Here is a 208,541-nt window from a genome sequence, read left to right as displayed (position 1 = left end):
CGGTCGCAATCTCCTTGTCTTCGCCCGCGTTGTAAACCGGATGGAAAGAACTGGGACGCGCGTCTCCAGAAGACGGGCTTCGCGAGGGCGGCGCCGTTGAAACGCACCCGGGGCGCCGGACGGGGCAGCGCGGGAGACGCCCGTGGCTTCTGCTTGAGAAGCCCTTGCCGTGTGCTCCCCGGCGGCCGTGCTTGACGAGAAACCCGGAGCGCCGTAGCCCGAGGGGTAGCCGTGCCTCCGAGGGCCCGGTCCCCTCCTTTCTCCCCCACCTCCCCTCCACCCGGGGCCGGCCCCAGAGGCGGTGACGTCACGCGTCGAGAAGACAAGACCCTGGACGTGGAGCGGGCCTCGGGGCACCGTCTGGAAGTCGGACCGTCCCGACCCCGCTCCGCCGCGTCGAGGTGCTCGCCCGCGTGTCGTGTCGCCGCGAGCCGGTACTGCCCTGTGGCCGGCCGCCCGGGGCGGCTTCCGGGGCCCTTAACGCCCCGGGTCCCGGGAGGACGGCGGCGGCCGTGAGGGGGCTGCTCGGGAGGCGCCGTGGCTCTGCGGCCGGGCGAGTGCGTGCGTGCGCCGTTTCGGGTCTGAGGAGAACGCCCCCTTTTAGTTGCGTTTATGTAACTGACCCTTCTACTAACAAAATGCAATGATAGATTTCGAAAACCACACTTAACGTGCTTTTTGTGGGCCCCTTAGTCATGGCCGTGGGAGTCTCCGTGCTCAACGGAGTCGTTAGTCTATACGACAGTTTTGGACAGTTGTGTTTTTGTTTTTTTTTTTTAATCTAAGAAAATTGCTTTAGGGAAGAAAAGAGAAACATTTGCTTATGTCACATTTTCGATGAGGATTGAATTCAACTGAAGAGCCACTTCAGGGCTCCCATTTACTGATATTAACGCGCAGTGAGGAGGGGCTTAAATTCTGTGACCAGGGTTGGTTTCCCGGCCCAGCCCCAGCTTCTGGGTGCCACCTGTCCCTCCGTGGATTCTCTAACAGAAGAAGGAAGCTCGGACCCCAGGGCCTTTACGAGGCTGCCCCGTGAACTTGGGACAGTGTGGAGAGTCACACGATCAAATCTCCACCCTGAGTGGATACTGCCTGAAATCTTAACGCGATTTTGAAAACTGAGACTCTTTTTTTTAAGGTAGAATGCCTTTGACGTCTTTAAATCTGTTTGTCTAGCTTGAGTTCTTTTTTTTTTTTTTTTCTTACCAAACGCCTGAGTTCTATAAAGAATACGTGGATCAAGTATTGTAATCGTAGGTTTGCCAAACTTTCCTCCTTAATTTAAGCCACGTATTCCTCTTGAGAAGAAAAAGAGAAGCCAAGAGCCTCCTGTGTGGATTCTGTATGTTTGGGAGTCTTGCTTTTCCCTGTTTGTCTCATTTTAACCCCCCCTTGCATACTCTGGATGCCCCCAACCTCCCCCCCCCCCACACACACACTCACACACAATCACAAAGATGGCACAACACCTTGACAAATTTCACTTATTCTATTATTTATATTTCAGAATTTGCCAACTCTTTTGGAAGACCACTCAAATGACCGTGAGTCAAAAGCAGCCTTCTCAGTTTTAATCCTTCCAAAAACGCACAACAACCTTGCAGTAAATCGTAAACCATCATAAAATGGGACATTTGTAAAATCCTAGAGAAACACCATTCTGGATCTTTGGCCCACAGATAAGAAAAAGGATGCCAGCAATGTGCTAGAGCTTTCGCGGGGTCCCTTCTTCATAGTGTGATTTTCAGTAGATCTCCTCTTTTCCCCGGTAGATCTGAGGTTGTTGTTGAAAACCTTTCACCCCCGGGCTCCGTGCTGTTTCTGAATAGTGTTGTGCCTTTTTATACCTAGTCCAGACAAACACCAACTCCAAGCCTGTTCAGAAAATCCCCTCGATCCTACGTTGCTGTTGTCTAGACACAAAACAAAAGTGCGTTTAATTCAGACTTTGTTTCATGGTGGAAATCTTTTCGTAAAAGCCACAATCCAGCATCTGCAAGTTGGAAATAAACCTCTCCGTGCCCCAATTGCTGGTCTTTCTCAACACAGATAAGTCCACTCATTTCCCCGAATAGAGCAGCCCGAGTACCTGGAGTCAGGAAGAAGCGTGCTGTGCGGTCGTTTTATGGAAGAGAGCAGAAACACATGTGTCCCTCACAGGCCAGCGGTGACAAGTGTGGGTAAATGTCCCTTTGATGGCTGACAGGCCAGGGATGCTGGACACAGATCGGCGAGGTCAAACCGCTCAAAAGCAGGTGTCCCTGTAATAAGCTTACCCTACAAATGTCCTTGTCAGAATTCCACTCGGCTGATGCTGTTATCTCAGGATGCGCGCAGCGGAAGTAGAGTTCAAATGGTTTTGAATAGAATAAGCGGCCAACTGTCTGATCTTGAAAAGAGAAACCCAGAAGCTTAAATATTTGATGCAAATATACTTAGCTACAACACGCTTAACTTTATTGTCTTAGTTATGTCATAGGCATCAACCTTTATATTTAGAAAATCCTTTAACTGATTCTGTAATTTAATAATTGGTCTCTTTTGTAAATATTAGCATCAGTTGTGTTTACCCATTTTGCAAACTTTTAGTAACCTTTTCCTTGATTTTTAACTCATCAACATCAAGACAATGTTGTTAAGCCAAGTGACAGCTTCGAAACTGATGAATTAGCTGTTGACAGCTCAACTATGTTGTACCAGACTGCTATAACTTGATACGTATTTCTGTTGAATGAAGTTTTTGTAAAAAGAAAAAAAAAGATGTTATTTACAATGTTATTTGAATGATTTCTTGTAAATGCTGTGAATCTATATTTGTTGTTTTGTATCTGTATATTAAAGTTAATTTGCCACACTGGTTCCAGTAATGCATTTGAGTAGTAAAATAAGACTGTGTGTGTGTGTGTGTGTGTGTGTGTGTGTGTGTGTGTGGTGTTTAAATTTATTTTTTTAATAGGAAGTGAGTGCTAGGAGGGTTTCTGGATCTACAGCTCATTTCCTGACTGGACAGTGATAGACTTCCTGTCAGTAAAAATTCATCCCTGAATGATCAGGCTTAAACCACTAGACAAGAGTGAGAGAAGGGGTCCCCAGGGGAACAGGGAGGAGCCGCTCGACTGAAGAAAGTCCGCACATGTTGGAATAAGCCTGGTAAAGCCACACCCAGAGTGAAAAGGCCTTCTCTGTAGGAGCAGCTCTTGGATGGACGGTAGATGAGCCGCACAGGCCTTTACAAGCCTTTCGCCTTTCGTTCCGGGTGGAGATCGAGCCGCTTCACCAGGAGATGCGCTGTTTACCCTCTGGGGGCGGGGAACATGCCTGAACTTCCTTCTCTATTTAACACTCAGAGAAGTGAAGTAAATAGCCCATTGTTTGCAGTGAAAAGTATCCCCCGTGAGGGTTGCCAGGCAGCCCGTCCCCACTGTTGACTCCTAACCTCCACCTCCTTCCCAAACTGCTCTCTCCCTTCCCTTGGGCTGCCCTGGAAGAGGGGGTAGCTTAGGGGCAGGGGACGGGGGAAGGTGAACACTGGGAATCTGAAAGGCCTCCCCGGGGAGGCTCCCAGGGACCCAGCCGGTGCCATATGTAGGAACTGGTAAAAAGAGGGCGGTGGGGGCTTTGCTAGAAGGGCTGAGGGGTAGCCGACCTCCGTGGAGCACAGCGTGCCTTGTGCAGCGGAGAGGCCAGCTGAACTGGGTAATCCTCCCAGGGAGCGTCTGGTCGAAGCTGGAGACAGGCACATGGAGTTGTGATGAAAGCTCATCGTGAAGTGTGCAGTGACGGGGGGGGGGGGGGGGGGGGGGGGGGCTGTTCAAGTCGTGGCCTTCGGGTAACGGAGTCCTTCCCTCTGGCGAGTGGCCGGGCGGGAAGGGGGCCCGGGAGGCAAGGCCCAGGCAGCATCCCGGAGGGCCCCCCCCCAGCCCCGAAGAGCCTGGGTGTGTGGCTTGAATCCAACTGACGGGCCGCGTGAGAAACCGAAGGGGTCGAAGCCGGCTCCCAAAGGACCTGCCAACCGGCGTGAGGTCCTGGGATTTCGTTTCGTGGCCGAAGAATGGAAGGCAAGGAAATTGTGTGGGATTTCGGCTCGTGTGGGATTTGCTCAGCTCATCCGGGGTCGGGGAAAAGGGTGGATTTCGCACCAGGCCAGGGGTGACCTGGGAGACCGTGTCCAGCAGCGGAGACGCTGGAGAAGAGGGCGAGGCTGGACACAGGTGAAGGATGCTCAGCCGTGAGCCTGTCACGCAGCTGTGGAGACGAGATGCGGTTTCCGGGTCCTGCCCCGGGGTGATGGCCGGGTGCTGGTGCCACCGACGGATGCAGAGAAGAGAGGCTGGGTTGGCGGGGGGCCCGTGTGACTTTCTGGTCTACCCGCTGGACGCTGCGGCTCCAGAGAGAGGTGAGAGCGGGAGGTGCGGGTGGGAAGGAAGCCGAGAGCGGACAGCCCAAGGAGGGGGTCGGCCCTGGATCACCCCCAGAGCATGAACAGGCAGAGGAAGAGGACAGGGGAGGAGACAGGGATGGAGAAGGGGAAGACAAGGGTGACACCGGGTGGGGGAAGGGCAGCCACAGCAGGAGGGAGGAGTTGTCCCCGGGGTCAACGCTCGGGCTGCCCTCCTCCCACTAAGAAGTGACCGGAGGTGTCCGGGTGCGTTTACGGGTCAGGAGTTCAGGCTACGGGCCGACGGAAGAGAAAGCAGATTAGCTTCGGTTGCCAAAGGAAATCCCGCCCTGCCCGGTGAGGCTGGTGTTGCTTTGCCTGCGGTACAGATGAGGAACGGACGCCTGGCGAGTGGAGAGGGTGTTACTTCTGTCCGATGGGACTTGCCCAGCCCGCATCCCCCGTTCTCTGTGTGGCCTCTGCAGTCCAGCTAGGTTGTCCGAGTTGGTTCTCAACAGCCTCTGAAAAACAGCGTTGTGTACGTTTGTCCTCCTGAGGCTATTTTTCAGTTAGAGATCCATGTTAATGAACTCTGATGGGGCAAAATGAAACGTTAATGATTACGTGGCGTCCAAAAAATAGTCGCACCGTGCCTCTTTCAGTGGCAGGTGGTGTGTGTGTGAAGAGAACGCGCGTTAAATACCAAGGTACACACGGTGTCTACAATCACAGGACCCACGCAGAAGTCTGAGAGATCTCGTTAAATGAAATCCATTCCAGGGATCTGGAATCCCAGTAATCTGTCGTCCTGTTGGCCCGCAATTGGCCCAAGGTCAGCGGGGAGGCGGCCGAAGCAAAGGCATAAACGTCACTTTAAGGAAAGACACCGGCTGGGGGGATTCCTTCTTCCAGACTCGGAAGTGTACCTCGCTTTCTCTCCCTTGATTAAAAAGGACGGGGGGGTGAAGAGCTGAGTTTTCTGAACAGATAGTGCTAGAAGATGCTACCTGACTCCAGTCTGGCTGCAAGTTTTGAAGCTCTTCCAAAACATCTTGTGCCTTACTCGGTTCCCTCCCCTTCCTGCTGTTTTGCAGATACATCCACTAGGGAATTATGTGGCAGGAAGGCGTGATTTTATTTAGTGAGCCCTTGATTCCTGGTTTGTGCAGCACCTGCATGCAGCCCGTGGCCCTGGGGTTCAGGTAAGTGCGTTAGGAAACCGCTGCTTTGGTTTTGATTTAAGGCATGGGAGTCCTAAAGCAGCTCTTAATCCGTGTGTGACGATCGTGCTTAGTTATTGGCGAGGTAGGCAGCTGTCTGCCGAGTTTTGGGCAGGAAAGGAGCACGCTGGTTTCAGAATTCATTCTTGCGGAAGAGGTGAACAGGAGAGGCGAACAGGGTTCTGCCAGAACCCTGCAAACTGGCTGGGAGGAGGGATGAAGCTACAGGAGAAGGCGTAAGAGTAGACCCTCCCCGAGAGCTTTCTAGAGGAGCTCGTAGATTATTTGGCACAAATTTGAGCGTGTGCATGTTTATACGGATGGCCGTACTTCATCACTTACACGGCGTAGCTTGAAAACAAGCCCCTCAACATACGTTAAAGAAGAAATACAATGTGCAGGGCATGTGGAAGAAAAGGTACTCGATGAGCGACAATCTTTTGATTTTTAGGTTCATGAAGTGTCAAGTCGGGGAGGGGTGTTCGGGGTTGCTTCTTCTCTCGCGTGTTACACGCAAGAAGCAGAGCAGAAGCTCGGAGGCTGGGAGACCCACTGTGCGCCGCTCAGCTCGATTCTGGCAGGTCTTTTATTAAACCGAGTGACCTTAACCAGAAGTTCAGTAGTGAAGGCACCGTGTCGGTCAGGCAAAGGAGAAACAACCCAGAAACCCAGTCAGGACCTGTTGTGGGGGGGGGGGGGGGTCTAAAAAACCGTAGCTCCAAAGTCCTTTGCGGTCTGTGTCCCTCTGCCCACCGCCCACCCCCGGGGCAGTGTGTCAGGTCTAGGAGATCACAGCAGAATCCCAGGGTCCTCGGCCCCGCGGGTTGGGCGTTCGGTGGGAGGGTCGCGTCTGTTCCCTGTGATTCACATGGATCCGGCTCAGGCAGGACCGTGGTCGCTTGTTTAATCTATCGCCTGGAGGGCTGCGTATCCAGCGAGTGCTCAGCAACTCTGCCGATTGGGCCCACGACACATGGCCACCGACCTTCCTCGCTGGGATGAATGCTCACCCCTGTGGCAGCAGGGGCCTCACGTTAGTCAAGACGTGGGCTTAGCAGAAGGGAGGGAGACCCCAAATAACAGTGGCTCCAGCAGGCTAGTGATGTACTTCTCTCTCGTGTCAGAGACGGGCCGGCGGGGTGGGTCTGGTCTGCGTGGCCGTCAGGGACCAGAGATTTTCTATCCCCGAAGGGTGGCTCTCCTTCAAGGAGTCCCAAGACGTCTCACCAGCCCCCCTACCCACCCACGCACACCCCAGCCGCAGGGAGGGGCAAGGGGCCCGGGGAGGGTAGAGCAGCCCTCCTCCCCGTGAAGCCTGTGGTCTTTGCACAGATCCCTCTTGTTCATTCCCACCGGCCAGAATCCAGTTTCCTCGTATTTTCCAGGCCTCTGCAAGGGAGGCTGGGAAATGTCCACTGCGGGCAGCCACATGCCGCCTCAAATTTCTATTACGGGGAGCAAGGGGAGGAGGGGGGGGTTGGAGAAACTAGTGATCTCCACCGAAGGCATCGACACGGATTAGATTTAATACCGAGCCACACCCCCAAAGGCTGCGTCGCACACATTTGGAGCCAGGATATTTCTTTCGAAAGTTCTTTTTTTCTCTCTCTTTTTAAATCATTCAACAAATAATTGTTGGTGATGTACTGAAAATAAGCAAGCAGAAAGATGCAGTGGCTGTCCTTATAACCTAGGGTGGCGCCTAATAAGTGCTCCCTAGTCTAGGTGCAGTGTGGAGATGGGGTGGGGGTGGCAGTGATCCAGGTGAGAGAAGGGAGGGGGAAGAGGGAGGGAAGGACGGGAGAGAAGCGTTCCTAGCTCTCGCGCATTCTGGAGAAACACGTAGAGGAATTAAAAGGTGCATCAATTCCACGACACATAGTGCAATTAAATTGAGTGCATCAATTGTGGGCTGAACTAACGAAACTGAGGATCCAATTTATGGCTTTGTTTTTTTTTAAATTTTTTTTTTCAACGTTTATTCATTTTTGGGACAGAGAGAGACAGAGCATGAATGGGGGAGGGGCAGAGAGAGAGGGAGACACAGAATCGGAAACAGGCTCCAGGCTCTGAGTCATCAGCCCAGAGCCTGACGCGGGGCTCGAACTCACGGACCGCGAGATCGTGACCTGGCTGAAGTCGGACGCTTAACCGACTGCGCCACCCAGGCGCCCCTCCAATTTATGGCTTTGTAAGAAGCACAAACACAACTTTTTATTTTTACAAATGACGTATTAATATAACGCCTACTGTATTCCTTGTGCAAACCCTCATGTCCCTCTTCTCAATTTTCGTATTAAAGATAGTGCCATAGCTTATTTCCCTGCTTATTTGGGAGCAGAGCATATTTGGTTATTCACAGTCATCTGTTGAAGGTTGTCTGTGTGCTAGGCTTGAGGTCTAAGCAAGTGCTCAAAACCAGAGAAATAAATGACAGGGGGGCCTGGGTGGCCCAGTCGGTTAAGCGTCCGATTTCGGCTCAGGTCATGATCTCATGGCTTGTGAGTTCGAGCCCCGCGTCGGGCTCTGTGCTGACAGCTCGGAACCTGGAGCCTGCTTCGGGTTCTGTGTCTCCCCCCTCTCTGCCCCTCCCCCACTCGAGCTCTGTCTCTCTCGAAAATAAATAAACATTAAAAAAAAATTGCGGAAGGATAGATGTTAGCTCTTCCCTAGCTGGAGGACAAAATGGAGTTTAACCCAACTTGATACCTTTATGATCTTGAGATCTTTTTATTATTGAAATAATTGTAATACATTTTGAAAAAATTTAAAAGGAAAAATATAGACCCTTTAGCAGAGGTTGGTCTGTGCCATTTCGATTCAACTATGACCAGTCACTTCTGAGTTAAACAAAAGAGGATGGTGTAGATTATTTATGGAATTTGGCTCTAAGAAAACAATTCAATTTCCTGAAATGGTGTAAGTTTGTGACTTCAAAAGGAAACATCTGTATTTTCTTGTCTAAAAATACTTTGCCATCAAACTGGACGCTGTGATATTTAGAAGTTTCCATAAGATGGCGATATAATCCTAGACAAGTCTAGCTGGTTTTACTATTTATCTAGAAATATTTTAATAGACACTGTAAAAAAGCATTTTTTAAAAAGGAAAAACCCTCATAACCCTGCTCTTCTAAAGCAGCCATATTCATTTGGATATATTTGGTCCTAGTTTTTGTCGACATGCATATAGAATTACATGGGTACCTATGTAATTCATAATGCACATGCCATTTTATTCTACTTTTTAAAAATTCAACATCAGGGTGCCTGGGTGGCTCAGTCGGTTAAGTATCCGACTTCAGCTCAGGTCACAATCTCGCATTTTGTGAGTTCGAGCCCCGCGTCAGGCTCTGTGCTGACAGCTCGGAGCCTGGAGCCAGCTTCAGACTCTGTGTCTCCCTCCCTCTCTGCCCCTCCCCTGCTCATGCTCGCGCGCGCGCTCTCTCTCTCTCTCTCTCTCTCTCTCTGAAAAATAAATTTAAAAAAATTTGTTTAATTAAACACAACATATATCTTTCACATATTTTATTTCTACATGACCTACATAATTATTTCAGGGGCTACATAATATTATACCCAAGCAGCACGGATGGAAGCACATTATGCAGTACACACTTTTGCACTATGACAGATAATGTCATGGCTAATATGTTTGGCAAACAAATGTTGGATTATTAAGAATTTTCGGCACGAGATCACTAAGTTTAAGATATGAACGTCTTTTCTCTTTATCTGAAAGGTTGTGCGGATGGACGTCGCCTTCAGTGCTGTATAAGGGTCTGGGTTCTGACTTCACTAGCCTCATGTTATTATTTTCTTCTCCAAATTTTAATTTAAATTATGTTAGTTAACATATGGTGTCATAGTGGTGATTCAACACTTACATACAACACCCAGTGCTCATCATCACAAGTGCCCCCCAATACCCATCGCCCACCTAGCCTATCTCCCTCCTTCCTCCCTCCAGCAACGCTCAGTTTGTTCTCTATCATTAAGTGTCTCTTATGGTTTGCTTCCCTCTCTTTTCTTTCTCCCCCTTCCTATATGTTCATCTGTTTTGTTTCCTAATTCCAATGAGTGAAACCGTATGGTTTTTATCTTTCTCTGACTTATTTGGCTTAGCATAATATCTTCTAGCTCCATCCATGTCATTGCAAACAGCAAGATTTCATTTTTTTGATGGCTGAGTAATATTCCATTGTGTGTGTGTGTGTGTGTGTGTGTGTATACCACATCTTTTTTAATTAAAAAAATTGTTTATGTTTACTTTTGAGAGAAAGACACAGAACATGAGTAGGAGAGGGGCAGAGAGAGAGAGGGAAACACAGAATCCTAAGCGGGCTCCAGGCTCTGAGTCGTCAGCACTGAGCCCGACGTGGGGATTGAACCCACGAACCATGAGATCATGGCCTGAGCTGAAGTCAGACACTTAACCGAGTGAGCCACCCAGGTGCCCCTATACCACATCTTCTTTACCCGTTCATCAGTTGAGGGTCACTTGGGTTCTTTCCATTAATTTGACTATTGTTGATAGTGCTGCTATAAATATCCGGGTGCGTGTGCCCCTTTGAATCTGAATTTTTTTATCCTTCGGGTAAATACCTAGTAGTCCAGTTGCTGGATGGTAGGGTAGTTCTATTTGTAACTTTTTCAGGAAACTCCATACTGTTTTCCAGCGTGGCTGCACCAGTTTGTATTCCCACCAATGGTGTAAGAGGGTTACACCCCTTCTCCACATCCTTGCCAACATTTGTTGTTTCCTGTGTTGTTAATTTTAGCCATTCTGACAGGTGTGAGGTGACGTCTCATCAGGATTTTGATTTGTATTCATGTGACGATGAGCGATGTTGAGCATCTTTTCATGTGTCTGTTACCATCTGAATATCTTCTTTGGAAAAATGTCTATTCGTGTCTTCTGCCCAGTTCTTCACTAGATTATTTGTTTTTTGGGTGTTGAGTTTGATGATTTCTTTATAGATTTTGGATACTAACCCTTTATCTGATATGTCACTTGCAGATATCTTCTCCCATTTCGTAGGCTCTCTTTTAGTTTTGCTGATTGTTTCCTTCACTGTGCAGAAGCTTTTTGTCTTGATAAAGTCCCAATAGTTCGTGTTTGCTTTTGTTTCCCTTGCCTCTGGCGACATGTCTAGTAAGAGGTCATAGAGGTTGCTGCCTGTGTTCTCCTCTAGGAGTTTGATGGTTTCTTGTCTCACATTTAGGTCTTGCGTACATTGTGAATTTATTTTTGTGTGTGGTGTAGGAAAGTGGTACGGTTTCATTCTTCTGCGTGTCGCTGTCCCGTTTTCCCAGCACCATCTGTTGAAAAGACTGTCTTTTTTCCATTGGATATTCTTTCCTGCTTTGCCAAAGATTAGTTAACCGTATCGTTGTGAGTCCATTTCTGGGCTTTTTATTCTGTCCCGTTGATGTATGTCTGTTTTCATGCCATTACCATTACTGGCTTGATCACTACAGCTTTGTAATATGGTTTGAAGTCTGGAGTTGTGATGCCTCTGGCTTTGGTGTTCTTTTTCAGGATTGCTTTGGCAATTCGGGGTCTTTTGTGGTTCCATACAGATTTTAGGATTGTGTGTTCTAGCTCTGTGAAAAATGCTGGTGGTATTTTGATAGGGATTGCATTGAATGTGTAGATTGCTTTGGGTAGCATTGACATTTTAACAATGTTTTTTCTTCCAATCCATGAGCACAGAATGTTTTTCCATTTCCTTGCATCTTCTTCAATTTCCTTCATAAGTTTTCTATAGTTTTCAGCATACAGATCTTTTACATCTTTGGTTAGGTTTATTCCTAGGTCTCTTATGAGTTTTGGTGCAATTATAAACACAATCGATGCCTCGGTTTCTTTTCCTCTGCTTCTTTATTGGTGTATAGAAATGCAACAGATTTCTCGACAGTGATCTTATATCCTGTGACGTTGCCGAACTCGTGTATCAGTTCTAGCAATTTTTTGGAGTTGGTGTCAAAGCACAGCCAAAACCCGGCACCCAAGGTTTGCCGCCCTCAGCTGGCATCTCTGTTCTTATGCCAGTGAATAGAGCGGCAGGCTGGTGCCCACGGGGTCTTTCTGTCCCAGGAGAGGCCAGTCCACCTCTCCCAAATGCACTTCAAGCCAGGGAACTGTCTCTCCTTGTGCAACCCAAGAGATCCTCAGACCGTGCTGCCCACTTCGGGCCGCCGCACTCCACACTCCTTCCCCACTGGGGCACCGCCAGGCCCACCGGCGCAAAGCTGGTGATGGCGCTGACCTGCGTAACTTCAGACTTGGCGCTCTGCAGCTCATAAAAGCTTGTGGTGGTTAGCCCCTCTTTTCCCAGTGGTTTTGGGGAAGGTTTATTCCTCTGAGATCCCTTAGGTGCACCTTCACTCTTTCTCTCTCTCTCTCTCTCTCTCTCTCCCTCTCTCTCTCTCTCTCTTTCTCTCTCTCTCTCTTCCCCTCTCTCTCTCTCTCTCTCTTTCTCCCTCTCTCTCTCTCTCTCTCTCCCTCTCTCTCTCTCTCTCTTTCTCCCTCTCTCTCTCTCTCTCCCTCTCTCTCTCTCTCTCTCTTTCTCTCTCTCTCTCCCTCTCTCTCCCTCTCTCTCTCCCTCTCTCTCTCCCTCTCTCTCTCTCTCTCTCTCTCTCACTCCTCTCTCCGTGATCAGGGCTCCCTCCCCTCCACAGCACACACGTTCTTTTCTCCCCCGAGGTCAACTCTCCGTGGCTCTCGCCGTCCACACTGGGGTTGCTTTTCTAGCTCTAGCTGTGCAGCCCGGCCCTCTCAGTTCAGATCGGCTTCTCGTGTGTTCAAATGATTTGATATTCATCTAGCTGTGTTCGACTGTTCGAGGGATGAAGCGAGCTCAGGCTACTCCGCTGCCGTCTTAACCCGTCCTCTGTGTGACACGATTCTCAGGTTATTATTATTTTTATGTCCTAAAGTGTCTGCCATGGCACATGCATTTCATTCAACGCATATTTATTCAACACGATGCTGCAGGCTTAATACTGAGCACTAGGAGTACAGTAAGGACAAAAATGCAGACTTCAGTCATACGGTGACGTAAGGGTAGCCCTGTACTATGGTGCCGTGAAAGAGAGGCATCGGTGTGGTGCCCCCCTCCCGGGGAGATCTGATGTAGTCAAGAGCGTCCCACGAATCCTGTGTGCACACTGCCGTAGGGTCTTGCCTGCGTGTTCTCTCTGCCTAGAACACTTGGCCGGATTCGCTGCTCTGCTCCTTTAGATCTCATCGCAAACCTCACCACCCGGCGTGGCCTTCGCTCCCGATGGGGTTGGAAAGCAAATCAAAAACTCACAGTGGGGCCTGAAGGTGTTATTCGCAAACTGCCTGTTCCTTGGTGTGTGTGTGTGTGTGCCCTTCACGGTGGTTTCCTGTAGAGTCAAAAATCTAACTCAAAGCATATGTCTCATCACAGTAGGACAGCGTGGAATGCTTTACTGTTTTTCATTCTGTTTATTTTTTATTGTAAAGTAAACATTGCATAAAACTTACCACTTTACCTGCTTTTAAGCATCCAGTTCAGTGGCATGAAGTACGTTCACGTTGTTCGACTGTCTCCGCGGTCCGCTTTCAGAGCTTTTCCATCTTCCCAACCCGAAACTCTGTCCCCGTTAGCTTCCCCTCCCCTCCCCCCAGCCGTTGGCTCCCACTGTTCTGCTTTGTGTCCCTGTGAATTCGACTACTCTAGGGCCCTCATACGAGTGGAATCGGAGAGTATTGGTCCCGTCCGGCTTATTTCATGTCACACAATGTCTTTAAGGTTCATCCGTGTTGTAGTATATGTGTCAGAACATCCCTCCTTTTCAAGGCTGAGGAGCATCCCATCGTGTGTGTAAACACATCTTGTTCATTCACATGTGGGCGGCCGTGTGGGTTGTTCCCACCTTCGGGCTCCTGTGACTAAAGCTGGTGTGAACACGCGTGTCCAAGTATGTCGGAGTCTCTGCTTCGAGCTCTTGTGTGTGCCTACCCCGAACTGGGGTTGCCGGATCAAATGCTAATTCTGTGTTTGCTTTACTGTTGAACATGTGCTTTTCATGCACTTTGTAGTCAACCTTGGTTGTTACAGCAGCGCCGAGAAGCGAGTATCATTCCCTTCTCTGGCTCCAAAAAGCGGTTTGCCCCAAGTGGAGCGGAATGGTAAATGCGAGTATTTGACTTGGAACTCGGCTTTCCCCTTGACCATTCGCCATTCAGAGTGGTCCCAGTCACGTGAGTTCCTTTCAAGAACGATGGCCTTCTGATTGTGAGAAGCTTCGTCTGCTAGCGGCTTCTGCCCTTACCGGTCTTGGCCATCCTGTCCAAGGTCGATAGGGAGTGGGCCCGTGCCCCACGGCAAGGAGCAGAGGCTGTGTCTGTGGCCCCAGAAACAAAGGCCTTTCCTTCTGGTCTGTGTTTCCCTCTCTCAGCTCAGCTCCATCATCTGAAACATGAGGACCTGGTTGCTTCTGCTCGCCGGCGGGATCTGCATGGGAAACGTGAACGCACAGGACACGTGCAGGCAGGGGCACCCTGGCATCCCTGGGAATCCCGGTCACAATGGTTTGCCCGGGAGAGATGGACGAGACGGAGCAAAGGGCGACAAGGGAGAGGCAGGTACTCACCACTTGGTGGCCTCCAGCTACCCTTCCATGTACCCGTCCGTTCCTCTTATTCATTCATTCATTCATTCATTCATTCATCACCAGTGTAGTCATCACCTGCCCGCTCCCCCTCCTTCATTCAGGCACCCCTTGCTCAGAAAGCAGTGACCGAGAGCCCGCTCCAGGCCAGATTCTGGGGTACCATGCAGGACAAGACCAACACGGCTCCCCCTCCCCCGGACGTCCTCATCTAGTGGGGACAACTGCTCCTGGGCCATCACCTCTGATACTACAGGCCGTCTTCGGAAGCACATGGTGTAGCTCTTTCTGCCTCAGATGGCACGTATGGTGGGTCTTTGGCACTTGGAGCATATAGAGAAATCTGATCGCCAAATATTTAGCAGAGAGCGCTTGGCTGCGCTGCGCGGGAGAGCTAGGGCCTTTCCACACGGTGAGGCAGGTGACGTGGCGTGACAGAGAATACCACAGCAGGTGGTCACTGAAGCCACACGGCGGGACTCAGGTGTTGGGACCTGCCCCAGGGTCTGGGGATCTGGGGTCAGGATGCAGCCTCTGGGAAGGAGATCTGCAAAAGCCAGGATACGTGAGTGGATTCCATGACACCAACTGACAGGCTTGGTTCTTGAGCCTGGGTCTGACCGTAGGGTCACATACCTGAAACGTAAGCAGATTGGTCTATCTGGGTACAGGGGGAAAACATCAAAACTCCAATTGACATTTTAAAATATAAATTTAGAGGGCGCCTGGGTGGCTCAGTCAGTTGAGCGTCCGACTTGGGCTCAGGTCACGATCTCACGGTTTGTGGGTTCAAGCCCCGCGTCGGGCTCTGTGCCGACAGCTCGGAGCCTGGAGCCTGCTTCGGATTCTGTGTCTCCGTCTCTCTCTGCCCTTCCCCTGCTCACGCTCAGTCTCTCTCTCTTTCTCAGATATAAAACATTAAACAAAATTAAAAAAATAAAAGGTAAATTTTGATGAAAAAAATTGAGCTTTGAAAATATTTCCTATATGAATTGTCTTGGGTGGCTTCGCGTGGTCCCTTTGGACAGGTCACGTGAAGTCGGAAGCATGTGCTGTGGGAGGAGCGAGAGCCCTCACACGTTTATCGCCCGTCCGTGTACTGTGGCGTGTTGTGGTTACGTGTGCCCAGCCCGAGGGACTTTCACATTGTACTGTCGAACTCTCACGAACGGGTGGGCGTCCGAAATACTTCTGCAAAGAAATCGAAGATTGAAGGTCGACTTGATGAGGCAGACGTTCAAGAATCACACAAAAATAGTGCTGTCATTTCTCTTCTTAGCGTGACCTTTTCCAGTGCGTGTGAGTGGGAGAAAACAATGATGAACTAGTCAGACATCTGACAAGATGTCTGACCAAAACCTAGAGATTTTTAAGACTTGGGACATAGGGATATACATTTACATTCATTAGAATGAATCTCATCCCAATTATAAACTGTACCATGAGATATCAGTCATTGATAGAAACACCCCAATTAAATTAGACATTTCAGGACTCTGTGGGGAACCTGAGCACAAACCACGGTCATTTTTCCTCCCTCTTGCTATTTCAGAATCCTGTCAGAAGATTAGATATTCCTCTGGCTATTTTAAAAACGGTTGAAATGATACACAGAAAGTAACTTCAGGATGAACTAAAAGGTGCTTTGCCAGCAAATGCTGTTGGAATATGGATTTTTTAAATGATTATTGTATTTTAGAGGGTGGGGGGAGGGGCAGAGAGAGAGGGCGAGAGAATCCCAAGCAGGCTCCGTGCTGGCATGGGTGGGTGGCTCGATCTCACAATCGTGACCAGTCGCTTAACCGACTGAGCCACCCGGGCCCCCCTGGAATATGGGTTTTTAAAAAGCCTTTGTTAAGTTTTGGAGAAATGAATATTAGAACAAATTACTTCGTATGGGGAGTCAGCTGTAGAGCTGAATGAAAGTCTTGGTGTTTTTAGGTGTTTCTGTGCTCACGGCATTTGCTAATCCAGGAGATCTGTTGGGTGGGCTGGATGAAGCAGAGGGCCACCCGCCATCTCTCCTGCCACTGCCCTGCAGACGGGCTCTGCGGGGTCTCCGATGGATGACATCTCTAGTAGAGCCCATGTCACTTTTGGCATTGGACCAGTCTCATTTCTGGGTAGTCAACAGCCCAGTGCAAGTAAATGGCCAAACCTCAACCTTGATGAACTCCGTTCCTCTACCTTCCCCTCCCACTGGGACCACAGTGTGTGTGCTGTGTGTGTGCATACACATACACGGGATACACTCGTGTCTTCATGATTCCTTCCACTTTTGCTCCTACTGTCCTTCCTTACAGCAAGAACTGCCTTTGATACCAGAGATGTTGACTTACAACATGGGAAGTTGGAGCTCAGGGTTGCCTGTTCTGAGCTCAAAATTCATGTGTGGTCGGCAAAACCTCACTCCCCTGATGTTCCCAGTGGGGCCGGCCATGCCACCTTAATGGGTGACATCTACCACCACTCTAAAGTGCTGGAGAGATCCTTCCAGAATCCTTTCTTCCGTCCCCAATAGTGCCAGGTAACCACAGTCATCTGTGTTTTCACAGGAGGCTAGTGGACCTTCCACCCCACTCTACACAAGATAGAAAAAGAGCGGAAGTGAGGCACCCAGTGCCTCCAACAGTCAGTCGTTACCCAAGTTCAATTCACGAGGGGAAAACGTAATTGTGATCATCTGTGCACATATTACCTTCCTGTCTTGTCTTCCTGGAGCTGGGTGCTTGGGACGTCCACTCAATTCATTTCATAATTCACTTCTTTTACACGACTCACATCTGCCTCTCTCCACCGGCACTTCTGCCAAAGACAGTGTGTGCATGGTGGGGGTGGGGGCACACTCCCAGGACTCTTCGGTCTATACCCCCGATTGAGACCGATGTTCAGGAAACGCGGAATTAGGATTCTAACCCTTGTCTATTTCCTTCTCTTTCACCTAGGAGAACCAGGACATCCTGGTGGTCCAGGGAAAGATGGAATGAATGGAGAGAAAGGAGAACGAGGTCAGAAATCGTGTTCCGTTTCACCACCCTCTAATTCTGAGCCGTCAGTGACTTAGGCATTTGGCGCTCACCAAGGACAAGTAGCCGTTGTAGCCTCTGAGGATGATCCAGCAATAAGGACAGCACGGCCCTTGATCTCTAGAAGTTCATGATTCTTTTTCTGTCAAGGGTCAGATAGTGAATAATTTCAGCTTCCCGGGCCATATGGTCACAACCGTAGTGGAAAGCAGCCATAGATGCGACGTAAGTGGGGCTGTGTTCCGGCGAAACTCCATGAAAACTAAAAGCTGGATTTTATATAATTTTTAAGCATTATTTCTAGGGCAGAATTTTATTTGTGACCACTTAAAAATGCAAACCATTCGTCGCCTGTGGGCCGGATAAAAACAGGCGTGAGGCTGGATTTGGCTCATGGGCCGTAGTTTGCTGAAGCCTGTTTTAGTGGGTGGACGCTGGGGAATGACGCTAAAGTTTGACTCCGGGCTTCTGGTAACAGTGCATGAGAAGGTGGCGCTGGAATTGGGCCTGGGAGGGTGAGGAGGGCTCTGCCAGTTGTGACTGATGGGGGGAGAGAGAATGGTCTCAAGGGCAAACACTTTGTGCCAGGTTGCTCTGAGTGCTTTTCACGTATCTTTTTTTTTTTTATTTATTTAAAATAAAATTTTTTTTTAATGTTTATTTCTGAGACAGAGAGAGACAGAGCATGAGGTGGGGAGGGGCAGAGAGAGAGGGAGACAGAATCCAAAGCAGGCTCCAGGCTCTGAGCTGTCAGCACAGAGCCCGACGCCAGGCTCGAACTCACGGACTGTGAGATCGTGACCTGAGCCGAAGTCGGACGCTCAACCGACTGAGCCACCCAGGCGCCCCATCTTTTCACGTATCTTTAAGTTTATTTATTTTGAGAGAAAGAGAGGGAGAGAGAGCATGCGTGCACGAGGGGCAAAGAGAGAGGGAGAGAGCAAGAATCCAAGCGGGCCCCCGCACTGTCAGCGCACAGCCCAGTGCGGGGCTCGAACTCCTGAGCCGTGAGATCATCGCCTGAGCCAAAACCAGGAGTCTAACGCTTCACCGACTGAGCCACCCAGGTGCCCCGATTTCCACATATCGACTCAATACAACAGCCTATAAATGAGGTGGTATTATTGTCTCAGTTTTACGGATGAGGCATCGGAGGTGTAGGTGGCTGACTGGCTTGTCCCGCTGTGCCTGCGTGGAGGAGACAGGAAGGAGTCTTGGCATTTGGCTCCAGAACCCGTGCTCCTCACCACAGCTCTCCAGTCGGGCTGGAGGAGCCGGGCAGGGGGGGGGGGGGGGGCCTGAGGGGCCTGTTCAGTCCCGTGAGGGGCTTTTTTAGGAGATGTCACAGAACGAGAGCTGAGTGGCGGGTCACTGGAGGCAGCTTGAGTTCGTCTGCCTTTCCGAAGACCTGTGCCCAAGGGTCGGTCGTGTGTAGTGGCCAGAGTCGACTCTGTGGCGGGTAAGGAGCTGGAACTTCTAATGTGGACCGCAACGCCACCGTAGCGGACAGGAGTATGAAGGGGTTTTGTGTGCACGCACGCACGTGTGAGCGGGTGTGGATGCCACGCACGCGCTTTAGGAGTAAAGTAACATTCGGAGCCGGAGCATCTACTGTACTTGCACTGCTTTATCTCCTCCGCGTGCTCGAGAAAAGCCAAAGCTGGCTTTGCAAGGTGACGTGTCGCAAGTCATCTTTTCCTTTATTCTCTCTTTCTCCGCCTAGGAACAGACGGAAAAGTCGAAGCCAAAGGCATCAAAGGCGATCAAGGCTCCCAGGGACCCCCAGGAAAACACGGGCCCAAGGGATTTGTGGGTCCCATGGGAGAGAAAGGCCTCCAGGGGGAGACTGGCCCTCGAGGGCCAAAGGGGGAGAAAGGCGACGTGGGGCCCACTGGTCCTCAGGGGCTACAGGGCCACACTGGGCCTTCGGGGCCAACTGGTCTACCTGGCCCCATGGGCCCCGTCGGAAAGCCTGGCCCCAAGGGAGATGCTGGGCCCCTCGGGCCCCAGGGGGAGCCGGGAGTCCGGGGGATGAGAGGCTGGAAAGGGGACCGAGGCGAAAAAGGGAAAATCGGCGAGACTCCCGTCTTGCCCAAAAGCGCTTTCACGGTGGGCCTCACGGTACTGAGCAAGTTTCCGGCTTCAGATGCGCCCATTAAATTTGATAAGATCCTGTACAACGAATTCAATCACTACGATGTAGCCACGGGGAAATTCACTTGCCATGTTGCCGGGGTCTATTACTTCACCTACCACATCACTGTCTTCTCCAGGAACGTTCAGGTAGCTTTGGTCAAAAATGGGGTAAAAATCCTGCACACCAAGGACGGCTACATGAGCTCAGAGGACCAGGCGTCCGGTGGCATCGTGCTGCCCCTGAAGCTGGGGGACGAGGTGTGGATGCAGGTGGCAGGAGGGGAGAGGTTTAACGGCTTGTTTGCGGATGAGGACGATGACACAACTTTCACGGGCTTCCTTCTGTTCAGCCAGTGACGGGGAGGCGGTTAGACTCTGCTCACCACCCATCGGAGACGGCTTCGTGAAAATGCTGTCCGGTGATTCTACTCTACGAAGCACCCTCATTACTGTAATCATCACAGAGCGGCACCCAAGTGCTCGTGTCGGGGCGCCCGGCTGGCTCAGCTGGGGGGGTGCCTTGCAGCTCTCGATCTCGGGGTTGTGAGTTCAAGCCCCGTGTTGGGTGTAGAGATTACTTAAGAATAAAATCTTCAAAAGATGCCTGCATCATCTATTATAATTCATCTATGAGTTTTCATCGTTCCCCTTATCCGGAGAATCCTTTGCACGTGTGTTTCTCATGGGACCAGTGTTCTGATAACGCTAGTTAGTTCTTGAAGGAGCTGCATCAGGACTTACCCCTCATCTGAATTTCTGGGGACACCGGGAAGCGTCCAAGCGCTCATTCCATGTCGTAGCTAACACAAGGCGTAAGCTGGTGACGGGTCATTCCAGAAAGCTGTGGAACACTTTGCTCATTTGGTAGCTTGGGTTTTAATCGCCATTTAGGTCAACAAATAGTTGTTTATGAAACCAGTTGCCAGGCTCGAATTTGTACTGGTTTCCTGGGATTATTGTCACAACGCACCACAAACGGGGGAGCTGAAAACCACAGAAAGTAACTGTCTCACGATGCTGGAGGCTAGGAGTCTAAATCAAGGTATCAGCAGAGCCAGTATCCCTGAAGCCCCTGAGGAAGGTTCTACCTGGCTCCTTCCAGCTTCTGGCAGACCCAGACTTTCCCCGACTTGCGGAAGCCTCCAAGCTCTGCCCCCATCCTCACTGGCCGGCCTTCCTCTATGTCTGCCTGTGCACAAACCTCCCTTTTCTGATAAGGACACCAGTCATTTGGATTAGGGGCCACCCTAATCTAGTATGACCTCCTCTTAACCTGAGTACACCCACAGAGACCCTGTTTCCAAGTAAGGTCACGTTCACAGATACCAAGGGTTAGGACTTCAGCGTATCTGTTTGGGAGACACGATCCAACGTATTATAGGCTGCTCTGGTCCTCCAAAATTCCTGACCTTCCCCAATGCCAAATACACTCACCCCATCCCAACATCCCCCAAAGTCTTAACAGTGTCAGCATCCATGCTAACTCTAAATCTCATCTAAAAATCGCCAGCTCAAAGTCCCCAATTGCATCATCATACTCCTTTAGGTCAGTTATAAGTAAGAGCTAATGCGTGGATCATCCTGGGGCAAAATCCCTCTGCCTCTGTGAACCTGTGAAACCAGACACATCATTTGCTTCCAAAATACAATGGTGGGAAAGGCACAGGGTAGACAGTCCCATTCCAAAAGGGAGAAAAAAAGAGATCACAGGTCTCAAACAAGTTCAAAACGCAGCAGGGTGAATTCCTTTTGATTTTTTTCACTATTTACCTCATAACATTGTTTTAACATTTATTTTTGAGAGACACAGAGCATGAGTGGGGGAGGGGCAGAGAGAGAGAGGGAGACACAGAATCCAAAGCAGGCTCCAGGCTCAGAGCTGTCAGCACAGAGCCCGATGCGTGGCTCGAACTCACAAACTGTGAGATCATGACCCGAGCCGAAATTGGACGCTTAACCAACGAAGCCACCCAGGCGCCCCATTACCTTATAAAAACTTTAAAGGAGCTATGCAAAAGGAAAATGTTCCTGGACAGAGACACTAAACAGCTACAGTGGAAAGCGGAGGATGCAGGTGAATTTACTAAGAAAACGAGGTAAGGAGAAACTTGCGTTTTAGGCCACAGTGGCTATTCTTGTTCAGATGGGCACCTCTGCCTCCCTCTTGTCTGGTCCTGATGTGTACCCTCAGACAAGTCTTTCAAAGGGTGTAGACTCTACACTCTGGGTAGACATGGGATTCAGGCCTATTTAGTAAGAATAGTACCTTCGCACGGTGACTATTTCCAAAATGGTGCCCGATCCCATCAGACCCAATGGCATGCAATCTGCAACTTTGGAAGGCCTGTTGGGTTGGGGGGGAGGGCAAGATCTTCAAGCGACGTCAGGACTTTACTTGGCAGCCATTTAGCTCATCTGTAGAGCCTGAAAACAAAGCCAGACAGGGCTGGAGATGAGCCAGTTCTGATGACATTGTTAAGACCCCTAAAACCAGCTGTCCCTGAAGGCAGAGATACCTCTGGACTAGGTTGTTGCGTGAGCCACTGGATTCTTGGTTTCAACCAGTCTGACGCAGGTCTTTTGTTGTTAGTGCCATTGTTACCATGGCTTGTGTCTAAAAGAACGTTGAGGAGTCTATGACCTAAGGAGGGGGGCAGCGTGATTATAGCGGAAAAAGCCCAAGACGAAGAATCGAGATGTACGGGCTGTCGTTCCAGCCTTGACCAAGGAACCTGCAGTGGGTACGTCATTCAGCTCTTCTGTGCTCCAGTCTCCTATGGGTACAGCAGTGGTTGACTGAAATCATTTTACACAGTCCCAAGCCTCTAATATTCTGCAAGTATTACATAGCCCTCAGTTAACTCAATATACTTTTTTTGTTTGTTTGTTTATTTGTTTATTTTGAGAGAGAAAGCGCGAGCAGGGGAGGGGCAGAGACAGGGAGACAGAGGATCTGAAGCACAGTCCACGCTGACGGCAGAGAGCCCAGCACAGGGCTCCAACTCACGAACCCTGAGATCATGACCTGAGCCGAAGTCGGACGCTTGACTGACTTGAGCCACCCAGGCGCCCCTCGTGTACTTTTCCATGAGTTTGAGAGCAACTGATAAAGGAGCAAAAGGATGGAAGTTCAGTGCACATTCAAGCCACGCTATTTCCCAAATCGCAGCCTGGGACCAGTTTATCTGACAGGATGGGCCACTAGAAATTGGGACTTAGGGCCATTCTATCCATGCTCCAAGTCAACACACTTGGGACGACGTCTTCATTCCCTGGGGAAAGTGGGGCTTTTTTCTAAATGATCATTACAAGCAGGCAGCAGTCTGTAAAAATGAAGAATTGAAAAACTGCTCGGTGCTTATGGAAAATCTGGGAAATGTACAGCAATAACTTCTGTTTATAGGTATTTGATTGGCCTTCCTTATTTCTTCTAGAACAGAGCCAGGACTGGGGTGAAGCAAGTGAGGGGCCCTGGGTGCAGAATCGAAGGAGGGGCTCACCTTCAGGTGCTGCCGCTGCATGCACTTGACCCTGACTGTGAGTGTCTCCTTCAGTTTTGCACTGTGGCCCCTGTACCCACCTTGCTGTCCTCCTTCCCCTCAGCTACTGCGGGACTGATCACTTTATTTATTGAGCCAGAGTGTCCTTATTCTTTGGCTTTTTTTAATGTTTATTTTTGAGAGAGAGAGAGAGAGAGAGAGAGAGCAAGCAGGGGAGGGGCAGAGAGAGGGGAGGACAGGGGATCCCAAGCGAGCTCTGGGCTGACAGCCGTGAGCCCGATGTGGGGCTCAAACTCACGAACCGTCAGATCATGACCTGAGCTGAAATCGGACACTCAACTGACTGAGCCCAGGATCCCCTCTCTGGCTTTTTTCAATTGTAGTAATCTAAGCGGTTTCTCCCCAAAGTCTGGTTTTGTTAGGGCTGAATCGGGAGGCGACCTGTGCTGACTTATTCAGGAACCCAACTTTATACGCTGAGATAGACATAAAAAAATACATTTATGACCACACATGGGATACAAGCTTTTATAAAATTCTTCTTCTTCTTCTTCTTTTTTTTTTTGATGAAATATGGAAGATGGGATGTAAAACATAGTTTAAAGGATTTCAAAAGATAAAGCTGGACTGGCAGGGGTGGGGCGCATGTAATGCGCCATTTGTGATTATTTTTCATTGGCTGGCTGTGAATCTGGGCTGCAGGTCTGAACAGTCTAACAATGCCAGGCTCTCTGAGACACAAGACACTTGGTTAATTTGGGACAAGCTGTCACCACCCCCACCCCCCACCCCCACCCCCACCCCAGGACACTCTTAGGCTTATGTTGCATTACGATGGTTAGGGATCCTTGTAGGAAATTCATTCTGGGCTAAAGGAAGGCTCTCAGGTTTGAAGCACCTTTTTAAGAAAAAAATGAAAAAGCATTTTTGTCAAATATATATATATATATATATAATTTATTTATTTATTTTTTTGTCAAATATATTGGTAACATACTGATGAATTTTCTTTTTTACACGACACACTTGACATCTTTGTAAGGGTCTGCTATATGGCCATTAGGTCGGCCACATGGGGTAGGCTGCCCTATGAGCCACCGGTTGCCAATAATGAGATATTAACACAGAGTTAGGAATTTGGGGATTTTAAATCATTTGAAGTCTTTGATTAAAAGTCAGGAGAAAATGAAATAACAACTTACCGTACATGCGTAATGAAATACAGTTTATAGTTAAGTTGTAAAGAATCGTATAGGTTCGCTACACTGCTTGTCTTAGCTAAATTTTAATTGTTATGTACCACGATTAACTGGGCCTTTTCTCCCTGCCCGGCTAAACTGAAAACAAACTCCATTTGAAACTAATTTTTTTTTTTTTTTTTTACCCCCCAGGCGAAGGGAGGAAGGGGGATTAGAAGCGATCTATAGGACGCACGTACCACTCACTCCTGGCTTCACCTTCTGGCTTTCTGGGCCTTTCCAGAAGGCTCTTAGGACTGATCAAACCCAACAGGCAATGCTCAAGTGAACAGTTTTACTCCAAGCCCAAACATTCAGGGGAGATAAAGCTCTGGAACGACTTCAAATAAAGCGGTTTCAGAAGAATGTGCCTGTGGGTTGCCCCGGAACCAAAAGGTCCACTCGGGCTCTTGTTCCTCTGCACAAGTCACAGGAATCCTCCTTCTAGCTCGCCACCGCCGTCGATGCCCTGTGCGCTCACCGATTTAACGAATCAGGCGGCATCCAGTTCCTGCATAAAATTGAGGCCGTGTGTTTCGTATTTCGAGGCGCTGGCGGGAGGCGGCGGTAGCCAGCCCTCCCCTCTTGCTCGCTTTCCTAGGTGGGCCTCTTCTCACACCCGCACCCCGGCTTCACTTCTGCAGAAGCGTCAGTTGTCAAGGGGCCGTCCCACGTGCATCCGCCACTCTGCAGCCCGGCTCGACCCTGAAATAGACCAGGGACCGGCAGGTGTCTGCCGGGAGGAAGCCAGGCAAAATGTGAGGGTGCCGTTGGCAGCCTCCCCTCCCCTCGGTCCCTTCCCCAACCGTGGCATTTTTCTCCCTCCACCTACAGAAGCCTCTCGAAAGAAAGACACCTCGCTGTGAACTCGTTCACGTAATCTGCACGCACTTCTGGAAGGTACAGGAGGCAGGCACCTGGCACGATTCCCTTTCTGCAGACGAGGGCGTTGAAGTTTAGCAAGGGTAAGCTTCCCGTCCTGGACAAGAACCCGGCCCGACTCCGCCTGTCGTGTGATTTCCGTTCATTTAGGGGAGGCCAAGGCTGTCCAGGGCCCCCAGCCCTTTCCCACACTCCCCATCCTAAGCCCCAAGTCGCAGTTTCCTTTCTGCCTCCTGCCCCCAAATCTTCTCATTCCCCTATGGCTGAGTGAAGTGCGGCGAAATCCTCCCTCTGCAAATGTACACTGTAGATTAATTATCGTAACAATTTTACCAGCCAAACTCTGAGTGGAGACTCACTGGCAGTAAATTTGCTCGGTTCCACACAACCATGCGGTGCAGTCATACCGTAGATTTAATTTCGACCATCGTTTAGGGTGGAGGCCAATAGAGTCGACGAGCGTCACCGGTGCTGTCACGTCGGGGAAGGCACTCAGGCGGCGGTCGCCCAGCGTTCGCTGCCCCTCCTGGAAGACTTCACCCTGCGGCGAGACTTTGCCCGCCTCGCTCGAGTCACGTGGGAGGGAAGCGTAAACCTAGGCCGTTCTTTACTCCAGACACACGGGGGCGCAAGACCGCGGCGTCCGCCGTGAGGGCGGCGGAGCGACGCTCTTGCTCGCGGGACTGCGACGTGCTCACGTTCTGAGGGCCTCGAGACCCGACCCGGAAGCGCTGGCGTCACGTGGTGCGGCGTGGCCCGCTGCCTTGGAAACGCGGTGCGCGTGCTCCCGGCGGGAGCTGCGGTGCAGGGGCGGGGTCTCGCGGCGGGGGAAGGGGCTGCTCTGGGCTCCAGATGCTGTGCGCCGGGAGGCTGGGCGGGCTCGGAAGCCGGGCAGCGCCTCTATGGCCCGGGCGAGCGGGCTCGAGGGGCCTCGGAGCCAGGATCCGCGCCCGAGGGGTCAGCACCAGCTGGTTCCCGGTGGGCGCCGCCTTCAATGTCAAGCCCCAGGGCCGCCGCCTGGACCTGTTCGGCGAGCGCCGGGTGAGCGGCGCGGCAGGGGCTCCCCTCGTATCCCCCGCGTGCCCAGCAGGGATCCGGGCCGCGTGTTTTGGGTCTGGGAGGAGCCGGGCAGCGAACCCGCTTTGTACAGTAGGGTGTCGTGTGCGCTCTCGGTGACCTTGCCCGTCACCTCCTCTTTGAGGGGCTGGTGTAAGGGGCGCGGGGCGGCCCTTAGGGGTCCTGCCCCCCAGAATGTGGGTCCTGGGACCTGCCTCGTGTGAGCCCTCGCTCCACGTGCACTTAAAATAGTTCATTTTGGCGGTGGCGGTGAATCCCGCCTGCCGGGTCCCGCCCTCGCCTCACACTGGGACCAACCCCAGCTGAAGTGCGCTTCTGCCCCAACCCAACCCTGGTGCCTTGGCGCCTGGCCCTGCAGCTCACGGGCGGCGTCGTTTCCGTGTAATTACTAATGCCGGCGATGATCGAAATGCCGGTTTAAATTTTTTCCAAAGCTTTGGGCTCTTCTTGTTATAAAACACAAAAACTGTTGAGAGCCGTCTAATTTCCTATAATGCGATGGCGTTGATCACGTTGATTTCTTCCCCCGGGAAGTCACTGACTGAATTCTCTGGTTCCTGTTTATTGCTACGTCCACACACGCAGCAGGTGTCTGGCGTTACGTAGGCAGTCAATATTTACCGAGTGCCTGAGTTAAAGGTGAAAGGAAGGCACGCTTGAAAGGGATTTACCCTTCTATTCCTGTTGTACTTTACATTTGTGGATTTTACCCTCCTCAGGTTGTTAGTTTTATGTTTGCCTTTTAAATTTCTTCATTATCTGTACCATTGCCTTTCTTAGAAGAGCCTAGGATACCGTTAACAGTGAGCTTACTGATTTGAGTGTTTTCTTATTTGATCTCTGCCATTAGCTTTGACTGTTTTAAAAATATTTTTGTATGAAATTGGCCAACTTCCATAGGGGTAAATACCAGAATAAGGTCTTAACATACTTGGTGAGAGGAGAACAACCACGTATAGGTATTGAGTAGAAAGATGAAAAAAGTGTTTGGTTTGGGGTGGATGAAACAGAACTAATTTTAGCTTTTTTTTTTTTTTTTTGGAAGATCACGAGTTTAGATACATTGGATTTTCAGGTACCTGAATTGGTTTTTCATTAAACAAGAGAACAACACAAAACCACAAAGGTTAATGTAGTTTTGTTTTTTTTTTATCATTTCCATAACTAGTAGTCTGAGGTTTAGAATTCCCAAGAGCAGTGTGGAGAGGTGTGCTGGGGAATGAAAAATAGTCTGTACTTGAATCAAATTAAATCAGTGTAGAGAATCTGATTTGGTTTTGGTCCTGATTCTGCTCTACCTGCAACTGTCTTTTTTTTTTTCATTATTTAATCAGTTTGGAGAGAGGTTAATTTCACGCATCCCTTCTTGCAGAAAAGGCAGGCCTTATCGGTCCTGAAAATTTTACCTCTTGCTGTTTTCCAAAATCAACATATTAGTCATCTGCAAAGTTGAACTACAGAGCTAAGCGCTGGTGCGTTAATTTGTCTCGTCCACGAGTTTGCGCGTGTGGTAGGCACTATGCTGGGCAGCTGGTTCAAATGATGAAAGCGGTTCCTCCCTCTAGGATTTTGCCTTCTCAGGAGAGACTTTCAAACAGATAAATTGCAATACAGAAGTATGGAAAAAGTGTGGGCTTTGGAGATGTACGAAGCGGGCTCAAGTTCTGTCTTTCCCACAATTAATGACCTCAAACTTTTTTTTTTTTTTTTTTGGCTTCTTAAAGTGTGTTTCCTTATGTGTGAAAGAAGAATGATGGTTCCTGCACTAGGATTATGTGATTTAAATGAGGGAACCTGTGTTAGGTACAGAATTCTCCTCTTGGCGTGCAGTAAATGCATAGTAAATGCTTTGTGTTTTCTATCCTGCCTTGCTGGGTGCTGGAACGAGTGTGTTTGAACTGGTAGAAAAGGATGGTCATTCCCATTGGATTAGTGATCTTTGTCCTTATGAAGATGCTGACATGCTTTTGGAAAGTATAAAATTTGCTGCTTTCAGCCAATGAGTTGGTTTTAACATGCTTATTAAATCTTCCTGAAGTATCTATGTGCTCAACTCATCCTCTCTATCTTGAGTTGTGGAATACTTGGTTCTAGGTACTGGACTGGACCCAATGGCCAGCAGCGTCCCCAGAAGACTTTACATATACTTTCTAATATAGTATACCTGTATCCATGCTGTCAGATATGTACTGTCATCCCCATCGTGCTTAATGAGAAACTTAGACCCAGGAGGAGAGAGAACTAGGCCAACCGGGGTCATATGGCTAATGGTGGTTACAGCTAATATCTATTAAATGGCTTTCTGCATGCCAGGCAGTGTTGAAATGCTTTAAAAACACGTATCATCTCATTTAATCCTTGTAACTACTTTATGAGGTAGGGTCTGTAGTAGTGGCTGAGCTGGGTGTTGAACCTGTATTGTTCTATTTTTGTTTTGTATGAAATAATTAAAAATGAAAAAACATTCACATTCTTAAAACAGGTGTCGTTTAATCTATGGAATGACGTGGGAAATGTGAACATGGCATTATGTGATACACCAGTGAAAACCGAGATTTCCTCTCCGAGAAAAGGACTTACACTTAACACCGAAAAATCGTGTTTTTAGTGACAAATGGGAACTGTTCTCTGGATTGCAGGGTCTTTTTGGAGTTCCTGAGCTCAGCGCCCCAGAAGGATTTCGGGTCGCCCAAGAAAATGCCTTGAGGAAGGCAGACTTGCTTGTGGAGCGTGTGTGTTCCGTGGCACCTGGGCCCCAGACCGTGCTCATTTTCGACGAGCTCTCTGATTCCTTGTGCAGGGTGGCCGACTTGGTAAGACGCTTGGTGTGAGCCTCGAAACTACCTGGGTGTCGAGCTGGTAACGTTTAAGCTAAGTTTATTAGGTTTAATGCTAGACTATAAAGTTAAAAGCATCTGGTCCTCGCTTTGGCAACATGTGTGCTGACAGCGTCTGAACCACGTGAGAGCTGACTTGTTCTCGTGGGAGAAAGTCATTAGGAAGGGAAAAATGTAGAGGAAAGGGTGACATGTAGAACTTATACTTTAATACGTGTAGTTACGAAAATAGCACGTGATGTATAATCAAACAGTGATTACTCGTATGGCAAAGATTCCTCGTAAAAACTTCTATGAGAGTTTTAAGAGGACATTTACCTGCACATGACAGTAAAATTAATCCTATGAAAAGCCAGTTTTTATTAACCTTTTCAGAAATGTCTTTTCCGGTGAAAACTAAGATTTGGATACGAAACTGATTGTATTAGTGGCTTCCTTTTTTCACATTTTGAAGTTGAAACAGACCTATACCTCGGTCTCTTCGCTGAGAAGCCCGTTGCTGAGATAGAAGGCACACGTGTATCTGCCCTAAAGAGCCACGTCTTCAGTAGTCACGTCGTTAGAGTGGCGCACGTGATCCAAAACTGAACCCTCCTGAGCCTGTCTTCTTCGTATTAGACTATACATTGCCTTCCCTTCACATTCGTTCAGTGTCGAGCCCCCACCACGTGCCAGGCTCTGTTCTAGGCACTGGGAATGTGGCTCATGACGCTCACGGTCTCTGGCCTCAGGGAGCTGATGTTCCGATGTCAGCTTTTTTTTTAGATCTTATGAGGCACCAGGCCCTGGTAAGAGGTTTACCTGGATTAACTGAACTAACCTTCTTAGCATTTTCAGTTGGGGAAAGAAAGGCAGTAACAGGTTAAGTGATGTGCCCAAGGTCACTCTCCAGTAGGGGGTGGGGCTGGGCTCAGAGTCCAGGCGTTCTGGCTGTAGAACTCACGCCCTTAACCCGCTGCTCTGAACCTCCTCCTGGCTGGCTGGCTGCTTAGGTCAGATGAGTAGGTCTCCCTTACCTGGAGAGGTTGGAGTGTCACTTAGCTTTTTAAAAAGGATTTATTTTTAAAATTATCATTTGGCAAAATTGGCTTCTTTCTGGGGCTGGTGTAGTTCTGTGAATTTTAACTCACGTACTCACGTAGCCACCGCCACAGTTCGGGTACATAACCATCTCATCACCCCCCAAAGGCCCCTGTATAGTCCTGCCCAGGCCTCCCCTCTTACCTCTGGCAACTACCCACCTGTTCTCCCTCCCGCAGTTGGCCTCTTTTAAAATGTCAGATAATGGGGCGCCTGGGAGGCTCAGTCGGTTAAGTGGCCGACTTCGGCTCAGGTCATGATCTCGCGTTCCGTGAGTTCAAGCCCCGCATCGGGCTCTGTGCTGACAGCTCAGAGCCTGGAGCCTGTTTCAAATTCTGTGTCTCCCTCCCTCTCTCTCTGACCCTCCCCCGTTCATGCTGTCTCTCCCTGTCTCAAAAATAAATAAACGTTAAAAAAAATTGTTAAAAAAAAAAATAAAATGTCAGATAAGTGGAATCACTTGCCCTTTGAAAATGACCTCTTTCACCCAGCGTAACACCTCCCCATCCTTGTTTTTTGCATGTTTGGAAGTCACTTCTCGGTTTTATAGGGTCTCGGTTTGCCCTGCAAATGCTTTGGGTGGAGGAGGAGAAGGGAGAGGCACTCACTGCCCAAGGACCCCTCACACTTCCTCCATGTAATTGTGCCGATGGAATCTGCAAAGGGACATAGTTGTCAGGGAATTTCACTTACGTGCCATCAAGTACTGGCTTTATGTCTTCGTTGGTGGTTTATTTGTTGTCTTAGCCTGCATTTTAATTAAGTGGTGGTCTAGGATTTTTTTTTCCCCCCAGTTTTGCTGTTGCCCCTCGCTGAGAGATCTTAACTCTCTGCCCCGTAGCTTGTCCTATTTTTAAAGTTTTTTATGATTATGAGGTATAGTAGTATCGCATTTAAAAAGTTTTAAATATGACTTGTATGTGGAAATCTTTGAGTAAAAAAGTCAAAGAACCTTCTGCCTTTTCTTTTTTAAATGTTTGTTTATTTTTGAGAGAGAGAGCGTGAAGAAGGGGTAGAGAGAGGGAGAGAGAGGGAATCCCAAGCAGGCTCCGTACTGTCAGCCCAGAGCCTGATGTGGGGCTCAAACTTATGAACCATGAAATCATAACCTGAGCCGAAAGCAAGTCGGACGCTTAACAGACTGAGCCACCCAGGTGCCTCGAACCTTCTTCCTTTTGAAGTTTTAAGGTTTTATCTGCCAGTAGGATCAATACCATAATAGGGCAAGGATTTTATAAACTATGATTTGCCACCAAATGGACATTCGCTTTCTTTTTCTTTTTTTAATACATTTCCTATGTAACAGTATTGTTTCCCTCATCAGTACTACAGATGAATTTTAAAATGTATGCCAGTATCTTGAAATTAATATTGATTGTAAATTCTGCAACGTGTAGATTAGTAATTTGTACCAATTGTAAATTCTACATAGCTAATTTTTCAGGTACTGTTATCTCATTGTTACATCAGATGTATAAAACTATGGACTTAAATGTTTTTACATTGAAAACTAATAATAAAATTAGGAACTTTTAGCTTGTGGTGATTTTATTTCGTATTCTAGTCATACATGTTGTTTTCTCAGAGAACGAGGAACATCCGTGATATTTTGTAGTTCCCTTGCGTTTTTCTTTTGAAGTATACTGCAATTAACGTGAAAACTAAAGTCTTAACTTTACGTGATTTCATTAAAAAAGTACCAAGAAGTGTAGCTCAGTTAAATGCTGAGGTCAGCGTAGCAGCTGCTGCAGGCCCTGGTGATTGTGAGTCATGGGAGCTAAGGGTAGGAATCCATTTTTATTAAAAGGCCTGTAAAGAGAGGATGTGCCTTTGTTTTCTGCACAAAGGCTAGAATGTAGTTAAATCAGTCTTGAAACTGTGCTGTGTGTCAATTGAAACAAAAAAAGAGAAGCCTGTAAGAGCTGTTCTCTGCAGCCAGGTTAACATGTGAGAAGCGCACCGTAAACGATCTTAGCCAGAAAGCTGTAGAGTATTTGAAATAAAATTCTGCTTCTTTTGAACTAGAATTAGGGAGAATTCACTTGGCGCTTACGTTTGAAGAACGGCTTTCCTAAGACGAGGCCAGTGAACGTATTTTCTCTGGAACGATCCCCACTGGATCCCGGGGACTCACAACACGTTGAGACAGAGGCCGCTTCGCCCGACTCGTGTAGGAACAGCTCAGTAATGGCAACGCCGAGGTCGGAGCCAAGGGGCTGACTCGACGGCGGAGGGTTTCCCTTCTGCCCTCTGATCTCGGAGGAGAGCCTTCCATCACACCCCCCTCACGGTTTTGTCTTTCTTCCTCATTAGGCCGATTTTGTGAAAATCGCCCACCCCGAGCCCGCGTTCCGAGAGGCGGCGGAGGAAGCCTGTACAAGCATCGGCACCGCGGTGGAAAAGTATGTTCTGTCCCCGCCCCCTCCGTTGCGTCTCGGGCGACGCGGCTTTGTGGATTTGCGCTTTCGGACGTTTGTCCGCAGGGTAGGGGACTGGGACGGGGATGGGGGCGGGCCCCGGCCCGGCACCCGCGGCCCGGCCCCGTGTCTGTCTGTCCGTCCCGTGCCCCCCCCCCCGTCCGTTTGGTCGCTTGGCTTCCCCGCCAGCGAGGCGGTCACGTGCTTTGCCTCGCGTTTGCTGCGCGGAAGGCGGGCTCACACCGCGGTCGCGTGAGGCACCGAGCGAAGCTCCGCTGCCCTGGTGACCGTCGTCGCCACGTTAAGTCAGAGCCTCTCCGAGTCGCGACGCCGGCAGCCCTGCAGGCCCCCCAGCTCGGGGTCGGGGAGGGTCTAGGGCGGTCAGAAAGCCGGGCCGGGGCTGTGACGCAGCGGGCTCGGGTGACCCCGAAGGGCCTCGAAAGGCCTTGCGCCGCCCACGAGAGCTCCGCAGCGCTGGCGAAAACCGCCCCCGGGGGGCCGCGCGGGACCGAAAGCTCTTGGGCGCCCGACGCGCCGCCGCCGCCGCCGCACAGCGTCCCCCGCGAGAGAGCGCCGCGGCTCGCCCGGCCCGGCGTGGACGCGGTGGCCTCCCGGCTTGGACGGGGACCTGCTGCTCCTGCCCCGCGGAGCGTCTCCCGCTCTGCTGGGGACAGTGCCTGTGATCTCCTGTCGCCACTGCTGCTCACCGTGGCAAGTTGAAAGAGACGAAGCCGGTCCCTGCCGGCCCCAGGCACCCGGCACGGGGCGGGGGCGGCACCGGGGGGGGGGGGGGGCTCCTTGGGAGGGAGCACGCCCCGTCCAGGGAAAAGTCCCAAGAAACGAGTCAGAGCTGCCCGGGTGCCCGCCTGAGCCACCTTGATTGAACGCTGCATCGGGCCTGAGTCTAGATGCGGTTCCGGTCTCATGGATGTGGGTTCCGAGTTGTGGGGGGGACCACAAGGGAGCCATGACCGAGAGCCGGGTGTTGTCCTGAGCATCCGGGCAAGGTCCTCCCTTCATCCTGGAGACGTGCGCCAGTCTTTCCTTCGGTGCCACACTCTGGCCACCGCCCGAGGCCTGCCGAGGGCCTGAAGGGAGGGTCAGGAGGCAGAACTCGCAGCCTTCACTCCATTCCCCGCCCTGCTCTCCATTCTCAGCACCAGGGCTGCTTTTCTCCTTTGGTCTAGCTGAGCTGTATCTTTTTTTTTGTTTTTCAACATATATTTCAACATAGACATATATATATACGTATATGTGTATTTCAACATATATTTTCAACATATATTTTTTTGTTTTTCAATATATATTTCAACATAGACATATATGTGTTTCAACATATATTTTCAACATATTTTTTTGTTTTTCAACATGTATTTTCAACATATATTTTCAACATATATTTATTTTGCGGGAGAGAGAGAGCGCGAGAAAGTGAATCCCCCTGATGTGGGATTCAAACTCACCAACCGTGAGGTCAAATTAAGAGTCAGATGCTAACCGACTGAGCCACCCAGGCGCCCTTAACCGAGTCCTATCTTAACTGCTTCCGTTGATCCTCGAGGAATCTATTTCCAGTAGCGGAAATAGAAGCCTGAGATGAGGTGTGTTTGTTTAGAGTCGATGCCAGCTGTAGGCTAGAGACCTTATCTCAGGATCTTAGGACACAAAACATCACGTGGGACGTTGGGTCAAACCTCTGAAGGGAGGACACTGCGGGCTGCCTCTGAACCTGTCCTTGTGACACGCGGTGGCCCGTAGGGTGAGCAGGCCTGGGGGAGATAGGCGCCCACGTCGGTTTTCTCCCGGTTTCCTGGGAGTGATGCCCGGGTGCAGGAGCCGTGGTATGCCTGCCCTTCTGGGCGAGCATCCTCCCAGTGGCGGTGAGTGCCTCAGTCCCTTCGGTCTCTGGGGTGGCCGGTGAGAACCACAGCAACAGAAACCCTTCAATTTCTACAAAGCTGCAGGTGTTTGATTATGCACTGACTGGGGACCTCAGGTGCCTGAGTACGGACTGGCTGATGGTTCTTACCGCCTTGTCCTTCCCAGAGGACCTACCAGGCAGGGAGCAGATCGTATCCCACACCAGTTCACTGTTTAGCCCCGAGAGTGCCAGGACTTTTTGGCGTCCGGGAAAGAAGGACTGAGGACCTGACTGTGGGATGGCGACCCGGGCTGAGGGCAAAACTGCTGTTGGGGGTGGGGTTGGGGGTGGGGGCAAGGGCAGGCTGGCAAGGCTAGTGTTTGTCCACTAGGGTGGGGAGTGTGTGCTCTACACGTAGCATGTCATTTAACCCTTAGGGTGACCTGAAGCCGGACAAGCTGGGGGGATTCAAATAACTTGCCCGAGGTCACAGAGTAGGGGTTGGGGTGGGGTTGGTGTTGCAGCTCGAGGGCGTGTCCCTGAAGCCCGTGTCCTTGAACTCTCCCGGCGGTGTGGGCCTGCCACTCTGGCCCAGGAGGGCAAAAGTTACCCGGGTTCTAGGCTCTTCACTCGGGAACCGCAAAATCTTTGTGCCCATCCTTCCTCCCATCCTCGCTCCTTTCTCACTAAAAGGACCAAAAGAGAAGTGGCCATTGGCCTATTGCTAACGGAATGAGTTCTCAATGGCAGCGGGCTCAGATGGCCAGCTACGCTCCTCCCGTCCCCTCCCTCCCGACTGCTCTTCTGCTCCCAGCTGCTGGTTGCGGCTTCAGATGTATCCTCTTACCTTTCAGAACCCTCAGTACCCCGACATCCCCGCCTGACGGACTCCCCGTTTCTGTTCTAACTGCGGTGACGCTCTCTCTCTTCCAAACGAAGAGACAAAACCAACCCCCAGAACGTTGGTCTCTGGGCGCGTGCATGCTAGGATGTCACACAGTTCTCTTAATGTAACGCTAAAAACAAGGTATGAGAAAGTCATTTAATTGGTTTTTTTTCCCTCTGTAATTTTTCTAGGTTGAACACAAATGTGGAATTATATCGAAGTCTGCAAAAATTGCTAGCTGACAAAAAACTTGTGGATTCCCTTGATCCAGAAACCAGGTACTGACGGCTTTGCGTTCCTTATGGTTGTGACCACAGAGGCCAGCGGATGGCTCCCCCACCCCCACCGCGTCCCCGCACTCGCAGCCCCCTCCGTCTGGAACATTTCTTCCCGGAGTCTGCACGACTCCTGCACTTTCTTTAGGCCTTCACTCCTCCTCCTCTGTACCAGGTCATGCCCTGTCCTCTTACCCTGCTTGTGTTCTCTTCTTAGTCCTGACCTTTTCCAGTATTTCTGTTTGCTCATTTGTTTACGTCTCTCCGCCACCCTAGATGGGGAACTCCGGGAGGGCAGGGAACTGGTCTGTTTTGTTCAGAGCTGAATCCCGGCTCCTAGAGCAGTTCCTGGCCTGTAGTAGGTGCTTACCAAAGGAATGAATTCCTCTAAACAGTTGGGAATTACACTTTGCTTCATGCATGAAGTTCCATCATCGATACCACCGGAAGATAGAAACCAGTTGATTTTATTGACTGGTGGGATGTCAAGATCCTTGAAATGATTTCCTTTGGTTCCTTAGATGACCTTCATTATTCCGAACTGAAAAAGCTACATTTCTAGGTCAGCCCCCCAAAATATTTGATACAGGATCTTGGATACCATGTTTCTTTGCGCACATTTATGTACGTATTAATAATTTTATAACTTTGTCATTAAGCCATCTATATATTACTCATCTCGTGGCTCAGAGGGTATACGTTTTCTTACCTGTTTGTGTTGTTTACTTCTTTTCACTCTCCGATTCTCTCTCCTCCTGCTTCCTTCTTTCTGTCTCCACACAGGGCTTCTGAGCCCCCACGAAGCCCTGCTCTGCAGGGATCCGTCAATAATGGGGTTTTGTTATTTATCTGATGTATGAGTACCGTGCCATACGAATTGCGCAATGAGGCTGTCTTTGGGGCATTAATTTCCCCCGAATTCCTAGTATGCAGATACTTGTTTGACCTTATTTCACTTCGTCAATTCTCGTGCTGAGGATACTGGGAAAGCTGGTGGTATCATCAGACTGGTTTGTCTTCACTCTGATTTTAGGCTTGAGCCTGATACTGTCTTCATTTGCAAAACAAGGAGAGCCTGAATGCCTGCTCATTGTGCTGCATTTATACTCAGCTGGTGTTGACTGAGTAGCGACCACAGGTTATTGTCTGATTTTGCTAAAGATCGACTTTTCTGTATTTAATGTATAAAAATTGTAGTGGAATAGCGGACCATTTTAGGTACAAAGGACTTGTTCTGACAGGATGCATACCGCATTTCTAGATGTTCCTAAAAATGCCAACGGGATTTTTATGTTATTTTTTATGTTTCTACTTTTAAATTTTTTAATGCTTTATTTTTGAGAGAGAGAGAGCGAGCATGTTGGGGGGAGGGGCAGAGAGAGAGAGAGAGAGAGAGAGAGAGAGAGACAGAGACACAGTATCTGAAACAGGCTCCAGGCTCTGAGCTGTCAGCACAGAGCCCGACCCGGGGCTCGAACTCAAGAACTGTGAGATCGTGACCTGAGCCGAAGTCGGACGCTCAACCGACTGAGCCACCCAGGCGCCCCATATGAAGTTTAAATGAAATAATGAAAGTAAAATGCTTTGCCAGTGTCTTGCGCATAGTAGCCATTCAAAGAATGAGACCCTTCCATCCTTAAAGAAAGATAGAGAGCCCGTCACTTAACAGAATAGAAACAGAGTAAGAATAGTGTTTTAATGGTTTGGGATAATGGGTCCCCTCTAGTTAGGTGTCAGTTGATAAATAGTTATGGAGGATCCCTTTTTGCTCAGTTTCTTGGAAGGTATCATAAAGAAAAGGATAAAGAGGTTTATGTGGCAAGGAATTTTATCATAGCATAGATTACAGAGTGGGAAAAATGAAAATATTTTTAGTTCGTGGGACCAAATGTTACGAACGTCAAAAGCCATGGTTTTGATGGCATTTAAAGAAATGTTCAGTGTGTGTGGTACAATTTCACAAGAAAAAGCAGGATACAAACGTCCATGTTAGTTGGCCCCCACTTACTCAAAACAAGGAGTGTAATAAACCGAGAGTAAACTGGATAGAAGCCAAGGGAAGGTCTTCTCTTGTTGGTGTTAGCCACACGTTCGTTGTCACTGAGACAGTGTCTTCATGAGACCAAAGATACTGCCTCTGCCTGTGCATTTCGGGACGGACATCCCGTTGGGTGTCCCCCACTGGCTCACCCAGCCCAACAGCCAGGGCGAGCGATGTTCCAGTGTGAGGAATTCGGTGCCCTTTACGTCCGTTCGGAAACTCAGCAAACATTTTTCCAGTACCTACTATGTGCTAATTTCTCTAACCTTATCGTAGTTAGTTTCACGTCGTCTTAAAAACATAAATAGATTGGAGGGAAATATAAGAACTTTAATAGTGGTTGTCTTTGCTGAGATTAGCGATTTTAATTTTTTCCTACATTTCTACAGTAAAGCTGTTATACAATAAACCTACATTATATAATGTAATAAACTTACATTATACAATAAATTTCCATCCCTATTTATCAACCCCCGTTATCTTTTTTTTTGCTTTTTTTGTCTTATAAAAACAAACAGAAAATACCTTTGCTAGAAAAGATAAAGTGGAATGTTTTTCTGGTTGACTGTTCAGGAAGGGAGATCACCGTGAGATAGAGATAATGGGGATATTTTAGGGGCTCGAGTGAAGCCCTTAACATTATTTAAGAAAGAAGGTGAGTGACTAAATTATTAATGTGGTCTGTTGAATTTTCAGAATTTTTAGAAGAACGTTAATTCTGTCCATTCAAAGTATAGTGGGCAATAATCAGGAAGATAAGTAGACCCTTTCTAAAGAGTCAGGGAAAGCCAGGAAAGTAGATCAAATATTTGGATAACTTAATTCCCGAAAAAAAATAGTTAAAAAAATTACTATTGACAGAAAGAGGTGTTACACTTGAAATTGGTTCCAAGCATGCAGCAGCATTAAAGAGAAAAGAAAACAAGTCCCATCAGCCAAGAAACCCCGCTTCCGGCACAGCATCAAAGAATTTAATGTTCAAGTGGCTGCTACCAGTTGGAAGAAAAACTGAAAACCTCGTGCACAAGGCCTTTGAAAAATTGTCCAAGTGTACTCTGTTTCATGTTTTTAATTATTGGGGTTTGGAAGGAGTTGAAATAAATAAGTAATTATCATGGTGGCGTTCACAGGTTTGTAGTCTATGAATAAGGAACAGGCTTCTACATGTAAAGCTAATCGTAACTATTTTTCACGCTCTGTAATACATGTATTGACTTCTTAAAACACTGGTTGCCGCTGTGTTTCGTTCTCTCTGCTTATTATGTTTAAGCATCCATGACTCCCTCACGTGGCTCCAACATAACCTTTTGCAAAGATTCTGTGTTCTCCCAACGATTTTTTTTTTTTTTTGGATTAAGGTTGTTTAGTGGAAATCACAAATGCCTCCGGAGCCTACAGCAGAGGAACCTGATTTGCTTGGTAGTGGGGGACAGCCTGCAGAGGCCTTGCAGCGGAGGATAGGGTGATTCATGGGATGCCGGTTTAATCACACTAAGGACTGCTGACCTTGACAGAGGTCGTCCTGGAGGGCTGGAGGGCTGGCAAGGGTTACAGCAGCCTGGCCTAGGCTGGTGGTGTAGGGAAGAAGGGGTTAATTCGGGTGATTGCCTCACTTCTGGTCCTCCTCCCCATCACCACCCAAATAAATAGCTACCATTTAAGGAGTAATTTTCCCATGCTAATAAAGAAGTGACGTGCATTATTTGTTACTTACAGGTTACTGATACTGGCAGAAGTGCTTTCAGATACGCTCTCGTTTCCTGATCCCCTGATAACGTATCTACCGGTCAGATTTACTTACGAGTGGTATTAGATCCTTATCTCCCGGACATCAGGGACCGTGTTTTCCACTGAAGTAGATTTTTTTTTTTAATTTTTTTTTAACGTTTATTTATTTTTGGGACAGAGAGAGACAGAGCATGAACGGGGGAGGGGCAGAGAGAGAGGGAGACACAAAATCGGAAACAGGCTCCAGGCTCCAGGCTCCGAGCCATCAGCCCAGAGCCTGACGCGGGGCTCGAACTCCCGGACCGCGAGATCGCGACCTGGCTGAAGTCGGACGCTTAACCGACGGCGCCACCCAGGCGCCCCTCCACTGAAGTAGATTTGAAGAGCTGTGTGTACTCGTCCTGTTTCCATAGCTCGCCAAATTTTCTCTCAATTAGTACATGTATGAATTCAGTATTTGGGTTCCTTTGGTATCTAACGGGAAAGTAAACAACATCAAGTTAGCTTAAAACTAAGAAGGGAGAGATGGACTTCTAAGCATAACATATTACCGGAGAAAATTAATGAAAAGGTACCCCTTCCGTTAGATGTTGTTCAAGATACTTTCTGCTCCATGGTTTCCGGTTCTTTTTAATGTCCTGATGAAATTGTTACATCAAGGAAAGGTGGGGAAAATTAGGGCATGTTTTTAAGTCTGCAGATGCATTTGATGATTATTAAAAACCTTGCTCTCACTGGGTGTTGTATGTAAGCGATGAATCATGGGAATCCACCCCCAAAACCAAAAGCACGCTGTATGCGCTGTATGTTAGCCAACTTGATGATAAATTATATTTAAAAAAATGCGAAGAAAAAAGATGTTGCTTTCTACGGTGCACGCTAGTATGAATTCTGGAAATGGTGAGGGAACCTTCCATCTCAAGTCTTAGCAGATACAGCGCTAGGTGGATGGGAGCAGATAAGTAAGGAACCTGCCTTTTAACAGCGATGCAGGAATGAAGGGTGATGGTTCACATAGTGCTGACCTGTGGAAGGATGTTTCTGATGGTCTCTCTTTGAAGTTCCCAAATTCTTCATTTGTATCCTTGTTAGGACACTTGTTGTATCTTTAACCTTGTGTTCATTCATTCAAAAAGTATCGGTTTCCTTCTGGGACCCGTGCCTTGTGGAACACACACGTCTTTACCCACAAGCAGTCTATGATACTCTGTAGTTCCGTTAAATATACATGCTGGATTATAGAGTTTTACCTACTTGCACTTAGCATGTGTACAGCCCGCAAGTAGTTATTTGGTGGGTTGCAGCAGCAAGTGTTTTTTTGAAGGAAAGATGGTGGACAGTCAAAAAGATGTCCATCTTTTCCAGAAAAAACAAACAAACAAACAAACAAAACCACGGCAGATAAATTGGCCTCATTGGAGAAATTGTCATTCCTTTGTCAGTTAAAATTGTCAGTTTAAGACTTATTGTACAGTTAGCATGATGTATATGATACTAAATCGCCCATCGGAGAGCTTAAAAGCCCAGTCCGTCAGCTAGATGTTTGGACTGACTTCTAAGATGTTAAGCTCCTGGTTTTAAAGAAAGTGCGCGCGCGCGCGTGTGTGTGTGTTGATACATCTGACTTTTGCAGAGTATGGTTGAAAAGTCCAATTTATTTACCAAGAAAGTGATTATGTGAATAATTATTGTTACCCATTGTAACCTGGGTTCGTTTTGTTTATAGGCGAGTGGCTGAACTGTTTATGTTTGATTTTGAAATCAGCGGAATCCACCTAGACAAAGAGAAGGTGAATATTTCTTCTCTGCTTTTTCCTCTTGTTTTGCTAACGTCCAGTTGGTTTCTTTGTTGCTGTCGCCCTTGTGTGTTGCTTAAATTCGTTTGTCATAAAAACTCTTAGGCTGTTTGTGTCGCGAGATACTTCGATTAGTTGTGTCTGAATGTAGTGCTCAGACTCTGCAAGTCTGCCACCCGTGACGATTTGGAATTAAGACCTTGCTTGAGACACTGGGGGTGTTTTAGATGTGCATTTAGATGGGCAATATCGGGAAAGAGGCACGTGAGCAGGAAGGCTGAGAGTTGTGAAGGTCGAGGTTGGAAGTGGACGCACAGGGAACATTGTTAAGAACTTGACAGAGGTGCGCGTGTTCACATTACACACGTCTTTGACAGATCCACACGGTTTTGTTCCGGAAACAGGAAGCAGGGGGTCTACAGTGTCTACCCTGGGACAGGAGCGACCTTATGCATTGTTCACACCCCTCCTTTCACAGATCCGGAAATAGGACAAAGTGATCTGCTCAAGTTCTCATCCTTAGTATCCAGATTTTCTAGCCCTGGCCACTTCTTCTTCTAGAACGCAGTATCCTACGATACTTGAATGCCTCATTTCAGTATGAGGGCTGGGAGAATGGGGGTGAGTTGACCACCCCTGAAAATCTGCCCACTCCACAGTTATCTCCCTACTTGCCTGCAGTCTATTATGGTTATGCTTTTTTTTTTTTTTGTAGGTATGTTTCTCCTAATAAATAGAACACAAATCCACTTACCTGTTAATAGAGGTTAGTTCGTCAGAGTATTCTAGAAAGTAGAGGTCACAGTTTTGAGGGTATGTGTCATCTACAACAGGTAACATCATTTTGATTGGTGCTGGGTTTGAGTAATGCTGGGGCCGCTTGTAAACACGTGGATGTGTTTATGTGGCTTTAAGGGCTCAGCACGAGACTCCTGACCGAACCCTGAGTCCACACATGCCTCCCAGCAGTCTTGAGAGGCTGACAGGCCCTACTGTAAATTCATGTTGCTTAAAATCGGCCTCTCTTCAAGCCACATCTTTATTACCACTTCTCGGTATAATGAGTCCGCTGTTCTCTGAGTCACTCAAATAAAAATTGGGGGTTAGTTTGCGTTTTTTTATTCCCAGTACTTTTATGCCGCAATTCGTGACAGAATCCTTGGATTGGATTGTTCTGTAGAGCCTCTGCATCTGTCCCCGCCCCCCCCCCCACCCCCCCCAACAGCTCACCTTGAACCTTATCGCCACACTGGGCTGTCCTGAAGGTCCTGGTCTTGCTGACGCTCATTATAATTGATGGTTAAGCAATTGATAATTAAGCATTTGCTGTTTGAAGCATGTGTGTTTCATCACATCTTTATAGCCTCTCTGAGGCGCTTGCTGTCACTCCCGTTTTGTAGATGAGGGACGGGGGCACCTCGAGTTTCTGTGATCTACCCAGGGTCACAGGGCCAGTAGCTGCAGGAGGCTTGGACTCCAGAGGCTGCTCGCCAATCCGGCTCGGGTTGTCTGCTGGTCAGTCTGACCTGTCTGTGAACGTTGGAGTGATTTCCTTAAAGTCTTGGTGTGATCCTTACTGTCCTGCCCAGAACCTTTCAGTCACTCTCCATTGCCTATTGAAAAAGTATCGATGGCAGCTAATACGTAACGAAGAGTGTCGGTGGCGGTGCTTTCCCAGCCTTCCCTGTGCTCCCCCGTAACTCGTGACACCGTTGGACCACTTTCGTGCGTGGTCCCCATCCTCCTCCTGCTGTCTGCTCACCCGGCCCGCCTGCCGCAAGCCCCCGCCCAGCCTTCATCCTCAGACCACCGTGTCTGCGAAGCTCTTACCAGTTCCCCAGATGAAAGTTTGTATTCATCTGAACTCCCATTTTATGTATTTCATGCACATGGCATTTACCTCTTCCTGCCTTTTCTCGAAGCGGTTCCTGTGCGTTACTTGTCTAAATTACAGGCTTCTCAAGGACCAAGAACATGGGTCATGTTTTTTTCCAGTTTTGGCCTCAGCAAATATTGAATGACTGTATGGGAATCATAATAATACTAGCTAATACTAATCAGGTCTGATATTCAGAAGGAAGATAGTGGAGAATACTGTCGTTCTTGGTAGAGAAAGTAGGTGAACAGTCTTATTATCTTATGTAATCTTCAGGAACCATGTTTTTGAAACTTTACCCAGAAGCGTTGGGTGTCAGGTCAAGGTCAGTTTTGCCAGCATTGAACTTGCTGCTTTTATGTCTTGAGTGTTCTTACAAGGGTAGCTGCCCCCCGCCCGGCAAGTAACTCCCTGGGAACTCATGAGCATTAAACATGCAAGTCAAGTAAATCTGCTGAACTTCTCTCTTATAATTTCTGTCTGTTCTCAAAGGTGCGCCACTAAGACAGGTAAGAGGAGACACGTTACCCTTTTTAAAAGAGAGAGCTTGAAAGAAAGCCACCAACATAATGTACAGATTATAAAGGCCTGTATATTTTTTTCTGTATTCTTCCCACGTTATTTCTTATTTTATTGTAAAGGTATTGCATGAATATAATTTAAAAGTTTAAAATTAATGGATGTATATATTTTTTAGCAATCATTTGATAACTTAGCACAACAATCTCATAGAATTCTTAGAAGTGCGAATACTGCATCTTTATCCCAGAATGATGAGATTCTATGCCTAGAAAATTGGTGAGGGCAGGAAGGAAACCCAGTTTTTAATTCCAGGGGGACTTTAACAGGTGGTAAATTCTTTGAAATAATCTCATCACTTTATTTTTTCATAGTCAAGGTTTTGTGGAACATTTTGGAACTGTAGTGCTATTCCCCATCTTTTGCCTTTTTGGGTTATTCCAATGATTACCATTAGGTGGTGATAAATGGTCATAGTAGAAACAAAATAGGCAACAGGAAATCTGGACTAATAAAGACCTTGAAGTATCTGGAAACTCAGTTTTCCCACGAAGTTTGAATTTTCTATATTGTAGAATTTTTGGTTATTAACATATACTTAATTGTTTCCCCAGCATCTTATCAAGTGTACATCACCATCTAAAATACCTTTTAAAAAAAAATTTAATATTTTTATTTATTTTTGAGAAGAGGGAGACAGAGCATGAGTGGGAGAGGGGTAGAGAGAAAGAGGGAGACACAGAACCCGAAGCAGGCTCCAGGCCCTGAGCTGTCAGCACAGAGCTCGACGCGGGGCTCGAACTCACAAGCCGCGAGATCACGACCTGAGCCGAAGTTGGAAGCCCGACCAATTGAGCCACCCAGGCGCCCCTCTTAAATACCTTTAAAAAAAAAAATTAGTGCTGCTTAACCATGTTTTTGGGTCATAGTACAGTTCAGAATGTGCTGAGAGCTACTGACCCCCTTCCCAGAAAGACGTGCATCTGATTTCACCCGAAGCCTTTCACAGGTCCACATGCCCGTCTAGTTTCCTAGGAACGATAACTGCAAATTCATCCTCGTCCTCCAGTAGAGCTGGCTGATTATGTGCACTGTAGTTAGGTTTCATTCAAAACATCTGTGTCACCCCTCGGCTAATACATGCTTTCTTAGGGGATTGTATATCCTCAAGGCGTGACTGCAAGAAAAAACCCCACATAGGTGTGCCAACACCGTCCAATATCATGGTCAGGGGCTCGGCGGGCTGACGGGTGCCAGGCGTGGCATACAGTCGGCCCTGCAGGCTCCGTCTGGCTCTGCCCCCCCACCCCTGCTGGCCTTCGCTAGCTAATCAAGTGTGTGCAGAGGCAGAACTGCTAACGTGGGGACCCTCTGCATGCTCGTTACGCTCTTGTGAAGACTTACAGTAATTCCTTTCCTTCCCTTTGACCTTTCTGTCTAATCTTTTAGGATCGAGGATGTTTTCAAATGTGTCCTTCAAATACTTACTCTTTTTAGCCCACAAACACTTATAAGTATCATATTGATTAGACTCAACTACCTGCTATTCTCTGATTCGCTTAACTAAGAGGTTTTTGGGGGGATAGGGAAGGATTGTGTACCTCCCAATGTTGTGAATTGCAAAGATTATATAACCTAGGCATAACAGAGCTCTAGAACATACGTAAACATTAAGCATAGAAACACTATAAAAACCATAGGATAATCATTTTGTTAAGATATTAAATACATATCAAAAATAGAATTCACATAGTTCGTAGTATATTATTATATATTTATGGCACAAGCAATATACTCAATATTCATTTCATTTAATATATTTAGTATCTTATTCAATATGTTGCTTTACTGTCTTAATAGATGGTCTGTTAAGTCAGTTGTGAAATACTACTTTAAATGCCTTTAAATAACTTTTACTCCCTCCGCATGTAGCGTAAGAGAGCAGTGGACCTGAATGTTAAAATCTTGGATTTGAGTAATACATTTCTCACGGGAACTAACTTTCCCAACAAGATTGAGAAGCATCTCTTGCCAGAACACATTCATCAAAACTTTGTAGTCGCTGGAAATCACGTGATAGTTGATGGTCTACACGCAGAATCTCCAGATGACTTGGTATGTGTATTCCCCTCGCTTTATAGTCTAGGTCTCATCTGTGTTTGCTACCGTTTGAACCCAAAATTCAGTGATAATGTAATTATACCTTTAAAAATGCCTGAGTGTTACTAAGCCCTAAAATTGGACTGTGGGATTATTAATTCTGTAAATGCTTTGAATATGAAAATGGTTTAATTATTCATCTCATAAAGAACTCCTCATTTAAATTTTTTTTTATTAAAAAAATTTTTTTTCCTAAATGTTTATTTATTTTTGAGAGAGACAGAGGCAGAATACAAGTGGGTTGGGGGCAGAGAGAGAGGGAGACACAGAAGCAGAAGCAGGCTCCAGGCTCTGAGCTGTCAGCACAGAGCCTGACGTGGGGCTCGAACTCACAAGCTGTGAGATCATGACCTGAGCCGAAGTCAGACGCTCAACCGACTGAGCCACCCAGGGGCCCCGAGAACTCATTTTTGAAGTACGATAAAGAAATATATAACAGTTACATTCTAGACTACCCAGATTCTTACTGCCTGTAGTCTTTACCTGGTTAAAGGTGCTTTAATAGCACGTGTGTTGGGTAAAATTGGGTATGGTTGGGTATGTCCCCCCAGAACCCATGACCGAGAACTCAGTCAAGTATGTGTTTATACCCCATGCTAGTTTCTGAATCTAAAAGCTTTATTCACTCTGTGTAAACCCTTTATTATTTTTTTTAATGTTTATTTTTGAGCGAGAGAGAGAGAGCGCACGTGAGTACAAGTTGGGGAGGGGCAGAGAGAGAGAGAGGGAGACACAGAATCCGAAGCAGGCTCCAGCCTCCGAGCCGTCAGCACAGAGCCCGACTTGGGGCTTGAGCTCACGAGCCATGAGATCATGACCTGAGCCGAAGTCGGACGCTTAACTGACTGAGCCACCCAGGTGGCCCATCCCTTACTTTCATTTTAAAGTAGTGATCACCTGTAGAACAGAGGGGGTGAGAGTTAGCCTATATTTTTATTGCGTGGGCCTCCGTGTCATGGTACTTATTATACCTTCTACCGTTTACATTTTAAATGTAGGTGCGAGAAGCCGCTTATAAAATTTTTCTTTATCCCAATGCTGGTCAGTTGAGATGTTTGGAGGAATTGCTCAGCAACAGAGACCTGCTGGCAAAGTTAGTGGGGTACTCCACGTACTCCCACAGAGCCCTCCAAGGAACAATAGCCCAAAGTCCAGGTAAGCTCGTTTACCCAGCTTTTTAAAACAGGATTTTCGCAAAACTCAGCTTCTATTTTACATGGCTCTAAATTAGCATTCTCTTTTAATATCCTCAGAGCCCCACTTATTGAGATTTTCTGCCTGTTTAGATAGGCCTGACCTTTAAATAGGGCCAGTAATTGGAAATCTATTCTCTCCAACTGAGGTAGTTTATTTCTTGTGCACGTCGAGAGTGAAGTCATACTTAAATTTTCATTGATGCTAATTTAAATTCTGTTCATTTTAAGTCAGCCAGTTTCTGTGTTCAACCCAACCACGTCGGTTAGGATTAGGATGAGAGGAGGGGAAAGATCAATGTGTCTGCTGAAGACAAGGTTGAATATAGGCTAGGACTATAAAAGCATGTGGGTATATGAACCTCCTTTTCAGAGAGAAGAGTGCTGGATGGGAAGGTGGGAAGAAGCATCCTGGGGTTTGTGAAAGTCTTGCCTTGTGCTCTGCTGAGCTCTTTATGATTTATGGTATATAAAGGAAACGTTACACGGTAGTACAAATATAAGCGTATATAGTAGGTTTGTTCAAAGGCATATTAAATTGCCATGATAGTTCACACAGGGTCAGGAGCAGGTAGTTGTGATGCTGGAACTGTTCAGTTCAAGATACCTGTCGGAGCTGGAACCTCCAAGACTTGGTGGTGGGTTGAGAGGGAGGAGGACACGGTGTGCTGGCTACCCTCGGTTTCCGGTTGAGCATCTGGGCGGACGTGCCCTTCACGGGTTGAGAGGGAACGCTGGAAATGAACTCTGTGTGGGCGGAAGATCACATCGTTGATTCTGTTCTGTCTTTATTCCTTCCGTGCGTATCCCTTCTCTCTCTAGTATGTTCCTGTCTTCTTCAAAGTGTTCTTAAAAATGGCCGTTTCTTTTGCAAGCAGCCGTCTCCCTTGACCCTTCGAGGCTCTCTGCGAAGCCATAGGCACATCTCACTCCCCCCCTTTGCTCATGTCGTTCCCTGCATGGGGAACAGCTCCCCCGTCCCAGTCTGTCTGTTCAAATCCTATACGGTTTTCAGCGTTCAGCCCCAAACCCACGTCTTTCACAAAGCCTTTTCACTTTTCACTTCCCTTAGATGCCCTTGTCTCTGAACAATTTGTTACACCCCATTTAGCTCCTAAATAGATCGTACGACAATTTGTATGTTTTTCTGTGGTCATTGTGGTCACCAGATTGTTAGGATGTTTTCTTGTTATTATTTTATGTACGGTTGACCCTTGAACAGTGCAGGGGTGCTGACACCCCCCCCCGCATAGTTGAAAATCCACATGTAACTTTTGACTCCCCAAAACTTAACTACTGACAGCCCACTGTCAACTGGAAGCCTTACCAATGACAAACGGTTTGTCATCCGTATTTCGTACGTTATATGTATTATGTACTGTATTATAATAAAGTAAACTGGAGGAAAAATGTTAGAACATCGTAAGAGAAAGTACGTTTATAGTACTATACTGTATCTGTTGAAAAATATCCATGTGTAAGTGCACCCACACAGTTCAAACCCGTGTTGTTCAAGGGTCCGCTGTGATAATAGTATGATGCTTACTCTGGGCCATTATTCAGTGCCTCCACAGCCCTGTGAGGTAGATGTTCGTATCCACTTTATATAGGATAGGAACCCAGGGTTAGTTATTGTGCCAAAAAGTGTCAGGGCTGAACCCTAAACCCATGCCCTAAGTGTGTGGTCTTTGTAGGCTGTTTGAGACCAAACAGATGTATAAAAGGCATCATCTTCATTCTCTGTCATCAGCCATTGATTTGACAAGTATTTACCGAGTGCCCACGATGTGTCAGATATTATTGTAGGCCCTAGGAATAAATCAGTGTGTAACACAGATGGAAATTCCTGCTCTGGAGCGGTTTATATTTCTGTAAGGGAGATAAGACCGACATAAATAGGTAAAGAACACAGTATTTTATTAGTTAATACAAGCTGTAGAGAAAACTGGATGGGGAAGGGGTTAAGGAATGTGAACGTGTGTGGATTTTAAACAGAGTTGACGGGGCTGGGGGCGGGGCAAATGAGCATAGACTTGAAGGAGGTGCAGGAATAAGCCTGTGGCTCTTAGGGGAAGAAAGTTCCAGATGGAGGCACGGCAAGGGCAGAGGACCCTAGGTAGCTGGACACATCTGAGAAGCAAAAAGGGCAAAGTGGCAAGTGGGGTGAGCGAGGGGAGCGGGAAGAGGTGGAGGCAGACGCAAGGAGGAGCTGTGTTCAGGGCTTTTCCTCAAGTGAGATGGGAAGTCATTTGGGGGTTTGAGCAGAGAAGTAGGGTGATCTGTCTTACATTTTGATGGCAGGTCATGTCCTGCTGACACCGAGATAGGCTGCAGAGAGGCAAGGGTGGAGGAGAGGCCTGTCAGAAGGGGTTTTGCAGTAATCGTGATAAGATGGCGGCTTGACCAAAGTGGTGGCAGTGGAGTCATAGGAGGTGTCAGATTCTAGAGACACAGCATTTTGAAGGGGAACCAAGATTTTTAAGCTGATCAACTGAAAAGACATAGTGAGTTGCTGTCAACTAAGAGGGAGGGGCCTGGAGGCTTCGTTTGGTTCAAGTTAAGTTGAGGTGCCAATTGGTGTTCACATGGTGATGTTGAGTAGGCAGGAGTTGAGGAGAGGGCTCTGAGCCAGAGAGATAAATTAGGGTCTGTATTTTAGGGCATGAGTTTGTCTGAGGTGTCCAGGGGAGTGAGTGCATTTGAAGAAGAACGGAAGTCCAGGGACTGAGCTCTGGGCTCTCCCAAGTTTAAGACATCAGGGATATGAGGAAAAGCCAGTCATGGCCGCGAAGAAGGAGCATCAATGAAAGAGGAGGAAAGTGAACAGAGTGGGTGGTCCTGGAGGCCACGCCAGGAAGTGACTTAAGGGGAGGACAGTGATCAGCTGACTCAAATGCTGAGGACATGTGAAATCTAAAGAAGGTCGAGGATTGACTGCTGGGGTGAACAGTGTGGATTCTCCAACCCACCGGACTTGCAGCTGCTAATGCCAGGTATCATTACGAGCAAATCCACTGCTCGCCAGGTGGTTAGCATGGTCGTATGTTAGAGTTGGGCTGTTGTGCACAGAGCCACAGAGGATATGAGTTTGTGTCCTTAAGAAATTTAAAATTTAGTTGGGGAGCTCAGTGATCTAAATATAAACAGTAACGCAGGTCAGTGTCTTTTCAGTGCCAAACGAGTGGTAAGTATAGACAGAACAATGCTAGAGGATTTTAGGAGTTCGGGAAGTTTGTCAGATGCTATGTAGTTGTTGAGGGTTTTATGAGGGAGGTGAAACTGGAAATCAGTGGTGAAGAAATGGTGAACTTTCAGCAGAGAGAAGGAGGTGGGAAGGGATATAAACCAAGGTTAAGGTGGGCACTCATATGGCAGGTGAATTAGGAAATAATTTTCCAGTGAGGCGTTTATTTGTTTTCAGGGGCTTTCAAACCCATTCTTTTATTTTATTTTATTTTATTTTATTTTATTTTATTTTATTTTATTTTATTTTATCTATTTTACTTTATTTATTTTATTTATTTTATTTTATTCTATTCTATTTTTATTGTTTTTATTTCTTAATGTTTATTTATTTTTGAGACAGAGAGAGACAGAGCGTGAGTGGGGTAGGGGCAGAGAGAGAGGGAGACATGGAATCCAAAGCCGGCTGAAGGTCCTGAGCTGTCAGCACAGAGCCTGACATGGGGCTCGAACCCACGAACCGTGAGATCATGACCTGAGCTGAAGTCAGATGCTTATCCGAGCCCCCCGGGTGCCCCTCATTCTTTTCAATATGACAGTTTTCCAGGTAGATTGAGGTAGATCTTTCACATGTAAGATAGCTAGAAAAACAAAAATGGGTGAAAGTGAGTAAAAATCTCACTTAGAAATAAAAGCATGCACAGACTTACTTGAACATACTTCTCTATGGCAGCTGGTATGATATCCTAAAATAAGCTTTCATTTTTAATGAAATAATGTTTTTTTCCTAAAAGGCCTAATACCATTTAATATGGCACATGGGGCAGTGTTTCCAAGATTACTGTTTACAAGGCCTGTTAAATATCGATAGTGGCAAGAAACCCCAGAGCTTCTTGGTTTAGGTTAACCTCCGTTCTTTTCTCAGGCTTTTATTTTACTCAGAAAGGAGATAAATTGGAGACGGCGAGAAACTTAAAACCATATACAAGATCATCTGGAAAATATAAAAACAGTGTTTGTGGCAAACTCTAAAACGCATGTGAAAACTCTACACATAAATCAGTGGCGGAAAGTGGCAAATTCAAAAGTACACATGAAAAATTCCCCGTCATGGGCAATAATGATAGCTGTACCATATTGCCTTTATGAGTTTGTAGTATATAATGACTATGGCTGAAGTCTTTAAGTGATTAAAAAAAAAAAATCCTAGCGGAGCTTAAATTTCTAAGGTTCTAATTTTGTTTATTTTCTTTTGGTGTTGATCCTGAATAGATTATTCTGCAGCTATTTATAGAAAAGAAATATAGCTCTCTGGAAAAACATTGATTTTTTAAAATCTAATTTTCAGTGACTCATGCTTCAAAATTACACTGATTTTTATGAACAAATCAGAGTCTGGCTATTTTTTTTGAAACTCGGGCAAAATTAAGCAGGTCTAAGAAACGTATTTTTTCTCTTACACATATGAGTAGATAGAAACACATTGAAAATTTGGATTTTTTTTTTTTTAACCTCCCCCTTCACTCCTTCCTCTGGTGTATAATCGAAGGGTTTGGATTACTACTATGTTCGTTAAATTTGTTTTCTGATAAACTGATCATCATCATTTGGAAATACTTATGCCTAGGATATGTTAGCAACCCCGACATATCTCTTTGAGGGCATTTGAAAATGATCTCTTTAAGGGCATTAGAGTGTATAGATTATGACTATTACATTCTAATTTTAACAGGTATGTTCATTATATTTTATGTAATTAAAGACATTTTCTTTTGGATTTCATTTTAGAGACGGTCATGCAGTTCCTTGAGAAGCTATCAGAAAAACTTTCTGAAAGGTTAGTTTTTGTACTACTCTTCAGATGTGTATCATGTAGGTTTTTCTTCTTTTTCATTTTTTTAAAATTCATTTTATTCATTTTTGAGAGACAGAGACAGGGCGTACGCAGGAGAGGGGCAGAGAGAGAGAGACACAGACAGAATCTGAAGCAGGCTCCAGGCTCTGAGCTGTCAGCAGAGAGCCTGATGTGGGGCTCGAACCCATGAACTGTGAGATCGTGACCTGCGCCAAAGTCGGACGCTTAACTGACTGAGCCACCCCGGCGCCTTTATATAAATTTATAAAAAATTTGAAGGTGACCTGTTAAGAATGTAAGTGTGGGAATATCGAGTCAGATCTGTGGCCGAGTCGGGAGATTGGATTAACGAAGAGGAATGCTTTGAAAGCACATAGCTGTCTTCCCAAGGTGACAGTCTTGAAAACGTAGGCTGTCCCCTCTGATTAACCAGTTCATTGTCTTAGGAACCCATCATTGACGTGCAATTAAAAAATGTTTCCCAAACCTTTTTGGAACTAGATATTTTCGACTCCTGCCACCAATTTTACAAGCTCATAAAGTCGTGTTGTTCTTTTGGCCTAAATGTACATGGCTCATGGATGTGGTAGATTGAGCTGTGTTTTTGATCTTAAGAATGATCTGCCTCCCCATTTGAGTTCCTTTGTTGTGGCCCTGCCTTCCATTCTTGATCGTGTCACTTGTCCTTTGCCGGTGCTTCTCTCGTGCTTTGTTGAGAGGCCACACTCTGGCAGCCTTCAGAGACCGATGGTTCCAGAAGGAGGCATGTCACGGCTGCCTTATTATGCTGCCTGGAATTTCCTTTGCCTTTTGACCACCAACACGTTGAATTTATCTCAGATTTCCATTTTCTATTATTATAAATTCACTCCTTAGCACCCAGTCCTCTCTAACTTGGATTATATTTTAAATTTTAAAATTTTCTTTTAATCTAGTGAATCACTGTGGCTTTGATAGAATGAAAAGGAAGTATTAATTATGCGGTTAGTTGAGAATATACTCTGCTTTATTAGGAAAGTGTTAGTATTCTTTCTTCCCTTCTCTGTAGCTATAGATTGTATTTTGAGCAAACATATCTTCAGATTTTTATGGATATATATATATATATATATATATATATATATAGGTGTTAATTCTAACAGAAACTTCATATTCTATAATTTTAAGCACATATTTGAGTATTGCCCAGCTAGAGTTTTCTTTGGGGAAAAAATATGAATGGAAATCTTAAATATAATCTCTGTTCATGTTTTTTCTTGTAGAAAGTTATTTGTTAGTCTCTTACCTTCTTAATGTGTAGCAAAAAGCAGTTATTTTAAGTTTTCTGGTGAATACTTTGCATGTTTGTGTAACATTGCTCATTTTCCCAGGCTTTAATACTATCAAAACCTTTATCTGTCTGCTAGGATGTTTTTAAGGTAGAAATGGCAGTAATTTACTAATGATATATTGACATCCCTTTTAACACAGGTAAAATGTGGATTAACACTGGCTTACATTTGCACTACAAATTACTTCTGATTTTATCATGAATATCGGAAAGGTACGTAAACAAAATTATTAATGTAATTATTAAAATTTTGTCCTAATAAACTTGTTTTACAGAACTATAAGAGACTTTGAGATGATACGAGGGATGAAAATGAAACTAAATCCTCAAAATTCTGTAAGTGACACTTTTATATATTTTTTTTAATGTTTATTTTTTGAGGGAGAGAGAGAGACAGAGCATGAGCGGGGAAGGGGCAGAGAGGGAGGCACAGAATCCGAAGCAGGCTCCAGGCTCCGAGCTGTCAGCACGGAGCCTGATGCGGGGCTCAAACTCACGAACCGTGAGATCGTGACCTAAGGTCCAGTCGGACGCTTAACTGACTGATCAACCCAGGCACCGCGGAATATTTTTATTATAATGTAAACAATCTATCAGCTGGGGTCCTTATCTTTTGACTCTAGAACTTTCTTGTTATATGCTGAAGGTACATATAGTCTTGTTTGTTATCCCTGGACTTGGTTCTGATTCTTGGGTTTGGTGAATAAAGTATTGAAATACTTGATCCATATGTCTGAATCTGACATTTCTCGGCAATCCAGTATTTTTGTTGGTTAGTTGATAGAAGACACACACACACACACACACACACACACACACTCATACATGTACACACACCTATAAACGTATATTAACTATGTATGTTCATATATACTCGTGTGAAGGCTGCTTCTATTCTACGGAAAGTGGGCTTCTCCGTTTGAAGCAGCCTTTAAGGAAGCTCAGTGGAGGACTGATCTGGCAGGTGGTAATTTAACCATCAGTGTTAACATTACAGTTTACTTTTTTATTTGCTAACTTATGGAGCTCAATTAAATAGATCGATGCGGACTTCAAAGGATACCCCATCTTAAAACACTTAGGTGGTGTTTTCAATCATAAGATTAAACGATTGCATGATCTTATAGTACAGACTTAAGTGTCTTTATGTCCAGAAGGATGCCCAAGTGGTGGTGTGCCCCCAAAAGGTGTTAGGACCCTCGCTCTCATTTGGTTCCAGGGCGTTTACTGGGTTTCTGGTTGTCTGCCTTATTCTCTTATAGGTCCTTTCGTTGGCAGTTCTTGATTTTGGTGCTGGCCGCTAGAGCCAAAGTCCTAGAGAACATCTAGGGGAAATGAGCCTTGCAGATTTAGAAACTATTTTCCAGTTTCTCAGATACAGCCACTAAGAAATAGATTAATCCTACCAAATTCACCAGTTTCAAGAGTAGCGTCTCAGTTTGTTAATTTATGGTAGGAGCTGTCTAGCAAAGTAACTAGGGTCAGTCATCTGCAACTTTGGCTTGGTAGGTAGATCCACTTAGGAAGCTAGGTATAGGCCAGAATTTATTTTGGTGAATATAGAAATAGAAAAGATAAAATACGTTGTCAGAAGCTCCTTTATTATAAGCTAATATGAAACTATCCTCTCTAGACACTTGGTATACAGGTGATTCTCTAGATATTTGTGAAATGCCTGATCCTCGTCGTGAACAGTACCACGCTTCACCCTGCAACCCTGGCCAGAACCTGGATTTGCTCCAGGCCAGTAGTTCCCAAAGTGTGTTCCCTGGACCAGAAGCAGCAGCAGCATCTGGAACTTGTTAGAAATACAAACTCTCCAGTCCCACATGAGACGTGCTGTATCTCTAGCCCTACAGTCCTGTTCCAACAAGCCCTTCGGGTTATTTATCTCTTTCCCCTCTCTGCCCACATATAATCATTTACCAAATCCTGTGGATTCTACCTTCCACAGAACTCTGTTCTCTCCTCTCCACGCCCATTGCCACAGTTCTGGTTGAGGTCATTCTTACTTCTCACCCAGACCATAGTTGTAGTTGCTGAACTACTTTTCTAGCCTTTGGTTCTGGCTCCTGATTTGGACTGCTTAGCAATGTGCTAAGTGTGAGACATAGGGTAGGTACTCAACACTTATTTGAAATATGAATGAATGAATGAATGACTTGCCATTAGAGGGATTTTGCCAAAAAGCAGATCTGACCTCGTCACTCTCTTGTTTAAGATTTTTCTGTGGTTTTCTGTAATTCTCAGATTCACCTTCCTATTCCTTTTTTTTTTTTTAATTTTTTTGAATGTTTATTTATTTTTGAGAGAGAGACAGAGCCAGGGAGAAGCAGAGAGAGAGAGAGAGAGAGAGAGAGAGAGAGAGAGAGAGAGAGAATGAATCTGAAACAGGCTCCAGGCTCTGAGCTGTCAGCACCGACTGAGCCACCCAGACGCCCCTCCTATTCCTTTTTTTAATGTTTATTTACTTTCGAGAGAGAGAGAGAGAGAGAGAGAGACAGTGAGGAGGGTGGGGAAGAGAGAGGGTGGGGGGAATCTCAAGTAGGTTCCACACCGTCAGCGCAGAGCTTGAAATCACGAATCACAGGATCATGACCTTAGCTGAAATCAAGAGTCAGATGCTTAGCTGACTCTGGGAAGACTTCTCGTGTAAGAAGACACTTGAGCAGAGCCTTGGGAGAAACGAGGCAGTACCCCGCACATGTCACGTAGGGCAGAGCCTTCTCAGCAGAGAGAGCAGCTGCCCGTTGTGCTTGGAAAACGGGGAGGAGACCAGTGCAGTGAGGGAGGGCAAGAGTCGCAGGAGGCAGGCTCAGGGTTCAGGGCGGTGCAATCAGGTCATGTAGAAGGGAGATGGGAAAGCATTGGCGAGCAGAAATAACTCTTCCAGGGGCACCTTGGGTGGCTCAGTCAGTTGAGCGTCCGACTTCGGCTCAGGTCATGATCTCGCGGTCCGTGAGTTTGAGCCCCGCGTCGGGCTCTGTGCTGACAGCTCGGAGCCTGGAGCCTGCTTCGGATTCCGTGTCTCCCTCTCTCTCTCTGCCCCTCCCCTGCTTGCGCGCTGTGTCTCTCTCTCTCTCAAAAATAAATAAACATTTAAGAAATGACTCTTCCAACATTGTGCAGTAATGTGGATTGAACACTTGAGCCCAGGCAGTCTGACTTCACAGCCTGGGCTGTTAGTCACTCCTGTCACCTGGACAGTTTGTGGGGAGGATGATCTTCCAGGGATTCAGGCTTTTTTCCCCGTCAGTATTCTGTACCAGTTGTCAAAACCAACTATTAGGACAATGCTTCTTTATGACATATTTTCTTTGCCACGATTAGAGTTAATTCTCCCTTCGTTACACTTGAAATTGTTGCTTTCATTTTGGGGATCCACCCTAAGCTTCCTGCTTAGATTTAGAAAGAACTCTAATCTTACCTTTAGAGCCCTAATCTTACCTGCAGTGTGTTTTATGGATAAATACGTGGGTTACATGGTGGGAAAAATTTCAACATGGCTAATTTAATCTATTAATGTTGACTTTTATAAGTTGACATTGTACATTATTTACTTTCCCCCCCAAATTCTGGGACATTGTTTTTTTTATGCCTTTGTACTCATTGATTATAGGGAAGTCAAAATAAAGAGGTGGGCATTTTTAGGGTCTTTAAAAAACTTACCTGATATAATGGTTTACATCTTATAAGCTGGCTAAATTCTTGGTAAAAATTGCGAAGTAGTCAATAATTTTCATAGCAATGGATTTTTCCATTGTAGGAATTAATGCCTTGGGATCCCCCCTACTACAGCGGTGTGATTCGTGCAGAGAGGTAAGTTGTTTTGTTTTGTTTTGTTTTGTTTTGTTTTGTTTTGTTTTGTTTTGAGAAATCCTTATAAATGAGAAGGAAGAAAGAAACTGTTTATTGAGCACTTTGTACAGTAACCGTGCAACGTGAGTAATCTCCTCACTCAGTTGCCCGCATTAGAAGCCCGTATAGGCTCAAGTCTGCGCCCTGCCCTGGCCTTTGCCAACATTTGCCCACACATTCTTCGTCTGGTTTAACACCTGTGCTCTCAGCCTTAGTATTGTCTACCCTTCCCCCAAAGCCTATACTTGTATGGCTCGGGTCACTTCCTGGTTTAAAACTTGTAAATATCTCTGTGTGGTGTCTAGAATCTGGCTTCTTCCTGGGAGTAACTTCCAGGTTTTCTTAGTAGATGGAGTGTTTCGGGGGCTGGAAGTTTGGTTGTCGCTCGTTTCTGGCCCGGGATGGGTGCTCGGCAAATATATGTTGAACTAAGGAAGGAATAGAGTGGTACTGGGGATGGTGACATACAGTTTTCTTAGGTTTACTCATTTTTATTTGAACATATTGTCAACATATTATTGGCACATCTGGAAGGATACATGTGAAATTAAGATTTAGGACAGTTAACTTGATTTAAGTCCCCCTCCAGTTCCGTAGTCTCCTCTTTGATTATATAATGGCAAACTAGTGGGTATGTTTGTTTTCCCCCCTAAATACACCCTATTTCTGTCATTTTTATATTTGCATGTAAACCCAAGAAATATGGAGGGCTGTTCAAAGTGAACACATCTAAAAACAAAACAAAACGAGAAAACCCAAAAAACAAAGTGAGCACGTTTAGAAATGTTTATGTCCCAAGCAACTTTGTATATGCAATAGGAATTTTTGAAAACCTCCAACTCCTACCCTTCAACAGATTTTTAACTTTTTTCTCTTACAGCTCCTTCTTGAGCTGCTCAGCTCTAACCCCGAGAGTTAAGATTGATTTAGGTAGTGGACGAAAATAAGTTTTGTGCCTTTTTCTCCATTAAAGCATGTTGGCATACCTCATGATAATAGTATACTTAAGTTTGATTGGTATTTAGCTCTAAAGTCTTTCTGTTCCTCTGCATTATTCAAGTCTTACTTACAAAGCAGATTGTCTCCTAATACTTCGTCAGCTACTGTTTTTTATACATATATTTCAGATTCAGCACAGGCCTCCTTCTCTGTGGAAGCACATAAGCTGTCATTCAAAATCTGTAATCATTTGATTATGATACACAGTGGGTGCCCAGAATATATTATAGCTTAATGTAGTCATTTCACAGGTGCGTTTTATGGCTGTGGAACTTCAGACCTTGCTCCTTATCGTTACAGAAAACATATCATTTCTCTTCTAAAACTTTTTCAAAGAGAGATTTGGTTTGGTTATTTGTAAGGGAACACTAATTTTTTTTTTATTAATGCTTTCCCTATCTATATAAGATTTTTAAAATTTTTTGTTCGTGGAAAGTGATGTAAATTAGATGTGTTTGTTTCTTCCCGAGTTTTGCTCTGTGATTTTTATTTGTTATTTAGCTTTACTCTTTAAGTGTAGGATGCCCATGTGGTGGTTCTGTGGAAATTACTTGTGACTATTTAAAGACTTGGAAAGACATCATCAATTATAAAGTATAAGCATTAATTAGGAGTAGGAGATCCCTGAAAAGTTTGATAGTAATCTTAAATAAAAGATACTGAATAAAAGGTGGTGACTTTCTCTTCTCCATTTTTACCGAAAGTACAATATTGCGAAGTCTTTGTGTTGCTGACTGACTCTGGAGTCAGTCCTTAGGGATCTCTGAGCCCGCAGATAGATTGGGAGTTCTCTGTCCTCTGGACTGGCCACAGAGACGGGGGTTACCGTCCACACGGGGCAGTTGAGTGGTAACACCCCAGGCAGCATGGCAGTGTGGTCTGGAGTATGTTCCCTGACGTCTGGGGGGCCTGTGTGAGTCCTGGCTCCACCGCTAATGAGGTATCCGTGAGCTTTGGAAAGAAAGTTCCTCGTCCTCTCTAAGCCTCTCAGCAAGGGTATCTATAAAATGGGGGTTATGACAGTCCCTACTTTGTAGGTCAGGATGAAATGAGATAATGTTGCTATTATGAGTACTAAGATAACCTGATCATATGGAATTGGCCTTCCGGGGACACTCTTCTAGAGGATGATCTGCTCTAAGAGATGCTTTTTACGTGTTCTTTAAAATCTTTTGAAGGAGTGGTCCCTTCCCTCCGAAGTCTCCTCTAAGAAAACACTCGTCTCAAGTGTAATGAATGTGTCGAATTAGTTGTAGAATGCTCATCAGACAAGCTTTTAAGGATAGAGAAGGGACACAGGGACAGGGAAGCGCACCTCGCCCCTGCTTCCCAGAGCATCACTCTGTCCAAGGAGGAGGAAACCCTGTGTCTGGCGGGCAGGGCAGCTCACCTCGGGTCTCTTTCCTCTTGAAGGCCACAGCCTCTTGAAGGCTACTGCCTTCAAAATAGAATTGCAGCCGTCATTCATGGCCTCTAGGATCTGTCCGGTCACAGCCCGCTTTTCTTTAACAATGAATACGTGCACACCCATGGTTATTTGCTGGGTATGGCCTGCCCTTCTGGTCTTTCCCACCATCCTCTTCCTTCACAGTTTTCCTCAGCCAGACAAAACCTTGCGTCTCGCACTTAGATCCCTTTGTGTCTCAGACAGAGCCTGTGTCTGGCAGCTAATAGTGTTCCCTTTGCCTTCCTTTGCTGTCTCACTTGTGAAATTTCGCCAAGAGTCCACGACACCTCCGGGTCTGCCGCAGCCTCTGTGCTTCCCGTCACCACCATACTTCCCAGCCTCCACGCGGCACCCTTGACCTTTAACGACGTGTTCCTTTGGTCCCCTGTGTTCAACACGTCTTGTCAACCATACCTTAACGCTCTTAAGAGCAAAGTTTGTCTTATTTTTTCCATTTGCGGTTACGTGTGAAATAAACACTCTGGACTCTCAACAAATGCATTATTGGCGAATGGCCACTGTTCAAGACTGTGTCCAAAGCAGTACTTGGCAATCCTTATTAAAAGCAATCCAGTTGTAAAGAGAATATCATATCGTATATTCGTGAATGGCTTTTTTCATCTACCAGATTGGTTGGAAGTGGGTAACCCTCTGGGAGGTCTTCATAGTGCTCATTTGTTGGCAGAAGTTTCCACCGGGCTTATTGGTTCTTAGAGTTAAGAAATCGCCGGCTCTTCCAGGAACACAGTATAACCTACCTGGTCTCCACCAGGGGCTTTACTGAATTTACTTCAAGTGTCCATACTAGGTCATGTGTTGGGCTCTTAACTCCGTTCAAAGAAGCAAGAAAAGGGATGCCGAAATGCTTCAGATGGGATCGTAAGAATCGGGGGATTTAAACATCGATTTTCAGTAGCTTAAAAGGCAAATGATTGAGTTTTGGCTTGAGATTTCAGTAATCTTGATTGACAAGAGTAGGCTGAGAGGCACAGGTAATGGATGAGAAAAGAAAGCGAAAACAGAACAGTTTGGATTGGAGGTTGGAAGGACGGAATGACGTGAGGACTGCTAAATCCTTGTTAAATTCCTCTGCTTTCAAGTAAAGACTTAAATAAGTGTGTGGTTTGACACGAAACAAAAAATAGAAGGCTTTCCTTGGTTTGAGTTTTTCTTCAAGTTAACCCCTGGGACCTTTCTTTTTTTGCTTTTATGTTCAGATTCCTTTCAAGTTTCTTAAATGTTGGCCTAAAGAAAGAACCTATTACAAGTGAGGTGAGAAATTAACGTGTTTTCAAACCACCCAGGGTTGGTCCTGGGAAATAGAGGCATGAGTGACCGATGGAAATCTTAAAGAGCACAGAAAAATCTTAATTTTCTTTTTCAAGTTTTAGTGTTGGAGCCTTCATGGCACAGGAAAAGTCATTCTTTACAAAACTTTTTAAAACATTTATTTATTTTTGAGGCAGAGAGAGACAGAGGGTAAGCGGGAAAGGAGCAGAGAGAGAGGGAGACACAGAATCCGAAGCAGGCTCCAGGCTCCGAGCTGTCAGCACAGAGCCCGACACGAGTCTCAAACCCATGAACCGCGAGATCATGACCTGAACCCAAGTCAGACGCACAACCCACTGAGCCATCCAGGCGCCCTGAAAAGTCACTCTTTAAATTATGAGAAGTATATATACAGTTGTTTTATTTAAAAGGTACATGGGATTTTTGAACAGGCTGTACATTCGTATGGTTCAAAAAGTCACAACAACTTTAAAAAGTACTCACTGGGAAATTTTGGTGTCATACCCGTCCCTCTCACAGCACTCCCCCTTGCCCCTGTCCCCTAGAGGTAATCGTTTTAAAGTTGTTTCAAGTGTCCTGGCAGTGTTTGATGTCTGTTTTCAATGCTGGTCAACTTTATTTCTCTTCTGCCAACAGTGAGTTTCAGTGAGTATTACTTCATTAATTTTGGTGATATTTTGTAGATATTATTGGGAAGTGGAATTCAGTATTGTCTATTCTTTGCTAAGGGGTATTCTCAAAAGTTCGAGAGCATTCATTCACATAATGAAATAGGAATGTTTTCTGTTTTAAACTCTTCAGGAAACCCTGAACTTTCACAGACAGATGACTCTGTGGTATTTCAAGATAATAAAGATTTGCTTGATGTGTGAAATTGTATAGTTTATTGGCTAGTGTATGTGCAGTGAACTTGGTGCTGTCAGTGTTGAAAACCAGTAACATTTATTATGAAAACTTTCAAAATAAACACAAGTATAAAGAATAACGTAGGTAGGGGCACCTGGGTGGCTCAGTCGGTTGGGCGTCCGACTTCGGCTTGGGTCATGATCTCACAAGTCAGTGAGTTTGAGCCCCGCATCAGGCTCTGTGCTGATGGCTTAGAGCCTGGAGTCTGCTTCGGATTCTGTGTGTGTCTCTCTCAGCCCCTCCCTCCCTCTCTCTCTCTCTCTCTCTCTCTCTCTCTCAAAAATAAAATTAAAAAAAAAAAAAAAAAGAATAACGTAGGTAACCCCATGTTTTCATCTCCCAAATTTAGTAACTATCCAAACTGTGCCATATTTGCTTCATTTACCTTTTTTCTTTCTGTCTCTTTCTCTCTTTCTCTCCCTCCCTCCCTTCCTCCCTCCCATCCTTTCTTCCTTGTTACTAAACCTTAGACCTCATGTCATTTCACTTCAACGTGTTTCTTGTGTACCTCTAAAGAATATGGATATTTTCTTACATCACTCCAGCACCGTCATTGCCCAGGAAGGTTCACAGCAGTTCACTGGCACCACCTGATACTCAGTCTGTATTCATGTTTCCTTGATAGTATTGGGTCCGTTTTCTCCCAGTCAGCTTGTTGGAACCAGGGTCCACCCAAGACCTACATGTTCTGTTTTTTCTGTCCCCCAAATCTCTGACTCTGCAGCAGGTGAGCACACGCCTTGCCCCAGCCCAGCACCCCCATCTCTTTCGTATTATTACTTTGTGGCAGACACCAGGTTGCTTGTCTCACAGATGTCCCAGACTTCTGGGTCTATGCGATCGCTTTCTTGTAGCATCATTTTGCTGCTTCCTCTGATCTGGATGTGACGGGACCCCCGTCATTTTTGGGTGTTCTGTCTCGTCTTACCGTTGCAGTTCAGGGATGACTAATTCTGCGTATAAATGTAACAAATAAGCTGCGTGAGAGAGGTCCCACTGCTGTCCTAAGATGTGGCTCCGACCTCTGAGGTGGCGGTTCTGTCACCAGAGTCAGTCACAGCGGTGTCACGTGGACATCCTCTCTCCCGGACGCCAGGCCCACCCGTTTACTTTCCCACTTCTCTGGGGTGATGATGGGATTGTACTGTATTTGTGAACTTCGGTTTTGATTTATGTTAACTACAATCTCCGGTGAACTAAGCAGCCCGTCTGTACCATTAAGGAACCTTCTTCTCCGATTACCAGGAAGTTTGGCTGGAGAAGTTTTCTTGGCTGTAGCCTCAGAAGGCAAGATAGAAACAACTGGCAATGGCCGGTTCTTTATAAAACAGAGCGTTTTTATTCTCTGTTCTTTATTTTCAGTACGTTCGAATTTCCTGAAGGGTAAACGGGTTTTGGCATCGGACACCTTTTACTGCCTCACCTTGGTTTAACCGGATGGAACGGTAGCTCTCCCTTATGGCTCTCAGGACTAAACATTTTAAAACACCATCCAACTATCACATTAAAATCATGCTTAGGCAGTCATTCCTGATGCCAGAAACACCCTATTTCATTTTCTCTTGCTGAAGTCAGTAGTTGCCCTGATGGCATCGTCACATACCCTGCTCTTACCCTGTGTGCGTTCTCCCTCGCCCACTTGCGCCCTCCGGCCGGCTGTCTTGTTTCTGCTGTGGTGAGTCTCTAAGTGTTTGCCATGCGGTGCAAAGCTTCTCTGACGTTCGCTCAACCTCCTGAGTAGCACCGGGGAAGACCGAAGCCTCTGTTTACCTGCAGTTTCAACCAGGATCCGCTGGCGGCACTTAATTGTGTTTCTGTGTTTTCACGACGTTTGATGCCAAGATGTGTTTAGAAATGACATCCAAGTTCTTTCTGTAATCCCAGGTGCATCACAGGTTGAAATATAAATCTGACTCATAGATTGTACTTCCTAAGTACAGCGATACATTGATCTTTTCTTTTTTTAAAAAAAAAAGCCCTCAGGGACGCCTGGGTGGCTCAGTCGGTTGAGCATCCAACTTTGGCTCAGGTCGTGATCTCACTGTTCATGAGTTCGAGCCCCTCATCGGGCTCAGTGCTGACAGCTCAGAGCCTGGAGCCCGCTTCGGATTCTGTGTCTCCCTCTCTCCGCCCACCCCTACTCATGCGCGTGTGCGCGCGCTCTCTCTCTCTCTCTGTCAAAAATAAATACATTTTTTTTTTTAAAAAGCCCTCAACAACAAAGAATTCTTCAGTTGAAAGTCTCTAATACTTCTGTACTTATTTCAGTGATAATTAGTGTTCCTGATGGGGATTTTGAGATATGGCGAAATCCTAGGGCTCCTAATCAGAAAGATTTCATTTTATACCAGTACCCTGCTGATTATAATATGTTCTAATTCTCTGCAAATCGAGAACTTGTAAACCCCTGGGTCTCCTATTTCTCACCAGAACGACTAGCAGAGCATGTCTTCCGCTTCATTTGGCCGCCACGGTGGCTTAACAGTGATTCGCCTCCAATTTCCGGCTGGGGAAGAAGTATACACGGATTGCAGACAGGTCTCGTGTCCGGATTCAAACCGGTGGGACCCTCTTGACAGCAAATAGTAGTAAAACTCTCCTGTGAAGCCGTAAGAGAGTTTGAGGTGACGAGAGGGATGGCAGTGACTAAGTGAGTGACAGGCGACACAGATGGCAATAACACACTAAATAAGTCCCCAGAGCACACCTGTTTCACACCGTGTCACAGCTGGGCTGTGGCTCTGAGAGGCCATAGGTTTTCCCTGTCCCCGCAGTACCTCTCTGCCGTTTTGCGGTCTCTAGATGGTGGAGGAGGCGTTTCTGACACGTAGTGTCCGTGCGGATAGGAAAGTTGTGCCCGGCGGTGCCCTGAACAGGTGTTCAGAAGCAAAGTGGCCGCCCCGGTGCTGCGGCCGCAGGCCGTGGCTCGGCCGGCCTCTGGCCCCACGTCCTCGAGGGGTTCGGTGGCCTAGGTGTCATTTCACGCCGTGTGGCAGGTGCCAGCCGAGAGCAGAAAAGGCGGGGGCCTGCGGGGTCAGCCTGCTGCCCCGGGACCGGTGTGTCGTAGGGCCGGTGCGTCAGGCCCGGCTCATGGCCGCTGGACGTCCCTTCGGGCCTTTCGAGTCTCTCCCTGCCTCGCTGGACCTTTTCCCGTCGTGGCTGCTCTTCGGGCAGGAATCTCCTCTCGCTTGTGGGAGTCACAGAGGGCGGGGGCAGCATGCAGGTGGCAGGACCTCCGGCTGTGGCAGGTGCCCAGGTCGGCCGTGGGCAGCCTCTGCTCGTGGGCCCTCGGTACCCGTGAGCCTTGGCTGGTGCTCCGCCTTCTCCAGGAATGCCCTTTGCCCTCACCGGGGAGCTCGTCCTTCGACCCCTGCCCCGGAGGCCACCTCCTTTTGGAACTTCTCCCTGACCCTCACGGCGGCATCCTGTCCCCCGTGGCGGGCAGAATCAGCCACGGCCTGTCTTTGTTCCCGGCCCTTTGAGCACCGCTCTCACGCCCCTTCTCACCTGGGGATCCTGCTCTGTGAACCGACGGTGCCAGGCTCTTCCCACCTCAAGGAGTTACCAGGCACGTAGTAGGTGACTCGTGAGTGCTCGCTGCACCGCCTCCACCTTCCAGCCAGTGCTGCTGTAGTCCGTGCGGCGGGCACCGTGCCAGCGTCTTCGCAGGCCTGGTCTGGCCATCAGGGGAGCCGGGAAGCATCGTCTCCGTTTCCCTCGTTAGCAAATCGAGACCCCTCCAGAAGCCAAGTTCCTTGCTCGAAGCACAGCACCAGGGAGAGAGACAGCCAGGATTGCAACTTCAGGGCTCTCTCTCCTAGACCGCCTGGTGCCGTGACAAGCCTCTCTGGGCCTCCGTTTCCTCAAGTAAAACGAAGCGGAAATTCTCGCTCTGCCTGGCTCACAGAATTATGTAAGGAGTGTGGGAGACTCTTGATGCGAAAGTGCTCTGCAAATTGTAAAGCATCTCAGGGATTGATATGATAGTAATTACATGTTGTCATATATAAAAAGAAAAAGGGATCGCTTACCCTAACTTTTTGTATATCATCAATCTCTTTCTTTCTCTTAACTTCTTTCCCTGTGCTTGCTGAGGTGCTAAGATAACCCCATCTTAAAATACAAATACTTCCAGGGCGCCTGGCTGGCTCAGTCGGTGATGCGCCCGACTTCAGCTCAGGTCATGATCTAGCGGTCCGTGAGTTCAAGCCCCGCATCAGGCTCTGTGCTGACAGCTCAGGGTCTGGAGCCTGCTTTGGATTCTGTGTCTCCCTCTCTCTCTCTGTCCTTCCCCTGCTTCCACTCTGTCTCTTATCTCTCTCTCTCAAAAAGAAATAAACGTTAAACAAAAAATAAAAAACAACAAATACTTGCCCTCCCCTCCCCTGACCCTTGGAGAGACTGTAGCCCTTGTTTTTTCTTGCCAGACCTCCCCCAGCAGTGGTCCACACTGGATGCTTCCTCTTCTAATGGCCAGAGTCTAAGTCTAGGCCTGATAATCCGTCCGGCTGGTCTTCCCGAGGGCCCGGCCTCCGGCCAGTCATACAGTTTAGTAACTCACTTTAGCCCTCAAAACCCCACAGCCTCTGCAGTTTGCGACATTGCTGGCCATTTCCTGTTTCCTAAAATTCTCTCTTCAGTACATGCCCCCGACTCCCTCTTACCTTTGTCATCCCCCTCTCATTTTCCCCTTTTACTTCTCTTCTCTAAATCGGCAGCTTTAGGAGTGCACTCAGGGCTCCGACACCCCGGCTGTGATCGGGAGCTCCTTTCCTGTCACGGCAGTTTGGGAGCTGTGGCTAAGAGTGAATGTGCAGTCTCCCTTTACTACTTGAACTTGTAACAAGTCCTTGGGGAAAGGACTTCAGTACCAAGGTACCAACCAGAACCGTTTTCTCTCGACTCCCATAGCATTGTCATCCCGTTAGAAAGAAACCCTCAGCCCTTCTCCTTACTGCATGGAACTTCGGGGAGATGACTTCCCTTCCCGTAAGGCTTCATGTAAATCATGTCACGTGGGGGTAATCATATCACCTGCAGGATTGTTTTTGCTCTTAAATGAGGTACATATACTCTGATGGGCTTATTAGTCCAGTGACACAGTGACAGTTGCTATCACCATCATCATCATCACCATCATCATCATCACCATCATCATCATCACCATCATCATCATCGTTGTGACTTAGGGATAAGTTTTGGTTTTGTAGATTACATCGAGGGGGAAATGGACTTACTCGCCGTATTGAATCTCCTCTGATCTCTCATCATAATGAATCTTTGCATTCTAGACTCTGTCCTGTTTATTCCTGCCAGAATAGTGTTCCTACAGCACAGCGTTGCTTATTTCTCTCCTCCTCCGGGCTGCTAACCGTGGCTCCTCCCACACTGCATGCATTCTTAGAGACACCCAGTACGTGGTGCAAAATAAAGGCCTTTAGCTCCACCCCCTCTTTTTGGCACCCGGTAAAATTAACAAAAAGACCATCAATATAGCTACACCTACATCTATATACAGTAAGAGAACAGATCGGGAGGGTGAAATAGGAAATGGGATGATGTGATAGCAGGAATCATGGGTGCTAATAGGTATCATTTCCAGTTGATGAATGAACAAATAAATGCTTACGTGTTTAAAAAAATTTTTTTTTTAACATTTGTTTATTTTTGAGAGACAGAGACAGAGCGTGAGTGGGGGAGGGGCAGAGAGAGAGGGAGACACAGAAGCCGAAGCAGGCTCCGGGCTCCGAGCCGTCAGCACAGAGCCCGACGCGGGGCTTGAACCCACCAACTGGGAGATCTTGACCTGAGCTGAAGTCAGATGCTTAACCGACTGAGCCACTCAGGCGCCCGATGCTTAAGTGTTTTTAAAAGTGAGAGAGAGGGGCGCCTGGGTGGCGCAGTCGGTTAAGCGTCCGACTTCAGCCAGGTCACGATCTCACGGTCCGTGAGTTCGAGCCCCACGTCGGGCTCTGGGCTGATGGCTCGGAGCCTGGAGCCTGTTTCCGATTCTGTGTCTCCCTCTCTCTCTGCCCCTCCCCCGTTCATGCTCTGTCTCTCTCTGTCCCCCAAAAAATAAATAAACGTTGAAAAAAAAAATTAAAAAATAAATCAATAAAAAATAAATAAATAAAAGTGAGAGAGATAACCACCAGAGGAGGAAACATAGATTGTTAACACCAAGTGACCAGAAAGAAAAAGAAGATGCTGCCCACGGAGCCAAAGAAAGTATTAAAATGAACACAACAGTTACATTAGCAAGAGGGAGGACACTGCCCATTCTTATACACAATTGATAGGAATGTAAATTAATACAGACTGTGTTTTGGAGGATGATTTGTAATCCCGTGTAAAGACTTAAAATCTCAAACTGAAATAAAATAAATAAAATTAAATTCCTGAAGAACCTTTTTCCAGTATCTCATGCTCTTCGCAACAAGGTCACTTCTGTGATGGGTCCCGCAGGTAGGCCTGCCCGATGTGACAAGGCTGTTCGCTGAAGGACCATCCGTAGCAGAGATGAACCAACAGCAGGCCAACTCGCTCGGGAGAAGCAGAGGCAGAGCAGTGCAGGGAGGGTCACGTGGGTGTGTTTCCCATAGGGAAGTCAAAATCGATTAAAACAGGGTTCAGTCTGGCTTCTTGTATCATCAGCATGTGTGAGCCATTCCAAACAACGTCAGGGAAAGGACGCTCCCTTTAAAAGGTGCAGCATTGGCCTTGCCTCCCCATCCGCGCACATCAGAGCAGGTGGCGGCCCAGAGGAGGCCCGGCAGACGCTTGTCATGGATGGCCCCCGAGAGAGACCCAGACGGAGCCTTGTGTACTGAAAGTGACAGTGTCTCACATCCTGATTTGTTAAACAAGTCCATTGCGGAATAGCATGAATGGTATGAGTCTATTTGCATTATATACGTATGTGCTTCGTGTTTGTATGTATACCTGTTGTCCCGTATACGTGTGTACTCTCATACGCGTGTAAACATTTCTACACGAATAAAATCAGGATACACAAGAAATGGTTACTATGCCCCCTGGATGATGGGCACAGTGAGCCAGGGGATATTATTTGAGATTTTTCTTTTTAAACAGGGAGTTTCTGTGACTTTGTAATACATTTTTTTCTGACTCATTTCAGATTAAAACCATTCGCTTTTTAGCATTCATAATACTTTATACAGAAGTAGAGTTGTCTGTAGGGTATTATATAAACATAATCTATACTGAGATTTTTCTCTCCAAGCTAAATTGTCTTCCTGAATTTTACCTGAATACCACTTATGGGTAAGTCAGGAAGTATTTTCAGGTTATTGACAGCCTGTGTTGTTGTTGGCTTTGCTGTGTTTCTTTTCTACAAACCTAATCAGATAATGTACATGTTTATTATAAGCTAACAAGGTTTAATTTTCAGGTATAGATTCTTTTATTCTCTTTTATTTACTTTATTCCCTTTTCACTTTTTTTATGAAGTTAAAGTGCACGTAATAGAAAACTCGCTGTCGTGGCCATATTTACGTGCACAGTTCAGAGGTATTAAGCACATTCACACTGTTGCACAACACCATCCATCCCCTCACTCTTTTCCTGTGGTACCTCGGGAACCCTGTGCCTATTAAACACTGACTCCGCATTCTCCTCTTCCCCCAGCCCCTGGCAACGGCCATCCTCCTTTCTGTCGCTATGATTTTGAGGACCCTGAGTACCTTATACAAGTGGAATCAGACAACGTTTGTCTTTTTGTGACTGGCTTATTTCTGTTCTCCAGGTTCATCCCATGTTATGGCACATTGCAGAATCCTTTTCTTTTTTCAGGCCAAGTAATATTCCTCTGTGTGTGTGTGTGTGTGTGTGTGTGTGTGCGCGCGCGCGCGCGTGCATCGCATTTGACTTATCTCAGTGGTAGACAGACACTTGGATTGCTTCCATGTTTTAGTTTTTATGAGTAATATTGTGAACACGCATGTACAAATATCTCTTAGAGACCCTGCTTTCAGTTCCTTGCATGTCAAGAGATGAAATTGTTGGATCATACGGTAATTTTATTTTTAATTTTTTGAGGAGCCATACTGTTTTCCACAGTGGCTGTGCCATTTTACATTCTCACCAACCGTGTGCAAGTGTTGCAGTTTTAACACATCCTCACCAACATCACTGTTTTCTGGTTTTTGTTTGTTTTTGTTTTTGTTTTTGTTTTTTGCATAGTGACTGTTTTAATGAGTGTGAGGTAGTTTCTCACTGCAGTTTTGATTTGCATTTGTTGCAAATGTTGAGGCAGATGTTGATGTTAAGTGTCTTTTCATGTGCTTATGAGTCATTTGTATGTCTTTGGAGAAATTTCAGTTCAAGTCCTTTGCCCATTTTTGAATTGGGTTGAGTTTTAGTTCTCTATATTCTGGATATTAATCCTTTATTTGCAAATATTGGCAAATATTTTCTCACATTCTGTGGGTTGCCTTTTTCCTCTGTGGATAGTGTCTCTTGATGTAGAGATTGTTAAAATTTTGGTGAAGCCCAGTTTGTCTATTTTTTCCTTTGTTGCCTTTGACTTTAGTTTCATATCTAAGAAACCATTGCCAGGGGTGCCTGGGTGGCTCAGTCAGTTGAGTGTCTGACTTCAGCTCAGGTCATGATCTCACGGTTCATGGGTTTGAGCCCCACATTGGGCTCTGTGCTGACAGCTTGCTCAGAGCCTGGAGCCTGCTTCGGATTCTGTGTCTCCCTCTTTCTCTGCCCCTCCCCTGCTCACGCTCTGTCTCTCTCTCAAAAATAAATAAAAAAAAAAAGAAACCATTGCCAAATCCAGCATCACGAGGCTTTTATCTTATGTTTTCTCCTGACAGTTTTGTTTTAGGTCTTACATTTGGGTCCTTGATCCATTTTGAGTTAATTTTTGTATATGGTGTTAGGTAACAGTCCACCTTCCTTCTTTTGTATGTGGATATCCTGTTTTCCCATCACGGTTTGTTGAAAAGACCGAATGGTCTTGGCCCCCTTGTTGAAAATCATTTGACTGTATATGCAAGGGTGTATGTTTGCCATTAGGCCAGTGCTACACTGTGTCCATTGTGTTACTTTTGTAGTAGGTTTAAAACCAGGAAGTGTGAGTTCTCTAGTTCTGTTCTTTTTCCAAATTGTTTTGGCTGTTTGGGAATCTCTTGGATTTCATGTGAATTTTAGGATGAGATTTTCCATTTCCACAAAAAAAGCCATTGGGATGTTGATAGGGATCCCACTGAATCTGTAGATTGCTTTGGGTAATACTGACACTTTCACAGTATTAAGTCTTATAATCCATGAACATGGGATGTATTTCCATTTATTTATGTCTTCCTTAATTTTTTTTCAGCAGTATTTTGTAGTTTTCATTGTACAAGTCTTTCATTTCCTTGATTAATTCCTAAGTTTTTTATTCTTTTTGATGCTGTTGTAAATGGAATTGTTTTATAATTTCCTCCTCACATTGTTCATCATGTATGGAAATGTAGCTGATTCTTTTTGTATTGACTTTGTTTTCTTGCTACTTTGCTGAACTTATTACTTCTTATAAATAATACTACTAGTTAGTTCCTACATATAGGATTGTATCATCTGCAAAAAGATAATTACTCTGTCTAGAATTTCCAGTACTGCATTGAATAGAAGTGATGAAAGCAGGCAACCTTGTCTTGTTCCTGATTTTAGAGGAAAAGCTTTCAGATTTTTGCCATCGAGTATGATGTTTGCTGTGGGTTTTTTTATATTTGGCTTTTATTACATGGAGGTAGTTTTCTTGTATTCCTAATATGTTCAGTGTTTTTATCATGAAAGGGTGTTGAATTTTGTCAACATCCATTTCTGCATCAATTGGGATGATCACGCAGGTTTTTCCCTCCATTTTATTGATGTGGCATATTACATCAATTGATTTTCATATGTTGAACTATCCTTGCATTCCAGGATTAATCCCACTGGGTTGTGGTGTATGGTCCTTTTAGTTTACTGTTGAATCTGGTTTGCTGATATTTTGTTGAGGATTTTTGCATTGATGATCATCAAGGATATTGTCCTATAATTTTCTTTTCTTATAATGTCTTTGGCTTTAGTATCAAGGTAATGCTCTCTAACATAGAATGTTAGGTAGTACTCCTTTTTTAATTTTTGGAAAAAGTTTAGAGGATTGTTAGTTCTTTATTATTTATTTAAAAAAATTTTAATGTTTATTCGTTTTTGAGAGAGCATGAGAGGGGGAGGGGTACGAAGAGACAGGGAGACACAGGATCTGAAGCAGACTCGAGGCTCTGAGCTGTCAGCACAGAGCCCAACGTGGGGCTCAAACGCACAACTACAAGATCATGACCTGAGCTGAAGCTGGATGCTTAACCAACTGAGCCACCCAGGTGCCCCTGGTGTTAGTTCTTGAAAACTCATTAGTGAAACCATCTGGTCCAGGGTTCTTTATTAAAAGATTTGTGATTTCTGATTCAATCTCCTTACTGTTTATAGGTCTGTTCAGTTTATTGATTTCTTCATGATTTAGTCTGGTAACTTTTGTGTTTCTAGGAATATCCAGTTTTTTTGGTGTATAATTGTCCATAGTGCTCTCATAATTTTATTTCTGTAGAATTGGCAGGAATGCCCCCACTTTCGTATCTGATTTTAGTAATTTGAGTCTTCTCTCTTTTTTCCTTAGTCCACCTAGCTAAAGGCTGTCAATTTTGTTGATCTTTTCAAAGAACAGCTTTTGGTTTCATTGATTTTTTTTTTCTGTTTTTCTGTTCTCTATTTCATTTATCTCTAATCTTTATTTCTTTCCTTCTGCTAGCTTTGGGATTAGTTTTTCTTTTTTCTAATTCCTTAAGTTGTAAATTTATGTTGCTGATTTGAGATCTCTCTCTCTTTAAAAAAAAAAATTTTTTTTTCAACGTTTATTTATTTTTGGGACAGAGAGAGACAGAGCATGAACGGGGGAGGGGCAGAGAGAGAGGGAGACACAGAATCGGAAACAGGCTCCAGGCTCTGAGCCATCAGCCCAGAGCCCGACGCGGGGCTCGAACTCACGGACCACGAGATCGTGACCTGGCTGAAGTCGGACGCTTAACCGACTGCGCCACCGAGGCGCCCCACCTCTCTCTTTTAAATGTAAGCATTTATAGCTATAAATCTCCCCCTTAGCACCACTTTTGACATCTCACATAAGTTTTGGTATGTTGTGTTTTTATTTTCATTTATCTCTAGGTATTTTCTAATTTCCTTTGCTATTTCTTCTTTCTCCATTGATTGTTTAAAAGTTTGTTGTTTAATTTCCACAGTTGGTGATTGTTTTAGTTTTTCATGTTTTCTCACGTCATCTTGTTGTGACCTGAGAAGATGCTCTGTATATCTGTCTTTTAAAATCTATTGTGATTTAATTTGTGGCCTAACATATGGTCCGTCCTGTAAAAATGTCCCATGTGCATGTAGGAAGAATGTGCTGCTGTTGTTGGACGGAGTGTTCTGTATATAACTATTAGATCTTGTTGGTTTATGGTGTTAAGTCTTCTGTTTCCTTATTTGTCTTCTGTCTTGTTATATCCATTATTGTAAGTAGGGTTTTGAAGTCTCTGTTATTGTAGAACCGTCTGTTTCTCCCTGCAGCTCTCTCCATTTCTGCTTCATATATTTTGATGGCCTGTCATTGTGTACATGTTTTTAATTGTTGTATCTTCTTGTTCTATGGAACCTTTGACGCATTGTGCCTTCCTTCTCTTCTAATATCTTTGGATCTAAAGTCTATTTAGTCTCATATTAGCATAACCACTTCTGTTCCCTTTTGGTTACTATTTCCATGGACTATGTGTTTCTGTCCTTTTACTTTCAACCCATTCGTCTTTGAATCTCAAGTGAGTCTCTTATAGACAGCATTTCGTTGGATCATGTGTTTTTATCCATTCTGCCAATCTCTGTCTTCTGATTGGAGAGTTTAATCAATTTACGTTTCAAGTACTGATCAGAAAGGACTTATTTCTGTCATTGTGCTATTTGTTTTCTCTGTTGCTTATAGACTTTTATTTCTTCCTTTTCCTCATTTCTGTCTTTTTTTGTGTTCAGTTGATTTTTTTTCATAATGAAATGTCTATATTCCTTTGTAATTTTCTTTTGTGTATATTCTATAGTTATTTTCCTTATGGTTGCCATGGGGATTATATTTAACATCCTAAAATTATAACATTTTAATTTTAACTTATAGCAGTTTAACTTCAATAACATATGAAAAGTGTCCTGCACAGCTCTGTCCCTACTCCCTTCAGTGGTTGATGTCACAGAATCACATCTTTACACATGTGTGCCCAACAACATAAACCAACAATTCTTTCAACTGCATTAGTCTCCTCAGTTATGTAGAAACTCAAAGATTTAGAGTTACAAACCAAAGTTACAGTAATATTAGATTTTACATTAATGATTTTTTTTTTAATTTGAATGTATTGGTTGGTCTCTTAGGTCCTGTAGAAAACAGAAAATACAGTTACAAACCATTGTTACAATAATACTAGCTTTTGTAACTTCTCATGCATTTACCTTAATTGAGATCTTTATGTCTTCATATGGTTTCAGTTACTGTCTAGTGTCCTTAAATTTCACCTTGATCATTTTTTTGCTGGGCAGGTCTAGTAGTCTTGAAGTTCCTCAGCTTTTGTTTATCTGGGAATGTCTTGATTTCTCCCTCACTTTTAAAAGATAGTTTTGCCAGATACAGGACTCTTGACTGAGTATTTTTATTTTAGCACTTTGAATATATTGGCTGGCCTCCCAAAGTGTCTGATGAGAAATATGCAGAAAATCTTATTGAATATGCCTTGTATGTGATGATTTGCTTTTGTTGCTGCTTTTAAGGTTCATCCTTCATCTTTGGCTTTTGAAAGTCTCATTATTATTTGTTTTGGTTTGGGTGTCTGAATTCATTTTTCTTGGAGTGTTTTGAGCTTCTTGGATATTTATATTCCTGTCTTTCTTAAAATTTGGGAACTTATCAGCCATTATTTCTTCAAATGTTTTCTCTGCCCTTTTCTATCTTCTCCTACTGGGACTGCCATGATTTGTATGCTGGTCCTTTTTATGGTTTTCCATTGGTCTCTAGGCTGTCTTTACTTCAATCCTTTTTCTTTCTGTTCATCAGCCTCTATAATTTTCATTCTCCTGTCTTCATGTCACTGTTTATATCTTCTGCCTGGTCAAATCTGCCGTTGCTTCCCTTCAGTGAATTCTTCAGTTATTGTGCCTTTCAGCTTTAGAATTTCTTTTTGGTTTCATGTTAGGTTTTCCTGTCTCTTTATTGGTATTTTAATTTTGTTCACACACTGTTTTCTTGACTCTCTTCACATCTTTCTTTAGCTTTTGAGCATCTTTAAGACAGTTGCTTTAAAGTCTTTGTCTAGTATATCTGCCATTCAGTCTTTTTCAGAGACAGATGATTTTGAATTATTTCTTTCCTCTGAGTAGGCCACACTTTCCTATTTCTTTGTGTGCCTTGTGATATTTTTTTGTTGTTGAAAACTTCTCTAGTGTTTGCTGGCTTTTTAATTATAATTTTAGTATATTGTTTTTGTGGTTTTGGTTGTTGTAGTCCGTTTCTCTGCTGGGGATCAGCCTGAGGTGTAAACTTAATGTTTTCTCAGGTCTGTTTTGAGCCTTTCTGTGGACATGTGCAGATACAATTTTCCTTATACGTGCAGTTGCTTCTGAATGTCCCACTCTTTGATATCTGGTTCTGAGGAGGGGAAAAGAGAAAAACGAAAGAGGAAAAAAAGCGTGAGTCCTTTATATCTCCTGGAAGTCACCTGAGCTGGAGGGGGAGGCTTGCAACAGTCGGTGGGGGGGGGGGGGGGGAGGAGGTACAACAGTGGCTGTCCGCACCTCTGGGATCAGAGGCAGCAATCAGCCCTCAGAGCACAGATCCCCGCCGTTTGGGGGACAGAGTCCTTTTTGCCCACCCTAACCCCACGAGCTGTGTGTATAAGCTGCTCTAGGAGCAGGTGTGCAGCTGTCTGCCCTGTGGCTGTGGATGGGGAATAGGTAGGTGCTGCCGTGCTGGGAGCTCAAAGTGACCAGTTTGCACTCCGGGCCTTCCCCTGGAAGCTGAATGCCTTCCACAGACTCCAGAGCTCCAAAATAGCTACATCAGACATTCTACGAGTGCACTTGTGGTCTAGGTGGGAAGACCGATTGCTGGTGCTTCCTGCTTGGCATCGTCCCAGAATCCTCTCTTTTTTTTTTTTTTATTTTGTTTTTGTATTTATTTTTATTTTCAGGCAATCAAAAAGTGAATTATGTTAAAAAAATTGTTTTTCAATGTTTGTTTATTTTGGGGAGAGACGGAGAGAGCATGAGCAGCAGAGGGGCAGAGAGAGAGGGAGATACAGGATCCGAAGCAGGCTCCAGGCTCCGAGCTGTCAGCAGAGCCCGACACGGGGCTCGCAGTCACAAACCCTGAGATCATGACCTGAACTGAAGTCAGACACCCAACTGACTGAGCCACCCCGGCGCCCCATGAATTATGTTTTTAAATCAGATTTTCTAGTTTAGAGTGCTGTGTGGTTAATTTTTATTTCTGTTTATTCGTGTTCTGTCTGTGGTTTACGCTTGACCTTGTGATTTTTTTCTTTAAGGTCAGTCTAGATTGATTCAGTATCATCACACATAAGCGACTCCTTTATTTTCCATAAAACTAAGTTCCATTTTCATATTTCTTTTGTTCACCCAGACAAGTGACATTTTGAGCTAGTGGTGCCAGCCCTCAAATAGGGACCTTCCAGTTAGCCACAGCCCTTAGGACGCTCCGCCCGATGTGAACATCTGGGCTGTATGGCCTATAAGAGCTCTTTTCCAAAGCCATTAAGTTCAGACGGTGGCTACTACATTAGGAGCCTCTCAGTTACTGCTGATGGAAACCCAGTTCAAGCTAACGGACCCAGAAGACGGATTGGTGACTCACGTAACTGAGAAATCTCGGGGCCGAGTTTGGAAGCGTTTGCCACCAGGGCTCTCGGAGTGCTGAGGTTGGCCAGGCCGAGGCCCGGCGCGTGTGGCCACCACGGCAGGTGCGTGTGGGTGTGCAGCGTGGCCAAGTGTCTCCCGTACGGAAGAGGGTCTCTGTGATCAGCAGACAGGGCGCAGGTGGGTGCCTCCTCCGTTCTCCCTCCTCCTCAGCTTGGTGACACTTACTGAATGTTTGGTCTCTTCGCTTCGTGGGTTAACTCGTCTGAAACCTCCATGCCACGTGAAGTCGGTGTGGTCCGATCCTTCTTCACAGGTGACCAAACTGAGACAGTGTAAAGGAAGTAATCCACTTAGGGTCACTTGGCAAGTGGCATAGGGTGACGCTTCAGACTCAGGCCTCCTGGTTCCAACCTGGTGCTCTTAGCCAGTACCCTCTCCTCTTTCTAGATACAGAAATTCTTTTCCTCACCGCCCGAACTTTAAAAATACACCCCACCACACGTAGTAAAACTCTCACACGTTCTAGAAAAAGGCACTCCCGTTCTATCCAAAGTCACGTCGAGGCGGGGCCCCCAGAGGCGCGGCGGGCAGAGCAGGGAGTTTATGGCAGTGCCGTCCCCCACTTCCCTTTGCTTCTACGTCTCGTGTTCTTCCGGTTTGCCCGTGCTGCTCAGAAGCATTTTCTGGAGCCCCGCTCCTCCAGTTTGTGTGTTTTCCCAGACCCAGCCGGTTCCTCTGGATCCTAAGGTCACTTCTGTTCTTTAGATGATCTTAGTTCTGTGTTCCAGTTCCCCACAGTACTGCCCGGGATGGCTGTGGAGTCCCTCCACTGGACGGGCGTAGCAATAGCCTTGGCATTCCTGATTACTTCCCTTTTCTCACCCCCTGAGAAGGTATACGTTTCGTGTTCCCTTTTGAACATCAACTGTCCTAAAATTCAAATGTAAGGAGACTTCTTTTTTTCTTTTTTGTTAAAAAGTATTTGTTTTGAGAGAGCGAGAGCACGAGTAGGGGGAGGGGCAGAGAGGAGAGAGAGAGAGAATCCGCACCGACAGCTTGGAGCCTGACACGGGGCTCGATCTCACGAACTGTGAGCCAAGATCGAGAGTCAGACGTTCAACCCCCTGAGCCACCCAGGCGCCCTCAAATACAAGGAGACTTCTGCCCTACCTTGAGTAACAGGAGCCAAATTTACCTCCTGCCTGCACGACTAAACACAGTCTGATCAAAAGTATGAGGCAGTGACGCTCGGGTGTCAGCCCGCGTTCCCTGAAAGAGGGAAGACAAACAGGTGACCCTTGTAGGGGCCCCAGCTCCCTTTTTGGAGGAACTTCCAAATTGTAGACGAGCCGCGGGGTCGGCAAGGGTCGTGCTGGTCTCCCTGGCAGAGCCCCTAATTAGAGCCAGGAGGCCATGGAGGCCAAGGCCCTTCAGTCCAGAGGACAGAATCACAGAGAGGGGAGCGCTGTGTGGACAGCGAGGACAGAACCATATGAAAGGAGCCAGACACCCGTCGCGGCAGCCCACACACAGCCATGGGTTCTTCACGGCCCCGTGGGCCGGAGCAGGAAAAGCCGACAACCTGTGGAATGGCAGGAAGGGCCCTGCCTCATTAGCGCAGCAAACGTAGGCCTGCCCTTATCCTGGCTCCGCTCCCTTCTAAGGCTTGAAAGCGGGCTCTTCTCTAGTTCCTATTACACGTACATTACCTCTTTTGTAACTGTCCCACAACTCTTTGGGTCTTCTCGTCTTCTTCATCCTTTTTCTCTTTGTGTCATACCCTTGGAGGTTTTTATTGACCTTTCTCCAAGCTCACGGATGGCTTCCTCGGCCATGCCCAGTCTCCCGACAAGCAGGACAGAAGCTGCCTTCTTCTGTGTTACGTTGTTATGCGTCTCTAGCGTCTCCTCTTGATTCTTTTTTTTTTTTTTTTAATTTTTTTAACGTTTATTTATTTTTGAGACAGAGAGAGACAGAGTATGAACAGGGGAGGGTCAGAGAGAGAGGGAGACACAGAATCTGAAACAGGCTCCAGGCTCTGAGCTGTCAGCACAGAGCCCGACGCGGGGCTCGAACTCACGGACCGTGAGATCGTGACCTGAGCTGAAGTCAGCCGCCCAACCGACTGAGCCACCCAGGTGCCCCTCCTCTTGATTCTTTTTTAGGACTTCCCTCTGGCTGTTTACACGACCCATGAATCTTGTGTATTTCCCTCGACCCCTTGGCATGTCAATCATCGCCGTTCTGAATTCTCAATCTGGTTATTCTAATGTCTCCAATGTACCTGAACGTTTGTTCTGTTTCTTCAGGCTGTAGCCTTCGTCTTTGATCGTGACTTGAAATTGTTTGCAGAAAGCTGGGTATGATTTACTCACTGGCTACAAGTTAGTGAGGCTTTGTTTGCTTTTATAGTGGCTGCAGTAGCAGAGGCCAAACTTTTTCTTTTTTTTTTTTCCTTTTCTGTCTCCCATGTTGTGTTTGGGTTTCCCTGGAGACTTCTACTTAATAAGGTGTGAGATGTGCAGTTTTTCAGTTGTATTCTCCTGTTATTTTGCAGGATCCCCACTTGCCCTGGTGGTGAGGGTGTGGGGGAGGGATGCCTTCTGTAGTCCTGTGATCGGGTCTCAGTCTGTTATGGAGCCTGTGCCCCTGGGCTCTGACTTTCACAAGTGCTTTTCAGTTCCCCTTTTCTGCTTTCATGAGACAGGGGGATTGGGTTGGATATCTCTTTTCTTCTAGGTAAGTTAGGCTCTGGTAAGATCGTTTCTTTTGAGGCCAGCCTTATTAAGAATAACACAGTGCCCTGGTGTATTTCAAAATGCCAATTTTTTACTCCCCCCCCTGCTGGAAGCATTGGGAGAATTTTTCTCCATCTTGTGAGAACCTGGTAGGGCTCCCAGAGGTAAAAACTCATAAAAGTGTGGGGATCCTCCCTTAAACTGAGCCTCCCTATAGTTTTGAATTCTCCGATTTGTCCACACTGAGCCTCCAGCAATTTGTCAATTGTACTTTAAATTTTCCTCCTTGGTGCTAGTCTATGTATACTGGAGAGTTCTCTGAACTGTGATTCTCTGTAGCAGACAAGCATCTTTATAATTTGGGGGGCAGCAGTTCTGTGACCTCAGTTCTCTGCTGGATACAAGAGGAGTTGTTGATGTTTAGTTGGTTGAGCATTTTTCTTGTCTTCCGGATGGAGCGATGCCTTCCAGGCTCCTTACGTGCCGGACCAGACACCGGAAACCTCCATTATTTCCTGCTTTTACAACACATTTTCTCCCGTTTCCATGATGTCCCTTCTTTCCGTGCCCTGACAGCTCTGACTTTGCTTCTCTGTCTTCCTTTGCGTCTCTTCATCTGGAAGATCCACTGCTGGGCCCCTTCCCCAGTCACTGCTCTTCTCCCACAGCTCTGACACCTGAGCACGTCTCCGTTTCGACATCCTGAGCGTCTGACATCTTGTGGGCCCTTCACATTCAGTGTCTCCAGAATTGAATTTGCTTTCTGCGAATCCATCATCCTTCTCCCCCGACTGCACCCCGCCCTCCTCTCTTCTCCCACAACCCTACCCACACTCCCTTCTTTCTTTCTTTGTGCCTGGCGCTCTGATTCGTGACCCTGCCATCCCATCCATGCATCTCCTCACGCCAGCACCCTGTGTGTTATTCTAGACCTTCCTTTCTCGCTCACACAGCCCCGAACATTTTCATCGCCCAGCAAAAACAAATTGAAAACTGCCTCTTCATCCTTGCCCCACCGCTTTTGCTTATATTCGGACCCTAGTTTACCGTCTTTTCCCTCTGCCGCTCCTGCATTCCGCCCGCCACGGTGTCCACCTGGCAGTGTTCCAGAAAGCATCGCATTGCCTCTCTGTTGCCTGCAGAGGCAGTCTCCCGTTTCCCAATCTGTAAGCAGTTCACTGAGAGTATGGACATACAGCACTAGAAATTCTGTTTAGATTTATTTTTCTTTATTTCAGCTTGTAAGAAGGGATCTTTTTTTGTCTTGGAACGTAGTAGAACAACAGCACGCACATGTGACTTATAAATATACATAAAACAAGGTTGAATACTCAGAACTTCTTTTAGCGATTGGGGTACGTGATAAAAGGTTGAGGGACCCTGTGCGTACAACGTAAGATCCCAACCACTCAGGTTTACGCGTGAGGCCCTCAGTTCTCTGGACCCTGCCCACGTGTGCCTCCCTCTCTCTTCCCGTTTATCCCCGGCGTCATGAACTCGCTCCTGATTAGCCACCTGGTGTAGAAGTTACCAGGTTGTTTCATGACTTCGTACTGTGGCTTCTCCCTGGAATTTCTTTATTAGTCGACCCTGCCCTTAATCCCCATCCGCACCCCAGCCAACAGACTCCCGTTTCTGAATTCCTTTCTGTGACCCCTTCCTGTCTCTACGCTGCCCTCCCCAAGTGAAGTCATCACCCCTCTTGCTGTCCCGCTGTCTGGGTCGTTCACTCAGCCCTCCCGCAGTACCTCTAGCACCTACTCTGTGCTGCCCAGGCCAGGAAGACCAGGGTGGTCCCTCCACCTGTCTGCCTCCTTCACAGTGAGCTCCTTACAGGCACCCCCCCCGCCCCTCATTCCTTACCTCCAGCATCCAGCAGCTGTCTCGGCAGCCTGCACAAGCGTGTGAATCAGTGAGCGAGGGCACTAGGCTGCCGACGTACCTTTCACCAGCGAGAGTCTATTTTTATGAGAAATCGATCAGGAACTACGTTGTATATTTGTGGATTTCTGAAGCCAAAATCTCCCTTGTGGTATAATTTACACTTGCTCACTAAATCCAAGCCTCCATTTAGTAGTAAGCATAAGTTTGCATCTGTTTTCCGTGTAAGTTTGTGTATATATATGTTTTTACTTTAATTATTTTTTATTGAAGTGCAGTTGACACGCAAGAGCTCGGGTAGTTTCGGGGCACAGCATAGTGATTTGACAAGTTATGCTATGCTCATCACAACTCCAGCTACCTTCTGTCCCCATAAGTACATATTTTGTTAACTCCACGGAGGGGACACAGAACAAGCACCTCTTCTTATTCTGGACCATTCTTTCTAGCTGTGGTCGTAAAGTTTGGCCTGGCTGAATGACTCAGAAATGGACATTTGCATCACGTATCCTGGTGTGCTTTGCTTTATGTTGGAAGAGGACATAAAAAGTCATTTTCGAGTGAAGAATAATAACTGTGCTTGCCAGTATATTGTGCTTCGTTTAAGGTGTATAATAGTAAAGCAGACAAATTAAGATCTGATTATATATGTTACAGAGGTGTTTTTCCACTAACAAATACTCTACTAGAGGTGAAATTTAAATTCATTCAATATGCCTCAGGTCTTGGGTTTGTTTGCTATTTATTCGATATAAGTCACAAATTTTTAGAATATACCATATTTCGTAATGGGAACTTTACCATTCTAGCTCAGACTGGTCAGATTTGTCTGTAGGTGTACATAAAGGAATGTGTATAATGTGGGTAATTGAGATAGGTTGCTTAGTTAAGTCAGTGAAAGTAAATAACCTGAAAGGGATGAAGATTGCAGAAAGGTGTGTCTACCTTAATTGCTCATTACTAAAATTACTTTTTTTTTAAAGTTTATTTTTGAGAGAGAGAGAGAGACAAGAGTGTGAGCGGGGGAGGGGCAGAGAGAGGGAGACACAGAATCCGAAGCAGGCTCCAGGCTCCGAGCTGTCGGCACAGAGCCTGATGTGGGGCTCGGACCCACGGAGTGCGAGATCATGACCTGAGCCGAAGTCGGAAGCTTAACCGACTGAGCCACCCAGGCACTCCTCAAATTATTCTTAATGCTAAGAATTACTACTTACTACTTTTACTACTAAGAATAACTGGACTGCCTTTCTTCTGAAAATCCCTCAAAAGATATAGAAATATACCTTTCTGAGGGAGCCTTCATGGCTCGGTTGGTTGAGTGTCCAACTCTTGATTTCGGTTCAGGCCATGATCCCAGAGTCATGGGATCAGGTCCCGCATTGGGCTCCATGCCGAGCGTGAGCCTGTGTGGGATTCGTTCTCTCTCTCTCTTTCTCTCTCTCTCTCTCTCTCTCTCCCCCCTTGCTTGCACCCTTTCTCTCTCAAATTAAAAAATATATATGTGTGTGTGTGTGTACACACACACACATATATATATCTACCTTTCTGTTTTCAATCCCATTTTTCTAGCTGCCATGATCCTAGGTTTACATGGAGAGTTCCCTGGATTTACCCTAAGAAACTGCAGTAAACAAAAATACCATTGAACCTCTTTTCTTTCTTTCAGGTACAATATCGAGCCCAGTTTGTATTGTCCATTTTTCTCCCTTGGAGCGTGCATGGAAGGCCTCAACACTTTGTTTGGCAGACTGTTAGGCATTACGTTGTATGCCGAGCAGCCCGCAAAAGGAGAGGTGTGGTGCGAGGGTGTTCGCAAACTGGTAAGCGTGCGGTTCGTGTGGGGTCGCCCCGCGTGTCTCTTGGGCCTGGTAGGGAGCCTCTGGTAGTTCCACGTTCAAGTGAGCCTTGCCCTCGAGGAGCCTGTCTCCCCTTATTTCCGTTTCACCAGAAAATCCAGATCACCACTTCTGACTTGGGACACTGCACAAAGCACCAGTTTTCTCTAAAATCGGTTGTTGCCTCGGATCGATAGACACAGAGCTGCGAAGCGTAGGGACTTGTTGGAACGTTGAGCCTTCTTATGTTGACAGATTCTGGTTCAAGGGACATTTGTCATTACTTGCCACGTTCCTGCACTGCTCGGTGTCGCTTTTGGTTAATTCCAGAATCCACGGCCTCTGTCGCTTGTACTTTTTTCCCCAACCCCCTTCCCATCATGTGGGAGCAATTATATATATATATATATATATATATATAATTTGCATAATATATTGATTTTTCTCCCGTGCTCTGGTTTGACTTTTTTTTTTTAATTTTTTTTTCAACGTTTTTTATTTATTTTTGGGACAGAGAGAGACAGAGCATGAACGGGGGAGGGGCAGAGAGAGAGGGAGACACAGAATCGGAAACAGGCTCCAGGCTCTGAGCCATCAGCCCAGAGCCCGACGCGGGGCTTGAACTCACGGACCGCGAGATCGTGACCTGGCTGAAGTCGGACGCTTAACCGACTGCGCCACCCAGGCGCCCCTGGTTTGACTTCTTTGATAATAACTTCGAGCCTGGCGTCCACCCTTCTCCAGTTAGGGCCCCCTGTATTTGAGACGTGAATATGTTTCTTTTTTCCTCTTTTTAAGATTACGAGGCAGTATTGACTTATCTGTCTGTCAGAAAGGCTCTGTGTTGTTAGGCCGTTTGACTTCCTGCCTGTGTACGTCCCACACTTGCTCCCTTCCCTGTATGTGGAGAGAAGGACGCCACCTCAGGGGCTCCCGGCTGCCTTCCGGGAGATAGGCGCGGTGACGGACGCGAAAGGGTTGGGTAGGAGCACGCTTCATCACCGCCCCGAACTACCTGTTTGTGGAGTGCATCCTTCACAGAGTGGCGGAGGCCGGTCAAGTGCGGAGATAGAGTAAAAGAAAAACTGGTAACAGGAGTGAAAGGACAAAATGCAAGGAGAAGGTTGGGAGGCGTAAAGCTGAGGCTCCCCCTGGCAGAACCCTCAAGTTGTGACAAGGCGGACGAGGCGAGCTGGAGGCCAGCTGTCGAGTTCTCCACAGGCCGTGCGTCTTTTACAGGCCCAGTTGGAGGGAGGGGCATAAAGGACATGACTGGTCTTCAGCTGAAGCCAGGAGCCAGCTTTTGTCGTGTCTGGATTCAGGGGTTAACATTTGGGGGCATAAATGCTCATCGTGAGATGGAGGTCTAACGCTGTCCAGCCAGAGCTTACCCCCAAGTGTATGGGGAGGTTGTGGACAGTCTGAAGAGCGGGCTCTGGTGGCCGTGGCGTAGGGCGCTGGCGGTCTGGATGAAGGGCTCGAACAAGGAGGTGTCCTCTCCTGACAGAATCCTCAGATCGAAATCCTCTGAGAGAGGAGGAGAAAACGGAACCTGGTTTGAGATGATGCAGGATGTGCGATGTAACCGAGTGGACGTGGTCACAGCGATGGGGGTTTTATATATGGATTCTTATTAGGGATGTTTTTCCACTGTTAGTTTCTGATTCACCCCTAAATGTACTTTTTTTCCAGGCTGTGGTTCATGAATCCGAAGGATTGTTGGGGTACATTTACTGTGATTTTTTTCAGCGAGCGGGCAAGCCACATCAGGTGATGCTTTTTTTATAAACCCATTTCTCTGGAAGGGACTGACAGTTCTTCTGTGTCACCGTGCGTTCTGCATCTCACCTTTCTCCTTCCCTAACATTTAGAACACATTTCAGTGTTGTACTTCCCTAGCATTTAGAAGACATTAACGGTAGCTACTGAGTATATAAAAAAATTTTTTTTTAACGTTTTTATTTATTTTTGAGACACAGAGAGACAGAGCATGAACGGGGGAGGGGCAGAGAGAGAGGGAGACACAGAATCGGAAACAGGCTCCAGGGTCTGAGCCATCAGCACAGAGCCCGACGCAGGGCTCGAACTCATGGACCATGAGATCGTGACCCGAGCTGAAGTCAGACGCTTAACCGACTGAGCCACCCAGGCGCCCCGCTACTGAGTATATAAATTTGAAATTAGGGAGGAATTTAAAGGTAATAAAGGTTATGGAAATAATTACATACGCCTGTGTCTGCCATTTTTATCTGGGTTATGGTTATAACGACAGTGGTAACGACAGCGGATATTTTAGGAGCCCTTCTGTATCCCAGCCATGGTGTCTTTGAATGTTCATCTCAACCTTTTGAACTAAGCTCTGACATTATGAGGAAACAGGCCAGAGAAGTTAAGTTACTTTCTCAGAGCCACACAACTAGAAGTGCTAGGATTTGAACCTAGATAGTCTTTTCTTTCTTTTTTTTTTTAATGTTTATTTTATTTTTGAGAGAGAGTCTCAGAGCATGGGTGGGGAAGGGGTAGACGGGGGGGGGGGGGGGGGGGGACACAGAATCCGAGGCAGGCTCCAGGCTCTGAGCCATCAGCACAGAGCCCGACGAGGGGCTCAGACTCACAAACTGTGAGATCATGACCTGAGCCAAAGTCGGATGCTTAACTGACTGAGCGACCCAGGCACCCCTGAACCCAGACATCCTGACTAGAGCCTTAGCTCTTTTCTACTTTTCATACTTGACAAGGGTCTTAGTTTAGAATTATAGAAGATATGCCCACATGGAAACCTTATCAGCCACCAGTTCACGCCTTGTAAAGAAAACGTGAGGTTCATTTCCTTTTGCCGCGTTCCAGGTTTGCCGGTTAATTAGCCTCAGCAGTTTCGGGTAATTTGATGGGAAATGTCAAGAGTTGAGGTTTTAAGTTATAACAGAGATCGTGGTGCCCTATATTTGAATAGCGGTTCACACTTTCTAGTGCATTTGAATAGCTATGCGCATATGAAATGGGGGGGGCTGCTCTGGGATTTGACAGGGGGGAGAGAAGCTCACGGAGGCAAATCTGATGTAGGTGTCAAAGGTGGGGGCCAGAGTCCAGGTGACACAGATTCAGATCCCAGCAGTCCTGGCTGTGTGTCCTTGGGCACGTGACTTCGCTTTCCTTTTCCTCCTCTGAAAAATGAGATGCCTGCCTCATGGGGTTATTGTGAAGAATAAGTGATACAGTGCCTGTGACTCTCAGCCCGTTAGAGGAAGTTACTCCAAATTCCTTGCTTTGTGACAGTTTAGAGTTCATCACTTCTGAGTGACACAGACAACAGGTGTGAGAAGTGTCTCCTAGTTCACCGCCTGACGCGCGTGGAAGGAGCTCAGTAAACATTAATGGCACCACCCACCCCAAGTAGTAGCTCAATGTCCGTCCCTTCCCACCTGCCCATGGACAGTTGAGGGTGTGCATCTAAACTCTCTGTTGACTGTGTTTCCAACATCTGGTATAGCGTCGCCTCGATAGATCTGTTTGGAGCGAATGAAAGAAGTAATCAACACAAGCTCAAGGTATTACTGGTGTTTTAGAAAACTTAAAATTGTAGGAAAATAAGAAGCATTCGGAAAAGTGTCTGTAACTAAATAAAGAGAACAGAATTAAGTTAAAATTGGAACTCATACACCTTGGTGTGATTTTATATTCAGATTACCTAATACTTTCTCGTCTAATTATGTTTTCTATCTCATTAAGGACTGCCATTTTACAATCCGTGGAGGCAGATTAAAGGAAGACGGAGACTACCAGCTCCCAGTCGTAGTTCTTATGCTGAATCTTCCCCATCCCTCAAGGAATTTACCAACTTTATTAACTCCTGGAATGATGGAAAATCTTTTCCATGAAATGGGACATGCCATGCATTCTATGCTGGGACGTACTCGTTACCAACACGTCACTGGTGAGCCACGAAGGGGGGACTTCTGTTCAACAACGATCCTTTAAAAAAGCATGTCGTTTATTTAGATTGGGGGGAAAAAGGCTCCTCATTCACAAAATCCGGTCATTTAATGTTGTCCGCTGGTCATTTAGTGCAGGTCACCTCACCTGGCCCTTCCAGCTGTTACACAACCTGATCATCGTACATTTTTCTCCTCCCTTGCTAACAGTTCTGACCGAGGATTATGCCAGTGTCTTCTGAGTTTGCACCTTTTTCATTTTATCATGTTCTATGTGGAATTGAAGTTTTTGGACACTCTTTTTTTTTTGAGAGAGAGTATGGGTGGTCGGGGAGAGGGCAGAAGGAGGGAGTGAGAGAGACTCTTAAGCAGGCTCACGCTCAGCACGGAGCCTGACTTGGGGCTCGATCCCACAACCCTGGGATCATGACCTGAGCTGAAATCAAGAGTTGGACCCTCAACTGACGGAGCCATCCAGGCGCCCCTGGAATTTAAGTTTTTGGCTGTGTCTGTGTGTGAATAAATACATGTGTCTTCAGTACCTAGCACAGAGTTAGTGAGTAAGTGGAAGAATGTTGCCTCTTTGTCTCCAAAATCAGTTAGAAAACACATTAAAGCCTGTTTAAAAAGTATGATAAGGTACTTTTCATTTTTCCTATGCTTTCCCCCTATATAAAATGACAGCCTTTCATGCTGGTAATGTGGCCATATTTGATGATATGCTGTGTGGACTTTCCTCTCTGTTGTCTCGTCTCTAAGAAGCTCACTATCCTATATGGTCAGCTATAGGTCACCTACTAAACTGCTGTCATTCAGTGTTTATTAACTAACTTTGTAAATACAGTATTTGGGGGAAGGAGAAGATATTTGAAAAGACTATAGATGAGCTGGACGGCATCATAAAATGTCACCAAAAAGTTCTTACGGGATTTGTTGCTTTAAGTAATTTTAAGTTTAAAACAATGCTTTTCTCACTGAGGATTGACTTTGTTACAAGGAGCAAACAGTGGTTTACAAAAATACTTCTAAAACACATGAAGCATATAGATGAAGAAGAAGTGGTATATATGTATACATATGTGGACAATGAAGTATTACTGAGACATAAAGAAGGAGAACTCGCCATTTGCAACAACATGGTTGGAACTAGAGAGTGTTGTGCTAAGTGAAATAAGTCAGACACAGAAAGACCGATACCAGATGATTTCACTTATATGTGGAATCTAAAAAACAAATAGACTTTTCTTTTTCAATTTGTTTACCTTTATTTGTTTTTGAGAAACAGAGACAAAGCGTGAGCAGGGGAGGGGCAGAGAGAGAAGGAGACACAGAATCCGAAGCAGGCTCCAGGCTCCAGGCTGTCAGCACAGAGCCCGATGCAGGGCTCGGACCCACGAATCGTGAGATCGTGACCTGAGCCGAAGTCGGATGCTCAGCCGACTGAGCCACGCAGGCGCCCCAAAACAAATAGACTTTTCAACATAGAGAACAAACTGGTAGTTGCCAGAGGGGAAGGCGTGGGGGGATGGGCGAAATAGGAGAAACGATTAGAGGTATTAGCTTCCAGTTAGAAAATAAATAAATCATGGGGCGCCTGGGTGGCTCAGTCGGTTGAGCGTCCGACTTCGGCTCAGGTCGTGATCTCGCGGTCCGTGAGTTCGAGCCCGGCGTCGGGCTCTGTGCTGACAGCTCGGGGCCTGGAGCCTGCTTCGGATTCTGTGTCTCCCTCTCTCTCTGCCCCTCCCCCGCTCATGCTCTGTCTCTCTCTCTCTCTCTCTCTCTCTCTGTCAAAAATAAACATGAAAAAAAATTTTAGAAAATAAATAAATCATGGAGATGAAAATTACAGCATAGGGAATAGAACCAGCCAACAAACAAATAAGTGAAGGATAAAAGCATTTGGTGGTGGAATTCAGCAAATTAAATGCAAATGGTACATTAATTGTAAGAATGTTTTAATTTGTGTCTCCTGTATCGCCAAGCAGAGCTGAAGACAGATTTGTTTGTAGAGGGTGTGAGCCATGGCTTTACAAGGTGTTTTATCCAGCTGTGCAAATATTTTGTTTTACTTTTGATATATAGGAAAATATATGGGATTATAATAAACTTTTCTGCAAATATGTACAATAATTTTATAGAAGTAAAATATTGATTTAATGAATTAAATCTTATCATACCTTCATCAGAAGTACACATAAAAGTTTTAAAAGAGTACATAAAAAGAAAGATAAATATGTTGATTTGATTCATGCCAACTTTTTTTTTCTTTTCCCCCCATTTTAGGGACCAGGTGCCCCACTGACTTCGCTGAAGTTCCTTCTATTCTGATGGAGTACTTTGCAAATGACCACCGAGTGGTTAGCCAGTTTGCCAGACATTATCAGACGGGGCAGGTAGGGGAGCACAGTGGTACGTCGTGCCCTTGGGGGGGTGGGGGGGGTGGGGAGGCGCCTTTCCTGACCTGCATCGTGTGGACCTCTCAGGACTGTCACCCTCTCAGTACCAGAGTCCTTCCACTTTATTTTTAGTTTTCGTTTTATTTTTTTATTTTTGCCAGCCACTAGGACCACAGTGTTGACAAGCTCTCTCTTATCGGCTAAGTGAGAGCCTATCTTGCCTTCACAACCATCCCTTGAGGAAAGTGCCTGGTCCCTGTTTTCCGGAGGAGGAAACAAGATTACCGTACAACAGGCCTTCCAACCTGTCTCACTTCAGAAAAGCCGTCGCTCTTCCTTTCGTCTTTCATTTATGCCTCTGTTTGTTCCTTTGTTTTGTCAGAACCGAACCGCGTTGCCCATTTTTCCCATTGTGCCCTGCACCGTAGGTCTGAAAAGGTTTCGATTTCAATAGTTGGATTCGAAGCATGAGTTTAAAGATTAAGAAAATTGGTGAAGTAGGAGGACAATGAGAGATCTCTGTAATGAGTTAGCCGTAAGCGTAACTGTCGATGTTGTGCAGTGAACTGTCCACACGTACTTTGCGAAATATCTTCTTTTCCTTCTCTGAGAACTTTGATTATAAATACCCCGTCAGTCACTGATTTCTCCCTGAGACTGTGCCTCCCTGAGTGCAGGTGTCAAATTACAGTCATCTTTGGATCCTTGGCACTTAGAATCTTGCCTAGCACCTGAGAAGCACTAGAAGGAATGAATGGAATGAGAAAAGGCTCCAAACCCGCCTTTATTTGTGGCTCTTTTTCTAACGTGATTTGGTCATTTCTGGTTTTTGGACTTGATTTCATCTCACCGTTATGGTCAGCTGCAGAATAACGGAGGAGTTTCTGGATAACCAGTCTGACTGGGCCTTCATCATAATCTGTCTCGGTTATTAAGATGACAGAATTGAGATATTGGCGATCAAGTAGCTGTCTTTCCATTAACCTTCAGAGAAGTTAGACCCAGCCAGTAACGTGGAAACGCGTAAGCCACGGAAGGAGAGCATGGGTCTGCGGGTCCACATTTCCACATTTTGGGGTTTGGGAATGACCGGGAAGACCTGACTAAATCCCTCCTTCGGAACTTGTGCCCTGCCCATCTTGTAGGGAGGTAGGGCACAAGGCATACTGGGGCAGAGCCACACGCCCAGCGGGGGCCCATGAGGGAGAGCCCCCGGACCTTGGCTGGGGACGCTGGGAGAGGCTTCGTGCAGGGAGTCCCGGAGGAGCCAGGTTTGAAAAAATACATAAAACGGGCAGTTTGCCCGTCAGCTTTGGGCAGCCCTTTTCCATCTTGTTTAATATATTTGTCGAGAATGCTAAGGACGCTCACAGGTCCTTCAGTCAGAAGTAGTTATTGAGTTTTTATCAAGTACCAGGAACTGTCCTCAGCATCTGAGAAACAGCCGGGAGTGAGTGAGACAACATTCTAGCCCTCAAGGCCTTCAAATCCCAGGGGAACTAAGGCAAAACTAAAGACGAGGTTATTCCAGCCAGAAGGAAAAGCCTGTAGAGTCTCGGAAAGGTCTGAGACCGTGGCAAGGTGCTGGCAGTGGTAAGTACGGGAGGAGGAGGAAGGGGAGCAAGAAAAAGAGTCTGGAAAGTTTTTGTTTCTAGAATTCGCTCCCAGTTTCTGCAGTCCTCTTGCCGACACACACTTTTTGATCCCAGCTCATTTGCTAGACCACCGTTTGTGACTTGAGTAGTTTTAACTGGCGGTGTTTTTGTTTTTGTTTTTGTTTCTTAATTTTTTAACGTTTATTTATTTTTGAGACAGAGAGAGACAGAGCATGAATGGGGGAGGGGCAGAGAGAGAGGGAGACACAGAATCTGAAACAGGCCCCGGGCTCTGAGCTGTCAGCACAGAGCCCGACGCGGGGCTCGAACTCACGGACTGTGAGATCATGACCCGAGCTGAAGTCGGACGCTCAACCGACTGAGCCACCCAGGCGCCCCTAACTGGTGGTGTTTACACTGGGCTTTGCTGCCACACTTCCTCTCAGGAGTTGAGTCTAGTCCTCCTGGCTCTCAGGCAGCTCTGCCCCAACCCATTTCCTCATTAGCCTTTGGCAGACAGCTTCTCTGGGTTCCATCTTCGAACTTGTGTCCTTGCTCAGCCCCGAAAATATGTAGTCAAGTGATAGAGCCAGAACGAAGGTCCTGGCCCTGGGGGGCTCGGAGAAGCAGACTCCAGGAGCTATTGGAGACTTAACTGGAAGGATTTGAAACCAGTTGGATAACAGGGGTGAGAGAGGGAAATCAAAGACGGAGGCTCCATGAACAGAGAATTCTGGAAGAGGTCCAAATATGAGGAAGGAAGACAGCTCTTCTTTGGCTGCGTCCATGGGGCCGTGAGTGACACAACTCTGAAATACAGAATCAAATAGACCCTGCGGGGTGTGGGGGTAATTGGCATAGAGCTGGCACTTAACGTATAGGGAGGTTAGGCATGACCCGTGAGGGAAAAGCGGGAGGTATCTGATGAAGCAGCATCACCAGGAAAGGAGCTGGGCTTAGATTGCTCAGGGGATCTGAACCCCGAGGTAAGGGTTAGCGCAAGAGAGCGCCAGGAGCCTCTCAGAGCAATACTTAAAGCACAAAGCTAAATCTCGGGCTAAAATTCACCACAATTATGAAGTTGGTTTTTAAACTATTACCTGTTTACAGGACAATCGGAAGAGCAAAGAAGGGCCAAAAAGAAGAGCAAAGAGCCACTGCTTGGAGGATAGTGTAATGTCCCCAAACAGGACAGTTCTTATTTAAATATGGCGTTCTTCTGTAAGAGCCATTTTGAACAAGAGAGTTGCAAGAAAACAATATTGAGTCCAAAACTACCCTTCGAAACAGGAAAGAAGCAGTAAGTTGCTTTGAATTAATTCAAGTTTCAGACGCAAGCAGACATGTGCATTGAGCTAAGGGGACTTGCAGACGCAGTCTCGAAAGAATTTAAAATAATTTTGCAAGTCGTATAGAGAACAGAAGGAGTGCCGGAAGGCAAGAAACGGGAGAATGCCTTGACTTTCACAAAGGGCCTGCCTCGTCTTGCCACTAATTAAGACACCAAGTGGCTAGATGATTTCATTTTAAGGGCACTTCTAGCCTTAAGGACAAGGAGTTAATTCCCTAAAGCCCAAGGCTTTGTAAATAAATGGCATTAAAGCCCATAAGAAGAATGACAGGGTTGCATCTTTATGCTCCATTTCTTATTCTGCTACATGTTCGGAAAGGATTGTTTTTTCTTGGAACACCGTGGGGTGTATCCGAGAGAACTCGCAGAGCAAGGATAATATATCAGTGACTTATTAACACCTACGAGAATTTTATCTGAACCAGAGCATGGCGTGGCCAGTGAATTCCTTGCGGTTGAGGAATGAGAAGCATGCGTATTAGATTTGCAGGGGCCATACGGCTGTCAGAGGTGATCATTTGAGATTCAGAACTGCCTTGACAAGCTACAACATCAAAGCTGACGCGGAATTCCTTGTCGATAGGTCTTCGAGTTGATAGCACACGTAGAGAAGGAGTACAGACTTGGTGGCAGGTCGTGGGAAGAACTCCCGGGTTTTTAGCCGTGGTAAACTGAACGTGAATCAAGTGTCTGATGGAGTTTCCCCACAGACCTCGTTCTGGCTCAGGCGGCGTTTGGGACCCGTGCCGTCCAAGGAATTGAAGGGTACTGTCGCTCTCCTCGGTGCTTATTGGTTCCCGCCTTGAGCCTGCCCCCTTTCCAGTTGTTCCCAGTACGTGGAAAATTATCTGCAGGTGGCCCCGCGCTTCTGGAGGCATGATCCTCGTTCTCCGTTAAACACTGTAAGATGCGGTTTATTTTTCGTTGTAGTAAGAACAGCATAAAAGTTACCATCTTGGGGCGCCCGCGTGGCTCAGTCGGTGAAGCGTCCAACTCTTGATTTTGGCTCAGGTCATGATTCCAGCATCGTGGAATCGAGTCTCATGTTGGGCTCCGTGCTGGGCAGGGAGCCTGTTTGAGATTCTCTCCCTCTCGTTCTCTCTCTTCCCTCTGCCCTTGGATGCGTGTGCATGCACACGCTCTCTCTCTCTCATTTAAAAAAAAAAAAAAGTTACCATCTTCACCGTGCTTAAGTGTGCCAGTCAGTGGTATGAAGTACATTCTCATTGTTTGCTGCCGTCCCTACCATCCGTCTCTAGAACACTCTTCCTCTTGCAAAACCGAAACTCTGTCCCCAGTAAACAGCTCCCTGCTTCTTCTCCCACCCGGGCCCCTGGCCCCCTTTCTGCTTTCTGTCTCGATGAATTTGACTCCTCCAAGTACCTCATATTAGTGGAATCCTGCAGTGTTCGCCCTGTTGTAAGTTAGCACAGTGTTTTGAAGGCGCATCATGTAGCCAACGTCCGAGTCGCCTTCTGTTTAAAGGCTGAATAATATTCCGTTGTACGTGTATACCGCATTTCGTCTGTCCCTTTGTCCGCTGATGGCTATTTGGGTTGCTTCCACCTTTCGACCGTTGTGAATACTGCTGCTCTGGGTCTACACATTCCTGCCTGAGTCTCTGTTTTCAGTTCCTTCGCATATATACGCAGAAGTGGGACTGCTGGATTGTATAGAAATTCCATTTTAAATTTCATGAGGAACCGCCATTCAGTTCTCCACAGTGGCTGCATCATCTTAACCTTCCTACCTTGCGGACTGTTGAGCATAAAGTTCCACTTTTCTCCGCATCCTTGCCAACACTTGTTCTTTTCTGATTTTTTGATAGTAGCCATCCTCCTGGGTGTGAGGTGGTGTCTCACTGTGGTTTTGATTTTCATTTGCCTAATGATTAATGATGTTGAACATTTTTTTAAAATTGAAATCCAAGTTAGTTAACATACAGTGTAATAATGATTTCAGGAATAGAATTTAGTGAGTCATCACTTACCTGTAACACCCAGTGCTCACCCCAACAAGTGCCCTGCTAAATGCCCGTCACCCTGTTAGCCCATCCGCCCACCCAACACCCCTCCAGGAACCCTCGGTGTCTTCTCTGTATTTAAGAGGCTTTTATGGTTTGTCCCCCACCCTGTTTTTAGATTATTTTTGCTTCCCTTCCCTTATGTTCATCTGTTTTCTGAATGATATACTCAAGTATATGAGTGCAATCATATACTTGTCTTTCTCTGACTTATTTTGCTTAGCATAATACACTCTAATTCCATCCATATTTTTGCAGATGGCAAGATTTCATTCTTTTTGATTGGCGGGTAATATTCCATTATATGTATATATGTATGTATGTATCTATCTGTCTATAAACACCACATCTTCTTTATCCATTCATCAGTCAATGGACATTTGGGCTCTTTCCATACTTTGGCTATTGCCGAAAGCACTGCTGTAAACATTGGGGTGCACGTGCCCCTTTGAATCATCACTCCTGTATCCTTTGGATGAATACCTAGTAGAGCAGTTGCTGGGTCATAGGTTAGTTCTATTTTTAATTTTTTGAGGAACCTCCATATTGATGTTGAACATTTTTTAATGTGCGTTTTGACCATTTGTATATCTTCAAAGAAACATCAGTTCAAGTCCTTTGTTCATATTTTAATTGGCTTGTCTGTTTTTTTCGTTGTGGTGTTAGAGGAGTTCTTTATGTATTCTTAATATTAATCCCTTGTCAGACATAATGATTTGCAAGTATTTTCTCCCATTGTGTGGTTTGCCTTTTCAGTCTATTGATTATGTCCTTTGATACACAGGTTTTAATTTTGATAGAGTCCAGTTAATCTATTTTTTCTTTTGTTGGCAGTGCTTTTGGTGTCAGATCTAAGAAATCATTGCCAAATTTGATGTTATGAAGCTTTTTCCCTATGTTTTTTTCTAAGAGTTTTATAGTTTTAAGTCTTATGCTTATTTATTTATTTTTTTAAACAATTTTTTTTTAATGTTTATTCATTTCTGAGAGACAGAGAGAGACAGAGCATGAGCGGGGAAGGGGCAGAGAGAGGGAGACACAGAATCTGAAACAGGCTCCAGGCTGTGAGCTGTCAGCACAGAGCCCAGTGCGGGGCTCGAACTCACGGACTATGAGATCATGACCCGAGCTGAAGTCGGACGCTCAACCGACCGAGCCACCCAGGCGCCCCTAAGTCTTAGGTTTAGATCACTGATTCATTTTGGGTTAATTTTAGTAGATGATGCAGCGGTTTTTTTTTTCTTATTTTAATAATTCTGAAACAGATCTCTTCCTATCTGTTTAATGATGTAACTGTGCCCCCTTCCTAGCTGTTATAAACTCACAGGTATATATTTTTTTTCTTTTTTAACAATTAGCGTACTCTTAGATTCAAGGAAATAAGATAGTCTTAGCCCCTACACCAAAGTTGAAAATGTTAAGCACTTCCATAATGTCGTCTAAAAGCCTGACCCTTGACCCTCGTCCCTATATATCCCTATGAGGAGGTTAGGCTGTCCCTGACTCTCAGATTATTTAGAGTATGCGGAGTTTTTCTCATTTTTTTAATTATGCAGGCAGGGATGAAGACCAAATACATATTTTATATCACAACATCACACCACCCTATTTCCCTTCAGCAGTATCTGCCTCTTTCTCCTTTTGTCCCATTTCCAACCAATAATCTCTGACCCCTTCTTCCTCTCCCACACACACTTGCCTTGCTCCCACTTTTCCCACAATATCCCGTCTGCCTGTTGCGTGCAGACCCCAGTGTATTTCAGCGTACTCGAGTATTTTGTTCAGCGTGGGACACTATGTTCTGCAGGTGACATTGATAAGCAAGAAAGCATTCTGAGGAGTGGCCTGCAACATTTGTATAAAATTGGAAACCGCCTCATGTTAGACATGGTGTAAGACTAGAAAAAATAAACTGCAGTCTGTTGTAGAATATCTGAAGGATGCCATGTAAAGGTAGAAAGTGTATTCGTTCGACATCACTCCGGCAAAAAAAAAAAAAAAAAAACGATGTTACTGGTAACAGTGGATGGGGATTATGCTGCAGCTGATTTCAGTTCCGTAGATTCTTCTCATGACTGATCAGAAAGGCAGTGCCTCTGAAAGTAATAAACCTTTCATTTAATATTTAATGTTGCAGAATAACATTTCTAGAAGGCGCAGCTGTGAACCCACCATCCAACTTAAGAAGCAAAACATTACCATAGGCTCCTCTCGGAGTCCTGAATTCGCACTAATTTTTGCTTAGAAATAGTTTTTGCCACCCAAGTTATTTGTTCGTAAGCCATGTGCTATTTCGTTTTGTTTTTGAGCCGTACAGAAGTGGTATTCTACTGTTTATAATCTGTGACCAGCTTTTGCCAGCTGTGTGCCTGAACTCGTCAGGTGTGCACATAGCTGCAGTGTCTTCGCTTTCGGTCCGTGGTGACGTCCCGTAATTCACGAAGCTCTTCTCCTGTTAGTGGACACACGGCTCCTTCCGGGTTCGTGCTAGTCCGCACAATTCTGCGTTTTATATTCGTGTGCAGGACCAGAATTGCTGGGTTTGGGAGGGGATGCGTGTTTGTTTTTAAGTTTACGCGACAATGCCAGATTGCTTTTCAAAATATTTCTGCTTATTCTCCCTCCTCTCAGCGACGGTTCCCATCACACCACATCCTCATCAACATTTGATATTGTCAGAGTCTGAATTTTGCCAGTTTTGTAGCTAAGCAATGGAATGCTGTTGTGGCCTTGATTGGCAGCAACGTTCCCTGGCTACTTTTTAAGGTTGAACATCTTTTTGTGTGTGTGTGTTTTTTTAATGCTTAGTTTTGGTAGAGACAGAGCATGAGTGGGGGAGGGGCAGAGAGGATCCGAAGCAGGCTCCAGGCTCCAAGCTGTCGGCACAGAGCCTGACATGGGGCTCGAACCCATGAACCGTGAGATCATGACCTGAGCCAAAGTCGGACGCTTAACCAACTGAGCCACCCAAGCACCCTGTATGTTGTTTTTTTTTTTAATTTTTATTTATTTTTGAGAGGGGGGCAGAGAGGGGCAGAGAGAGGGAATCACAGAATCTGAAGCAGGCTCCAGGCTCTGAGCCGTCAGCACAGAGCCTGAAACAGGGCTCAAACACAGAAACAGAGATCATGACCTAGGCCGAAGTCGGGTGCTTAGCCAACTGAGCTACCCAGGTGCTCCACACCCCGTATGTTTTTATTGCTCGCTTTTGTTTTCTGTCATGTGTCTGTTTGTCTTACGAGCGTTTTTCTTTATGGCGGTTTACTTTTTTCTTACTGATTTCTCCCCTTTCTTGATATGTTAGAATAACCCTGTGTTGGGCATATGCCTTCCCTCAGTTTATGGCTTGTCTGTTCACTTTCTTTATGGTATTAAAGGAAGGATTTAATTCCTTCATTTTAATGTTGTTGAATTTAGCAATCTTTTCTGTATACTTAGTGCTTTTTATTTTTTAATTAAAAATTTTTTTTTGAGTTTATTTATTTTCGAGAGAGAGAGAGAGAGAGAGAGAGAGAGAGGCAGAAAGAAAGGGAGACAGAGAATCACAGGTAGGTTCTGCACTGTCAGTGCCGAGCCCGATGCAGGGACTCAAACCCACGAACCAAGAGATCGTGACCTGAGCCAAAATCAATAGTTGGATGCTCAACTGACTGAGCCACTCAGGCGCCCCAGTTCGTGCTTTTTAGATCTTATTTGAGAAACGTTTGTTTCCTTAAAAGCCATACAATATTGTTTTCTTATGAAAACAGAAGAAATGTTTAATGTTTTTTCTTTATTTTTAGGTCTCTATAATCAAGTTGGAAATTCTCCTTGGTTTAGTATAAGGTAGAGTTTAACATCCTTTCTTCCCTATAGTAACCATCATCCCAGCACCATTTATTCTTTATCCAGGGACCCGTCATAAAGCACATACCCGTTATATGCAATAATCTGTTTACAGGATTTTTCTTTTATTCCATTGTTTACATCGTCTGCCCTGATAACCAGTACCCATGCTGTCTTTATTGTAGTAAACTTTATTAAGGCTTTCTTTATTCTTAAAAGATTTCTTGTCCGGTTTTGGGCTTTTGTGTTCTTTCATATAGATTTCGAATTAACTTGCCTGTTTTTAAAAAAAAAAAACTGTGAGAAGAATTTGGTTGACATTATATTAAATCTGAAGATCAATTTGGGGAGAACTAATATCTCTCCATATTGACATTCAGATGCATGAATGTGATATATTCTTCCATTTGTTAAGTCTTTGTTAAATGTTTATTTATTTTTGAGAGAGAGAGAGAGAGAGAGAGAGAGAGCGAGAGCCTGTGCAAGCGGCGGGGTGGGGGTGGGGCAGAGAGGGAGGGACAGAGGATCTGAAGCAGACTATATGCTGACAGCAGGGAGCCCGACGTGGGCCTCGAACTCCCAAACCACGAGATCATGACCTGAGGCAAAGTGGGACGCTCAACGACTGAGCCACTCAGACGCCCCTTTTAATAAAGTTTAAATTTTTTCCCTAAGGCTCACCTTTTGTTATGCTTAGTCTTAGATGCCGGACCTTTTTGATACTATTATAAATAGTATATTTTTAAAAATTATATTGTCTAATTGTTGCTGGTACATAAAGGTGTTATTTATCCTTCTTTTATATATAGATCATATTTCCAGACACTTTGGCAGACTTTCTTTTTAATTCAGATAACTTACGTGTAGACTTTGTTACTTTTTCAACCAGTTAATTCTGCAAAAATGGTAATTTTTACTTTCCCTTTCCAACTCCTACATCTTTTTATTTCTCTTTCTTGCCCTGTTTGACTTACTAGAACCTCCAGTACAATGTTGAATAGAAGCTGTGATATGGGCATGGTTTGCCTTTGTCCTGATTTCTAAAGGAAATGTTTTCAGTGTTTTAGCATAAAGGAAGATGTTTGCTGTAGATTTGGTGGAGATAGCAGGAAAAGGAGATTCCTTCCTATTTCTAGTTACTTTTTAAAAATTATCAATAGGTATTGCATGTTATCAGATGTGTGTGTGTATGTGTGCACACGTGTGCACGTTCCATCTTTTCAGGTAACCGGGCTGTACTTTTTCTTTGAGCCGTTCATATAGTGAATGTTAAGCCATTTTTGTATGGCAGGATTAGATAGGCTTTGTCTTACTGTTTTTAACACAGTGCTGGCTTCAGTTTGCTAATGTTTTTTAATTTTTTTTTTTTTTAACATTTATTCCTTTTTTGAGAGATAGAGCGAGACAGTGTGAGTGAGAGAGGAACAGAGGAAGAGGGAGACACAGAATCCAAAGCAGGCTCCAGGCTCTGAGCTGTCAGCACAGAGCCCGACATGGGGCCCGAACTCACGAACTGTGAGATCATGACCTGAGCTGAAGTCGGATGCCCAACCGACTGAACCACCCAGGTGCCCCGCTGATGTTTTTAATACAGAGGATTTTTGCATCTGTACTTATGAGAGACTGACTTGTGATTTCGCTTTGTCCCCTTGCTCTTTGCTGTGTGTTGGTAATAAGAATATACCATTTCATGAAATGAGTTTCCAAATGCTCCTTTTTTTTTTTTTTTTTTTTCCTGTTCCTTAGAAGTGCTTTTATAAAATTGTAATAATCTGTTTCTTGAAACTTTGTCAGAATTCATCTATAAAGCCACTCGGGGTCTGTTATTTTCTCTGTGGGAAGATATTTTAAATGACTGATTCCTTAATAGTCCTAAGAGTCTTTGGGCCTTCTTTTCTTCTTAAGTAAGCTTTGCTAAGTTGTAATTTTCTGGAAATTCACCCATTTAATCCAAGTTTTCAAGTTTATTGGGATAAAGTTATTTATGGCATTCTTTCATCTTTCAAACCCTGCTCAATGTGTAGTTAAGTTATGTCCTTTTCATTACTCATATTGTTCTCTTGTTTTTTTCTCTATTAATTTTGGCAGAAGTTGGTCTTTTTACTGTTTTCAAAGAACTAATGTACACTCTGTTTATACTTTTTATTTTGTTTGTTTTAACATTAATTAGTTTCTGTTTTATTATTCTCTCCTTCCTCCTTCTTTGTTTATATCTCTCAATCAAGGTACACACTGACCTAATTAAATTTCAGTACATCTAACATACCTGTTTAAATTTTGACGCCATAATTTTATTTTATTTTAAGTTTATTTATTTATTTTGAGAGAGAGTGCGTGCAACATACGCAAGCTGGGGGAAGGGGCAAAAAGAGAGGAGAGATAGATCCGACGCAGGCTCTGGCTGTCAGCTGCAGAGCCCCATCTGAGCTCAGTCCCATGAACCTGTGAGATCATGACGTGAGTCGAAATCAACAATTGGACACTTAACCAGCTGAGCCACCCAGGCTCCCAGTGCTATAATTATAAATTGTGCGGATACGGTGTTCTAGCTGCATGCCATGCTTTCAATACAAAATATTTCTAATGTTGCTGATTTTCATTGTAATTTTCTCTTCGAGCAACAAGTTGTTCGAAGTAAAGTTAAAAATTTTTAAACCTTTGCAGAGGAGTTATGATTTTTTTGTTTTGTTTTGTTGTTGTTTACCAATATGTAACTAGTTAGTCTAACCAGTTTTGATTGTTTGCAGTTGTTGGTAGTTTACATCTTAGTGGATCATCGGTTTTTTGGAAATGTTTTGTGTGTGCTTGAGCACGTTGTATATTTTCTAATTATTGGATCTGGGCTTTCATATAAGTCTGGTAAGTCAGTCTTTTAATTGTGTTGTTTAGATTTTTTATATGTAACTAGTTTTTTTGAACTAACAAAAATTGAGAGGTGGAAATCTTCCAGGATGATGTGTAGATCACCTTTTCACCTTACTTTTACCTATTTTTTTAAATTAGGACTTGATTTATTTAGGGCAGTTTAGGTTTCCAGCAACCTTGAGGGGACAGTACAGAGGTTTCCCATATACCCCGTGCCCCACACAGGTATACAGCTTCCCCCGTCATCAGCATCACCCAACAGAGTGGTACGTTTGTTACAATTGATGGACCTACACGGACACATGGTAATCACCCCAAGTCCACAGTTTACGGTACGGTTCACTCTTGGTTGTGTACATCCTGTGAGTTTGGACAAGTGTATAATAACAGGTATGTGTCATTATGGCCTCATACCCAGTATTTTCACTGCCTTGGAAATTTTTCTGTTTCTTTTTACTCTATGTACTTTGAGCATATATTTAAAAAATTTTTTTTAATGTTTGTTTATTTTTGAGAGAGAGAGAGCGAGAGTGGGGGAGGGACAGAGAAACAGGGAGACACAGAATCCAAAGCAGGCTCCAGGCTACGAGCTGTCAGCACAGAGCCCGATGCGGGGCTCGAACTCACGAGCCCTGAGATGATGACCTGAGCCGAAGTCGGACGCTTGACCGACTGAGCCACCCAGGCGCCCTTAGAGCATATTTTATTAGATCATAAACATACAGAATTGTTATATTTTTCTGAGGAGCTCCTTCTTTCTTCCTCATGTGTTGTCGTCTTAATTTTCATAATGCTTCATCTTAAAGTCTATTCTGATCATTTTTCAACCCAGCTATGTCACTAAGCATTAAATATAGTCATATGAGGGGCTGGCTGGCTGGCTTAGTAGTCAGTGGAGCATGCGGCCCTCAATCTTGGGGTTGTGTGTTTGAGCCCCGCCTTGGGTGCTGGGTGTAGAGATTACTTAAAAGTGAAAAGTGTATAGTCTTTTGATTTTTGAGAGAAGCCACAATTTTTATACAGTTTTGCCCATTAACCACTAAAACGCTTGTTGCTTGAGTCATCTTTGTCACAAAATATTTATCAGACAGTAAGTAATGGGAATGAGCATTTACTATTAAGTTCTATCATATTTAATCCTATCTAGCAATGTATGAAGTAGCCACGTGGCTGTCCACACTTTATGGAAACTGACTTAGGTTAAGTCACTTGCCAAAGGTCACACAGTAGTAACATCGGGGTTGGTCTCTTAGTTTCCATTTGTGATCTATTAGTAGGTCTGTTAGGTTCACATCAGAACTTCCTCAAAGTTCTGTCAGAGTTGCTAAAATCTGTATTACAATGTGGGTGTTTTCTTTCCCCAGTTTTGCTGTGGTAGAAAATGGTTTCTACTTCTTACACAATCTGTCTCAGAAAATAACAGACCCGTTTCCATTGTAGGTGTTATTTTTAGAACGTAGAAATCCAGTGCTTTCGTTTTGGAACCGTTCTGTGCTGCGTCACCGTTAAGATTACTCTGTTCCCTTACTTTGTGAAAGTCAGCCCAAAGCCAAAATTGCTTAAGATCTATTTCCAAGGAGACAGATAGGCTCGTCATAAATCTTCTTCTGTCTTTCTCTTTCGGGAGATATGAACAAGGATTGAAGGTAAAAATTATAGTGCAACTGGAACTAGATTAGTTTTGGCAGGTTTCAGTTGTTTTGAAACTTTTCTTATTTTCAGCGTTAATGCCTTTCAGTTATGTCTAGACAGGAACATGGAACTGGGAAGCAGAGGCGGGTCTGACCCTGCCTGCCCCCCACTCCCCCCCCGTGCCCCCCACACACAGTTGACCTCTGGTCAGTTGCTGAACTTGTCTGAGACTTCTGCTCTTTTATATAAAATAAACACTAAAAATTTAGAAGTTAAAAACTGTGCCTCCATACTTACCTCAAGAACTCTATTCTGTCAAATCAAGTAATGTAGGCAGACCGATATTACCGGAATTGTTTAAAGAAAAAAGTGGAATTGAGACCTCTGTCACACATTAAAATGTCACAATACTTCTGCTTTTTTCTCTGAACCACCAGCGAGTCTGTGATAACATGTAAATATTTCTAAAGGTTCTTTCTTCTCATTACATCTCAATTTGTCAGAAAACAACACTAAAACTCATGTAAGTTGATAGCAATGTTACTTCCTGTGGATTTAGATCTGAGATTTTGTCTCTTTGGGACGAGGCAGCTTTTTCGTTCTATTGATTATATGCCATCTGGATTACGGGTCAATAGCAAAACAGACTAGTCGCTGCGGGCCCAATCTAGTTGTTTTCCCACCACAGACACGCGCAGAAATTTAGCGCTTGGTATGGGCTCAAGCTGTAGAACTCAAGCCGCTTTGACGCTTGGCTTTCTGCCTCCGAAGGCTTTTCTTGCTCTGGATGACCATGTCTCAACAAGTTTATGTCATTAGATCTAGCATGTTCCCAAAGGATATCAATGGCCGGAGTTCTTTGCTTTGGGAAGAGTTGAATTATTACCATAACAAGGATTTGTACCAGAGGATGTCTGAACTTTTAATATTTATGCAGCTTTTACCATAATAAATTTTCTAAGTGGTCATAAATAAAACAAGATATTTTATCATGGTGATGTGGCCCTGGAAGAATTTGATGCCAAAACTTTTAGCAAGATGTTATTTAAATTGGACTGGCGAGATTGTGAAGTGATAGAAAATGTCTGGCAAATTGATGAGGTTACATGCTTACAAGTTGAGCTCATGGAGAAGCATCCAGAGAATTCAAGTAATGCCAAGTTCCGTAAGACATTTGCATTTTTTGATGATAGTCTGAAACCTTCCAAAAATGTTGTGCTTTTTTTTTTTTTCAAAGTTTATTTATTTTTCAGGAAGAGGGAGAGCACACATGAGCCCCAGTGGGGGAGGGGCTGAGAGAGAGAGAGGGAGAGGGAGAGGGAGGGAGAGAGGGAACCCTAAGCACTGACCGTGCAGAGCCCGATGCGGGCCTCAAACCCACAAACCGTGGGATCATGACCTGAGCCAAAATCAAGGGTCGGAGGCTGAACCGACTGAGCCACCCAGGTGCCCCTGTGCTTTCTTAATACAACAGAAAAGCTCTTGTTATTTAACAGTTTTGTTCCGCGTATGGTCAGCCGTCAGTGCGGCTCGTGTCTATCCTGAGAACACAGTAAGCGCCTTCCTTCCTCTGGGGAGGCGGTGTAGGTAAGGCTCACTGCACAATTGATGGTGTTTGAAGCTCTCAAGGAACTCAGTTGTTACCAGGACAATGATGTAACCTGTTGTCCGAGCCAAGCCACTGCTGGGAGGGAAGAGGGGCGCCCTTCGTAATCACACCCAAACAGACAGCCTAACCTGGGACGGTCAGGGCCACGCACTGCATGCGTGGTCACCGTCGCGATGACCACGCTCAGCAAGACAGATGCATTTGGTGCCGTGACTTGAATTTCATCCAGTTAGTTAATCCTGTGCTAAGGTGGACCGAATAACTCCTACCGCGTTGAGTCTTCTTACTAATTGCGATGGCAAATGCAAGGTGCCCGACCTCAGAGGTGTCCTCTTTCTCGTGGTGCTACCTCCCTGTAGACAGTTCCGCTTGTAAAACCAGGAGGATTGAATTCTACCCACCTTTGTCACGCGGCTAATTGTGATGATGTTTTTTGAAGTCAGAACATCTCAGACTTTAACATGCATAAAATCACTTGCAGATCCGGTTGAAATGTAGATTCTGATTCAGTGGGTGTGGAACGCCCAAGAATTTGTATTTCCGAGAAGCTCCCAATTCATGCTGAGACTGCTGGTCTTTACTTGCTTTGGGCTTCATGTAGCTGGGTAATTATTGTTCTTATTATTCATATTTTAATTATAAGCAGGAGACCAGACTTCACCTTCTTGACGGAAGGAAGGATCAATTTTATGGTCTTCTCTTCCTGGCCATAGTTCTGTTCTGGCATTAACAAAAAATTAAAAAGAACAGATGCATGTGGGAGCAGGCTCTAGGCTAGCCGTGTGCTTTGGGTGCACCGAGAAGGATGGGCCCTCTGGTCCCTAGGGTGCTTTCAAGGGAACTTTCACACCGTGGTGGCTGTGCCTCAGAGTCTGGTTGGGGCTCCAGAAATTTCAATTTAAACCACCGGATGCATCAATGGATAAAGGATGAGTGAATGAACTAATGTCGAGAAATAGGAACTCTATACATAGCTGAACCCTCGGGTGGGACAGTGTAGCCTCCCAGACTCTGAGACTTGGGCCACAGTTTTGTACTTTACAGGGGGCTTGGCATTGGTCATGAGACCGACTGCTTTGTCTTTGTTGTAGTCCTGCCAAGCCAGATCTTATTTCTTTAGAAATAACACAAGCATTCTTATTTTTAAATAAAGATCAAAGATAGTTGTGGAAAAACTCATAATGAATTATTCAGATGCATTAGGTCACCATAGCTAATTATTGGCATCTTAGGCTCCCATTGGAGAAACAACATTTCTACCGTTTTCCTCCTTACCAGCGGGGATAAATACCCACAGTGTCTTTGTGTATTTTAGAGCGAGGGTGAATCTTTGAAATAGAAATACCACCACACTAATAGTATAGGAGGCATAATTAGAATAATAATTAGAGTAATTGCTTCTTGGACACTTTTTAAAAAATTTTTAACGTTTATTTATTATTTTGAGAGGGAGAGAGTAGCGGGGAGGAGCAGAGAGAGGGAGACACAGCATCTGAAGCAGGCTCCAGGCTCCGAGCTGTCAGCACAGAACCTGACATGGGGCTCGAACCCATGGACCGCAGACCAGGAGATCAGGACCTGAGCTGAAGTCAGATGCTTAACTGACTGAGCCGCCCAGGCGCCCCCTCTTGGACACTTTTATTAACGACCGTCTTCTCAATTCATTCCTCCCTTGTTCTGTCTGTACCTCTTCTGTGGTTCTTGGGGCGTTTCCCCTTGCATTGTTGGGTGTCCGCATACATCCCTTTTCCTGTTCCTGGTAGCGGGAGCCGGAAGGGTCCCCAGCTGCTTAGTAGGGTCCCTCGTGCACAGCGGGATGCTCGGTGAAGATGAGCCCAGTGGGTCGGTCTCCCTCCCAAACCTGACTTGCCTTCACGGCTTTGTCCGCTTCCCTGGGCAGAGCTCTGCTCTGTACACGCGGAAATCAGCCAGCGTCAAGCCAGGGCTGCTTCAGACCTGGCAACCCTCGATACGAGACAAAGAAACCCAGGCTAGGGCTTAAATTATCTGACATATAACATTCATCCAGTAAATGTCATTTTGAAATCAATCTGCATTGGTGTTTTGTAACCTTGTTCAAAACAGTCTGCCCTTGTCGAGATATCGATGGCTTTAGAACACCATGTCTGAACAGCTCTACACTAAGATCACTCGAAAGGCTGCAGACGGCTAAGCTCTGTTAAGGGTACGACTAGATGTACTGTTGTGTTTAATGAAAATAGCTCTGTGAAAACAGTACCGAGAGCAGGGCATACCTGAAAAGGAGCAAAGTAGAAATTTGCCTCTTTTTGCTGTAGGAAAAGAATTTTGCAGGGGAGCAGCGTGGGGTTCGGGCCCGCGATTGTTTGGCATTTCCAGTGTGGACTCTTGTGCGAGGCTGGCCCGTCTTCCGTCTGCGGCTTGGCGGAGAACGGCAGGTGGTTAGCAGCCGAGAAGGCAGAGGGGCTTCAGGATGTGCTAATGCAGGGAGGACGCTAGAGAAAAGTGTCCCTCTGGAACTCGGCCCGTTTGTTTCCTGGCACATCAGTGTGTTCGCGCTCGTGAGCTCCATCAGCTTGCATGAGTTCGAAACCACCGCTCGGACCAAGGCACTCAACTGGTGGGGCCGAGGAAGCAGCCGGGGGCTGCTGGAGACCAGTGACCAGAAAACCTGGGGGGCCTGCTGGCCTCTGGAGAGGAGAGTGCCAAGACGGGATTTAAAGAACTGAAAAGAAGCTTTCCGAAGAAAGTGTGTATAAAGTTAGGATCGGCAGGAAATGTAAAGATTAATGAGCATGATAACAGCTGCATTTGTGCATTTTTAAAGAAGCTTTATTTGTAATGACTTTTCTTTTACATACGGTTTACGTTTAATTTCCGTAGCAAACTATTTCCCAACTGGTGTCCGGTATATTAAATCTCTTGCTTCTGTAAAGATGTATTAGGGAGTGGAAACATGTTCTGTGCTCAAATAATTTGGGGAAATGAATGTAGAAATTAATTAAGATTTCTATCCTCAGAAGCGAGGACTGCTCATAACTTTTAATATGCTGATTTGAATTGGGAATCTGCAAGAAAGAGATGTATTTGGGGGGAATCTCATGGACCAATCTGACCTGCTTTTATCACTGTGTCTTTCGCCACAAAGCAGGGCCTCCCCTCAGTGAACACGGGCCTGGGACTCGGCCAGTGCCCAGCGAAGGTCGAGGAACTTCACACGCAGTTGGATTCCCTAGATACGAAATGACGACTGTAGGAAGAGTCTCTCACTTGTTTGGTTATTTAACTCATTTTTTAAAAAATTTTTTAATGTTTATTTATTTTTGAGAGAGGGAGAGACAGAGTGCAAGCTGGGGAGGGGCAGAGAGAGAAGGGTAGACACAGAATCCGAAGCAGGTTCCAGGCCCCGAGCTGTCAGCCCAGAGCCCGATGTGGGGCTCGAACTCACAAACCATGAGATCGTGACCTGAGCCGAAGTCGGACGCTCAACCGACTGAGCCTCCCAGGTGCCCCTATTTGACTCATTTTTAAGGACACATCTATAATTCCCTTCAGGAAGAGATGTGCATGGTGCTGTCTGTGGGACACTTTGAATGAAAAGCTTTATTTGTCTGTTTTTTCGTCTGTTCTCTCTTCAGTGGAAAGTTCACTGTGTACCTCAGGCAAAATATACGCCACACAGAGATTCATCGTTTTTCTATCTAAAACTGTGGGATCGCAGGCCTAACCTCCATGCTGACCTCATTTTATCTTCCTGTCTTTCCTTCCCCATCTTAACTTCATCATCTGTTAATTACATGCTAATTAATATTCACTGAAATTTTTATTATCACTGCTCATCCTTTTTTGGGAGGAACTTGTGGGAGTGTTAATAAAATTTTGCAAAGGGTTAGTTTTACCGCCAAGCGGCATTATACCTGAATTACGGTGTTGAATGAGGAGAGATACCTAAGTGAACTGAAAATAAATTTAAGTCCTGTGGCTTAAAGAATAAAATGACAGAGATTTAAAGCACCATCTCCTTTAGGTTGACCAAAAGGGTCAAACTGCGTGGATTCCCATGCTGTTTACGGATGCGGTCTTTATACACTTTAAGTTCCTTTGTGAGTTTGCTTACCTTATATTTAAATAACAGCAGTAGTCAACAGATAGTCAATGAGGGTTAGATACTGCATGTGATTCACATTCATAGACTTCCAAAGGAAATGAAATGGTAAGATACACAAATACATGATCTTAGTATATACTAAAAGCACCAATATATATAATGATCACTCAATATATATTAAAAGCATCCATTCACTCAATAAATTCTTAGTATAAGGTGCCATTCTAGGTACCATCCCCTCATTGGTAATTTAAAAATAATACTAAAAAAAAAAAAAATGCTAGCAGGGGGCACCTGGGTGGCTCAGTGGGTTGGGCGTCCGACTTCGGCTCAGGTGATAATCTCACGGTTCATGGGTTCGAGCTCCGCGTTGGGCTCTGTGCTGACAGCTCAGAGCCTGGAGCCTGCTTCGGATTCTGTTTCACCCCCCCCCCCCCGCCCCTCCCCTGCTCATGCTCTCTCTCTGTCTCAAAAATAAATTAAAAAAACATTAAAAAAATGTAAAAATAATACTACCAGGGTCTCCTAGAATATAAATTCCTTGAGAACTGAGATTTTTATCAATCTTACTCACTGATATATCAACTTTGCCTGTCACATGATGGGCAATGAATAAATACTTGTTGAGTGAACTGTCTTTCGGCTGAAACCTACTAACTGATACTCGTAGATGCCTGCATTGCAAGTTTCTTCATAATAATCTTTAACGGTGTCTGTGCCTGACTTAGTGGAGAGTAGTTCACCCTTTACAAAGCTCTGCTGCCTTTCTTTTTCCTTTGGGAGCTAAAAGCCTAAGTGGTATTAGTGATGAAAGTCTGGACGGTTGGGCATGTCGAAGGTACACAGGGCACTGCTTCCAAGCTAACCACAGGCAAAAGATAAAACCCTAACTTTTCTTGAGCTCTTACGAGAGTTGAGGTCACAGGCCCGTGAGGTGGCCTGAATCCCAGAGATGCAGACTGGCTCACCTGTGGCGAAGCATGGCGGAAGGCCAGGCTGCCTTGCAGAGGGGTAAGGAAAAACCAGAGAACATCTTCACAGGTTGTTGGGGGCCAAGTGTGGGCTGGCCTGTCAGTCCGGAAGAGCTGAGGGCCCCGATATAGAGGGAGTTCGCACCCCCCTGTAGGCTCTTTTCCGTCGGCCGTCACCAGGTGTGCTGAGAACCTGTGGGTGTGGGGTGGGAGACCACATGGGGCCACCCTCAGTGTTGCAGGCCTACAGGAGGTGACTGGCGGCTGTGCAGAAACAGCACAGAACCCTGCCTCCTTGGGCAAAGATCAAGAGAGCAACAGAATCAGACTCAGGGACTTGAGAATAACTAAGAACTAGCACAGCTTTAAAGGAACTGTCAGAAGACAGGGATTTCAATCAGTCTGTTGAAGGAAAAGGTGGGCAACCTGTATGAACAGACGAAACAGGAGGTGGTGAGTGTGCGACCCGCCCAGATGGAAATGCAGGAAGTAAAGCCATGAGGTCATACGAGAAGAATTCCTTTGAGGGGCTCATCCGTACACTTGACACAGCCGAGGGAAGAATGTGAGCTCCGTGAACTTAACGGGAGGTCAGTAGAAATTACCCAAGCTGAAATACAAGGGGGAGGAAGGAGTAGGGACAGGGACAGAACAGAGCATCCAAGAACTTCGGGGCAAATGCAGCTCCACAAAGGAGAAGAGAGAGCTAATAAGGCAGAAGAACTGTTTGAAGGGATAACAGCTGAGGATTTGCCCAAAATAAAACCAAGCCAGAGATCCAGGACGCTTTGAGAACCCCAAGCGGGACGGGTAACAAAGAGAACACACTTAGAGACTCCATAGTCAAAAATAAAGAGAGAACTCTGAAGGCAGCCACAGGAAAAAAAAAAAAAAAAAAAGACATCAACAGATAGAAATTACAGCAGACTCCTCACCAGAAACTATGGAAGTTTGAACTATCAAGATCCATAGCATGAGATACGTCTGGTTAAAATGTCATCAGAAAAGGGAACATTTTCTGATTAGTAGCAGTGTTTTCTAAGTGAGAGCTGAACCCTACAGATGAAGAACTCAGTGTCTGATAACCAGTTCTACCTAAAGTGATTTTCCGAATGAGGGTTGATGACCACGTTTTGCGGCAGACGTTGAAGTCTGGAAGATAGGCTGATGACATGTTGGTGGACTTCAGGGTCCTAAAAACCTTAAAATAATCACCACGGTGGAGAAAGTATCCTCTTCTCAAGCTGGGCAATTTGAGGAGGCACGTGTGTTTCATCACACGTGTTTGGACTAGTTCACAAATGAAGAGAAATATAGATAGGAAACTATGAGAGTACATTTCCTTATGAAGAACTTGATCACTGGGTGCCACAGGAAGAGGACTGTTCAGCCAAAATTCCTGTCTCCGAAGAGTTTACGACTCTAAAACAGACCGTGTTTACAGGATATGTAGACAAAACAGTAACACGTAAATAAAATTTGTCGAAATCCATGATTGTATTACCCAGGGCTAGTGTAATAGGGAATAATACTACCTACCACTTATTCAGCATCTAGTCGAACACAGTATGGTTTTAAGTTACATTATGTTGTTCAGTCCTCGTCTAATTCCGCCAAAAGATAATATTAACATCTTGCCAGTGAGGAAAGCGTGTCTTAGAGAAGCTCAGTACATCGTCCAGCATTCTGCCGCTGTGCTGGTAAATGGTGCAGTTAGGATTCACACTTGGTTTCATCTGGCTCCGAAACCTGTTCTCTTTCCTTTACGCTCCAGTGAATCATAATAATGGGAGTTCAGAGGCAGGTGTTGGTTTAAGGCAGACCATGCTCTCAGCTCTCCTCTAACGAGTCTAAGAAGAAGGTTCCTGGAAGGAATGGTATTTCTGGATATGGGATGATGTGGAGTAGCCATTTTAGCAGGCAGAAGTTAAGGATGCTGGAAATACCACTCTGGAAAACAGTATGGGGGTTCTTCAAAAAATTAAAAATGGAACTGCCCTACGACCCAGCAGTTGCACTACTGGGAGTTTATCCAAAGGTCATAAAAATGCTGATTCGAAGGGACACATGCACCCCAGTGTTTACAGCAGCACTGTCAACAATAGCCAAATTATGGAAAGAGCCCAAATGTCCGTCAACTGACGAATGGATTAAGAAGATGTGGTGTATATATACAATGGAATACTACTTGGCAGTGAAAAAAGAATGAAACCTTCCCGTTTGCAACAATGTGGATGGAACTAGAGGGTATTATGCTTAGCAGAATAAATCAGTCAGAGAAAGACAGATATCACATGATGTCACTTATATGTGGAATTTGAGAAACTCAACAGATAAACGAAGGGGAAGGGAAGGAAAAAAGAGGGACGCAAATCATAAGAGACTCTTCAATACAGAGAACAAACTGAGGGTTGCTGGATGGGGGAAGGGTGAGGGGATAGGCTAAATGGGTGATGGGCACTGGGTGTCATAGGTAAGAGATGAATCACTGGGCTCTACTCCTGAAGCTAAGACTGCACTGTGTAACTAACTTGAATGTTAAAAAAAAAAAAAAAAAGATGCCGGAAATAGCCTGAAAGACCCAAGACAGCCGTCCCGTTGTGCCATTTCTTACATCATTCTTTAAAAAAAAATTTTTTTTCTTAATGTTTATTTGTTTATTTTTTAGAGAGCACAAGCAGGGAGGGGCAGAGAGAGAGAGAACGAGACACAGAATCCAAAGCGGGCTCCAGGCTCTGAGCTGTGAGTGCACAGCCTGATGTGGGGCTTGAACCCACAGACCATGAGATCATGACCGGAGCCGAAATTGGGTGCTTAGCCACCTGAGCCACCCAGGTGTCTCATGACATCATTGCTTACCCGAATTAGTCGATCTGAACTTTATTCTTGATTTATAGCATTCTTCGTATGCTAGTAGGATTCCTTTCAATCTCGAATGCAGATGGCAGCGTCCAGATCCCAAGGAGAACTGGGAATAACATGTCATCGTTGGGATCGGAGGCTTAGTGGTCCATGAATGTACTTCCTACCTTGGAAATTATGAAGACTGAAGTAGAATCTGCTAAAAAATGCAAGGGATGAGGGGCGCCCAGGTGGCTCAGTCGGTTGAGTGTCTGTCTGACCCTTGGTTTCCGCTCAGGTCGTGAACTCATGGTTCATGGGTTCGGGCCCCGCGTCGGGCTCTGTGCTGACAGTGTAGAGCCTGCCCGAGATTCTCTCTCTCTCTCCCTCTCTTTCTCTGTCCCTCCCCCACTTGTGCTGTCAATGTCATCTCAAAATAAATAAACTTAAAAAAAAATGCAGTTGATGATACGGTGAAACAGTTATTTCTGATGCTACGGGCTTTTATAAATTTTTAATTTAATATAATGAAAACTAATTGCAGTACTGTTTGAGGCTCGGGTGTCTTAAATGCATTTTTATTTATATATCGTTGCTCATTACCTGAAGCTTGGATGCATTTGTATTCTGTTTCTTCAGTATATCAAATGTGAGTGTCTTCACATTAGGAGACCGTTGAAATATCTGTGCTACTCGGTAGATACAACCACTTCCAGAAGGACAGCAAAATTTGGTTGATTTCAGTGTTGATTATCATGACTCTGGGGCAGAGGGAGAAGGAGACACAGAATCGGAAGCAGGCTCCAGGCTCCAAGGCATCAGCACAGAGCCTGACGTGGGGCTCGAACTCAGGAACCCTGAGATTATGACCTGAGCCGAAGTCGGACGCTCAACCGACTGAGCCACCCACGCGCCCCCAGGAAACATTTTTCTAATTTGAAATTTAAGATTTAACTTCTAAATATTTTTATTAAAAAGATTCTCATATAACTTGAAAATCAATTTGTATGGTATTTAAAGTTTTGTCCTATTTTTGTTCTTGTAAGAAAAAAAGGAAGTACTTTCTAAGAGAATAACATAAACATAGGCATGCTTCATTTTCTTGTGCTTCGCTTTATTGTGCTTTTCAAATGTTACATTTTTTACAAATTGATGTTTTGTGGCAACTTTGCACCAAGCAGGTGTGCGGGTGCCGCATTTCCAACAGAGTTTGCCCCCTTTGTGTTTCTGTGTCACATTTTGGTAATTCTCGCGGTATTTCAAACTTTCGTTATTATTGAATTTGTCACAGTGAGCTGTGATCGGTGATTACAACTCACCGAAAGCTTAGAGGACGGTTAGCATATTTTAGTAATGAAGTATTTTTTAATTAAGGTATATATATTTTGTTTTGTTTTTTTTAGGCATAATGGTATTGCCCACTCAATAGGCTACAGCATAGTGTAAATGTAACTTTTGTATGCACCGGGAAACCCCAGAATTCATTTAACTGGCTTTATTGTGATACTCACTTTGGTGTGGAGGTCTGAACTAAAACTGCGGGAGATACAGCAGCGGTGACAAGCTTACGTCCGTTCCAGCCGCTGAAATGCTCTGATTAATTTCAATAGACGAAGAGCCAAAATCCGTTGATCAAGAGCCACACTAGATTTTTATTCATTTTTAAGTTTCTATTCAAATTCCACTTGGTTAGGGTACAGTGTAGTATGAGTTTCAGGTGTACGAAACAGTGATCCAGCACTCCCGTCCAGTACCCAGTGCTCCTTACGAGGGAATCCCTAGTCCCCCAAACTAGGTTTTTAAAAAATCTGTTTACACCTCACGTGCTATAAACATCCTATTTAATTTGCGACTTGGTGGATTTATGATTCTTTTCTACCCCCATCGTCTACCCCCATCGTACGTAACTTCTACTTACATTTTTGGTAAAACGTTCCTTGAATTTACTACGGAATGTAGAGTGGGCCTTGAAGACATAATTTTGGGAGGTTTGTTTGGACCTATCCCTTGATTTTGAAATAATCACAGATTCACGGGAAGCGGCAAAAAGTGACCCGCAGGTCCCATGTCACCTTCACCAGCAGTGGTACTCACTTCCTCAAGCGGTGACTTTTTGTGTCACTACAGCAGCCCACGTGTCTCCTTTTTACTACATGAGTTTTGATGAACTGTTTTTAGCTGTCCTTGTTCTTACATGGTGTCTTTCTTTGCATCTTTTGTTTTATTGTAAACCCGACAAGGAAAGAATTAAGCCTCATTAAATTTGTTCTTTAACGTGTGCCATTTCTATGTGGGTTTGTCCCCGAGGGGTTGGCCTGTCAAGACTTCCGAATGGAAAGGGGTATGTTGGGTTTGGGTCTGGGATCCAGAACTTGGCATTTCCATATCATTGTCTAGAGAACAGAAGGAGTAAACCTTTCAAAGTTGCCTGGCCTGCTGTGGGACCCCCGGCTTGTTTCCCTACACCCCCTCCAGCGGGGGCACCCCGCCATGGGCCTTGCCACCCCTGCGTCTCCCACTGCTGACTGGATGCTCCTTCTCATCCACCGTCCACTCCCCCATCCCCGGTGCTGCCGCATCCCAGGCCCCATTGTGATCCCAGAGCTCCCCCAGGGCTGATGATTCAATGGACCACTCTCCCCAACTTTCTCTAACTTCCTTAAGCCTCAGAATCCACCTCGTCCCCTATGAGACGCCCATCCAGGGAGCCCTACACCCGAGCGGCCTCTCGCCTGTGGTCTGTGCAGCGTCCCCTTCTTTTTCAAGAACCTCAGGCTCCCATGGCCTCTTCTCCAGTTTGTGTCCCTCTAAGCATCATTACCTTCAGCCTGTCTTGAGCCTGCTTGTGCATTTCCCAACCTCAAACAAAAGCTTCCTCCCCTCTGCCCCTACTGCCCTCACCCTGCTCCTCTCCGCACACTTCTGGAAACAGTGCTGGGTCATATGTATTCACCGTCTCTGGGTCTCACCTCCCACTCAGCTCAAGCCTCTAGAGCGGTGCCCCCGCCCCTGTCATTCCGGCAGTTGCTTAGGTTGCTGACGTGCGTCACTGGGGCACTAACTATAGCCTCCTGTTTTTTCCTGATCCACTTCCGCCCTCCTATCCAGTGTCTCCCCTGCAGCCAAAGGGATCTTTCAGAAACACAAACCTGACCTTGTGACTCCTTTGCTTTAAACTCCCCAGCGGCTTACCCTGAGGACTCCCGAGGGTGGAGACCAGTGTCCCCGCTTGGCTCCTGCCTGCCTCTCCAGCCCGGTGGGACCCGCTTTTCCTGCCCACGGCTCTTTCACCTCCTGCCGGCAGCCCTCCTCTTCTCTGCCTGGGATGCTCCTTGCTCCCGGCCGCCCGCCCATCCCTTGTCTCGTTACTGCCCGCTCGTTTTGCTCGTTGCTCTTCTACGTGAGTTCGTCATCTGAGCCTGTCTGCGCTGTTTTCTCATGCCGACCTGCATGCTTTTCCATCTCAGCACTCACACCAGTCGGTGACTCCTAAAAATTGCGCCTACGTGGGTAATGCCAGCTTGTGAAGCTTGCGGGGCCGGGGCCCTGTCTGGTGGCCCTTTTGTGTTCCCGATGCCTGATACAGTGCTCGTCCACAGTACTCTTCACTTTTGGGTAAATGAGAAAATGCCATCCTGCCACATAGACTTTTCGAGAATGGAAACAAAACTCTTAAAGCTTTGTGACTCATAAAAAACCCAAGTGTAGCGCGAGTCCCGTCAGCGGAAGGTATCACGTAAAGTAAGGGTGTAGGGAAACCTGAACGTTCTGGTACGAGTTCTTGGCATACATGACTTAACTGAGTCTTGACCTTTTAAAATCCCGTCTGAGGAAATTTTTGTTTCACTCAGGATGGCCGCCCCTGGTGTGAGAAAGCCCCAGGCCTTTCACCTGCACTGGAATGTGTACTCTACAGCCTTAAACTTCCCTTTTTTCTTTTCTTTCTTTTGCCTTGTTTGCCTTTCTTACGGCCAGACAGAAAGAGGAGAGAACAGGCTTTGTTGTCTGAGCCTCCGTCACATCCTGGTGTAGTCTTTCACTCAAGGAGCCCTTTTAAATGATTGTTCTCGTGTTCGTTCATTTCTTCCGGAAAGACTTACTGAGCATCTGCTGTGGGGCGGGCACTCCGAGGAGATACACACCCCTAAATCGCCGTTCCCGGTGCCCCTGCCAGCAGACCGCTCCCATTGTCCTCCTTCGGTGGTTCATGTGCACCGCTGGAGTGCTGGTAACCCGCCTTGTGCCTCCCTGATGTGTTTCTCTGCAGGGAGGCTTCTCGCGTCATTTAGATTATAAGTAGAGTTGCACAGAGTGGTCACCATTTTCAGGAAACGTCAATATTAGTGACTTTCAAGTAGAGCCAGTTGACCGACGTGCTTCCTCGACCAGATTGTTATTTTATTTCTATGTGAGTATGTGCTGCAGTGTGATGAGGCCTAATCGGTCTCAGGCAGGAAGCCCCAAAGCAGACAGGGCCATGACACTGAGCTTCCAAGTTCTGCACCTCTCTCAGGCTAGAAAATAAGAGAATGTGCAATTCACTGTCATGGTCATTTGTTGGGACAGCCAGTCAGCTTCAGTGCAGGCTGACACCCAAGGATTGTCGTCTGTTTTTTGACACTTCACTCTTTTATTCCTGTCATCCACTATCGTATGCACTTAAGAGCCAACAGAGCACTTGGACAGGCTTCCACTGGTAACAGCGGTACAGAAAAAGCATCAACTTTTACTAAGGCTTTAAATAGACGTTTAGAGGTCGACGCTACCACGCTCTTTGCCTACAGCGCTGTCTTTGCGTGTACAGACCTTGATTTGACAGCCACTGCGATTAAATTCTAGGAATTTTTGCGTCTGATGTCATTTTTAACTCTCTTGCCTGATAAGCAGCCAGTGCGGTGACGTAGGAAGCAATTGACTCACACATGTGTTCTTTTGTTTTTCAAGTCACTGCCCAAAAATATGGTGTCTCGGCTTTGTGAGTCCAAAAAGGTGGGTGCTGCAGCCGATATGCAACTTCAGGTATGTATGTCCCTTTGTCCTCACGTTTTCCAGAGCAGTTATTCAGAATAAATATGTAACTTTAAATTCGTGCCAGCGCGCCACCTTGATTATAATAATTATGCTTCTAACACGTCTTTCACCTGAGTTCAAAGAACTTGACCAAACCCGACTCATTCAGGCCTCGCACTGTCCTTGGGAAATGGACGTTGAATAAGTTTATTTCCCAGTTTCAGCCGGGAAAGTCAAAGCGCGGAGGAGTCACGTGACTTCTTCTAACTCCTACATTTCAGCCTGCAAGTTACTTTTTTAGTCACTTTGTCTTTTTAAAAATTTGTGGTTTTGACGTGAAGTTTAAACAGTGAGGATTGTTAGTTTTAGATAATATTCAAAGGCAGTCTTCTCGGTTTCCAGATAGAGACTAGAAAAATTTTATGAACCATCTGGATGTCAGGTCTACACGATACCAGATGTTCAGGTTACTTTAATTGCTCAGATTGTTTATCGCATTCTTGCTCTTCATCAGATCTGGAGAATTGTATAAACACAACCCAAACACCCGTCTTTCATGTCAGGCAGTGTTCGCTTTTATAATTGTCCAGCTACCTATTTCAAAGTGCGGGCACCATTTAATTGCTTTATGGCTTTGTAGAATTCAGCCTTTACGAACTCTGTTTATGTTGCACTTTCAAATATACATTCGAAGAAAATGCATGCTATCGAGAAAACCATGGCCTTACACTTGAACTTACGTTATTTAATGCCCACGCCTATCAGTATAATTTTAAAAGGATTTCTGCGTTATTCGAAACATTTTCAAGTTATTTGAAAATTTCTGCGTTACACAACTTCAAGTCTTTTGATCTGCCGATATCTATAGTGGAAGCTCTGCCCTTGTGGCTTTCTTTCTGAGTAATTGTTCCAAGGGTTTTCTTTCAAAAGGAAAACCAACCTTTCCCTCCTTCCACCCTCCAAAGAGAGTAACACCCACCGAGAGACGCAGAGGAAGAGAGAAAAGAGAGGGAGGCAAGTGCTTGCCAGACAGCTGCCCCTGCAGGCTTTCCTGTCCCGCAGCAGTCCCCTTGCACGCTGCAGACACACGAGGCTGGAAAGGAAATGAACTGGGTCTGGTGTCTAGGGAGGCATACAAAGTGTTCTGAAAATTGCGATTTTCTATTTTTTCTTTCTTTTTTGTGTGTGTGTGTGTGTTGCGCATTGTTTTAAAAATGGGCTCCTGTTTTTTCTGTGGCTCTGAGGTTCTTTCCCAGGAGAGCATGACTCGCTGGGTAGGCAGGTAGACTCATCACTCTCAAATTGTTTGGTGAGCAGCAGGTGAGGGTGAGACACACGCGCATTGCGTTTATTTTGCTCTGCTTTTGTCATTAAAAAAAGTCTTTTCGTACTCGCATATGGAAGGCATAGCTGTAGGAGTGAACCTTCTGAATTCAGATTTGTTTGTAGATTGAGGCCAAAAAAATCCCTCACACCTTAGTGGAGGTTAGAATTTAACTTTCGATTCCTGATAATTTATTCTGTTGGAATATGGACAAGACGTGGGTGAGTAATTTAGGCTGCTCTGATTTCTCTCTGCATGATTACTCATTATAGAATATGGAATTGAAAGAGCTGTAGTTAGCTATATGCTTAGATTACCACTTAGAGTGAAGCAATATTTATATTTAGGAGACGTCTATATTTTTCTAGGGGAGGTTTAAGCTTGACTTATAATTTGGAACCATAATTCTATATCTAGAGGAAGCCAAAAACTGGAGGTCATTTAAATTTTTTCTTTTATCCAAACTAATCCTCAGTTCTTTTAAGTCAACAGCTGCACATTCTCTGCAAATTCCGTTTTCAAGTCAGAAAGATACATATCAGAAACATAATTGCGTGTCAGAATTTTTCCTTTAAAATCAAGCCTTTTCTACTTTCTTGCTTCAGGTGAACTCCACGCAAACACTAGTATTCGAGCCAGATGTCCCGGGGAGAAAGCACTTTTATCTTTACGTTAGGTTTTCTACGTGAAGTTTAGTTTTTCGGAACTTTGTGAGCTGCCGATTTCACGTGCAAACTAACGCTTTCTTCTCCTGTCGTGTTTCGATGGCCTGTGTCCTCCACTCAGAGGTGAGGGAGCCTTCTCTCCCGGTTACCTCGGGGCCCAGAACTGCCCGTGCACAGCAGCTGTTTTCTTGGTATCTGCTGACACCAGGTGTGGGAGCTGGCTGGACCCGGGCTCCAGACTCCCCAACAGCTGCGCCAGAATTCTTTGTAACGTCCCTACTCACCCGTCGCAAGAGAGTCGTTCTTCCTTCACCTCGTCCCATCTGTTTCACGTTCCGTCCCTTCTCGTCACAAAACGTGGATTCGGACCATTTCATTTCTCTCATTTAAGATATATCAGGATTCCAGGAAGAAACCACGCAGGATGTATTAGATCCAGAGGGTCACAAGTTGGAACTTTATTATTTTTCTCCTATTTCCAACTATATACTTTGCGTATATCTATAGATAGCAATGGGCCAACTTCCAGTTTTGTGGTCACAAATTTAATTTACTACGTTGTACATAAAGAGTACCTTATAGATACAGTTCAAAAAATTTTAATATCCTTCATCACGAAAAGGTTGACAGCTTTCCTTTTCATCATTAGCCTGGTCTGAATTGTGGTTCAAATTACATTTCAAGCCATATACGTTTATATTTGTGAATGTTACGTATACGTAACTTACACGTACTTCTTATCCTGGTACACTTCTAACACCTTTGGCCCATTGCGTCCTAGATGTAAGGCTGGACTGCCAGAACTAAGTGGACGTTTTCATCTTTCTTAGGTCTTTTATGCCGCCCTGGATCAGATCTACCATGGGAAGCACCCCCTGACGGCATCGACCACAGACATTCTCAGGGAAACCCAGGAGAAATTTTATGGCTTACCATACGTTCCAAATACCGTGAGTCTCGCATTTTGATCCTGCCGTGTGCCATCGAATGGTTCAGCAAGTGTCTCCATCAGAGGGAGTAGGTTGTGGTCCCTTACCCGTTGCAGAACCTGAAATCGCTACATTTATGCCGAGGTTTTGTATGGGGCAAATGCTAGCAATTGCCTGGCTCATTTAATATCTCTAGCCATCCTTTTATAATGCTTATTTTCTTCCTGCTAGCAATGTGTTTCTGGATGCCTGGGAAGGTAAGCGGTGAAAAAGGTCATTGGAGTTAGTCTATAGTTCTTTTTTGTCATTTTCCTACAATGAGAACAATGGTTAGCGATACGAGATGAATGTGATTATCAGCCCCTGATCATTTTCACTGCAAAGGGAATTGACATTTATTGAGTACTTTGTTTGCATCAGGGATTAGGATAGAAGTTTTGCGTATCTTCTCTCATTTAGTGTGGTCTGTCAGCATAGAAGGCAGGGGTATTGTTACCATTTATTGAGAACGCGGTGCCAGACTCCAGCTGGCTGCTTTGCAAGAGAACCTCTGATTTCACTCTCATAGTGCTTAGGCAGAAAAGAGGCTTTATGGAATCTCATCACTGAAAGATACAAGGGTATATCTGGTTTCAGGTAAGTTGGATCTGGTTTAGTGCTTACAAAATACCGTTCGAAAAGTTTCTCTTTCTTTCCATTTCTCAGGCTTGTCCTTCTTGGGGTTCATTTCGTCCTCAGGCGGGCTGCCCTGACTAGGTGGGGCGGTGGCTGCCGGGAGGGCCTGGTTTAGATCATCCTGGCTTAGCCAGTCTGATAGAGAGCACATTTGGAGGCGCTCTGCGATCTGAACAATGCCGAACACGTGTTGTTACAGTATTGGGTGCCAGCACCCGTGCTAAGAGGCTCGTCAGTGAACCATAATTGTCCAGGGGGTGTTCAGGTCCTGACACTCAAACATACATTGGAATAGTTCGAATTTACCACACAAGTAAAATAATGGCGTATTTTATCATCATCATGCTTGTTATCAATAGTTTTGGTCGTCTGGACGCTTAATCATCTGCTCCAGTATATAATGCTAGACATACTACGTACCTGTTTTTGACTTTATGTGTAATTTACTGTTCTAATGCTGTGTATTATTGAGCCCTGGATTGTCTGTGTTAGTGAAAATTTGTGGCAATGAGAATATTCATCAGTGGAACAAACCATAACAGTTGCCTAGATTTAATAGCTTTTTCCAGTTTGCAGAACACTGCCTGATTCATGTGCTGTTGTGCTTGTGTGTTTTTTGTGCTCATTTTTTAGTCTTTGCTTAGTTTTATTTATTTTTTATAGTTTATTTTGAAACAGAGTGTGCACAAGCAGGGGAGGGGCAGAGACGGTGGGGGTGAGAGGGAGAGAGAGAGGGAGGGAGGGAGGGAGAGAGAGAGAGAGAGAGAGAGGGAGAGAGAGGGAGAGAGAATCCTAAGCACGCTTTGCACTGTCAGCAGCTCGGAGCCCAACACTGGTCTTGAACTCACGAACCGTGAGATCATGACCTGAGCTGAAACCAAGAGTCAGATGCTTAACCGACTGAGCCACCCAGGCGCCCTATTCTTTGCTTAGTTTACAGATGGATGTGATGTGAACTCCATGTAGTTATAACGTGATCAGTAAGTGATTAAATCATAGGAAGGCAAAAATTAGGAGGAAGCGGGAAGCTTTCTAAAGCTGCAGAACTTGACCTTGGCCGAGCTGCTTCCTCTGCCTTTCTTTATCTCCAGGTGTATGGTGACGTAGCTGTACCTGTCCTTAGAAGAGAACCCAAACTTCCCTACCATCCACATTCCTCTGCGTAATGATGAAATATACAAAGATGAAGTAACAGTGGCAAACAAGTTCTGAATCAACTATCAGTAAATTGTTTGAATTTAAAAGAAAGGATGATGTTATTAAGCCCACTATCCTTGTCCTACTTCCTTTTGAGAAAATACAGAGACTTATCTCTTCACTGGGATTGTCTCCCTTGTTCATTGGCAGTAGCTATGGCTCTTTGAGTAAATTGTATTTGTTTGTTTGTTTGTTTGTGTTTTGTTTTGTTTTTAAATTTTATTTTAGACAGGGAGAGAACATGAACAGGGGAAAGGGACAGAAGGAGAGAGAGAGAATCCGACAAACCATGAGGTCATGATCTGAGCCGATACCAAGAGTCAGACACTCAACTGACTGAGCCACCCAGGCGCCCTAAAGATACTCTTAACTATAGAGAACAAACTGAAAGTTGCTGGAGGTGAGGTGGGAGGAGGAGGGGCTAAATGGGTGATGGACATTAAGGAGGGCACTTATGATGAGCACTGGGTGTTATATGTAAGTGATGAATCACTAAATTCTACTCCTGTTAACTAACTAGAATTTAATAGAAACTTGGAACATTAAGGGTGCCTGGGTGGCTCAGTCGGTTGGGCATCTGACTTCGGCTCAGGTCATGATCTCACGGCTCGTGGGTTCGAGCCCCGCGTCGGGCTCTGTGCTGACAGCTCGGGGCCTGGAGCCTGCTTCGGATTCTGTGTCTCCCTCTCTCTCTGCCCTTCCCCCACTCACACTCTGTCTCTCTCTCAAAAATAAATAATCGTTAAAAAAAAAACAAAAACCTCGAAACATAAAAAAATAATAATAACTGGAAGGTTTATAACAGCACTGTTTGTAAAAGTGGAAAAAAAGGAAGAGGTGGGATTCGGGAAAGAACCCAAGTGACTGTCAGTGGAAAAAAATGTATAAATAATTTGTGCCATATTCATTGTCTGGAATTCATGCAGCTGAAACTGAGGGGCACAGATAATGGACTTCTCACAGGTAAACAAATAAGCAGTAAAACTCTAACGAAAAGTGAAGGAACAGTAAACACAAAATTCAGAGGGTGCTAACCTCTGGAACAAGGAATGGGATTATACACGTCCTGGAAGTGTCTTGTTTCTTAAACTGATAGTGCATATAACCTTGATAGTTTTGTCATTCTCCTTATCTTAGTAGTTTATAGAAATAGTAGAAAATTGGTATGTGGAAAAGATTTCTCTACGTTAAGAGGTTATTTTGGCTGTGCCATATGTGGTAAAGAATGGATTTAGGGGGAACAGTTGGGAAATTATTCAGGTGCTGGGGTAGAGTGGGTAGCTCGAACCAGGGAAGTGGCTGTGGAGGTGGAAAGATTGAAATGGGTGTGAGAACAGTGTAGAAGGCAGGCTCCATGAGGCGCAGTGGTCGGCTGGACGCGGAGGTCAGGGGGTGGAGAATGAGAGTGAGTTCGTCACGAGCATTGACCCGGGAGGGGGACTTGAGAGCATCCCGCCATGCAGGCTGGAAGAGGGATGGTTTCCCTACAAACTTATCTCTAGGGATGTTTCACTGCAGTGAATCCTTTTATTCCCTCCAATGAAACCATGAGAACAGGAGAATATAATTTGAACACCAACCTACAGAGTATTCATAATGTTGATAGAACTGCACAGATTATATGCATGTAATGTGGTCTAAACTTTTAGACGGTGATTACGTATGTGTCTGTATTAGTGTCTCTCCAAGCGCATTAATACCTTGAGAATAAAGTGTCCCATCAGCTACGTTTGAGGAATACTTGTTTAAATAATGTTGAGCGGGCTTCTCAGGATCTGTGATGTGCTAATGAACATTGAGTCTCTTGTGCTTTGTTTGAAAGCTTACTAATGACCACAGAACTCTGCCTGGCTCATTTCTAGACATTAGCCCCGTGTAGATCATGTTTTGGCAAACTCTGCTCTTCTGATCCGCGATTATTGAACACGGGCAGCTCCAGCCGTATCCCGCAATAAGTAACGGGTGCTTATTTTTCGAGTGAACAGACTTATTACGTCAGCAATTTATTGATACTTACGACCTAGCTCTAGTGCTGTATATAATGTATAGACAAATGTGATTTGTAATTTTCTTGCTATTGTAACAGTAGTTTGCTAGGGGCCCAAAAGCTGGTTGTAAACAGAGAGCAGTTTTACAGCGTATCCAACGGGCTAGTCTTGTACTATTCGGAGCCTGATGTTTGGTTTTGATATTAATGACCATCTCTTCTCAGAACATTCTGTTCCTAGATGATTGTGTATCACCTCCATTATTTACTCAGAGAGTGGAAGATGCTGCATTTTTATTTTTATAGGATTCCAAGTTTATGTTTTTACACTGTCGCTCATCCCTCTGAAGCAGTTAGTTGAGAGGCAGTCGTGTCTGGGAGCGTCTGGGTCAAAACCTATCTCTAGCCTTGTGACCGTTCAGTTCTGTCCTTGTGAGTACTTTTCAAGTTCAAAGCATGAACAACTGACTCTGCTGACAGACCGCAGTTTTCCAAGATTTGTTAACGACTCGTTTGTATCTCGCTCGGTTGAACTACCTTTGTGGACTTTGTCGGTGAAGCCGTGTCTCACACGCAGCTATCCTGGGAATAAAAGAATTCTCTGGATAACTCTTGCCGCCAGTGAGGCCTTCTTTGTCCTTTACCACCTCATGTTGAAAACAGTGATGAGTACAGAATAAGAAGGTCCTGAGCACCTGAAAACGTCACACTAAGTGTGTCTGAGGTGATTGTCTTTCTTGTCCATTCATAATTTAAAGTTTGCTATCTTGAATAAAGCTAAAATATACAAGACTTATTCTAGGAAAGCACTTACTGGGATTGAATGACATGTTGATATCCGCTCATTATTCTTGTTAGAACAAACACCGACAAAGAATGTGAAAAGAAAGGACGCCTGGGTGGCTCAGTCGGTTGAGCATCCAACTCTTGATTTTGGCTCAGGTCGTGATCCCAGGGTCGAGGGATCGAGTCCCATATCAGGCTCCATGCTGACCGTGGAGCCTAAGATATTCCCTTCCTCCCTCCCTCCCCCTCTCTCTCTCTCTCTCTCTCTGTCTCTCTCCCCCCTCCCCTCCTGCCTCTCTCCCTCCCTCCCCCCCTCCCTCTCCGTCTCCCTCCCCCTCCCTCTGCCCCTCTCCTCTGCTCATGCTCTCTCTCTCTCTCTCTAAAAAAAAATTTTAGGGGGGTGCCTGGGTGGCTCAGTTAAGCGTCCGACTCTTGATTTGGGCTCAGGTCATTTTCTCATACTTTCATGAGTTCTAGTCCCATGTCGGGCTCTGCACTGACAGCACAGAGCCTGCTTGAAATTCTCCGTTTCTCTCTGCCCCTCCCCTGCTTGCACTCTCTCTTTCTAAAATAAAAAAAAAAAATTCAGTTAAAATTAGTTTTAGTTAAAATTAATTTTTAGTTAAAATACAGATACAGATGGAACTATAAGCTGTGATCACAGACTGCACTGAGCAGGGAGAATTTGCTGAGTAAGATGAAGGGAAATTTAGAAGACAACTGAGGGGAATATTTAAGCAGTGGGCACACAGTGGATCAGCCAGTGTGGTTGGAGAAGATCTTCTAATTGGAACAGCTTTTTTTTTTTTCCTAATGTTTGTTTATTTTTGAGAGAGGGAGAGAGACAGAGCACAAGTGGAGGAGGGCCAGAGAGAGAGGAAGACACAGAATCCAAAGCGGGCTCCAGGCTCTGAGTTGTCAGCACAGAGCCCGATGCGGGGCTGGAACTCACGACCTGTGGGACAATGCCCTGAGCTGAAGTCATACGCTTAACCGACTGAGCCACCCAGACCCCCCCCCCCCGAACAGTTTTTTTTCAAGTACCAGCAAAAACCAAAATTTTAAACGTACTATTTTCCGTTTCTGCTACTATTAAAACAGTATAATGCTCTGCTCTTTTCTATTATTTTAGGGTTACGTTGACTGTAGTAGCTTAGAACATGCTTTATAGAACATCTATTTTGGGTGTGTGTTCTGCATTCCCAAATAAACAGGCTAATAAATGAACTTTTAGCATACAGTGTATGTGTAACTTGAGGGCTTCCCTTCCTGAAATTGCTCAATTTCTAGAGCGGATTCTTACCCTGACATTGCTGATGTCATGACAATTCATGCAAAGGAAAGTAACCTGTAATTTATCAGTTGGGAGATGGTGTGCAACCAACCAGTGGTAAACCCACTTGTTCGCACAACGGGCTCATCCCAGACGAACTTTCAAACTGACCTCTTAACCATGTGGAAGGACATGAAATCAACATAGTGGGAGAGTACAGAGAGATTTTGAGAGTACTTTTACCGTGTTTATTTTACTGTATGGAGTTTTTTTTTTTTTTTTAAAGTCTCGAAAAGAAGAAAAATAAGCAGAAACACAATGAGAAAACGGCCTTGCTACACACGGTTTGGGTGTGAAGACTGATTTATTGCCATTAGAGTTCATTCTCTTTCCTGTTTACTTGATAGGCAGTCTCGAAGGGCTTCTTTCTTCAAAATAAGTAAGTGAGTGAGTCGGTATATTTGTGTAGAAATCCCTGTGGATAGCTGACACTTGTGCATCCAGATTCAAAATCATGTTTAAAAATGTCCAATTTTTAAACTTCAGAAGTTTCCAGAGGAGATTACATAATTTTAATTTAAAATTATATTACAGCTTAGTGACCTCACATAGACTCAAGTGTTCTTGATTTTATTTTAAAAGCTTTCATTTTTAGAAAAACTGGTAAATCATGACAGTAAGAAATAATAGCGCTCGTAAGTGATTTCTACCATCTCGATTAAAATGGCAGTCACATTTTTTCCAGTTACTTTTAAAGTAAGGCCGAAAAGAGAAACTGATCATATGGGAGGCTTTATTTAGAAATCTGAGGTCTGCTTTTGACCTGTTCTTAACCTCACCCCTGTTCAGAGGTTGGTTTAAAGAATGGCATAAAGGTCTCTCTTTTTAATGTGGGGGAAAAAAAAAATACTACCTGAAAACAATAGAAGCAGAGCCCCTGAGTGGTTGAAAGTCCATCATTCTCTCTCCAGAGACTTCAACCTCATTTATTTAATAAAAATCTTCATTCCTCCTATTTAGTTTTTTTTTTCTTCTTCTTCCTGGGGAAGCAGTTCTATTTCCTCCCTTTTCTTACGCACTAGCTCTTTTGCAAGTGGAAAAACAGTTCCAGAAAGCGAAGGTATTAGCCAGGTATCACACTAGTATTTGTTGTTGCTAAGCAAATGTTAGATTAAACAAAACAATATTTATTTTTTGCTTATCTGGAATACAAAGACCATGTGGTGCGTATCTAAAAAAAAACCTAAGTAGTTAATTGCATGTTAAATTCCTTTCCTCTTTGGCTGCATAAACAACTGAGAAAATATTTACCTTCTCTGTCATGCTAGATTTATTTACGACTTTGTAACTAAAACACAGAAGTGTTATAAATTGAAACTTTAATCTCATGATTGACTCATTTTCTAAAAATTTATATGGTTTCAGTCTGTGGGACAGCTGCAACTCTAGATTTCACTGATTTAAAACACGGGGAAATTATAGGACTACCCGGGTTGTTTTTATAATAGAGCTCTTTGGGCCAAGTCACCGGCTTTCATTTTTGTCTTGGTTTTCACGAATAGAGCTATACTTTTTTTGTTTTTTTTAACCCCCTGCAAATTTACATGCGTTAGATATAATGAAATGAAAATCCAGGATATTAGGATCTTTTCCTATAGCAAGTAAACTGTGTATGTTAAATGATGCACATGTGTCTTTTAGATTTTAGGCAGTTTACGTTTCAGGAAGTGGCTTCTCTGGTGATTCTCTAAGTAAGTTATGTTCTCATCCATGGCAAATATGAGCTGTGAGCAGGACGCGGGGACCTCACTATTATTCATGGAATGACAGTACCCAGAGGGGCTTGCTACAATGTCTCTTTACCTCTGTGCCTTGTGACCAACAGAGAAGCCAAGGGCAACATTAGTAAGGTAAGGAAGGCTCCCCTTGAGTGATATTAATTTTACGTTTTAATTATATTTTGAGTAGGAGTATATGCACATGCCTGAAAACCGTAAGATGTAAAAACGTGAAAGGGTCCATGTGTAACGTCCCTCCTGTGCTCCCGTCCCCCCGACCCTGTGCCTCTGTCCATAGGGGTCCCTGGTGTTCCTGTTGCCTCTCACATACTGACCTGGAGTGGAAGTCGCTTCTGTGAGATATAGAGATACATCGAATCCGCAGTCTCGGTGACGACCTTCCCTCACCGCGTCTCCTGCCCTGCCTCCCAGATGGGTGGATGCTAGCCTGGGCAGTTCCAGTTCTCTTAACGAGTGTCCCCTGACTGACTTTCCCTCTCTCAGATCCACACAGCTATCTGGGAGATCTTTTCTAAATGCACATTCGCTTATAACACCCCTTCCCTTAAAACCCCTCAGTGCCTTCCACTGCTCTTGAGCCAAAGGCCAAAGACCTTTGCCGCCCACGGGTTCCCGTGGGGCCTGGTCAGCCCAGCCTCGTCCAGCTGAACACAGCCTCCTTTCTTTGGCTCCAGGTTCTTGGCACTCACTTCCCTCTGCCTGGAGCACGTTCTCCTCTCTTCTCACTCTGCTCCACTGGGAATGTCACTCCCCCAGAGCTCGCCGGTTCCTCTGTCGCACACCCTCACAGAACCCAGTTCTCTCCCTGCGTGTTGATCATCCCGGTTCCTGATTTCTTGAGGTCATTTGATTACTTTCTGTCTTCCCGAGGGGAGTGACATTCACATAGCAGCAGGGCCCATTTCTGACCCGTTCATTATTCCTTCAGGTCACTTGTGCATGGTAGTGCCCAACAAATGTTAATAGAGGGTGTTTTGTTAGCGTCTTATTGAGGCGGAACTTACATGAGATACACAAATCTTAGTACACAGCTCCAGGAAATTTTACATCGGTGTATACCTGTCTAATTGCTACCCAGGTCAAGATATACACCGTTTTCAGCACCTGCTTTTAGGAGGCCCCTGCAACCTGCCAGTCAATATTCCTTCAATATACCTTCCCCACAAGGTAACCACCAGCTTTGCCTGTTTCGAACCTGAGCTAAGTACCACCGTGTGTTAGGTACTCTTTTGAGCGTAGCGTCTTCTATACGGCATCGTGTCTGTGAGATCCATGCATCTTGTTGCGTGGTTTAGTGACCTATTCTTTTCCATTGCTTTGAAGTATTCCATTTTTTTTTAAAAAACGTTTATTTTTGAGACAGAGACAGAGCATGAACGGGGGAGGGGCAGAGAGAGGGAGACACAGAATCTGAAACAGGCTCCACGCTCTGAGCTGTCAGCACAGAGCCCGACGCGGGGCTCGAACTCACGGACTGCGAGATTGTGACCTGAGCTGAAGTCGGCCGCTTAACCGACTGAGCCACCCAGGTGCCCCGAAGTATTCCATTTTTAATATGCCACAGTGTACTAATGTGTTCCACTATTGACTGACATTTGAGTTATTTCCCTTCTGGGGTTATTGTGAATAAAGTTCCTGCGAATATTCATGTATATATCTTCTGATAGACGCAGGCATTCATGTCTGTTGAGTATGTAGCTAGGAGTAATTTGGGGTATACTTTAGCTTTACTGCAGCACTCGCCAAACAGTTTTTCAAAATAATTCTCCGGGGTTTGCACACCAACAGGCAATGTTCGGATGCACCGTTTGTTCCACGTCCTGTCCAATACTTGATATTGTCAGTCCTTTTAATTTTAGCCACTTTGGGAGGATGGAGCCATATCACATTGTGGTTTTAATGTGTTCTTTTCTCATGACTAAGAACTCCGGGCACTTCTTCGTATGTTTATGGGCCGCTTGAATGTCCTCTTTGTGTACGGATTTTGGCTCGGATGTGGATGAGTAGGAAGCCATCCGAAGGTTTCAGGTAGAGGTCAGATAGAATTTGGAGCATAAGAGAGGGAGAAGAGTCAAGAGTGATTGCGAGGGTTTTGGCCCAAGTGGCCAAAAGGAAAGCGTTGCCTTTAACGTGGAGAGGAGACTGTGGGAAGGCTAGGTCCTTGGGGCAATCAGGAAACCAGTTTTAGGAGTACTAAGTATGAGATGCCACTAGTCAAGCAAGAGAAGTTGTCACGTAGGCTGGTGGATATACAAGTCCAAAGTTCAGAGGAGCAGTCTGTGCTGGAGATAGGGATTTGCAGTTATCCACACATAGATTATATCAAAGCCAACGGACTGGGTGAGATCACCCTTAGGAGTGATGAGCCCTGGGCCATCATTTAAAGGGCTGGAAAATGAGGAAGGACCAACAAAGAAGGAGAGAGAGAAACCAATGAGTTAGGAGGGAAATGTAAGAGCACGCTGTCCTGGAAACCAGTGGTCTCATTTGGAATGTATGGCAGTTGGATGGGGTGAGCTCAAAACCAGTCGTACTGAAGAACCTGGGAGTTGATGAACGGGGAGTAGGAAACGTGACACGGGTTCACATTAGTTTGGAAATGGACGGGCAGCGTTTCTGTTTGTTTATTTGTTCCTGGGACTCTGCGTGGGGGCGGGGCCGGGACGCCCATTCACTTTCGTACTGAAGCTAAGAAGCTTTCCAAACTTTGGAGTTGTGTTATAGGGACAGAAGAGGGAAGATTAAGTAATTTACCCAAGATGTTCCAAGCAAGAGTAGTGTACATGTTGCGTCACTTTACGCATACTTACTGTCGTGAAATAAATACCAGATGGAGCCAACACTTAAATAGAAAAAAATAAGCCATTATCTGCCTCCTTTTAGCTCCTCTTATCTTCTCTTCCGTTTAGAGAAGGATAGTAGGTTAAAAAGAGATGGAAGAAATTACAAATGAAAATACAGATGAATGGATTTGACCACAAAAATTTTAATTTCTCTCAGGAAATATGAATAAAATTCACAGACAAGCATACTGGTTTTCAAAAATTGCAACACTTAATGACAAATGGTTTATATTGTTGCTGCATAAAGAGCGCATACAAATAAAAAACGGGCAGAACAACCACAACAAAATCCCAACACTCCCCCCCCGCCCAAAGGAAAATAGGCATAGAAGTCAGTCACAAAAGAAGACAATGCAAATAGTTAACATAGATCTACAAAAAATTGTTTGACTTTCTTGGCGCGCAAAAGTATGCAAATGGAAATAACAGCAAAATGACACGTTCACTTATCATATGACTCCATATTCTATTAAAAGACAACACTAGTGATTGTATTGATACACCGATGTAGATATTTTTATTTTTGTTTCTAGGAGGAGGAATGGGTTTGGCAGGAGGGATCAAGAACATGGAAGTCTACAAAAGCCATTAATGTAGCACTGAGGAATTTGTTCTGAAGATATACATAGAAAACCCAATAAAGCTGGAACACCTGATAATTAGCACATCTACAGGAAATTGGAATCCAACATTGGAGGAAAGGTTAAGCAGACCGTATTGTACGCTGTGTTTGTCATTAGGCCTGCCCACTTAGCACTGCGCTATCTCTGACATGCGGTAGAATTGCACATCTTTGCTCTGTGCAGTTAGTTGTGGCCACGTGACTTGAACTGGCCAAAGAAATCAGGCAGAAGTGATGGGGCTCATTGCTGGGCTGCAGCAGTTAAGAGCCACTGTGCACTTGTCCACATTTCCTCCCTGTTGGCCCAGCAACCAATGACCTTCCGGGTGGTGGAGACTCAGAAAGCCTGGGTGCCTAAGTGCTGCTGACGTGAGAGGAGTCCGCTCACCCGAGAGAGATGTGTCATCTGCTCGAGGAACAGATCTTTGCTGTTGGAAGCCACTGAGACAGTAGGATTCATGTTACTGTCATCGTCACTTAGTATATCCTGACTCAGAGAGGCCACACGATGAAATAATATACAGCCGTTAACGTTCACAAAGAATTCTTAATATCAGGTTAGTGAAAAGCATCTAATAAAATCATAGATAGTGTGATTTTTGTCTTTTGAAAACCGAAGGGAGCTTTCACATTAACAACTGTTTATCGCAGTCAGGGATTACAAGTGAGTGTCAATTTCCTTTTTGTATTTTTCATTCCGATTTTTCTTTAAGGAGCACAGACTCCTTGTAAAGTTGGAAGGGCAGACATGCACACACACAGACACACATAGCTTCAGTTGGCTTCCAGTGACACAGGCATTCATTCAGTTCTTTCTGTGCCATTGAAGACATAAAGGCCATTGAAATGTCAGTGACCATATGGCCCTTCCTTTCCTCAGAGCCCAGCTGAGATGAAGGAGCAGGGCTGAGCCTGGATTAGGTTCAGAAGAGAAGTTCCTTCTCCCCATGGCTTGAGTTCTGGATATAAAATTCACCACACCTGAGCCTGAATACTTTCCCTCCCTTCTTCGAGAGATCTTGGAGGTTGGGAACGCAGACTCTCTTGTCCCGGAAAAGGTACATTCTAAAAGAGATGACTTTCGAGGTGATGCCCAGCGTCTTCACAGCACCGAGCAGTTTTTCACTGCAGGGTACTGTGCGAAAGTACCATGGCAGAGAACGTAAAAGAGAGAGAAAGTGCGTTCTTCACCTGGACAAAAGTTACACGGACGTTAATAAATGAAAATGAATGGATTTCTTTGCAACCGAGTCCGTAATGTGATTCTCTTACTTTCCCAGATCACCTTGAAGTCCCAGGTGTCTTTACTAGGATTAAATTCAATCCTTGATAAAATGTAGTTTAGACTTGGCTCATTCTTGTTCATCATCTTCCAAGGGTCTTTCTTGCTGTGTGCCAGGCACAATGTGTCGATCCTACGTGCAGAGCAGACAGTAGGCTGGACTCCTATCTACGTGCCAAACTGAGGCCTCCCCCGCGCCCGCCCCTTGTGTTTTCCCAGGCTCCGTCTGGTATTCGCCCTTTCTCCTCTTGCTCTGAGACTGTGCCCCAGAACCCTAACTCCTATCCCTAGCTCTTGTTCAAGGTTCTGAACCCAGTTTTCAATATCGTAGAAGAACTACAGTTAACTATGGATGCATAGGTCTTGTCCATTTGACTATTGTAGCCTTAAAAGAAATCCCTAAGGGTGAAATTGCGTAGCTAGAAGATACGTGTAGAGTTGATGTTCTGGTGCACGTCGCAAAGTTAAAATCCAGATGGCTTTTCCTTGATGACCCCAGATATGGATTTGATTTTAATTTTTGCCAATCTGATAGACCACACATACTTTAATTTATTTTTGCTTGCAATTCTTTTATTACTGGTGAAACCAACAGCTTCCCCTGTGGCGTCTTACCATCCAGTAGGAATTGAATTTTGTCTATTTTTGTCATTTTCCCATCTTTACGTTCATCTTTTTGTTCCTCGTTTTCATAGGGTCGTCAGCCTTTTAGTCTTTTTGTCATAATTTTGTCCTCCCATTTTGTTATTTATCTTTCAGCTTCTTTTATGATTTTTTTTTAACACCTAGAAGGTTTTATGTTTGTTACTTAGCTTGATGGCAGTAAATGTTGTTTTGAGTTAAATCTTTTAGACTTTTCTTTCAGTTTTTTGTCAGCCTTCAAGAGAGCCTTCTGGCCTAACTGCATTCAACTTTCTGTCCACATTTTCTTCTCGTACTCTTGTGGTTTTATTTTTCGTGTTTCAATCTTTGACTGTTTAAGTTTGTGGCAGTGTTAAGGGATGAGATTGGAACCGGCTTTCGTTTCTCTAGTTGGTTTTTGAATAACCCGTTTTTCCCTACTGACTTGAAAAGATGCCCTCTGTGAGACGCGAAGTTTTCCTGCACGACAAGGTTTGTTTCTAGGCTTTCCATTTCAGGGGTTCTTGCCCAGACTGGGTAATCATTTGTGGAAGTTTGGGTGTTTGTTGTTGGTTGTTTATTAATAGAGATGCCTTTGTTCCTCTATTTACGTCATCTACCTATTCCCGTCATCACGTTGCACATTTAGAACATTCTTACTGGAAGTCCCTCCTGTATCTTACTACATGAATTCCTGTTTTAAGATTTTTTTTCTGTTGTGAATGGATATTATATATCCCCCAGCACCTTTTTCCAGCTAGTCTCCATTGGTACATGGAAGTTATTTATTTTCGTTTTTTACTTTTGTGGCTGACAGTCTTGATGAACAACTGACCGTTTTCAGTACTTATTTACCAGGTTTCAGGGATTTTCCAGATATGTTTCTATATATGTTTATCTATCTACATCTATATAGCCATAGACAGATATACATATAGATACATATTTATATAGATACATATCCCACAGCACATGTAAGTAATATTTTTGCCGCCCCTTTCCAATTTTTATGCGTCCGTGTGTCCTTGACTGGTGCGGTGGCTGAACTTTCAAAATAATGCTAAATAATAATAGGGAGGTTGAGCATACTTGTTTGGTTTATGGTTTTAACGAAATGTTTTAGGTTTCACCTGTGGTTTGAAAGAGGGCCAGAGCATGTGAGGGCCAGAGAAAAGAATACTCCAGGATAGTCACATCTTCAGATTACAAAGGTAGGAGTGAGAAGTTTCCGTGAGGAAGTAGGAAGTCCGCAGCTGAGGTTCTGTGTAGGGAAGGAGTCTGAGTGAAGGCGTCTCCCCCGTGGAGGGCCAGGTTGACTCTGCCTGGGAGACGGTGCAGGAATAAGGTGGGTGCGAGGCTTCAGGATCAGATGGCCTAGAGCCAGTCTTAAGCATCAGATCTTCATCTGTAAGATGGTGATATCGAACCCACTATGGTTATCATAAGAGTGAGAGAATATTTGTCAAAAGCACTTAGCCCAATGCCCGGCACATAGTAAATGCAAAACAGATGTTAAACATTATTAGTATTGTGAGTGTAGTAAGTGATCACTGAAACGGGACGTTTTTTTTAAAAATTAGGATGTAGTTGACACAGAGTGTTACGTTAGTTTCGGGTGTACGACAACAGTGATTCGACGCGTTTGTACGTGACCCTGTCCTCATCACAAGTGTAGCTCCTGTCACCATACGACACTACGAGAGTACCATCGACTGCGTTCCTTCGTTGGCTTTTTTATTCAAAAGGAGGGATTTAAATGGTCAAAAATGGCATTTGAGGAAGAAAATCACATCACTTGCATGTTGGATGGGTAATAGGAAAGGCAAATGAACCCATGAAAATAGATGGGAATCTCGTGTGTGGGCCACCTTCTTTTGTCGGTGACTTTTGAGGGTGATCCCTGTTCCCGAAAGACAGCCGGAGGCCCCCCGAGGTAAGGCGCGGCTGGTTGCTTGAGTAGCGCTATGGTGGCTTTGTGCCCTTCTAGCTGCTCTCCATGCCCATATGTGGTTATTGACGTGTGAGAATAGCTTATCTTGGTGTCTTTTCCACCTCTTTATGTATTTAATAATGACAGAAGCGAGGACCCAGCTCGTTGCTCGCTTTAATATGCATTATTTTCATAAGATCCTTAACTTACTGATGGTGTAGTCATTCTTTTTACACGTGTATATTTTTATGTGTCTCGGGGAGGCTTTGAAATACTTGCTGATTTATGGAGAGTGAAAACTCAACCAAACTTTCTCGGCACACTTAGGAAAACTCAGACTCTTAAAAGCTAAAATCAAACAATATTTGAGATGATTTATACAATTTCAGCAATAACTTTTTTCCACTTAAGCCCAAGTACAGTCTAAACAACCTTTCCCCACTGCTAAGTCCTTTAAACGAGAGCAGTGGAGGTCTATAAATCAAACGGTAGTTTACATTTGTTTCACAACCACTTTTTGCAACCTGTTTTCCCTCTTAAAACTTAGTATATTCTCCAAAATGTTCAGCCAGTCCTATATTGAGATTAAATTAAAGTGAACAAAGAAATGTACAAAAAGATTTTGGAGAATAATAGATGGCCACAGTTTTAGAAAGGCACAGTATTGAAAATGAGTAGAGTAATGCTAGACGCTGCCGAGCTGGCTCGTTTTAAATAAGAGAATTCAGCCGTGAGCGGGTTTGTCTCCATCGTGAGGAATCAGCACAGTCACCGTGGTGGAGTTATCTCAGATTAGTCTGCTGGCACCGATCCTAAGAATCCACAGGGCACTTTAATCCTAATTATGTTTAGTAACCTCTTATTTTGAATTAAAACTTCATAATATTCATTCCACATATTCGTGAGTGGCAAACATAGTTCTCATGTGCCAGCTTCCAGCCAGCTTCCCCAGGGACGGTATCCCCCATAACCAGAGTGCACACGGTTGGATCCAAGAAACGAGTACAGACACCGTGCTGTTTATTCCGTGTCGTGAATTACTTCGACATCCTGTATTTGCTCGTGATGAGTACCTCTGAAGCTTATTGTCTTTTCTTTCTCAGGGTGGAACATCTCAGAGTGGTTAGCTAAAAGCAGTTCATAATTTTAATCTACAGCCTACGACTCCTTTTGTTCTGTGTAGATGATAAGCAGAGTTCACGAGCTCCTTGAACACAGGACCGACAGAAGCAGAATCAGTAGAGACTGGCACATCAGTTGAGAACCTGCGTCCCGATTATACATAATGTTAGAAAACACATCAAAGTGCTAAGTGCAGAGAGGCACAGAGGTGATTTATCTCTTCATAAACTACTTCCCTGCAGGTAAAATCTAGCACAGGCTGTGAAAGCACCCATCTTAAGCTTTCTCATCTGCTGGCGTATCCTTGGCTTCTCTCTCTACTTAGAGTAGTGCTGGTTTCCTTACCTGCGTCCTTGAACCATTAACATATTGACTTTGAAGCATTTTGACCAAGCCCACAGGAAGGAATGCGTTGTATTATGATGATGATACAAATATACGTATGTACGTTTAGGGGTGTGTGTGTGCAAAAGTGAAGCAAAGTACCACGGACTAAAAGTTATCCTAACTATGTGCATGGTGGTCCAGTATTTTCTGTTCTGCATTTTCACTTTTTAAATACTGGTCACAACCTACTCTGTTGGTTTCACAAACCACTAGTAGATAAGGGCCCCACAGTTTGAGAAACACCACGTTCATTTATCTTGCCCCCCCCCCCCCTTTTTGCCTCTTCTACCCTCCTTTTCCAAATCAACCATAAAACCTTTCTTAGGAACAGGGATTTTGCAACTAAATTACTGAGAAATAAAACTACAGCTCCTATTTAATCCCAACAGTATCATCTCTCCTCACGGGGGTTAATTCATTTGACAGACATCGTCTTTGGGGAAGAAGGGTATGTATAAATAAGCTAGTGTGAAAAATGATGCATTGTGATGCTGTGAGAACTCTGTTACAGACACAGAGGTGTTTAATCGTGCCTCCTGGCGTCAGAAATGGCATTTTATCTCTGCTTAGTTCACTCCAAGTCAGGTTTTACCTCAGGTTAAGGCAGTGTAGCGGGGAGGGAGAGGGGGACAGGGGAAGTATGATGGGGACAGAGGATGGTGAAGGAATATGCTTGTCTCGGGTTGCCTGACGACAGGCATGGGAGGTATGGGAGCAGGGGCTGGGGGCTGGGTGTTGAAAATGAAACTAGGATCAAACACTAAGGAGTCCTGTGTGTCTGCACAGAGGCTTATACATGATCCTGGAGGGAAAGGGGAGACCCTGGAGGTTTGAAGTTTGTAAGCAGAATAGTGACACAGGCAGGGATCAGCTATAGGGGAGAGTGAAGGTTTCAGTATCGAGCATGGGTTGGAGGGCAGAAACATTGAAGGCAGGGGTAATAATAGATGCGAACAAACACAAAAAATATTGTGGATTTTACCAGATAAGATATTGAAAAACATGCATTTTTATTTGTAAAAATGATCTCCTTGATCATTTCGCTAACATTTCACTCTCTCCTGCCTCCGCAGTGCATTCACAGATCTTTTCATTAATATCTTTTACCCAGCATTTTAATTGTTTCATTTGGGACCGTTACTTGAAGTATCAAACTGAAGCCCCTCTGTCCGGCTTCTCCCTTCCTTCCTTCCTTCAGTTATTCCTATTCAGCGTTTGCTCTGTGTTCCATTCTGGGAGATTACTTTGCAGTTTTTTTTCCTTGCTACCTTTTTCACTACTGTTATTTTAGTTTTAGCTTTGTTTTTTGCTTTTCACAATTAGGGTTTTATTGCCAGTAGCTGCTGCTGCTTTTTCATAGCACCTTGATCTTGTTTAACGAATGTGATTCTTTTCGTCAGTGTATGTATGTGTGTATGTACACACACACGCACATAGCTCCTGCCTTAAAGGTCTTACAGTCTAGGCAGAAGATGATAAAGGTCTAAATCCAGGCATTGATGTTGGGCATCTGCATAAGGGAAGAAATACAAGAAATCTATTGAGATACAAATTTTCAGGACCTGAGGGTATATCGAAGGTAACTGGAGATGAGGAATCACGAGGCAGAGCTGATCCTCAACCAGAACAAAAGCATCTAGGAAAAACCCACAGTTCACAGTCAGTGCTGAAAGTCTGAAAGCTTTCTCCTAAGACAGGAACAGGACAGTATTGGCTGCCATCACCACTTCTATTGAATATTACTCTAGAGGTTTTGGCCAGAGCAGTTAGGCAAGAAGAAGGAATAAAAGAAAGGCATTCAGGCTGGAAAGGAGGAAATAAAATTACTTCTGTTGCAAATGACATGAGCTTGTATATAGAAAATCCCAAGGAATCCATAAAAAACTATTCGAGCGAATAAACAGGTTCAACAAGGTTGCAGGATAGAAGAGTAATAATGAAACTCAACTGTATTTCTATACTCTAGCAACAGACAGTCCAACATTAAATGAAGAAAAGAATTCCATTTGTAATAGCATCAAAAAGAATAAAGAACTCAGGGGTGAACTTAACAAAAATGTTCAACATTTGTGTACTGTAAACCGTAAACCATTATTGAAAGAAGTTAAAGAAGCCCAAAAGAAATGGAAAGACGTCTCCCATTCATGGACTGGAAGACTCGTCATGAACGCAGTAATCCCCAAATTGGTCTACAGATTCAAAACAATCATGAAATCTCAACTGCCTCTTTTTTTTGCGGGGGGGTGGGGGGGGCACCAAGACTGAAAGCTGGTAAAAAAAAAAAAAAAAATCATACTGAAATGCAGAGGATCCAGAAGAGCCAAAACGATCTTGAAAAAGAAGAGAAAAGTCAGAGGTCTCACCCTCCCCAGTTTCCAAACTTGCTACAAAATCTGCAGTTATCAAGGCTGTAGAATTCCAGGAGTGACCTCGCCCGACCGGCCTCGTAAGAGACAAATCTCAGCAATTAGATAGCTGCCCACAAACACAAACGGACCTGGGAAAGGCTTGGAGTCCACCTCAGAATGTTTGGCAACGCAGTGGAACAAAAGAGCCCTGAGAAGAATCGCCTCCGAAGAGAAGGAAGACGGCTTGGCTTTGCGGGCATCGCTCAGCGCCCGCAGGGAGCTCCCCAGCCACACCCGAGAAGCAAGAGCTGCGTGAACGGCCCGCTTCCTGCGCCTCGCGGGCACCACACGAAGGCCACGCGTCAGGTGCGCCCCACCTGCGCTGGCAAAACCGAGGCGTGTAGAAACAGCAAGGCCCGAGGAAGGACAACGGGCTACCGACAGCAGCCAGGCGGTCGGAGCGATGGTGGGTAACCGTGACCTTCCCTGCAGACAGATCCAGCATATTCTGCCACCAAGACAGGGCCCAGACATGGGCCCCCTGCAGATGTCCCCAGCGTTTGCCCCATGGGTGTTCGTGTCTGTGGACACCAGCCGCCCGAATCTCCCCACTCCCTTCCCTCTCCGACTGGAGCCCTAGAACTCCACCAGCCTGGGCCTCGGAGGCTACGTGAGGGCAGCACGCCAGCCCCGACCCTCGCCGCCGACCTCCACGGCTGTGTGCGGCACTCGTCGCCAGCCTCCGCTGTGCGCACCTGCCTGGGGTGAGACATCCAGGCCTCCGCAGCTACCGCAGGCCTAGACCGGGCCCTGTCTTTTGTCACCGGCCTCACGATCGTGCTCACCTGCAGGTCGCCGCCCCTGCAGGGCCGCCAGCTGCGTGCCCCGGGCCCCCGTGACCAGTCTCCACTGCGGTGCACGTGCCCGCGGAGAGACCGGCCGGCCAGGGGCAGCATGCCAGCGGCCAGGGCCCCCACAGCTGCCCGTGAGCCCAGAGCCGGCCCCGACCCTTCTGCCTGCCCTGCCGCCTGCTGCTGCGCGTGTCCGCGTCCGGCCCTCGCGACCACACTGGCACCTGCGGCTGCTCCCTGTGACCTGGAGTTCACGCCACCGGGTCGGGCCACTGCTGCCGCTGGCTTGGGTCGGGCCACCACTGCCTAGCCAGTGTGGATCTGGAAGCACCACTGAGGGCCCCCGCAGCCACCTCAGACCCTCCCGCCTCCCACCCTGCCACACCTGGTGGACCGCCTCAGTCAGGACTGGCGCCTCTCCAAAGTGACCTCCGCCCTGGGGAGGGGGAGCCCTCCCCCCAGCCTGCCCACCGGCACAGCCACAGCCGTCGCGGCCGGGCCTCTCAGCCGGCTGCACCAGGGGCTGGCCCCTCTTGCCAGCGTGCCCACAGCAGCTGTGGCCGGGGCTCTGAGCCAGCCTTGCTGGGGGCCAGCCCAGCCCACCAGTGCTCCTTCCGTAACCATGGCCTGTCGTTGCTAACAGATGGGCTAGGGTAGAACCGGAACAAATAATCCTATTAATTTGTATGAAACCACAAAAGACCCTGGACGGCCAGAGCAGTCTTGAGAAAGAAGAACAGAGCTAGAGGTATCAGCTTCCAGATTTCAAGCTACAAAACCATGGCGATCAAATGGTTGGTACTGGTCCCGAAAAAAGACACAAAGATCAATGGATCAGAACACATAGAATATATGGCCATGTAACCTATGATGAAAAAAGAATACACAATGGGAAAAAGACAACCTTCAGTAAATGGTGTTGGAAAAACTGGACCACTTTTTTTTTTAAGTTTATTTATTTATTTTGAGAGAGAGAGAGAGAGAGAGTGAGTGAGTGTTCATGGGGCAGAGAGAGCAGGAGAGAGAGAATCCCAAGTAGGCTTCGTGCTGTCAGTGCAGAACCCTACATGCGGCTCGATCTCACGAAGCAAGAGATCATGACCTGAGCTAAAATGAAGAGTCGGCTGCTTAACCCTGAGCCACCCAGGCGCCCCGGACCACTTTCTTATACACACAAATGAACTGAAAATGGATCGAAGGCCTAAATGTAAGACCTAAAACTCCTAAAGAAAACATATACCCGAAGCTCTTGGACATCGCCCTTAGCAATATTTGTCTGGATTTGTTTCCTCAAGCAAGGGAAACAAATACAAGAATAAACAATCGGGACCACATCAAATTGGAAAGTTTTTGCACCGCAAAGGAGACCATCAACAGAATGAAGTCAACCTGCTGAATGGGAGAAGACATTCGCAAATGATGTATCTGATACGGGGTCAATCTCCAGAATATATAAAGAATTTATATATATCTCAACACCAAAAAAGCAAATAATCCAATGAAAAATGGGCAGAGGAGGACCTGAATAGACATTGTTCCAAAGAAGACATGCGAATGCCAACAAACACATGAAAAGGTGCTCACTATCGCTCATCATCAGGGAAAATGCAAATCGAACCCACAAGAAGATACCACCTCCTACCAGTCAGAATGGCTAGTGTCAAAAAAACAGTAACAAGTGTTGGGGAGGATGTGGAGAAGAGGGAGCTCTCGTGCATTTCTGGTGGGAACATAAGTTGGTACAGCCTCTGTGGAAAACAACCAACCAAGCAAACAAACAAACAAAAGGAAACAGACTCATAAATACAGAGATCAAAGCCGGTGGTTGCCAGAAGGGTGAGGGACGGGAGGAATGAGTGAAATAGATGATACAAACTTCCAGTCATAAAGTAAGTCAAGGGGATGAAAAATACAGCACAGGGAATATAGGCAATAATGTTATAATTTTTTATGGTGACAGATGATAACTATACGTAGCTTGGTGAGGATTCTGTAGTTGAATCCCTATATTGCAAACCTGAGATTAATATGATATTGCATGTCAACTTTAGTTCAATTAAAAATAAAGAATATCAATCCTTCTCACTCTTCAAAGAAACAGAAGAGGAGGGAACACTTCCAAACTCCAGACTCGTTAAGGCCAGCATTACCCTGACAACAGACCCAGACAAGGACACCACAAGGAAAGAAGATTACACGCATTATGCCTGATGAACATTGATGCAAAAGTCCTCAGTAAAATAACATTAAGAATAATAATAATTCAGCAAACTGAATTCAACAGTACATTCAAAGGATCATAACACCATAGTCAAATGGGATTTATTCCAGGATGCAAGCATGGTTTGACATCCCCAAATCAAGTAGTGTAACAAATCACATTAACAAGAGGAAGGATAAAAATCATGTGATTATTTCAACAGATGCAGAAAAAGTATTTCACGAAATTCAATATCCTTTGATGGTAAGAACTCTCAATAAATTGAGTATAGAGGAGTATAGAGGGAATGCAGCTCAACATAATAAAAGCCATGTATGACAAACCCACAGCTAATGTCATACTTGATGAAAAACTGAAAGCTTTTTCTCTAAGCTCAGGAGCAAGATAAGATACCCCACTCCCACCACATTTATTCAACATACTAGAAGTCCTCGCCGGTCTTTAGACTACGAAAAGTTAGACTGATCAATGACTTCAGTAAAGTTGCAGGATACAAAATCAATATACAAAAATCTATTACATTTCTATATACTAATAGTGAACTAAAAGAAATTAATAAAATAATCCCATTTCCAGTTGCATCAAAAAGAATAAAATACCTAGGAATAAGTTTAGCCAAGGAGGTGAAAGATCTATATACTGAAAACTACAAAACCTTGATGAACGGAATTGAAGAAGGCACAAAAAAAAAAAAAAATGGAAAAGATACACCATATGAATGGATTAGAAGAATTAATATCATTAAAATGTCTATAAATACCCAAGGCCATGTAATGTAATTCCTGTGAAAATTCCAATGGCCCAAATAGTCAAAAGTTCTTCGTGAGAAAGAACAAAGCCAGAGGCATCACATGTCTTGGTTTCAAACTATACTACAAAGCTGTAGTAATCAGGGCACCTGTGTGGCTCAGTTGATTGAGTGTCCAACTCTTGATTTTGGCTCAGGTCTTGATCTCACGGTGAGAACAAGCCCCGTGTCGGGCTTCGTGCTGAGCATGGACGATGTTTAAGTTTCTCTCTCTCCCTTTGCCTCTCCTCTGCTCACAGTCGCTCTTTCTCTTTCTCTAAACAAACAAACAAACAAACAAACAAACAAAAAAGCTGTAGTAATCAGAGCAGTATGGTACAGGCATAACAGCAAACACATAGACCAACGGAACAGAATTGATCCCAGAAATAAACCTCCACATATATGATCAACAAATATTTGACAAGGGAGTCAATAATGAGGAAAGAATAAGTGATATTGGAAAGGCTGGATAACCACATGCAGAAGAGTTAAATTGGACCGTCCTCTTAGAGCACTCACAGAAATTAACCTGAAATGGATTAAAGACGTAAACATCGGAACTGAAATCATAAAACTCCTAGAAGAAAACAGGATAAAGCTCCTTGACACTGGTCTTGGCAACAATTTTTGTGACACCAAAAGCACAAACAACAAAAGCAAAAAGTAGTAAGTGAGAATACATTAATCTAAAAAGCTTCTGCACCGTGAGGAGACCATCAACAAAATGAAAAGGTAACCTACAGAATGGGAGAAAATATTTGTAAATCATATATCTGATAAGGGGTTAATATCCAAAATATATAAAGAACTCCTATAACTCAATAGAAAGACCATGTTATTAAAAGATGGGCAGAGGATCTTGGGGTGCCGGGGTGGCTCAGTCGGTTGGGTGTCCGACTTCGGCTCGGGTCGTGATCTCACAGTTCATGGCTTCGAGCCCTGCATCAGGCTCTGTGCTGAAGGCTCAGAGCCTGGAGCCCACTTCAGATTCTGTCTCCCTCTCTCTCTGCCCCTTCCCAGCTCGCACTCTGTCTCTCTCTCTGTCTCTCAAAAATAAATAAACATTAAAAAAAAATTTTTTTTTTCATAAATAAAAGATGGGCAGAGGATCTGAATAGACTTTTTTCAAAGAAGACATATAAATGGCCCACAGGTACACGAAAAGTTGTTTGGTATCAGTAATTATCAGGGAAACGCAAATCAAAACCACAAGGAGATATTGCCTCACACCTGTCAGAGTGGCTATCAACCAAAAGACAAGAGACAACAAATGCCCAACATCATCGGTCCTTAGGAAAATGCAAATCAAAACCACAATGAGATACTCTTTACTCACACTGTGATGGATATAATAAAGGAGATAGGCAATGATAAGTATTACCAAGGATGTAGAGACACTGGGACTTTGCACACTTCTGGTGGGAATATAAAATGGTACGACACTTTGGAAAACAGTTTGGCCGTTCCCGAAAGAGTTAAACAGAGTTACCATGTAACTGAGCAATGCCACTCTTAGTTAGACACTCAATAGTACTGGAAACACGTCCACACAAAAATTGGTAGGCAGATATTAACAGCAGCATTATTCATGATAGCTACAAGTGGAAACAACCCAGGTGTCCTTTAGTTGACATTTGCGTGAACGGATAAATAAGAATTGTATATCCATACCATGAAATATCCGGCCATAAAAAGGAACTCAGCACTGACGCATGCTACAACATGAATAACTTAAAAAAAAAAAAAAGTTTATTTATTTATTTTGAGAGAGACAGAGAACACGCGCAGGTGAGGGGCAGAGAGACAGGGAGAGAGAGAATCCCAAGCAGCTGCAGAGCCTGACGCGGGGCTCGACCTTACGAACCGTGAGATCATGACGTGAGCCACAGTCAAGAGTCGGAGGCTCAACCGACAGCCACCCAGGCGCTCCCCAACATGAATAACTCTTGAAAACATTATGCCACGTGAAGAAGCCAAGCACAAACACTATCTATTGTATGATTCCATATATATGAAGTGTCCAGAATAGCCTCGTCCATAGGTACGGAAGGTAGGTTGGTGGGGCGCATGGCTGGCTCGGTTGGTGGAGTAGCTTTTGATCTCAGGGTTGTAAGTTCGAGCCCCATGTTGGGTGTAGAGATTACTTAAAATAAAATCTTAAAAAAAAAAAAGTAGATTGGCGGTCATCAGGGGCTCGGGGGGAGGAGAGAAATGCAGAGTGACTGCTGAGGGGTAAGGGGTTTCTCTTGGGGATGATAAAAATATTCTGGAATTAGTGGTGATAGTTGCACAGCTTTGAATATACTCAAGATCACTGGACTGTACACTTCAAAAGGATGAATTTTATGGTGTGTGAATTTTACCTGAATTAAAAAAAAAATTTTTTTTTTAACGTTTATTCATTTTTGAGACAGAGAGAGACAGAGCATGAACGGGGGAGGGTCAGAGAGAGGGAGACACAGAATCCGAAGCAGGCTCCAGGCTCCGAGCTGTCAGCACACAGCCCAACGTGGGGCTCGAACTCACAGGCTGTGAGATCATGACCTGAGCTGAAGTCGGAGGCTCAATCGACTGAGCCACTCGGGCGCCCCAATATATTTTTAATAGTTTTAACCCAGTTTACATATTTCTAAGCAATAGCCCTGGAGTCTTTTAGCATCTGAATTAGAGGGTAGATAGAAATAAATCAGACACTCAAGTTATTTGTATGTTTTAACCTATATGTTTGTTTTTTTTTTTTAATGTTTTTATTTATTTTTGAGACAGCATGAACGGGGGAGGGGCGGAGAGAGAGGGAGACACAGAATCTGAAACAGGCTCCAGGCTCTGTCAGCACAGAGCCTGACGCGGGGCTCGAACTCATGGAGTGTGAGATCATGACCCGAGCCGAAGTCGGACGCCCAACCGACTGAGCCACCCAGGCGCCCCAAATTTTACCTGAATTTTTAGGAGAAGAGTGGGTGTTGGCATCATGCAGCCTTGGAGCAGGGAAGGGCTGCGAAGGTCACACCAGATGGGTTCTAGTCCTTTCAGGGAAGGAGGAGACTGAACTGGCCAGCTTGCCTCCAACACGTGTTCTGGCTATTGTTATATGGAGTAAGGGTTAACTTAGTAACGTGTAGATTTAGAAGGAAATAGAAGGCCATCAGTTCATTTCAGCCTTAAGCTGTCACTTCGGGCTGGCCCTTTTGAAGATTACACCTTGAACTTGCAACCTTGGGAGATGTGAGAAGAGGAAAGTCAGTACATAACTCCTGTTATTATAGCATTATAAGATAGTGCTAGTTCATGCTATTTTTATACGAAGTTATAATAATACTTAGGTGCTGCTTTTTTATAGTGACTACAACTTTTAATTAACGGTTACCCGATTCTTTGTATCGAACCCTTTTTCTGAACTACAGTGATATGTACTGTTTGTCATTACCCAAGTTCTCCATATGTTTCAGCCATAACTCTGGCAGTTCCTTTTTTGTAAGAAATTGCGAAAAGCTGTTACGCCAGGAATTTTGGAAATTCCTGAGACGAGATCGTCAGAGAGGATTGACGGCATGTCGACAGAAAGCAGGCAGCCCTCGCAATTTCAGCGGATCCGCCACGTTTTATTTCTGTCAGTTATTCTGAACAAAACACAGGTAGTAACACGACCCTGCCATAGACCTACTATCCCAGGCCCTGGGCTACACTTCCGAACATGCCGTCACTTCGTGAACTGCTGGGGTGCCTTCACGGTATCTGCACAGGGGGCGCGGGAGGTGGCCACCGTGTGTTCCTGGAGGTGCAGGTGTTCACCAACTGTGTTAACTCACTTTCACCTTACCGGGAGCATGGCCCTCAGTGAGACACATTTCCTCATTGAACGTGTCTAGCTGTGTGCATCTTAGGCAACATAAAGTTCATAGGATGCCCTTTCTCATGTGATCTGTAGGGATCTTCCGCCATGTGGATTAGAAGATATGTTTGGAAGGCCACAGGTACTCAAATCAAGGAAGCCGAGTAAATATCACTTGAAGTTCTTAGGTAAGGGCTAATAGGTAAACGCCAGTGAAATGAAGATGCTATTGTGCGGATGGAAGACTTCACAGATTTCAGGGATGAAGTATTAGGTCTTGGGGCGCATTACCTGCATAAGGGTCCTGAATTCTTCAGTGTGAACTATATCCATTGGTTCAATCCTATGAGAAGTTAATAAAGGCTAGTGACAGTCTTTTTTTTTTTTTTTTTTTTTTTGGTGGCAATCTTAATTGTGTTTTATCACTCCAGAAATTCAGAGGGGTGTGTGTGTAATCAGTAAATGATTTTTTACCTGTTTGTTGACATTGTTATGACTTTGGTGTTTATTGAAACTAGTTAATTATAGAAAGAGAATTTAGACTTACTGATGTTAATTGTGTCTAAATTACAGTAGCTTGATTCTAGTTTCCCTACTCTTTTTCTCGTCTTTTTGTGAATATTTTTCGAGGACACTGTGCTAGGCACGAGATGCAAAGAGGTCCATGGTATTCTCCCTGCTTGCGAAGGCCTGTATTAGTCGCTGACAGACGGAGTCATCCATGAAGGCCAGCACCAGACTTTGTCCTTACTTTCTCTCAGCTAACCCACACAGCAATCCCATGAGGCAGATGTGATCACGGTCACGTGCTCAAGATGCAGCTTTAGGGAGGTCATAGCATCTGGCGATAACCATACGGCTGGTCGGTGCCTGGCCTGGAGTCACATGGCCCTTGTCGCATTGTAATCATTCCCGTGACACTATTTAGCGTCTGTCTCTCCAGTAGGCTGTGTGGCCAGGGGGCCGTGTCCACGAATGCTCCCCTTCATGGCAGTCCCTGGCATACCGTGAGCGTTCGGGGAACCTTGAAAAGATAGGTGACTTTCCAGCCTGTGTGCTTAACTGTTGGGTGTTGTGCCCCAGGTGAGGAGGAGAGGAATGTGGGCGTCTGTAAGGAGTGATGCGGACCCTTGCTCCTAGCACAGATCCCGAGGGCTCTGGGGATTCAGGGAGGGAAACACACACAGCCTGTCCAGGTTTCTCTGTGAAGACTTTAAAAGCACGATAAAAACTCATTTGCACCTGGGATAATACTTTGAAAATATTAAACCCGTGTGTTTTCACCTTTCACCTCCATAAACCGTTGTCCCCTTTGCAGTTGCTGGTGTCAGTGGCAGTCCTCCCAGGTGCTGGCCGGTGAAGTGAAGGAGGACAGGGCCAGGTGTGGTTGTGGTGCGGGGGTAAAGTGGCCCTGGGGCCGAGCCCTTGGGTCCAACCTCACGGAGATCCACCGCCCCAGAAGGCACCGGGGTGAGGCTGAGGCGTCAGGCGGGGGGAACCGGGCCCCGACCACGTGCGAGGGCGTGTCGTGGAAGGTCCAGCAAAGACCTCCATGTTGGGCATTCGGATGAGCAGGGACCCAGGGGGCGAGCGGGCCCCTCTGGCCGTGAGGGCCCAGAGCTACCGGGGGCAGGAGGGCAGCAGTACGACTGAGGAGTGGCCTTCGTTGCCAGCCTCCTGATTGTGCCCACGACCAGCACTGAGTGACAAATGTCCCCTCTTCAACCTCAGAAAAGCCCTGGGCAGTGAAAGATCATTTGCACAGAAACTGAAGAGAAGTGCGGGCCGTGAGCCGCACGCGTATCTCTGGGGAAAGTATCTGAGGCAAGCGGAAGAGCCAGGGCAAAGACTGGCAGGAGCAGGAATTCCCTGTTGTGTTCTCTGGTGGGCCAAGCAGCTGGGCGAGGAGGGAAGAGTGATTGGCCTGAAATCTAACAGGTAAGGGCTCTGAGGAAGAGATTCGAGGGTCCTGCTTGTCTGTTTAATGCCAGAGGTAGACAAGCCCGCGTTTGACCTTTGCGTCCCAGGCTGGGGATCTTGTCTGCCTGCTCGAAGGTAGGTTGGACGTGTTGGCTCTAAACCTGTAGACCAGCCGGTCCCTTGGAGGAGGGAAGTGAGAGTCAGGCGGTTGCCCACACGGCCCGACTGTGTGCGTTCACTCCTCTGAGTTCCTATGTGGAATCCGTGGGTGATGCACCTGCTCTTGGATTTTCTCCCACGTAGAGAAGCTGCCGTCCATTCTGCATCACTTGTTTACGCGTGAGCAGGAAACCCCACTGTCTACCAGGAGCACTCATGTTTTCCGTGTTCGCTTTCATGGTTTTTGTCTCGCTGTACAGACACCGACTTCTTTTCTCGAACTGTTCACAACCACAGTGAGGACAGAAGCAGTATCCTTTCTTTTTTTTTCCTTCAAAGTATGTGTATGCCCTTTTTTTCTCTCTTTATTGAGGTATAATTAACAAAACTGTAAGACGTTTGAAGTATAAAACCATGGTAATGTGATACACGTATACATTGTGAGAGGATCCCTTTCCCCCGAGTTAATGAACACATTCATCACCTCACATATTTGCCTTTGTCTTTTTTTTTTTTTTTTTTTTTTGGTGAGAACATTTAAAATCTACTCTCAGCAAATTTCAATTATAGAGTCGAGTAGGACTATAGTCATCGTACTATGCATTCGATCCTCAGATCTTATCAATCCTATAATAAAAGTTTGTACTCTTTTATTATGCAAAGTATAATCCCTTGTGTCTGCTACCCCTGAGTAACCACTTTCTATTCTCTGTTTCTGTGAGTTTGGCTTTTTTTTTTTTTTTTTTTTTTTAATAGTCCACATATAAGTGATACCATCCTGTATGTCTTTCTCCGTCTGGCTTGTTTCACTCAGCACAATGCCCTCTGGGTTCGTTCATGTTGTCACGAACAAATATTTCCTGATTTTGAAGGCCAGATATTCCATATACATACCAGATTTTCTTTATCTATTGATCCGTTAATGGGCACTTAGGTCATTTCCATACCTAGGCTCTTGTGAATCATGCTGCAGGTAACGTGGGAGTACAGGCATCTGTTCAGGATGATGTTTTCATTTCCTTTGGGTATATCCCGAGAAGTGGGGATATACCACTTTTCTCCAAGTGGTTTTATTTCTGGGCTCTCTATTCTGTTCCCTTGATCTATGTTCCATTTCTTCAAGGTTATCCAATTTGTCGGTGTGTGATTATTCGTTGTCTCTTATGATCCTTTATATTTCTGTGCTATCAGTTGTAATGTCTTCTTTCATTTCTAATATTACTAATTTTTATCTTTTCACTTTCTTTCTTGGTACATCTGGATAATGGTTCATCTATTTTGTTTATTAAAAAAAAAAAAACAGCTCGGGGTGCCTGGGTGGCTCAGTCGGTTAAGCGTCCGACTTCGGCTCAGGTCATGATCTCACAGTTCGTGAGTTCGAGCCCCGCGTCGGGCTCTGTGCTGACGGCTCGGAGCCTGGAGCCTGTTTCAGGTTCTGTGTCTCCCGCTCTCTCTGCCCCTCCCCTGCTCATGCTCATGTCTCTCTCTGTCTCAAAAATAAATAAACGTTAAAAAAAAAATTAAAAAAAAATAGCTCTTAGTTTCACTGATGTTTTCTATGGTCTTTTTAGTCACTATTTCATCTGTTTCCACTCCGATCTTTGTTATTTCCTTCTTTCTGCTAACTTGGGGCTTAGTTTGTTCCTCTTTTTCTAGTTCCTTAAGGTATAAATTTGGTTGATTTTTTTTTCTTTCTTTTTTGAGGTTCTCCATCTTCAACCTGCTTTTGCAGTATCCCATAGATTTACACTTGGTACAGTTTTAGTTTCTTGTGTCTCAAGAGAGTTTTTGATTTTTCCTTTTGGTTTCTTCTTTGACCTGGTAGTTGTTCAGAAGTGTGTTGTTTAATTTCCACATCTTTATGACTTTTCAATCTTTCTTCTTGTTATTGACATCTAGTTTCATGCCATTGTGGTCAGAACAGATATTTGGTATGATTTCAGTCTTCTTAAATTTAGTACAACTTGTTTTGTGGCCTATCGTGCAATCGATGCTAGAGAATGTTTTGTGTGTGCTTGAGAAGAATATGTATTCCGCTGTTGTTGGATGGAATGTTCTAAGTGGTTTTTTTAAGTTTATGTATTTTCAGGGAGACTGAGACAGCATGAGTGGGGGAGGGGCAGAGTGAGAAGGGGAGAGAGAGAGAATCCCAAGCAGGCTCCCTGCTGTCAGCACAGAGCCCAACGTGGGGCCTGAACTCACCAGCCGTGAGATCATGACCAAGCCGAAATCAAAAAGTTGGACACTTAACTGACTGAGCCCCCTAGGCTTTCCTGGAATGTTCTGTATATATATGTCTGTTAGGACCATTTGATCTAAGGTATGGTTCAAGTCTAAAGTTTCTCTGTGGATTTTCTGTCTGGGTGATCTGTCCATTATTGAAAGTCAGGTATTGAAGTTCCCTGCTCTTATTGTATGGTTGTGTGTTTTAGTCTTCCGAATGGTTATTAGTATTTGCTTAACGTATTGAGGTGCTTTCATGTTGGGTACATGTATATTTACAACTGTTCTGTCTTCTTGATGAATTGACTCTGTTGACGTTAAGTAATCACCTTCTTTGTCTCTGTTACTGTTTTGTCTTAAGTTTATTTTTTCTGATGTGAGTGTAGCTATTCCTGTTCTCTTGTGCTTCCCATTTACATGGAATATCTTTTCCCATCCCTTCGCGTTAGGCCTTTGTGTGTTCTTAAAGCTGAAGTGAGTTTTTAGTCAGCAGCATATAGTTGGGTCTCTCTCAAAAAAAAAAAAAAAAAAAAAAAAAAATCCAGCCAGCCACCTTGTGTCTTTTTTGTTTTTATTTTTATTTTTTAAGTTTACTTATTTATTTTGAGAGAGACGCAGAAAGTGCAAGCAGGGGAGGGGCAGAGAGAGAGAGCAGGACAGAGGATCTGAAGTGGGCTCTGTACTGACAGCAGAGGTCCCAGTGAAGGGCTCAAAGTCACGAACCGTGAGATCATGACCTGAGCCGAAGTCAGATGCTTAACCAACTGAGCCACCCAGGTGCCCCTCTGTGTCTTTTAATTGAAGAATTCAGTCCATTTGCATTTAAAGGAATTATCGATAGGTATGGAATTACTATTGCCATTTTTGTCAGTTTTCTGGTTTTCGTTTTGGTGTTTTAACATCCCTCTTCTTTTGGTGGCTGTATTAACACCAGAGATGGTGTCTTGTTCCTACAGGGGTCCCTCTTGCTCTCCTGGGTGCCCTCCTGATCACAGAAGCCCTCCTATTTCATGGCAGTCCTCATTACTTGACCCTGGGTTCCTTTAGAGTGGAGAGGAACCTACTTTTTCTCTTGAGATGGTAGAGGCAAGGGGAGAAGCAGTGTTAAAGAGCTTTCATTCAGAAGAAAAAAGCTAGGGGTGGCTGGGTGGCTCAGTCAGTTAAGCATCCGACTTCAGCTCAGGTCACGATCTCTCAGTTCATGAGTTCGAGCCCCGCCTAGGGCTCTGTGCTGATGGCTCGGAGCCTGGAGCCTGCTTCGGATTCTGTGTCTCCCTCTCTCTCTGCCCCTCCCCCACTTGCACTCTGTTTCTCTTTCTCAAAAATGAATAAACATTTAAAAAAATTTAAAAAAAGAAGAAGAAGAAAGCTAGCCTGTCTTGGTTCCAGTTCCATGCTTGTTGTTTTTCATTTATTATCTCGTCTACTTAGATTAACGTCACCACCCGTATTTCATCTAACGAACACTTTAACAACTTAAACGTTTGAATCAGTTACACCTTTTCTCTGCCAATAGACTGACTTTGATAGGCACAGTCCAGCATTTCCAGGGATGTTGTTTTTGTTTGGTGAAAGCTTTATCCCCCGCAATGTCCACCTATAAATAAAACTGATAATTGAGGTTGGCATACTGAAGAGACGCGCTCCTAGTTAATATTTGGTGCATCCATAATGGTCTGCCTGATGTTAGTGTTCACTGCCTGAAGACCTTTGGTCCGTTTGTTAGGAATGACTTTTTTTGTCTTCTGACACGGTCTTGTCTCCTTAAAATACGCCAGAATTCTGCCATGAGCACAGAAAATTTCTTCCTAGTTGTCATTAGGATTTGTGGCATAAACACACATATGGCATAGGAGTCTTTTTGGGGTTAGAAAATTCTCATCATGGCACTTTGGGAGATTATTCAGGTTTGAACGGTCGTATGGAGAAGGACTTATGTAATGTGGATAAATATTTTTACGTATCGGAGAGCAGTGTTAACGTTTTAACTTACTCTTATTATTATACTTAGGTTTAGTATTAATATACATGAGACGGCTTTCCCCTGGCTGTCAAGCGACTCGTAGGTCCCAGAGGCCTCCCCAAGTCCAGCAGTGTTAACATTTTAACTTAATTGTAGCACTTACTATCACTTGTAAAGGTCTTTCCTTTTTAGCTATAAAAGTAGCCGTGTGGTATGTTTTGATGTGTTTAAGCTAGTACGATAGAAATTAAGTTCTAAGTCATAGGTGTCAAATACACACAAATCATGCATAGGAATATGATTTAAGGGTCCAGAGTTTGAAATCAGGGTGATTATAATTTTCCCATTTGTGGAAAGCAAGTAGGTCCCATAATCTGATACTTTAGGATGTGTGGTATGGAACAGCCCGAGAGCATGTGCTTTGAATTTAGAAAGACCCCCGGGTTTGGATTCGGTGGTCATCAGCTGGAAATACAAAATACAGTGACCTCAATACGGTAGAGTTCGTTTCCTCCCACCTGACAAGGCAAGGATGGGCAGGTAGGGCTGTTGGGCTGGTGGTCCCTCAACACACGGCTTCAGTCAGGGTCTGATGCGGTGGCTGGTGTTCACTTCTCAAGGCTGGGGGAAAAGGAGGAGGAGAATGAACCACTTTGTTTCGAAGGCCATGGTTGTATACATTTCTTCCAGTCACCTGTGCTTGCTCGAATGTAAGCCTGGGAGATGGCGTCTCGGCCGCCGCGACCGTAGCCTTGCTCAGACACGTTAAGGAGGGGGTGTGGTTCTGTTCCTAGGAGGAAGAGGGGAATGGGGAGGGGCTCTTCAACCATCTGCGCCCATGGCCTCCACCAAATCACTCTTGCTTGATCCTATTTGTAAAACATAACTATTCATGAAAATTAATGAAATCACACTGAAGACATCACTCTCACAACATTTTGTTGAAGAGACACTTTGATAAATATAGGTATCCCTTCCATGTTTTCTTAGTTCCTCTCAGCGGCGTTTCTGAGTACAGCTCTCACTTTCTGGTATAAATAGTGACGCACACTTTCTGTTGCTGTGGACCAGATTACCGCAGGCTTGCTGGCTCAAACCAGTGCACTCGCAGTTTCTGTGCATCAGGAGGCAGAGCACAGCGTGGCTGCGTCCTGTGCCCGGGCCTTCACAAGCCCACAGCCAAGGGGTCGGCTGGCTGCAGGCTTAGCTGGGGCCTGACCACTTTGTCCAGGTCAGTGGCAGCGTTCGTGTCTTTGCAGTGGTGGGACCCAGGGCCCCAACTTCTTGCCGTCAACTGTAGGACACCGTGCTGCCCGAGAGGCCACCCCTGTGTCTGAAATCCTTCCTCCCACATCCTAGAGGCTTCACCTGGCTTCCTGCCGGATGGGCTTCCCCAACATAGCCGCTGAGTTCCTCAGGCCACCACGGAGAGTTTCTAGAGTCTGCTCATCAGACGAGACATTGTGTCTAACACAACTCACGATGAGGGTGACATCCCATTGCCGTTGCCATAGTCTGTTGGTTAGAAGCAAGGCACACGTCCTGCCCACACTCAAGGGGAGGATGTTTCCCTAAGGCATGAATGGGAACATAGGGACTACCTGGGGGTGTGTCAAGCACGATAGCTGTGTTTCATTTAAAATCACCTCGTATAGCTGAAATACCTAAAAAGTAAAAAAAAAATTAAAAATTAAAAAAATAAAAATAAAATCACCTCGTATTGGGGCTCCTGGGTGGCTCAGTCAGTTAAGCGTCTGACTTCAGCTCAGGTCATGATCTCATGGTTCGTGGGTCTGAGCCCGCATCGGGCTCCATGCTGATACCTTAGAGCCTGGAGCCTGCTTCGGATCCCGTGTCTCCCTGTTTCTCTGCCCCCTCCCTGCTCTCGCGCGCGCTCTCTCTCTCTCTCTCTCTCTCTCTCTCTCTCTCTCTAAGATAAAGATTTAAAAAAATTTAAATTCCTTTGTATTTCAAATGGAGAATTCTAGTTTGTTTGGCACTATCATTTCTCGGGTTCTGGTAAAGTGTCCATAGGGAGTTTTTATCAAACTAGAAAAACTAGTCTACATTGATTCATGGAAAATGTATACGTATGCATACCTTAAGAGAGAATATAAACATGAGAAGGCAGATGGGAAAATATGTCCTTCTGCTTTCCTTGGCGGCCAAATAAACACTTTGGGATGGCACAGATTTGATACCCTAAGAGCTCCTCCACAAACCAGCAAGATTGTGCCTCATGTGAAAAGTCAGAATGGTCTGTCCGTGAAGACAAAACACTACACAGAGTCCAGACCTGGAGATCTGGTGTCGAAATTAGCCTCAAAAATCTTATGTCATTTTTCAGATAATAGTAAAAAAAAATGTAGGTAAAAAAAACCTACTATTAATAGTCAGCATGAGATCCAACATTTGCTTTTAGCTCTGTGATATCCTCTTGTGTGTGATATAAATGTTGTTCCTCGCCTCCTCCTTGCAATCAAAGGCTAATTTTTCAGGAACATTGAGCATCATCCTAAACGAAGCCTTTGGTATCTGTCCATCTGTCCATCCATTCAGCGTGCCAGCAGACAGCTGTTGATTTCCTTTCATGGTCCCCATGCCGTGCTGAGCTCAGACGTAGACACAGCACTGTGGTCTTTGCTCTGAAGGAAATCTCGGTTCGTACGGCACACACCAGGGAGGCGATGGGTGTCGCTCCCTGTGCTCATGCAACTTCGAATGTCACCAATAAAGATTGTTTTAAAATAAATTTTAGCTAAATACGTTTATACACATATAGCTAGAAATGAAGAAACGGTGTGCTGAGAGTATAATTAAGAGAAATGAGGGGTGCCGGTGTGGGGGGGCTCTGTTGGTTAAGCGTCCGACTTCCAGTCAGGTCATGATCTTGAGGTTTGTGAGTTCAAGCCCCACATCGGCTCTGTGCTGACAGCTCGGAGCCTGGAGCCTGCTTGGGATTCTGTGTCTCCCTCGCTCTCTACCCCCCCCCCCCCCCCCGCTCACACTCTGTCTCTCAAAAATAAGTATTAAAAAAAATTTTTTTTAAGAGGTGATTAGTTCAATCATTGAACATTTAACGTGTAGTTGATGAGTGCTTACTCTGCACTAGCCCCTCTTCTGGGTTCGAAACTGAGATAGTAGGTCACCAGATGCTTTGTTGTTTCCGTTCCTGGCCTCCCGGTCCGGTCTCTAACTCGGACGGAGGAAAGTTGCGCTGTTAGGAAGGAGCTACAGCGAATGAGAAGCCTCAAAGGGCCCCGCTTCCCTGAGTTCTAAAGCAAGTGACGGTTTCCACAGAGTTCCTGGAACACTCACTCTTCACCTGCTCCACGTTCCTGTCTTTTATGTGGGATCCCTGGGCGTGTCTGACCAAGAGGTTTGTCATAACCAAGCCGTGGGACAGGGGCAGGGTTAGAAGAAGGTCTGCACAGAATAAAAGAGAAGCAGCGAAGGGGTTGGTGCCCTTGGTTTTTAAGAACAGATCCGCACATTACACCTCAAAGGAAGGGTAGAAACTTCTGTCCATCTGACCTTGTCCCTTAGGACATGAAACATTCGACTTCAAAGGGAGAGTCATATCGTTAACTCCTGAGCTTAACATGAAATGCTGCCTTTTCCTTTTCCTGATGAATGAGTGAAATTATAATAAGGTCTTAATATGAGGTTGAATCAGCAGGAATTCACTATTTGTGGTCAAACAGCAGTGGAACCCTAGGTCTTAGTCTACCATAAAGGTGCAGGCCTCTGATGAAAGGTGGCAGGTGGGTGCAATTTCTTTGGCGTGTGAAATGTTTGGGTATGAGAAGGGTGTAGTACCGGACTCAAGCCTGTAATTAAAGGACAAGACGCGACGAGGTGTGTGTTGTGCCAGAGCATCTGCATCCCGGCGGGCATGTTGCTGTTCAGCAGACACCGTGACAGCTCAGGAATTGCACGCATCGGGATTGCACGCATCCCGATGTCTCTTTCTACGCTTCCGAAAGGTCTGATTTTTATTACTCTGTTTATGTGAGGACTCAGTTATGAGCTGATAACGTGAACGAACTTAGAAATCCCTTGGCTCAAATCAGATGCCTTTATGGAAGTAGGCCTGCATTCAAGGCAACAAGAAAGCGTATCCAGCTGGAATCGAAACAAAATTAAACTTGGCTCTGCATTACAAAGGCTACCGAACTAGTTACGGCAGATCACCGAGAAGAAGCTCCAGACGGGGCACCTTAAATTGTGTGCTTCTGATCTCGAGACTTCCACCTTGAGAAAGGCTTATATAATCCATCGCATAAGAGCCAGATTAAAACAGCAGGCCGTACTCCGTTACGAAAGATATCATCGCATCCCAGCGGCTTCATGTGAGAAAGATTACCAGTGGCCCATTAAGATGCCAGCATACCACAAAAATTGACATAGACACTCCCCTTTTTTTAATAAGACAGAGTATCCAGTACTGTATGGGTTATAATTGAACTCTGAAAGACCTAACCCTTTGACTCAAACTTTAGTCACTCAAAGTTTATCGTAATGGATTTTGACCCATAGATGGTCCTTGGCAATTTGCCTTCAATTTCAACACCCCTTGCACAGAAACGGGATGCAAAAGGTAGCCTGTCTGAGTTTTCCATGTCCCCCACGTCCCCCTGAGGGTACCTGTTGACTGGACAGTGTGCAGTCACTCTCTCCCATCCGGGGCGAGGCCACAGTTGAGCCTTTGGGCCTCAGTCCAGCTGCCCTTCATGCTGTTATGGTGGTGGCACCTGTGCCTGGGGCAAGTTAGGAAGGATCCAGGTCCGGTGACTGTAACAGACCCCAGACAGCAGCCTCGTGAACGCACCCACCCGGTGCTGGTGGTGGCCGCGTGGAGTCCGAAACCACGCTCCCGGCTTCCAGCTCCCCCTCGCGGGGGGCTCACCTTCACAGATGGCCCAACATGACAGACCTCAGGAGCAAGGGGCACATCTGTTTCCTTTAAGAACGTGACTCACAAGGTGCTCACTTTACTTCCCAGCATAGCCGTTTTGAAAAATGGGGAGAGTGGATACGGAGGGTAGTTGTTTCTCTCTGCCATGATATCCTCACGTTCAAAATTAGTTGGGACGCCTCAGCGTGCCTTCCTTTTTTTTTTCCCATTGGCCATTTTCCATATTTGTGCTCTTCCTTTTTTTAAGTGCTGCTAAAACATCGAAGCATACCTGACAATGTCACGTTAGCACACCCTCTTTTGTAACAGCTCCTTTGCCCAATCCAGGCAAACTATTTGTCTGAAAATGTCGGACACGCCCAGAGAATAACTAGCACTGGGACCTCATCATAAGCCCCTGTGGAGTAGATGCAAGACTTAGATGATGTTCGAAAATTTGCCACACACTGTGATCAAGGAACTGTCTGTGTTCTCAATGTTTGTTCTCAATCAGGTAGAATTTGCTTATCTAGGTTATGGGTTTGTGGTAAGGATTACAGTTTATACTTTATTTTCCAGGGAATTAAAAGATTTGTTAATGACTATCTTAGTTTAAAAAAAAAAAACAGGCTTCTAGGCTTTACTGTGGTGATCATTTCACAATATATACAAATAGCAAATCATTATGTTGTATACCTAAAACTTCTGTAATATATCAATTATGCCTTTGTTGAAAAATTACAAATGAAAGTATAACATATCCATCTGTCAGTCATGAATAAGGCTTAGTTTTTTGGTTACATCTTTAAAAAATACGTGGGCTGCAGTTTTTTTTTTTCTCAAAAAGTTTTAATATTCAACTAAAGCATATATTAGAAGACAGTGGATGTCATGTTTAAGTCACAAATCCGTCTTTTGAGGACAGTTTTTAGAATTCTAGCTTTTGTCGTCGTGACGTCACCGTGAGTATGGCCTGGTAAGTTTATGCGTTGGCACTTGGATACCCTTCCTCCTACTGACCAATCAGGAGGTAGGTGTTTTAGCTTTTAGGTCCCAAGAAGGAACGGTATTGGCAGGAAGAGAATTTTCCAGTGGGAGAGCACTCTTCCATGAAAACTCACACGGCCTTTCTTATAAGAGCTACACGATTGTCCTCAAAAAGCACGGAGGCACTCAGAGCCAGACCCATGGTTCCCTCTGGCGTGGATGACCAGGCATCCGCAGGCCACGACGGGTGTGAAAGCCCAGCCCCTCCGCGATCCTCACTTCTCCTGCTGAGCTCGGGCTGCCCGCTTTCCACGTCTGTCACAGAGCTGAGCCCCAGCAGTGACGAACTTGTACAAAACGGTTCAGCGTGTCAGGTTTGCTTTCCTCAAGGCTCCTCCCCTCGGCTTGCAGACGACCGCCTTCTGGCCATGTCCTCACGTGGTCTTTCCTCTGAGCCCACCCTGGTGTCTCTCCCTTCTTAGAAGGACTCTAGTCCCCCTGCATTAGCCCCATTTTAGCTTAGCCACCCTTTTAAAAGAAAGGCTCTATCTCCAAATACAGTCACATTCTGCGGCATCGGGGTGGGGGCTTCGACATACGAATTTTGGGGCGGGGGGGGCACCCTTCAGTCCATAACAGTGTATAAAATATGGAAAAATGTTAATATGGTGAGCGACGTGGCCCTCGAGGGTTAAATTTAAATCCAGACATTTGCGGATTTCCTCCTGTGCTCCCATTGTGTTCTGGTGCGTGATACCTGGAGATACAAAGACGTAATTATTTCCTGTGCTGTTTCCGTGTTGGCAGGCCTGGCAGCTTCGATTCAGCCACCTCGTGGGCTACGGTGCCAAGTATTACTCTTACCTCATGTCCAGGGCGGTAGCTTCCATGGTCTGGAAGGAGTGTTTTCGACGAGACCCTTTTAACAGGTAACAAGGGGGAGGAATTCTTCTCTGACACCAGTAATCTGCCACGCCCCTGCGTCTGAAGCCAGGCCAGGAACCTCAGCCGCTTGCCCCGCAGTGCAGGCCACTGCCAGGCCCTTCCGACCGACTGCCCGAGACGGGGCCGGGCCCCGAGCCTCCACCTCGCCCCGCAGCACTCACGGCTGTCACACACCGGCGATGGTGTGGCACCCTCCTGTCACGCCTGCAGGGACCTCTGCGTGAGGGCTCTTTGCGCCTCCAAAGTGGGCCTAGACTGCTGTGTTCCCGTGCGTCCCCTGTGGGTTTGTGTGGCTGTTCCAGCCTGTCTTGCTGTCTGTTCCCCACTGCTCTGTGCTTCCCGTTACTTGAGACGGCCTTCCTTATTTTCAGCACAAGCTTCCGAGGAGTCAGTCACACGGAACACCTGATTTCCTCTTTGTTGCCCAACGAAGGACTCGCTACTCTCAGTCATTTGGGAGCAGCACCATTGGAAGCGTTGACTCTCGATGCCAGGGTCCACTTTGCTCCGGAAGGTTCCCCCTTTGCCCGACTTTGGAACGCTTTCTTCCCATGGAAGACGGTGGCAGTCTGAAGAAGGGGACCCGCTCCCCTGACGGCTCCTCCACAGCTCCCCTTCGTGGGGGCCGCTGACCGCCACTTAGTATCGGTAGCTGCAGAACCCCTGCCCCGCATCGCTTCCCGCGGCCTGCCTCCTGGGTGCCCTCTCGAGTAGCCTTGCTCACCATTTCCACCATGAGGATGGGCAGTGGTTCAGATGGGAGAATCCGCGGCTGACTCAGCGGAAGGCTCACGAACATGACTGTGGGCTGAGTCTCGGGCCTCAGGCTAGCTGGTGACCGCGGGAGCCTGTAGTGATTCAGTGAGGGAATCCGGGTAGGTGGATTTCAGGTAGGGACGTACGATGCCCAACCCCTTCCCCGCCGTGGAGACCGGCCGTGCGAGGTGGCGGCGGGCTGGAAGAGGACGGAGAGCGGGGTCTGGGCTGGGCAGCCCCGCATCCCCAGGATCAGAAGCACAGGAGTATCCTGTCGTGCCCCCAGTGGGCCTCCACAGGATGCTTCTCGACCGCAACCTTGGGGAAGTTGAGTTCTGGTCTCAGAGTCCTTGGAAGGTGCTTCCTTGAAAGCAAACCACGAATGATGATCTGGTCTCATACTCGTTTAAAACATCTTGTCTCCTCACCACACAGACGCATCTCCAAACACCTGTCAGGCAGCCGTGGATGATGACTGGTGTCTTCACCGCTTTCATGTGGTTGAAGATGAATGGCACCTTGGATTTTCGGAGTGCCCTGAAAATTTCCGTACGGCGCGTTAGTTTGCATTCACGGTTGTCCTGGCAGAGCACGTACTTCTTACGAGAGGAAACTGAGGCTCGGAGAGGGCAAGTGGTTTGTCCGAGGCCTCACAGTTCAGACTGGAGTGAGATGATAAAACAGGTCTGCTGATTCCCAGCCCCCTCCCCCTCCCCGTCTCCTGCACAACTCCAGCTTTTCATGCAGCTTGATGCAGGTTGGGATTTTCGTAGCATCTAATAATCACATTCAGTTCCAAAGTCTTTGGAACTTGAGTCTGATGTCATAGAATGTTGAAATGTTTTGCAGCTTCGTAGCCACATGTTCTTTTGTCTCCTGCCCTTTGCATGCTGCAGACATTCGGTCTGCTCTTCAGAATTTGTTATTTTCAAAAGACCGAAAGCCAAAATTGACTAAAATAAATCATTTCGGGGAATTACGATTCTTCACTGGAGATTTCTATAAACAGGCAAAATATTACCTTGTTTAAAGGAACTGCACTTTACTAGAAGACCACATACTGTTAAGTACATATATTTCTTGCATTTATCTCTTGTTTATGTGTGCATTCTTGCCTAGACATGTAGTTTGCCACACTTTTATAGACATGTAAAAGTAAGCTAGTAAAAATACTCATGAGGCTAGAAAATTTCTTACCTATGTCAAAAGATCCTTTTTGATCCCACTCCTAAAAAAATCACCAGACTGGATGCCTCACCAGGAAGCCAGGGGCCAGGAGGAGGTACACCCCTCCCCCAGGCCAGAGGTCAGGCAGGGCCTCTCAGCCACCCTGTCCCCTCCCTGGGTGGGCCCAGCCTTCTGTCCATGTTTCCTAATTCAGGACACGCTTTGGCTTAGCACCCACTTCGTGTTTGACATCAACCTATGTTGGATACTGTGACACTATCAGAAATTCTGATTAGAAACCACGTTTGCAAAATTGCCCGTATGCAAAGATGCTCCAGAAATAGTGCAATGAAAACATCGCGATTTATGTAACTTATGTCATCATGGGTGTCAGTCATCTGGCATTAAAGGAATTGCATTTTCCATAATACACAAAAGTAGCTCTAAATAGCCTTGTGTCCGGGTGCCATTAAGTTGGAGAATTTCTGTCTATAAAAGTTCTCCAAAATCTGCCTGCGAGCATCATCACAGACGGTGTTCCCTGCAGAATCCAGCAGACAAAGAGCATCAGAAGGTACAGACGGGCCGTTCCGAACTTTGCCCTTTCCACCTGTATACTCAAGAGTCAGTTTCCTGTTCCATTAGCTGTTACCCTAAGCCAAGGTCTCCGGGTGTAATTAACCGTCTCCTGCCAGCTTGTTCTCCTTCGCTTTTATTTCACAGTCTTATTTTTTCTCTCTCTGTTTCATCTCAGCGTAAATAATTCCAAAACCTCACTTTAAGATCATCCCAAGGACGATGGAGAATAGGATAGCTTCCACTTAGTATATGATCCATAAAGGAAATAATCCTTTCTTTGAAGAGAGATTGCTTGCTGTGAAACAAAGCTAAAAATACACTTCTCCTTTTACAGTAAATATTTCACACCTAGTTTGACTTTATTAGAGTAATTCAGAAATTGGAATTCGATGGTTAGAAGCAGGAAAATCGAGGGCTGAGCTATCTCATGGCGGTGGCTTTTCTGTCAGCGTGGCTTCATTTGGAGAAAGAAACCAAGACACGGGTGACCGGGGGCTGGGCGGGCTGCCCGTGTCAGTGCTTGTAACGGTCTCTTCTTCTCCCCCCACCAGGACGGCAGGGGAGCGCTATCGCAGGGAGATGCTGGCACACGGCGGGGGCAAGGAACCGATGCTCATGGTGCAAGGTAAAACAAAACGAGGATTGGGAACTTTGCTGTGCGACCTTCTTTCTTTCAAGGTTTTATGGGTTATATATATTTTAAATTATAATATAATTTAACGTTGCCATACAACGTTATATTAGTTTCAGGTGCACAGCACGGTGATCGGGCAGGTCTGTACATTACGCCAGGGTCACCAGCATATTGTCGCTGCCATGGGTCACCGAACACTATTATTACAGTGTTATTGACTGTACTCCCTATGCTGTACTTTCCATCTCTGTGACTTATTTATTTGATAACTGGCAGTTGGTACCTCAGTCCCCTTCATCGATTTCGCCCATCCCCTCACCACCCTCCCGTTTTATGGGTTGGGTTTTAATATTAGCTCTTGGAGTTATGTTTTTGCGCCGTCCATAGTGAAAGCTGTTTCATATTTCCTCCATACATTTTTTTTTTTTTTTGCCTTTAGAGATGATGCGTCAGTTGTGTCCTTTGTTCTGAGCATGTATCTAGTTCATTGTATCCCAAACAAATTAATTTTTAGTGACTGTGATGTATTTAGATGCCAGGATAAAATTTCAGGGTTTAACTTTTAAAATGTAGGAAATTTATAAATTTGTCATAAATTATCAAAAAAAATTGGTTTTAATAGGTCCCAGTGTATTTCTTTAGCTTAAAGAAGTCCTGTAAGCTTTTTCTGAAAGCTTAGCTATGCCTTTGCTAGAAATTCCAAGGCATTTTTTTTTACCCATTGAAAAATTAGAACCTAAGTAAATCTCTTTGAGGTACTACAGTGCTTGTTGTCTTATGTAATTTGGGAGGTTCCTTTTTTCATTTAAGTATTTGCACTGCAAATTTAGTTGTAAATGGAAGTGACCATCATGGGTTTTCATAAAATGTTCTCACAAATATTTTAAGGAACATGTGAATGTTATTGGATCTCAGTGTATTGACAATTTTATTTGCAGCTGATCTCCCTAACTAGCTGATAAAAATTGCTTTTAGGAAATCCCATCCAGCATTGGAGAAATATGGTCTCAGTGGGTCTGACGTCAAGGTTTCCTTGCCTAGATCTGTTCGGTCTAACACCTGTTGCGGGTGTTCGCGGAGCCCCAGGTCCTTCCCTTTAGCTGTGTGTTCAGCGGGTACTTGCTGAGCGCTCACTCTGCCCGGGGCACCGCTGTGCCTGTGTGTTGTGTTGCCCTGTGCGGAGGGCAGGAGCGGAAGAGGCGAAGACGAACATCGGGTCCTTGTGCGGCTCGCGCTCCTTCAGCTCTGCCGGGAGGGGGCGCTCTCGTGGGCACAATCCGCCCGATGCCGCCGCGGGTTTAGAAAACAAATCTGCCCGCCTGCAAAGCCTGCAGTTTCATGGGGCCCCGCCGAACCAGAGATGACAAAAGTCCGCCACAGCCACGCTTTGCTCTTCCATCAGTGCACTGCCCTCGGAGCCGTCCTGCGGTGCAGAGGGCACGCTGATGGCGCCTCAGTTCCCACTTGAGCCTTACTGGCCCTTCGTTAACTGTGCCACATCCAAGGAATGGTTTAAAATGGTTTGCATGCGTTGGTTGATGCAATCTGCTAGCAACCCTAGGAGGTGGGAATGATGGTTATTCCCATTTTACCGAGGCTGAAACAGGTCAGTCCTTGGTCCATGTTAGAGGCAGTGAGTAGAACAGTCAGGATTTGAACCTGTGACTTCTGGCTGCAGAGACCGAGGTCGTCGGCAGTCTGTGCTGTTTCACGTGTTTGCGGAACACGACACTGGGGTAAGGGTCTCCTACGGACCCGCGTGAAAGGCAGATTACTTGGCTCATGATAGTAAGCAACCAAGAGGTTAAATTGTGTGCTTGTAGCCAGTGGTTTGTGGTCCTGCACGAAAAGCCCACTGTGCTCCAAGAAGAGATGCTGCAGGGTGGCTTTCTCCCGTAGATTTTCTCTTTTGTATACTCTCCCAGTAGCCATGCTCAGCTTTTCCTTTTTGAGACCAAGGTCTAAATGGTGTCTGCACATAAGTATTAGCTTCCATATGGTTCCATCAAAGGGGGGAAAAAAGTAAATCCTTTTCTGTGTTTGTCTTTTGGCTGGTGTGTTGGTCTACCCTGCCTCCAGGAATGTTGTAAGAAACCTCTCTAAAAATTCTGCTCTTTATATGAAATGTCATTGTGTTAAGAAACCTAATATTTTCCACACTGGAATTCGCACACTTGGGAGAGAAAAACAAGATTGTGGTTCACACCAGGGATGAGAAAGTGTTCGGATTCCAGTTAACAATAGAATGGTTCTGCTTTTAAACCTCAATATTTTTCTTAATGTGGTTCTGTCTGATCTCATTAATTCACATGGTTTGTTACATGTCAAAGATGAATGGGGGACGTGCGGAGAAGTTACGCCTGTCGTCGCTTTGTAGGGTTGGATTTGTAAGACAAGACCAGCAGTGGCTTCTCATTTTCTTGTATGCAGCCAGCCTGTACCCCAAAACAGAATGTCTTAGGGGACGGCTCATAGCCGAACACTAGGGTACCCCTAGGAGCAGCGATTGGTGAAATTGTTAAGAGTTGCGATATAAAAGCTTAAATGATCTGGGAGGCATTATTCCTGTTTGGAAGTGTAATTTTTACCAGGTGTTTATTAAATATGTTATTTAACTACTTACTAGGTCACCGTAAAGAGTTATATTAAGTAGCAAAAGATGAGGAGAACACCTCCCTCCAAATGACGTTCTTCCCTGGCCAAATGACAACTTTGTTAACCTCCTTACTTTAAGACTTCTATGGCGGATGAACTTCAGGCCATTCCTTAGAGTCAGAATACCTCTGCCTCGTACTGATGCTCTCCGAATGATACCCAGTCACAGAAATCAAATACATCATGCTTTTGACCTTTGAATAATAAAAACCACACAGGTGAGCTGTGTTTAGAATGAGTCGTCATCGGCTCTGAATCCCTTGACCTTTTCTGGGCCCACTGACGGATGAGCCTCCTTGTGGCCAGAGCCCGGTCTGAAGGAAGTCCCAGAGAACACAGCATCCCTCTTTCTTGTCTCCCACTGGTCGCCCCCCCCCATTCATCAGCTAAAGGGTGCTGCCACGCAGCCCTGTCCCGGTGCTGACTCTAGCCCGAGGGAGTGGCTGTCGCCCGATAGAGTCAGGGACTCTATCCCTGACTGAGGGAGCCCCGGGGGGAAATAAATCCCAAGTCGTGCAACCGTGGCAACGGGAGGCTTTGGTAGAGTCAGAGCCCATAGTTGTTTCCTCTCAACACTCCAAATGCCATTTGAAAACAACGTAGTGGTTAAATAGTAGTTAAAACGGCATGTCCCCCCTCGGGGAAGAAAAGAGGTCACATGGTACCACAGCCTACCGTACTAGGATGTGCCCTTGCTGGCTCTGGCTTGCAGGAGAAAGTCACTTCCCCTCCCTCCGTATGTCCTTACCTGCCTTTAAACACATCCATGGCACATGCAAAGATACAGGTTATAAGCACAGCATTCGTTTTCTTAACACCCCCCCCTCCTGCCCCCCGCCACGCAACCGTTTGGCAACACCTGATGGAAACCAACTTTCTTAATTGCCAAGAATTCCGGGCTGAGCTTGAACTCTTTGTATTCGGTTGCCGGTGGTGAGTTTTTCTCCCCTTCTTGCCATACGCTACCCCTACCCGCCAGTGTTTTTTTGGTTTATGTTAAGTACCCCATTTCTGAGTAATAAGAGCACGTCAAGGTTTTGCCGGAAAGAAACGATGATAACGTGATATTTTCATTCGTTTTCTTATTTTTCAAAGCCTAGACTAGAATGCTTCTAAGGGTGCCGTGGATTCAGTGTCCATCACAGCCGTTCCAGAAAATGTACGGGTTGCTAGAACGCAAACATGCAGGAAGGCTTGTGTGTAGCAAGGGAGCACCGTTTTGTACCCACTGGGCAGCACGATCGTGTCGTACCACACCAGACACGAGGGTGGAATGATTCGGCCCCGCGGGATAGAAGTTGCGTGATTTCAGCAGTTTGTGGATGACGGAGGGAGTCCGCACGCATAGCTTCCTCTGCATGCCGTATTTCTGTGTTTTATGTCCTCTACGAGCTTGGGTGAATGGCCCCTGTTTTTAGGTTCAGATTTATCATTCCGATGATCAGGAAAGACAACAACAGCAGCAACTAACATTTGCAGAAACTGCTACGTGCCGATACCTTCCGCTGCGCTGCCCGATTTAGTCCCCAAAGCGTAGGTCAGATGGTCCCCATTTTTACAGATAACGAAACCGTCAAGAGTTCATTCTCTCTCTGTGCCGCCTCTCCTCCCGACTCCCGCGTCTTCCTCGGTTGACCTCTAAAGTCTGACTTGAGATCGAGCTGCTCCTTAGAACATGGGAGATGTAAGTGGAGTGAGCCCCGAGGCCTGCACGATCCCCAGGAGTCTGCGGTTTGTTGTTTCTAACCTCACATCCTAACTGTTCCCCTTGACATCGGAGAGGCCTGCCTGCCATCCAGCCATCAGCAATAAGATTTCCCTTCATCTGTTTTTGTAGGAGCTCCTTTAGACTTTTGTGGTAAAGCTATCAACTTAGTTTATAATCATTCTGAGTCATGGTGGTTCCGAGAGAAAAGGTCCCCGCCGCAGCCCAGTGAGCTCGATGCCCAGTAAGTGTCGTGTTTCTGCCTCTGGTTAGAGCACTCCCTGTGCTCTACCCTTCAACCTTTGCACCAAGAATTTTGCGGGGGAAAGGAAAGGTTAAAGTCCAAGACTTTCGCATTCCAGGAGGCTGTTGCGAACACTCAACCACTTTACTTCTGTGCTTGTTGCCAGAGGAGAAACCCTTAGCTTCATTTTTATGTCTCTGTGGTCAAAAGCCGTCATGTCAGTAGAGACACAAAGTATTAACCTGGCAGAGTTTTTAAAAGGACCAAACATCAGAGAAGACTGAAAGAATTACTAGGTACATGAGTCTACTCTCAGTGGCCCTCCCTTCAGTTTGTGTTGCCAAACTGACTCCTGGAACCAAAGTCTAGGAGCCCACAGGGCCTCACTTGAAGCTGATGAAAATCATAATACCTTACATTTCTGCCGAGCTTTATGGTTTTCCAGGCACAATCGTTTTTGCCATAATTATCCTGTGTCATCTATTCTAACTTGCTACGTATCATTTTTGTCCAAGAAAAAAACCCAGAGAATTGTGGTCTCTATTCCAAAAGGTCATCCCTGTGCCCCGAGGAGATTCATGCAAACCATCTATAGTGATGACTCCTCTTTTCTTTAAAAACCATCTCGGTCGTAGTAGCTGTGCACACAGCCGGCTCTCAGATCTCGGTTTCACGCCAACTCACAGCAAGGCTCCTCGGAGAGACGGTTGATTCCAGGGCTGAGTGTAAAGTACGAGCCAGAAGCTCCAGGAAATAAGAAAGTGCCCAGAAACACATCCAAGGAGGGGTGCGTATGTCAAAGGGAGGCGAACTGAAAAGAGGTCCCAGTGGCCAAAGTTGTGGCAATTTGAGCAACCGAGTAAATGAGGCAGTTACTAGAATATAACAGAAAGTACAGAATTTCTGCCTTTGAGTTCGCAGTGATGTAAGTGAGTGAATAAATAAACGGGGAGAATAAACAAACCTCCCATGCAGAAGCATTTCAACCATGTATGCAGACAGATGCTCCGCTCTCCAGGAAACGGATCGTAACTTAAGTGTGAATGTGCAGGGTGGTTTCCTTCCAAGGGAATACAGTGTGGAAAGGGGCGGGAGAAATTACAGGAACTTTCTAGAGGAGAAGCTGAGAAACACTCCCCCGGTCGGGTGTTCAAGGTCAGCATCGACAGCGAAGCCATGTTGATAGGATGTGCCCTTGAGATGATGTTCGAGAAAGGCTCTTCACCTCTGTGGGCTTCCTTCCCAAACCCATCACCCAAACTGAGGGACAGAGTACAAAATACCCAAACGGCCCACCTCAAAAGTGTCAAGGTCAGGGAATTGAAGAGACTTTCAAGGTGTGCAGGGGAAGCTAAGCAGGGGTGACGGGCTACGTGCGGTGTGGTGTCCTGGATGGGACCTTGGGGCAGAACTAGGACATTAGGTAGAAACGAAGGGAATGTGAGTAAATGCCGACTTTAGCGAACAGCCGTGAAGGAATATCGGTTAACCAGTTGTGACGCCCGTGCCCAACCAAGGGAAGACGTTAACAGTGGACGACACGCAGCGACCGACTGGGGCAGGTGCGTGGGAACTCTCTATCCTCACAATTCTTCAGTAAATGTAAAACTATCCTAAAATTACCAGTACACGAACAAGCCTCTTTGGAAAGCTTTCTGGTAATGACGCTGCTGCTCGCAGTGTCCCCCTCCCTGCTCCCCAACTCCGTTTGTCGTATTTTTCTGCTCTCCTGCCACTGTCACCTGGGGGGGAGGTGCGGGGGGAGCCCATGGGGACCATTGGAGGAGGGGCTGCTTGGCACAGCGTGCGGTCAGGGGAAATGGGCATCACGCAGGCATTGTAGATGCTGTGAAGGACTTCTGGCATTTACTCTGAGGACCAGAGAAAGCACCGACAATGTTTGCAAGGCAGGTAGTGACAAGATCAGGTTTATGGTTTCCGGTACCCGCCGCCTGCTGACAAGGGGCCGCCTGGTTCGAAGAGGCCCCTTGCTGGCAGTAATCCTGGTGAGAGCCGAGGGCGACCAGCCTGGGAGAGTCGGCAGTTGGGATGAGAAGAGGTTTTCTGATTTAAGACCATTTATGAAGTAAGAGCCGCGGGCCGTGAAATCGATTCTGTGTGGAAGTGAGTCAGTGGGCGGGATGCCAGAGATGACTCCCAAGTTCCCAGCTTTGGCCGCAGGAGAGGTGGCCGTGCTCTCGAGAGCCCAGGGGACCCACTGAGGAGAGCGGTGGAGCCGTGGCTGACTGCAGTGTAAGGCATCAGGAGGCCTACGGGATGGCACCTGGGGGGCCCAGTCAGTTAAGCGTCCAGCTCTTGGAATCGATCGGCTCTGGTCGTGACCTCGCGGTTTCGGGGGTTCGAGCCCCATGTCGGGCTCTGCACTGACAGCACAGAGCCTGCTTGGGATTCTGCCTCTCTCCCTCTCTCTCCGCCCCTATCCCACTTGCGCTGTCTCTCTGTCTCTCCCAAAACACGTCCATAAACTTTAAAGAAAGGTAACGAGAGAAACACAGGCCCGACAAGCAGCCCCGCTGCCCTGGAACAGCTCAGCGCACGTGCGGAATTCAGCGCTAGAAGCTCCCAAGTCCAGGGGATTTAATTCCAGGGTTACCGCGGGGACCCGGTGTCCAGAAGCCCCTCTCGCTTAGCGGGAGGCTTTCCCGTTGGCTGTTTGTGCGATACGAACACGACGGCCGCCGGGAGCGGTAAGCGCTGTCTGTCGGCCGAAGTAGAGCTGACGCACAAAAGCCAGGAGGCTACAGAGGCACTCATTGTCTGACGCTCGCTTGACCGCCTTCCCCTGTTGTCCAAACGCATCCACGCTGACTTCGCGAGAGGAGGCATTTTGCATCGTTTCGTGGAACTAACAACCAGTTGTGGTTGTCACTTGCCGTTCTAATCGTGCCGTCTGGTTAATCCCTGAACGTGGCCGTGCCTGGCACAAAGCTGGCAGGCTGGACGCTGTGGGAGAATGAACGGATGTACGGGCACGTTGGATGCTTACTCCTGAGTTGTTGTCGTCGTCGTCGTCGTTGTAAGTGTGCCTCTTTGCTTTCTCTGTTTCTAATTAAGTGGGATTTTCAAGGGAGAGATTCACACGTGCCAGGTGCTGCCTGACTTAGCTGACGCCCGTGTCCCCTGGGCGTGTAGGGGCTCAGGGTAAAGAAATGCCAGGACGTGCTCGCAAGACGTGCGCTGTGGCCGACGAGTGCCCACCCCAGAGTGTGTTTTCCATTTGTGGCTTGTGAGGAAAGCCCTCAGATATATGAAATATCGGAAGGTAAGACGATTGAAAACTACCGGCATGCCAGGCAAAACTATGCTGTTTGAAGTAAACCAGATGAATTTGCATTTGCATGGGTTGCTCAGATGTTTAAAAATACAGATCTTTATTTCCCTCTCGCTGTCAGGAAGGCCTTCCCTGTCTCTCGGTACCTCCTTTTTGTGCTTTGTTGTGTCTTTTTTTTTTTCTTTCCATAGCACGTATTTACTTCCTGACATAACGTGTAATGTATCATTTCGTTTCTCGGTTTGTCATCTGCGCTCTCGCATAAACTCTAAGCCCCGTCAGAGGAGAGGGACTGATGTTTGCACCTGCCATGTCTCCAGTGCCTGCAACGGGCACTCGGTAAGGATACGTTAAATGAGCAAATACACAAATTTTGAAATATGCTGAAAAGGTGAACTATTTCTTGTGCCATAAAAAAGTGGGGACTGTTAGAAAGGGGACAGGTTTTTACTCGCCTTGTCTGCGAAGTTTTATATCACAGAGATATTTCTAGGGGTTTTATGGGCCCAAATATTTTTGTGAAAGCTCTTTTCTAACATAAAAGAGAAAGACGGGCCGTGAAAGTTTCATCCCCTGCTTGTTCAGCGTCTCCCTCTCTGATTTCGTGTCACCGTGTCTGCCCAGCTGTCCGGATATCAGCTTTGCTTTGTCACTCCCTCCACTGTTTCCGGCTTCCACCTGCCCCACCGGCCGTACCCACACCGGGACCCTAGCTTCGCTGGCCTCAATCCCCTTTTGATCAAAGAGCCTTCGTCGGGAGGGAGAAGGGAGCCGTGGCTCCTAAGAGACCGCCGTCCATTTGGCTCCTCGTCATATCTGTGTTCTTCGTAGAGCTTTTCCGCTACGCACTACGTCTACCTATTACACCGCATAACTGGTGTTCTACAAGGTTAGAAGAACATAGATCCTACCTTGTGCTTTATAATTCCCATAATGCACGACCAAGTCAGTCTGGTGAACTAGCAGTGATTGAAGAAACAGGCATTAAAGTGGAATGTGTTTCCACCGCCGTGGGAGGTCAGAGATAAATTCCGCAACTTGATTTACGGCAGTACGTAGCGGGCTTTGTTATACGAGGTGAGTCAACTCTTGGGGCTTCATTAAAGTAGGGCCAACTCGAAGTAAAACTCTCCCTGGGAACAGGGGGTCCCCGAGGCCTTGGCCTTCGCCACCACCTCCCTCCGACGTCTCTCCCTCCTGACAGCCACCTTGTGTGTGTTGGCAGCCAGGCCCCTTTGCTTTTAGCCACCCAACCTCCGTAGCGTAAGACTGAGGAGCTGTCCCTGTACAGTCTTGCGTGAAAATGTATTATTTTAATATCCTTAGGGTAGTGACCAGTAAGCAATCTGACAGAATGAAGGAAAGTGTTGTTCGTTGTTGATGATGTTAATTCACTCAAGCTCAGTGAGTATTTACTGAACATTGCTAAGCAGGCACTTGAGGGACACAGAAATAAACCAGTAAGCTAACTGCAGACCCTGGAGCATCCCGTCAGATTTACAGGAAGGCGCCCTCTGGGAGGTGGAGTTGTAGACAGGCGCCCACGCTGGGGCTGTGCAGCCCACCCTGGGACACAAGGCTGGGGGCCTGCAGGGTTCCTGGGCTTCAGCCACTCCTGCCCCCCACGCTCCCACCGGCCGGTTACCTGCATACCGGGCACCGACTGGCCAGCCAGGTGAGGTGGCCCGGGAGGGGATAGGCTGAAGGTGTAAACATAAGTAAATGTGACACGATGCTGACCCTCCGCTCTCTCCACACCTGTCGTATTAATGGGCAGCACGTCTGGGGATCCGCAGCCTGATTTCACCAGATGCTCTCATGCAAAATATACTGAGTCTATTCGTGGAGCGTTTTATAACGATCAGAGGCACCCACCCTTGGAATAGCCACTCGGATGCTCTTTGCGTGTAAAAAGACAAGGTCAGCGTTCCAGTGAAAGTTAAACAAAAGAGAAAATATGTAGGTGTTGTAAATGGAATGCCTTCATGGAAAGAGTGGGTTTTTTTCCTTTTTTTTTTTTTTTTTTTTACTTTCTAAATAAATTGACTTTGGAGCACCAGGAATAAGTCATTCCTGTGGGTTACAGTGTTTTGTTAACGTATCAGGCAGACAACTGCATACTATCATACTAGAAACTGATGAGCATTTTGTATAACTTTTACAGTGTAGGGTAATAGAAACCACATGACTTATCGATCTCTTTGCACCGATAAAAAGAAATCAGCCTTTACCAGGAAATGACAGATCTTTTCTTCTGCAAAACTTAACCCAGAAGCATCTCCTATCCTTGGATTTTTCCCCCCTATTTTATTGTCAGTGTTCCAATGACTGAATTCAGCAACATAATTTTTTGCTAGCAAAGAGGATGAAAAGCCTCTGGGGAGGTAACTTTTAAATAGAATTTTAACTTTTTTCAGGATGTTAACTTTTAACCTATCAGTGTATACTTTGTGTGTGTGTGTGTGTACATACATACACATACATACAGTAAAACCTTGGTTGGCGAGCATAATTCATTCCAGAAACATGTTTGTAATCCAGAGCACTTGTATATCAAAGTGAATTTGTCCATAAAAAATAATGGAAAGTCAGATGATTCGTTCCACAACCCAAAGATATTCATGTTGATTACAATGTTGTAACGATTAGAATACTGTAATATAATACAAAATAATAAAGAAAATACAAAATGTAAAGAAAAATAAGTTAACCCGCACTTACGTTTGAAAACCATCATGGTTGGTACGAGGGAGACAAGAGACAGGAGGGTTATTGTGTGGGACGACTTTCACTATCACTAATGGAATCAACGCTATCTGTTGGCCCAATGGAATCTTTTCCTGCATGGGGGCCATTGTATATGCCCAACAGATGTTGACTACAGTGCAGTATTCATAAACTCTTGTCATACACTGTATATAATCTAACTGGCAATAAGGCAGCAGAGGAAAGGGTCTATATCTGCAGGCGCTTGACCTAGAATGAAGCAAAGCATTCCTAAGCTTTCTCTTGTCTGGAAAAGCAAAGGACTGTTTATAGGTGCTTTGAAGTGACAAAAAATAGACCAGTGCCAGTTGTGGGCGCCTTCCAAGCGTTCTGAAAAATCACTGATTTCTGCCAAACACCGACACCTGAGACCTACATCCGAGCGTGGGAGGTGATCGCCCACCATCCCACAGCGAGAGAGAGAGAGAGAGAGAGAGAGAGGAACCATTGGCTCCGCTGTGATCATGTGTTGTTCGGAGTCATATGTTACTTGTATTGCAAGACATCGCTCGTGTATCAAGTTAGAATTTATTAGAAATGTTTGCTTGTCTGGTAGAACACTCACAGAACAAGTTACTCGTAATCCATGGTTTTATTTGCATATATATCTGTGGCACTTTTCATTTCAATACACTTCCTTGCTTCTACCTACGGGGCGAGTGAGTATTGACAATCCGACAGCTGGATAGAAGGGATGGGTGGACAATCCCTTTAGACAAAAGACCATGGCCCTGCGTGTTCACTGGCGTTCAGGGTGTAGAGCACCTCTTCTTAAACCCTGGGCATCCCAAGTTCCTACTCAATGATTTCAGATAGCCAGCACGCGGGAAGGTGATTTGTTTTGCAGAAGTACAAGGGACAGTGACATAACGAAAGTGTGTTAGGTGCGGACACAGTGTCTGTAATCCACATAACATTAATTTGATATGTGGTGTTATCTGCACTTCGCATATATGGGACATAAAGCCTAGACCCTGAGGAACTAACTCAGCGTTGCAAAGCTATTAAATGGCATTGTCAGGATTTGACCCAGGATTTGGCCGTTGTGTCTTCAAAGCCTTTGAGGGGCCCATTGCCGGCTCACAACACTCCACCCCTGTGCTCTTGAAGGTATAGATCTTGATACACATTTTGTGGCCTTTTACTTTTGGCGAGTTGCGTTCACGTATCTTCTCCTTGCTGTGTAAATGTGACGGAGCCCCCGCCATTTGTGTCGCCATCTGAGACAGTGCCTCTGGAGGTTGGCTTTACTTGAGATGTGAGCGTCTTTTTGTTCCCAAGTAAGTAACTTGTGGTAGACTCCTTCCAGGAAGTACACCAGCAATTCCACTTGTAGATGCTATCAACCGCACTACCTTCTAAAAAGAATGTAGATACTACTCTTTCAGCTCTTTTTGATTGCTTAATGGAAATGTTATAAAGGCTTCTTTAAAGATAGTCATTATGGATGGTGTTCTTAACATGCGGTTACAAACGTGCGCTGTTGGCAGTGGGCTAAAGACAGGCTAGCAAAGCAGGTGTCGTTGCCCCAAAGCTCTTGATCTAGATTCTTAGCGTGACACCCGGAGGCCTCAAGCATCAAGGGCTGAGCAAGTTAGGAGCCCTCAGTTAACCTCAGGCGGGACTGATATCGGGGTGCGCTGCTGCGTTTCCATCTAGCAAGAATACCGATAAAAGGTAAATAATGATAGCAGTGGCACAGATTTAGAGCAGGTTTTAGGGGGGCAGTTGAAACTGGCATTTGCTAACCAACTCTTGTTTGAAATGCTGCCAGCGAGCGCAGAGACAGGAAGATGTCTCTTGGTTTAATTGGCTCGTTTCCTGCAAGATCGTTTTACAAGATATCTTCCAGTGTTTACTTGAGTGTTTTCGACTATCTCTAAGAGACACTTTTTCCTTTTGATGATTATGGAACACTACTAATGACGAAACTTAGATCAAGGAACGATCAAGCCAAAACCTAATTTTCTCTTTTACTTACTGGTTTATGTTGAGATTAAAGTTTTTTTGTTTTTTTTGTTTTTTAAAATATGGAATGATCGATCCCTTTTCATCCCAGAGTTCACATCGCAAATATTTGAATAAGATTATCGAGTTCTTTTTCTACCTCATCATACAAGGTAGGGAATGTCAAGTAACACATGTCTCACTTTCAGTCTTTTTCCGTACACAACTAAAGGTATGTTCAGTTTGAATAAGCTGTAGGGTCAGGAGGACAGCTAAACTCCACTTATATTTTCCCTTCAAGCAGTTTAAGAAAACAGAGCTTTAAAAAATTCTTGATATCTGAAATCACACCCTCAAAATAATTGGAATTCTAGTGGCTCAGTTGGTTGAGCGTCCGACTTCGGCTCAGGTCATGATCTCACAGTTTGTGAGTTGGTGCCCCGCGTCGGGCTCTGTGCCGACAGCTCGGAGCCTGGAGCTGCTTTGGATTCTGTGTCTCCCTGTCTCTCTGCCCCTCCCCCTCTCATTCCCCCCCCCCCCCTCTGAAAAATAAATAAACCTTAAAAAATTTTAAAAGAGCTTTAAAAAACTCCTCGAAGTCTTAAATCACACCCTCAAAATAATTGGAATTCTAGCACCCCATTCCCCTGGGTCTTCCTTCTGATGCACGTGCTTTTTCACGTTAGGATAGGAATGTCATTAAAAGGCTGCAGGAGTCTCACATGCTGATTTTCCTAAGATAAGTAGTGCTTTATGTTGAACATTAACCAGTTCAGACTAATTTCTCCTGCTTTTACACTGTTGGAGTTGAGTGGACTGGAGAGAGTAGCAGTGGCAGCAACCACAGGAATGAGAGCGAAAACCGTAACTATACCCGTAACTACTTGCTAGAAACATCGGTGGGGAGATTTTGACGTGCCAGGTGCTGTGCTGAGCACGCTGTCCTGTGTCTCCCCCCGCCCCTGCTTCACGCACTGAGCAGTCCTGTGGTGCTTCCCAAGTTTACTGCCCAAGGTCACAGCGTAGCACCTGGTGGGGGTGCGACTCCGGTTCGGGCACCCGGACGCGTCTCGGGAGGACCGGTAGTCTCTTCCACTGATTTTTCAGGTCCTACCAGGAAGCTTCGGCTTGAGAAGTGGCTGTGTGCCTCTTCCACTGTGTTTTCCCGTTCATTCTTTTGTAATGTTGGACACAAATACACTGATGCTCAAGGAAGGTACCGTTGAGGTCTCGGAGTGAGATCCACGCCCCCCCCCCCCCCCCCCCCAGGGACAGTGGCAAAAGGTGACGTGTTCTAACCAGAGTCGGTGAGATATCAACTGGCTTGCGCGTAGCCAAATAAGATTTGTCGAGTGAGAACGCCCAGCAGGTTTTGGCACTTCACCACACACTCATTGGCAGCAACCCTGTCTCCTTGCACAGCGTAACAGGGATAAAGGAGGGAAGCATGTCCTGGAAGCAGACTTAGAATTTAGTGGCTCCAGGATTATGACATAGTTGCAGTAATAGAGGTAAATGGCAAGCCTGGAATGAGAGCCAAGGAAACAGAATCCCTAATCTCTGGCTTGTTTGGCTGTTTACTCAACGTGGCCTCTGAAATAGCTGAGAGCTTTTTGGAAGAAAGAGCTGGGAGAGAAGAGAGCACCTGCGTTCTCAAGGCTAAGACCTCCCTTTTGTAAACGCACTGATTTTTGAAGAGGGTGTGTGTACGTTTAATATGTGGGTGTGTTTGTTTAAGGAAGACGTGGAGCTTCAAAAGGCAAAATGTTTTGTGACCCAGAAGTGTAATTGCAAATGGAATTATTCCGTCTGACGATAAAGTGAAAAGAAACCACTTTGTAAACACAGCGCGTATGTGGGGCTCCGGCTGGATCGGCGTCTGTCCAGCAGGAAGCTCAGGCCCCCTGCACCCGTCCAGTCAGCAGCCCCGTAGACAGAACCTCCCATTTGACCAGAGACAGATATTAACCGAGCTGGGGGTGGGGGTGGGGGGGCATCGGGTTTTCTCAGTTCAAAGGAAGAAAGGAATTTCACTTTCTGGCTGATGTTCTGATTTTCCCAGGAACTGATCGGAGATAGTGGGAATCCACCTTTAGAGAAAGGTGTGGGTAACCACAGCCTTGTAGCAGAGAAAAACTTCAAAGTGCACAAGGTGAGCAGTGCGGTTGCCCTAGGCTTGGGAGAGCCAGATCTGGAATTAGAGTTCTGATCTCATAAAATTCACTTCAGGCTTTTCAAACTGCCAGGCCAGCCTTTGTACTGTAATTCTTCATCAGACGGAGCTGTGTTTGGCACATGTGATGATTTCACGAAAGACAGCCATTTACTGTTACGATGGGTTTTTTAGAACGGACGCAGACCGGCCTTTTCCCTCATTCTCAGATCTGGAGGGCTCAGCTGCCTGTCGGCACGTCCTGGTTATTGTTGTGTTTGCCAGCAGAGCCCCGAGGTGGCAGGGCCACCTGACCATCGAGGGGAATCAAAGGCTCTATCTTAGTACGTTGGGCCCTCGTCCTCACTGTTTTTTAAATTAGGGTAAAGTATATACAATATAAAATTTACCATTTTAGCCATTTTAAAATATGCATTTCAATGGGCATTCACAATGTCCTATATTCCCGATCCTGCAACCATCACCCCTGTCCATTTCCAGAACTTTCCCATCATCCCGGTGATCTCTTCTTAACCAACTGAACCACCCAGGCACCCCTACCGGTGATCTGTTCTTGACAAACCTTTTCTCACAGCTCCTAATAAGGGTTTTCGTTGCATCTTTTGTTTCCCTCTTTTTAGTTTTCTTCATTTAGCCGAGAAACAGTTATCTCCTAAAAAGCAGATACGGCAAAAAGTAGAAAAAAGTACACCAAGTTGGGTAACTCGCTTGGGACTGTGAGTTTGATGAGCTTATCCTAAATTCTTAATCACAGACCAATGTTTTGGAATTCACCTTGTGCAAATAAAATAAGTAAGCAACCTACCTCATTCTTCAATTCACTGAACTGGGAAGTAGGTCTTTATAAACCTTTGGATCTGGTTGTTATTGTTACCAATTACGGAGCATTTTCTGTCGGAAACGCACTATCTTATTTAATTCTTGCAACAGTCTAGCAAAGAAGGTGACATTCTGTCAGGTTTATGATTTTCAAACATTATATTCCACTCTAACATTTTACCTTTACTTCCGATTGCTCTGAGCAGAAACGAGGTATGGAAAGTTAAGGGACTGGTCTAAGGTCCCTTACCCAGTTGGTTAATTCAGGTGGTCGCTCACCAAACCCTCGCTTTAACCATCAGGATATAGTACCTTGTGTAGAGGCTTCTGAAGCTTTGTTTAGAAAAGGAAGAATTTATCTTTCCTCTCTGTCTCCCCTGGGCATCCCTGCAAAGGAGAACCTTGGTATAGTCAGAAGAGGAGAATTACTCTGAAATGTTAAGTTATAGAACGCTATGCCAAGCCAGATAATGGTCCATTCAGCCTAAAATCCTCACCTGCACCTGCACATTGCCCTCGAGGTTGTTTATCAGACCACATGGTAGTTACCTGGCTGGTTTTTACAGAGTGGGCTGTGTTCCCAGGAGGGGTTCCCCAGCACATTCCCTTTTGGGGGCCTACGGCTTGTCTTGGTCCACCAGCCTGACCCCTAAATAAATGGTACCTGTAGGCCCTAACTGTAAACTTGACTGATATAATTTAAGCCAAATACCAGTATCTGAAAGGTCAGAATATGATTGCCCTTTAGCTTTGATTTTCAAAGAACTGAGGAGTTCTTTTTCCCTGGCTATCTTGGGCTCTGAACACGTGGCCAGTCCGATAGGTGTCGGGCTTACCTCCACCTGACCCCCGAATATGGACCACCCAGGCCTCATCTCTCCTGGCCAGCCTCGGACAACAGCCAATCCTCGAACTTTTGTTGCACCTTTGAAACCCACAAACGTAAAGGCGATTTTTTTCCCTTGATTGTACAGGGAGAGAACCCGCTTCAGGAGGACCCAAACACTCCTGAGACAATCCTACCTGCTTCTTAGACCCCCTTTACGCCTCCCAGCACACCTGGCCAGGACTGTGAGACAGTGGGATGCTTGTCTCTCCTCTTTGGCCAGGAAGACTCTCCTTTCCTCCCCAGTGAACTTGGAGAGAGGAAATCCGACATAAAGCTTGCTGTGTATCACTCAGGCTTTCTGAATCTGAGGAAAGACAGACTTATTTAAATGCGCAAAAAAAAAAAAAAAAAAAAAAAAAAAAAAAATTACCTGCCTCTAGTCCAAGCCCTGGGTCTGGAAAGTTGATCCTTAATCAAACAAAAATATCAGTGTCCCCCAGGTGTCCTTAAATTCCTTTTAATAACTTGTGAACTGATCTTCTTATCAAGTAGGAATCTTCTTGAAAAAATAGAACCCACTCTGGCTTACCAAAGCAGAATTTTTTTGGAATACTGTGCAGGTGGCCACAGAATCAAAGGGGGAAGTCACAGCAGAGCTCAGAAGGTGCAGTTTCCGGGGTCTCGGGAGAAAGAACGACATGGTCCCAGGGGGCTTTCGCCACGATGAGCTCGTGACTCAATCACTCCCGCCTTTGCCCCGACCCTGTCTTACCTTATATACACGTTTGTTCTATGTTCGCTATTACGTATCTCCGTGGTTTTCTCCCCAGATAATGAACTTGTCAAGAGCAGAAATCGTGTCCCACTCATATCCGTGTGCCTAGTGTCTCTAGCACGCAGGTACTCGGAGCATTTAATTTTTTATAAATGTTTGCACAGACTTTCCGTCTTGAGTAGGACGCCTGCTCCCTGCCGTGGGGCGTGGAACATCCAGGCCGGGGTGTCCTTTCCGAACCCCTTCGAGGAGGGAGCTTGTCAAGTCTATGGGGAGTCGACCTCACCAACATCCAGCCCCCCCCGCCTCCCCCCTTCTCTGAGTCACCCTAGGAGGACCCCATTTTGACAGAATTCACGACATTCCTGCCAACCACGGGCTCCTGTATGGACCTCCCTGTCTTTTCCCTGGAGAAGGCACCCCTGCCGGGCCCTCTGGGCTCCTGTCCACGGAGGACAGTTCTCAAGGACAGAACTGATTGCAGTTCTCAAGCTCCGAACGGTCAGAATCGCTACGTGAAGGAAGCCTCTGAGATGTGTTCTGAGCCGTCCTCACCAGAGAGTCAGTCATCGAGAAACACCAAGCGCTGTCTCCCGGGGAGTTGCTAGGGATCAAAGTACACTCTGCTTCCTTTCCTAAAACAAAAACCCTGCCTCCCGCCTCCGAAGCTCGCCTCCCGTCTGGGACCCCTCTCAGCCAGGCCAGTCCGGTGCACCCCCCTCCCACTGCGCCACGGCTCCCCTCGGCTTCCTTCCCGCCTCCTCCGCCCCCAGATTTTCAGACTGTTTTCATGCCAAGTCCACTGGATCCTTTCAGGGGCCTGTCCAGCCAGCTGTGTCCTCTCTCTTGAGGCCTGGCAATCATAACTTCGAACGGTGTCCCAAGCCAATCCTGCTTTTGTTTCCTATGTCACTTGAGAAACAAATATTTTTTTCTAGGTTAGCTGAATAGAACAGGAATACATCTCCCTTGCCCCGTCCTGTGCGAGTTAGAGTTGCCACCGGAGAGAAGCCCGATCGATTTTTCACTTTCCTCAGCTTCCACATGTCCATCTGGGCTGCGGCGCTCACACTTCATCAGAATCACTGCCTGCCAAGCTCCCTCCCGGTTCCCGATTCAGTAGGTCTGGGGTTGGGACCAAACATTTGTATTTCTAGCAGGTTCCCAGGTAATACCCATGGTGTTTGTCTGAGAACTACGCCGTTTCATATTCCTATAAAACAGATTCTTAATCATTTTTATACATAGTGTATATACTACGCCTTCCTAATAACTGTGTGATCTTTTTGCCTGCCTTCAGTTGACTTTAGGCACTCAGATACACAGTGAGTGAGTGAATAAGTGAAGGACTGAAAGAAAAAAAACTTCACAAAGATTTTTTTTTTTTTTTTTGTAGTGTTTGTTTATTTCTGAGAGAGACAGAGCACGAGTGGGGAAGAGGCAGAGAGAGAGGGAGACACAGAACCTGAAACAGGCTCCAAGCTCTGAGCCGTCAGCACAGAGCCCGACGCGGGGCTCGAACTCAAGAACCGCGAGATCATGACCTGAGCTGAAGTCGGACGCCCAACTGACTGAGCCACCCAGCCGCCCCTACAAAGATTTTATTTATAGTTACTTCAGTCACCCTGCTTTGCGTTCACTAAACTTTGGTCATACTCAGCCACAGCTTTATTTGGGCACCCTTGGTTGGTGTTAAGCAAGATGTGAAATAGACCCAAAGAGGAGGCGTTAACTCTTCCCTTCCAAGGTTCAGAATAATTCTAGGGGTGCCTGGGTGGCTCAGTCATTTAAGCATCTGGCTCTTTATTTTGCCTCAGGGCATGATCTCAGGGTCATGGGATCGAGCTCTGTGTTGGGAGCTCAATGTATATATACAGTGGTTTCAAGTGCCCCAGTCATTTCCCGTGTTCCCGGGGCACTTAGTAAAGGGGACCATAACAAGATTCCCTCTTTGCCAGGTTGTCTTAGAGGCATAATCGACATGCCAACCGGTTGCCCTGTCATTTTTTTCAAATAATTGTATTACTTGGACATCCAGATGGGCACTCAAGAGGTTAAAGAGTTCCTGCCAAGAATATGTTGATATTTAAATAATGGCCTGGTTAGATTATGTATTATACATTACAAACTAACAGGGCGTAAACTGGCAGCTTTGTACACGCACTGAACTCATCTTGGAACTGACAGAATTTGTTCTCGGTAAAAGCGTAGAAATATGCAGAGCTGGGAGCCCCTTAAACATGTAAGGGCTTCTGTTTGCAAGGAGTTACCACAGATATTTGGAGGCCACCCAGAAGACGTCCTTAAGCACAGAATTCCTAGGCACTTCCTTCTGCCAGTGTCATGCCTCGAACTGCAGCAGCAGCGGCCAAGCACAGCTGAGCTTCGGGTCCCGGTCACGGCCGGGCAAAGCCACGTTCCCCGTACGGCCTTTTCAGTAGAGCCTGCTCCCAGGGTCCTCTGCACTCCACTGCCACGGATAGTTAAGTAGCTGTGACCGTTTGCAAAGGGTAAACTGTGGCGCCAAAACCGAGCTGCCCAAAAGACAATGGACATTTTGGCTCCGTCTTCAAGGCAGCGAGGGGACAGTTAATAGGTTGGGTCCGTATAGCCGCAGTGGCATCAGGCAGCTATCAGACTCCCCCGACCCATCCAGAATGTCCCCACACATACGGGTTTTGTCGTATCCGGGATGCCGGTAAATGTGGACCTTTTGAGAATGTGTTGTTTTACAAAACTCCGAGGCACGAGACAGTATGTCCCTGCGCTCCGAGAGCGTGGGCTCTGGCACCAGGCTTCCAGGGGTCAACAACAACAACAAAAAAGTAAGAATCGTGTGATCTCTCTTTGCTCTGCTTTATTAGCAAGGTAGGTTCCTCACAGATGTGCTTTAAGGTTCAGATGAGTTGATACTCTTAGCGAGGTGCCTGGCCCATAGTAAATGATCGGCAGATACCTGCTATAGGCACTTTGTTTTCTGATGAACCCCTTCTCGACCAGCCGTGTGTGGGGTCAGGTCCTCATGCCTGCTGTCCTCACCCTCACTTATTCCCAGCTCTACGCCAACAGGCACTGGAAAGAATAGCACAGAGTACAATTTGGAAACCCCACTGCCTCAAGAGTCAGTCTTGGAATCCTTTTGATATCATAATTTATTTTAGTCGGGCCCAGAATAATTGCAAGGTTATGAAACATGCTAGTTGGAGCGGAGCGGTCGAGACGAAAACGTCCTGGCTTGCACCGACTTTTATTAGCCCATTTGCCCCTCAGGTAAAATGAGGAGAAAAATAAATTAAATCATCATTCTTCAGCTACTCATTATGTATTGTCTCTTCCTCTAGGACAGATGAAAGTCAACTCCCTCTTTTCCTTTTTATGAACTGATATGTGCGGAGTCTGTCCTAATGCAACTTTGTCTTTCTCACATGGCTGTCAACACTTCCCTCTTTTTAGTTGTGAGGTTTCAGTCTTCTTTTGGCAAAATCCGTCTGTCCCTCCCCCCCCCCCCCCCGGCCCCAGTTTAGGTAACTTCCACGGTGAAACACGTTTGGAAATTCCACTCAGGGACTGAACAGCTCCAACCTGGCTCCCAGGGGCTCCCAAGAGACCGCAGGTCTGATCATCACCCTTTAAGATTACGACTTGAAGACAAGGGGGACGTCTTTGTCAGCTTTTTAAAAAATCAAAGAGTTCCTGGAACTTTTTGGGCCATAGACACATATAAAAGCTAATTTCAATTTTTCTTATTTAAGGAACTGCCTGCAAACGTCGCGTTTTTCTTTTAATTCTCTGTGTAGAAGCTAGTTCATGTCGACACTTGCCAAACATTTAAATCTAATTAAAGCAAGGATACCATCACGATATGCCAAGAGAATTCTTGCCTCAGGACTATTCTTTATCCCAGTGAGTCCTGATTTCCTCTTCTGGGGACCTTCGTCTCTAGCAGTCGCATGACATACAAAAATGACCAAACCACTTCTGACCAGATTTTGTTTAAAAATGCCATGAGCGTGTATGTTTTTGTTGTGCTGTCGCTAGAATTGCCATTCCCTGAGACGCAGGCATGGTGGAGGATGGGAGACTGGAGAAGGGCATGGGCTAGCTAGGTCCATGTCCCGCGAAGGACAGAGCAAGGTCATATTTATATTGGCAGTTTGTCGAGTTAAAGTGAACCACTTCAAAGGGACAGGAGGCTATGCTTAACTGAACAGGTTGGCTCTGAATAACTGGGTTTTACCTTCTGACAGGCCCAGGCATTTAATTATAAATGACCAGTCATTTAATTATAGAATGTTTCACATACTAAAGGGAAGAAAATGGTGTAATAGGTTAACACGTTTGATTGAGAGCCACGTTTAGATGTTTTCCCTACAGCTGTTCTCTGCATTAAGAAACTTGGCGCGTAGGAAGTGCCCGAAACCTGATGTATTAATCAGATTGCTTCTACTTAAGCAACGACCTACATCTAAAGATCTAATGTGAAATGGGCTACTTTAGCAACCATCAAAGACTCAACCATTTCCATCCTTAGTGATGCGGCTGGGTCAGAGGAAAGGCCTTCTTTCACCCGTAGAGATTATTTGGGAAAGGAAAATTATGTTTTGAACTTCAGTTTTGTAAATAAAGACAAAGCAATGAACTTCCTCCCTCAGTAGCTTCTCCTTATTTCTCAGATATTTCCTGGGTGAAGATAGTAGAATTGAACTTGGATGAGGATGAGAATATTGTGATCTGCAGTTGAAACCATTACAACATTCTTATTTTCTTAACTACTGCAGGTCTAGTCCGTGGCTTACGAGTATGTGTTTGGCACGACTGTTTTTATGTCCGCCACGCAAGCCAGTCCTTGGGCAGTTTCCCACGCGGCCGCTCCCCCTGATGGGAATGACCGTGGCCATGTGTCCCGTCCTGGACCCGCCCCCAAACTCTCTGTTCTCACGGCTGACTGAGGCCTGATGGCTCCCCCGCCCCCCAACCCGGCACCTAAATGTGACCAGCTGTTGGCTTTCCTCTCACGCTCTGGCCCAGTTACCTTCTCATCCTGGTCACTGTTGTTCCAAGCCCTAGAGTCTTCATAAAACATGTCTCCCAGAGCCTCCACCCTTCCTCCAAGACCCCAGCAGACCACCTAGTGGTCAGTATACATTCTTTTCCTTTTCCCACCTTCGTGCCTTCCTACATCGTCCTCTCCACCTAGAAGGGCCTAATTTGACCCTGACCCTTCCCTGTCCTTCAAGTTTCCACTCAGATCCCATCCCTCCACAAAGCCATCTGAATCTCTCCATCAGAATTCATCTTCCTCCCTCTCTTCTCCCACCAACTGCACTTTGCATGCTGTTAACACCCACAGTTGACTTTTTCCCAAACGCTTTGTGTTGAAACTTTTCAGACATTCAGAAAAGTTGAATGAAAAGAACAGTAAACACTCACGCACTTGCCACTTAGATGCTACAATGAACATTTTATTGTCTTTGTCACACATCCAACCATCCATTCCTCTATCCACCCCTCAAGATGTCATGTGTATATAATATATATAATTTTTAAAAGCAAGTGTCAGACAGCAGTACATTTTGCCCTAGACACTATTATATGCCTATTTCTCTTTTTTAGGTAATATTTATAGACAGTGAAATGCATACATCTTTAATGTACCGTTTAATGAATTCTGAGGCATATATACGCTTAATAACGCCGATCACTGCCCATCTATAGAACATGACCATCACACCAGAGAGCTGGCTTGTGTCCCTTCTCAGTCAGTTGTCCTCTCCACGCCATGATGTTTTTTCACCAGAGACTCCTTTGGCCCACCTTTGAACTTCCTGTGAATAAAATCCAACAGGATGCACTCCTTTGTGGAAGGCTTTTGACATTCAGCCATGTTGTTGTTTCACTCATCAGTGGGTTGTTGTTCTTGTTGCTGAGTGGTATTCCACTTTCCAAATATATCGTGTTTGTTTATCCATGTCCTATCGATAGAAACTTGTGTCGTTTCCAGTTGGGGGTTGTAAAATCCTTTTTTGTTGACATGCCTTCATTTCCCTCGGGTAAATACCTGGGAGGAAATGGCTGGGTCGTGGGGTACGTGTGTGCGAATCTTAGAAGAAACTTCCAGATCTTTTTCTAAAGTGGTTGTACCACTTCACCCCTCCATCACTGATATGTGACAATGCAGGCTGGCCCACAGCCTTGCCTACGTTTGGTCTTTGGAATTTTAGCCATTCTGGTGGTTGTGTTCTTTAGTTTTCTTTCCCCAGATGACAATGATGACGTGTCTTCTCAGTGCCTGTTGTGTTTATTTGCTTGTCTTCTTTTGTGAAAGGTCTACTCAAACCTGTTGTCCCTTTTAAAATTTTTTTTTTAAGAATGGTTGTTTATTTAATGTTTATTTTTTATTTGTGAGAGAGCGCATGTGCGCATGGGAGGGGAGGGACAAAGAAAGGGGGAGACAGAGGATTCGAAGTGGGCTTTGCACTGACAGTAGAGAGTCTGATGTGGGGCTCAAACCCATGAATTGCAAGATCATGGCCTGAGGCAAAGCTCTATTTAGGAGTTCTCCAAAATAGGAGAATCTGGAGGAATTTTAACCGACGGAGCCACCCAGCCGCCCCTAAATGTTTATTTCTTTGAGAGACAGAGTGCCCATGAGTCAGGGGAGAGGTAGAGAGAGTGGAGAGAGAGAGTCCTAAGCAGGCTCCCTGCTGTCACCATGAGTCTGACATGGGGCCCCATATCATGAACCAGGAGATCATGACCTAAGCCGAAATCAATAGACACCCAACTGACTGAGCCACCCAGGTGCCTTTTAAAAATACTTTCTATAAGTTGAAGGAGTCCTTTATATATTCTGGATACCAATCTATTATGAGATATATATTATGTTGAGTGTTTTCCCCTATTCTGTCATTTACCTATTCATTTCCTTAATGGTTTCTTTTAAAAAACAGAAGTTTCTTGTTGTTGTTGTTGTTGTTGTTGTTGTTGTTTTTGATGAGATCTAGCATATCGTTTTTTTTCTTCTATGGTTATTGTTACTTTCTTGTCTAAGAAACCTTTGCCTACCTCAAAGTCACAAAGGTATTTTCTTCTATACCCTTCATAATTTTAGCTTTCACAGTTAGTCATATTGTGACTTAGCCTGCTTGTCTTTGAATGCTCGTGACCTGGCCTCATCCTTTACACACAGTAAATACTCAAGACATCTTAATTGAATTGCATCAAAGACTGAGATGATAATAGAGGACTCTGTCAATCTTTTAATGTCTCTGTTTTGGAATGAGTTTTATGGGATCCACCCCCAAATTAAAGGCCAGTGTATAGAGCCCTGCTCAACCCTTGAGTTAGCCAAGAATTATCTGCCAAGAATAATGGTCAAAGCAACAACGTTGATTGCTTGAATCTTGGCTTCTTTGAGAGTGAAGAGTGGTGATAAATTTAGCTTTTTACCGAATTGTTAAGACATGCTAGACACGATGCCTCCTTGTTTTCTATTACATCTTCTTGTTTTATATTTATAGCCACCTCAAATGTTAAATGACGAAATCTGAGTACCAGATATTTTAAGTGATTCCTCATTATACAATTAGAAAGTTGCAAATCTAGGAGTTCTCCAAAATAGGGAAATCTGGAGGGAAGCCAATAACTTGACTCTGATATGAGATTTCTACAAAAGAGTTACACTTGATTGGTTTTAAAGTGTATAGAACCTGACAGTAAAACTTGATAAGCAAATAAACGTATTAAGTTCCGAACCAATGCACTCAAAGATAACTAACAATTCAGTCTTCTAACATCACTCTAAGTATATAGTAATATCTGCAATATAAAAACTCTTGGGAGGGGCGCCTGGGTGGCTCAGTCGGTTGAGTGTCCGACTTCGGCTCAGATCATGGTCTCACGGTTCGTGAGTTTGGGCCCCGCATCGGGCTCTGTGCTAACAAACAGCTCAGAGCCTGGAGCCTCCTTCGGATTCTGTGTGTGTGTCTCTCTCTCTCCCCCTCCCCTGCTCATGCTCTGCCGCTCTCTGTCTCTCAAAAATAAATAATGTTAAAAAAAATTTTTTTTTAACTCTGGGGAAACCTATTTGGTCCTAAATCTCTATTCTAACTGCTGATCAGATAGTAAAAATATATTAAAATCATAAATAGCTTCAGGGCCCACATACTGACCATGAATTTTTTTTTACTCATGACTTTTTGTAATGTTCACACAGGTCATAGAGCCAAGCTCTCATTTCAAAAAGCCAGAATGTTCCCCTAGTGTAGAGTGTCTTTGTTCCTCTTTACTGTCTGCAGGTGGGTGTGCTGGCTGATCTTTTCTTTGTTTGCAGGTATGCTTCAGAAATGTCCTTCTATTGATGACTTTGTAAGCGCCCTTGTTTCTGACTTGGATCCAGACTTCGAAACTTTCCTCATGGATTCTGAGTGATGGAAGCACCTTGGATCTTTTAAATCAAGGCCATTGTAGAGATGAACTTTGCTGTAAATGTTACAGCTGTGAACTCTCGTTTCTGCTTTCAGTATTCACTTCTGTAATAACTTCTGAGAAAGCTTAAATGGATGGAACTGGGAATAAATAATTTGTTTTAATTATTCTGGCTTTTAGCCTGTTTGGCAGATTTTTGAACATATGGAAATCTACTCAATGAGCTAATAAAAACTAGAGCCTAGCGTTGCTAAATGCAAAGTATGGGCATTTCCTTAATCCAACCAGTCTCCTGTTGAACTTTTCCCCTTGCATTGATCTCTAATTGGTTCAATTAGAGACTTAATTAAAAGCAAACTTATTTAGTTTGAAACAGTCTTGAGAAGAGTTATAAATGTAGTTCTTTTGAATGATTGCCACTTGAAAATGCACGTGGAGTAATTATGGTTTCCAAAGTACTTGTAGTTGACTGCGCTGGGTTCGTCTGAGTGCTTGGGCACTGCACAGGTGGACTCAGGACAGAGAGGACTTGAACCCATGCTTTTCGGGCTTGATTATGAAGGTACAAAGGGAAGGGCAATCAACCAGCAATGTGCCAAGATCCAGCAACTGGTAAACAAGGAAAGTGGGATTCAGGCCACGTCTGCCTTCATCCTGAACCCATCTGCTTTGCATCCTTGCATATTGTATCACTGCCTGTTACTAATAGGAGAGAAATTCTTCAGCGGGTTTTTCCTATAGTCAAAGTCGAGAATTTAATTATAGTCTTGAGCTTAAAATGGCATCCGCTAACACCCTCTTCTGCTTCTCACTAAATGACCAAAGATGATGCAAACGGCAAGATTTAAAATTCCCACAGCTAGAACACATGTCCAGCCTATTCGTAGGATCTGGAGGAATTTCTACAAGCTCGGAAACAGATGAGACCGGATGAAGAAATGTCAGTGGCCCATGCGTCCCGGATCCCCCTGGGCGCGAGGCTGACAGACCTTCCCTTCTGCCCCCACCTCCTGCTCGCGCTGAGAAACCCGAAGTGTGCACCTGCCAGAAGGCAGAGCCGCTGGCCTACCACCAGGGCGGGATGCTTACATTGGCCAGGGTGCTGCCATTTATCGCGTTTCCACCTCCTCCCTATTTGAATCTCTCCGTCTGCGAACACTTGGAAACTGCATCTCACAGCGAATACTTGGGCAGGAAGCAGGGAATAGGGCAAGCCTGCCAGGGGAGCCGTCTCTATACCCAGAACAACACTGGGGAAGGGCGGGCTAGGCTTGGCGGGGTGATGGTCACAGGAAGAGCCCCGATCCTGGTGCCCAGGGAGGAATGCAACTGTGTCCAAGCTCCACCCCGTTTATTCAGTCTCTGAGCCGAGGAAAGGAAAGATCTTACCGGACAAACTCGCAGTACACAAACGCTAACTCCGTTCTGGGAATGGACTTGAAGACACTGACATCAACCCGCCAGTCAGAAACGAAGCCTCCGGGTCTTTTCCTCGCCGAAGGCGAGGGAGGAGGAGACCCTGTGTGGAGCCTCTGTACAAACAGAAGAAAAAGGAAAGGGAAAGACTACTTGGAAGGTAATAACTTGGAAAATTATTTTTTAAACTTTTTTTAATGTTTATATATTTTTGAGAGAGAGAGAGAGAGAGCAAGCAGGGCAGGAGCAGAGAGAGAGGGAGACACAGAATCCGAAGCAGGCTCCAGGCTCTGAGCTGTCGTCCCAGAGCCCGACGCGAGGCTCGAACCCACGAGCTGTGAGATCATGACCTGAGCCGAAGTCGGATGCCCAACCGACTGAGCCACCCAGGCGCCCCTGAAAATTATGTTTTAAAGGAAGTAAATAAAGCACATTGTAGGAAACCTCTCTGGTATTCTCAATGAGATTTGAGAAAACACACTATTAAATGAAGCCATAAAAGAAAAGCTGAGCAAAAATAAGGTACTAGGATAAGCTTAAAAAAAAAAAAAAGGCAGAGAAACTGAGACGTGAGTACAGTGATTTAAAACGTGATCCAAGCAGAAAAGAGCAAGACTGTCGAGGTCAACCTTGAGAAGTATCTCCGGACGCAGCTCAAAGAGATGTGGTGAGACCGACGGCCAGGTGGCCGAGAGGGGAGCCAACCTCCTCTGGGTGACAGAATTCTGAGGAACAAAGGCAAGAGCAAAAGATCAATTCTTCTGCATTCCCACGGCTCAAAACAGCTTCCAGCACGTTGGAGTTGCTCTGGTGGATACATGCCATTCAGGGGATTTAAGGAAACTTTTTAGAGATGGGAAGAAAAAATAAGTGTGCAGTTTAACAAGGGGATTTTGATGGTTTGCCCAGTAAATGTGAACGTACTTAATGCCACTGAACTGTACACTTAAAAGTGGTTAAAACAGTAAATTATACCTTAGTGTATTTTAGGTTTTGTTAATTAAAAAAGGAAAGAATCCTGCATTCCAGACCAAAACAAATAAAACAGTGAAAAGAGACCCTTGCGTAGACGCAATCTGCCTGTCCTTTGAGAGGTTAATTACGAATATAATTAAAATTCTAAGCCAGCGTATCCCAAATTGGGCTTTGCAGAACACTTCCCAGTAGCTGTTACTTGTGAACTCAGAAGGGTCCTGTTGTGAAATACATTTGGGAAATGCTAACTAAGTGTGGAAAGTTAGCAATCCTGCAATTACAGAACATCTCTAGCATTGCATATAGGAACCAGTATTTCCCAAACACATTTGATCATAGGACCCTCACCCCCTTTTTTGGAGTACCTATGGATGACATTTTGCACAAAGCTGGGAAGTAACTACTAAAAACATTCAGCTGGAAATAACAGGCTTACGCATAAAGGAACAAAAAATTATGGTGATCCCAGAATGCAGTTGTTCATCTTCATTAAATGACAAAGGACAACGAAAAAAAGTTTTGAGAGGTAAAGTCTGAGATGCAAAATAGCATTCTCAGATATATAAGGGCTCAGGAAACATCTAAGCTTTGTACCTTTCTTTAAAAATTGCTAAAAGAAAAAGTACTTTAGGCCAAGCATCAAAGGAAAGGAAATCCCTATGGAGCTTCTAAGAATGCAGAGGGGTCACTGCCTCTTTCAAAATAACAGCTGGATAAATCATAAAAGCAAATTATTTTATTATGAATGCTTTTCCTTATGATGGGGATAAACCCGTAAGCGCACAGCAATTCCTCGGGGGAAAAATTCTGTCCTGTAATCACGATATACCACCAGCTTCCAAAAATCCAATTCGAAGTACTTATGAATATATAAGCACGAAAAAAATCACGTAGAAAAAGAACTGTAGGAAAATGAATAAAATGTTAATGTGGTTATCTTTAGTGTTTGGAGATTGGCCTTTTATTTTTCTCCATTCTTCTTCTTCTATTCCCAAACTTTAAAAAAAGTAGGCGATATGTTAATCATTGAACATTTACAAAAAGTTTAATAATCATGAGAGAGCCAAATTTAAAGAATTTTTCCAATGCTGAAGAAATGCTTGGCTGCTGGAAGCAAATTCAGAAAACGTCTCTGGGACGTTCGTGCAACAATTTGTGCAGACAGACGTTGTATTCACACCCAAGGTCTAGTCTGGTTGGTAAAAGTGATTGAGATAAAACACTAAACAACGACAGTGCTCGACATTCGTGTGCCCTTTTTCAGTTTACGGAAAACTTTGTCGTGTAGTTATCTCATGGGATGCTCCTCACCTTTGAGGCAGGCAGGCTTGGTGACCTGTCTGGTGGCACAGCGCTGGTCACTGGCAGACGCAGGACCAGAGCCAGCTTCTTGGGTTCCTTGCCAACTTCACTACCCTTCCCACTTGATACACGTCTTCAGGGGAACATGCGTGTTTTCTGCAGGCTCTCAAGTGTACACGTAGACACGGATGCAGTGTTGTATGGTCACATGTCCCATTGAGGAGGCCAAGGGGCCCATGGACAGATAGAAGACACAGCAGAATATGATATAATGTTACAACATCAGACCGGGAAAGCCAAGGACTTGCATTAGGGAAGATTGGGATACATCACGGTTAGAACACTTAGCAAGTCCTAGAGCTCCTGAGAGGTCAAAGGCCAGGGGAATTTAATCATGACAACATGAGTTGGTCTCCTTACGTGAGAGCAACATCAGCACCCTGTTGGGGGTGAGGGACACAACTATGCAGTCACTCGGGTACATACAGTAGCCGAGGTCCTGAGAACCACTTGGAACACACAAAAACACGCACGATAGGAAGTGTGACGTGTACTATGTTTGTCTCTCTCACACCTATCCGTGTGGGAATTGTTAGCACGGTTGGTATTTGTTCAGACTGAATCACTTACAGCTTTCTAAGCCCTGTGATGGGTGCTCTAAATAACAAGGATGATTAAAATCTGAATTCTGCCCTCAACACTGCTAACTGTGCAGTTAGCAGGTGTAGCACCTGTGTAGTTAACAGGTGCCGAAGAATGAAGGGACTTCTAGTGTGTGGTTACAGGTTAGACCAGAATGTAAGAGCAAGTACGTCTTCAGGGAGGTCTTGAGGGAAGTGACAGGGAGGAACGAGAAAAGGGACCGAAATGAGAAAAGGGACTGAAGTGAAGGACGCCTCCGTGAAACAGATGAGCAAAGGATTCCAGAACAAAGAGGTGACCGCCGCCCCAAAAGAACCAGAGAGACTGAAACCTAGACAGATTATTTTATATCCATTCCCCCCACAAAATACAAGATGCTGATTTTAAGGGGATTTTTATTTTATATTTTAGAGAGTGCTAGTGGGGGAGAGGGGCAGAGGGAGAAAGAGAACAAATCCTAAGCAGGCTCCACGCTCCACACAGAATTCGGGGCTCGGTCCCACGACCCTGGGATCGTGACCTGAGCTGAAATCAAGAGTCAGACACTCAACCGAATGAGCCACCCAGGTGCCCCTAGAAGACACTTCTAAAGCGTGTTGCTTAGCACACCGTGTTGCTACCAAAGAACCTTGCACGGAGTCCCTGTTGAACGTTTGAAAAAAATGCCAAGCAAACTGTTGGGCAAACTGATAGCTGGTGGCATCCCGGGCCCTGTGTGCCTTCCGCCTCACCTGTGCCTTCTTAAGGCAGCTGCTTCTGCCTGGAACGTCCTTCCTTCTGTTCCACATGCCCAAATCCTACACGCACATCAGGTTGCAACTCAGAGGCCACTTGCCTGAGACCTGGTTTCCCTTTTTTGATCTTAACTTATGGCATATAATTAAACCTTTTAAAGAGCTTTTGTGCTTTCTACTTGATAATGTATGTGTTTGTGAACATGTTTATCACCCCTGCTGCTAGATTGTTAATTCCCCAAGGGGAAAGGCTACATCTTTTGTTGTTTTGGGGTGGGTCCCTCACGACGTCTTGCACGTTGTAGTAGCTCAGTATTTACCTAATGGATATTGCGTGTTTTATGGAGTTCTGCGCAATCCATATATTATTGTGCTTTTTCTTCCATACCGTGAATGGGAGGAGCCTGAAGAGAGAGTCAAGAGAACTGAGGGGAAAGGAGGTCTGAGCAGTTTCTGTGTCCCCGGCACCCAGCCGTGGGTGACACACAGCCATTACCAGTTGTTGAACTGAACAAAATGGGAGGAGAGTGTGGATCATGTTGGCTAAGGCAGGGAAGGGTTTCCAGAGTGGGGATAGTGATAGTGTCCAGGGCCGCAGAGGGGCAGAGGCAGGGCGGGCCATAGCTCCTATTACACCTGGGGACTGAGAGAATGTGAGCAGAGAGAGAAACCAGATGAAAAATGAAACCAGAAGCAACGAGTGTAGGTCATTCTGTCAAGAAACCTGGTCAGGATAATGGCAAGGGCGATGGGATGGCATCGGATCTCACGATCACATGCCTCTGAGGAACGTAGCGTTGGATGAGTCCACATTGTCCCCAGAGGTGTGTGAAGAGTGTGAAATGATGTATTACACCCCCGTCACCAATCACAGGGCTTTGCAGTGTTGTGGCTGGCTTATGCGTCACATTCTCCAGATAGACATCGTGATGGCTAATTTTATGTGTCAGCTTGGCTGGGCCCCCTCAGATAGGTGGCCTAACATTATTCTGGATGTTTCTGTGGGGATGTTTTTCAATGAGATTAATGTCTAGGTTAATCAATAATCTGGGTGGTCCTCACCCAATCAGTCAAAGCCTTGAATAGAACAAGAGACTACCCTTCTACAAGCAAGGATGCATTCTGCTGCAGACTACCTTTGGACTTCATCTGCAACATCAGCTCTCCTGGGTCTCCAGCCTGCGCACCCACCCTGCAGATCTGGACTTGCCAACCTCCATTATCATGTGAACCAATTCCTTACGATCAATCAATCTCCTCCTCTCTCTCTCTCTCCCTGACCCCCAGTGTATTTTTATTCTATTTCCCTAGAGAACCCTATTTCAGATTTAACAAGGCAGGTCTCATCCAAGGGAGACAGTCAAATGGAAGGTCTATTAGTCATGGTAAGTGAGGCATGAGGAAAAGAACTGGACAGAGCCTGGAGGAAAGACATGCTGGCTGACTGCAGACATTTTTAAAAACTGCTATGTGGGAGGAGGGACAGCCTTTACAGTCCCCAGAAAGGCAAAACTATCAGTGACCTAAAGCCACAGAGGCCGTCTAGTTTTGACTCAGTATAAAGGGTATCTTGCTAATAACTTGAGCCGCTAACAATGACACAGGGCCCTTCCATTACTGGAAATGTTCGAGCAGAAGCTGATAAGCGCCTAGCAGGGATGCTTCAGAAGGAAGTCCTGCTTGGGGATTGATACAGCTCGAAGTGTATCAGAAAGGTTTGAAAGGGGATTTAGAAAATCCAAGCCGGGGAAACAGCCAGTTCAGGTCCTTTGAGAAGCAGATGGTGAGACAGGCTTAGATGCACAGGAGATTAATTGGGGGAAATGCATGTGAAGGATAAAGAGGAGGTAGGAAAAGTTTGCAGGGAGAGCCCTTAGACACTGATGCAGGTCAGACAGCCGTGAAAGGAGAGCGGTGGGGAAGGAATATCAGGAAGAAGAAGCAACTCGGAACTCTGAGAAGGTTTTGGGCAGGCCAGTGGGGAGTCTGCAAGTCAAAGTTGCTCACCAGAGGGGTCCTGCCCCCCACAGAAACTATCCAGCATTCATATGGAAATGTAAACGACACAATACCCCAGGCCATCTTGAAAAAGAACAAAATCGGAGGACTCACACTCCCCAATTTCAACACATACCACAAAGCTACTGTAATCCAGACAGTGTGGTACTGGCATGAGGATAGACATACAGGCCACTGGAATAAAATTGAGAGTCCAGAGATAAAGCTTTACATTTATGGTCAATTGACTTTTGACAAGAATGCTGATTTCCTTCCAATGGGGAAGGAATACTCTTTCCAACCAACGGTTCAGGAATAGCTAGATATTCACATACAAAAGAATGAAATTAGACCTCTACTTCTTCACCCCATATACCTACAAATGAATTATAGGCTTGAGTATAAGAGCTAAAACTGTAAACATAGGTGTACATTTTTATGACCTTGGGCTAAGTAATGGGTTCCTAGATAGGACACCAAAAGTACCAGAGACAAAAATAAAAAACAGATAAATAGGACTGCGTCAAAATGTAAAACTTTTCCATTTTGCTGCAAATTACACTAACAAGAAAGCAAAAAGACAACCCACAGAATGGGAGGAAATATTTGCAAATCCTATCTTTGATAGGGGACTTGAATATAGGGAACTTTTATGACTCAACAATAAAAGGGCAACATAACCCAATTAAAAAATGGGCAAAGGAGCTGAACAGATACTTCTCCAAAGAAGATACACATACAGCCAGGAAGCACATGAAAAGATGCTTCCCGTCATTAACCATTGGGGAAATGCAAATCAAAAAGACAGTAACAAGCCCTGTGGGGATGTGGAGACACTGGAACTCTCCCATTGCTGATGGGAATATAAAATGGTGCAGCTTCTCTGGAAAACAGTTTGGTAATGACTCAAAAAGTTAAGCATACAGTTGTCATATGACTCAGCAATTCTACCCCCGGGTATATACCCGTGAAATGAAATAGGAATATATTAAATATATTAGATCTATTGGATATTTATCTGAATATATATTCGTATAACACATTCATATGTAAATGTAAAATCTTCATAAATCCCAAAATGCATACATGAATGTTCATAGAAACTTTATTCATAATACGCAAAAAATAGAAACTACCCGCAGTTCATCAAGTGATACGCAGAGAAACAAAAGTGGTATAGCCACAGAGTGGAATGTTACTCGGCAGTAAAAAGAAACAAAGCATTGTTACGTACTACACCGTGGATGAACCCTGAAAACATGATGCTAAGCGAAAGACCAAGAATTGTATGATCCTAATGATATAAAATCGCCAGAGTAGACAAATACAGAGAGGCAGAAAGTAGATTAGTGATTACCTCGGAAATGGGAGCTGGAGGCAATGGGGAGTGAGTGATCACGGGTGTGGGGTTTTACTTGGGGATGATGGAAATGATCTAGAATTAGTGGTGATGGCCGCACCACTCTGTGACTATACTGAAAACCATTGAAGTATATGCTTTAAATAAGTGAATTTTGTGGCATATGAATCACACTTCAGTTAGGCTGTTAAAAATAGCGCCAGAAACGGTCCAGCACCAGTACCCTCGCCACGGTCCTCACTGAGTGGAGTCCCCTGCCCAGGGGAAGCCCAGCCCACCAACCCTGCTGTGCTAGACCCCAAGGCTTAGCCACTGGTGCTGTCAGTCAACTGTAATCCCCAGCGCAGGCTTTCTTGAGGAAGATCTAAACAGTACATTTCCACAGCGCCCACAGAAACCGTGGACAGTCCCATCAAATTTGCATGAAGTTATTTTCAGAGAAAGCATTGTGCTATTGCAGTGAGTCCTTCTGCCTGGCATCTCGTTTAACAGACATCAATTCTCTGTGTCCCGCTGTGAATCAGATGCCGTGCTGGGGACTGGGGAAAATCTGCTCACAACGGGGCTCGGACTCACAGATCGCGAGATCATGACCTGAGCCGAAGTGGACGCTTAACCGACTGAGCCACCCAGATGCCCCATCATAATTATTATTAACCAAGGATACGCTTACAGAATTTAAATTTGTCCAAGACCAAAACGCCAGTAAAAAGAAGTTACCAACGTCCAAATTCTATTCTTTCCCAAAGAGCTGTCTATGTTCTGTGGTTTTCACTCCCTGGTGGTCACCCCCGTCCCACACAGCAGCAGCGAGAATCAGCTACAGCTTAGTAACCCCAATGGGGAAAGGACACCTGTTTCACGATGGCCCTAGCACGTCCCTGGGTTGATTCTGATTGGACCCATCTTGGTCACATGCTCAGCCCTGAGCTAGGCACTGTAGCTATAGGGGAGCTCTGATGCATGGGTCATGTGAGGATCACATGAAGTCTGGGTCATTACTCAACCCGGGACATAGAAGAGGGCCACTCAATTGGAAGCATGGTTTGAGCAAGAAGGAGGGCAGCTACACAGAGGGAAATGGTCACAGGAGGTCGACTGTCAGCAGAAGAGGATCCTGGACAGATGAAAACAATAGAAGAACCACCACCGAGGAGGGATTATGGTGCTTTGTGGGGCAGAGTGAGGTGCTAAGAGCTATGGCCGGAAGCCAGAGTCCACCAGAATGGACAGCTGTCCAACTGTAGCTGCTCTTCTGTACCCTTGAGGCAAAGGTGGTGAGCCCCCCTAGAGCCTGGCAAAGGAGGAGAGTGGAGGTGCAAGATTCCACACACATCTGTCCAATTTACCTGCAAGATCGCTAGTTCCCCGGGCTCAGGTGCTCGCCATCGTGTGAGAGGTGGTGCAGGCTGAAGGCAGGGGCTGCTCCACGATAGAGCAGTGAGGTCTCACTTGCCTAACCTTGGCATCCTAGGATAGAGAGGGCCTTCCCGAGTTCATCCAACCCACCTCCGTTTCTTCAGTCTTGAAAGAACACCTAGCTGCTCACTGTTTCCCCCGTCACTGCCCTTGAGGTACCGGGAACCTTATTAAAATGTCACTTATCCTTCCGTTCAGCAATACGTTGGTCAAACATCTGTTGAGCGTCCATTATGAGCCGAGCGCCCTGCTGGTTGCTGTGGCCACAGAGATGGAGAAGACGTGCTCCCTGGCCGAAGGAGCTCGAAATCGAGTGGAAAAGAGATCCGTAAATAAGTGATTATCGTACACAGTGAGGTACCAGAACTGCCCTGGTACAGGATGTATGAGGGCTGGGAGGACGGTGAGGGGCGCAGTGATGCCAGGGAGCCTGGAGGAGCATGAGGAGGGCTTCAGAGATCATGATTCGCAGAGTAAATTGTTACATACAGATGTTATTCTCATTTTTAGTTTTAAATTTTTTTAATTGATTTACTTTGAGAGAAAGAGTGTGGGTGGACACGCGAGTGGGGGAGGGGCAGAGAGAGAGAATCCCAAGCAGGCTCCGGGTTGTCAGCGCAGAGCCTGATGTGGGGCTTGATCTCACAAATCGTGAGATCACGACCTGAGCCAAAATCGAGTCGGACGCTTGACCAACTGAGCCGCTCAGGTGGCCCCGCATTTTATTCTTATTTTTTAAATCGACACCACTTTGTGAAAAAACAAACAAAAACAAAAAAACCTAGAGAACACAGAATAAGAAGAAAATAACCACAGGATGTTGGTGTCCCCTCAGTTTTCTCAGCAACATATTACCTATTGTTTTGTAAGCTGCTTTTTTTGCTTTAAAATGCAACCATTTGAGTCCCTCGTATTTTTCTATACCAGTTTAATGGCTATATAGTTGTAATGAATGTGTTTGAGGCTCTTTGAGAGAAGTCAGTAAGCATCGCCCATCTTTCCCACCCCAATCAATTGAGATTGGTTCTCCACCTGCTGTGGAGATCTCACCACCCCCCTCCCCCATTCCTAATTAAAGCTAAATTGGGAGGCGTAATTCACCATAAGAGACACACTGGGCTGGCCAACTCTATCGCTCTGTTCACACACTGGAAGAACCCACCTCAGGGAAAGTTTAAAGGAGACAACCGGCCAGGTCCCCAGCTCCTGCGTTGGCCCAGGTGGACAGTGAGGAAGAAAGGAAACGATGGCTCCAAGCATGGGGTCTCTGATGCCCCCCACAACCCCCCAGCGCCTGTAACTCACCAACCAGTAGGACTCTCTGGGAAAGCAGTGGGTAGGACTGGGGGAAAGCCCACAACTCTATAAGTACGAAGACGCATTCCCTGCTGACAAGAGAAGGGCCTGGCTCATTGAACCAAGTACCCTTATTGCGCATTTAGGTTGTTGCTAGACAACACTGAAGTTAAATACCTTGCTGATTAATCTGTGACCACTTACAGTGATTTCATTCAAAGTTCTAGAAATGAAATTCCCAGGCCCAACAGTATCAGCGTGATTGAAGCTCGTGGTGCATTTTGCCCCATTTCCTTCTAGAAAGTTTGTATCAGTACACATTGTCCCGTGTGGGTCCACTTACATGCACACTGTTTTCAACAAATATGCCTGCAAATATATTTTCGCTTTCTTGTGATTTTCTTGACATTTTCTTTTTTCTGGCTCACTTTATCATAATATGGTATCCAATACACATATCAAATATGTGTTCATGGACTATGTTATCAGTCAACAGTAGGCTATTAGTAGTTAAGCTTTGGGGAGTCAAAGTTATACATGGACTGGGGCGCCTGGGTGTCTCAGTTGGTTGAGCATCTGACTTCAGCTCAGGTCATAGCCTCGCAGTTCATGGGTTCGAGCCCCGCATCAGGCTCTGTGCTGATGGCTCAGAGCCTGGAGCCTGCTTCAGATCCTGTCTCCCTCTCTTTCTGCCCATCTCCCCTTCTCTCTCGCTCTCAAAAATAAATAAAAACATTAAAAAAATTTTTTTAAGTTATTCATAGACTTTCAACTGCAAGGGGGAGGGGTCAGCACCCCTCACCCCCTGCATAGTTCAAGGGTCAACTGCATGTGAGAGCATATTTCCTTAACGTGTACCCATTCTGGATTAGTCCTTTTGTGTTGATCTTGGAGAATTTGTTGGGTAACATATCTGTAGTTTCAGTGCTATTTCAATTTTGAGCCATCTTAATAGAGGAATTTTCCTGGTGGACAAGGGGATAGAAAGTGAGAGAAACTTCTTGAATAGACTGGACAATGTTTCCAGAGGCACAGACCCCTGAAATTGATCCTTACACCTATCCTGTACATATATCGTATTTTCCAACCCTGGGGACATCGTAGTGAAGTCACGAGAGGATGATTCTGGGAAAATACAATTCCTTAATAGTTCTGGGGCTTGGGGCAGGAGAAGCCTAAGTGTTTTCAACATAATATGGGATGAAATAGCACCTGCTTTCTGAATGACAGTCACATGGACGCTGCTTGGCCCATGGTAGGCAATGAATGAATTGTAATCTTTCTGGAATCATTTTACAGCATCTGGGGTGAGGGTGGAAGGTGAATTGATCTGTTAGCAACGCCCCTTCTGCCTCTCGTCCGTATATATATCTGGCTCAGCTGAACCGCAGGGAAGAGGGGTGATGGACCCAACGATTTGGGCACGCCCAGGACTTCTGACCAGAATACTGCATTCGGGTATTCTGAATTCTGGTAACTCTCCTGAGCCACCAGGGTTTCTAGCAGCTGGTGGTCGGCCCGTCAGCCTGTCCCATCCCTCTCCATGCCCTGTATCCCTCACACCTGGAGCTGACAGAGATGTTCTCAGGATCTTTCAGGGTGTGCTCCCATACCCATGTGAACTCTTGCCAAGTGAACTCTTCCTCATCCCCACCCGCACCAGTAAAGGCCAAGCCAGGGAAGGGAGTGCCCAGCCATCTTGCTGCCCTCTGTTTGACGTTGACTCCCCACCTACAACTCACCTTTGTCCTCAGACAGACACCCTAGAAGAGGTCTTAGATTCCACCGCCAGTGGCCCATGGGCGTCCCCGCGGCAGGAGGCAGGCCTAGGCCCAGAGCCAGCCTCGGGCACCTTGTCCGTTATTCTGGGCACACCTCTTTGTGGGAGCTGCTTGGCTCAGAGTTTTAGAATCCTTTCTGTTTCTTTCCGGAAGTTAGGAAAACAAGATAGGAAACCAGCATACAACTGTCCCTTTGGAAGACCAGTACCAAGGCAGGTGGCAGATCAAAGCAGCTAAGGTGTTGGGCCACCCTCTGAAAGCAAAGGGTGCCAAGCCAGAGAATTAACCAGCCTTGGTCTCTGGGACAGGGACTCACTGAGTTGTTCCATGTCATTTGATGTCCTCTGGTCAGTGCTCTCTCCATCAACAACAGGGGTGTGTGTGAGAGACAGACAGAGATAGAAACAGAAAAATGGAGAGAAATGTCCTGGCCACAGGTAGGATCTTCATAACTGCCAGGAGCAAAGTTTTCATCTCTCAAAATGACGAATCTCTGCCACAAGCAGCCCCAAATGTTTATTTTCTTACTCATTTAATGGTTTGCATAGTTAATAAGTTTGGCTTATGAAATTCACCACCCGGCACAAGCATGTGTTTAAAACCCCCGTCCCCTACAGCCGTAAATAAATCACCTACTAAAGAGCCAGGCCTTCGGGGGCCCACATAGAGAGCGGGGCTCCTTGCTTGGTATTCGTCTTAAGGTGAAGTAAGCTGAGGTCAACCTCAGCCGGTCAGAAGTCACTCCAGCCCTGACACGGCCAAAGGCCTGGGCCGCATGGATGCGGGCTGCTTTCTTTCAAACAGTGCTGGGGACCAGCAATGGACGGGTTCCCTGTGTGCAGGCCCATGGGAAACACACAGACAGGTGAGGTGCGGCGTCCCCTCCAAGGAGAGAAGACGCGGACCAGAATGAGGCCCGTTCCCGGTAGAAGGGAGGTGCCCCCTGGGAGGAGCAAAGCCGAATAGGGCGGCAGGGACAGGCCGGCACCGGGCTGGTTATGTGGGTGCCTGGGGGCAGGGTGCTCCTGTCCTTCCCCCCGAGACCCAGACATACCCTCTAAACTAGGAATAAACCACACCCCCTCCAGCGTGCCTTCTAGCACGGCCCCCCAGGTACAATCGCTTTCTCGCTTTCTCCTCGTTAACCAGCTCCCTCCACCTGTTTCCACTCTTGTGGCTTCCTCTGCCAGGAGTCAGCTCTTCTCTCCCCAAGGTATCAGCGCAAATGCCATCTCCTGGAGAGGTCCTCTCCGCCTGTGCCCGTGGGGGCTCTGACATGGTCTCACTCACAGCATCGCCTTTTCATTCATTTATCAGAATGAAATTACCGTGCCATTTCTTTGTTTCCGTGGTCTCTTCCCCTCTAAGATGGAAGGTCTCTAATGGCGTGGACTTCTCGAAGTCGAATCCCCAGCATTTGGAAGAGAACCTGACTCATGGCGATTGCCCAGAAGATATTTGCTCAGAGGACTGATTTCGAACGTGTCTCACCTGCATCCCAGGATGAACGTGCTCCATCAAAGGAGACCAGTTTGCAGGGACTCTGGTGCATGGGCCTCACGGGGTCCACGAGCTCCTAAATTGAACCTGTCTTAATCGATTTCAAGCAGGTTTTTTTATTTCCGCAGACACAGTCACAACCACATTTTTACTTATAAGATGTCCTTTCCAGGAACGTTAATATTGTGTCAAAGATGCTGCCTCATAGAACTCAGAAAGAACTCTTTCTTTCCAAGGTGATAACATTCCGATTTGAATTATTTACTCATTTAAAAAGTGGGGAGGCTTTTCGTGGTAAAATTCAAAGGACTTTGCGTACAAAATGGTGAATGTTCGAATATAAACAGATTTTCCCCATATTGGGCGTTTCCCATGAACACAATCAGCACTCCAAAAGCAAATTTATTAGCCATAACCATTTGCAATGTTAGCAGGTCTTTAGATAATTCCAATATAAACCCCATAATAAAAATGTACCAACTTTCTTTTTTCCCTCAAAGAGATTGGGGATGAAATTAAATAAAATATTCTCCACTTAAGGTAGTCAGTCCTTTTTAAAGAATAAAGTTGGCCCAACAATCCTTACCTTAAGATGAATGTTGGGGGATAGGAGAAAAAGGAAACGTAAAGGTGAACCACACATTTGCAAACAGACGCCACCAGGGTGGGGGGCTGTCTGGGGTGTGTGGGGTTCGGGCCTCCCTCTGCCGCCCACTAAGTCACGGGCCAGCTCAGAGGCCCACGCAAGCCAGGGTGCAGGGGGGGGGGTGGTAAGAGGGAAGGGTGGGGTGGAGGTGTGGGTAGGGGTGGGGGCGGGGAGGGTAGGGAGTAGAGATGGGTGCAGGGGGTCAGGGTGAGCAGTGGTGCCTGGGCCTGTGATGCAGGCGACAATACCCGGGGAACATCACACTCCAGGGACCCAGTGGGGTTCAACACCACGCACCTGGTTCAACACCACACACCTGGCCACCCTCACCAAGCTCTGCATCCAGTGAGGATGTGCCTCATCCAAACAAGCCTCAGTTGTTTGTTAAGCTGAAGTAAAATCAGTGACATAAATGGCTTGGTCCGTTGGAAGAGAACCCTTCTGAGTTCTGAGCGCGATTTTCTCGTACTTGACAAATTGCGGGAAAATATACATAACGTGAAAATGTACCGTTGTCACCATTTCTCGGTGTAAGGTTCTGTAGCTTTAAGGACCTTCCCGCCCCCACCCCCCACCCCCGGAACTTTGCCTCTTGCCCAGCGAAGCTGGCTGACTACCCCCAGCCCCTCCCGGGCCCCGGAGGCCACCGGTCTGCTGTCTCTGGATCCGCCTGGCGTGAGTCTCGCCCCTGTAAGTAGAAGCGTGTAGAATTCATCCTTTTGCGCCTCTAACTCACTTTGGTGGCTCCTCAGAGTCTCCGCTTGGGGAGGAGGGACGGGGCACAACAAATGGGCAGTGCGTTTCCGGGGGCGACGGGGTTAAGATACCGCCTAGTTTTGCGCCCTACCTAACAAGGATTTGTGACGCCATAGCGCAAAGAGTATGAAATCACGACCACAAGCTTGCATTCCTCTTTATTGTCTCGCTTTCACGTTATGCATCGTGTAAGAACTTTTGTATCTTGCTACTAGATCATTCGCAGACCTTTTCAGACGTTAGTTTTATTTTACTTGAATGTTCATTCATTTGGAGAGACAGAGAGAGAGCACAAGCAGGGGAGGGGCAGAGGGGGAGAGAGAGAAAACCCCAAGCAGGCTCTGCACCGTCAGCACCAAGCCCCTCGTGAGGCTCATTCCCACGAACCATGAGATCGTGATCTGAGCCCAAATCAGGAGCCTGATGCTTAACCGATGGAGCCCCCCAGGTGCCCCTATACAGTCATTTTATTTATAAAAAAAATTTGTTTTAATGGTTATTTTGTTTGAGAGAGAGACAGAGTGCAAGCAGGGGAGGGGTAGAAAGAGGGAGACACAGAATCTGAAGCAGGCTCCAGGCTCTGACATGTCAGCACGGAGCCCCACACGGGGCTCAAACTCAGGGAACGTGAGATCTTGACCTGAGCCGAAGTCGGATGCTTAACCGACCGAGCCCCCCAGGTGCTCCCTTGTACATTCATTTTAAATAAAGCCATTTGAGGGGCGCCTGGGTGGTCAGCCAGTGAAACGGCTGACGTTGGCTCGGGTCATGATCTCGAGGCTTGTGGGTTTGAGCCCCGTGTCGGGCTCTGGTGCCTGCTTCGGATTCTGTGCCTCCCTCTGTCTCTGCCCCTCCCCCGCTCAAGCTCCCTCGCTCACTCTCACCCTCTCTCTCTCTCCCCTTCAAAAATAAACATTAAAAAATTTAAAAAATAAAGCCACTTGTGAGCTAGCCCTTTCGGAGACCTTCCTGTGCAAAGTGCTCGTACTCTTTCTCGTGGTGGGACAAACACATGTGTGGCTGCTATTCTGTTGTGTGTTTAACACTCATCAAGTGTGAGAATGTGCATCAAGGTACTGAAGGAGAGGTGGTTGCTTTCCCTGTGGGAAGAGACATCAGAACGAACCAAGGCAGGGGATGGGGGCCGCTGGTCAGAGCCGGAGGACAGGTCCTTCGCCGAGCTCAGGACAAGGCACGTGCCTTCCTGTCCCCTGCAGATGATGAGAGAGTCGTAAGTCCTGACTTAGGGGTGGACCAGAGGACTGAGAGATCTGGTTTAAGATGAGGGCCTGAGTTGGCCTCTGGAAGCCAAAGGCGCTGATGCTTCCAGTGTTGCTGAGGTTTGCAGACTAGACGTGAGCCACCACGGAGGGGCTGAACCGTCCTGACACCAGCCTGACTGGGTTTCTGACACACCAGTCAGATTGGAGAGGACTGGATGACAGAGAAGCCAGGTTATAGACATGGACAGACAGGACGCCCAAGTCCTGGGGTGGGTGACAGGTCCTGGGCAAGGCAAGATCCCCAGGGGGACAGTGGCGCGCAGTCGAGTGCCTCATACATAGAATTGGACTGGAAATTTCCACCAGCTCTGAACATAGTAGGACAGTTTCGGGCCAGGAGTTATTTGCGAAGCATCATTCCATCTCCTTGCCAAACGCTGCTGTCCTGAAATTTTCCCCCTCCATACGTGTTATGGACACAATGGCAATTCTATCAATGTTTAATTAACCTTAGTTTCTGGATAACTCTTAGAAAAGACCCTATTGGCTTGTCAAGAACAAAAGAGGTGGCTCTTGCCGTTAAAAGTCTCTCGAAGGAGTCGTTCAGGGCGCCTTTACAGCCAAGCAAGGCTGTGGCGGTGACAGCAGCCCTTAGGTGACCTGGTGGGAGGACGAGGGAGGGGGGTGGCCCGTCCCTGCCTAAACCTTGAAAAAAAAAAAAAAAGGACCACCCAGCCATGTGTTGGGGATTCCTGGAACTCTTGCATTTGAGGGGCGCCAGTGCAAAGATAGGGATCTCTTAATGCCCGAACACACCCAGGACAGAGATGTCGGGGTGAGAGTTTTCCATCATTTTAAGCAGTCAGGTATGCTTTCCGTTCAGGTCCTGGTTTTTACGTGTGGCTGTCGTGTTAGGTTATGCGAATCTTGCCAAAGCATCCTGAAACGTACCGTGGAGAGTGTGAGCCTGACTTTCTTGGAAGTCGTGAATGAGTTATGATGATTGTGAATTAACCACGGTTATTACGGAAAGAGTTCATCGTGCTCACGTACATCTTAGGGTAACAGCCACAGTGTTTTATGGGCACTGTAAATGTCTTCAGAAAGTGTTAGCAGAAAGCATATGCGCAGACGTGTAACGTGCACATGGTTCATTTGATTCAATGAAATGCTGATTTAATTTGGGATGCTCGTGTGTGTGCGTGTATGTGTAAGTGTTCCTGTTAGCTCAAAGCCAGGGGCTCTGACTGCCCGAGAACTCTGCTGCAGAAAAAACATTACTGAAGTGGTAAGTAATGACCTAACACTTGTTATCAACGTGATGATTTGGGGCATCTGCAGAATGTTTTACAATATGCTGTTAAAATCTTCGCACATACGTCTCCTGCTGGGTGGGGCACTCACTCTTCTGAGGATAAAGAGAATATCTCTGTCGCTCCTCTACCTAACAGCAGCTTACCCACCAAGAGCATTCAGCGAAACTTTGTTGAATGAATGTTAGGGAAATTTTTGTTTACCTTCCGACGAAAGCGCCGTAAGAACTTGGCTGTGTCGCTCGTTATCGCCTGCCTCCTTCCTAGAACAATGCCTTGCACGCACTTATACTCGGGTGAGTGATGGGGACAGATAAACTAGTGATCGAGAAAAATAGAAAACTTTTAAAATATGAAGACCGAAAGACCACGAGCTCTATGAAAAATGGGAGAAAAGAGGAGCATGACATCTCCCCAATTAATTGATATCAGTGCCTAAAATGCATCATCTCCGGGACTAGATCTACATTGGGCTCTGAGTATATCAACTCAGCGTGATTGTGGAAGAGAAGGACGCGTAGCCAATAAGCCAGAAAGCGAGAACTTACTCAGAGGCCACATGACGCATCAGCCAAAGCACGGGTTTAGAAGCTCGATAGTCTGAGCAAATTCCTGGATCGGCCATTTAATAGCTGTGCCACCCTCGCTGGATTCAGGCTCCTTGACTAGAACACTAGGGTTGTGATGCCCACCTTCACAGGTAGAGAAAGTCTATTTACTCAGCGCCTGCCTGGTATATCAGTTCTCAGTACCTCCTGTCCGGGTCCAGCGGGGAGGGGGAGGCATGAAGAAAAGTCTGTGAGATAAATGTTCGAACGTGTGACACAGATGGAGGGTCACAAGTCGAAGCAATGAGTGCATCATACGAGGGGATGCCTACTGATGAGTCTCACTGAGCTACCTTGACACTTGGGTTGAGACTGACACTGCTAAAATTTACAGCCGAGACTTTGGCACAGTTTGGCATGAATATTATGAAGTTAATAACCCTGAAAGTTTAGCTTGAGCCCAAACAAGACTTGGCCCTCCGTTCATTTCCCAAATACTTATTAACCCCCTGCTTTGGTACTTTTTAGGTACTAGGGAGGCAACAGCGAACAGAACTGTCCACGCTTTCTACGCTCGTGGCTCTTACGTTCTGGTAGGACGTGACAGAAAATAAAATAAGCAGCCAATAGGTTCAAGGGCAAAAACTTCTATGGGAAAATAGGGAAGGGAAGGCGGGATCTGGGGAAGCATGCAATTTGAAATCGGGTTGGTCACAGGCAGGCTCATCGGGAAAATGACTTCTAAGAGGACAGTGAAAGAGCCGCAGTTGTCACGAGAAGAGCAGAGGAAACAGCATGTGAAAAGGCTCTGTGGTAGAAAGGAGCCTGACCCTTTGAAGGCTGTAGATGTCTATCTCGAAGCACTGAGCTCCGCTAAAGACTAACAGTACAGTTTTCAAAACCCGAAAGTTTCCTTCACACTGTTGTCTGACATCTTGCTGTTCCTAGGACACACCCCCTGTTTGTGATTGGTTCTGGGACTCAGAAAGGTACCACGATGCGAACTCGGACCCCTGTCCTCCTGTTCCTTCTGGGTTTTATTTGGAAAATATTTACCTATCACTTACTGCATGCTAGATGTTTTCTAAACACTTTAAA

At 45.7% G+C, this 208,541-nt stretch overlaps 2 protein-coding genes across 5 annotated transcripts; both read left to right on the top strand.

The window, feature by feature from the left end:
• Positions 1-4,429: 4,429 nt before the first annotated feature.
• Positions 4,430-20,009, top strand: LOC106988937 (complement C1q and tumor necrosis factor-related protein 9A). Its single transcript, XM_015087411.3, has 4 exons — positions 4,430-5,583; positions 14,034-14,220; positions 17,192-17,254; positions 18,996-20,009. Exons 2-4 carry the CDS (start codon positions 14,055-14,057, stop codon positions 19,763-19,765), a joined length of 999 nt encoding a protein of 332 aa, XP_014942897.1. The 5' UTR covers positions 4,430-5,583; positions 14,034-14,054; the 3' UTR covers positions 19,766-20,009.
• A 5,765-nt stretch (positions 20,010-25,774) lies between these two features.
• MIPEP (mitochondrial intermediate peptidase) lies at positions 25,775-188,701 on the top strand. 4 transcript variants are annotated; one of them, XM_015087409.3, is made up of 19 exons: positions 25,776-26,069; positions 28,745-28,918; positions 32,336-32,424; positions 35,378-35,464; positions 40,957-41,020; positions 45,354-45,536; positions 46,580-46,736; positions 51,746-51,794; positions 53,418-53,478; positions 56,909-56,961; positions 82,883-83,036; positions 84,744-84,821; positions 86,781-86,985; positions 89,267-89,376; positions 117,123-117,197; positions 120,008-120,127; positions 159,629-159,750; positions 162,820-162,893; positions 188,440-188,701. In XM_015087409.3, exons 1-19 carry the CDS (start codon positions 25,881-25,883, stop codon positions 188,535-188,537), a joined length of 2,142 nt encoding a protein of 713 aa, XP_014942895.2. In that variant the 5' UTR covers positions 25,776-25,880; the 3' UTR covers positions 188,538-188,701. The 4 variants fall into 4 exon arrangements, 3 of the variants coding, with proteins under 3 accessions (XP_026920345.1, XP_014942896.2, XP_014942895.2); XR_003421937.2 differs by lacking the exons at positions 162,820-162,893; positions 188,440-188,701 and adding an exon at positions 131,200-131,737 and having other exon boundaries at positions 25,775-26,069; XM_027064544.2 differs by lacking the exon at positions 159,629-159,750 and having other exon boundaries at positions 25,775-26,069.
• Positions 188,702-208,541: the final 19,840 nt, after the last annotated feature.

The sequence above is a fragment of the Acinonyx jubatus genome, chromosome A1, assembly GCF_027475565.1.
Source record: "Acinonyx jubatus isolate Ajub_Pintada_27869175 chromosome A1, VMU_Ajub_asm_v1.0, whole genome shotgun sequence".
NCBI classification, from domain to species: Eukaryota; Metazoa; Chordata; class Mammalia; order Carnivora; family Felidae; genus Acinonyx; species Acinonyx jubatus.
Note: the sequence above shows the minus strand (reverse complement) of the source record. Positions and strands in the feature narration are given on the sequence as shown.

Coding starts and splice junctions, on each gene's coding strand:
- MIPEP (XM_015087409.3), top strand. CDS start 25,881: ATGCTGTGCGCCGGGAGGCTGGGCGGGCTCGGAAGCCGGGCAGCGCCT. Junction 26,070..28,744: donor ACCTGTTCGGCGAGCGCCGG/GTGAGCGGCGCG, acceptor TCTGGATTGCAG/GGTCTTTTTGGAGTTCCTGA. Junction 53,479..56,908: donor AACTAAATCCTCAAAATTCT/GTAAGTGACACT, acceptor TTTCCATTGTAG/GAATTAATGCCTTGGGATCC.
- LOC106988937 (XM_015087411.3), top strand. CDS start 14,055: ATGAGGACCTGGTTGCTTCTGCTCGCCGGCGGGATCTGCATGGGAAAC. Junction 14,221..17,191: donor GGGCGACAAGGGAGAGGCAG/GTACTCACCACT, acceptor TCTTTCACCTAG/GAGAACCAGGACATCCTGGT. Junction 17,255..18,995: donor TGGAGAGAAAGGAGAACGAG/GTCAGAAATCGT, acceptor TTCTCCGCCTAG/GAACAGACGGAAAAGTCGAA.